A 221,286-nucleotide genomic window follows, 5' to 3' on the forward strand; every position below is an offset into this window, starting at 1 on the left:
CTGATAGATGAGAAAGACGTTTTTAAGTGTATCCTCATTATGAGTTTTGCCCTGGTTGGGAGAAAGGGGCAGGGAAGAAAGGGTATATTCGTATGTTCATTTCTTCATTTAACAAATTTTTGTTGAGCTCCTACATATGTTAGGCACTCCTCCAGGCTCTTGATTGAGCTGCCTCGAAGACAGATAAATCTAGGTTCTAGGGAGCTTATGGGGGGGAGGGGAGAAAAATGTCGTTAGTGTTAAGCTCTGTGCAGAGGAAATACAGTGAATGATGTGATGGTGATTGTGATGGGGTGACCCTTTTAAGGAGGAGACATTTAAGAAGTGGTTGGCTTAACAGGCATGCAAATATCAGAGGGAAGAGCATTCCAGGCAAAGGATACAGCTAATTCAAAGGCCCTAAATAGGGTTTGAGGGGGAAGGTATGAGAAAGTAAGAGGAAATAAGCTTGGAAATGTGCTTGGAGAAGTAAACAAGCATTGGTTACATCCTGTAGGGCTTTGTAAGCCAATAAAGGAATTAGGGAGTTTATTCTGAGTGCAGTGGAAAGCACTGGAGAGTTTTAAATAGGGGAGAGACACCTATGGTTTAATTTTTTTAAAGCTCTTCGCTGCGGAGAATGGATCTTAAGGAGACCACAGAGGAAGCAGGGAGATTAGGAGATTTGTAATCTATGTAAGAGAGACTCCTGAAAATTTTTAATTTCCAATGACCTTGACATTCCTATTCTAAAATCCATTAGGTCAGAGTCCTGGTTCTGTTTGCCTGTTTTGTTAAGAACATCTAGATATCCTTCAGTTACTGCTGTTTAATTACAGTTGGAGAAATAAATGGGAAATTTTGTTACTTGGGAAAATGAATGGCCCAAAAGGAAAGTCACCTTTGATTTGTTTTCCTCCATTTACAACACACAGATAACCACCTCTTCTGTCCAAAAGTCAGTTCTAAGAAAAACCAACGTAAAATGATGTTCAATGCAGATATTTATTCCTAAGTATAAGATTTGAAAAGATAGAGGTTGAAGGCTAGAAAATGAAGATGTTTCACTAACAGAAACAGAAATCAGGAGACCTGAGTTCCAACTGGAAGAACTCATTAACTCAAGCAAATCAAAGTACCTTATCATCCTTGAATCTCAGCTTCCTCATACATAAAACAAGGCAATGAACTAACCTACACTCAAAGTGGTTAAGCCTGAATTACACTTTGGCATGCACACACCAGCAAGACGGAAGCTGAAAAGGGAAATGAAATGAATTTTTATAAAAACCTAACAGAGTCGTCAGCACATGTCAAATGAAATTGGAAATGCGCGCGCGCACGCGCACACACACACACACACACACACACACACACACACACACACACACACACACACACACACACACACACACACACACACACACACCCCAGCTGAGGAACTATGAAACTGATTAATACAGATACCAGGAATGTTTCCCTAAGAAACCTTGGCCTTCTCAGAGTGTGAAAACGGAAGCATTGCCACCTGCTCAACCTCATACTCCCTTTCTCTGTAGCTATTTTGAACCTATGTAGTATTTAGTGAATAATGATGCACCTTTTCCTAATCAAGATTTAAGAACTAGAAAAGAAATGTTTAAAAGATCTGGAGCGATATTTTAAACTTAACACCTTGGTTTTAATGAAAATAAGATTTCAAGAAACATTGTATCTTTTTTTGAAATGAAAAGTGCTGAATGAGAAAAGGTATTATTTTAACACATTAAGATCATTCTTTTAAACTGCTGAAGGAACTGAGTACTCCTTTGAGTGCTGTTTGCAGTCCTTATAATGATTAACTGAAACAGCTGCTTGTTACTGCTAATTTAGATGAACAATGGGCTCAACTCTACCATTCTAACCTAAATTAAGACAGCCATAAATCCTCCCAAGTCACACTAGCAACACAGTCACTGTGGTGTCTCTTGCCAGCTACCATTATTTTGAATCCAACGAATGTAAAGTGAGAAGAAATTAGGGTTGAAATCCATTTCTACAGGTGTCCCTAGTTCCTGGATTGTTTTTATTTTCTTTTTTAACAGCTTTATTGAGCTATAATCCACATACAATACAATTCACCCAGTTAAAATGTACAGTTCAGTGGTTTTGGTATAGTCCCAGAGTTGTGTAATCATCACCAAAATCTTATTGTAGAACAGTATTTTCCCCCACAAAAGAACCCCCATACCCATTAGCAGTCAATCCTCCACCTTGTCCCCAGCCCTAAGCAATGACTAATCTATTTATGCGTTTATAAATTTGCCTATTCTGGAAATTTCATATTAACAAAATTATCCAATATGTGGTCTTTAGTGTCTCACTTCATTCACGTAATGTTTTCAAAGGTCAACCCTGTTGTAGCATTTATCAGCACTTCATTTCTTTTTATTGCCCAATTGTGATTCCATTGTATAGATATAGCACATTTTATGTATCAACTTATCAGTTAATAGGCATTGGATTGTTTCCACTTTTTGCCTATCTGAATAATGCTGCTTTGAATATTTGTGTACAAGTTTTGTGTGGATGTTGCTTATTCTTTTTTAATACTTTAAAAAATAAAATATATCCAGTTTACAAAGTCCATATATTTTTTTTTTCCCTAGCACAGCTACTTCTCTCCTAGCTTTGTCTTTTTTGCCTGCTGTTTGAAATATGTACACTCTATCCCCAGAGGGTTGGCATTTCTACTTGGGTAATTCACATCTGACCATGTCACTTCCCTGTTTAAAACCATTCAGTGGCTTATTATGGCTCGGTCCATGATCTTCCTAACTTTCTCCTCTGCTCTGATATCATTCTCCTTCTTGGACAAGTCTTCCTTTCGGTTGCTTGAAATAGGGCCAGACCCTCCCTGCTTCAGGGCCTTCCCACAGGCTGTTCCTTCAGTAGTAATGTGCTTTCTCTCTCCATCCCCCCTTAGCCTCTGAATGCCCATGAATCCTTCAGCATCCTGCTCTACTCTCATTTCCTCAAGAACTCTTGTCCTAACTCCCCAGACTAAGTAAGATCCTCCTTATCTAGGACTCTCTACTTTTTCTTCAAAGCATTCATCAACTTACAATGATTCCTATTGGAGTAATTATTTGGTTAATGTCTGTCTCTATCCTCCGCTAGACAGTAGGATCCCTGAGCAAGAACCACATCTGTTTTTAGTTATACATGCCTGGTACATAGCGGGTGTTAGTAGTTATTCAATAGCTATTCAAAGGAAGGAAGGAAGGAAGGGAGGGAGAGAGGGAGGAAGAAAGAGAGAGAAAGAGAGAGAGAAAAACGAGGAGGAGGGGGAGGGGGGAGGAGGGAGGGGAGAAGTAGGAGGAGAGAAGGAAGGAACAGGGAGGAGGAAGAGGAAAGGGAGAAAGGAAGGAAGGAAGAAAGGAAGGAAAGGAGTTCTGTTTTACCTCTTTTGCTAGAGTTGAACTAAATTTTAGGCTCACGATGGAGGCTCTTGGGCCCACGGTGCCACCTCAGCAAACCAAACCTTAGAGAACTTTCATGTCCCTGTACATTGTCCACTAGACCAGAAACAGTATATCCAGTCAGCCAATCCCCAGATGCCAAGCCAACTCTGGACTTATTTCCTTGTTCCTTCTCTCCCCAAGCAAGATCAACTCTGTGGCCCCCCAGTCAGATATTTCCTATTTTTCTTTTCTGTGTTCTTTATTCTTTATTCTATAAAAAGCTTCCTGGCTTCCACTCCATTTGGCAGTTCTCCAAATGGAGACCGTCTGCTTCATGAAGAGGTAGTTTATTTGTATCACCTAAATTGTTTTCTTTAATCTTTTTTTTTAACACCAGGAATCTTCAGTAAAGTCTTGATAAATGTTGTAAGCCCAATCTGTGCTGTGGCAAAGGGAATTAGTAGAAAGCCTGTCCCATGCTTGAGATGGTGTAGCAGGGGACACACATGTCCCCTGCCCACGCTCCCTGCAGAAGGGGGTGTAGAGAGGGGAAGGCCAGTGGTGTACAGTGAAGCTGAGGCAGCAGAGTGACAAGTCAGAGAACACAGGCTGTGTCTAAGTGCACCTAATATTATGCCTAGGAAAGCCTCACACGTCCCCAGGACACATTCTAGTGGGCTAATTTCTAGCAATCAAGTTAGTAGCTGGTGGGGTCTCCTCCAAAGTAATTTTGCTATTTAATGGAAATGTTACTTTCATTTGTTTACATAGCCTGACGGAGCCAAGACGTTTGGTTTATCAGCGCATGAAAGAATTATGGCCCAGCACGGATGAATGATTTGTTCTTGATCACTGGGGGCACTAAATGTCATAGTTCTGACTAAAATTAGCTGGTTCAATCTGGTTCTACCTTTCTACAGAGGTAGGCGTGCTGCACAAAGCTAGCTACTCATTGTAATCCTCCTAATGACCTTTTGACTACAAAGGATACAGGAAAAGATAATCGAGCAGACTACCTTTTCTGGTGCTTGCTTTACAAACATTATTTAGTAATAATAAACCAATGTAAAACATTTGGAAAGTGGGGAAATATGAAAATTATAATTTCATCAGCCATTTAAAAACAAAAATGCTTTTTAAATTTAAAAGGTGAAGTTTCTCATTCATGACTGTTTTACTAGCATGTATATTACACCACAGTCTGTTGTATCGTTTATAACTTATACTTACTTTACTCTTTTGTAGTGAGTCTCTTGAAGGATAAAACTCATCTTAACCATTCTTATAACATGATACGTAGTAATTTTTTTTTATCGAAGTAGAGTTGATTTACAATGCTGTGCCAATCTCTGCTGTACAGCAAAGTGACTCAGTTATACACAGACATTCTTTTTAAAATATTCTTTTCCATTATGGTTTATCCCAGTAATGTTTTCATATATATATATATATTAGTGAATAATACAGGTGATAATTCAGAAGTGCCACTCCAAATTAGACATCTTGAATTAGCAAAATAAATTTGAGTACTATTATATATCCTACTCACATATAATAATTCTTCTGATTTAAAACATCATAGGTATAGCTAAATTACTAACTTAACTTCCAATATGTAAAATACAGATATACCATCTTTTAAGAAAACATAATGTGTATTGTTTGAAATTCAAAAACAAATAATCATGTCTAAATGTAATTACTTCATAAGACAGTTTTTAAAATATCAGTGCCTTTCTGATTTTAAATAGTTGGTATAGAGTTAATTATAAAATAGAAGAGCAAAGGTTCATAAAACACTTATGTTACAGACCTTTCTAATTCAGAGAAGCACAAATCTAATCAAGAATTTTTAAAGCATTTAGCATAATTAAATGGAAAAATAATTTACAAAAACATTTATGTACAACTTTTCAAAAATGTCGTTTGCAAAAGGTGACATAGACTTCCTCTTCATATGAGCCAACAGCATATATGTTTACTACATAAAAAAAGATATTAGATGACTTACCCTGGATTAGGTATCTAAAGGGCAAGGGAAGTCCTTTGAATATTGTCATAACCTTATGACAAGAGAAAACAGATCCTAGAACAAGTTGTTCCTGGGACTATCATTCCTTGTTGCTTGGCTGCTTTGCTTTTCAAATGAAACATTAACTTAACATGAGATAAGAGCATCCGTATTCATTAGTTAACTCACATGAAATTCAACAGAAATATCCTTATGTGATTAAATCTTTAGAAGTAGGTAATACTCATACATGCGAAATATGAATACTGCATGCCTACTTCTGGCCCCAGAAGCATTAAACACTGTAGTAAAAATCTAGGCTGAAAAATCACAGAACTTTTAAGATACCCTGAATGCTTCCCAGGCTTTAAGAAATCCCTGTTCTTTGTGGGATTTTAAGCCATTAAATTGTGCTAGAGATGTCTAGTCTAGCCCCATTCTAGTTTTTTGTTTGTTCGTTTGCGGTACGCGGGCCTCTCACTGTTGTGGCCTCTCCCGTTGCGGAGCACAGGCTCCGGATGCGCAGGCTCAGCGGCCATGGCTTACGGGCCCAGCCGCTCCGCGGCATGTGGGATCTTCCCGGACCGGGGCACGAACCCGCGCCTCCTGCATCGGCAGGTGGACTCCCAACCACTGCGCCACCAGGGAAGCCCCCCCCCCCATACTAGTTTTGATCCCTATTTGTTTTGGATCCCCTGGGGTTGTCCTAGAACAGATTTGCTCTTCTTCCCAGCAATGAAACCTGTGAAATCAGCCAACCTTCCAGAGGATAACTAGGAGTCCTCATAGTCAGTTCTCATGAACTTCAAAGCAACCCACCATCTCTGCTTTACTGGCCTACATCACTTCATGGTTAGCACTGTCCTCTTCCTCTGAAGGACGTGGCTACCGAAATATAAAAATGCAACCTTAGGCTACATGAATGCTAGTATGATGCTCAGAACAAAAGAGGTGGTGGCCCTACTCTACTCTAAGTTAGTCAAGTCCACACCTGCATTAACCAGTGAGATATGACCAGAGGTGAGGGGGTAAGAAAATATGTCATAGGTAAAATTTCACCTGTGTATTTCACTTGGAAAAGGGAAGATTCACAGGGATATAATAAACTGAAGTCGAAATACTGTCATACAAGAAATGTCTTAGACTTCCGTTCTTCCAGAGGGAAGGGAGTAGATCTGAGTTCAAATATAAAGCGGAAAATAATTAGCAGTGTCTTAGAATGCAATGGGTTATCTTTATAAACAGTGGATGTCAAATTTCTTGAGCTATGTGCAATTTTTTATTTTTATATCTTGTTTTTTTGTATTCTTTTTTTTCTTTTTTGGACTAAGTACTCACGTTGAGCTTCACTTCCTCATGCTCATGCAATTTATTTTTAAGACACGCTTTTTAGAGCCCAAATTGGTAAGGGCCTAATCTCTGACTTTGTCACATTTTGCTCTTATTTCTAAATTGATTTAAAAGTTCTTCCTTTTTAAAGCCTGTCCTTATCTCACATGTGATTGTGCAGGTTGCTATCCTTATCAGTTGCTGTAATAAGATTCTTACAAAGATCTTGTCCTCTCGAAACATCATGCCTAAAGGCAGGGCATAATGGGTGTAACAAGATTCCTACAGAGGTCCTGTTTTACACTCTAACCACCTGTAATTCTTGCTCTCTTTTTCAGATGGTCAGTAGCTATTCTGAAACTCCTGTATAAACTCTTGATGAAAATAAGATGTGCAATAAATAAAATATGATAGAATACCACACCACCTTTTGTGTATGGCTTGAGGAAATGTCATTCTTTTATGGGAAAGAGAAGTCAACATTTTACAAGGTACTACTTGGGCTTTAGTGTCAAGTAGTGTGCCCTGCCAACTTCAATATTAGTCTGAATTTTTTATAACTGTTCTTAATTATCATGAACATTTCTTGCTCACTTTACGTGATTCTAAGAATTCAGCTAAGTTCCAAGTGGAAAAAATGTCCTCAGCTGATGTCTGCCAAAACATACATCATCCTATTCGATTCTGGATCATTATTACCTCTCCACACCAGCATCCTCTGAAGTGCTTGCATTTCTACCTGGTCTCTACCGAAAAAGTCAATGCAGCTTTCTGCTCCAGCATCCCTTCATTAAAACACGACCGGACAATGCCATTTTGCAAACAGAGAGCTCTTTCTGCAGACATAATTGATTCTCAGATACCATTCGGAATCTGTACACCAGTCCCTTCTGCCAGGACGCGGCAAATGCTTCCTCTCCTTGTTTTTAACAATCTGATTCACCACCTCCCCTGGGGACAGGGTTTTGTGACACCACAATGTTCCGTCCTCTGATCCAGCCTGTATTCCACCTCCTGTCCCTCCTCCTGAAATGGCAATAATATGTGAAGAGACCAAGCAAATCCTCCACCTGCCCTCAGGGAGAAGTCTCTCTCAAATTACCTGCAAGCCATAGAAGATTGTCATGAATCCTGCCCTCTGTTCATTTGTTCACCACCTCGGCCAACTTGGGTTCTACTTTCCTTGACTCACGACTTCTAATACCTGCAGGTCAAAAAGTGAAAGTTACAGGATGTAATGATGTACAAGATATACATAAGAACAAACACCTGCTGGGAGAAGCCAAAGGCCTTCTGTGCCCCATGCCAAGCATTCAGTTTCCCTGGGCCACCTTCATGATGGATTTCCTCATTAAACACCCTGCCTCTCAGTGATATAACACCAACTTCATGGCTGTTCCAATAACAAGTGGCTCACTTCCACCTATGCCAGGAGCCACTGGGATACTCATATTGGTCATGTTTTACCTCTATAAAGGCATCAACAAAATTGCTCCAGTCTAAGGACCACTCCCTCCCCCCCAAGGCCCCAGTATTTATATGCAGGGTCACTTTACATCCTGTTTTTGCCTGATACAATCATACACAATCCTGGTATAATCACAGTTTTTGCTGTTATTAATGCCTCTTTTCTTTCTCAAAAAAATCTGTTCGTAAACTAAATTATAATGACATCCTATTTATATCCTGCCTTAGACAGACCCTTTTTTACCTGCCAGGTCAAATTGGACCTGTCTCGGATACCACCCCAGACCGCTAGCCAGACAGAAATAACCAGCCAGACCTAAAGCTATATCTGCAGCCTCACTCTTCCCACTACCAAGGTAACTAATTGGTCATTTCTCCTTCCCACCATCTAAATTGTTTATTTAAATGTCATCCACACTTACCTCAGAATATCAAATATACATGAACTACATTTTCTAACCAAGGTACTTCTTGGATTTATTCCTCTTTGTCAGTGTTTGTAGCTATAGAATATGTTGAGGAATTCTAAGCCACAAAGGGTAACTGACAAGCTTTCTCAGGGAAGCCAAAGTGACCTTCAAATGTTATGTCAGCAGTGGTACCCAGGGGCAACCCTACTGGCATGTTACTAATCTCAATAACATCCTGGTAATTTCACTCCTTACAACCTTTCACAAAGCTACATGGCACCCTTCTCATCTTCTCAGCATTAAGCCTATCATATTGGTGACCTACAACTACAGCTCCTAAATGCTCTCAAATTCTACAACTCTCAAATCTAACAGCCTCTCCCTTATCCTGCCAAATTCAAGTCCCACCCTTCACACTAATAAAAGATATTTAGGAATACATAGTTCATGTCATACCAGATTCTTGGATGCACTGGAAAAAACTCCAGTACTTCAATAAATGGTATACAAGCAGAAGACCAGAGCTGAGAGCCTACCATCTCATCTCTGCTTGTCATTTGGAGTCTTTGGTCATTGCCCTACACAGAAGATGCAGAATCCCATAATACTGAGATGTCTACTGCCATCTGGTGTCTAGAAAACTAATTAGTCCACTTGGAGGAAGTGGCATCACCTCCTATCCCCAAAGGTCTGACTCCCCCTGAGAACTCCTGAAAAGGCATTTGGCAGGAAGCCTCCATAGGATAAATTTTTCTCCACACTGACTCTGCCTAGCTCCTGCTTCACCCATTATCTTTGCCTCTATGCAACCTACTTGACAGCTGTGCTACTTGAAGGCAGACAGGGACTGTGTGTTGTTTATAATTGATGTTTCCTCTGTCACAGAATTAGGCAATAGGCATCGTTTGGGCAGCAGACTCATCTCTGCTGCTCCACTCTATCTTTTAGCCCTCTCTTTTCATACGCTGGTCTGGAGGCTTGGTGCGAGGAATGGCAACAAAAAGTGGAGCTCTGGGATCAGAGTTAGTAGCCTTGAGGACAGTGGAGCTCCAGGGTGCGGGTGATCCAGTTGCTAATGAGTCTAGATCAGGCATGAGCTGTAGTAGTCTCTAAAAGTGCAATAAACAGAGAGGTCTTAGAAGAAGAAACCTAGGTAGAGCCAAAGAGGAATCTTCAGAGAGCAGAAAGACCACACTGTTCAAATGCAGGGCTATTCAGGAGATCTAAGGCAAAGGGTTGCTGACATGTTGTATTTCACAAGGCAAGTAGCTTGGAAGCATGCCATCCTGGGTGTACGCTTAAAGGACTCATGATGCCCCAGTCATCTCTAAGACAGCATTATATTTCCAAGAAATATAGACATATTATAGACCTTTAGGTCTAAGGAGTGAGGGAAGGTTAAGAGAGACAGCTGTGTCCTAATAAGTGGTTTTTATTTTGAAGGCCTGGATCTCAAGAGCATTTAATTTGATCAGTCTGACACAGGTTAGGAAGGAAGTCTGAAAGCTTAGCAAGTACTGAGAGCTGTGAATTTTCATCACTCTTAGCTGGGCTATCTATTACACTCATCCACTAGATTGGGACAGGTTTTAGACAACAGAGCTGGGTGGAAATCCAATCTGGAACTCAGAGTTCCATATCCCCAAAATAGTTCATGAATGCAGCAGGTGTCAAAGGATCTAACAACGAGTATAAGAGGTTATCCAAAAAGTGGACAAATCCAAGCTCAGGGAACCTAGGCTCCGGAGACACTCAGAAATCCAGGCTGACAGCTGGCAGGAACTAAGAATGTGTATCAACAAATAAAATAATCTCTATCCATATGGGTGCAGAAGTAGGACATCAGTTGAGGAAGAGAAATGGCCCAAACAAGGGAAGCTTACGTTCCTGGATCAACTCCTTAGTTACCAAGGACCTCAGGTTCAATGAAAAGAGAGGAATCAATCGTATGAATCAGCAACCAAGTTATTAAATGGAGACATAAGATCAGAGTGAACAGAAGTTTTGAAGTTAGGATAAATCCTAGAACCTGGTTCAGGTTGTTTTGCCAGGAGAATATGGAGGTAGATGATGGGAACTATAGTTTTAAATTATGAAACATTTAAAATAATAAAATAAACTAAAGGTAATATAACAGATTTTTTTTAAAGTAAAATGTTCCAGGTACAGTTAAAGCTTTATTCTCACTGTGCTTTCTCCTTCCCTTCCATAGGAAACCACCATCCTGAAATTGATGCATATCATTACCACAAATGTTTTTATACTTTTACTATATGAATTCATAAACAATATATGCTATTTGAGTGTTTAAATTTTTACATAAACGGTATCATGTGGTGTGTACATATTTGGCAATCTGCTTATTCTTTCGCTCAACACTAAAAAAATCCAACATACTGATTGATGCATGTTCATACGATTCATTGATTTGTATTAATAGACACGTTTATTTATGCATTCTCCTTTTATTAAATGTCTCTATTTTTCATTAATACAATCTTGCAATACACATTCTCGTACATATCTTTGTGCCCATATGTACATACCTAGGAATGGAATCGTTTGGTCATAGACCAGAGGTATCTTCAACTAATAAGGTACTACCAACTAGGGCTCCAGGTGGTTGTACTGATTTACATTTCCATTTGCAGGGTGTACGAATTCCCATTTTCTTTTATCCTTGCCAAAACCTGTGTTATCACACAGTTTTACCAACCTGAGGGGTCTAAAATGATATCTCCTTTCCCTGCATTTTTCTGACTACAGTATTATTGAGCATATTTTTAGATGTTTGTTGATATTGCTTATTCTGAATTCCTTTGATGAAAGTTGCCTGTTCGTACAATTTGCCCATTTTTCTAATGGACTGTTTGCTTTCTGAAAATCATTTTATGTGAATTTTTACAGAAGTCAAAGCATCATATGAAAAGATCATTAGTCATTAAATAAATGCAGAGTAAAGTCACAATGAGATAATCTCACCTACTAGAACTTACCTATTAGAACCGCCTTAAAAACTGACAATACCGGGACTTCCCTGGTGGTACAGTGGTTAGGACTCCAAGCTCCCAATGCAGGGGGCCCAGGTTCAATCCCTGGTCAGGGAACTAGATCCCACATGCATGCCAAAACTAAGAGTTCGCATGCTGCAATTAAGGAGCCCGCCTGCTGCAACTAAGACCCGGCACAACCAAATAAGTAAATAAAAAAAAAAAAAAAAAAAAAACCTGACAATACCAAGTATGATAAGGACAGGAGCAACAGGTACAAATACTCATTCATCAATGGTGGTATTGAAAATGGCACAGCAATTTGGAAAAGCGTTTGGTAGTTTATTATAAAGTAGATATAGAGGCATATATCTACCATATGCCCCAGCAATCCTATGGTGTTTACCTGAAGGAAAGGAAGATACATGTTCATATAAAACCTGTACACAATTTTTTATGGTGGTTGTATTCATAATCACCCCAACCTGGCAACATCCCAATTTCCTTCAACAGGTGAATGGATAAACAAAACTGGTAAACCCATATAGTGGACTCCTACTCAACAATAAAAAGGAAAAACTACTGATATAAGCAATGAGATGGATGATCTCAAAATATTTTTATGCTAAATGAAGGAAGCCAGACTCTAAAAGCTATATACATATGATTCCATTTAAATGACATTTTGGAAAGGGCAAAAATATACAGAGAAATATAGATCAATGATTGCCACAAGCTGTGGGAGGGGGGATGGGTTGACTGGAAACAGGCCTTACAGAACTTTTTTGCAGATCAAACAAATATTCTCTACTTTAATAATAGAGCTGATTGCACAACTCTATGCATTTGTCAAGATTCATAGGACTGTACAGAATAGGATGAGTTTTCCTGTTTGAAAATTATATCTCAATAAACCTGACTGCTTGACATATATACACTAATATGTTTAAAATGGATAACTAATAAGAACCCAGTGTATAAAAAAATAAATAAAATTCAAAACCTCAATAAACCTGACTTAAAAATAGAATAAGTGATTTATAGGCTATATGTATATATATTATATATACATGTATGATATGTGCTTATATATCATATATACATTTGTGTATATATATAATAGATACTAATCCATGGTAGTTTTTATGTTGGAAAGTATTTTTTCCAGTCTGTGGTCTTTTAACTTTTGTATGTTGTTTACTATTGAACAGAAACTTAACATTTTTATTCAGTGAGATTTTGAATCCTTTTTAAAAAATGGGCTACGCTTTTTGTGCCTTACTTAAAATAATCCTTCCATAGCCCAACAACACAAAATATTCTCTTATAATTTCCATTTTTTTGGTAACATCTTTATTGGAGTATAATCACTTTACAATGTTGTGTTAGTTTCTGCCGTGTAACAAAGTGAATCAGCTATACATATACACATACCCCCATATCTCCTCCCTCTTGCTTCTCCCTCCCAACCTCCTTATCCCACCCCTCTAGGTGGTCGCAAAGCATGGAGCTGATCTCCCTGTGCTATGCAGCTGCTTCCCACTAGCTATCTCTTTTACATTTGGTAGTGTATATATGTCAGTGCCACTCTCTCACTTCATCCCAGCTTACCCTTCCCCCTCCCCGTGTCCTCAAGTCCATTCTCTAGTCTACAGTATTAGTATTAGAATTTTTTATAGTAGTCTTGAGATGTTTAGTATTCTTATTGTCAGCTTAATGGGCATTGGCTTCTGTCCTTTAATTGGTTGTCACTTTTGCTGAATTTCTGCAGGGATATGTATTGAACAAATTATAAGAGGTAAGTTTTATGCTCTGTTGCATATTTCTTGTTATTAATTTCCAACTTAACTGCCCTGTGGTTGAGTCCCTAGTTTGTATGGCCTGGGTTCTTTAAATTTGTTGACAATTGCTTGAAGCCCAGAAATCAGCCTTTCAAGCTCTAGTTTATTTTCTGTAAACTAGGGGCTGAGTGGAGAGGTTAGATCAGATCAGTGATTCCTAACCTTGGTCAAAGGTAAGAGTCATCCAGGGAGGGTGATCAAAATGGTGCCCTGACCCCTTCCCCAGAGATTCTACTTCCATAGGTCCTGGACACTTTTTAACATGCTTTTCAGATGATTCTTGGGAAGTCAGCTGAGCGTTGGAAACTGTTGAACCAAGGTTGCATTTTTAAAACTGTAGAACTATGGGCTGTGACCTGTTAGTGCAGTGGTTGGGCTGCCGTCTGTTTTTGTAAATAACATTCTATTAGAACACAGTCGTGCCCATTATTTACATGTTGTCTGTGGCTGTTTTCCTGCTGCAGTGGCAGCATTGAGTAGAACTGGAAAAGCCCACATGGCCCACAAAGCCCCAAGTATTTACTACTTGGCTTTTTACAGAAAAAGTTTGCTGACCCTTTCATTTGCAGGTTATAAAATCACTTTAATAGGTTGCAATCGGTATTTAAAAAAACAAAATAGAAAATATTAAAACACATTGCATGTGCATAAGTGCTGCTTTGTTAAACTTAATATGTAAACATATATGTTTATACATATATATGCACACACACATATGTATATATTTGTATATACTGGGAAAAAACGTATCTCTCACTGTGAGTAGCAGTCAAAAAAGCTAAAAAAACCCTAAACGGTAAGATCTTTGGTCCCTTCCCTTTGCGGACCTTCTCTCAGTTGCTAGGGCGCTATGGCAGCGTGGATTGGGGTGGGAGGGAGGTCTAGGGGGGAGAGGAGACATGCAGAGAACGTGCTTTACTGACACCACGCTTCTAGGGGCTGCGTCCTACTTAGTAAGTCCGTGTCTCTCCTTTAAGGAAAGGTAGTGCTCAATGCCCATATTTATCCATAATGTCATTGCCAGAAGTAGGACCAACCTGAGTCGTGTGAGGGTGTGAGGACATTTCAAATGGGACTAATACTAAACTTACAGGGTTGTGATGAGGATTAAATGTACATAGAGTGTCTCAAACTAAGAAGTGCTATACAATGCCAGGACGCTACAATTTTTCATCTGTAGCCTCTCTTTCTTGTGGTTGGAATCCACACCCAGCCATAGACAAGTTCCAGGATGTTACCAGCCATAGCATTTTGTGAATGTACCAGCGGTGGCACAAGGACTGAGGGAGACAAATATCAAGGCTAGAGCTAGGGAAGGAAAGATAGAGTCAGATTCTTGGACTACTGTGACAATTCTTATTTCTAAAATAATAATAATAATAATAATGCAGAGAAATCTACTGTATTTAGATTTCCCAGTGAAAATTTAATTTCCTAGCACTATTCCATGGTCTGAATGTTTGTTGAAATCCTAACCCCCCAAGGTGATGATATTAGGCAGTGGAGCCTTTTGGAGGTGACTAGGTCATGAGGGCTATGCCCTCATCGGTGGGATTAGTGCCTCCCTCATATAAAAGACTCCAGAGAGCTTCCTGGCCTCTTCCAACATATGAGGACAGAGGGAGAAGATGGTCCTCTGTGAACCAGAAAACGGGCTCTCACCAGACACAGAATTTCCCAGTACCTTGATCTTGGACGTCTCAACATCCAGAACTGTAAGAAATAAATTTGTGTTGTTTAAAATCCACCCACTCTATGGTATTCTGTGACAGCAGCCCGAATGGACAAAGACAGACGATAAACTGTTAGCTGCCAGGATTAGGGAATTGACCTTCTGATTAATCAAGAATTATGGCTATATAAACAAATGACTAAAGAATTATTACAGAATAACATATAATTTGCCTTTTAAAGTATAAGTAATTTAATACGGTGACTCAGAAAGTCCTTCAGAATCAGGCAGTGTCTCAGGGTCACCATGGAGATGCATAAAAGTTTTGGTTACTAGTGACTTGTTTTTAAAAGGAAGCTGTATAACAAGCTTTTTTTGGAGTTCAAACTCTGATTCATTTGTTTCCTAATTTGGTTAGGATTCTGCATAGTTTTCCTTTATATATAGTCAACTGCAGAATTGAAGGGGACCCCAAGATGTTCTGGTCCTATGGTGAAAACATTTTCTTCCCTACACAGAGTTCACATTCTCTCAGCCTCTGTTTGAACCCTTCTCTCAAAGGGGAACTCATTCAATGAGACAGTCCAGGGCATCTTTGGATATCATAGTTTTTCCTGTCGATTTCACTTGCTTGTCTCATTTAAAAGTATCCATCAATAGATGAATGGATAATAGTATGTGTGTGTATACACACACACACACACACACACACACACACAGAGGAATACTACTCAGCCATAAGGGAGAATGAAATTTTGCCATTTGCAGAAACATGGATGGGACTTGGAGGTCATTATGCTAAGTGAAATAAGCCAGACAAGAAAGACAAATACTCTTTGATATCATTTATATGTGAAACCTAAAAAATACAACAAACTAGTGAATATAACAAAAAAGAAGCAGACTCAACCTAGTGGTTACCAGTGGGGAGAAGGAAGGTGCAATACAGGGGTGGGGGGAGTGGGAGGTACAAACTACAAGGATGTATTGTAATAGGCTACAAGGATGTACTGTAAAACATGGGGATATAGCCAATATTTTGTAATAACTGTAAACGGAGCGGAACCTTTAAACGTTGTATAAAACTTGAAAAAAAATTTTTTTAATCTCAAAAATAAGGATGAGCAATCAACATACCTACATCTTACAGAATACACTAACAACCAATATTTTGTAATAGCTGTAAATGGAACATAACCTTTAAAAATTGTATAAAAATATAAAAAATTTAAAAAGAACTTATGCAAGTCCAACTCCCCGCAACGGTCCCTCAAATACTTAAATCAATTCTACGTACAACCTCATCTCCTCCCACCTCTACCCCCTTTCCCCAACCCTAAAGTTTCTCTTTTTCAAGCTAAGAATCCTCCAGTCCCTCAACTAATCCTCCTGGGGCAGCATCTTGCCCCACTTTCCACTGAATGTAATAAAGATTGCTGTTCTTAAAGAAGAGTGCCTTATTAGACTAAGTGGCCACTTAAGGAACGGTTACCTCTCAGCTCCCAGTACACACTTTGATCGTCTGCTCTGCGATGCTGGGGTTAAGGCTCTTGCAATACAAATGGCATTGCTCCCTGCCAGCTGGTTTTCTACCCTTTCTGCCAATGGGCTACACAAGAGGGAAATTGGAAAGTGGGAGGGGAAAAGGCTTACTCTTCCTGTTTTGTTCACTGTTGCTGCCGGCGTCGCCTGGGCGCCAGTTCTCACCCTGGAAGGGCAGTGGGTCCCATTCTCCAGCCTAGAACCAGCTTCATCACACCCATCTCCCAGAAGCACCATCTGGAAAGCAACCCCTCCTCCAAGGTATGAGTCCTAGATCTGTGGAGCCCCTTTTCTGAGTCCCTGGGGGTCTTTCAGGACAACTTCATCTTTTTTTTTTTTTTCTTGTGGCCTCTGCGCAGCTTGCAGGATCTTGGCAGTTCCCCGACCAGGGATCGAACCTCTGTTCCCTGAAGTGGAAGCACCGAGTCCTAACCACTGTACCGCCAGGGAATTCCCATAACTTCATCTTCTCTAATGGCTTCAAGCCACCAGATGAGGCTCCCAGATCTGTATTTCTTTCCCATGCCTCTCTCCAACAGTGTCATGTATCTTATGGACATCCTACAGTCGTCTTAAACCCATGATGCCCGAATATGAATTTGACCAAGGTACTTTCCTTTTCAGTTGGTAGAAACCTGAAATTCTTCTTTCCTTTTTGTTCATCCACTGCCAGTCTCCAAGCGCAGGCCATTTTCATCTCAGTGTTTCTCAGATCTGTTCCCTCCTTTCCAGTTCCACTAAAACTGCCCTAAAAAAGTCCCTCAGGGCTTTCCTGGTGGCGCAGTGGTTGAGAGTCCGCCTGCCCATGCAGGGGACACGGGTTCGTGCCCCGGTCCGGGAAATCCCGCAAGCCGGGGAGTGGCTGGGCCCGTGAGCCATGGCCGCTGAGCCTGCGCGTCCGGAGCCTGTGCTCCGCAACGGGAGAGGCCACAGCAGTGAGAAGCCCGCGTACCGCAAAAAAAAAAAAGAAGTCCCTCATTATCTGTTTCTTAGACCTCCAGCTGATCTTCCTGTCCTTAGTCCTCTGCAGGTCAATTCCACCCACGGAGGTCAAATCTGATTGCACTGTTCTGCCCTCACCTACGCAAGTTATATCTCCGGTCTCTTGCTGTACTCCTTTCATGCTTCAGCAACACCGAGCTGTACCCACCATGCTGTTTCGCTGTCTTCTGCTGCACTGTCACCCCTGCATCACACACACACACTTTGCCTGGCTGACTGCTTGAAGACTCAACTCAAGGTCACGTATCCAGGAAGGGGCCCCTAAACCTCCTCTAAATCCTCCCTTCCTCTCTGCTCCCCACATACTTGGTTGCAGATTTTCATCACTGCACATAACACTCTGTGTTACAATAAGCTTTCTTTCTCACTAGACAGGACTATCCATAGATCACTTCCACTGGAAACAACACCTGTCACATATTTGGTTCTGAACAAGTGTTTATTGGTGAACTTCAAGAACTCATTAAGGATAAATCGAATTATGTTTTTACCATGAATTCCCCCACCGGGCGGGATATTACTCAGCAATAAAAAGAAACAAACTATTGATACATGCAACAACCGGATGAATCTCAGGAAATTAGACTGAGTGAAATAAAGAAGTCACACCCTGTATGATTCCATTAATATAACATTCTTGAAATGACAAGATTATAAAAGTGGAGATGGATTAATGGTTTCCCAGGGTTAAGGGTGGGAAGTGGAGGTGGGAGGGAAGTAGGTGTGGTCATAAAAGGGCAACACGAGGTATCTTTGTTATGGGTCCATGTGATGAGAAAATGTTTCAGCATCTTGACTGTGTCAGTGTCAATATCCTGGTTGCAATATTGTACTATATATAGGCTTGCAAGATGTCATCACCAGGGAGAAATGGGTAAAGGGTACACAGGATCTCTCTCTCTCTCTCTCTGTTATTTTTTTACAACTATAGGTGAATCTACAATTATCTCAAAATAAAAGGTTTAATTGAAAAAAAAAGAGGGATTCCAACCAAAAAGAATGGAGACTTCACACATTGTCCAAATGCATTCTTTTTATTTGAGAAGGACGATCTCAAGGCAGTGCCCTTTGGAAAAGGCATCTCTCATCATCATGTACATCGAGATCAACCATTACTCTCGGCAAAGTACAAAAATACACGCATCAGTGACTTTCATACAATAAATACATAATCATGCATCCCACAATAAAAGGCACAGAAACCTGGTCACTTAGTAGTCATAAAAATTACTAGCTACATTAACAAAGCCACCCAAATTATCAGTATAAGGAACTGTAACAATATATTCCAAAGGTGAAAACACATAAAACATCTTTAAAATAGTATGCAATAAATATCTCAATTGTATATATTTTAAAAATTATGCCATTGTAAACAGCATGTAAACAAACAAAACTCACGTTTTCTTACCATTATTAAAAGTCATTAGAGCTAAAGTTATAACCTCTGCTCTGTCAGGTATATTTCACTGGCAAGTGTACTAAGCAGTTTAAAGTTTCACTCTTTTCTGCAGCAAACAGAGCCCACTGTGTAATAAATAGATAGGATCTCCATCTTTCAGATACAAGTTTCAAAACAGACTACCAAAATGTAGTAAATTCTTATCTATAAATAATATGGCAAAGGCTAGATCCCAACTATCTTCTGCAATGCAAGGGACAAAAGGAACAATATTGTTAGGTTTTCAACATGATGATAATAAATAGGAGGTAAATCACGACTGATTATCTTTTTAAAAAATATTTATGTGGTTGCGACGGGTGTTAGTTGCAGCACGTGGGCTCCTTAGTTGTGGCATGTGAACTCTTAGTTGCAGCATGCGTGTGGGATCTAGTTCTCTGACCAGGGATGGAACCTGGGCCCCCTGCGTTGGGAGCTCAGAGTCTTAACCACTGTGCCACCAGGGAAGTCCCATGCCTGATTATTGAAAGGTAGAATGAATGTGCTGAATATGACGGTCAAGTGTCCAGCCTTCTGAGCCTCTTTCTTTTGTGGTCCTTTTACAACATCGAACGAAGAGTAAAGCTCTATCAAACTAAGAATTTCCTTTTGCTAGAGAACATAGAAATGGTTGATACTTTATACTGATGGAAAACGGTGACTTCCAAATATGCCTATCAAAATGTAAATGTACATACAAGTAAGGTTTTTTCCATACTTACCGACAATAGTTTTTTCCTTCTCATAAAGGAACCCAATTGCCTAACCATCAATAAATATTCAGAAGTTAATTTTTTATAACTCACATACCTTTGTTTTGTTTCATCTATATATCAGTGCATTGTGGCACAAAAATACCAGTAGTAGATTTACTGTATGCTTAGATAAGTATGCTACCTGTTAAGTAGTATTACTCCCTACTCCCCATTAAAAATAACTGAGGTGGAAACATCAACCCATAACTTCAAGTGGAGCCTTTGAAGTATACCAGAAAGCACTATTTACTTTTCCCCTCTACTGTGGGTTCCCAATGTATACTTCATATATTTTGGTGTGTGTGTCATTAATGAGGATATATGCCTTCCTAAAATGGACTTAAAATTGAACTTGTCTCCTACAAACTCATTAGTCACTTGGATCACACATAGCACCTATGGTTGTGGAAATGGGGTTCTATAGGATTGATGAAAGACGTACTTGACAAGTGATGGTCAAAAATTATTTGTGGTTGACCTGAAAATACAAAAACTGTGGACATAAGAATGGGATTACTTATTTATGACACAGAATTTAGTTTTTTGGGTGGAAGGTGACCACTTCCCTGAAAAAATCTGAGGAATACTACTTGATTTAAAAACATGTCCTCCCAATTTCTTAAACAAACTGTAGAAGAATCATCACGAAAACGAACTTGAACTCTTTCAGACAAGAGCTATGTCTTATTTTCTTTGTATCCCCGGCATTAATCAAATGTCGAGTGTAGAGCAGGTAGAAAAATATCTATTAAGTGAGTGAAATAAGAGGCCATTTAATTACATGCAAATTTTGGATTTATTTAATTTTTAAAATTATTGACTTTAAAGGGCTGTTTCTTTTTTAGGGCGGGGCCATGCCAGGTGGCATGCAGGATCTTAGTTCCCTGACCAGGGATCGAACCCATGCCCCCTGCAGTGGAAGCGCAGAGTCCTAACCACTAGACTGCCAGGGAATTCTGATATAGGGCTTTTTATGTTAACCTTTATCATAATTTGGAGACATGGAATAACGCCTTTATAGAATCACAAAAGAGAAAACAAACCCTTAGGTAATAGTTTTTAGTCTTTATGTTCTATATGGGGTGATAGCAGTGGCAAACAAGCCTTCTTATATTTGCATAATAAAAAATGAAATAATCATTAACTCTAGATGACCTGATATTGCACAAATTCAGTCTCTATCTCTGGTTGAAAACTATTTTTCAGAAAATTACACTTTCATTACCTTTTTAAAAATTCTTTCTCAAGTCTCATTATTTTGTGTAGGTAATTAGTGTATGTGTTTATGTAGATTGTATACACTGAATACCTGCCAAAGAGAGAGATCATCTTTAGGGCACATTTATGGATTATGAATAAGAAGTAGTTGGCAGTTATGTGAAAATTTACTAAGCTTCAATTTTAGAAACAAGAATTCAGATTTGGTAAATATTTCTCATGAATAGCTAACAAATGATTATCCTTCACAAAGCAACTGCTCTTCCCTGCTGTTTCTCTTCTGTTGCTTCTCCCAGAGTCCATGCGGGCTTCTGAATACACATCCCCCTCATGTGGACTCTCAGGGAAGTCTAAGCGTTCATTTGTGAAAGTATAAAAACACAAAGAAGTTTGGGCGCTATATTACCTTCATTCACTCAACATTTATTGAAGTCCTATTACGTGCTAGCTAGACACTGAGACTACAAAGAGAAATCCAGTTGTGGGCAAGCAGATATATATATATTGAATTACTGAAATGTGATATATATATATTGAATTATTGAAATGCGATGTTATTTTAATAGAAGAAGTTTCAAGAGGCTATGGAGCATGGATGAAATACTTAACCTGCCTGGGAAGTCAGGTAGAGTGTCATAGAAGGTAAAATTTGAACTGAGTCTTGAATGAGTTGATCTACAGCATGTGATTATGCCAAAGCACTGAACCGTGAGAAGTTCCAAACTCCTGGGTTACAAAAGGTCTCTAGAGGAAATGGTGGGTGACAATGCTAAAAATGGTGGGAAGAGGCAAGGTCATGGAGACCCTTATCCATCACGCTAAGGAGTTAGGTTGCCATGCTGTAAAGGAGGGAGAGTCTAGTTAAGGATTTTTAGCAGGGGCATGACAAAACAAATCTGTGTTTTAAAAAGACCAATCTGTCAACCATGTGGAAGATGGACTAGAGGCAGGGGAGAATGAAGGTAGGAAAACTGGTCGCTGAAAAACTTTGGCAAAAGCATAGGAGAGGGGCTTCCCTGGTAGTGCAATGGTTAAGAATCCGCCTGCCAATGCAGGGGACATGGGTTCGAGCCCTGGTCCCGAAAGATCCCACATGCGGTGGAGCAACTAAGCCCGTGCGCCACGACTACTGAGCCTGTGCTCTAGGGCCCGTGTGCCGCAACTACTGAGCCTGCATGCTGCAACTACTGAAGCCCGCACGCCTAGAGTCCATGCCCCACAACAAGAGAAGCCACCGCAATGAGAGGCCCGTGCACCGCAACGAAGAGTAGCCCCTGCTCACCACAACTAGAGAAAACCCGCGCACAGCAAAGAAGACTCAATGCAGCCAAAAATAAATAAAGTAAATAAATTAAAAGAAAATTTAAAGCATAGGAGAGAAAAATGGTAAAGGTTTGTACTGATAAAAGTCTGAACCAAGGCATTAGCGCTTTGCTTTACTGCAACTAATTAGAAATACAACATAAAATGTCAATTCAATTTTTGAGATGGACAAAAAATAAAATATGCAACTGTATAAATACTAAAAAAACACTTTGATATAGAAAAGGCTTTGGCTTATACAATTCCAAAGCAAGATTAAGCTAAGCCTGTGTTTTGTTCCATATTTTAGCTTATGAGTGTCTTGGCAGAAAAACATAATCACATAATGTTGCTATGAGAACTGTGTCATCTCTCAAAAGCTTTCTGAAAGCTTTTCAAGTAAAAGGAGGCAAGGAAACAAAAGAACTGCTCAAGTTTGCAATTCTTTCATGCTCATCATTATGTATATTTAAAAATTGCTGCAAAATGGAAATCTGTAAACAGGGTAGGGTCTAATTAAAATGATAATTAATTTTAATTATACTAAGGTCAACTGTATATCAGGTCATTGCAGGAAGCAAATTTCCAGAAAAATAATTTTTTCCCATCACTGTACCAAATCATTCTGGAATCATCATTTAGAGATCTGTTATTATGAAAACTAAGTTGTGCCATTAAGACAGATCAAAATATATGCAAATGAGCTCTGAATCAGTCTCTTCCCTTATGTCATGCAGCTTACACCCTCTTAAAATTCCAGCATTTTTAGGGGAGGGGGATGTAGCAGGAGCTCCAATGTCGTAAATAAATACCAGATTTAGCAAGGAAATCTTTAAGTCAAGGATCAGACAGTGACTGAATTCAAATGTCAGGGAAAAATAAAGTCAATATTCATTTACCCTTATCTATATTTAATAATTTTAACTAGGTTGTTCGAATTTTTCCCCCTTAATTGTACTTAGATTTCCATTATGGTAATAATTAAGACAATCTCTAGCTTAGTTTCTTTACAGGAAGTTTTGAAGGTACTTTGCATTGTACCATTCCATGGCCAAAGAAGGTAGATAGTGATGCATGCTTCAGATCAAACAGCAAGGAAACCATTTAGAATTCACTTAGTATAGAAAGTAAGTGACGTCACAGAGTAAAACAAGGTAAGGGAGTCCGGTATTCCGTTTTTAAAAACGCTGATTTAAAGAGACATTTTCCTCTTTGGGGAGTTAATCTAAGAAAAGATGTGAAAGTCTTAGCTAAAAAAAAAAAAAATATATATATATATATATATATATATTTATATATTTATAAAATTGTTGTCTGGGGTGAGTGTAAAAAAATGAAGTTACTCTAAATTTCTGAAGATTTTAGAAGTGAGTTTTTAGCCTATACTAAAATGAATAATATGAACCTGTAGTACACAGATGAACATACCCATAACCTTCTCTGGTGCTGACAGTACTAATGTAACTTCACTCATTTTAAAAATGAACAGAAAGGGATATTAATTTGGGCTTTTAATTTTCATGTGATGGGATAAAGTCTGGGAAGCTTTTCTACACATCTAAAACAACAGTGGGAAAGAAGTAGTAACTTTAAGTATGATTCACACTTAGCTAGTTTCTTTTGCAAAAGAAAAACTAACAAGTACTTATAATTGATAATATTGTGTGCCATTTCTAATTAGGGAAACTGAGGCACCAAAACATCTAGCTCATAGTAAGGACACACTGAGCCAGCGCCAAAGTCAGTTGAGGAACCCAGTAAACCTAAACCATATTCCCATCTCCAGAATCACAGAATTTAGCTATTTATAATATTATAAATTTGAATACTTTTTTATTGTTTCAAATGAAAGGAAAATCCATCCTTGCTAACAAATTTCAAGGCTCTAAGCCTTGAAAGGTTCATGAAAATCAATCTCTTTACTCTGTATGGTCTGGTCTGACCTACATGTACCAGAGTTCTTCTTTGGGAAGTTGCTAAGCCCTTCTGACTAGTTCTCCCTACATCACTTACTAAGTTGAGAAAATTTGCCTCATGTAATAAACACAAATGATCAGGTTATCCAAACTACCTGCTTAATTGACTTCCAAATTTCAACAGTAGAATGGGCTCCCTAAACTCACTGGTTATTTTGAAAAGATACAGATACAATCCCAGACTTCACCAGTGTGACTTTTTTTTTGTTTTTTGTGGTTTTGTGCTCACCATACATCTCACACGCTTTGCATTTTTATAATATAAACTGAAAGATACCTATGTTCAAACTCTCGATTTCCAAAACTTTCACAAATTACCAAGCTCCTTTTTCCTTTAATTTCCATATAATGTTTCTCATATATTTTCTTTTTTCCTGCCTTCAATAATTGCTTGTGCAATAATAAAATTAATATAAAACTATGTCTTTTAAATTCTAGTAAATTAATTCTTAATCTTCTACTATAGTTCTTAAATAGCTTACATTTCGTCTACTGCTTACACTGTAAACCAATAAAACAGTTGAATTTAGGGCTTATTAAAGTGATTTCTTTGGTATATGACACAGCCTCATGGTAAATCAGAACAGTTATTTTTCTTCCTTGAAAACGTGATTTTATTCTGTGTGGCATGTTGTGCTATTATGTTTAACATTTTTAGTTTTTTAAAAGTTGAATAGAGAATATTTTCAAACAGAAAGAATTCAAAACTCAATTAAAATCTCACTGACTTAACTGACAGAAACAGACAAACCATTATTCCTCATAAGTACTCTGACTAAAGCAGCCCAGAGTCAAATGCAAACCTGTTAAAAATATACACCCTGAAACCTAGAGCTGGAGGTATGTGAAATTTGGAGGGTTCCAGATTTTTAATGTTCATTCAAATGTCATATTGGCAGTATAATCAACTGAGATCTCTTTTACAACAAAAATTGAAAATTTACTACAGAAAAGCAGTCCTGACTTGAAGATAAAATATATATTGGCAAAATATAGCATGATGAATCCCTTGGTTACAGTAAATACTTAATATTGGTGATTTCATTTTGGCTTTATGCCTTTTTCCATATTTATTTTAAACATGAAATTTTTTTTTTTTTAACAAACTCTCTATTACTTTTCAGTTATCTATGATGGTAAAGAATCAGATTTTTACACGGAAAAAAACTGGGCATCTGTTTGACAGAAATGAGTACTTCAAGTACGTAAGTAAATCATTAACAGAGCTGTTACACTCTAAGCAACAGCAATAACAAAGAAAAGATCTAGAATAAGCATTTTGTATAAAGATTACATTTCACGACATAATAAATAAATGCACTGATTTATACAACTTGTAAAAACCTTCTACTGATGATTATGAGTAATACTGTCTATTACTGACTTTGCTGATATCAGCACTGCCTCGCATAGAGTTTCAAAAGGTAAAATACTTGCCCCCAAAGCCACAAAATATACAAAGCTGGTTTGTTATTAAATACTTTGTCTGCCAGAAGTCCTACAAACTAAAATACATCTTGGCAGTTTGAATCACCAGCGTGACCAGTTTTTTGGTATAAAAAGATAAGAAAAATTTTAATATGAAAATTAATAAAACCAGTAAAAGGAGAAACCTGTTGTATAAATAGACATTTTAATGTAAAACTGAGACTTTCATTTCACTTAAGAGGAAGAAAAACTTCGATACAACTTACTTGAAGATTTGAAAATAATATATTTTCCCAGCTCTAGATAAATATATTACTCCAATTTATTAGTCATCTTCAATATACAATATATAACTCACAAAACTGGGAATGTTACAACGCCAAAACCTTTCACAGCACTAGTTACCAGTTACCAGAACTGTAAGAAATCTTTAGCTACATATCAGCTTAATACTTAGAATATAGAAACAGATATGGCTAAGCAGTGGCAAACAATAGTGCAAACAGTAAGGACAACAAAATATATTTGTTTTCCTTTTTAGCTTGAATATCTAACTGCATTATCCTACTTCAGTGGCATTATCAACTGAGTATGAAACTTACGTTAATCCATTGAGAAAGTAACCCTATGTTCCTCTAGGTTTGATTAACTTGCTCTTGAAATGCAGTTCTATGAAATATCCAGACTATTCATAAATTCCTATACAATGAATAACTTGTAGCTAAAATGAAATATTTTATGTGGAGTTTTTATAACGTTTAAGTAGTGGCTTGGTTTCTATTTTTCCAACTAAAACTTGGAAGTGCATACAAAATTAAGAGGGAGAGGATATAAATATATGTAAATAGAATCTTAATTACATAAAGGGAATTAACCTGTTCATCTATATTAGTAATATGGGGTTTTTCTTAAACATCGTTACTGAGTTTAAGGCAGCCTCAGTTACTCTGTTAAACTTCTTTTCCTGAAAATAACAGAAAGAAGTATACAAATAGGTACAGTCCAGCTGTCTTTTTATCTCTCCGTTCTCTGTCACGATAAATCTTTACAGTTTTTTATTCTAAAGGAGATGCCTCTCAACAAAACTTGGAGGAAATAAAGAGGAAACAATAATAACAATAAAAATGAATGCTTTGTGTATTAGAAAAATCAATAATCATTGCCTCTTTAAAGTTTTGCTTTAGCAGGCATCCTATTGCAAGGGCAACACATTCCCCAACTGACACAGAGATTGCTATACAAGAGTCACTGGGGAGATGCCATAGCAGAGAGAAACAAGCCCCAGGCCCCATGGCACTTGGCGTGGGGCAGTGAGGGCAGAGGCATGGCAGCCAAGCTCTGGAAACCACTTGGGAAGCTGTTCCATTGACCAATAATATTGAGGAATCTTCACTTCTTACTCTTTTCAGCTGATTTAAAGAACTGCCACTAATATCATCAATCTCTAAACCCATTGTTTCATCCAACCTGCATTTGAAAAATGCAAGATAAGTTCATTTTGGAAGGAGCGAGCAGGAGAGATCCTAGATGTCAAGGTTGAAAGATGTAATGTTTCTACAGCTTAATGAAAAGCGGTATCTTTAAGGAATTCACATCTATACAACAGAAAAGTCCACTATGTTGTCAACCCAGTGGGAGATAATAGGTAATTTACTTTAGAAATGATGTAGAGACGTTTCCACTCTAATTTTCTAAGTCATAGTTTTGCATGGGTATTTCCTTCCTCAATTCCTGTTACAAACAACTTCTATGGAGATTAAAGTAGTGGTCTCTTTATTCATTAAAATTAGCTAAAGAATCTCTAGGCAATAATGTTTTGGTCATTATATAACTATGTAAAAATTAAGTAAAGGCTTACTGACCATATGTCACACTCGGACAGATCTTATTATAGAATTAAATAATTTGTATTTTGAGGGTCAAGAATATATTATTTTTCAGGCACTATTTTAAGGAATTATTAACTATCTGAAAATCAGGATAAGTTAGCATAATAAGAAAGCCAGACTTTAGTCTAGCAAAACATGCCTTCTTTTAGGGTCTTAATGACGCATTCACTTTACCTGTAATCATTTTGGGTCTCTTTTTTTTTTTTTTTTTTTGCATGCCTAATGATTCATTTAATGTGTGCATGTGTCCTCAAGCATGAACTATGTCAATAGGATAATCTACTGATAAACGAAAGTGAGAAGTACAAGTTGTTGGAGATCAACCCGGTCTTTACTTATCTCAGTACACATTCTTCTGAAATGTTGCCTGTGACTTAAGTTGTGAACAAATGAGAATGTCACATGAGCAAATGCAGATTGTTAGTGACTTAGACGTGGGGTGAGGGGCTGGAGAGAGGCCAGTTGTGTTGGCCAACCTCCTGTGTGCCACCTTATCTACCAAAATATAACCAAAATATATACTGGGTAGGTAGGGCTCATCTAGAACCTGGATTAGGAATAAGGATTGAGAAGAAAACTCAGCTGGGTGATGCATGAGTTTCAGCTCATTTCTGGGACTAGTTGGAGAAGGGATAGGAAACAGTGGGTTGGACAGCAAGCTATTCTGAGAAACTTCAAAGACCTCAGATCCCTCCTAGCTAGGAGAGAGAAAAACGCATCTAGGCCAGGGCTAATCACCCAACAAATCTTATTAAAAGGAAGATTTTGACTCAACAGGGCTGGAATGGACTGAGATTCTGCATTTCTATAAGCTCCCAGGTGATACGGATGCTGCTGGTGCATGGACCACATTTTGAGTAGCAATGATGCAGAGCAGTGCTATCCAGTAGAATTTTTGCAGTGATGGAACTATTCAACATCTGTATTGTCTACTATGGCTATTGAGTGATTGAAATGTTGCTAGTGCAACTGAGAAACTAAATTTCTAATTAAATTAACTTTAAACAGCCACATGGAGCTAGTGGCCACCATGTAGGACAGCACAGATCTTACACATTCAGGGATCACCTCTTCTCAGCCACAGCAATATATGTGATGGTCCTCAAATGATCTAATCCATCAATTCATTTAGATTAGTAACTTTCCTTTTATAAAATGCAAACTGTAAAATCAGTTTCTTTACATTGTTTTCTTCCTAACACTTGGCTAGATGACCCACAGTGGGTGCTAAGGTGGGGCAAGATAAAAGGAGTCCGTTTGTAGTGGGACAGTTGATGAGGAAAGGGCAGTACGTGGCAGTGAGAATTTGAGCAACCATCTCTATTGGGCACGTGGAAAAATGGGAAGCCAGGAAGTAAGCAAGAAACTCAGAAAGTGAGGTGGAGGGACAGATGGAAGAGAAAAATTGAGTACTCTGAAATTTTATTTAGGCCTGACCCTGTCCCTTTCTTGACAAGTAAGTTGTTCTTCAGGAAAACGAACAGTGAAGGAAAATGAAAGGAAGTGGATGTGAGCTGTGATTCCCCTCCAGCCCTCCCAAATTATCTACATGCAGGAGAGTCTGGTGGGGAGGAAAGACGGCAATTACAGCTGGCAATCAGGCCCAGGCTTGAGCTTCTCACCTCAGCTTATGCATGGACCAAGGTGCAGAGGCCCCACCTACACTCCCCAGAGCTGGGATCAGGCCACGTGGAGAAGCTCTTCCTATCTTTGTTGTAACCCCATCTACCATGAGAAGCTGATTCCTCTGCGAGGCTGACACTGGCCTCTAGAGGCTCTGAGGGCACCATCCTGGCAAACAGGCGTGAGTGATGTCCTTTGGGTCCTACATAGCTATGCACAGACAATGCATACAGTGAAAAATGCTCCTATTCAAAACCCATTTGCTGGAAAATTCTAGCTAAGGATTCTGTTAACTGAGGTTCAACATATATAATGGATGTTACTCAAGAGTGAAAAAGCAACATCAAATACAAAATCTAATCATTTACATCTTCCTCTTTTAAATTCTGAACATGTGATAACTAGATAATCTTTCCTATTGGCAAAGGAGAATTTGGGGAGAGTGAAAATCGGTAACGATGTTTGCATTAATTCATTCTTTTCTAGGATTTCTTGCCTCCTTGCCTCCACCTTTCCTTTTTCTTTTTTTTTTTTTTTTTTTTGTGGACAGGGATCCGCAATCTCAGCAGAGAGTTCTGAGAACACAGGGAAGTGCTTGAAAGAGCAGGACACTTTGCAGGGTGAGGGACTCTAAAAGGGACTGGAAAGGAAGACCTTTGATTTCATAAGTGTGGATAACATTAAAATTAACTGAGTAGCTCTTTGCTCTTTTAAGCTACCTGATACAATTCGCTTTGGAAAATTTCCATTTATTCACAACTTAGGTAAAATATATAGTCAGACACACTTGGTCAGGAACCTATCAAGTTTCATTTATTTTTCAGATGCCCAAATTTTGTGATTTTTACTAGTAAATACTCAAGTTATAAACAAGGATAAGCATCAAATATTTAAACCCTTTTGATATAATTAAATTATATGTCAGACAATAGCTCATTTTAAATGTTTTCCCATCTATATTTCTCTTTAAGCATCTGGAAAATAAATGTCTAGAAAATATCAATGAGAGTATAGTTTAGATTACATGTACACAAGTGTGAATGTACATATAAATGTATACGTGTATATATGTATATCTTTTGAGCACCTACCTAGAAGGCTACTTTATGAAAATTGTTAACCACTGGGTCAGTAGTACCCTGTTTACTTCTCTTATATAGAAGATTTTTAAACATTAGAATTAATTTTTTGGTATATAATGTCTAAAGAAAATTTATTTAAGGACATTTTTGTGACTTTTTGATATGTATGCCTTTGGCTTTCAAAGATTTTGATCATTGTAATGTTGACTCCTCATGCGCTAGACTGAAGTATAGTGGTTTACAAAAAGGAAAATAATATCTACCTGATAGGATATAAGAATTAAGTGAGATAATAATAAATAATGGAAAGCCCTTAAGAAAAAATTTAAATCTCTTTTGTTGGGAAGTTTGTGTCAGGAGTCCCTTTAGCCAGTGGACGAGTCTGGGTGACCAATCAGTATACCAATCCCAGTTGAGACGTTGGGGAAATTCCTGGATGTCAACAGTCTGCTATATTATACATGCAAACAGAGTATTAAATAATTATTTAATTGAAATGAAAAATTTAAAACAGAATGTGGGAATTTTGGTACGGAGAGCTATGATAAGTTTTGTTAGGCAACAGAACATATAATTTTATGAAAATATCCAGAGAATTTTCTTAATGTGCACACCTACTGTTTATGATAGGTTGGTATAAAATTGGCTTGCATAAGATATATATCATTTGTTGATTAGGGCACAGACACATGTTCACAAATTCTTAGATATAGAATATTTATGCAAAATTCCACATCAAAGAACAGAAAAGTGCCTTTAGCCAACCAAAAGGTACTTAGGTAGTAATAAATTAAATTCCATTAAAACTGACATTAAAGCTAAGTGTTACATATTAAATGTGACATGCAAGAAACAGAAAGACAATTCAGGCAGGAACATCGTGCATTAAGATTTGCATTCATTCATAGTATTTGAGGGGTTTTAACCATATTCTTTGACCACTGAGAGCTAGGAATCTGAGGTGATACCAATTCAAAACACCACTTAATTTACATCTTAGTCTTCTAGCCAGTGATTTTAAGTAAGAAGCCAATGCCTCCAATAATGAAACCCAAGAAATTTCAGCTACATATTGTTATGTGTTTGCACGGTAAGAACATTCCATCTGACCAGGTTAAAGGAAAGTAAACATTGTGCAATTCCACCTTTTGGACAATGCAATTGTCTCAGATTCCTCCCACCTTTTTACTAATATGAGCAAATTTGAATGTGTCAGGTTTGCACAATAAGAAAATGGCTTTGTGGAATGTATTTTTGTGGCACAAAATATTTTCTAATACCTCAAATCAAACTTTTCACCCATATCAAGCCGTAGAGGTGCCTCAGTGGTGCTTATTTATCTAGGCAGAAAACTACAAGAACAGCCAATGGCTCCCAAGGACTTTGTATTAAGTAGCAATTACTTTCCTTCCAAGGAACAGCACCAATATGATTACACCTCAGACTGGGGGTGTGCTCCTTCCAAGCTCTTTAATTCCCTGGAGAATTCGCTTCATATGACCCACTTTCGGTATCCCCAGGTCCTAAAAATAAAAAAAAAAGGTAGAAAGAAAGAAAAAAGAAAGAGGAAGAAGTTTACTGACAAGAGAAAAACTGAGGATTAAATATTTAACTAGCTAATAACACAGTTAGCATTCAGCTCATTCATTTTAGTTTACATTCAATGATTTAGGAAGTAAAAGTTAGAAAAGTAAGTTTATAAAACCAAAAAAACCCTGACATTAAAAAATTGCCGACCAGTAAAAAAATCACATCTTACACAACTCTTAAATGTAACATTCTCATAAGTTATACACAAGGGCAATTCTTTAAGAGTCAAAATTACTTCCTCTTTTTTCTTCTTTTTTTTTTTGTTTTAAAAAACACAGGTCCGGGCTTCCCTGGTGGCGCAGTGGTTGAGAGTCCGCCTGCCGATGCAGGGGACACGGGTTCGTGCCCTGGTCCGGGAGGATCCCACATGCCGCGGAGTGGCTGGGCCCGTGAGCCATGGCCGCTGAGCCTGCGCGTCCAGAACCTGTGCTCCGCAATGGGAGGGGCCACAACAGTGAGAGGCCCGCGTACCGAAAAACAAGAAAACAAAAAAACAAACAAAAAAACCACAGGTCCTTTTGTGATCTCTGAAAGAAGTGACATGTGACACCAGGGTATCCACAATTAGTCTTAAAACAACTATACATTTCCTTGCTAAAATATTAAACTTACAAGTGAGGCCTGATCCTCAGGGAAGACTCCAGTGCCCATGACCTAAATGTGGAATCCAAATGCATTTGAACGTGCATTTAGAGCCTTTGATTTGAGTGAAATATTTAAATATTCCTTATACTTCGTAATGTATAAGTATAAACAATTACATAAACATTGGTATGTATCTGTGGGTTGATGCTTTTCCTCAAAACACTTTTGACCCTTTCCCTCAAAATTCTTGTTTCTTAAAGGACTATCTTCCTAAAAAAGAACCAAGGAACCAATATTTAGTTTTCAGAAATGAATGGTGATTGCAGAGTGGGCAGCACAGAGCAGGAGCCTGGCGAACAAATACTTGTTGCAGTGATAAATGAGACCCATCCAAGACAGCCATAGTATTCGCTGTCTGAAAAACTAAAAGAGATGGTGAAGGCCTCCCTATAGCTTCTTTAAGCGTAATGGGCATCATCAATTTGTGTGAAGTCAGACAACTTCTTCACAAAACAAAGAACGTGAAATATTTGAAAATTAGGAAAAAGATGACTTTCAAAGCAGCCTAGAAAATATAAGGTACCACAAGATTATTTGTCTGAGAAGATACACACACACGCGCGCGCGCGCTCTCTCTCTCCCATATACTTTATGATCTCCTTGAATTCTATAGCAGCAATGCTACTGATGATTCTGAATCCTTCTGGAAAATACTCCTTCCACAGCCAGTGCTCTTTTTGAGCTTGAGATCATTTCAGGGTATCATTTTTACAATATTTAACTGACCCTGAAAAATATTTGCTCATATGATACCAGGTCATCCACAATTAGTCTTAAGGCAACTACACATTTCCTGAGCGTGTGGTAAAACAGCAAACTTAAAAGCAAGGCCAAACCCTACAGGAAGATAGAAAGGCAGATGCATTTACAGAGGCGTTTAGATTCTTTGATTTGAGTGGCATATTTTAATGTCCTTTATACTTTGTGATAACATAGTTATCTGATTAAGAAATACCTTTAATATTAAATATTTTATTTTAGGCCATGTGCCCACTGTATTCTCAAGAATAAAAACTTCTTTGAGAGATGCAGACTCTACCCAGAATTATTATTTTGGTGTCTCGAGATGCATGTTTTCCCTAGAGTTACACTAACTTCTTAGCTATATTTTCTTTAGTTTGAGTTCAATACATTCACATCTTCTAGGAGTTAGGCTGTGATAGAGTTATGCCATGATGTCTGTTATGTATTTATTTTTATCATATTCTTTAGTGTGGACTTTTTCTTTCTGTGGATGAATAGCTTTAACTTTGCAGAGGCATGCTTTGTAGATATTGTTACCCTTCTACGCACACATATACAACTTTCCAAATGGAGAAAACAAAAAACCAACCAAACAAAACCCCTGTGTCTTTACCATTTGCTTTGTTATCCCTCACTTTTTCCTACTGCCTTCTAGGAGGTAAAATAATGTAATCAGTTTATTTGTCTGTTAAAACACATTAGCAATATTTCCCCTTTCCCACCTTTAGACTGTCACATTGCTATCTCTAGTTGTTTTGATGATAAGGAAGTAACACCTGAGCCAAGATCTGAGGAGAGTTAGCCAGGTGACGGGGAGGGGGGGAAGCATACCATAGGAGGGTACACCTTTAAGGTGAGAGAGGTCAGTATTGTTAAGCAAATGAAATAGGGCCAGGGTGGAAGGGTATATAGCCCAGCAAGGGCCAGTATTCCATAGCAGGTTGACTATATAGGCAGACCTTGTAGGCCTCCCATAGACGCGAGTCTTCATTCTAACTGAAATGGGAAGCCACTAAAAGGTTTTAAGCAGAAAAGTGATACACCTGATGTTAAAATGTCACTGTGCAATGTGGATAATGGACGAGAGAGGGCACGAGTAGCAATGCGAGGGCCAGTTAGGAAGATACTGACCTTACACAGGCAAGAGGAAGGACTGTGGAAAGGAGAAAGAGAAATGTATGGAGATTAAAGTCAAACTATGTGATGGGTTTAATGAGTTAGGGGGGAAACGATAAGAAAGAGGAAGGTGCTAAATATGACCTTGGGTTTCTCTAGCTCACATCCCTGAGTTGCTAAGATGTAGAGCACTGGAGAAGGGGCAGGATGGGAGTAGGACAGGAGAGTAGAAGTTTGGTGTGGACACGTTAAGATTGACATCCTGTGTGATGGCCAAGTAGCAAGTAGAGTTGGTGATATAATCCTAAAGTTTACAAATGAGGTCACAACCTTGTGAACCCATGATATATTCAGACAGTATTCGAAGCAATGGGAATGGACAAGATTACCTAGGGAGTAGGTAACCCTTCACCAACGTTAAGAGACTTTCCTCTGAAGGGTCTGCTCCCTCTTACAGCTATAACCACAGAGTACGAGGATAGCTCGTTCTCTAGCTCGGTTTTGTTCCACTGAAGGCTCTTTCTGTAAAATTACTTTCCTTTCCCATTGCCCCACACCCTGTTTTAGAACCAAAAGAGTTAAAATGGACTATGTCAATAAAACTTCTAAAAGAAAAGTTTTAAGGGAAAGAATGTAATTTGCATTAAAAATAAAAACAACAAAAAAGTTTCATGAAAAACTAAATAGAAATTTTACTAACATAATTCTTAATCAGCAGCTCCTTTGTACTCTTATTTTTTTTCCAGCCAGGTCCTATCAGTCTAACTTTGACTTTTCCGTGTGAGCTTTGTTTTTTCTCTCTGCAAATAACTGCTTCACTCACTGTGTGTGTATGTTTATATATGTTTGTATGTACATATATGTAACATATACATGTCTATTTATACACACACACAGCCTTTTCCTTGAACATACGATTATTCACGGCAAATGGAATGCAAGCTTCTAGAGGGCAGATGCCACCTAGAGAAGCTGGCATAATATATTAATCAGTAGCTATTCAATGAATATTGCTGCCTGCCAAGGATATCAGAAGCTACACAAATATGTTCCACGTAATGATCCTCTACATTTAGTTTTTGGTGTATTCAAGTGTTGAAGTAATTTTTACTTTATGAACTGTAACACTATGTATTTTGCTATGTTCCAGATTTGGGACTCTCAACTAAGATAATTAGTTAAGCTATTATTTTATTATTATTCTGGCTAAAAATGTTTAGGTATAAGTGGTGTCTACTTTTGATGTGCTAAAACTTTATGACACTGCTTTATAAAAATCTATACTTTAGGTTACCCATCATGGGGTCAAAGATCTCTGCTAACGTATTTGTAGATAAAGGCACAACCGTTCATGAATTTATTACTAATTTACTGTCTCATAATTCTATGCATTTTAGAACCTGGTCTACAGGAAAGGAATCAATCCAACAAATGTTGAAGGCTTTGTCAGTTGCTTATGAATCAGTCTTGGAATTTTTAAATGGCAGCGTGGGGTAAGAAAATATAACATTACAAAATCCTACTTCTAACCCTGGGACAGAATATGCTTCTTTGGCCATTTCTATGGTTGCGTCTCCACCCAAAGAATAAAAGGGAATTGCTGCAGACCATGAATTAATACTTTTCGTTCCCTGTCATAAAAGACAAATAGACTTTGGGCTGCCTTCTAGCAAAAACAAGGCATAATTTTTACTTCATTTACTAAAGAAAATAATAAATTTATTTTTGAGAAGAATACAATTTTAATAATAAGTCATGGAAAGGAAATTTGAATTTATTTGTCTAGTTGTTCATGTGACCTCTGAAAGCTCAATTTTGAAACACAACCAAATCATAGGATTCCAAGTAGCCACTGCTGTAAGTCTCTCATCTAGTTCCATATATTAGAAAGGCTTTGTTATTGGCATTTTGAATTAATTTTTAGTTGTTAACCTTTAATTAGATATTTTCAGCAACAATATCGCCTTTCACGTTGATCCAAAAAAATGAGCCGATGGAAATATGATCCATTTGGAAATATTAGCACAGGAACAGCCATACCAATGGATGCAGAGAAAACTTACTAAGTTCATGCTAAGCTTTAGCTATAACAGTCAATGATTTTGACAGAAAAATATTGCTGACATTCTTGTTTCAAAATGCATACCAGGAACTCAGACCACAGGACAAGGCATATTAGATTACTGCACGTTTGCATAACATAAGCCAAGCTATAAGCACAGAACAGAACAGCACAGGAGAAAGGAGTCTGTTTTGCAAGAAAAACTTTAAGAGCAGAAGTAGCACAAAGGAAATACCTTAAGATCTCGCCTTTCCAGATGCAAGAGTTCAGCCCCTCTGATGTCATGACGGATGAAGATTTCTTTGTACTCTCCCAAATTGAGCAGATCCAGCCAAGCAGCAACTTCCTCTGTGCCCCATTTCTGAACTACCAAAGTTAAGAGCAAAACCCCCTTAATTTCTACATGCTCAAGGCATTACAAAGCACAGGTTGGCCAAAGAAGATGCGAAACAGAGTACAGCGGCAGTGCTAGCAAAGGGAAAGGTTCAAGGTATTGTCTCAACAAAACTGCAATTCCACGTTTTCCCATGCAAGTTTCAGACTATCAGTCAACACAAGGATCTGACTCTACAAGGACATTCACTGCTGCGTACCTGTGCCTTTCTCTTTAGCTCAATTTCCTCCTTAAAGCCATGCAAACTGCACAGTATGTATAAAAAATGTATTTCTCATGATTAGGATCAGTAGTACAAGGTCTAAATAAGCTCTGATGATTTCCTTAAGGACCATATATGAAACTTATTATAGTTTAATTAGCTACAAATGCTAATTAAAATTTAAAATCTGACACAGGGTACAATTTTACACAGATTTCTGCTTCAGGTCTTGCTGACTTCAAGTACTGCCTTTATTGGTTTTGATGATTACCATTATTGATAATTATAGCAATAAATGTATTGTTAAATCAATTTAATGTCATCTAAAAACTGTCAACACCGCTTTCTAAGATTAGTTGGGTTGTTACTTTACAGTATGTACAATCACTCTTTTATACATTTTACCCAACATTGATTAGCTTAATAAAAGTCTCCTTGTTTGCCACATTTGGTTTTAAAATGCCCTTCAATAGCTGCTTTACGATCGTCAAAAATAAGGTTATGTATCACTTTTCAAAATGAGATGGCTAACTCAGAAGAGTGACAAAATGATTTGATTATGAAAGGCACCTACCATCATATACACAGAACTTGAAGGTCTTTAGCAGTAGTACAGCATTAAATTTAATCTCTAAGGAAAGGTGGAAAGGGAACTTGAAAGAATACCCAAGAGAGAGTTTAATCTTTGCTTGAGAATACAAGTGTCACAGTGGACTGTCATTACTGAGGGGCTGAAATGGCATCGTAAGTCCTTAAAAGAGAAGGAAGAGAATATATAACTTGAGGTGGACAATATATCTAGCAAGTTAAAGGAGTAAACGAAAGTTTCTACGTTCCATTTATCAAAATGATATAGATTTTGCACATTGAAGAAGGAAAACGAGTTACAAGCCTTGAATTATTGTTAGCAAGACGAAGACCCATCTAACAGACATGCTGACATTCACTCAGCAAAGTAGAAGCAAATCGGCAACCGCCTTGTAGACTTGTTAACTGCATGACTACAGACTCCTACTCGTGTTTGGATTTATTTTAGGTGTGATATGACTTTTTTATTATGGTAAAGTGAACATAAAATGAAATTCACCATTTTATAGTGTACAGTTCAGTGGTATTTAGTACATTCATAACATGGTGCAGTAATCACCACTCTCTAGTCTCAGATCACTTTCACCCCCTCGGTGATACCACCTCAATACGTTATTTTTTTCATCATGTTATCCTTTCCCTTCCCGTGCGGATCACCTACCAGCCTGTGAACTTGTCTTCTGCTTCTGAACCTTTTCCTTTTTGAATTTGGGCACAATACGAAATACTGTGCTTCTGCTGTTTCTCTTGGTGCAATCCATGGGGGGCTCCTGTTCGAGTCGAGCAAGAAGAGAAATTTCTCAGGATGTTAGGAGAAGAAAAACCCACTCTGATAGCACAGATAACATAGATGTAAGTTATCCACACAAAATATTGTTGAAGTGATAACTTCTTCCCCAAAAGTTCACGATGTTACGTACTCCTGAAAAGGTACCGATTCCCATAAGATGCCTTTGTTCACATAAAAGCTTTTTCTCGTTGGTTCAAGAAAAGTGCATCTGAAAGTAGTCTCCCCTGACCTGTGGTTTCCCTTTCCGCGGTTTCTGTTGCCTGCGGTCAACCACGGTCTGAAAATACTACATGGAAAATTCCAGAAATAAACAATTCATAAATTTTAAGTTGTGCACCGTTCTGAGTAGTATGATGAAATCGTGAGCCATCCTGATCTATCCCGTCTGGGATGTGAATTATCCCTTTGTCCAGCGTATCCCATCTGTTGGTCACTTAGTAGCCATCTGAGTTATCAGATCAACTGTTGTGGTAGCACAGTTCTTGTGTTCCAGTCACACTTATTTTACTTAACAAGGGCCCCGAGGCACAAGAGTAGTGAAGCTGGCAATTCAGATATGCCAAAAAGGGGCTGTAAAATTGCTTCCTTTAATGAAAAGCTGAAAGTTCTCGACTTAATAAGGAAAGAGAAAAATCGTATGCTGAGCTTGCTAAGACCTACAGTAAGAACGAATCTTCTGTCTGTGAAATTGTGAAGAAGGAAAAAGAAATTCATGCTAGTTTTGCTGTTGCATCTCAAACTGCAAAGGTTATAGCCACAGTGCATGAGAAGTGCTTAGCTGATATGGAAAAGGCATTACATTTGTACAATAAGATATTCTGAGAGAGAGCGATACCACATTCACGTAACTTTTATTACAGTATATTGTTATAATTGTTCTATTTTATTATTCGTTATTGTTGTTCATCTCTTACTGTGCCTAATTTATAAATTAAACTTTATCTTAGATATGTATGTATAGGGAAAAACATAGTATATATAGGGTTCAGTACTCCTCTGAGGTCCACTGGGGGTCTTGGAACGTACTTCCTGCAGATAAGGGAGGACGACTATATTCAAAATGTATTTTCTCCTGAACATCTCTTTTTCAAAGGATGCATTCAAATTCTATTGTCACAAAGCGTACACTTTTATAAAGAAACAGGACAAATTTTACATACCTCATCCTCATTTGGGTGTAAGATATAATAAAGCCAAGGGATCTCTGTTAATTTCTGTAGCTCCACCTCCACGGAATGCAAGGCATTGGATACCCGCTCTTCATGTGGAGATTCCAACTGCTATTTGACCAGCAGATTAAAAACAAAATAAAACAAGCCTCAGTGACCAACCTCAAATAGAATAAATTATTTTACTGACACTGAACATCCTCATCTCTTACCAGACGAGGCTAGATTGTTGTTGGTTTTAATACAAAAGAATATGGAAAAAAGGACAAATTATTTTATACTGAGTTCATTTAAGCAAATCTGAATAGATTTATTCCTTACTTCCCAAAGATGATATAAGTAGCTAGTGTGACTTTAATAATTTCACAGAGAAAAGTATTACTTATGGTGATATTTTTTCTATGTAAATCCAACCCTCCTCCCTTCCTATCCATGCATCCATCCGCCCATTCTGCCGGCTTGCACTAGGGAGTAATCTCATTATTCTACTTCTTTGTGGCAAAAATCATTCTGATTTACATAGGTCGCTGTGTGAACAAATAATAATATTTTAAATTGGTCAAAAATATGTCATATAATAAGAACTGCCTGGCACAAAAATCGTCTGGATAATTAAAATAACAGGTTAAAAAAAGACCCATGGATCTCAGAAAAATTTGTGACAAAAAGTTGTTGCACAAATCAGGGCAAAGCAAAAAGCTAAATGGCTTGTAACCTGGAAGAGGGCTAGCAAACTTTAAAGAGAATTTAACTGGTCACCTATTATCCACCCATTTGAAGCAGTTAGTAAAAGTCACTTACAAATTCAGTAAATGAATAAAGGTGAAACAAACACTGTTAGGTGCAGAATTGAAAGGGAGGTGACTGAATTCTAGTCCTGGCCTTTTTACTAACTATGTAACCAAGGGAAGATGAATTGATTTCAGGGGTCTTAAGTTTCCTTCTCAATAAATAGTAGAAAGTGACTACACACTTTCTAAGATCTCTTCCAGCTAATCAATACTTTTGTAAACTACTTTAAAATTGTAGAGTACCTACATATAGGTTCACAGAATTTTAAGCTGAAGGTTCAGAGAGAATATTACGGTTATTTATTAGGGACATTATTTTTCTCCCTCTGTTATTCAAGGGATCTAGCATTTCTAGAAGTTAATAAAATTATGGAGATTTTCCACCAGGTCAAATAAAATTTACCACTTTCCTTTAAGTCTAAGAATATATGTCTTACAAAATTGATAAAATGGTTATTGCATATTCATTCTACAAGCAAAATGAAGCATATAACTTAGTTGCTCTCAAACATGACTGACTATTTTGATATCAATATTGCCAAATATTAAAAAAAAAATCACTGGTATACATTTCAAACCAAACATCCATATTTGACAATGACAGAAGAATTAAAAGTGGAGGGGAATCCTTATACGTTAACATAATATAATTGATTAATATTAACCAAGTAACATTTAATGGGTATTTTCAGTGTAGAGAGCTAAAATACAGTGTAAGTTATGCTTTTAGTTCTCGTCAATCAGAAATTATCTTAAATGTATTTCAAATAACATGAAAAAAATACATGTCCTTCATCCAATAATTGGGACCAAGGTCACAGCTCACTGGCTTTCCTATAGGACTGATTTTAGAAGAGCAGCAAGAAGAATTCAGGTTAATAATAGAAGTGCCAAGAATAGCCAAGAAGATTTTCCCATTGGTTTTATCAGAAGAGATATTCAATGTTTCTTCCTAAAAATTTCTCTTCACGACCATAGCAGAGGCAGCCACCTCTGGCCCCAAGGAAGTTATACTTGAGCTTCCCTCGGAGGTGGGTAAAAGCAATGGACTTCATGCAGCCTTGAAGCTTCTCTTCTAAGAGCAAAGGATGCTCCAAGGGTGATACATTTTACTCTGGACTCCAGTCAAGCAGATATTCCAACCAATCACTTACAGTTGGCTAGTCTATGGAACACACCTCTCGTTCTTCCACTGTGCCAGATGCTATGACTTTTATTCTCGCTTTTATTTAGATGTATACATCTTCCCAAGAAAGAGATAAAATTACAGTAAAGAGAAATGTTTTAAGATCATCACCTATCAATTAATCAAAATTGTTACATGGAAGAAAACAATAGCTAATGTACCTGGCCTTCTACAGTTACAACAGCATGTGTGAATAACCTACAATGGAACACTAGGTGGCGAAAAGACCCAACGTGCTAGAACATTTCAAGGGTGAGGGAAGAAAGGCTGATTAGTAAAGGACTGAGGTCCATGAACTTGTGGTCTGATTCAGACTTGGCTGCAACTTGATTTCCAACACCAATCTTGAGTTAACCTACGAATAGGTCTAGTTCTTGAAATTTAGTTCTTGAAACACAGAATCTAGAAAGCATCATCTAAGCAAATCTAGAAAATAACAATCCTATTTCAAATGTTAATTCCAGGAACACAACTCATGATTTCCTCTACTTTTCTGCATTAATGGGTTAATGAGTCCCTAGGGAATGTCTACCACTCTCTGTAAAGTTCAAGATTCTCAAAGCCGACTTGGGGGAACATATGTATGCATATGGCTGATTCCCTTTGGTGTACAACAGAAACTAACACAGTATTGTGAAGCAATTATACTCCAATAAGGATATATTAAAAAACAAACAAAAAAAAACCACGATGAGGGGAAATCTCTACTCCTGTTAGCCTAAAGTGTAACTCCCAGGTGTAGCCATAAATTTTCTTGCAGGCAAAAGCTAGGTAAAAAGGAAGCTCTAGGGATGGAGGCCGGAGGCTGCTTGTGCATTAGAATCTGATGAATGCGTGCTCCCTAATGAACACAAGAACCATACATTTATCATCATTCTGATGTTATCCACCATTTCTTTTCCTTACCAAAGGAACCCTGCCAACTAGTAAAGACTCTGTTTCATTATACAGGGCCTTCACATTGATGGCTATTTCAGTGGCAGTGTCTCTCGTAAGACTCTAGGAAAAAAACAAAACAAAACATCAAAGACAAGTAGTTCTGTATTAAATTGGGATTCAATCATCAGCGAGTACTTTACACTTTACTCTTCCGATTTAAATTCACATCGCAAATACTTTAAAAAGTCTACCCAAATTCTATGGTAATTGCAAAATTTCACACTCACATTCGTTAGCATGATTACCTCTTCTAATTCTGTGAGCACAGAGCCAGAAGAATGCACTGACTGTAGTGAATACACCCAGGACCACATCTCCTACACACGAGCATGTATATGCTGGCGACAACAGACACATATTCCCACAAGAATTAAGTCAAAGAAAATTATGTCTTAAAAGGGACATTATCTGATCATAATTAATTCTATCCATTGAGTATCACTCTCCACAGTTCCAACCGGATTGATTTTTAGATTTTAATAATCTTGAGGACTCACACTTATTTGTATAATAACTTAGGTAAATCAACTGAATAATTGAAAGGGTAAAAATAATGTTACCAGTTTTCTCTATGCCCTACATCACATTTCATCACATTTCTATTCTATCCACTCTATTATTAACTTCTACATTAGAAAATTAACTAAATTTACTGATTTAGTAAAACAAAATGGAGAATAATTTCAGTGGACAACCTCAAAAATGCATGAACAGCTCTAGTTAAATGCATGATATCTAGGCTTGCCCTATATGAAGGTGCAGGGGAGAAGGTAAAAAAGAGGAATGGTAGTACTTAAAAAGAGAAGGAGCACAAGGAAGATGGGAAGGTGACAAGTGATGGAAAGTGAAATAGAAAAAAAGGAAGCAAATTAAAGAGCAGGAGTGGAAACACAGCAGAAAAGGAAAATAAAGAAAAACCTGGCCACAATCGAATGATAAGCTTCTGGCTGAGACGCGTATAGACTAGTATTATGTTCTTTCAAAGGATGTGGCACATTTTGTATCAAGCTATATGTGGAACACCAAAAAATCTGCGGAATGGGCATTTACCATTGGCTCCTCACCTCTGGGAAGCGTGGGTTGGCTTTGTTCAGTGCGTGGGAGCATGCGTTCACTGCGTGCGCCAGCTCTTGCTCCAAAAGACAGTGGATGGTGGCTGCATCACAAATCCTGAAAGCAAAAACGAGGCAAATGGGCTTCCCTGGTGGCGCAGTAGTTGAGAGTCCGCCTGCCGATGCAGCGGACGCGGGTTCGTGCCCCGGTCCGGGAAGATCCCACATGCCGCGGAGCGGCTGGGCCCGTGAGCCATGGCCGCTGAGCCTGCGCGTCCGGAGCCTGTGCTCCGCAACGGGAGAGGCCACAGCAGTGAGAGGCCCGCGTACCGCAAAAAAAAAAAAAAAAAAAGGTCATGAAAGGAAATTTATTTAATAACTGCTCGATTATGAATGGCATGGGGTAGATTTACAAAATTCAAACCCTATTGCAACAAAAAATACTAACCCCAAATCTTCTATATAAAAAAAGTTAGACCTAGAATCAGAGATAAGCATATTGAGGTGTTATTTGGAAGAAGAGGGCATAGTAACATTTCATTTTGCTGTATCACTGGAAAGTTGAGAGGGGTCCCAAATGTAGAGCGTAGACACATCTTTTATTCGCTGAAACTTCAACCAGGCACAAATACAACAGATTAGGGGAAAAACATTGCCACATATACCTTCTATATGCTGAGTGCTTTATATTCATTATCTAATTTAATATTCACAACCTAAAAGGTAGCTGTGGTTACCTTTCTCCACTTTATAGATGAAGACATTGAGGCTCAGAAAGATTTAGTATGTGATACTGAATCACATACTAAATCACATGCAGTGATAGAGCCAGGATTTGAATCGACGTCTATCCAACGCCAAAGCCTGTAGTGCCACTGTCCTCTGGAATATAAACCTTCAAGAACAGTCCTAGAATGACACGATTCTGGAGGCAATGAGGCCAAGAAGAAAAAGGAGGAGAGAGACTTCCAGGTGGTCCAATGGTAAAGAATCCACCTCCCAATGCAGGGGACGCGGGTTCGATCCCTGGTTGGGGAACTAAGATCCCACATGCCACGGGGCAACTAAGCCCGCGTGCCACAACTACTGAGCTCGGGAGCCTCAACGAGAGAGCCCATCTGCTGCAAACTACAGAGCCCATGCGCCACAACTAGAGAGAGAAAAAAAAAACCCGCATGCCACAACTAGAGAGAAGCCTAAGTGCCACAATGAAGAGCCCGTGCGCTGCAACTAAGACCTGACGCAGCCAAAAAAATAAAAAGGAGGAGAAGTTCTACTGATTGCTAGAAAATGATGTAAGCTTTGCAGGTGACAAGAAGGTAAGACTATCCTAATCCTTTTGCTTCTAACATCTTCAAGGAAAATGATCTTCAATCTGGAAAGGGAAGAACCAAAGAAGAGACAGAAGCCCCACATGGCTGAATCAAGAGTTTAATTCTTAAGGATCCTACATTGATATCCAAGGCACAAAGGAACTTGCAAATGTCACCTAAGCATCCTTACCAATAACCTTGAGAAATCATGAAGAAGAGGTTATTAACAAGAAGAACAGAGATAGATAAACGTTATTCGAATTTTCAAGGAAAAAGAAAGTTGTAAATCAACTTCAGATTAACATTTTCAACTGCTAACTGAATCTCCTCCTAGGTATTTCTAATGTAACTGAAATTCTGTAAGTCCAACATGGAACCCATCATTTTCCCTCTCAAAATCTGTTCCTCTTCCTGAATAATATGGCTTCATCAAAGGCACCTTAGTCTAACCAGCCATTCACTAGAAACCTTAGTATCATCCTGAACATGCCTGTGTACCAACTTTAGACCCTAACCTATCTTAAATCCTTCTTCTCCTTCCCATCTCTACTGCCTCAGTCCATTGTTTCCTAACAGGACCATTCTGACAGTGTTCACCCTTGCCCCAGCTTTGCTGTTCTGTGGACAGTGCTTCACATTGCTTCCAGAAACATCCTGATAAAGATCTGCCCCCCCTCACCGCCGCTCAACTCTCTGTCCACATTTTCCACACTCTCAAATATACCACGTTAACATTTCAGTCACTCCAAACACCCTGAGATTTCCTAAAAGTACTATGCACTCACACTCCTCTGGGTTTTATTACCCAGGCTGGCTCCCATTCTTAGATTACTCCTTCTCTTATTCTTCTTTCAAGACTAGGCTGAGAAGTCACTTCCTCCAGGCAGGCCTCCCTCACTGCCTCTGGCCTCCTCTGGGCATCCACAGTGCCCACTGTGTGACCTGTGACAGATCTTTGGCCACACATCTCCCTCCTACTACTCTGCCAGCAAATTATGAAGAGGGACTGCAGTCATCGTGGCATCCCAGTGCCTAATATGATGGTTGGCACACAGAAGAGGCTCAAAATTATTTGTTGAATATTGAATGAATACATTGTGAAAATTAATGAGTGATCCTGATTTTCATCATTTGCAAAATTTATAAAGAGATATGGGGAATCAAACTAGGTAGACCAAAAGCAAATCTGGTCAACCTTCACTTTTTTTTCTTTCTTAAATTTATTTATTTATTTATTTTTGGCTGCATTGGGTCTTCATTGCTGCATGTGGACTTTCTCTAGTTGTGGCGAGCAGGGGCTACTCTTCATTGTGGTGCGTGGGCTTCTCATTGTGGTGGCTTCTCTTGTTGCAGAGCATGGGCTCTAGGTGTGACGGCTTCAGTAGATGTGGCACGTGGGCTCAGTAGTTGTGGCATGTGGGCTCAGTAGTTGTGGCTCATGGACTTAGTTGCTCCGTGGCATGTGGGATCTTCCTGGACCAGAGCTTGAACCTGCGTCCCCTGCATCGGCAGGCGGGTTCTTAACCACTGCACCACCAGGGAAGCCCCTTTCCTTCTTTTCTATTTCAACATTTTGATCAGTGACCAGGTGAAGGTGTGGGAAAAATATGAGTGACCATGCTCAGAACACTGAATACAGCAGACATGCTGTGCTAATAAGCACTTCACATGGTGGGTCTCACTTAACCTTCACAGCGACCTGGTCAGGCAGCTTGTATCCCCATTTGGTGGATAAGATTTAGGTGAGGAGAAGATAAGAAACTTGCCCACCGTCCCTCCTCCCCACTGAAGTCTGCCCCTGGTCATAGTGATTTTTAGCCGTTTTGCATTCACAGAACTTATTATTTTTATCTTCTCTTTCTGTCTCCTAAAATTAATTTCTGTGGTCTCACAAACTCTGTGTTACGTCTGCCGGAAACTGATTCTTGGACTCTTCCCACGTTTACCCCCTGACTTTTTTTGGGGTTTTTTGCATGGTTAATGTTTGCATTTCCTTCTACCTCCTATAAACACTTAAAAATTACGAGGCACCATATAAGTGAGTAGTATAGTGTAAAGATTATGTGTAAACTGGGGAAATAATAATGGAAGGGTTTTATATATATATATAAAACATGACAGGGTTCATTAGGCGAGTTCTCCATTGTGTTTCAGGAAGTCAGAGATCTGGCCTGTGGAGAACACAGGTCTGTGCACGCGTGTGTTGGAGGCGAGCTGATGAAAAAAAACAGTGAATACTAAGGCATAAATGAAGCAGCAAATGAAGAAGGAGGGTAAAGGCATCTCTTCTAGATACCCCAAACAACTGCAATGATGTATTAAAACTACAAAAACCAGGCTTTCCTGGTGGTGCAGTGGTTAAGAATCCACCTGCCAATGCAGGGGACACGGGTTTGAGCCCTGGTCCGGGAAGATCCCACATGCTGCGGAGCAACTAAGCCCGTGTGCCACGACTACTGAAGCCCGTGCACCTAGAGCCCGTGCTCTGCAACAAGAGAAGCCACCACAATGAGAAGCCCATGCACCGCAACGAAGAGTAGCCCTCGCTCACCGCAACTAGAGAAAGCCTGTGCGAGGTAACGAAGACCCAACGCAGCCAAAAATAAATAAACAAAATAAATAAATTTATTAAAAAAATAATACAAAAACCAAAATTGGCCAAGACCAGCATTCTCACAGCTCCCAAGGTTCACAGGACTTCGGTACCTGGTGATGAGTTCCTCTGCAGCCTGTGAGCACAGCTGCATCTGAGACACCTCTTCTGTCGCCAGGTCAACTGCATGCTGGATGTACAAATGCGTTCGAAGAACTGGTTTACCAGAATCACACTTCTGCTTATCTTCCCAAGATTTCAGAGTGCTTTCAAAGGCCTATTTAAAATCAATATTGCAATGAATTGTTAGTTTAGAGCTCCGAGGCCCAAATAAATGTGTATTTAGATAGTACATGAGTGACTCTGAAATGACTATTGTTTTCCCTAATCTAACACCTCATTAAATCTATCATAAGTACAAAAAAGATATTTTAAAGTTTTCTAGTGGACTGCAACTAATAAAAAGTAATGTAATTGATGATGATGATTATATGACTGAAAAGTTTTTAAAAAGACAGCTTCAATTTATGCTTCAATATTTACTATTATATGCGTAACAGACAAGATGGATATTGCAGCCTTATTTGTTATGGGTGTGACCTTAATTAAGAACCATATTCTGGGGACTTCCCTGCTGGCGCAGTGGTTAAGAATCCGCCTGCCAATGCAGGGGACAGGGGGTTGATCCCTGGTTCAGGAAGATCCCACATGCCGTGGAGCAACTAAGCCCACGTGCTGCAACTACTGAGCCCACCCACTGCAACTACTGAAGCCTGTGTGCCTAGAGCGCCTAGAGCCCGTGCTCTGCAACAAGAGAAGCCACCGCAATGAGAAGCCTGCACACCACAACGAAGAGTAGTCCCCGCTCGCTGCAACTAGTGAAAGCCCGCGCACAGCAACAAAGACCCAACGCAGCCAAAAATAAAATATAATTAAAAAAAATATACAGATTTTGGAAAAGGCAAAACTATAAAGACAGTAAAAAGATGGGGTTGCCAGGGTTGGGATAAGAGAGGATGGGTAGGTGGAGGACAAGTGATTGTACATTTGTCAAAACCTGTAGAATGTAGAACACAAAGAGTAATGTAAACTACTATTTTAGTTAATAATAATGTATCAGTAGTGGCTCATCAGCCGTAATAAACGTACCACACTAAAGCAAGATGTTAAGGGGAACACACTAGGGGAGTATAATAGGGGAATAGGGAGGTGAGGAGGTATTTGGGAATGGAATCAGAATTCTCTGTAGTTTCAGCTCAATTTTTCTCTAAACCTAAAAAAATAAGCTAATTATTTTAAGAACTAAATAAATATTTGTTCATATTTTAAAGCACAATCTAAATGTCAGACTTAAAAGACAATTTAAATCTTTTCCCTTGGTTTCTATTTTTCAAAACAATTTAAGATTCTTTTTAAAGGAAAATTTAGAAGAATGTTGTTTTGTTACATACCCTGTCCCTTGTGAGCATCTGAGCTCTGTTTTTGTGCACAATTTTGATAATCCCTGGAGGCTGAACCCATGCTTCGCCATCCACCTGCACTGGGACTCCCTCTTCACCAAATATAGTGATTTTTACTGTACGGCACTGAAATAAAACAAGTTATTTTAGAGTACAAATCATCCTGAGAAGCTGACACTCAGTCTTGTATTCACACTTGACTTTTAATCCCTTCTGTGGAATGTAATGTTATGCTTTTCCACTTAGGATAACACGGTAACAACTGACATGACAAGAAAGCCCATTATTTTACAGATGAATATACAGTGTAGGAGTCATTTGGAATAGCTTTCTCAGTGGCCCAAATAGTGAAGTCAGGTTTGAGTAGAGAAACCAACCTGGGCTATTCGATGGTGCTGCAGTTTAATGACCCTTGAAACTGCCATTTGCACGCTATCAAATATTGCAACGACTTCCAGGATCTTGTCATCAAATGATGGTGCAGCAAATATCTAAAAGAAAAACCGACATTACACTTCCATCGATACAGTTAAGGTTTAGGTGAAGTGGTACTTCAAGCAATGTAAACTCTGCAACAGACATATTTTTAAAAACTTATAAAAACCATTAGCAGAAAGGTAAGTAAATATTATTATGAAATGATAATCTAAGGACAAAAAAAAGTCACTGAACATAGCTTAAAATAAACAAACACAATAAAAATGTTTTAAAACCTACACAGATAAAATACTCCATGTCCCTCTTATAAAGCACTCGTAGGACCAATGAACTAATATGTTTCCAAATAATTCGTCTTGATATAAGATGTATTAAATACCTGTTCATACTAACTCAGATATCTTGATACAATGATGCATGCAACTTTAGGAAACTTTAAAATTTCAAAAGGTGATGCAGATTTCATAAAGTTAAAGCTAATGAACATGCAAATTATGATCCAATTCACTTGATATGTTCTAAGGGAAATCTTTCAAGGTGTTACAAGCAATGTGCGTATGTGCTTTATACCTACAACGACTTTTCAGCACATTTGAGAACATGAAAAGAAATCTCAAAGGATGAAAACACGTGGGCTTACTTTGCTTTGATGTTAAATGCATTTTCACAAAATCAACTTAACCTACAAATTTTCAATTTCAGTTGTATTACTTTGTTCCTTTTATGTCCTCTTTTACTATAACATAAATAATTATGCCTCTGAAAAAATATTCAGTATAAAGTAGTATCATAATTAAAATTTTTACTGAAAATATCAGGACACAAATTTGGGAACTTTTCGTTATCAGACTGCCTGGCTTTAAACCCTGTCTCTTCTACTTATGAACTGTGTGAACTTTGTGTCAGTTTCTTCACTGATAAAATTTAGATAAAAATTGAGGGTATTAAGTTATGAATGTGAAGCTCTCAGAATCCTGTCTGCCTATCTTTATTTATCTTAATCTCACTGATTTCTTCTCCTTAAAATATTTAAGAGTGATGATGGGCTGACAAATAATTGGTTGCTAATTTAAATTTTTATACTCCAATAGGATTGGAATATATTCACATTATGAAAATTAAAAATACTTTCCAATTTATTTTATACTTTAATCCCTGCCTGCACATTTAAGAGCCCTGAGAAATTTGTTCAGTGGAACCACTACATCATGAGCTTCAAGTCAAAGGGCTTATCATTCAGTGTATGTGACTCTTCAAAGATCATGGTAAACTTCTCATTTTTATTGCTATATATACTTTCATAATTGTGCCTTCTCTCATTATCTTTAGGACAAATGCATTTCTTTTTTTTTTTTTTTGGTGCGTGGGCTTCTCATCACGGTGGCTTCTCTTGTTGTGAAGCACAGGCTCTAGGCGTGCAGGCTTCAGTAGTCGCAGCACGCAGGCTCAGTAGTTGCAGTACGCAGGCCCTAGAGCACGCGGGCCTCAGTAATTGTGGCGCATGGGCTTAGTTGCTCTAAGACATGTGGGATCGTCCCAGACCAGGGCTTGAACCCGTGTCCCCTGCATTAGCAGGCGGATTCTTAACTACTGTGTCACCAGGGAAGTCCCTGGAACAAATGCATTTCTTAGGTTGTGTTTTCTTCTTTTTTAATACAGGAAAGCATCAAAACAAAAATAGCCCTAAACCTCAATGGCCAAATGAGCCCTTTGACATTTCTAAAAATTAAAATAATAATAATAACATAAATCTGGAAAATTAAAGGTATAGAAAGGTATTTTGGTAGGCAGAATAATATTCTCCTCCCTACCGTCCAAAATGGCCATGTCCTAATCCCTGGAACCTGTGAATGTTACCTTACATGGCAAAAGAGACTTTGCAGATGTGATTAAATTAGGGACCTTGAGATGGGGAGATAATGCTGGATGATTTGGGTAGGCCCAGTGTAATCACAAAGATCCTTAGAAGTGGAAGAGGGAGGCAGAAGAAGAGATCAGAGTAAAGCAACGTGACAAGGACTCAACCACCTTTGTTGGCTTTGAAGATGGAGGAGGGGACCCTGAGCCAAGGAATGTGGGCAGCTTCTAGAAAGAGCAAGGAAATACTTACATCATCTTCTTTAGTTCCGCCCCAAAAGTTAGTGCCTCCGGCGTAGCTGGGAATGTTCAACACTGCTATCCCTTGCAGACTGGGGAGAGGAATATACTGCCCATCACACTGTAAGGTCAAAAGCTTAGAGGTCAGATAAAAAGAGCAAAACCACAAGTTTGGAAGATACTAGAATACCAACGACAAAGGACGATGGAGGAAGGTTTGTGCATAATGTGTGCTTTCCTGTAAATATATTCCTCCACATTACCTTTATCTTATTCTTTTAATTTAAAAATTTTAAAAGGGTAAATAATTATAGCCGAAGTTGTTACAGAAAACCAAATTGAAAAAAATGTTTTACAAAACAACCGAAGTGTCCACTGACAGATGAATAGATTAAAAACGTGTGATATTATAAACTTGTGATATATATATAAATGGACTATTATTCAACGATGAAAAACAAGGAAATCTTGCCATTTGCAACAACATGGATTGGCTTGAGGGCATTATGCTTAGTGAAATAAGTTATAGAAAAAGACAAATACTGTATGATCTCACTTATATGTGGAATCTAAAAACAAAGCAAACAAACAAGTAAAATTAAGCTCATAGATACAGAGAACAGCTTGATGGTTGCCAGGGGCAAGGGGGTAAGGGGTGGGCAAAATGGGTGAAGGGAATCAAAAGGTACAAACTTCTAGTTATAAGATAAATAGGTCATTGAAATGTAAAGTACAGCATGGCGACCATAGTTAATACTCTATTGAGTATGTGAAGGTTGCTAAGAAAATGGATCTTAAAAGTTCTCATCACAAGAAAAAAAATTCTGTAATCGTGTATGGTGATATTTATTAACTAGACTTATTGTGGTGATCATTTTGTAATACATATAAAATACTGAATCATTATCCTGTACAGCTGAAACTGATATAATGTTGTATGTCAATTATACACCAAAAAAAGAAAAAGAAAACAAATGTTTTATCTCTTCTTTCCTCCAAAATCAGGCAGTACTTTTCATGAGTCTCTCCCAAGTCACTTAAGATATTCTTAATTGCATAATAGTCATCTTTGTTCTTACTTTAAACATTGAGAGCAGGCTCTTTAAGGGTAAACTCTGGCTCCTAACCATCTCACCTAGCACCTCTCACACTCTCTGGTAGTTTGCTTGTGCTCTGTAACTAACTGGTGACTAGCTAAACTCAAGACTGAGCTTTTTAAGGAAAAAACATGTATGTCAGAAAGCACTTTACACTCCATGCCTTCTAATTAATCACGTAAATGAAAATGAATTACCACTTAAATTAAAAGAAACATACAATATCACATAGCTGGCAAAGTAATTACATATGACATATGAGTAAATTCTTACCGAATAGAAGGTTTAAGTCTTCGTTTTTAAGAGAGGAGTTTGCAGATGTCATACTTAAAACAGATGCTATATTTTCATTAAGTAATTCCCAAATTTAAAAATAATTAACATAATTTTAGAAAAATTGCATTTTAATGCCCAATGAAAATTATCTTCAACCTTTAGAACAAATAGAATCTGGTCTGAACCCACTTTTCAAATATTTTAAATAACTGAGAATACTTCCTAACACTAACCCTTACAGGTGTTTTTACAACCTTTCTTTTCTTTTACATAAAAACACATTCAAAGGTCCACACTGTATCTAGGCACCTAGGGCCATTCCTGGCACATAACTGGTGATCAATGTGTATTTGTTAAATGAAAATATTTAGTGGAATAATAAACGTTTTTCTGAACCCAGAAATTGAACAAATATCATTTGGCTAACAAAGGAAATGGAAAAAATATTATCTCTGTAAATATAAAAGGCATATTTTAAAAAAAATTCAGAGACGTCCTTAAAGATTTTATAATGGATACACTATTTACAAGCATAATATGGAAAAAGATGAAAGCTGTCAGAAGTTCCACATACTTTGCTGAGTTTAATGTATATACATTAGGCAAAACACCCATGGTTAAGAGCTTAATATCCATTTCACAGAGTCTCATAGGGAAAAAGGAGCAGTACAGATTCAATAAATTAAGGTCACCTGACTCAACTGTTTCTCTTCATATTTGGGAGTAACTTCAGTAGTCTCACATTCTTTTGTAATCTTCTCTATCTCTCCACATTTCCACTTGTGGTTCATAATGTGGCAAAATGCTTTAAAACTGCAGCGACACTTTTTTTTTTTCTGATTAGTGTCTGCTTTTTCTGCTCCTTTCACTAGGCAATGTGGTGTAGTGGGAAGATAGTGGGCCCGTTTTGAATTCTGTCATTTATTTGGGCAAGAGCCTTAAACTTTCAGGGCCTCATTTTGCCATACCTTGTCCATATAGTGTGGCCAATAAGGTAAGGGACAGGAAAGGATCTAAAACACATAGTAAGGAGTCAGTCAATGTCTTTCTTCAGTCACAATTACGAATTAATGTTTTATGGGGAAAAAACATTGGAGTTGAAACTTCAGCTTCTCCAGTTATCAACTGTTTGATTTTAGTTAGGCAAGTGACTTCATGCTTCTGAAATAACTAATAATATCTGCCTCATAAAGAATGAAAATAACTACCTCATAAAGTGTAAGAATTAAAGGTGATTTGTATTGATATGAAGCATTTAGGAAACTTCAATTATTATGACTTAAAATATAGCTATAATAATTATTATTGAATGAACTGAACAAAGATAGAAAGTACTATTATATAACAAGCCAAATTTAACAAATTATGGAGACATGTTATGAGATTATGGAAATATGTGAAATTACAAAAAACATGAAGTAAAAAACATGAATTAACTATTTGTTAATAATCTCTTTTCACTTAAGTAACTTGTTAGAGATAATTAAAACAAAAAATACATTTAAATTAAAAGGTTCTATTTACTATGATATTTTGAGGGATTTGTGAAACTTCAGGCATTGTAGAATTGCGTCAGAATTTGGAAACTTAAAATGGAAAAATCTGTTTAAAATGCTATCCTGGGGACTCCCCTGGCGGTCCAGTGGTTAAAACTTTGCCTTCCAATGCAGGGGGTGCAGGTTTGATCCCTGGTCAGGGAGCTAAGATCCCACATGCCTCTTGGCCAAAAAACCAAAACATAAAAAACAGAAGCAATTGGGCTTCCCTGGTGGCGCGGTGGTTGAGAGTCCGCCTGCCGATGCAGAGGACACGGATTTGGGAAGATCCCACATGCCGTGGAGCGGCTAAGCCTGTGAGCCATGGCCGCTGAGCCTGCGCGTCCAGAGCCTGTGCTCCGCAATGGGAGAGGCCACAACAGTGAGAGGCCCGCGTACCACAAAAAAAAAAGAAGCAACATTGTAACAAATTCAATAAAGACTTTAAAAATGGTCCACATCAAAAAAGTCTTAAAAAAAACGCTACCCCATATATATGTACTCCCATGGCCCTACCATTTCACAGAGCACCTCAATTCCATAGGAACATCCAAATTTCAGGATCTAATGACAATGGTAATTGTGTCACGCATATCCAGTGTCTATACCTCCTTTGGTGTGCAGTTGATAACCACGTTTATTTTTTCCCCTCAAGTGTTTAAACACTATTCAAGAGAAACTGAGGCCAAATCAGCTCCACAAATAAATCTTTTTTTTTGGAAAGTAAGATAATCTGAAATGTCTTTACTTCTAGATGAACTTACCTCAAGTTGAACTCTCTGTTCCAAATTCTTGTACGATCTCTGTAGTAACTCCCGGGTTCCGAGGACTCCATACCACATCAAGTTTTTAGTTCGGCTCCTGAAAATCAATGTTGGCAGAGAATTTCAGTATAACTATTATTTATTTACTCTTGAAAGGCAGAGAGAGCAAAAGAGGTAGTAAACGAAATTAACGTAAAATTGCCTTTGCATAATTACATTATTGCTATTACCAAAATTACCTGCATTTTTCAGGGTGCTCCTCTCTCTTATTATTAAATTCTAATGAAATTTTTGCATCTAATCCAATCCCAAAGTAATTGTTCATGACACATTTTTCAGAATATCCATCTCTATAATAAGGAAAAGTACATAAAAGTCAATTTCTGGTTCCTAAAAACAATTACAATCTGCACACAAAATAGCGCTTAACACCATTCAAGTCTCCATTTCTTATAGAAGAAAGGGAAGCTTAGCAGGAATCATTTCCTATTCACATGCCATGCGCACGACCCCAGTACATGTCTGTGAGTTTCACTACATATGATGTAAAGTGATGGTGGGCAGGGCAAAGCAGAGACAGAGTCATGGTAATGCTTTTCTATTAATTGTAACAAAATCTTCGTTCTACCTCCCACATAAGCCCCTCACTATGCACACAAATGGGAGGGCCTTGCAGTCAGATGTCAATTGTCCTCTTTTTTTAATTAGAAAGTCTCCTCCACACTTGTACTTTTATTGAACATTTATTGAGCAGAAAACAACTAGATCGAGTCCCTTCTTCTAGGTGCTCTGGAAAGTAAATACAAAGGAGTACAGTAGTGTCTTTCAAGAGTGTCATTAGAGAAATGAGACATAACAAAAGCACAATTAAATATGGAAGTAAAAAGAAGTACATACTGAACAGCTAATTTTTTTAAGGAGTTTTGAGAAGGGAAGGGACCGATGTGGGCCAGAAGCTTTCTGAAATAAGTAAACCTAGAGGCCGAATGTGGAAAGATGGCAGAATTGGCAAGACGGAGAAAAAATGAGGTGAAAGGAATAGGCAAAATGTGAGGAGGAAGGCAGTGATGAATAAAATATTCCAGGGAAAAGTGTGCAGAGCTGTGACTCACTTCGCCATTGGGTTGTTATCCAAGACCACGCACTGGAAGGGACCTACCTCAGATCATGAAAACCACTGTATTTCAAGTGGGTCAACGTACTCATCATTATCGACTTTTGAAATTTTCTGATGATCCTTTTTGGATGTGAAACTATATTTACTGCAATGCATTTAAAATGTTACCATTCGTATAAAACAGAAACAAGGAAAGCCAAAACAAAATATTTGCAGCAGTATTTTCTTACACTGAATCTGGATCTGGGTCGATGAATGGCGTTGCACCGAAAGGATCAATATTTGCTAGTAACATTTTGTTGATAATAGAACTCCCAGCAATTGAGGCAGCTAGTCCTGCTCTTAAACCTGGACGGAAAAAAATACAGGATCACACGTTAAGAGAAAACCAGAAAGAGCCAGTCCATTGTTTTTAGACCTAATCAGAAACACCTTGCTCCCAAAGCATGGCTTTCAGTCTCTGTTCTTCTCATTAGTCATAACTAAGAACTATGACGTTGGTAAATACAAGGGTTTTTTTTAAACTTTTTATTTTATATTGGAGTCTAGCCGATTAACAATGTTGTGATAGTATCAGGTGCACAGCAAAACAACTCAGCCACACATGGTAAATACAAGGTTGTTGATGCTTCTTGGGATCTATATGTTGTCATAAAAAATGAAGCAGGTGAGGACCTAAATAGGAATCTCTTTGTGACGGTTTCTTATTTACCATCAATGATTCTGTAACTTCAACAAGTAAATATTACTTCCTTTTTATTAGCAAATAAGGTAGTAAGCCTGTAAGGAATTTACAATGAAGGCTGAATTATCCAGAATGTCATAGAGTTATCACTTCCATACTCTCAAAACACAGATAATGATACTCAAGTAAAAATGTTGACATGCTAAGGTGAAAATTCAGTTTTGGTGTCAAGAATAAGTAGCAAAATATTAAACACAGGTATTTATGAATTTTAGAAGAATACAGTATTGAACATAAAAATGAAGCATTTATATTACCTCTAAATATGCAAAACTTCAAATTCATTTCAACAACTAGTCAGCTTTCGACTAACTAGTTATGGTATTCAAAGTTAACGAAGTTTATGATCTACAAACCCAATATTAAGGCTAGAAGCACTGAAGTCTGGCGAGAAGACAAAGGAATAGGGACCCAAGGGAACAGATTAACAAAAAGGAAAGAATAGTTCAGAAAAATATGTCATGCAATTGAGGAACGCGAGGAAAAAAAGTCCTTTCGTTAGCAAACATTCCTTTCCTCAACAATGTGCTCCTCTTAGAAGACATTTATTATTTAATTACAAAGTTTAGCTGATTATCAAATAATCAAGATGAATTTTATTCTGTCATTTAATTTCATAGTTTTGAATATGCAATGGTATACTCTGCTATGACAGTTCCCTTTATGTCTAAATAAGTAAACAGATGAACAAAACAACCATGCTGGTGAGAGAAAAGAATAGTTTGAAGAGGTGAAGAGTCATATTTCAGATGCCCCATAGAAAAGTACAGTATTTTCTAAAATGTTTTAAGGTTAGCCAAATTTACAGCTTCAGCCCAGAAAGGTTCATCCCAGGGCTCCAGGTTTGAAGAGAGATATGACCTCTAGACATGGAAGCCTTTCCAGAACCAAATGTGTTCTGGATTTATCTTTTTTATTTTAATATTTTCATTAAGATATAATTTACATACCATAAAATTCACTCCTTTAAAGTATATAATTCAGTTATTTGTAGTATATACACAAAGTTGTGCGATGATCACTATTAATTGACTTTTTATTACTCCCCCAAAGAAACCCCTTACCCATTAGCAGTCATTTTCCATTCCTCCCATTGCCCCCTATTCTCAGATCCTGGGAACCACTAAACTATCTTCTTTCTCTGTGGATTTGACTATTCTGGACATTTCATGTAAATGGAATCATATAATATGTGCCTTTTTGTGTTGAGCTTCTTTTGCTTGGCATAATGTTTTCAAGGGTAGTCATGTTGTAGCATATATCAGCGCTTCATCCTTTTAATGGTTGACTAATATTCCATTGTATGGATACACCACATTTTGTTCCTCCATTCATCAACTGATGAATATTTGGGTTGTTTCCACTTTTTGGCTGCTATGAACAATGTTGCTAAAAACAGTCATGTACTAGTTTTTGTGCAGACATGTATTTTCAGTTCTTATGGGTATATATGTAGTAGTAGAGTTTCTGGATTATATGTTAACTCTGTGTTTAACCCTTTGAGGAACTGCCAAACTGTTTTCCAAAATGGCTGCACCATTTTACATTCTAACCAGCAGTGTATGAGAGTTCCAATTTCTCCATGTCCTTGCCAATATTTGTTATTATCTGTCTTTTTTTGATAGTCATCCCAATAGGGTAAAGTGGTATCTCATTGTGGATTTGACTTCATTTCCCTGTGAGTAATGATGTTGAGCATCTTTTCATGTGCTTATCGGACATTTGAATAACTTTTAGGGAAAATGTCTACTCAGATTTTTTGCCCATTTTTAAATTGGGATATGTCTTTCTATTGTTGATTTTTTAAGATTTATCTATATATCTTGGATGCTAGTCCTTTATCAGATATATTATTTGCAACTATTTTCTCCCATCCTGTGGATTGGATCTCACTTTCTTGACAGTGCCCTTTGATTCACAAAAATCTTTAATTTTAGTGAAGTCCAATTTATCTTTTTTTCTTTTGTTGTTTGTGTTTTTGGAGTCATGGCTAAGAAACATTGCCTAATCCAAGGTTATGAACATTTATGTCTATGCTTTCATTTTATAGTTTCATATTTTTAGCTCTTACCTTTAAGTCTTTTATCCATAATGAGTTAATTTTTATATATGGTGTGAGGCAGGGGTCCGTCATAATTCTTTGCATGTGAATATCTAGTTGCCCTGGTACCACTGATTGAAAAGACTATTCTTTCCTCATTAAATAATTGTCTTAGCACATTTGTTGAAAATCAACTGACCATAAATGTAGGGGTTTATTTCTGGACTTTCAGTTCTATTCTATTCATCTATATGACCATTTTCATGGCAGCACTATGCCGTTTTGATTACTGTAGCTTTGGAGGAAATTTTGAAATCAGAAAGTGATTTTCCTTCAACTTTGTTCTTCCTTTTCAAGACTTTTCAGCTATCCTGAGTTCTTCGTATTTCCATTAAGAATTTTAAGGTCAGCTTATCAATTTCTTCAAAAACGGCAATTGTGATTTTGATAAGGGTTGTGTGGAATCTTTGGCTCAATTTGAGGAGAGCTGCCATCTTAGTAATATCTAGTCCTCTGATCCATGAACACAGATGTCTTTCAATTTTGTTAGGTCTTTTAAAATTTCTTTCAACAATGTTTTGTAGTTTTCAGTGTTCAAATAGTTCAGCTTCTTGGTTAAATTTACTCAGTTTTTTGGGTTATTTTGGATGCTACTGGAAATTATTTTCTAAAGATCTTCAGATTGTTCATTACTAGTGTACAGAAATACAATTATTTTTTATATATTGCTCTTTTATCTTGAAAACTTGTTGTTTTTGTTTATTAGCTCTAATTGTGCGTGTGTGTGTGTGTGTGTGTGTGTATATATTCCTAGGATTTTCTATATACAAGGTCAAAGCATGAAGAGATACAGTTTTGCTTTCTCCTTTCCAGTTTGAACGCCTTTAAGTCTTTTTATTTTGCCTAATTGCCCAAGCTAGAAGCTCCAGCTCCAACAAGGCTGAATAGAAGTGGCTAGTTTGGACATCCTTGTCTTGTTCCTAATATTAGGGAGAAAGATTTCAGCCTTTCACCATTAAATATGAGGTTGGCTATAGGTTTTTCATAGATGCCCTTCTCAGGCTAAAGAAGATTTTCTTCTATTCCTAGTTTGTTGAGTGGTATTACCACTGGAAGGTGTCGAATTTTTTTTAAATGGCTTTTCTGTATTTATTGAGATGATTGTATAGTTTTTGCTCCTTATTCTATTAAGATGGTATATTACATTGATTAATTTTCATATGTTGCATCAATTCTGCATTAGTAGGATACTATTCACTTGATCATGGTGTATAATTCTTTTTATATGTTGTTGGATTCAGTTAGCTAGGATTTTGTTGAGGATTTTTGTGTTACTATTCATCAAGGATATTGGTCTATAGCTTTCTCACGATGTCTTTGACTGGTTTTGGTGTGAGGGTAATACTGGCCTCACAGAATGAGTTAGAAAGTGTTCTTTCAACAACAACAACAAAAAGACACAAATGATCTTATTTCCAAAGCGGAAAGAGACTAACAGACAAAGAAAACAAACTTACGGTTACCAAAGGGGAAAGGGACGTGGGGGGAGGGATAAATTAGGAGGCTGGGATTAACATACACACACTACTATGTATAAAATAGATAACCAACAAGGATCTATTGTATAGCACAGGGAACTATACTCAATATTATGTAATAACCTATAAAGGAAAGGAATCTGAAAAAGAATATATGTATGAAACTGAATTGCTGTGCTATACACCTGAAACTTACATGATAATGTAAATCAACTACACTTTAATAAAAAATAAATAAAATGTAAGTTAAGAAAAGTGTTCTTTCTTTTTCTAGTTTTTGGAAGAGTTTGTAAGGGACTGGTGTATTAATTCTTCTTTAAACATTTGGTAGAATTCACCAGTGAAGCAATTTGGGCCTGGGCTTTTCTTTGGAGAAAGTTTTTTGATTACTAATTCAATCTCTTTCCTTGTCATAGATCCAGCTAGATTTTCTATTTCTTCTTGAATCAGTTTCAGTAGTTTGCCTGTTTCTAGGAGTTTGTCCATTTCATCTAAGTTATCTAATTTGTTGGCATGCAATATTTTATAGTTTTTCCTTACAATCCTTTCTATTTCTGTAAGGTCCATAGCAATGTCTCCTCTTTCATTCCTGATTTAAGGAGCTTGAATCTTCTCTCTTATTTTCTGGGTCAGTCTAGCTAAAGGCTTATCAATTTTGTTAAACTGTTCACAGAACCAACTTCTGGTTTTACTGATTTTCTGTAATGTTTTATATTCTCCTATTTCACTTATTTCCACTCAAAACTTTATTATTTCCTTCCTACTGCTTGTTATGGGTTTGTTTACTCTTATTTTTCTAGTTTATTAAAGTGGAGAGTTAGGTTTTTGTAGTCATTCTACTCTTCAAATATAGACATTTAATACATTTCACTCTAGCACTACTTTAGCTGCATCAAATAAATTTTGGTATGGTGTATTTTTGTTTTCATTCATACCAAAGTATTTTTTAAAATTTCTCTGTGATTTGTTTTTCTTTGACCCACTTATTTCCACATATTTGTGCATTTCCCAAATTTCCTTCTGTTATTGATTTTTAATTTCATTCCATTGTGGTTGGAGATCATACTTTGTATGATTTCAATCCTTCTAAATTTATTTAGAATTGTTTTATGGCCTAATATATGGTCTATCTTGGAGAATTTTCCATATGCACTTGAGAAGAATGTGTATTTTGCTATCGTTAGGTGGAGTGTTCTGTAGACATATTAGCTACACTTGTCTTACGTGTTTTTCAAATTTTCTATTTCCTTCTTACTGTCTAGTTGTTTTATTCATTACTGAAAGTGGGATAATAAAGTCTCCAACTATTATTATTGAATTATGATTCACCTTTAAAAATAATTTGTAGGAGAAATTGATTTTCAGGGTGTAATTTGGGTTCCAATCTACTCTGGAACGAATCTGGAAAGATTTCACTGAGTCAAACAAATGGTACTTAAGGAGACCTCTGAGACATCTACATCTACATCCCATCCTTTCCACACAAGTCCTTTGGTTTCTGCTAATATTATCCTAATCCCAAGTCTTTATCCAGGGAAGGCTATGGAGATACATAAAAGGTAGTAGAATATAAGATCAAATTTACCATGAGTACCTACATACAGATTCCTGGGCTCCACTCTAGAACTACTCAATCAGAATTTCTCAGGGCAGGGTTCAGAAACACTTGCTTTAATACTTCCTAGGCAACTCTTGTACACACCAAAGTCTAAGGATCTGGACTCTGACTGACAAGAGTACCAAGAACATTTTCTTAAAGGAATGTTTACCTTTAAGAACACATTTCTAGGGACTTCCCTGGTGGTTCGGTGGTAAAGAATCCGCCTTACAATGCAGGGGACGCAGGTTTGATCCCTGGTCAGGGAACTAAGATCCCACATGCCGCTGGGCAGCTAAGCCCACATGCCGCAAACTACAAAGCCCACCTGCCCTGGAGCCTGCGCACCACAACTGGAGAAGAGAAAACCCGCACACCACAACTAGAGAGAAGCTTGCGCACCACAATGAAGAGCCCACACGCCTCAACGACAGGTTCTGCATGCCTCAACGAAGATCCCGGTGCCACAACTAAGACCCGGCATAGCCAAAAATAAACAAAAATAAATAAATAATAAATCTTAAAAAAAAAAAAGAACACAGTTCTATAGTTCAGGAAAATGAGTACTTATACGTTTTCACGGAAATACTTAAAAATACACCATGTTTCAGAATCTGTACTACCTGGGCAGATTATTCTGGTATTGAGCACTGGGAGGTTTTCTTTACTGGCTGCCACAGCAGGACCAGAGCCAGAGTCAGTTTGGGAACGACTTGCCCGGCCATCTGGAGACCGAGGTGCAGTTTTAACTGTTGGCAAAAAGTCCAGATTAAAAGGAGATAAAGTTATAAAAATAAGCAAGTCCTTACACACTCATGACATGAAACAATTTCATACATGTTTAATCAGTAGAACCAAAATAATTACATTGTGTTTATTCTTTTACCATTTTCTGTTCATTTTCTTGAGATTTACTATGTGGAAGGAGTCTGCCACAGTTAGAAGTCTTGATCTCCCATTTTGAACAGATGGCAATTAATAAAAAATAGATGCTTACCGTAATTAAAGGTCAGTGATACTCATAATTTGAATGTGAGAAACCCATTATTAAAAAAAAAGGAAATTCTGAAGCCTGACAATTTTTGAAAACAGAACATGTGTTGCAGTGTATACTACCAATGCAATCCTTTTCTCAAAAATGTTGGATAAATGATAAAATTTAAGGAATGTAATTCCCAGAGCTAACAGTGAAACATGAGTAGCATTTTCTTCTACACTTGGAAGGAAAAATATTATTTTTTCAAATGAAACCAATATACTTTTCCTGTACTTCCCAATTAATTATTTACTCAAGACAATGATTTGTCCAAAACAGTTTTATCATATTTTTATAAAAGCTCAATATGTTTAAAAAATTATTCCAAAACAGAATTACTCTCAAAGTAAACAACAAAGAGAGAGATTTAATTCTATCTAAACTGGGGCAATTTAATGGAGAGCAAATAGTATCTTTAACTAATTTAGGAGCGATTGGCAGGTGTTTAAAAAAACAGTAATCCTCAAACTCAATTTAAAAATACTCTAAAACTTAATTATCTTTACTCTCCCTAAGACTAATTACAAACTAACTATATTAATCTTACACACTCATCTCTCTGTTCAAAAACAGTCCACGTGCACTAAAGAAAAGTAGCAGAACAGCCACTTTTTTTTTTGACAGATGGGAGCCCTGGAACTAATTTCTAATGAAAATAACCTTTTGATATTCATCTCTGATAAAAAACAGAGTGTGTTCTAGTGACTAAGATTGATCTTCCATTGCAGGTAACTAAATTAATGTTTCATGGTTCTTCTTAAACATAACATCTCATTGATCGTATTAATGTGTATTTTGCACATCTCAGATGTAAGAATTATTATATTATTCAATGATAATACAATGAATATGCTTCAAAAAATTAATGATTAATACAGAAACACTTCTACTGCTACTGATTCCCACTAAATTGGATTACTAGCCAAAAAATAAGATCAAATACTGCTCCATAAAGACTTGTATAATCTATGCCTATTTCAATAACGATATCTACACCACTATATCTGTATTTTTTTGGTTTCCTTTGTAGGCTATAATGGAAGTGTCAAATTCATGAGAGTATAGTAAGGTGGGATGGTCGCTGGTTAGAAAACCATTACCAATGAGTGCTGAAAAACCAATCCTCCAAACAGAGCCATTCATCATGTCCAGAATGAGTAGCGTACAGGTATTGGAGTATTCTTGCATTACAGAAATATCTGGAGAATATTGCTCAAAACGGAGCATCGTATTTTAACGGGGTATCATAGTGACCAAATGGGTGCAACCAGAAAAAAAAAGTATAAAATCATCAAATTAGATTGGTAAAACAATTTAGGAGAGAGAATCTGGAAAAGAAGATATAATGTGTGGGAAGAGACTATGATGCCATGAAAGCTGTTTTCAGTATCATTTCAGGGTTGCTGCACAGCAGAGTCATCTTCAATATCGTGAAATGATGTGTGTAAAATTGCTTTTAAACTAGCTATAAAGCCCTACACAAATGTCAGTAGTTGTTACTGTTAACATTATCATACATAAAAGTTTATTAATAATAACTGTAATCATGGGTAGAAATTTAAGGAAGAATATATAAAGCTCAATACATTAACAAAAAAAAAAACTTCCTAAGAATTAGAGCTAACCATAAGAGGGGGACGAAGTGAAAGTGAGTAGTCCGAAGGCTCAATGACCATCGGGCAAGGTTGTAAAATATGCCTGCGTTGGATTATATTCTGCAGTGGGGCCATTTAAGGTCTAAAAGATCTAAGGTTATAAAATTGGGTTGTGTGCTGGAATAGGTACACATAAGGTCTAAAAGGACTAAGGATGTAGAATATAAAAGCACTGGTTGTATGTCAGACATGTGAGGTCTATAATATGGTCTAATTTCAAAGTTTCTAAGAGTTTTAAATACGATTAAGGACTACTCTTTCAAAGTTAGTGTAGTTAGCAACAACAGTGGAAGTAGCAACAATAATCATAATAGTGATAATGACAGCAAACATTCCTTTACAGCACAATGTACCAGGTGCTATTTTAGGCACTTAATGTGTGTTAACTTATTTAAAGGTCACAACAAGTAGGTACATTATTATCATTTTATCATTTTATCACTATTATCATTATAGCATTTCACAAATGAGGAAACCACAGAGAACTTAAGTAATCTATCCAAGTTTATATGTAATGAAAGTAAAAGCAAAAATTTAATGATGGCAAACAGTTGTGATATATCAATTGATTTTCATTAGTACTATGTAATTATTTTCATATTATCTTCTCATCTTCATTAATATTTCTGCTTGTTTTATTCTAGTAAATTAACACTTTTTCCCTCATACAACATGAAAAATTAAAAGTATAAATTCATTTTCAATTAAAACCTAAAAGGTAGAGAAATAGTTAATATTATTCAAGCAATATTATTCAAGCAACTACACAATAATTTCCTGGCAAAAATAATTTCAGTAGAGATAGGGTTGTAACTAGATGTCCTATGATTTAAAAACTTAATTTAGCGATAAGGATATCAGCCATCTAGGCTGATCAATGGAACTCAAGGGACTGATAAATTATTTAAATGTCAAGTTTTATGCATGTGAGGCCTGCAGCTTCCATATTATTCTCAAAGGAATCTGAGGGTTAAAATAGGTTAAAATCTGCTGTTTTGGTGTTTATTCTTTCTTCAGGAAAATTAAGATATTTAGCCACATTTGGTCCCCAAATTCTTAGTTTATTATGATGATTTCTAGATCATGTGATAAAAAAGGGATGTGAGAGTACTTGACAACGGTCTAAATAATGTTACCTTCATTATTTTAGCATTCATGAATATCTAAGCTTTAACTTCTGAAAAACTTTGTTAAAAATAAAAATACAAATGGTTTATTTCAAACTGATAGGCCTTTCAAAAACTAAAAGCAGAATTACATTTTATTTAATTCCAAAATAATTTTATCACAGTTTTCTTACCAGTTAATGACGCTTTTGCATCATCTTCTTTTGATTCATCTTTAGACTCATCTGTTTCTGTGCTATCGTAATCAAATGATTGATTAACTGGTTCAGAGGAGTGAACTGTCTGGTCATCCATCACTTTAAGTACCCAGAAGAGAAGTATGTTTGAACAAGCAAAAATAAGATCCATAAATATTAAAATATGCTTAAAAAAGGAAAATTGAAATAGAAACCCAAAGAGATTCCACATTCACAAATAAGCACCGATTGGCAATGAACTTTGGGGTCATGTAATGTCTGTTAAGTACTAGAGATTATAAAAGGAAATATTTTAAATTGTCAAAATTATATTTTTCGTGGAAGAGAAAAATAAAATATAAGAACTTTAGAGAATGAAATACAAGTCCAATTACAAGTTACAATCTGTTTCTGAATATTAATTATTTAAAGTTAACTTCTAATCTACTACTAAAATTCTAAGAGAAGTATACATGTTACATTAATACAAAAAATTAAAGTATAGGTGTAACTTTTATAAACTCTTAAAAAAGCAACATCAACATTTAGGAAATAAATGTTAAAATATTTTCAAAGTAGTTTATAGGTTTGATATTCTTTAAAAATTTAACAGATTCCAGTTTAAAAAATTTTAATTTTAGAAATATGATTTAAAGGTAATTTTTAACTTTATTTTAATGTTTCCAGTGTACTTTATCTCTGAAACTTTTTAAAGTGTGTCCAGACTGACCAATAGGAAAATTCCCTTGCGCTTGCCACGGGAATGCTGCTCCCTTCTTCAGAAGTTACTTTTGTTAATGTGTACCTTTTCCGGCCTCTTCAATGACTTGCCTCACTGCTTTCTTTAAACTGTTTGCCCGCAGCATTATTTCCCTCGGTTTGACAGTTTTCTGGGAGGAAGGTTTTGTAGTGTCATCCAAGAGTTGTTCCTTGCTTTCACACAAGGATTCTTCGCTGGACGATTCCACAGGATCTTCTTCTACAATGAGAGGGCTGATGCCCGGGAGAACAGGACTAGCCTGGGAATCTGTGTGCAAAGCCTGGAGCAGTTGTTCAAGCTTCTCATTTAGAACTGAACACTAAGAAAACAAAAACGCGGTAATGAATCTTCATTTAGTGGAGATGGAAAGTGATAGTTTAAATGAATGGTTTTTGATTTTTAGAGGAAAGATGCCTACACTGATATTTATCATTAATTGGTTATCTATTATAAATTATACCTTAGACAGCTATGAACTTAATAATTTATAATTTTTTTAAAAACAGCACAATTTTTCTGTAAATTTACTGATTTATACTTCCAGAACTATTCAAGCACCACTGCACACGTGAAAATCTTTACAATCTTCCAAAAACTATTTTTCTTTAAAAGAAAACAACGAAAGCTTCACGATAAAGTGACACATTACATTAACAATTTACACATTATACAAAATTTGCTGTACATTATACAAAACATTGCATAAACTTTTTTTTTTAAGTAATCAACTTACGGCACTGCCAAGCCTGTCTGAGTCTTGTAAACTCACCTTCAAACCTTTGGCTTGCCAAGGAGTGACAGTACTTAAGGGATTATTGGCTCAAAGAAAGAGAAAAAGGAATATGCACAGGATAAGGAAGAACGATGCAGAACGATACAGAAAGAAAACAAGTACTGGGCCCTTGTTTCTTTCTGCTTTCCTTGAATTTTTAAGAGTAAAGAAACATTTAGAACTGAAGCTATTGATGCTACTGCCTAATATACAGTTTACCTCCACACAACTTCCAGTCCCTTCCGCCTCCCTTTGTTTTTGATGACATGCCAAAAGAGAGTTACAGCAGAGATAGTTATGAGAAAAAAGTGTGAGTACAGAGGGCTTCTGTTTTCTGAAGCTCTCCACAGAGGAGAAAAACAAGAGAAAGAGGCTGAAAACTTCAAATGTATATTTCTATTTTCTTTTCCTTCCACTCAATCAAACCACCATCTACAGCTGGGGAAGATCATTCCTTTGCAAAGCCCAAGAGAGCCAAGCCTTTTGTGAGAATGCCCTGTCGTGAACAAATGAAAGCAAAGATGATAGCTTTCAAGGTTCAGTAAACTATTCTTATTTTAGCCTCAGAAAGCTCACAACGGAAAAGAAGTATCTATAAAGAAAAAGGCAAAGCAAGAAACAGAACCCTGAAAGAGGCCGAGGATCATAACATCTGGGAAATCCAAGCAGTGATGCTGGGAGGGAACTTGAGTGGCCAAGGTTTGCCTGGAAGTGGAAAACCATTCCTCTTCTCACTGGAAAGCCAACTTCCCAGCATTTCCCCCCATGTGACCCGACTACTGTGCATTTCTCCTTCAAAATGTCAATCAGTGGGAAAAAGGAGTTGAGTTATCAAGTTTGGCGTGTTGGTCTTCAGCAATGCAGTTCTCCTACATATTAAAGGGACTAACCATAAAGCATGTATTAAACCCTCCTATCTGATTCAAAAGTAATTTTTCCCTTGGTTTATGATATTTTGGCAAGAAAGCCACTTAATCAATTTAGCTGTAAAACACAGTTCAATATTAACACTGTCAGTAAAAAACCTTCATGTCCTGAACACTTCCCGCTTACTTTATTGGCCACGGCATCGGCTGCAACAGCTCTTTCCAACGTTTTTTCATGCGCCTTCTCTACTTTGGCAACGAAGTCCTTTACAGTTTCACAAAGTACCCTTTGAAGAAAAGAAATTGTGCAATTCAGGAAACTTGGTAGGCTGATTTGCTTTGATTTACAAACATATTTAAAAATAAGCACAGTTAAGTAAACTGTTAAAATATCGGGATCATTTGTTTAGAAACCCATACTTGTATTTGCTGTGTAACATGTCCTATAGAAGTTCAAGACATTAGAAGTGATAAACGGATACATGAATAAACCTTGCTCTACATAATTTAAATAAGTCATTTTAAGGTTATAACAAGCCTTTCTCAAATATTTAAATTTTTAAAATTCTTGAGAAGAGTAGTTGTAGACCTTATTTAAAAAAGAAAGCATTATCTTCTGCACCTTATGTAACCTTATAACAGGACTTTCAGTGTTGAGCAGACAAGAATAAATCTGTCACTAATGGTGTCACTGTTGCTCTCTTATTCATTATATAGGTAACTATATTCTTCCTGAAGAGGAAAGAGGTTGTGCGTTATGCTGGAAACCAACCTGCCTCTTGACTTGAGTTATAGTCTCTGTAAATCCATTCATTTTTTTCCTTAAGATAACCAATGTAATACCATGCAGACTAACTGAATTTAGGTCTTGTTCGTGTCAGCAATATATGGTTTACTTGTTTGTTTCTTTTAATTACATTTGGTTTCTTTGCAATAGAAATAGACTAGAAGAAAAAAATCTGAAACATCAAAAAATTTGTCAAAAGTCTTTAGAACTGGTGTTGGATTAGAAACTACAACCAACAGAATGGTATATGACCAGCTTTTTGTAGCAAGCACTTATAAAGTGATTTTGAAAACAAAATCAGACTATTTTAAAATAATAATATTTCTCTTTAACATTGATAAAGGTTGAGGAATTTTAGGGAAAAAAACCCCCAGATTACAGCAATTATTTTTTTTCTGTTATACTCACAATTTTCTCTGGTATAGTGACATAAACTTTCCAGATACTTAAGTATTAGGAAATCGAGCCATTCAATAGATACAGTACACACACACACACACACACACACACACACACACACACACACACACACAGTCTTCAAACCTTCACATCTATCATCTAAGAAATAAATGAATCACTCCTAACATTTTTTGTTTTGTTTGTTATTTTTGGCAACCATTTCTAGATTTCACTTGGACAAAAGGTAATACTTCCTAACCTTTAACCATTTTGGTTGGGCTTTTAAACAGATTTCTAGAGACTCTAGCTAACCATTTATTAGAGATTCATTCATGTGTTTCATGTCAAGTTTGGTCTTCTTTGTTCATGTATAATACTTTTATGGAATTTCTTGAAATATTCAGACAGGCTACTATGAAATTTCTTCTATGAACTTTACTGAAAGTTTTTCTAAGACGTCCCACGTTTAAGAAGAGGAAACAATGACATTCCCTCCTCTTTACGGAACTCCAAAATAAAAGTTTTCCTTGTTATTATTACAACACTGTGTTGATAAATTTTCCTCTTGGATTTGTGAAATTGCATAATGCCGTAACATTATCATAGATACTTTTGCTGGCGTTTCACTAACTCCTAGGGACAGAGCCTGTCGGTCCATCAGTCTAGGAATGAAAGGGGCAGCAGAGGTGCTTCCTCACTTATGCCATGCTGCTGAGGCAGACAGAGGCTCAGGGAGAGAGGAAGATACTGTGTTAGGGAACGCTTGCCACTTAGTTGGGGGAATCTTATGGTCCACTAAGTTCCATATTCCAGAAGACAGAGGATATTTATAATCTGGAGGAATTAATTCACTTTTTGTTATACCTAAATGGTAAATGCAGAGGTTTTTAAAATAGAAATAAAACGTATACTTAAAAGCAGTGTGATTTCAAAGTCACACCAACGAGGAACTTGCAAACTTGGGGAAAAACAGTTTTAAGATGTATTTACTATAGTAACACAAAAAACATCCTCCAACTGATATAGTTTCCCACTTTAATACATAAAGACTTCCAGAAAATATGTAAAAAAATCAAATGAATGAAACTGGAACATGGATCTTCACATAGAGCTAAAAATATTCTAAATTCCTAATTCCACATTTAATTAACATTAGTTATCATTTTGATGAGGTATAGCCAGCACTGTACTTCTTTAGTTTTGTTCTCTCTCTTCCAAGCTGAACGTGGTCAAATTATTCAGTTGAAGCTAACAACAGTCCACACAGCTAGCATGCTTTATGATTTCCACTATCATCTTAATTATGTTATATATGGGATCTATACTTATCACTGGTAACAGCATCTTCATTTATCAGTTTTCCACTTATTTTTAATAGGGGTAAATGACAATAAAACATGCAAATGCTACACTAAGAAAAATACGGCAATGGTGCCCAAACAGAACCACAAGTTGGTAGTCAGTACCTGAAAACTTCATTTTTAATCTGATATGTAAAAGTTCCAATCAGAAATTAAAGGTAATTTACAAACATCAATGCATAATATATTAAAACCCCTAGCTATCTATGTGCTCTGAGGAAAGATTCTAACTACATATCTTACCTCATCTATTCAGTGAGGGCGTTCGCCTAAATTATCTCTAAGATAGATCCTATATCTAAAATTCTATGGTTCTATGACAATGGTTCCAATTTTATTATTTTTTCCTGCTAATGTTCCCATTTTCTGAGAGGTTTTTTTTAAAGTGTTTATTTATTTATTATTTTTTTTTGGTGCATCAGGTCTTAGTTGCAGTGTGCAGGCTCTCTAGTTGTGGCACGCAGGCTCCAGAGCACTGTAGGCTCTGTAGTTGTGGTGCGCAGGCTCCCGAGCGCATGGGCTCTGCAGTTTGTGGCATGTGGGTCCTCTAGTTGAGGCACAAGGGCTCAGTAGTTGCAGTGCATGGGCTTAGTTGCCCCGCAGCATGTGGGATCTTAGTTTCCCGACCAGGGATCAAACCCATGTCCCCTGTATTGGAAGGTGGATTCTTAACCACTGGACCACCAGTGAAGTCCCTGAGAATTTTTGTCTACAGAATAAATTGCATTTACTTAATAACTTGTTTTTTATTTTTATTAATAAATCACATCTATAATGACTAATTAGTCCTTCTGAATCTCAGAAGATAACTCATGTTACCATTACTGAACTGACAAAATTACAAAGTCAAGGAAATGTTGACTTTATGTTGATGAACTACATTAGTTAACCTACTTATTAGCTATGCTGATGAAATACAGCTTTTCCATCAGCATTTTCAACATTTTAACATGGTTAAAAATAGCTTAAGCTACTGGGAATTACTATTTTATGAAACAAATATAAACATACACAAGAGGTTTAGTTAAAACCTTCTGCCTTAATGTATCATTCAACAAGTAAATGGCATTAACAAAAGAAGGGAATTCTTTATTTTATCTAGGTGGTAGTTAAAAGAATGTAGATGTAAATGTGTGTGTGTGTTATCTTTTTCTAATCACTAATAAAGTTGTACCTTTATGATTTGAGTACTTTACTGAGTATATGTCGTGCCTCAAATAACACAGTTTTTTAAAAGTAGGGAGAACTATTATAGATTTTCTAAGTCTTAGAGACATAAAACCCAAATGCAATACATGCCCTGTTTGGATTTTGATTTGAACGAATCAATTGTCTAAAAAAACCTTCAAGAAAATTAGGGGAAATGGAATATAGGTTGAGTAATTATTATTAATTTTATTAGACTTTTTAAAAAGATTATTGGATATACATACTGAAGGTGGAATAAAATGACTTCTGGGATTTGCTTAGAGATACTCCAGCAAGAGAAAGTGGGGAGTAGATGACAAAATGTTGATAAATACTGAAGCTGAGTGATGGGTATGGTGGGAAATCATTATACTAGTGTCTCTACTTTTTTGCATATTTGAAAAAAATCCATAACAAAAGTCAAAGTAAAAATATACTATTTCACTGGTACAAAGTTATTACACATTGTCCTCTCTTTTCTCTCTTGAACCTCTTTATGGCAAATCCCCCAGAATTTTAATATGCTGTTTTACAGTTCAGGCATCTGGGTGGGCCTGGGAGTTCAGACAAGTGACAAGAGGGGACCAAGGTTGTAACAGAATCTGCTTAAAGGCAAATGAGCTAGTCAGGGAGGAATCCAAAGTCATGCTAAGAGTAGAGCCTAGACAAGGAGCCAGGCGGAGGTCAAGGAAAAACTGTGAAATGCAGTTGGGTAAAACATGAGGTGATGATACCATCATTTAATACAGCACTCTGTAGTTTATAAGCTCTCATTTTATTTCATTACTCAAGTGAATTCCCCTAACAGTTCCACGAGGCAGGAAGGACAGGCATTCTTTCCATTCTTACACTTGATAAAACAGGCATAGGTCACGAAGCCAGCAAATGGTTGAATCTCATCTAGGGCCTCAGACTGACATAGTACAGCACTGTGACTGATGTCAGTGGTTTTCAAGCTGTTTTTCAGAAATATTTCAAGGATTTCATGAAAGCTTGATTAAAATTTCATTTAGAATATAATTTTTTAACATTTTAAAATATAGAATATAAGATTTTAACATTTTAAAATAACTGTTAGGCATACAAGAGCTTTTACTTTAGAATTCACTATTTTTTGTGCAAATCTCGTACTACATTTAATGCAGTTTCCAGTTATTTCTGTATTTCATGTTGGTTACATGGTCGTAAGGAAATTGTCTTCAATTAAATAAAAATGGCATCCTTACGACCATGTAACCAACATAAAATACAGAAATAATTGGAAACTGCATAGAACATAAGACTGCCACCTATAACCTTATTGCTTATTTCTCTGTTAAATAACTAATAATTTAATCCTATCCAATGTATTAATGCCAACAAAATAAAATTTTAGTTTTTTAATATTGGGATTCTGCATAAAATTTTATTTGAAAAAAGACAGTTATAAGTCAATTATCATCTTAAAGAAATAAAAATAAAAAACACATAAAATGTAAAAGAGGCAGTAATCAAACACCCGAAAGCCAATATTAAAGCTTTGCTAACATCTGAACTAAGAAAGGTGGCCAAATAAAATATTTACTTAACTGTATTAAAGAATAATTCTATAACTTGTTATACCTTTAAAAAGTTTCCATTGCAACTTTCAATCTTTTCTAGCCACGTCCTCTAAAATGTCCCATAAAGAGGCACTTGACTCATAGGGCAAGGGTGGCAAATGCAAATGTCTTCCTCATAGAAGTCACTTAAGAAATACCAGAGGAAGTAACTTTGGTATGTGAATTTGGCCCAAGAGGAGAAAGATGATAGGGAGTGCTAAGGCCTGGGACAAAGTAGAGATTTGTACATTTCACCATAAAGCAATCTAACTAATTAAAAAACACCCAATCGAGGCATCAACCAAAAAACCCATCAGCATCACTGCCCATCAAATAAAGCGCATCTGGAGCCCACTAATCTGGGCAACCAGTGTGCTTCCCTTGCCTTTTGCTGTTAACTCTTTTCCTATTGCTCAGTCCTATCTCCTGTTGCTGAAGGTTATGGCGCCAAAAGCAACTGTCACTACATCTGTGCTTTGGTCACAAGCAAATTTGTTTTTCGTGATTTATTTTGTCTTTCCTTGACTTCTCTGCAAATTAAGTATGTAACATGTAAAGTTTGTGTATTTTTCCCTCCATCACTTCCCCACTCCCTTTCTTTCCCTTCCCTTTCTCTCCTCTTTCTGTATATCAGTAATATTTCCTTGCTAAGCCTGAATCCTAAAGCATGCTGTTACTTTTGCTCGTCAGTTGAAAATTTCAGTGGGTTTCACTCCTTCCTGTAGTTTGACTTTCCAGTTCTCATGACAGCAGTATAGGGTGCTTCAAGACTAAATCCTAAATGCCAGACAGGCAACATTCGGGATAATAAAATCAAGGAGCTTTGGCTCCATGTATGGAATCAACTTAACTAAAATCTGATAACTTTGAATTCAAATATAATTACATCATTTAAACATACTGAGAAATGTCATTTTGAAAAATCTCATTATTATTTTCCTTTTCCTGGTGTAAACAATCTCTGAATAGTAGTGTTTATGGAAATAATGAATTATAGGGAAATGTGTCTTCCGCATCATAATTAATCATAAATGTTTCTTTACATAAGAACTTAGATTAATCAAATTCTAAACATTCACTGTACCTTTCTGACAAAAATGTTTCGAATTAAGCCTCAAAAAAATAGCCTCTAAATAAACTCCACTGCAAATAAGATGCTAAGGTGGCTTTTAAAAAACCAGTGCGAATTTAGTATATCTAGTTCTATAACCTACTTCACAGATATTTTGGGGGGCGGAAATCACGAAGAAATGTCATAAGTGGTAGGAAACAGCTTTCCTTTCATTTTCACCATATAACTATATCATGACTTGAACTCCACAACTCACTTGGCAGACGATATGACCACTGCATGTTCATCAGAATTGAGGATTTTTGTAAGATGAGCTGCAACTGAGTCTTCATAAATTGTCATCTGAAAAAATAAAAAACTCACACTGTATTATTGTTTCCGGCATTTATACAACTCAGTTATTACTGCTTCAAAAATGGGACCATTTTGACTCATCTGACACATGGTAATGGCTGTAATGAAATATAAATGGATTTAATGAAATAAATAATATATATGAAAGAGTCATTATACAAAATAGATAAACATTTCCTTTCTCCGAAAGGCTCTTTGTTTCTGGAATTCTTTAATTCATGTTCTTAGAAAAATCCATAAAATCCATTAAAAATTTCACTAATGTCAAATAGCTGAATATATATAAAAAAAAAACTCTTACAAGTCAGTACAAAAAAAGCGAGACAATCTAATAAAAATTGGCAAAAGACTAGAAATTAAAGAGGAAGATAGGGCTTCCCTGGTGGCGCAGTGGTTAAGAATCCGTCTGCCAATGCAGGGGACATGGGTTCGAGCCCTGGTCTGGGAAGATCCCACATGCTATGGAGCAACTAAGCCTGTGTGCCGCAACTACGGAGCCCACATGCCACAACTACTGAAGCCCGCACGCCTAGAGCCCACGCCCTGCAACAGGAGAAGCCAGCGCAATGAGACGCCCGCGCACCACAATAAAGACCCAACGCAGCCAAAAATGAATAAATAAAATTTTAAAAATGAAAAATAATAAAAAAATAAATAAAGAGGAAGATATACAAGTGGTCCATAAGCAGATGAAAAGGTGATCAATCTCATCAGCCATCAGGGAAATAGAAACTAAAACCACAATGCAACACCCCTGTATATCTGCAGAATAGTTAAAAGGAAAACAACAGCAATGACTGGAAAATGCCATGTGCTGGCAAGGTTGTGGAGCAACAGAATGCTCGTACACTGCGGTGGAGGCACGAATTGATACAAACACTCTGGAAAACTGCTGGGTAGTATCTATTAAAGCAGAACGTATGCATAACACTGTAGGACTCAGCCATTCAACTTCTGCTTATACTCAAAAGAAAGGCAGGTGTGCTTTCCCAAAAGACATGTGCTAGAGTGTTCACAGCAGCATCCATTCAATAGTAGAATGGATAAAAAACTGTAGTATATTCGTGCAACAGAATACGACAGGGCAACGAGAATGCATGATGTACCACTATGTCACAATACAGATGGATCTCACAGACATAATATTTAGGGAAAGAATTCAGAAATGAAGGCGTGTACACATACAAAATGATTCTATTTTATAAAGTACAAAAACGGACAAGATTAACCTATGCTGTTAAAAGTTAAGATAGTGGTTACTGGGGTGGGAGGTGGGGTGATGAAAGAAAGGGGGACACGGGGCAGGGGGCGGGTACCAGTAATGCTGCCTTGTGTCTGGGTGTTGATTACATGCGTTCATTTAGTTTCTGGAAACTTACCAAGCTGTATGTTTATGATATGTGCACTTTTCTGTATGTGTAATTCAATAAAAAGTTTTTAAAATGCTGAATGCATGTCATTCAATCATGTAAATAAGTATTTCTCTCAACGAAATAATCAAAATGCTAAAGGAATCCCATATCCCCTGATCTATTTGACTCAAACTTTAACATTCTGTTGAAAGAACACATCTTCCTAATACGTAAAAATGTGCACAATATTTAAACAGCCTCATATTCAGAGCCTTCCACCAAATGTTTGCCTCTACTCTATTCCATGTCACACAGCTCAAAAATGTCCATTATAAACTATCTGCTCTATTCAAGCTGGCCTCCAATGCTCTTCTGACTCAGGTAACCTTTCATTGCTTTTTACCAATCAGCATCAGTTTATTCACACACAAATGAAGATTCAATTACCCGTCCCCCTATAAAGCCTTCCTGACTAGCTTCTTCCCAAAGCAATCTCAGTCCTGCTTTACACCCATTGCCACCAATGGCAACCAGTGTGCTACTGATTTAAATTTCTATCTTACTGCCTTCAAAGGCAGAGCACATATGGAAAAGAAATTTTACCTGAAAGAAAGGAGGAGAGGGGAGGAACCTCAAAGTTTCACACAATATTGTATTGACTGATAAATCTACTTACTGATCCCTGGTCTAAACATTAAAAACCACATCTTTACAGTTAAGATCAGAAAAATGAAAATGTATCTTCTTAAAAAAAGCAAAGGAAGGAAATACTCTTCCAAAAAATTGATTTTATTTCTTTTCCCTACAGGGTAGACTGTCATAGCACATAAGTGTGCTGGGTCTTCGTTGCTGCACGCAGGCTTTCGCCAGTTGAGAGCACAAGCTCAGTAGTTGTGGCGCAGGGGCTTAGTTGCTCTGCGGCATGTGGGATCTTCCCAGACCAGGGCTCGAACCCATGTCCCCTGCATTGGCAAGCGGATTCTTAACCACTGCGCCACCAGGGAAGCTGGGATAAAATTATTGATGCCACTTATTAAGCTATTATGTAGTCACTTAGCAGCCTTAGGAAGGTAAAGTAATAACAGTTGACGTGTTTTATTGTGTACCAGGCACTGTGATTAAATACTTTGTATGTATTTATTCTATTCATTGTCCTGTTTTACAGCCAAGGCACCTAAGGCTCAGGTGAGTGATTTGCCCAAGAACCACAGCTAATGAAGAGCAGACAAGCTACAAGTAGGGATTCTGGGGCTTATTCCATCACACCCCCCACACACACCCTGACCAAGCAAGTCTTGGTCTTTGCCTAATTGTATCTGTCAAATATAAATTTCATAATTGATCAGGTGTATTACTATAACAGCCTCCTGGTTGGGCTTCCTCTCCTGCCCCTTTTCAAACCATTCTCCACTTCATAACAGAGTGATTTTTTTTTCTAAAGCACAACTCTGATCATGCCACAACCCAGCTTAACATGTCTAAGTTTTCTAGAGAAAGTCAAAAGTCTTCAGCTAACGTGTAAGACTCTCCATGATCTGAACCCTCCTTTCCTCTCCTCTGCCCTGTCTTTTGACACCCTTCCCCTGCACCACACGCTCTAACGCTACAGAATTACTTGCAGTGCCCCAGATGTACCAAGGTCCTTACTATCAAGCTCTGCGTAATGCTCTTTTTCAACTAGCTAATTCTTACTTCTCTTTTTTTGTGCTGAAAACCCAGTTTAGGTACAACCTCCTCTGTAAAGACTTCACTGAACTTACCAGGCTAAGAACCCGCTCTTCTGTGCAATCATTATACCCTGAAAATAACTTAAACATTGCTGGTCATTTCCTTGTTTGGCCCTCCCACTAGACCAGAGATTCCCAAAGTTTCTGGGCTCATGCATCCTTAGCGTCTTAGTAATTTCGTCACAGTGCCCCTGGGCCAAAAGAAATACTTAGTAGTAGTTAAGTCCAAACAGCTTAATAAGTATTTATGTCCTGACAACTTAATAACTATTTGAAAAAATAACACACATAAATTAAAAGAAAAGAAATACCTCATTTCATTCTTAAATAACTAGTCGTGAGCCTGTGGGCACTGTACACATCTCAAACCTTAGAATCAGATTGGACCGTGATACCCTCATTTCCTATTCAACACTAATTTTTGTGTGGAGTTTGCTTTATATCACAGCAGCTACTGAAAATCCAGCTGCACAAAAACATAATGTCATCAAAAGGAATGTAGTGCAACCTAATATTTAAACTGTGTACTACCTCAAGCTAGTAGTTTCTGTGATGTCCAACAGATGTTGAGTATTACAATGTTTTCTTTGAAATTTAAAAGAATCTCATGGTAGCCTTCTGAGTTCACTGAGGTGCCTGGCACACAGCTTGGCAAACATAGCTCTAAGCTGATTGAAACTAGAGGGTAAGTCTTTTATTTCCAGTCCCAGGTACCAACAGGCACTTAATATTGTTGAATGAATGAAAGAAAACATAAAGTTACAACTTCATAGCATGCCATTACCAAGCAGCTAGAAAACAGACAGAATTGAGGGGAAAGAAGTTTTATTATTCAGTAAGAGTAAATTTAGAAATAAACTAATCAGAAGATTTTCATTTCCAGAAATTTGAGGCCATTCTCTCCTGTGTTTTCAGGGAGTTGACTGGGGTACAGCAGCTCACACCTTCTCTTTGATTACCTTGGCATTGATAACAAGCATCTGTAGACTTACTAGACTTGTATGATTGGGGAATGATACAGAAGAGACCAAAAACATGACCTCTGCATCAAAAAGCTTTTAATCCAAAAAGAAAGCAGTAGGAATCTGGCTTCCAAGGAATACATAAGGCCAGAGGGCTTTGATGTCAAGATGTCCATTGTTCTAATACAGTTTGGTATTTAGATTAAAAGAAATTTAACAATACGAATTTTTTTTTTTTTTAAGCCGTTGTGCACAGCCTGTGGGATCTTATTTCCGTGACCAGGGATTGAACGCAGGCCACAGCAGTGAAAGTGCCAAGTCCTAACCACTGGACCTTCAGGGAATTCCCTAACAATACTAATTTTTAATTCACTGTCTACTTTGTGCTAGTCATCGTACCAGATGACAATATAATTAATGGTGAGTGACAATATAATTAATGGTGAGTGAATAATATACATTGCCTGATCCTTACAGTGTGATAGCAGTAAGATGATGGAAGGTGAAGGGGGCTGTGGAACTACTGAAGAAAGACACAGACGTAGGACTTGGGAGATGAGGGATGACCACTTGGAGTGAGTGGTGGACATCTGGAATGAGTGATACCTAAGCTGAGACTTAAGGTGAGAACAGAGTGAACTAGTATGAGGCCAATGGAGAGATGCATATTCATTCGCCAAGGGGTAGAGGAGAGAAGAACCTGATGGCATGGGGATTTTACATTAAATGTAAACAATACATTTTCTGATATTGAGCATTAAGCAATAGAATCATTGTTACTGAAGGAAATCATGGAATCACTATTCTTACAATGTTCAAAAAGTACAACAACAAATACAATTACTTATTATGGCCATAAGGAATTAATCAATAAAACTGTCATAATTCCTTAGGCTCTATAATTCTATGGCGCCAGCAGAATGCTAACAGTTAATAAGAAGATTGACCACATTTTGTGGCCTTTTAGGGAAAATCGGAAAAAACAGTAATTTCACAATCATGCATAAGGGAATCCAAAATAAATAGTTTACTTAAAAAATATAAGCTGGAACATTAGATTGAGCCTACGAAGAAGGAATATTTAGCTCACTTTTATTTCAGTTTTCAAGGCAAAGAAGTCACACAGTGACTGGTGAGAGTGACTAAGAACACTCATTTAACCTGTAATCTTAAGGCACACTATCTCTTTGTTATGAAATACTTTAATAAAAAAGCAAAATACATGAAGTTTCATTCAAAACTCCTTTACACTAAAAAAGAGCTTTCTTCCATGTAGTTACGATTGTACCTCATATTTAGTGACTACATATATGATAAAAGTAAATTGTCTGACTTTATCTTATATGCCAGGAAATGGACATCTTGAAGTAGGAAGAGCAAAATAATGTCCCTTTTGTCTCTTTGGAGAGAAAATTAATAACATTTAAAAAATACTATTAAGAAAGAAGATTGGTTCCTATGAAAACATGTTTATAGTTGAATAAAATAATAATATAAACAAAAATGCTGCTGGAAAGAAAGTAGTAAATATATTAATCTTTCACAGTAATTACCTCTGGGTGGCAGGACTGTAAATAAAATTTTTACTGTCTTTTTTATATATTTTTGTATTTTCCAAAATTTTTAGAAGAAGTTTTTGCTACTTTTATATCAGGGAATAAATTTAAATACAGTTAGCTTCTTTAAGGAATAGCCCATGTTTCTAGTTATCATTCCTTTCCTTAGTTTTGACATGATCCTAATTTTCTTGAAGACAAAACAAAGATTTCAACTGTAAAATAAACAGATGAATTTTCCTAGAGGGAAAAATAATCTATCATAGATCAAATGGTCTTAGTGAGTCAGAGAATAATCCTTTGAAAATTAGGTTGTTTTAAATCTCCAGTGCTTTGAGGTTTAATCAGAACGCTGAATCTTTAAGAACGTCTAAAAACTGCAGTTATTAATGGTCTGTAGCAGGGATGGAATGAAGTGCACTGTCTTCCTTTGTTTTATCTCGATCCACAGACTTAACCTAGAGGCCTGTCCTGATGCATCCTCAACACAGCAGGGAAAGCAGGAAGAGAGAAATTCTAATACAATATTCTGGTGACGAGTAAGCATTGATGTGTGTCTGGAGCTGGGCGAACATCTAATATTCAAACAGGTGCTCATGGGTGAAGCAGAAGATGAGTGAAAGCTAACAGGAGCCTGGCATCAGCTGGCTTCCCTGGAGCCTGGTTGGTACGAGTAAATAGGCAGGTGGAATATTCAGGGAGAACTATTAGGGTGGGAGCAAGGGAACCTGCACGCCTGGTGCTTTCCACACACTCATCACCTCCTTTAATCCTCCCAACATTGTGGTCTCCTCAACAGCTGAGGTCCATGAAGATGTGACCCACAAAGGCGAGTGATGTGGCTGAATTCACACGCCCAGGGTGGTTGTCATGGAAGGACACTAACCTAGATGGTAAGGATTCTTTCCTCTGGAGGAGAAGACCAGAAGCAGTCAATGAGACCAAACCCCAAACAAGAAAAATTACCATTAAGTGAACATACTACCATATCTTATATGTTTTTTATTGTTCGAGACACTCACCCCCGTTTTCAAATGACAAATAGATAAAGAGTTAAAGTCTTACATAAAATTCTTCAGATGCTTCTGGAGGTTCTGGAAGTAGAGAAGCCTTTGCTGGCAATTTGAGTTCATAGGTCATTATACTCCACCTGAAGGGAGAAAAATCCTTGGTCTAAAATTCCTTTAAAACTTAATAAACTGACTTTGTTCTTACCTCACATACACACAGATGCACATATATTCATGAACTATGGTTTGCTGTGTCTAAAATAACCAAATATGGGAAGAGATGGACTTTTGATAATCTCATAAAATGCTGAATTCATAATTTATGATTTCCATATCTTACCAATTCTCTGATTGGTGACTTCCAAACATCTGAAGGCTATGGCCCACAGTAAGAAATGTAGATATGTAACAAGACCTCTACTCTTCACTAGGTGCAAAGCATTCTGACTTTTCTATTCCTTTCTGTTTCACTTTTTAAATAATGCTCACTGCAATTTCTAACTAGATTATACAAGTTGCTAATGGGTCACAGCCCCAAATTCTAAAACATGTCCTAGATTAAACAAACGCGTAGTACCTACGAAAAATAAATCATTCTGCACGTAACAATCTGTCTTGCCAAGTCAGCTTATACAGACATGAAATGAAAATTATGAAAATTAGATAAATAGTCCTTCTTACATTAAGAAAGTAAGCATGGGATTGAGAGGAAAAAATTAATAGAAATAATACTTAATTGAGGCAACTTTATTTCAATTAGCTGTAAATATTAATTTCAAACCAAACATTGACTCATTTGGTGTTAGAGAAAAGCAATCAACTCCAGATAAATCCAGTCTTCTATCTAAACTAATTTCAAAATTTGGGAAGAACAATTGGGTAGGGACATTATTGTTGTCAGTAACAGGATGTGAAATAAAAGGTCTTTCAAAGACACAAAGCATAATAAGAGCGGTACTGTAACACATGGATTTTAAGAAAAGCATATCACAGTGGATGCCAGTGATAGAACCTAGAGGAAAATCCCAAGATTAGCATCAGCATGTAAAGAGAGCCTAGTGCATCATTCAGACTAATAAGTCTTTGCATAAAAATTCAAATTCTGAGAGAATTCCCCAAAAGACACAGGTTATATGTTAGGATGTATAAATGAAATAGATGTGTATAGCTACTATTCAACTCTTGACATGAATATACTGTAAATACACATTTGAGCACAAAAAGTCATCCATCCCTTCATTCATCCAGGCAACAGGTATGTACTGAACGTCTCAAAGTGACAGTATTCCAGGGTCAGTCTGGAAATACAAAATTGAATAAGACTTTTCTAATAAAGCTTGTATTCTAGTGCAGTAACAGATGTAATACAAGCAACAAATAAAATAATTAAACTTTGTAAACTTTCAAATAGGGAAAATCACAATTGGAAACATGAAAGTCCAGTTCCGTATATCTGGCAATACTTCTCTGGTCAAAGGATGGTTAAAGAATTGGGAAAGAAATCCACCCAAATGTCCTTGCACCTTCCATGCTATACCTCCTCCCTTTATAGGCAATGATTGGAGCTGATGAAATAGGAGAAAGTGGCAGCACAAGTCAGGAAGGGATGCTTATTGGTACCAGCTAAGCAGAGTTGAAAGCAGAAGTTACAGACCCATTTGGTGAGTATGTGCATTAAACAGAGAGTGCAGTGTTGAAAGCCCCTGGGAAGTAGAGTCTGGATTTCATTGCAGACAGCCAGTTCAACCACTTATTAGCTATGTGACACTGCTAATATAAAAACCTCCTGAGCCTTTTCACCTGTGAGATGGAATGATAATGATATTAGCCATTTCTAAATGTACAGTGAGGATTAAAGGAGATGATACTCTATCAAGTAAAGTAACTAGAAGGGCCAGGCAGACAAAAAATACTATTCATTGTTACTCCACTGTCTCCGCAAGACTCAATTTTCATCTTTGTAAAACAGTCATAACAACGCTTTTCTTAGCCAGTGTTGTTTTGAGGGTCAAATAAATTAATATACATGAAAAAGCATATATGATGTGGAATATTATTAAACATCAATTTTTTCACCTGTTCTTTACAAATGGTATTCTTAAATTAGTAAGGAAAGCACTGAAACAAAATATTCTTATGTTTCTAAACAACAGTCCTAGCTTTTTAAATCCCCTTTGATTTGTTTTTTCTTGTGGTTTTTTGGGTTTTTTTGCAGGTCTGTATTAAGGAATTTTACCAAGGGGGTGTTGTTTCTCTGCTAACCACCTGGAGAAATTAATTTTTATAACTTACAAGGGAAAAGCACACACCCAGAGCAGAGGAAATGCCTCACAGCATTTCCTAGGTTGCGGGGAGAGCGGTATTTAAATTTACAAGAAAAAGCCATTTAAAATACCTTGTGGGGTTTGGTTAGCACTGAACTGGGCAGTCATCTGGGAAATCACCTCCAGGCTCTTTAAAGACTGGAGACTGAGTCCACTTTATGCTCCCAAACTACTGGGGGATCCCTTCCATGACTGGTTTGGGATAAACACAGGCAAATGCTTGCCAGCCCAGCTTTCTTTCTAAATCTTCTGTCAGCAAAAGAATCAGCCATTACAACATTACCTTATGTCAGGCAAGGTTACAATTAATTAGGTTATAGCTTATTTTAGAGTAATTACATTTTAGATTGGTGGCTCCCTGATGGGATTTCGTTATTTTCGGGAAGAGTACCACAGATGGCTAATCCTATCAAAGTTGTTTTGATTCATGCTAGCTCCAATTTATAATGAGATTTTGACATTTGTGTCCCACTTATGATGGAGGTTACTGAGCCCTGGTTGCTCCCTGTACCCCAATTCTAAACACCTCCTGCATAATACTCAGGGCACACACACTGCGATTGCTTTTTTACATGTGGGGCGTTTAGAGAGAAAGCAGTTAAGAGAGGCAGTCGAGGATAACATAAAAACAGTGATAGCTCCTTCATGTGAATCTGTCTTCCTAACACTTCCCTGTCCCTGGGAAAAGATTGTTTTTTAGTATTTTGTTGGTTCAATTCCTTCTCAATGTGTATAATTAAGAAGAGATATTCTAAAAAATCTAAAGTTTACATGTTTTTCTTAGTTTTAATGAAACCAGAAGATGAAGGGACCATACCTATTATACTCATCAAAAGCCCCCCCACTAACTATTTAAGCTTTCTGAGCCAAATAGCAGTTAAAAGTAATTAGTATCAACATAGCCTTCTATATTATCTTTAAAATAATGGATTCAGGGTTTCCCTGGTGGCACAGTGGTTGAGAGTCCGCCTGCCGATGCAGGGTACACGGGTTCGTGCCCTGGTCCGGGAAGATCCCACATGCCACAGAGTGGCTGGGCCCATGAGCCATGGCTGCTGGGCCTGCGCGTCCGGAGCCTGTGCTCCGCAACAGGAGAGGCCACAACAGTGAGAGGCCCGTGTACCGCAAAAAATAATAATAATAATAATAATAATGGATTCATTAAACTAGTTTCCTCATTTTTTTTTTTTTTTTACAATTCATTCATTCACTCAAAAAAACATATTTATTGAGTGTCTATTCTGTGCCAGGCTCTGTTCTAGACCTCAGGGGTGGACCCCCGTCAGGGGTTACCGTCAGTACAATTTTAGAAGAGAATTTGTTATTACCTGTCCAACATTTTGGTGCTGGCTCGTTCCAGCTTCTCAAGTATCTGAGGAAGTTGGGTGTCGTCATCGTATGAGCCTCCCCAGCCAAGAACCCGGGCAAGGTCATTTCCTGTACCCAGAGGCAGTACTCCCAGCTGACACTGAAAGACAGCCCCACAGGAGACCTCAGACAAGTTGACACATAGGGACTCTGACATTTCTGTACATCACTGGTCAGCAGGTTAGGATAACTAGCAGTGAAAGGAATGACCACTTGCCTGTTTATTCAAGTTGAGCTTATCAATTTCTGACAAAACCCAACCTACACTTCCATCTCCTCCACAAACAAGAATCCGGAAATTGTCAAACTTCTGGAATAATCTTAAACTGAAAGAAAAAAGTATTTTATTTTAGTGTAAGTAAATAAAAATCACGTTCCCCAATTCTTTGTCATTCTGTTAGTTATTGGTATTCATGTTCAGATTAAATATAGGAACTCTTACATATGAATTATACTATAAAAATCAATTTGAGTACAATGTGTAACTCAAGAAAATGTCTTAATCATAAAGCGGAAAGGAGATTATAAGTAGAAACGGAGATAAAATTAGGAAAAGAAGGGAGTGAGAAATGAGAAAACAAAAAAGAAGCAGAACCCAGGAAAGAGAATGAAAGGTAAGCGATAGGAGACGGTAAGAGTACTGACTTTTCTCTTTACTTCACAAGGATATGTTATTTCCACGAGTAGCATATTACAAACTAGGGAGAAGAATCTAGGGCACTGGTGCTCCTGAGTGGCACAGGGGCAGTTCCTCAAGAGACCCACCAAACCTTGCCCAATGTACCCCTGCCATACTCCCTGTAGCTGTTTTGCTTCCTCTTTTCCTATTCTCAGGTCAATCTTTCTACTTCTGTCTTCCTTCATCTCAAATTTTGACACATTTCACCCTGAGAATGTACCTTTGTACACCTCAAGTATTGTGGAAAATCGAAAAAAATATGGAGACAATCTCGAGAAGTTTCACAAAGGGAGTTGCTTAGAATTTTAGAGGATGGGTAGAAAAAATAACTGTCAAAAATATAAGATATTGGAACCATCGAGGATTATAAAACGGATATGCTAGAAAGGGGGACAAAGCTAACCAGCAATGGGAGAGACAAAGGTGAGGAGAGAGGCTAGATGAGGAAGTGCCAGGACACATGCAGGAGAAAGGAAGGGAGGTACGAGCACATAAGGAAAGAGCTGGGTTCAAATGAAGAAGACCAACACTCATGGGACCAGAAGGGCTTGAGACAGCAAGAAAAAGGCAATGGAAACGAGAAGGAAGACCCTGAAAGGACACAGTGAAAAGAGGCACAAAGAGAGACTGAGGAGAGACACAGAGAAGATAGGAGAGTGCTAAATCACAAAACACAAAGGCCTTCTCAGGAACTGGTATCTCAAATCTTCATTTCTACTTCTGTGTTTATGATTTAAGGTGACAGTGGAACCCAAGAGAAAAGCCGAGTTGGCGTAAGTAAATTATAAGGAGATCACAGGCTCTTGGGTCAGATGACACAATATCGCCTCTTCAACAAAAATCATATATATATACACTGTATATATATATGATTCAAATTGAGGCACAAAATGTATTCAAAGTGCCTCAAGGCATATTTTCCCTCTTGAAAATATATTTAAGCTTTTCCCCCCAGATTTTAGGTTATACGACATTCCAGAAAGTTTGAAATGAACAATGAACAAAAGTACTTATTTGTCATGTATGGGAACTGAGTCTGAAATCCTTGAGGGCCTGTCCTTGAGGCCCACAACAGTATCTGTGCTTTGGTTAAATAATTGATTATTTGTATTATATGCAACTCAGTACTACCCTCCCATGCAAATCATTTTCTCAAGTTATTTTTTGTATTTCTATATTTACACAAGTTGATCTACTTTGTAGAGCTAAGCAAACAGAATTGTTTGATGTAGGATATATTCTGAAACATTTTCTAAACAAACTTTAGAACTTTCAGCACCCAAGAAAGATATATAAATATCAAAAAGTTTATGTTAAAATTTATAATCAGAACTTTAAAAAAAGGGAGATGTCAGAAGATCAACACAGAGATGTCTAGATGAATCTGCAATTTTCATCAGCTGAAAAACCAAGTGTATTTCGTGCTCAGTGCTACATATCATTCAAACGAGATTTATCAATAATCAATTACCCTAAATGAGGACCGCCATTCATCAAATCAAACACCTGAGCTGGATTTAGTAACTGTTTAAATCGGCGAAGAAACTTTACTCCCTGATTATCTCCACTCTTAGAATTGACAAAAACCAATAGAGGACTAACACAGAATGAAAATGTTGCTCTACAGAAACCTGTTAAAAAAAAGAAACAAAACACAGCACAAGATCAATACGTACAGCTTTCTCTTTTTAAACTCTTAAAAAAACTTCAGAGGAAAAAAGATAAATTCATAAATAAAGAACCTTGTTTATTACTTTAACAATGTTATCATTTAGCGCCCCCAAAAGGAGACAGGTTTATTATTTACACACTAAGACCATAGAACTTATCTTTTAAAATGTGCACTATAATGAAAAATCATACCAAAGATGGTAAAAGTATTAATCATACGTAAATTGAGATCTACCACCTGCCTTAACAACACTTAATTATTAAGAGAAACCAATCATAGTCTATAAATTCACAATTGTTAAAGGATTCATGTTCATTTTCGGCATTACATTTAACTCCTCCTTGATAAGGCCTTAGAAAATATTTTTTAATTTTATAATAAATAACAGAACTTTGATATATCAGGGTTTGGTTGGGGGGCTGTTAATAACACAGGTTAACAAATCATATTTTCTGCAGCTTATAATATCTATGATATCCTCTGGCATCATTTACATAAAAAGTTTGAAAAGCATAAGGCACTTTATCGATGCAAAACATTGATAAGAGTTCATGGTAAAAGCCTTTTGTAATATGGTTTGCTTACAAGGAAGTTATTAGTATGCTATTCCAAAACCAGTGCTGTAAACAGGTTCTTCAGTACGTACAATTAAGTTGTAAAATTCCAGAAAAAGTGAATGAATTTATAGGAGTATAAATTCCTACAATGAAATGGTAAGAAAACACATTTCAATAAGAGCTATGCTAACGGGCAGCTTCAATTACGGAGGGGGAAAAATTGCTTATAAAAAATTAATCTTTTCATATTGCATTTTGTTACAGAATAACAATTTTATTTGCTGAAATGTAAATCTTATACACTGTAATTTCACCACTGTGTTAATAGTTATGTTTTTACACCTTAATTTTAAAACGTTCTTTTATAAATTAAATGTACTGTTCTGCAATTGAAATGGAATTATTAAATAAAAACTAACCAGAATAACCAATTACAGTTCTATTTATTCTAGGAAAATAGACGTACATATCAACATTTGATATACCAGGAATATACATACTTACACTACTGCTACATACCATCAGAATCGGTGCTGTTCAGTGCAATTGGAGGTATGACAGATACTCTACATTGGCCAAGTGGACATATAGGATGATATAAATCTTTGCAGGCAGTGTGTACCTAACAACAATGAAATAAACCTTCAGGAATCATAAAAACACATCAATGTTTTTTTATGGTATAAATTATATCTAAGGAACTGGTAAATGAAGATCAAGTGCATCCCAAAATGTTCAGTAATTCATAAATTACTTTAATGGCACAATATTTATACTTCTAAGGAATGGCTTAATCATTTTAGAGATGGGAATTTGATGTGGTCTGTACAGCCTGTTTTCATGATTGTCTCAGGCAAGTAGTATGTAGTCAATAAATGCCTGGTGAAGGGAAGGAGAGCGGAAGAGAAGAGGAAGAAGTGCAGAGGAAGGGAGGAAGGAAGGGAGGAGGAGGGAAGGAAGAAGGGAAGCGAACCAGTGAGTGTCAATATAATTGTCCATAGGAAATGATGATGACATCTACCTTAGAAAATTCTTACAGAATTTAATGAAGATTAATACAATCTGTAATGTGTCTGCTCTTTCTGCAGTGATCTATAACTTGCTATTCACACATCTTTTATAATATTGTCATGTTATTATACTTATAAGTACATCCGTGCCTATGTTCTCAGCTAGACTTCTGGCTCTGTAAGGAAAAGGAAAAGGTCCTATTATTGCCCCCTCATCTTGGAAAATGATACACATCACAGGCACTCAGCAAGTGTGTTAACTCTATAGAACAAAAAGTTTCAAGGTCACGCAAGCAGGGCAAACGTATCAAGTAGGACCCAGGCAATTTAGAATAATTTATGTACTCAGCTAGAGAGCCTTTAAATGTTTTATTAGTAAGAGCAGGCACTTCCTAAAGCACTTATTTAATAAGACTTTATTTCATTAGTCCTTTTGGAAAACTGGCATATCAATTAAACATGTATTTATCAAAACTTTTGAGAAAATAATTGAAATTTAATAGCGATTCTTGTTCTGCTGATGACCTAATTTTGGACCATTTCCTGTTATGACTTATAATCATTAACAATCCAAATGGATTTTAGAAAAATGAGTAGGCACAGATAGTTTTAAAAGGAATTTAAGACGTATGAGAATCATAGGGTATTTTGCTCTATGATTACAACAATGTTAAATGAGAAAAGCAGAGATAAAATTGTATCTTCACTATTTTTACAGAAAAGGTAAAACTATGCCCAGAGATTGGACAACAGCTGGAAAAATTAAGAATTATTAGGATTGTGGAACTATGGTTTTGTTTTGTTTTGAACCAGGTGACTATGTTTAGACACTAGATGTTTTGCTCTTAGAAACTCATATTTTAAAGGCATCAAAGTATCATAATGGATAAATGATAGTGTATAGGAAGTACAAGATTAAGAGGCATGTAACAAAAGTGATGGCGGCCCAGAAACCTGCATGTCTAACTGACACATGGAATGATTTCATGCAAAGGTGATATTTAAGTTTGCCAGGAAAAAAGAGGAAAGACATTCCAGAATGATCCCTTCTACAGTCTATAATAATACTTCTGTCCCATTTGCGAAATTTTTGAAATGTGGCAGAGAGTAGAACAAGCAAGTAAAAAACCTAATTTAACTCCTACTGCTTTTCTAACTCCTACTGTTAAACTTCATAAAGTTTAAAAACTGCTGACTAATTTACCCCTCCCCCGCTTTCCCTTCTGGTTACCATAAGTTTGTTTGCTATGTCTGTGGAATAAATTAGGAGTGTGGGATTAACATATACACACTATGATATATCAAATAGATAACCAACAAGGACCTACTATATAGCACAGGGAACTATACTCAATATTTTGTAATAACCTATAAAGGAAAAGAATCTGAAAAAGAATACATAAACATATATATGTAGGTATAACTGAGTCACTGTGCTGTACACCTGAAACTCACACAACATTGTAAATCAACTGCAATAGAAAAAGACAACTACTGACTAAACACAAGTAGAGACCTATATATTGCAGGTGAAGACAACTTACACAAAACCTTTCTAAAATAATTCATCACACAGATGACCTGCTTTCTTTTCAAAAAATTAGAAAAGAACAGCTGAAGTTCCAGAAGTAGAGAAATAGACTTCAGTAAATGCAGACTAATAAAAATAGTGGTAGATGCATACACCAGTGGTTGTCCCCCCAGAAAAGAAATCTTAGGTGGGATGGAATCTTGATTTAAAATCCTGTTTACGTGAGCACTCCTTTAAAATAAGGAACAGCAGAAGGGGGTTTTCAGGGTTAGGGTTGCACCAAAACTCCAAAGAGGGGTATCTAATATAGTCTGCATATTATATTAAATGGGCTAAAAGAAATAAAAAGTAACATCTATGTCAATAAAAGAGGCAATCGATGAAGAATAACAAAAGCATGGGGATGAAGAAAATCATGTTCGATTCAAAAATGAAAAAGAGGGGACTACCTTGGCGGTCCAGTGGTTAAGACTCCTCACGTCCACTGCAGGGGGCATGGGTTCCACCCCTGGTGGAGAACTAAGATCCCGCGTGCCGGGCAGCGCGGCCAAAAAAAATTAAAAACAAAAAAGAAACACAAGATTGTCTATCAGGCCTGACTAAAAAATTATAGGACTTCTTTTTCTCTGTGGCCTATGGACTCAATCGCATTGATTATGAAATCAACATATCACACGCACATCTCTTGCATTTGCTCATCTTCACCGTGCTTATTAAAAGCAATGGTTTTCCGTCTTTTTGTTGGGGGGAGAGGGGCTGACTTCCAAGACTCAAAACACGACCAAACAACTCTGCCCCAAAGCAAGGCAATCAGCATCGTAATCAGACAGCATCACCCGGCGCTCAGGTGAGCACTCACTGCCTCCTCGTCCTGCTGTCTTTTAGCCCCACATCACCCTCTGAGGGGCGTGAGGTCACCCTCTGAGGGGCGTGAGGCCACCCTCTGAGTTCCTGCACCGACTGCCCTCCTGCAGGGTGGAGGCCCAGTCCTCACAGTCTGGCAGAGATGGGACCCTTGCTTGCCGTTGGCTCCACGTTACGCTGTGTCTGCTTCTCACCACTTTCTTGCACATGCAAAGAAGTTTTAAAATATTTACTTATTTATATAACATGAATGTATATAACCTAAATTATATCAGTGCACAGCCTACTGAACTCGGCTTCTTTCTCTCGGAGAACACACACGGGATTGTAGCAAACTTACACTTGGCCTGTTAATCAAAATTTGGTGGCTTTCTGTGGGCAACAGGTAGTAAAACAGGCTGAAAACAGCAAACCACTTAAGGGTGGCTAAAGCTCGATGAAAAACAATAAAACTGTGGGAAAGAGGTCCTCACACAAAGGGACAAGAGTAGGTGTCACAAAAAGGGCATTTGCAAAAGTAACCAGAGTGGAAGGAACGCATCTTGAAAAAAGATGAACCTTACAAACGGGTGCGTGTACTACCAGGCTCTGCTCTGTCATAAATTCTTAGCTTTGTCTCTAAATCACACAGATGGAAAAGGTACAGAAAGGAACATTTTAAATGGAAAATAATTATAAAACTCTCACCATCGTTTTACACCAAAGGCATCTCCAGTCTTGAAGACGGAGAACGCTGCCACACGTTTTTTCACAGACAGCACACTTGGCACTCACGGGCAAGTTACCCTCGAGCCACTGGTGGGGCATAGCCAGCTGTGCAGCAGGAAGAAAGGGCAGTCAAATTAAAGACCATGGAGGACATCATTCTTAGCCAAGGGAAGAGATACAATGATTTCTTACTCTATGGAATCAGCACTATGTATCATTCGTGGCATACGTTCATTTCCCCCACATTTATTGAGCATCTATTATGCCCTGAGCACTGTAGAGATATAAAGATAAGTAAGACTAAACCCCTGCCCTGCAGGATTTGCAGTCTCGCTGAGGAGAAAGGCACATAGAGAGAATATCATAAAGTGACCACGAAGTGTTATCAGCGATTCACATGCAAGGCAGTCAAGGTTTTGAAGGTGGGGGGCACCACTGAGAGGAGGCCCCAAAGTCTCAGGAGTGAACATCTGAGTAAACGGCTGAGCTGAGCCTTAAAGAACAACTTAGTTGGCCAGATTAGGGTCCAGAGCACCAGCCCAGCACAGCAACCACTCCTAAGCCCTTACACAACATTCCCCTTGAAAGTTAAGAGCTGAAGGAAGCTGCAAAGAACTGGATTGAAAATAAAAAGTCACAATCAACCAAAACCTTCCATCTAATCATAATAATAAACACTTCCCCTGAACCCTCTGTTGTAATTGAACTAATAGACGCTCCCACTTAATTTCCACAGGAGAGGAGAATAAAAGAGCGGAGGTGGAGGTGCCGGGGAGAGATGGGAGACAGTACTGAGCTTACCCCATCCTCGTTCTCTATGATGTCCTTCCCGATGGAGGCCAGGGTCGTCCACTTGCAGTTATTTGTTGCTCTCACTGCACACCTTTTATGAGCCTTGAACTTACACACTAAAAAAAAAAAAAAAAAAAAAAAAGTGAACCATTGCTAAATGAACATGCACTTTTGGACCAACAATGAAAGGAAATCACAGCATGAAATTTTAAAGTGGTCGGGGGGCAGAAGAAAAACAATATTTGTAAAAGCTTCTATTACTCTTCAATGATATTCTAAAAAGCAAATATGGCTATGTGTTTATGAAACACTTTGATCAAGCTATAGATTGCTACTTAAAGAGATTCCACTTACTCTAAAAGAAGAAAAGAAAGGAAATAAATGCAAAAAAAACTTATTGAGGAGGAGGGAGACAACATACACACAACAGAAGAAAATAAAATTCAGTAATACAGGAGGGCTGGTAACAGTCAGTTTCTAAGTCTGGGTGCTGGCTACATGAATGCGTTTAATTTGTGAAAATGCAACAAGCTGTGCACACTTCTGATATTTGCTTTTTTCTGTACGTATAATATACTTAAATCAAAAGTTTGAAACTACCAGAGAGATAAAAACCAAGATAATTCAGGGGAATTTTAAAGTGCAAGTACGTCAAGAAAATATCCAGGCATCATGGGAAATAGGTTGACGAGGGTCACAAAGATGGCACTGTCTTGAAAGTATCCTGTTGGGATGACTACATGACAATGTAGAAGAAAGGAATGATGAAGTGACGTTCCTACTTCAGGCATCGCTAATTCTCCCAGGCCATATTATCAAAAAGGTGCCTGCAAAGGAGAAGTAAGAGGAAACAACCGAGACAGAAGCCGCACATACATGAAAAAACAAATAAACCACAGATGACTTGAAAAATTAACCCTTGCTTATGAAAATCAGAACCTGACTCCTACTAAGCTTATCCATCCCTCTAGGGACACACATTATCCAAGCGTTAATGGATACTGATGTTATTATAAAAGAGTTTCTGACTTTTCAGGCGGCTCCTTATCACATGGTTTTGGAATTTCTACCAGTAAATCGTTAACAAATTTGAAATGACGGGTTACGCACCATTCTCTTTAAATTGTCCTAGTTTGATGTAACATGAAAACGAAGGGGTCAAGTAAAATAACTAAGATGCCTATAGCCAAATGTTCAGAATGCTTCAAGTATCATGAATAGCCGATATATAAATGGCCACTTAAATTGAGCTGGTTTTTCCTTTAAAAATATTAGTCTATAGACACTGGCAATGTTTCATTTACCTGCTCTTTTGTGTACAATGACAAGTTCTTTCCTAGAAATCATACTATTTTTGTTATAAATGACTTTGTGACTAAGCGCAGACTTCGTATAGGAAACAAGTTTTCAACTGAATTTTACTGCTGATAAACAACAGTATAAAGAAACAGCACCATAGGAAATTAGCTTAGTTTGCAAAAAAAATTTAGCGTGACCGTTCCTTTTTGCTCCAAGTGACTTTTAAATTATTTAATATTTTAAACTATTTAAATGTTGTCATCTGTTACTGGATTTCTCAAGAGCATGGTTCTAGTTTTAGTTCTAGTTTTAAAAAGCAGGCTGCTTTTTAAGTACAAATAAGTACTTGATATTAACAGTCAGTATTTTTTCTAAGAGGTAAAGAAGGAAGTAAAAAGAGGGCAACAGAGTATAATTTCATGGCTTTTTGAAGATTTTGCCATTAAAAATCAAACAGCTCATTAAAAATAAAAATCACTTTTGTAATAATAAAGTTCTTCATGCAATAAGCCTTGAGAATTACAAAGTTGCTTAATACAACATATACAACATATAATGATAAAAATAAAACAAACTGAGCTGTAACTATGGACACTAAGGAATGGACTTGATTACTAGGCACCTTAATTTGTGCCTAGTAATTAGCTGACAATTAATTTTCTCCAAACAAGTTATTCTGAAATAAGGCACTTTTTCCTGACCTGTAAATTCATTATTTTAAAACCATAAAATATAAAAAATACAGTGACATGAAACAAATTATGATTCTTTATTGCAATATTCAATCTTTACCACTTTGTAAGTGTTCATGGGTACTTAAATAAGTACCCATGTGGAGATATTTATGCTGTTGATTTAAAAAAAAAAATCACCACTTAACTTTTTATTCTTAGAGTGCTGTATAAATAACTGTGAAGCACAATTATGCTCTGAAATTATAATTAACATTCTCAATTGACTTAGGGGATTATTTATGAAATGTATTTTCTGTTTTCTATTTTTCATTCATATATTTTGCATATGCAAGGCTTTAAAATCATAATTTTAGTTATTATTCAACACAAGACAAATCAGTACAGACTCTTTACTGTGAAAACAAGGGCAGAAAGATTAAGTAAATTTAGTGGTGGCGTTACACACTGGAAGAGAGATTCCATTCTAATACAATGTTATTCATTGTCATTGTTGAATGAATTTTTCCTGTATTTGCATCTCTGTTATAACTTTTAAAGCGTCTTGTATTTTAAGCCCTTAGTTTTATCAAGCAACAGTTTATTCAGATTTCAAGGGGGTTTCTAAAGTTTAACTTTGCTTACAGTAAAAATATCCTAAATAACTACAGTCTCATAAAATAAAAAGGCAACTTTTTTGTATATTCATAAAACCCCTGGGATTTTTAAAACCTTCTGCTGCAGTTTTAAAAATACTCCATGGGCAAGACGCTGCAGATTTAAAATTTTTATTAGCAGAGAAAATGAATACTAACATATATTCCCCTAAAAATATAATTTAAAAATACTATAATTGAGACTTTAAAAAAGTCAGGAACTTACTTAGTAATAGAATAATGTTAACACATGTATTTAAAGACTTTGAAGTTTTTTATTCTTACCAGCTAATATAATTTTCATTTGTCTTTTAAAATACTTAGAAAAATATTCAGTCATCCCACTATTAACTTCAATTCCTAAACAGTTAACTATATTTAATAACACATAACTCTCAAAACAGAAGGATACCACAGATCAGATCTAAGGCTATTTTAGATCTGATTTTTTTTTTTTAGCATTTTGAGGATAATAGACTATAAGGTAATAGTAAAAAAGACCTTCAAAATAACCCCATATAATATTACAGACCTAGTAGAGTTACAGGAACACTTTTAGATCACTAAAGTCATAAAGACCAATTATATCTTTGTTTGCAATCATTCTTTAAATCTAAAAAAAAACGTTTAATGCCTCCTCTAAATTCTCATTTTCATGAATTTTAATGCATCAAGCCATGATGCAATCTGTAATTGTTTACTTGGTGAACTTCTTATATAACGCAGTCACAAATGTCTACCATATATTTGACTAGAAAAGTAGTGTTATTGTAGGTACTCTCTCATTTCATTTTCATAGTACTCTGTGAGGTATAAATGACTATTATCCCCATTGTACAGATGAGGAAGCAAAAGTCTAAAAGGGTTAAACTACTCCTGGTCATAGTTTGTGGTGGTAAAACTGGAATTGGAACCCACAGGGTTTAACTACAGAGCTCTGTTCTTATCCACTAGGCTGTGTCATTGTCATATTAAATAGCTGAAATACTGACATATCTTGGATTTTGTAATTTAAAATGAATTAAAACTATGACTCCATTTCTATTTTATTATTTACTTATGATATAGTTTTATTACAAGATTACCTAAGAATTTTTTGTATTAGAGAGAAAAGCTAAATAATGGTATTATATGTAGTTCAAAAGTAGTACACAGTGATGGAATCACTGAGGTATTAGATTAAATAAATCTAAAGAATGTATGAGTTTTCTCTTGTTGACTATTAATGTATTTCCTTTAAGTGGTTGCTGTTCTTAAATTTAAAAATAACCCACAAATCCTGCGATGAGAACAGCAGCATAGACCTTATTTTTAGAAAACTTTAAAGAAATTTAAAAGGATGACATCCGTTTAAATTAAACATAAATGAAATAAAACATTTAAAACAATGCAACATAAGTAACAATCTAAATCCTGCCAAAAAGTATATACTGTCCTCACAGAAAGTTTTGTTCTCTGTAATTAAACAGAACGGAAAAAGAATACTAGAAAATTAGAAGGATACACAAAGTCTAAAGAATTTTCTTTAAGGGTAGCTGCTAGTTCCTCAGGAGGGAAATGCTACATTTTGATTTATACGTCCCTTCAAATGATTTTATGTTCTCTTTTCCTGAGCCAAAATATTTTCCAAGTTGGTCCTATGTGTGCAGAGCTTCACTTTAAGCCACAGTAAAATTAAAACACTCTGGTCCCACTGACACGCTCCCAGCTACTGCTTCCACCCAAGGGAAATGTCTTCCTATGATGACGTTTCTCTGTTCACAGATGTACCCGTGGCAGTGTGTTTACAGTAAGGTCAGTGTCATGGGAGAACAAACCCCGGATGTTACCGTACCTTCGCAGGACAGGCCATGGGAGGTGACCCCAGAAAGACTCTCTCGGCAGACGTTACAGAAAGTGGGTCGGGCATGGGAGCAGGCGTACCAGTTATGCATCCCTGAGAAATGTTCCACATTAAACTGGGCCACCTAGAAATGAGACGTTAGCACAGATTTGCAAAACAAGAGAACAGGACTACGTTTGGAATGTATATAGTTATGATTACAATTTCAAATCCACAATTTTTTTTTTTTTTTTTTGCGGTACGCGGGCCTCTCACTGTTATGGCCTCTCCCGTTGCGGAACACAGGCTCCGGACGCGCAGGCTCAGCGGCCATGGCTCACGGGCCCAGCCGCTCCGCGGCATGTGGGATCTTCCCAGACCGGGGCACGAACCCGTGTCCCCTGCATCAGCAGGCGCACTCTCAACCACTGCGCCACCAGGGAAGCCCTCAAATTCACAATTTTTAAAACTAAAACACTTTGCTTTAACTTAAAAAAAAATCAGTACCAGGTTTAAACAAGTTGCTGAATGAATCTACACGTACTTTTTTTTTTCGCAGAATATAACTTTAGCGCTACGGTTCACATTTATTCTCTAAGAACACGAGATGACAGGAGAGAGGCTACTTTACCTCGTAAGTTTCTCTGGTCTGTACAGACTTCAGCGAGCTGATCCAATCCTCCATCTCTTTCCTATTCTCAGCGCAAAGCATTAGTCTTCTGAATGGAGTGATTATCTGAAAGGGATAGTGCAACCTGATTGTTATTAACCAACAAAGAGAGATTATTGCAAGACCTAACAGCTTACAAGGTGGTACCATTTCTAATCTCTTGAGTCCTTACTTCCTTGATGAAGAAAGTAAGATTCTCTGTAAGGTAAGTGGATTTAGTTCTCAGTGTGATACAAGGTGGTCCAGGAAAGAAAAAGTCTAAGGAGACTTTTCTTCTCTTTGCCTTCATTGCTATTTACTTATCAGGCTTTCTAGCCTTTTACCCAAGGCTATGAACTCATATAAGCAGAATATTCTTGTTTCATGTAATATATCTTGAAAATGGATTCTAAATAGAAATCAAAATAATTCATAGTAAGCTAGAATTAACCCATATTTTTCAATATGGAAATTTTGAAAAATCAAAGGAATGCAATATTAAATGATTTCATAATTGGTTTATAATAGTATCAAGACTATTCTACTTTAAATAATGTTGGGTTTACAGATCCTTTCCATGGCCTATTTTAATATGATTTACGTGATGGATTTTCTCCCCATTGTGTAGAACTCCACTGTACTACTTTTTAGCGAGAACAGGGAAGAAGAATTAGCATATAAGTCCTTTAGTTGGCTTTAAGGGATGAAAATAATTGTGACTTTCATCTTTTTATCATGTTACCAAAGAAGGCAAATTAATTATATCAAGAATCTTAAAGCAAGAGGAATAAAACTTCATGCTGTTATAGCACCAGAAACTTCCAAGTAAGATTCTGAAATGACTTGAAAGCAGGCCCTATTTATGTGTGAATACAATATTCTGGTTGCAACCTTGAAGTTGCTAAATTTTAAGCATTTACTTCAAAGAAGAGACCATTTACTTATTTGTGAAAGAAAAGCAATATGTTACATTCCCACCTAGAACCTATTTCCAAATAATAAATTATATATCTACTTGTAGAGAAAATTAGAAATTTTCCCAGGTTAAAAGCCATTTGATCAAGTGATAATCTACATATTGCGGTAGAGAGAGCAGATTTCCCAAGTTACGGAAAAGCAATAATTATCTCTAAAAAAAAAGGAACCCTTCCCAAAAGGAGTAAACTAGCAAGCCTCAATCGCTAGTGTTCATCTTAGAAAATAAGTCCATTATTCAAAGCTATAGAGCTCAGCACAGTTGTAGCTACTCACCAGTCACTGCTTCCTCTCATCTCTCATTAGTTTAGGCTACACAATCCTTCCATAGACTAAGGGGCCTTTAATACACTGGACAGGCACTCATGCTTAAATACAGCCGGCCAGACGTCACATGGACTTCGAGCATGAACCATTCAGCACTGGATATTTGTTAATTGCATATGAAATTGAACAGAACCTCACTTTTGCATTTTCTTCTGTTTTCCACTACGCTCCTTGGATAAAGCTTATTAGCAATTGGTCACTCCTCTTCCTCAATAAATAGTTAATGCAAAGAGCAATGCCTCCCTCATTACTTAGGAGCCAAATGGATGCTTTATTGCTTCAAAATGTTTTTCTAGGACAGCTCATGAAATGCCGCAGAGAGGGACCATTAAATCATAATACACCCCTGGCTCTGATGACTGGCACAGCACTCCAGAAATCTCTGTGTGTCAATGGACTGACTGAATCAATCTGATATTTATCTGAATAAATATCACCTCTAGCATGTTTTATTTAAATTTTCTGCTATACTATATGATGTAACGCTAAGGATTCCCTCTCTCTCATTAAGATCTTAGAGTGAGTGAGACATGTATTACTTAGGTAAATAAACCAGGCTTTCTATTTTATTCTTCAATTTTGTTTTTTTGTTGAATTCTAAGTAAAGCAGGATGTCTGATGGTTTTAACTATCTTTAATGCCTTTCTATTCTTTAAAAGTCATTGTGAATTCAATAAAAAGAGGGGAAAGGATAGAGAAATAGCTTCTAATTTTTCTTGTAGCTTTTGGAACTACATAAATGCCTCAACTCGAAAGGATTTCGGCAACATAAATCATGCATGTACCTCATACGCTGACGAAGTAAAACGTTTACATTTGCAATTTCTCCTTTTTTAAAAAAAATGTGTTTTAAAATAGGCAGTAATAAGTAAAGATCATGACATATTCTTAAAATAAAAGCTAAGTTTTTAAGAGCCAAACAGAAATTATAAATAATTGTGATTTACAAGCCTTGTGATTAAGAAATCTATTATAAAGTTACATTATAAGATGTTGACACAAGGAAAGAAAATCCTTCATAAATCGTGCGATGCAGAGATGTCTCGCTTTGTGGCTGCAGGGTGAAAAATACCTCAGGGAGCAGCCTCGGCCCAACTGAAGACAAGGCTGGTTTACCAAGCAAGCCTGTAACATCTCCCAGATTGTCCCTTTCCTCTCCGGGCTAATCACTCCTCAGGCCTCCAATGCTCTGAGTCCCCTCCCCAGCTTTTACTTAAATCCTTCCTCATCGCTGACCTTTGTAGAAAAGAATATGCCAACAGTCCCATCTGCTAACTGACAGGCTCTAGCTGTATCCTCACTGAACCTCATTACACTACAGTAGTTCCTCATCCAAATCTTTGTCAGGAAAATATCTGAGGAGCTGCAGACTCTGAAAATTATCTGAAATTCTGAAAGCCTTTTTATTATGACAAGGGAGTAGGGTGGGGAGATGGAAGGATAGAGGTGGGGGCTATTCCCAGGGAAGACTCTCTGAGCCTGTTGGGGGCCAAAGCCAGGATGTTTCTAGAACTAGAGGACTCTTTAACTTTCTTGAAGGATCTGCAGTTTATCTATCCTAAAGTGTCCCCTAGCCCCTGGCCTCATCTTAACCCTTACTTTTACCCTCTCTTCCCACTACCGCAACATTCCCAAATGACTTTTTTCAGGCACATCTGAACTTAAGTCAGTAATTAGTTTCTTCAAACTATAACCACCACTCCCATCTCAGGTCCTGGGAAATACACCTGTCATCCACCCCAGCATTTATTGAGTGTTTACTGCATGCCAGAGCCTAGGCATACAAACCAACCATATGGGCTTTGCCTTACCAATCTATAAGGGAGATGGGTAAGTAAACCAAGATTTGCCTGTCCGAAAAAGTGCTATATAAGATGGAGTACAAAGGAAAGACATCTAAATTCGTTTTCCAAATGCTACTTCAAATAATATACAAACTCCACAGGAATAGAGATATTGTTCTACTTTGAGAGTTACTGGCCTCTAAGGGTTAATCCAACAACACTATTATGTTGTATAAGGATCAAGAATTTCTCAGTCTGGGAAAGCATGTAAATACATAAAACAGATATAAAACAATCTGGCATTAAATATATACAATTCCATCAAAGAGTACCATTATAGTTAAGACTTTAAATATATAAACATGCACAGGAAAAAAACCCCAAATACCGTACTGGTTATCTTTCAGTGAAAGAATTGCAGATGATTTAAATATGATTTTTTTTGGTTGGTTTATGGTTTCTAAAGTAAATAGGTAGTGTTTCAGTAACAAAAACATTCTTTAATTTTTTTACTAACAGAAGAATGGGAATTTAGAATTTAAAACTTTGCACTGTTCCAAAGCTGGAGTTTTCCAACTTGGCTGCACTTCAAAATCACATGGGAGACTTTTAAAAACCCCAACGTCCAGGCCATGCTCCACACCAATGAACTCAGAACCTATGAAGGTGGGACTCACCTACCAGTTTTTGTTTTATTTTTTTTAACTCCCAGGTGAGTCTGAAGTGCAGCCAACTTTGGGAACCTGTGTTCTAAAGATATTTTATTGCAAATTCCCAACTGGAAACCACTCATGTAACAGCAGAGTGATTCACTGCCTAAACCCTGGAGTCAGACGGACTCAGGATGAATACCAACAGCATCCCTTCTTACGTGTGTGGCTATGAACGTTTCCTTGAGCCTCAGTTTCGTATCTGCAAGAGCTCTGCTGAGTGTGGTGTGGGTTAGAGAGACAACCCAGGCAAAGCCTTCAGCACAGTGTCTGTTACAAGCCAAGCCTCACTAAATATTAGCATCACAATTATTCTCAGCGCTGACAGGGATGACGTACACGTTTACAGCTTTCTTCTATAAGGTATATATTTCTTGTGTAAGTGCGGTACACAGACAAAAGTAACAGGAGCTTAGGACAAAAACGGAGGCATTTTGCCAACGGAATAGTCACTGACTAGCAAACCACCAAAATAGAAATAAAGATAATGACCTATGCCTTAGAAGACATTAGGAAAACATCAACAAACTCATTAAGAAGAAATGGTCTCCCCTCCCCTTCAATGCACTGCGTCTAACCTTACCCAAAGCAGGAATATAACGGCAAAAGGCTTACCAAAGAGCATGAGATCCCAGTACAGCAGTGAAAGAGTTCAGAATGCCGTCTCTAGTAGGTATCATGCCTAAACTGTTCAAGATAGAGGGTTCCTCCTTTTAACTCAGATTTCTGATTCTGCAATGAAGGAAATTCTGCAACCTTCTGTGTAACTTTAAGGGTCCAACAACTTCTTCTGTTCAAAAATTCTTATTTCTAATCTAAAGTTGTTTACAACATACTGATCACATCCGCACCCTGGCATACTTATTGTTGTATCTTTCGTGATTAATCCTGAATAGCCCTGACTGAAATAAGGATTCATTTGCAGTGAGAAGCCTTTCTTGGAGAGCAGGACAAACAAAAAGTTTAGTTGTGCTATAACAATGTTTGTTGTCTGTACTTACTATAACTTAGGGGATATAATTTGACTTTTGTTAAAGCCCCATCAGGTATAAACACGTGTCTTTATAACACTAGGTTTGCTATACCTGAAATTGCCTAAAGCTCAGTCTTAATATTCCTCTTCCATCCTTCCTCATAAAGTCTATATCCGTCTCTTAAATTATATATGTTCCTTTTTTTTCCATTCTTCATTTTTGGAATGAAGTAATTCACTTTAACAGCTTAAATGTGCCAAACTGCAACGTAGTTGCAAAACACTCCACACATATGTAGTGTTCTACAAAATACATCTTATGTATTCTGAGAGCAGAGATACTTCAAAGAGTAAATAGGGATCACTACATCCAAGGGCATAGGTCTTTAATGATGTGTTGTACCTGAATCAAGACAAGAGTTTTTTCAAAACATAGACAACCACGCTCCAAATTAGATTTGGTGAATCAAAATCTTAGTTTGGGGAGAGACGTGGATAATTTCAGATGGAAATAACTGTACATTGGCAAAGCTATACAGGTAATTCTGGTGCACACCCATTTATCAACCACGAAGGGTAGGTAACAGAAGCTTCCAACTTTCCCATTAGTCAAAGCAGGATCTGGTCTAAAATAATGTAAAGAAAGTGCTCTTAATCTTTATGGGCCCCTATCTCCCTTTTCTGCACCCTTCTGCTCCCAAATTTCCAGTGTCTCATCTGCCCCTAGTCATATTTCTTTGTGTGGGACCCATCTGTAATAGCCTCCCACCTATAGCACCCCACGTGATATAACAGAGTTTACAAAGTGGTGATCTCCGAGGTTTTTGTGGCCATTTCTGTTGAACCATGAAGTGCTGTGTTGTAAAACAACAAGTTAATATCCATCACATTAGACAGGTTCTTTGCTCATCACAATACAAGCAGCTTAAATCTATTTTCTTCAGCTGGCCACTCCACACACGTAACGGTCCATGGAGGCATCTGAATTTGCAAATCCTATACGAACTCCCATGACTCCTTTGCCTTCTAGGGTCAGTGCTTCCCTATTTTATTACAGTCGCCTCAAGCCCCATCGGTTTTCTCAGGTGACAACTACTGATCTAAAGAGTAATTTTTTCTGAGGTGTTGACAGACGAGAAAGGTTTATTTTCTCCTAAGGGTGCCTGAAGTTTAACAGGAGACTTAATAAAAGTACAGACGGTCACGACAAACGTATTTCTGGCACCAAGACCAAAGAAAGTGCCACCGGTATTTTCAACAGAGAGTGTAATTTAAATCAGATAGTATAATTAAAATAAAAGAATTTTAGATTAGGAAGAGACTTTCTCATACTGACGCAATAGCATAAACATTATTCATTTTATAGCTGTAATCGCTGTGGAGTCTGCAGTAAGTGCTCACGATGAAAGACTAGGTTCCATGAAATCCTGGAACCCAAATTTCACAATATCTAAAATAATGTAAAATAACTTATAAAGATGTAAGGGACTAACGGTAAGACCGAGATCAACAGGTAATTCACGTACATGGGAGAACCTATCAATCTACAGCTGGAATTTATAAAGCAATTTTGCTATGCAGGTGGCACACTATGTAAATACCAATAGGATGCTAATTCACACTGCTGGGTAGTTGAACTAAGGTCTTCCCTACTCTCTTTCAGAATGATCTAAAAATCTTTTCATATGTCTGTTTAGGACCATGTTTAGATTTATAAACAAACACACACAGACCCTTTACGGAGAGTATGGAAAGAGTCAAAAAGGATATCTGAAAATCATTCTACACTTTTGTTTTTGGCTGAGTGGTCATCCTCCTAGCTGATGAGTCCTTTCAGCTGAATAACAGCCTACTGATCTTAGTGGGCATTCCTGGAATGTAGAGTAGGACATATCAAACGTCCCCATAGGCTCTCATAATAAAGGGGGAGCCATTAGTCATGGACTTGAGGAAACCTGTCTCAAAGCTGCTTATTATCCTATCCAAGAAGAAGGTATATATCATCTGGATATGATATTAATTTCAAAAGTCAAACTACAACAATAATTACCTATACATTGATATAAATATTTGAGAATTCTGTGGCATAGATATGAAACGTTACTCCCTTGGGGCAAGATTCTACGAAAAAATGCAAGTATTGAAAAACTAAATTCTAATGGAAATTTGTTTGTAAGTACATAAAACATTTATTCTGAAAAATCTACTAATTATAGAAAGGGAAAGACTCCTGGATGAGAGCAGAACATCTTTGCTAGGAATATGTGTCTTCTTATCTACAAGAACACTTGACTACAGACTTATGGCAAAAAGGCAGTAACACATTGATTCTTCAATCATCTCTGTAAATTAAGTCTGGTGTTAATTTTGTTACAACATATTGAAGAGAAAAAAAAATCTAGAAGCTCAATGAGTTTTCCACAATTACGTAACCCACTTCCTACATGAGGAGTTTAAAAAGTGTTACAGCAAATTAAAAAAAAAAAAAAAAAAAAGATTATTCCTTCACTGTAAAATACTGAATTGAGTAACTATGGTCAACTCAGTAAATCTCTTTCACAGCTTCTCCATACCTAGGCTTTTGCTTGAGAAGAAAGATGGAAAAGAGGTAGAGCTAAAACTGGCAACCATATTTTAAGGGATGCCTACTGAAGAATGAGGGGCCAATACAATGATGTGAAGGATCTGCTTTAAAACACTTCAGATAAAATAGGGAAGAGAGAATGGATGAAGCAAGTGTGGCAACAATCTAGATAATAGTAAGAGCTGGGCAGTGGGCATGTGAGCGTTCATCACAGTTATCCTGAGTCTGTGTATATTTGAAATTTTTCACAATTAAAAAAAAAAATGTACCAAATGTTTGGGAACCCCAAGCAAAACCCTTCAAGGAACTAAGAAGACGAGGGACGTGGGTGTCTTAAGTCTCAGCTTGCAGGCCATACCCACCAGGACCCAAGCCTCTGACCTCCTACCTCTTTCTCCCATAGCAAACTCAAATTAGATGAGTAACGTGGTTCCCTTTCTCAAGTGACCTAAGATGTCCACAGGAGCTAGTGAAGTAAGACTTCTGATCGCTGACTGAGATGGGGTGGAAATAAGCTGCAGGGAGCTGTGCGAATTTTACTTCCAGCTAATTCTGGAGTTTCAGTGACTCTGCTTAAGATTAGTTTTGTAGATCATAAAAGTTGACTAAGGAATCATGGCTTCATAACAATGTCGTTTTCTGTGCTAATTTGATTTTCCTCAAATATAAATAAAACATAAATTCTGGTACCTGTTTCCATGAAAAAAGGAACCACAGATGTCAATACTATCAGTACCAATATTCTCAGTATTTCCACAGGATCTCACTTTCTAAAAAGCAAAGTTACCCTTTACTTGAATTTAAAAATATAAAATACTCTAAAATCAAAATTTTATTGAAAAGCATTTAATGAAATGTTAACACAATAAGACAGAGACGCGTAAGCTGACAGAATCCAAATATTTTTCAAATGAGCAACTGAACTCAACATTATATAATTTATATAGTCTTAGAATCCTTACAAAAACTGTAAAAGAAACCAGCCTATTTAACATCTTTATGGGAATATCTTGTCTTTAAGGCTTTGTTTCATACTAACGGTCCTAACCGTCACTTCCCAGAAGCATCTGGTTCACTAGAGAGCCAAAGGTAGAAGGACATAGTGAAATCTTACAGGGTAGAGACGACAGTCCCTTTGAGGTTGTGCTCTTCTCCCTGCTCTCCCTGGAAAAAGAGACAAGGCCAAGGTTTCAGGGAGTCTACCAGGAAAGGCTATAAGTGTTACCTGCTGGAGTATGCTACTGTATCATTTACATAGATAAATTACTTGTACAATGACAAACCACTGTTTCTTTGAAGACTAATAAAGTTTGGATCCAAGTCAGTACTAAAAGTCTCTTAGAATTCAAATGAACTATAATTATTAATGTTAGTCAATCCCTATTGTATTAGTTTCCTATTGTTGCTATAACAAAGTATTCTCATACAGTTGTAGTAGTCAGAAGTTTAAAATCAAAGGTGTCAAAGGGCTGCATCCCTTCTGGAGATGGTAGGAGAGAATCTATGTCCTTGTTATTTCAGTTTCTAGAGGCTGCCTGCATTCCTTGGCTTGTGGTGCCTTCCTTGCATCATTCCAACCTTCTGCTTCCACAGTCTCATCTTCTCTGACTCTGCTTCCTCTCGTCTCCCTCTTATAAGGACCCCTGTGATTACACTGGGCCCACTCCAGTAATCCAGGATAATCTCTTCCCAAGATCCGTAACATAATCACAAACACAGAGTCCCTTTTGCCATATAAAGGGGTGTTCACAGGTTACAGAAATTAGGATGTAAACACCTTTAGGGTTCATTATTCAGCTTACCACACCCACAAAGTAAATATAATACACAGTCATAACTTTTGATATTGCAATAATGAACTGGTAAATCAATGACACCTCTACTATATTTTCTTCTTATAGTCACAATTTTAATTAATATCTATGGGTGCAAACAACTTTTCTTCAAAGGAATTAATAATTAAGTTCCTTAAAAATAGGAGGCTCTCATGTTGCTAAATAAACAGAAGTATTACTCCCGCAGCATCCTACATTTTCAGAGTGCCTTGCTGTCAATATGGTCACATACATTATCTCAGTTAATCATCCATATCTATAGCTGGCCTATGTGATAGATAAAAAGAAATTTAGCCTGTTTAAAATCACAAACTCGTTAAATAGGAGAGCCAGAGTTTACGGTCAGAACTTCCGGCTTCATATCGTAACCTCTTTCCTTGTTAAACCAGACAAGTAGAGCTTGTTTCTCAGCTGCCTTTATGTGCACCGTACAACCCTGCTGAAAGTGAAATCTCTTGTGCTATAATTTGACCTGTCCAACTCTAGGAAACCAAGCGTCATCAAAACAATTATGTCGACTGAAAACAAAAGGGTTAGGATAAAGCAAGTTTCAGAGTAGCAATAACAAAATAATATTTCCTGTAAATAATTAAGCTACAACTTCATTTAACTATGTAATAGTATTTATAACTAAAATATCACTAAAAATACACTTAGCTCACCAAAATTGGTTTAAAATAAGATCTAAAAATTACTGATCAGCATTCTAAGAGCAGACCAAAATCAAGTAATACTTACACTGCCAATATAAAGCAAGCCTATTTCACAACTACCAAAGGGAATTAAAAGAATTCAGAACTGAAAGTCAGGCCACACAAATCAGCTGTGTAATTCCATGTAGCTTGCTTAGTGTTTGCAAGTTTGCAAGCTCCCCATGAGTCCAACATCCAAGTGTTTGAAAATCAGAGCTAATAACCTGATAACCTTATCTAAGGTCCCACTTCCACTCTCCACCACAAGGTGCTATTCTCCCCTTTATAGCACTTTTCTCCACTTAGATAATAACATCTGATTATTTTCGGACTCCATCTACTTCATGTCTGTTGCACAACTGTATTCTAAAAGTCAAACACACACATACACACACACAAAACATAAATAAATAATAATAAATACAAGTCAAACATAAGTGCAGCACAGAGCATATTAATGTCTTAAGCAATGGGCAAAGATAATGGGTTAGATGAGCTATAACATTACGAGAAAAGTGCTGAAGGTTACCTACGGTGATAGTTTAAAAACTTACACTCTCTATTTGAATCCATCCATCAAACTACTCATTCAGTCACTAGAAAATGTAAAGAGTGCCTATTATATGCCGAGCAATATTGCAGCCCTGGAAATACTCTGTCCTTTCACTCAAGGAGCTCATGGTACAATGGGGAACACAGATTCGTAATTTCAATATAGTCAGTTCCTGTCACCTTCCAAACCACTTGGCCTGACTTAAAAGATCCTTCAAGATCTGGACCCTTATCTATGCTCTCAGCACCCAGGGTGCAACTAGAATACAGTGAAAGGGCAGCTAACCAAAACTGAAGGATCAGGGAAAGCTTTGTGGGAGATGACACTCAAGCATTTAAGGATGAATGTCCAGTAAGATTTCAGAGGGGATGGGGAGGAAGCCAGAGAAGGGGAAAGGAGGAAGGGAAATTGCAAATGAAGGGACACACAAACACACAGATGAAGAAAGGTCAAGGTAAGGACTGGTATTTTAAGTAGTGTGATATGGCAATCACAGGTTGCAGAACAAAGAGAAACCAGGGAGGTAGTTACGAAAAACCTTTTAATCACACTCAGGAGTCTGGATTTGATCTTCAAAGTGACACAGCACTACGAAAGGACTGTAAGCAGGAAAGAGACACAAAATACTTTATTTTAGAAAGGTAACTCTGGCAGCAATGGGGTGGGTCAGCTGGGGAGTCAAGAGACAGGGGAGAAGACTCTTACGAAACTGTGGGAAAGGCAAGACAGGACAAGAGTTCAGGGTGGCGATGGGGCTGCTGTGGAGAGAAGCCGTCTATGAAGACTGGAGCCAACAGCAGAGATGATTATGGGTTTAATAGCGTTTTCAGAGGCAGCATTAACGGGCCTTGGTGACTGGCTGTGAGAGATAATGAGGGAGCAGTTTAGATGATTCCAGTTTTCACATTTAGACTGAAAATCAGTTTAAAGCCCAAAATACTATTTATGGAGTAATTATAACATGGAGTAATTATAACAGGTAATTATAATAGGAGTAATTATAACATATCACATATCATATATCATAGCATACCATATCACAGCATATATCATATCGTACCATATCAAATTTCATCCACACAACTCAAAAAGTAGCATCCATTTTACATTGGAGGAACCTAAGGCTCAGAGAGGTTTGTAACTTGTCCAAGGTCACAAAGCACACGTAGAATTTGAAACTAAATTGTGTCTGCTTTCCTAGCCATCTACTAGAGAATGAAAGAATAGCAAAGAATTTACTGGCATTATCCTAAAAGGACAGATAGAACAGGCTGTACAAGCTACTCACTTTTTCTCCCCTTAAAAGATAATCAGGGATACTACAGTTATAGCTCAATCCTATATATACTTGTACATTCTTTAAAGATGAACAAGAAAAGGTACTGGTAAAATTATAATAATAAATTTAATTTACTAATATAGACAGGTTTCTGCAAACCAGACACCTTTGGAGAACAAAATTTTAACAAGATTAGATAATCATATGTAGTCCTGTATTTGAAGTATTACACTGTCCATGGGAAACTGAAAGGTTTTTCTGTTTGTTCAGTATTAATTTTAATAACAAGGAGCACAGTGATTTCAGAAATTCTTTACGGAGGCTGTAACACACGCTTCCCCCGTAAACTAGCAGTGGCTGTGTGTTAATGGACACAGTAAAAGTTTTACACTCATCTAATATTTTTCGGCTGCACCAGCAGCTGGAATGACGCATTGGCCCCATTCCCTTGGCACCGCTCCTTTGGTTTGTAACCACACATTGCTCTGTACAGAACACATATGCGATGGGAATTGTCAAAACAAAATAATCATCTTGATTGTACTGCTCACGACAACACGAAAACATGTCTAAAATCTAAAATTTCCATTACACCATAATCATACTTAAGGAATAGGGAAGATGTTTGAATATGCTAGAAATGTAAAAAGAGCCAGGAAAACGATACTTAAAAAAGTACTTTAAATCGTTTTAATAGTCTTTAAAGCATCTCCATCAATCACCTCCTAGACCTCACCAGGGTATCTTACCATCATTTTAAATTCTCAGTGTCCGATTCACAATGTCTTCTTTTCAGGCCCCACAGACCTGCTTGTATTCTTGTTTTCGACCCTTAATTAAAGGCATCATTTACATACCGACCCCCCCAAATTCAACAACCCTACGTTAGTTTGCTCCTCTCCCTTCTCCCTTCCCTTTGGCCATAGTTCTCCTGACTTTCCCAAAACAACTCTCATCCATCCCTCCCTTCCCTCCTATTACAGGTGCTCTGATATGTACCCTTATCATGGTTTCCTTGACACTGCAGCAGTGTTCAACTTGGGCTTCCTACTAGATCCATCACTCTTGTCAAATGCATCTGCTAGGAAGCTGTCAGAAAGGGCTCCCATGTAGCATCTAAAATTTTTTTGAATAAGTAATTTGTGGTACAAAAAATATTTCAGGCTTCCCTGGTGGCGCAGTGATTGAGAGTCCGCCTGCCGATGCAGAGGACACAGGTTCGTACCCTGGTCTGGGAAGATCCCACATGCCGCGGAGCGGCTGGGCCCGTGAGCCATGGCCGCTGAGCCGGCGCATCCGGAGCCTGTGCTCCGCAACGGGAGAGGCTACAACAGTGAGAGGCCCGCGTACCACAAAAAAAAAAAAAAAAAAAAAAAATTCAAAATGTATTTAGAAGGAAAATTACCTCTCCCTTTTCGAGTGTGTCCCCAGCTACCAAGTGTCCTTGCTGAAGGCAAATATCTGTAAGCTTCTGTTACCCCTCCAGAGACACTCTTTGCATTTACAACACATATGTGGTCTTTTGAGGTTTAAATGCATGCGTGTATGCACACACACAGTGACATTTTATACATGCATGCTGTTTCACATCCAGCTTTTCCCACTGAATAAAACTTGGAGTTTGGTGTGTATTGCTACACAGAGAGCTGATTCATTCTTTTTCATGGCTGCATAACATTCTACCGTGTGACATATTTCATCATTCATTTCAACCAGCTTCTAATTTGCGCATTTGGATTGTTTCCAATCTTTCCCTATTACGATGTGCAGTAAATATCTTTGTACATATGTCTTTGCGCACATAATTGGTACATTTCATCACCTCTGCTAATTCTGGATGATGTGGGCAGTAAAGGTATTGATGAGTCTAAAAGACTTGAAAAAACTTTCTTTACAATCTACTCCATAAAGTATGTATCTTTTTTTTTTTTTTTTTTTTGCGGTACGCGGGCCTCTCACTGTTGTGGCCTCTCCCGTTGCGGAGCACAGGCTCCGGACGCGCAGGCTCAGCGCCCATGGCTCACGGGCCTAGCTGCTCCGCGGCATGTGGGATCTTCTCGGACTGGGGCATGAACCCGTGTCCCCTGCATCGGCAGGCGGACTCTCAACCACTGCGCCACCAGGGAAGCCCTAAAGTATGTATCTTGATCGTATTGTGTTAAGGCCCAGGTTAAAATTTTTTTCAGCAGTCATTCTGAGTAGTCATGTCAGTACTTGCTGGTGGGCATGCTTCTACCCATCCTGAAAAGGCACATGCAACCTAGAACATCGTCACAGGAACGACACTTTACCTGTACGAAAACAAAACAAAACAAAACAAAACAAAACAAAACAAAACACTCTGATTTTTACAAAGGTTTCCAAAGGAAGAAGGATTTGCTGCTTTGTCCTGACAGCCTTTCTTACATTATGAGCCTAACAAATAGGGAAGTTCTAATTGAGCAACTATGAAAAATTCATTATTGTTGGCATCTTTTACTGATGGAATTCTGAAAGAGAAAATGGCCATTTGTGCAGAAACCAGACCACAGAGGCCAAACATTCAACGCTTATAAACATGAGATCCATAGAACATACATCCGTACAACGTAGAGAATACTGTGACTCTTCCCACTTGAAATATTAGCAGCAGGCCCATATGACTTCTGGTTACTATCCCAGTAACTACCCACCATCAGACATTCATACTGTAGAGGGTTGTGCTAGATTATGACAAAGCATTAGTGAAGTGTGCAAAAGCATCCCATTTGCAGGGACAAGATACCCCACCAACTGGTCCAGACAGACCATGTCATTAGGTGATGTCCAGTGTCTGGATCAATGGAAGACATAACTCAACCTTGCTGGAAGGGGCCCAATTAAGCGCTGATGTCAAGGGCCAGGTTATCCTATGGCCACAGCCTCTACTCTAAGATGCCAGCTCTGTTTAATAGCGTCTTGATAATAATCTGTTTCTCTCCAAGATTTAAAGACCATCTTCTGCCTTGAGTCCCATAGCAGGGGGGCAGCTTACAAGAAACTTCTGAAAGTATCCTAAGACAGCTGTCCAATCTTTCATAAACCCCAATCAGCTAACACAGCCTGAGTGTCAGGACTGTCCAAAAGCCTTCAGGTCTGCTACCAGCAAGTCTCATCCTGTGACAACGAGAAAAACGAAACAATATCTCCAACCAGAGAGCAATCCCCCTGCGTGTTGTCAAAGGAAGGTCTTGCTTCTGATGCCCCCTGTCTGTTGCTGACTAGATTGTAATGTCTTCCAGGAGTAAAAACCTACCTTTGCCTGCATGCATTGAGATTTGATCTTGGCAAAGTTTAAACTGGGTCCATAGAAACGTTTAAGGCAGAAACTACTGAACTGAAAAATCTCTCCTTTCAACACTTTTTTGTTGGAAATTAAATTCTTATCAGAGACCTGTCACAATGCAGAGAGCAATCAAAACTGCTGATCCGGGCTTCCCTGGTGGCGCAGTGGTTGGGAGTCCGCCTGCCGATGCAGGGGACGTGGGTTCGTGCCCCGGTCCGGGAAGATCCCACATGCCGCGGAGCGGCTGGGCCCGTGAGCCATGGCCGCTGAGCCTGTGCGTCCGGAGACTGTGCTCCGCAACGGGAGAGGCCACAGCAGTGAGAGGCCCGCGTACCACAAAAAAAAAAAACACAAAAAAACTGCTAATCCTCTCTCTTCCATTCAAGATAATTCACCTAATGACTATCACCAAAATTGACCTTGGGTGGCAACCAAGCAAGCACTGTAATCACTGCTAGCTGGTACACAGGTCTACACACCCTTCCTTCCACCTGTAAGGTAATGAGGATTCACTAGGAATGGCCGGACTGGACTAAATCCTATTTAAAATGTTGATTACTGCTATTGCACTCATAAAATTCCAATATGCTGTTCATCCTCATGGAAAAATCACAGGCTTTAAATATTAATGATCCTACTTGTTAACTACATAAATTTACAAAATTATGTTCTCTGAACCTCACCTCTTCATCTATTGAAGGGAAGGAAGAATAACTACTTCATGGGCTTAATGAGATAATGAAGTGAGATATAAACTAAAAATTACCTGCTATGTGCTCATTACTCCTTATTGCGGGTTACAGGACCGACCAAAGAGGTTTTGGAAATGAATAATCATTTATTTTTCTTATCTATATTATAAACACCTTAAATTTTTAAAACATGTAGAATAATAGCCTTTCCTTAGTACTGTTTTAATATTTCATTAACATTCAAGGAGGACTTAAAACTATTTTAATATTAAAAAAAAATAAGTGGTTGTTTTAAATTGTCTCATGGAGCCAAAATCTGAAAAGCGTAATGACGTGTTCTCATTTTTAGAGCATTTCATGCCAGATGCAAGGCCAGATTCTGAAGTCATCAATAAGACCAGGTGGGATGAACAAAGCACCCCTTTTTGTGTGCACATCATTTGGGTTTTCTCAGGGTGATTCAAGACTGCAGGAGGCTTGGACCACTCATAAGGCCCAGGACGGCAAACATCTCTGGAATTTTCTGGAGCGTTTGAGCACCACCACGGCTCTTCACTAGTCCCAGTTTCTTAACAGGGAACCAAGGATTCTGACTTCCTGGGAGATCTGGAACGTCAAACTCCTTCGAAAACAGGACTCTACCCTGCTGGTCAGTATAGAACTTCCAAGATACTAAAACTCTTCAAGATTCTGCTGTTTCAGTCAGAGGCCACAAGATAACAGGATATCTTTAGCTGATATCCAGACATTGATGATGGTTTTGGTTATTTTTGTTTTAATTTTTTTTTACTAGTAGTTTATTTTCCCATGTTAGGCCTCTATTCCAGGTACCTCTGTGAGACAGGATATGATCTCTTACAGGGTTAGAGGTTTCCTTCTGTACCATAAACGGGGATCAGAGCTAACCTAAATGAGTATGGAACTAAGGAGCCTTCAACTAAGAGGCTTCAGCCACGTTAAGACCACAGTGAAGACCAAGTAAATCGCATAGCCCTTCTCCAAAAGGGGCATGGTGAAGCAGCCAGGCTGGCAGCATGAAGAGATCTCCTGTGGAAGTCTGCACAGCTTAGAAGCCTCTGTACAACTGGATGGCTGGTCAGCCTGGGGCTGCTCTTTTGAAACTTGAGCAACCCTTGCCCGTCATCACGCAGAATCTCTCAAAAGAGATCTAGAAGTTTAAGTCCACGTAGCTACAGCTGCTGTCTCCAAGATCATGGTGCGAGTGATAGCATCAGCTCAGGACCATCTAGCTGGAACCTGGGAAAGGCCTAGTACGTGGAACGTATCAGTGAAATGCAGATTTACAACTAGCCCAAGAACAGGAGGCTGTGCAGCATGTGGCCATTCACTGGGAGCCTCAATACGGCACGGGCACTGTGGAGGTCAACCCTCCATGATACAGGCCTGACCTTTCATCTGGGTGGACGTCTTCCATTGGCCATCCCCAAGGTGCCTGAGGCTAAGGCTTCCCAGGGAACCAGCTTCATAAAACACTGGTGTTTAGGGTCAGGAATAAGCAGTTCTACATGGTTCACCATATTTTGGTGGCAGAAATACTGACACTGGGTATGTGTTTGCAGAGAAAAGCAGATAAACCAGTCCAGAGGATTTTGTCTATGGAACCCTGAATGGTCAAAGAGTTTGCGTAATCTCTTCTCTTTCCTATAACTTGGGCCCCTGTGATGACACAGTTTCTAGTCTTAGTTGGGAGGCAGTTCATTGCTTTTTGTATCCGAAGAATCCTATTCTAAGGCCACATACTCTAAAGACAGGGATCTACTCCTGGAGGCTTTTAAACGTTTTCAAAATACGGTACTCAGTGGCCAGTTCCTTTTAGTCACCACTGTATATCCAGAACCTAGCACAGTGTCTGATATATACAGCAAGCTTTTGGTAACTATTTGCTAATGAATGAATGAATGTCTAAGGGCAGTTCTGGAAGTGGAGGACCAGGTGGGGAGTGGGCTGCTGTGCAGCAGCCTAGGGGGATAGGAAAGGTATGGAGGCAGCAGGTGCAGGTTACTGACCAGGAGCGCCATTCTCTCTCTGAGTCATGGATCTTCAGCAAGGCCAGGACAGGGTAAGGGGCAAGTGGTAATGCCAAGCACGGCTACTTAACATGGTACCCTGTCTGGACCTCCAGGGACACAGTTCTCTCGACGATGAGCCCTCTTTCCCAACATTTTGATGGTGTCTATTCATACCATCATTCATCAGAGGGTCTGTCTGATGAAACTGATTTGGAGACCCATGGTCTGATCATGCAACCAAGCCCAGGTTCCCAGAGCTCCCGAGCTGCCCGAATACTCAAGGACATGCTCACTGGTTCTTGCCTTACTTTAGAAAGTCCATTTGAAAGACGGATGGAAGGTTACTAGTGATGGTGGAGACCTCAGTTAATCGATTTGAAAGGTTCATGGAAGAGTACTAATGAAGGTGAAGACAAAGACACACTTCTCCCACCCACACCTTATTTCCACCCCGAGATTTTAGTCTAGCTACAAAAGGACCAACATTTTCTTACCTCCTAAGACTTTGGCCTAAGGAAGCTCACCATAATGCTGAGAAGTATTTCTCTGGGTTATACCCTTGGAAAAGATCTACATCACTCAATGAAAACATGAACATGATACTTCCACAGAAACAACGCTAAGACATTTTATTTATAAAAGCCTGGCGTCAAAGTTATAGAAAACCAAATACAAATTTCAAACTTAACGTATAAATTATCAGATTCATAGTATAAAGTCTAACCTAAACTGTATATAAGTCAACTTTAAAAGGGAAAACAATAACCCCTCAAATTGCATGAATGTGGTATCACTTGAGAGTGCAATACAATATTTTAACCAACATAGACATTAAAAAATATGAGGTTTGCTACTATCTGGCATCTAATAATTATGTGGAAATACTGCAATGGTTAATCATAGGCAAGAATCATGTTTGTAAGACTTATTGTTGGTATAAAAATAATCTGAGTCATGATGTGTAGGTTTCAAACAAGGATACACATGTTTATGGGTATGTTATAATACTACACCACGGGGGGAAATTAGGAAACTGTGCTCTCTAGGCTAAAACTTGAAATAACACCTTTCTCTCAAAGAAAAATTAGAGTTTACAAATATCATTCATTCCTTCAACAAGACACATTCCTTCATTCATTTAACAAATATTTATTGTCTTTCCACTCTGTGCCTGGCCCTGTGTTAGCCTTGGGGATTCAGTGGTGAAGAAGACAGTCTTTGTGCCTAAGGAAATTTCAGTCTCCTCCATCTCCCCTCCCACATACACACACCATGCAACAACAGCATTCTTGAAGGAAGGTCCCTTAGCTCCTGCTGTGTCCTATAACGAGACAAAGTGTGTAAAATGTCCAGCATGGAGTCGAGCAAGCTCTACATCCACTGCTCCTTGCCTGCTCCCAACAAACGCCAAGAGCTGAGAGCCCCGAATTCTGTACTAGCTGCACACAGCTGTCAGTCCTCCAACCTTGAGATAGTCATTTCAGCTCCTTGAACCTGAGTCTGCTCTGAGGACTCTCTTCTTGAAGGCCACTTTCCGATCACAGGGAATGAGATGACTAGAGATTTCTAATAATGGGCAGAGCCATTAGCTCACAAGACGCCAGTTCTATCAGATGACACAGTTATAAAGTTCTCTTTTGTGTAGAGCTGAAACGGTCCCTCCGTGAATTCAACCACGGATCTTTGTCCTGTACGCCAAACCTGTCTACTGCTTCTTATCCATAATAATCCCTCAAATATTGAAAAGATGTCACATCTTCCCAAGTCCTTAAAATAAAAAGTGCCCTTTGGGCTTCCCTGGTGGCACAGTGGTTAAGAATCTGCCTGCCAAAGCAGGAGACACGGATTAGAGTCCTGGTCCGGGAAGATCCCACATGCCGAGGAGCAACTAAGCCTGTGCTCCACATCTACTGAGCCTGCACTCTAGAACCCGTAAGCCACAACTACTGAGCCCGCGTGCTACAACTACTGAAGGCCGCGCGCCTAAAGCCCGTGCTCCACAGCAAGAGAAGCCACCGCAGTGAGAAGACTGTGCACCACAACGAAGAGTAGCCTCCACTCGCTGCAACTAGAGAAAGCCCGCGCACAGCAATGAAGACCCAATGCAGCCAAAAATAAAATTAAAAAAAAAAAGACTCTATGATTGACTTGGAGGAGAAAAGACAACTGAACGTGTAAAAGGCAACCACAGGAATACTATCTGAATCATACTCATTTACAACTCCACAATAAAGAGGCAGGATAGCAGAGCAGTCAAGAGTACAGACTGAGGCCATATAACCCAGATGGGTTCAGATTCTAGCTATTTATATGTATTGGATGTTAACCTCTCTGTTTCAGATTTCTCCCCTAAAAAATGGGAAGCATAATAGAACCTACCTTATAAGACTGATATAAAAAAGTGAATGAGTGATCAGACATAAAGCAGTTATAAGAGGTACAGAGTAGACTAAATATTATCAAATAAAATAGGCAACTTATTTATCTAAGTGATTATATATTAACATGTTTATCTAAATGCCTGTTTTGCAATGTGCATTCACAAATGATATAAAAAGAAAATAACTTTTCATTATCTCCATGTATCTAAAGATTGAGTTATTAATGGATAAAAGTAAATTGACACTTCCTTAGGTTCAAAGGATGTGATATCTCTCTTAAGAGAGAAGATGAAGTGAATTATATTAACAGAGAGGAAGCTAAGAGGAAAACAGAATAAACAGAAAGTAAACATGAAAGAAACAAGTTCTTAACATTTTCCCCTTCCATGAAAACACAGTCTGCTCATTTCGACTACACTATGAATGCATAATTTTCAGCACTTTATGTGCAGTAAGAGTATTCTCTGTATTGGTTTGTTTTTATGTCTACTTTTAAAAACCTCATCAGAAGAGTCATCATCTAATGCTAATCAACTTTCGGTCATGTCTACCCTGGCAAGTGACCCCTGAACTAAAATGACTCTGTTTCAGTGCTCATTTAGTTCTAAAAATAAGTACTGCCACACGGCATCTGTTTCCATACAACTAAGCCAGCATGGATATGAAGTAACCATGGGACTTCAAACACACTTGTAGATCACTCACTAACAATGCTAAGGGTGGTTAAATAAACAAAATAAATTACCTCTGTATTTCTTTCTAGTTCAAAAAAAAAAAAAAAAAAGCTCTCTTTACAAACCTTCCTAAGAAGTTTTACCAATGTTGATATAATTTCTTTAAAAATGATGACTCACTTATTTAAGGTTTAGCCCAAACTTCATTAAAATTTAAAGAAAACAGTCATTTGAACAGTACGCTTTGAAAGCCTAATGTATACCACATCATTGTGATGGCTTTCAAATCATTAAAAAGCTCTTCTTTAGCAAATAACATTTACCTAACAAGGAACAACTGTATTCCATTTGTTACGAAATGGTTGCTTTTCCCAACAATACTTATTAATATTAGATAAAAGTGGAAATAAATCTTCACTACACCTCTGAGAAATAGGCAGCATGGAATGTTTTCTCAAGATAAAGTTCATCCATATTCTCTTTCAAAATTCCCAAACTTTTAAAAGTTGGCAATACTGTCACTTGTGAAGGGAATCAAGAGATAATAAGTTTGTGGTAACAGTTGCCACCAACGTGTATCAAACTGTACGTGCTCATCACTGTGCTAGGTATTTTGGTGCACTATCAGATTTCATTTAATCCTCATAACCTATGAGGCAGATACCATTATTACCCTCAATTAAAGTTAAGGACACTGAGATTTATAGCAGTTAACTAATTTGTCTAGGGTCACCTAACTAGACACGGCCAAGCCATGACCCAAACCCCGGCTGTTTGACTTCAGTCTTAAGCTCTGCAATTGGAAAAATAAAAAAAAAAGCTGAGGATAGACATGCCATGATTAGTGAGAAAGAGACAAAGAGAGCTGTGGATGTGAGAAGAAAGAGAACAGAGGCAAAGACTCCAGACGGAAACAATGCTGTGCAATAGGAAAGAGCCCTGAGTTAAACAGGAGATCTGCAATCCCTTCCCTGGGGGGCAACAGTATGACCAAAGGGAAATCAATTCTCTCTAGTTTAATATAAGAAGAGCACATTCACATACAGCACAGAGGTATGTTAAAGATAGAAAGGTTAAAGTGAAAATAAAACTCCAAAACACCATGCAAATATCAATAAAATAAAAAAGAAAATTAAAAATGGACAAAAAAAATTAATGTTTCACTGATTCCACAGTCATAGAAAATGTCATGGTAGAATTTTAAACTACAAATAAATTAATTGTGAACATTAACCTAAACGCTCATAAAATGCCAATAAGGCTGTCTGGAACTGTTCTTTTCTGTCCCCCGATCACATCACTGACACCTAACATCACAGAAAATGCATTCAACGTTAGTAGGTTTTGTTGTTGTTGCCTGATGCAGAAGACACTTGTAAAACCAGAAATGCAAACTTAGGTCAAAATTAGCCCAATGTAGGGTAATTAAAAAGTATACATGTATGTGCACGTGCATGTGTGTGTATTTAATTTATCATACCTATTTATTTTGACATTGTGAGACCTGGAGCAGAGGAATCCAGCTATTCTGTGAAACCAACAGACACTGTGAGATAATAAATAGGCATTGTTTTACGCCACTAATCTGTTACGAAACAACAGAAAACGAATACAATACCTGAGGCAATTTAGACAACCCAAAAAACAAGACAATTATTAACTCCAGGGATGGGAGCACAGGCCTGTTTAAAAGTAATCATCGTGTAGGTATAACCATGTCTGTAGATCCTTTGACACCACCCTCAAGATGTCTGTGTCCCCTCCTCTGGAAGCTCAGTCAGTCTCAGTGCTTGCTCATAACCACAGAATGACTTCCCCAGCTAAGTCAGTTTCTGCCCTGCTCTCTAGAACACTCCCTGTAGAACCCATTTTAACAGAGTTTGACGCTGGGTTTTTGGGTAAAGCACAGCTTTTCCACTTTCCATTTACTAATTATAGATTTTCCATTTACTATCATCCCTTGTCAATACATCATCCTTAGGGACTTCAAGGCAAAGAGTAGAGGCTGTAATGAGGCAGAATTCAGCTGTCGCTGGATTCCCCAGCCATAACACCACCAAACTACACCATTAACCTCTGACACGAACTGGCCAAAATAACACCATGGGTAGCAGTCACTGGAACCCAGGGAGGTGGAACATTTAAATATTTAAAGATAGGAAGGATTGTCAATGACTGGTTGAAAACATAACTCTTATTCCATTTTATACCCTGGAAAGTTCTACCAAATTGATTTGCTATAAACCTCTAAGCAATCTGCCTAACAGTTTAGTCTCGCATTTCTCGTCCAACAAACTTCAGAAACGAAGTTTGGTTGAGTGAAACATTGGAAATTTCTTGAAAATATTTCAACGAAAGTCTCCTCGTGCCCCAAATGAACTTTCATCTTATTAATTAAAATCAACAAATACTTATGGATAAGGTACTATGAGATAAAAATGTATAACAGTGTCCCTATCCTCAAGGAGGTTATAAGAAACATAAGTACTTAGCCAAACACAAGGCAGAATACAGTAAGTTCTGTGAGAAGGTACAAAAGGAGAGACTGCATGCAGTTGGAGGTCCAAGAAAGAGCTGTACGAAGGATTTGAATAACCTCTCCCAAATCTTAAATTTCGGAACCCTCACTCAGACTAAACTCTAGATCCTTGTCGGGGAGAACCCCTTATCCACAACCCCACCACGAGTCTCCACAGAGGGGAGAAAACTATTGCTCACTTCCCAGGGAAGACAAGTGGTTAATCTGATAGGTTAATCGCCTTACCTGACCTTCACCTGGGAGGAAAGAAGAATAAGCAACATTTTGCCGTCCGGCCTCCAACAACTTATCAGAAGCTCTGTATTTAGTGGTTATTGGATCCTGTTCAGCCATTAATAAAGTCATCCCGTATTCCTTATGCTCCATTCTCAAAAACCGAGAACTCAGGGGGGAAGATGGATCAGTTACTGATCCCTCAAACACCCAATGATCCCTTTTTATCTTTCCGTCCAGTATGCCCTATAAACCGTCAATCCTGGGCCAATCTAGTTGTTTTTCTTTACTCCTATCTTTAAGAAAATGCTATAGGCCCAGGAATTAAGAACATTACTTATCTCCAATCTCTGGTGGACACTATCTACTACCTAGTAATCTTCTACTGGTCCCTGTTCAGTTTCGATTCTTATTTTCTATAGAAGCTCCTCCACACCCTCCTAAAGTCTTATTCACAGCATATGACCTCATCTGCAATTTCACTGAGAAAACAGTAGTGTTTGGGTTTGAAATATATGAACTTCCTGCCCACACCTACTTCCATAAACCTTCTGTCTCCTATTCAAGGCTCATCTCTTAACCTGTGCTCCGGGTCCCACCCCCTGCAGTTTACTCAGCAATCACACTCCAACAATTATTTCCTTTCTCTCCTGCAGCTTCACCTTTTGATTCTAACAATTCTTTCCTCTCTTCATATAGACACACTCAAAATTCATTTTAAAAACAAAGCAAAAGATCCTCAACAACAACAAAACCAGAACTGCCTCTTCAGACCTAAACATTCTTGTTGCTACATGTCTGCTCCTTTTTTTTTTTTCTGGTACGCGGGCCTCACTGTTGTGGCCTCTCCCGTTGCGGAGCACAGGCTCCGGACGCGCAGGCTCAGCGGCCATGGCTCACGGGCCCAGGAGCTCCGCGGCATGTGGGATCTTCCCGGACCGGGGCACGAACCCGTGTCTCCTGTATCGGCAGGTGGACTCTCAACCACTGCACCACCAGGGAAGCCCTGCTCCTTCTTTTAACCGCCAAACTTGTAGGACAAGGAGTCCGTGCTGGCTCTCTCTGCCTTTCCACTTAGCATTCGCCATGCAGCCTACTGCATGCCACCCTCCACTGCAACTACTCACATCAGTGTGACCAAATGACCTCCTGATTCACAGATTCAACAGACACTTTTCCTTTCTTCTTTGACTTGACCTCTCTACAGCATTTGATGTTTAACAACTTCCGTCTTGAAACTCCCTTCCACTGGCTTTTTATATATCACTGCCTCCTGATGCTCCTTCTATACTTCAGAATGCTCTCTCTCAGTCTTTATTGGTCAAACCTTACATTTTAACTTTTTCCCAGGATTCTATTCTTGGCTGTCCTCTCTCTTCTCAAACTCAACGGTCCCTGGGGAGGGGGTGGGGGAGGAATATTCACAGCATGAATTATCGCACATGCCCATAAATCAATAAGACTAAATCCGAACTCATTTGCTTCTTCTCCATCCCCTACCCTTACCAGTGCTTACCTCCATCATGGCACTGCTCTGTGTTTATCTATCTGTCTGTCCTCCCTGCCCTGGCACGCCTAGGGGATGAACACAAAACACTGCTGTCCATAGTGGAAGCTTCCTAGGGCAGGGGCTAGGAGTGTGGAAGGGGTCAGCGACCTAGCAAGAACAATGCACCTGAGAGGACCTAAGGAAAATGTAGCTATAAAAGTATCCCAGGGACCTCCCTAGTGGCACAGTGGATAAGACTCCACGCTCCCAAAGCAGGGGGCCTGGGTTCGATCCCTGGTCAGGGAACTAGATCCCACATGCATGCTGCAACTAAGGAGCCCATGGGCTGCAACTAAGGAGCTGGCGAGCCACAACTAAGGAGCCCGGGAGCTGCAACTAAGGAGCCCACCTGCTGCAACGAAGACCTGGTACAACCAAATAAATAAATAAATATTTAAATATTTTTTTAAGAAAAAGAATCCCAGATGAACTTCACTGAACTACACCATGAATATCTTGAGGGAAGTGATATATATATATATATGTATATTTTATTTCTCTGAATCCCTTGTGTTTATTAGCACGAGTGCCTAGCAATGGTGGATCCTCAATTCATATTTAATTCATATTTTTGTAATCAAAGAAGTAGAAAAAGTATGGGATATCTGAGATAAGCTTTGAAGAACTGGTAGAATTTCAACAGCTGTTGATGGAGGAGGGATCATTTAAGTCAGAGGGAATGGAAAAAGCATTAGGTTCAGACAGAACTGCTGGACTGGTGGGATGTATAAGGACAAATAATTATCAGTATGCTAGAATGCTGAGGAAGGAATTTACAGGACTTTACGGAGGAGTTACAGATGCAACCTGACAGGCGGTGGCGAGCCAGTGAGGTCTTTTAAGCAATGTGATTTGCAATTGGAAAAAAATTAACTGGAACAGAGGACACTTCTTTAAATAGCTGCCAGATGAATTACCTAAGTGAGAAGAAATGAAGGCCTGAACTACAGCGACTAGAGTAACTGTAGATTGAAAGGAGAAAATATTATTTTTAAGACTGAAGGTAAAAAACCAAACTTTCCGAATATTTAAGAACAGCGGAATTAGTTGAACATTAAAGGGAGGTGAAAATTTTAAGGCACTAAAATTAGAAGGTCTAAAAAGAAAACTATATAAATACTTTTAAAAAATACACTTAATACATTGGTTTATTGACCCAAACAATCATGACACGTTGGGTGTTAGCGTCTACAACGTACTTATCAAGTTTACTGTTCTTGGTGAGAACTCCAACACGTGTGACACACAGCCGGCAATTAAAGAGGGCGTTCAGTACAAGCTCACGAAAGATCATTCTGTAACTTTTGAGGGGGGAGTTACCAGAGTATAACCATACCGTGAAGCTGTTGTTAGCATTTTTTGTGCTTGCTTCAGCTACACTGGCATCTGAGAGGTCAACTTCATCAAATATCAGAGACTGTTAATGAAAAAGAACACAAACATGTCAAGTGCAAACCTAACTGAATGCTCCTTAGTATTTTTTTTTTTTTTTACCGTCACATCATGACCATGAAGCTATGTCAGGAATTAGAAAGAAAAACTGAAGAAAAACTGAAATTACTGATGCTTGGTGAGTAAAACCATAAAGTTCAACGAACACATAAATTCCAAACTGTAAAGGACTTTAAAGAACTCCCCTGGCATATTGTTTCATTGAAAAATGCTCTGTGCTCTCCAGAAGCATCGTTTATGGGAAACCTACTACTCAGTGTATGACATACACACATACTCACACACTCCCCACAATGAGAAGAACTAGTCCTGGCTCAGATCACGGACAGTTACTGAACTTTTTGAACGTGACCTTCCTCATCTGTAAATGTGTTCAAATGAGATGGTGCATGTGCTCTGCAAATATAAGATGACATTTCTTTTATCTCTTAAAAGTTTTATTTATTTATTTAATTTTTTTTTTGCAGGCTCCAACATTTTTTTTTTTAAGCTTAGAAGTGATTTTAATCAAAAAAGTTTCAGTGGTAAAAACTCCATAGAACTAAAATCTTTAAAATGGACAACTGAAAAATTAGGAAATTCTAGTAAATAAATGTATCCTTCCCACTCTGAGGGAGTTGGTCCTTGTTCACAGTCATTCAATGTTCTTCCAGTGAGGCAGGTATAACACCACTCCTCTAGGACTGCTAGAAAGAGGCTCCCTTATCTAGTAACTTTTACCACCCAAGATCTCCAGGGGGTTATGCAACTCTACTTCAACCCAACCAATCTGACCGTAAGACTTGTTCCCTGACTGCAAGGAATTTATAATCTAGCACGGGAGCTGAAATAGACACCACTTGTTTTAAGTAAGGGAGACTATTAAAAGTGGAAGAGCAGACACTACAAAATGCTATGGAAGGTCACAGCAGAAAACAAATGCTTTCTCTTGTGAATAACGGAATGAAGACAATTTGGGGGGGACCTTAAAGAAAATAGGGAATTTCTTTAAGTGGAGATAGAGGAAAAATCATCCTGGGGATCGAAAACATGGGGCAAGGCTGTAGACTATCAAGTGGTCAGTGCTGTCTGGAGATAAATGTGAGAGGTCAGAATGGAGCCAGATCAGGGATAACCATGAACATAATGACTTTTAAAATAAGATTATTCTATTTTGTTATTACTTCCACAGCTGCATAAACTAAGAATTAGGTTTGTTTGTTTATTTATTTATTTTTTACCTCCTGGTGGACAACTCTACTAATTATATCACAAACACGTGTTTTTTAACATAGAAATGATCGATTATCCTACTGGCGCAGTAACAATAAATCTTACTATTTTTAAATTGAAGTATAGTTGGACATACAATATTATGTTAGTTTCAAGCGTACAACACAGTAATTTGACAATCAAATACATCATCAAATGATCACCGTGATAAGTCCAGTAACCATCTGTCATCATACAAAATTATTACAATATTATTAATTATATTCCGTATACTATATATTAAACCCCCATGACATTTAACCCTCCCCTCTGGCAACCACCCATGTGTTCTCTGTATCTGTAAGTCTCTTTCTGTTTTGGTTTGTTTGTTCATTTGTTTTGTTTTCTAGGTTCCACACATAAGTGAGATTGTACGGTATTTGCCTTTCTCTGACTTACTTCACTCAGCATAATACCTTCTATGTTCATCCATGTTGTTGCAAATGGCAAGATTTCATTCTTTATGGCTAATATTTCATTATATTCATTACGAATAATTGGTCTGTTCAGATTTTCTGTTTCTTCCTGATTCAGTCCTGGAAGATTGTATGTTTTGAGAAATTTATCCAGTTCTCCCAGGTTGTCCGATTTGTTGGTATATAGTTTTCATAGTAACCTCTTGTGATCCTTTGTATTTCTGTGATGTCAGTTGTAACTTCTCTTTCATTTCCGATTTTATTTATTTGGCTCTCTCTCTTTTTTTCTTGATGACTTTGGATAAAGGTTTATCAATTTCATTTATCTTTTCAAAGAACCTGCTCTTAGGTTTTTGTGGGGTTTTTTAGTCTCTATTTCATTTAATTCCGCTCGTAACTTTACTATTTCCTTCCTTCTACTAACTCTGGACTCGTTTATTCTTCTTTTTCTCGTTCCTCTAGGTGTAAGGTTAGATTGTTTATTTGAGATTTTTCTTGTTTCCTGAGGTAGGCCTGTATTACTATCAAATTCCCCCTTAGAACTGCCTTTGCTGAGTCCCAAAGATTTTGGAACACTGTGTTTCCATTTTAATTTGTTTGGAGGTATTTCTTGATATCCTCTTTGATTTCTTCAGTGACCCATTGGTTGTTACTGAGTTTGTTGCTTAGACTCCATGTGTTTGAGTTTTATTCCAGTTTTTCTTGCGGTTGATTTCTAGTCTCATACTGTTGTGGTCAGAAAAGATGCTTGATGTGATTTCAGTATTTTAAAATTTATTGAGATTTGTAGTCTAATAAAAGATCTGTCCTGGAGTGTTCCATGTGCACTTGAAAAGAATGTATATTCTGCTGTTGTGGGGTGGAATGTCCTGTACATATTATTAAGTCCCATTGAGTCTAATGTGTCATTTAAGGCCAGTGTTTCTTTATTGATTTTGTCTGAATGATCTAATGACTACATTACATTGATGTAATGGGGTGTTAAAGTCCCCTACTATTATTGTATTACTGTCAGTTTCTCCTTTATGTCTGTTAATATTTGGTTTACATATTCAGCTGCTCTTCTGCTGGGCATATATATATTTAGTAGTGTTATATCTTCTTATTGGATTGATCCCTTTATCATTAGGTAATACTCTTCTTTGTCTCTTGTTACAGTCTTTGTTTTAACGTCTATTTTGTCTGATATAAGTATTGCTATCTCATATTTCTTTTCATTTCTATTTACATGGAATATCTTTTTCATCTCTTCACTTTCAGTCTGTGTGTGTCTTTAGATCTGAAGTGAGTCTCTTGTAGGCACCATATATATGGGTCTTGCTTTTTGTATCTATTCAGCCACGCTGTGTCTTTTGATTGGTGCATTTAGTCCATTTAGATGTAAAGTAATTATTGATAAGTGTGTACTTATTGCCATTTTTGTGAATTGTTTTCTGTTTATCTTTGTTGTTCTTCTCTGTTCCGTTCTTCTTCTCTTGCTCTCTCCCCTTGTGATTTTTATTTTATTTTTTTTTGCAGTATGCGGGCCTCTCACTGCCGCGGCCTCTCCCGTTGCGGAGCACGGGCTCCGGACGCGCAGGCTCAGCAGCCATGGCTCACGGGCCCAGCTGCTCCGCGGCATGTGGGATCCTCCCGGACCGGGGCACGAACCCGTGTCCCCTGCATCGGCAGGTGGACTCACAACCACTGCGCCACCAGGGAAGCCCTCCCCTTGTGATTTGATGATTTTCCTTAGTATTATGTTTATATTCCTCTCTCTTTATTGTTTGTATATCTGTTATCAGTTTTTGGCTTGTGGTTACCATGAGGTCCTTACACAACAACCTCTGTATATAGCAGTCTATTTTATGTTGATAGTTGCTTAAGTTTGAGCATGTTCTAAAAGCACTACATTTTTACTCCATCCACCATTTTATGTTTTTGATGTTATCTTACTTTGTGTATCCCTTAACTAATTATTGTAGATATATATGGTTTTACTAGTTTTGTTTTTTAACCTTCATGCTAGCTATATAGGTGGTTGATCCACTACCTTTACTATATTTTTGCCTTTACTGATGAGATATTGTCTTTCATAATTTTCATATTTCTAGTTATAATTTTTTCTTTTCTGTTTAAATTTCTTTAACATTTCTTGTGAGACTGGTTTAGTGGTGATGACCTATAAAGTAGACAAGCTATTGCTTGTCTGGGAAACTCTCTCTCTCTCTCAATTCTGAATGATGGCCTTGCTGGATAGAATATTCTTGGTTATAAGTTTTCTCCTTTCAGTGCTTTGAATATATTGTGCCACTCCCTTCTGTAAAGTTGTTGCTGAAAAGTCAGCTGACAGTCTTATGGGGACTCCCATGTATGTAACTAGTTGTTTTTCTCTTGTTGCTTTTAAGGTTTTCTCTTTAGCTTAACATTTTGGCATTTTACTTATAATGTGTCTTGGTGTGGGTCCCTTTGGGTTCACTTTGTTTGGGTCTCTCTGTACTTCCTGGGCCTGGATGTCTGTATCCTTCACCAAGTTAGAAAAGTGTTCAGCCATATTTCTTCAAATAGGTTTTCTGTCCTTTTCATTCTCTCTTCCCCTTCTGGGACCCTTATAATGTGAATGTTGGAATGTTGGTATACTTGATGTTGCCCAAGAGGTCCCTTAAACTATCCATTTTTTGGTTTCTTTTTCTTTTTACTGTTCTGATTGGGTGATTTCCACTACCTTATCTTCTAGACCACTGGTCCTCTCTTCTGCATCATCTAATCTGCTGTGGTTTCCTCTGGTGTATTTTTCATTTCCATTATTACTTTCTATCTCTTTGTTGAAATTCTCACTCTTCTATACTTCTGCTGAGTTCAGTGAGTATCTTTATGACCATTACTTTGAACACCTTATCTGGAAGTTTGCTTATCTCCATTTCATTCAATCTATTTCTGAGGGTTTGTCTAGTTCTTTCATTTGGAACATATTCCTTTGTTTCTTCATCTTGCCTAACTTTCTGTGTTTGTTTCTACATATTGCGTAGACCAGCTACGTCCCTCGGTCTTGAGAGAGTGGCTTTGTGTAGAAGGTATCCTGTGGGGCCCAGTAGCATGGTCTCCCTTGGTTACCAGGGCCAGATGCTCCAGGAGTGTCCCCTTTGTGGGCTGCATGTGTCCTCCTGTTGTGGCTCAGCTGCACTTGCTGAGGGGGTGCTTGTACGCAAGGATGGACCCCAGTGTGGCTGGCTGCAAGGCCCAGTTGCAACTGTTGTGGGTGCTCTGGTGTGTGGGGCTGACCCCTGGGGCAGGAGCCACTTTAGGGGGACACTAGTGTTGGCCAAAGGTGTCCACCAGGTCTAACAGGGCAGGGGGCTGTTTTGGTGGGGCTCCAGTGCCAGCTGAGGGTACCCACCTTAATGTTTATTTTTGAAGGAACAGTAAAATATCCATTTTAAATGGAAGCTCATCATTACAATTTTTTTCTTCCAAAGCTACATCATTCTTATTTCATTCAATTAATTTATAAAAATTATTTAAGCCTTGATTTTATTTCACTGTGATTTTTATTTCTAAATGCTAGCATAATTGAGTGATTGTCTTGTGCCAGGTATTATGTAAGCACTTCATGTATGTAATTTCATTTAAGCTTCCTCTCAACAACATGCTGTCCACAGCCACTCCACTGGAATGTGCTAGAATTGGGATACAAACTCTTGTCTGAAACCAGAGTATGAACTCTTAGCAACTACAGCAATTCTCTCTCTCATTTCCAGGAAAAGATTTATGGGGTAAAAAGTAGCAAGAAACGGGGGAACCCAAATTTAGAGTTTATTATATATAATAAGGTTACACTTAAGTGTTCATTTTACTTGGAAGGAAAAAAGAAAGAAAGAAAACTGCACTAGGACCATCCTATAAGATTGTCCTTAGGGGAAATGGCATGAAACTGACTCAAATAGACCCCCTTGGGATGTGGTCCAAGATGAATCACATTTATATGGAATTTATATCAGAGCAGTAATGATAGTGAGCCCCAAGACAAAAACAATTTATAGAACCAAAATTTCAATTCCATCTACAGCCTTCGAGGGCTTGCAACTAGTATTCTCTCGAATTACCTTTGAGTCCTTTGCATAATAAAGTGTACGACCTCGAAGTTTGAAATATCGCTTTTTCCATCTTTGGAAAGAGCTGGTTTGCTTCAACAGCTGTCCCTCTTTAATACTGGTCTAGGGAGAAGCAGAAACACAACAACATGATTAAAATGAAATTCAAAACCAAATAAATTTCAAAATTAATGACACACTATCATTAACATTTTGAATATTATTTCTCATGCTTTGCAAATTACATGAGAGAATATTTTATTCTCCCCATCCAACAAGCGAACACATGTGCAAAGTCCCAAAGAGCAAAGGTGAATTCAACATGGTGACTCAAAGCAGTCATAAACACTATGGAAGACACATGCACAAAACTAATACTTTTCAATACAGTGTGATGAGTACATGTACATATATAAGTACATATATACTTGTATATAGTAAAATGGTGGAAGGGTGGAGGTGCAGTATAATGTAATGGTTAAGAAGGCATGGGCTCTGGAGCCAGAAACCTGTGATCAACTCCTGGTGCCACCACTTAGTAGCTGGATGATCTTAGGCAAGTCAATAAACTTCATGGCTTTATTTATTCATCTATAAAATGGGGATGACAACAGGACATACCTTATAGGGTTGTTGTTGTGAGAAATTAATTTTAAAGACACGTAAAGGTATTTACTGCATGGCACATAGTAAGTGCTCATTAAATGTCAGTTACCATCAGCTATGTGTTATTGTAACAAACACATACTCAAAGCATGGTGCATGGCAACCCAAAGAAGGAAGCTCTGCCTCAGAGGGAGTCAGTGATGTTGTCCTCCCAGAGGAAAGCCTTAGGTGGGTCTTGAAGGAGTTTATCAGAATGATAAGGAGTGGGAGAAGGGTATTTTACATGTGTGCAGAAGTAGAAAGGTATAAAACAGCACAGATATTTAGGGAATCTTCACAGAGTTTCTGGTTATAAACACAGGGTAGAGCTTGTAACGGGGAGCAGCAAGAGCTGTGGCTGGAAGAGGTGGGCAGGGGCTCTGGGAATCTGGGCTAGACCCTGTGCTAAGTGCTTTACGTATACAAGTTCATTTTATTGCCACCAACAACATCCTTGGAACCCCTCTGACTTCATCTAGTATCTCTCCTTCACTTGGTCACCTCCATTCACAATGATGCTTTGCTTTTAAGTGGTCATGCATGCACGTCCCTTAGGACTGGACACTACCTATTCTCTCCTCCTGGACTGCTCTTCCCTCAAATATCCATCTGATTAACTCCTTCACCTCCTTCAAGTCTCTCACCTTCTTAATGAGGCCCACCTCACTGACCTCCTATTGTACATGCTCTCCATATCTTCCCCCATCCAGATCTTATTTACTTCCCCACACAAAGTACTTTCCATCTTCTAATGTATAATGTAATTTACTTATTTATTTATTGTGCTAGCCCTATTAGAATATAAGTTCCCTGAGTTTATTATATCTAATAAAATTAAATTTAATGTTTCATTTCAACTGGAAGGAAAAAAAAAAGGAAGAAGGAAGGACACTTTATTTATAGCAAACTAAACTTACAGCCTTCCTATGAGACTGTCCTTAGGAAATATGTCATGGGATTGACTCAAATAGATCCCCTTGGGATGGGGGTCCAAGATGGATCACATCTATCCTGAATTCACAGAAGAGCAGTAATGCTACAGTGAATCTCCAGGGCAAAAACAGCTTACAGAACCAACATTTTATATCCATCCCACTGGACTGCACACTGATGTGTCTCAAATACCTAGAATATTATCTGGCACATATGATATGGAGATTCATATGAATGAATAGAAGATGCTGAGATTAAACCCATGTCTGTTTGAACTCCAGAGTTTATTTCCAACTTTTACACTATACTCTCTTTTATTATCAACAAGACATAAAATATTGAGAAAAGTTTGTTGTCTCTAATATGGTAGTTAGGTCACACTCATGTTTACTTTCAGTTTCATTAAAAGATTCCCTCTAGAGCCTGCTCTCAGATGGTCCTCCAGGAATTGTGAGAGCATTAAAATTTAATGATAACAAAATACTTTTGAAACTTCAGTACCAAAGAGCCCGACTTAGAATCAGACAGACAGACTTCAAGCCAGGCTCCGCTACATGCTAGCAGTATAAATCTGCGTAAGTTACTTCAGCTCTCTGTGCCCAGTTTCCTCCCCTAAAATATGGAAATAATAATGCCAACTTCACAAGCTTGTTGCATCTAATTTAATTATAAGATAATGCCTGGAGAGCACTTAGCACACTATCTGGGTTACAGAAGATATTTAATAAATGGCAGAAAGTGTTATTATGATATCGTTATGCTATTAAGTTCACGGAGTATTTGCCAGGCACCAAATTATAAGAGCTTCTTGGAAGAAGTGAATAAGTGTTTGCAGGCCTCTGTGAGAGCAAATAACAGCTGGAGCAGAAGGAGAGTGTCAAGAGATGAGGTTAAGGGAGACAACAGCCAGGCGATGCTGGCCACAGAGGGGAGCTTGCTTTTTATTCAAAGTGCAAAAAGCTAGTGAACTGTCTGAAGCGGGACAGTGAGAATGGGGAAATGGGTGAGATAGAGTGGAGGACCAATTAGGAGGCTGCTGCAGGAGTCCCAGGGAGAGACCAGGGAGGATAGAACTAAGGCTGTAGCATCACTGAGACCGACAGAAGTAGAGGAATTTGAGACGTTATTTTGAAGGCAGAATCTAGCGGCCTTGCTGATAGACGTGAAGGGCGAGAGAGAGAAAAGAACCAAGGGAAAGTGTGAGCATTTGCCTTGGGCAACCAGATGCAAAAGATTGCGAGAGAAAAGGGTATTAATAAGGAAGAGTTAAGAGGTGAGCTGCCCTGCTGCAGCATCCGAAGTTACCCAGGGTAGAAAGTCTATATTCTTAAACTTGATCACAAAGTCTTGAAATGCTATAAAAATATAACTCATCCAGAGCACACATCTTTTGGCAATTCAAATTATAAAAGTGGGTGTTTTAAGATTTTTGTAAAGTTCTGTTGAAGGCAATGAGGAAGAAAAGTTAATGTTTAGTCTACTTATGTTCTATCAGGCTGTTTCTAAAAAGCATAAATAATCTAATATTTCTTCACATTGTTACTAGAGTAATTTTCTAAAATGAAAACCTGTTTACATTATGCCACTGCTTAAATCCTTCCTTAGTTCTATCTTTTTTTTTTTAATCGATGTATAGTTGATTTACAATGCTGTGTTAGTTTCAGGTATACAGCAAAGTGATTCAGTTACACACACACACACACACACACACACACACACACACACACACACACACACACACACACACACACACACACACACACACATTCTTTTTCAGGTTCTTTTCCCTGAAAGGTTATTACAAAATATTGAGTATACTTCCCTGTGCTTGTCTGTTTTGTACGCAGAAGTATGTACATTTTAATTCCACACTCCTAATTTATCCTATCTCCCTCTTTCCCCTTTGGTAACAAACATAAGTTTGTTTTCTAGGTCTGTGGTTCCTTTTCTGTTTTGTAAATGAATTCATTTGTATCTTTTTTTTTTTTTTTTTTTTTGCCTGCAGCATAAAGTCCAAACTTCTGTATGTATCAGAGAAGACCCCTGCATGATGCTGTCCAACCTTCTCGCTTGCCCCTCCTGCCAGAGGCTCCTCCCTCTGCCCTAAACGCCCCCTCCTCAATCGCCTGTCTTGAAAGCGCCCAATCATTTCAATTCTGATCTAGTGCCACCGCCTCTGGAAGACTTCCCCACCCCCTAGGAGGAAGTGAACACTCCCACCTTTGTCTCTCGAATGTGTCCTTCTCCTACCTGTATAACAGCACCTATGACAACTGAATGGCATGTTTGTGTTCCCACCAGGCTGTGACCTTCATGGAGCGAAGACCATGTCCTACGTATTTTAATAATATCACCAAATAACACGTTAGCTGACACTTTAAGGCCTCCATAAATGTTAAACCAAACAACTTTTAAAGTGTAAAAGGGTATATAACTTTGTCTTTTAAAACGAAGATAGAATTAGGAAAGAAAACGGGAAAGAATGGCTATAAATGATTTTATGGTTTCCAGCATTCAGCAGGTCTGCTTCTTTTCACTGCATATAAAAAACAGCAAATACAATGCAAAAAAGTATAAATGGACCCTGAGGTGCACTCCCCGGGTGAGGGTTTGGGGAGAGATAGTCAGAGGAACAGGAAAATGTCTATCTATCCTGGTATTATGGCCATTGATAATTTAAAGATGCTCCTTACATAGTCACTTTCAAGGCAAATAATTTATCTGTGTTTTACTATATAACTTTATGTCCTTTAAATCTTGCACAAGCATGGATTTATTTGCAGTGTGTGAGGCTGAGGAGAATACATGCATTTACAAACTTCTCTATGTTATAATATACAAACAGTCAATTTTAAATTCTTGAAGAAAGAAAAGAAAGAGAAAAACATCTGAAGCTAGCTTGCTTTCCTCTAGAGATGTGATTAAAAAGACTTAACTAGGAGGCAGTTTTTCACATGAAAGTTAATCCTTAAAATAAACGTCTGTTTATATATGGCAAGTTAAACAAACACTTCTCATAAAAGAAGGAGCATAGCGAAAATGATTAATCTGTAACAGCTCCTGCAAATATAACCATATAGGCAAAGCATGGTTCAGAGAAAAATGCTGTGGTTCGAAAAGTCTCAAAATAATGAGCAAACTAAAGGAAGAAACAAGGAATCTTTCTTGAAAATCAAAATATTTATTATATTCAATATTAATGTTCAACTAGAATAACAAATTGAACTTAGTAACAGACAGAAGAATTAGCTATGATCCGTTATTATTAACAATCTATGAAAAATAAGCATTCGATTTTAATTTTATTTTGTTCACAATTTCTAGGATAAGGGATGAGCTCTCCCCTCCCTCAAAATAAGGCTTAGAAACATTTGCGTTTAATGGCCATTTCATCATATAATCTGGCAGAGATAGGTTTAGTACAATCTGACCTTCATGAAAAACCAGTGAAGTTGTATAGCCCCTAACCGTAATCCAATAACCCAGTTTCCAAAATATTAAACACAAAAAGTTACATGAATTTGGCTTTGAAAAAAAAATCGTTTCAATAAAATAAGCTTTAAAAGTTTTAAGATCTCTCTTCTATCTGGCTTTCTGAGACTGTTCGCTGTCCAATGTCTTACAGCTGTGCAATCGCTCATTTCGTGCCCCTCGCTAAAAGCAAACAAAAGTAACTTCTCTTTTAAATTATACACACATGAGCGCTCTAGGATTTCACCTAACGTTTCAGAAACACCTCTGTGTCACAAGTTGAAGTTGTTTTGATGGCATACAGCTTCAGTGTCCTGAGAAGAGTGTAACTTTGCAAACAGCCCTTCAGTGAGCTAAAAATCTTTGAAAACATCAGTTACTGCCTGATTTATCCGATAAACGTACACTTTCCCATGTTGGCTTTTGGGGGGACATCAAATAGGTGTGGTGAAGAGCCTGATGTGGAGAACTGGAAACGTCAGTGATGACTCATCTTTCACAGATGCCTTCAAAAGTTCCAGAAGAATCTCGAGCTTCTCCTAGTCTTGCCCCAACACGACCCCTTAATTTCTCTTCTAGGGAATGGGAATGGAATTTGTTGTGATGGCAGATGTGGGCTCTTATGGACTAAATGTTTGGGGGGCAATCCTAACGCCCAATTTGACGGTACTAGGCGGTAGGGCCTTTGGGAGGAGATTGTGTCAGGAGGGTGGAGCCCACATGAATGGAATTAATGCCTTTATATGTGAGACCCCAGAGCACTCTCCTGCCCCTTCCACCATGTGAGAACACAGCTAGAAGATGGCTATCTCTCCCAGTACATTGATCTTAGACTTCCCAGACTCCAGAACTGTGAGAAATAAATATTTATTGTTTAAGCCACCCAGTCTTTGGCATTTTTGTTACAGCAGCCTGAACAGACTAGGACATGGGTCAAGAGAATTTTCACCACTCTATACTTTGTATGTAATCACTTCTTTCCTATCTCTTTTAACTCTCTATCTACTCCACCCTCCCAAACAGAGAATTAGTCTTTGTCTTATACCTTTCTTTGCTGTATCCATTGTTATATAAGGTCCAGGAAAGCTGTCTATGTACAGAACCTATAACATCATGAGTCTAGACTTCCTTGAATGGTAAGCACCTTTAATTTTACAGACTTTAATTTCTAAAGTGGAAATATCCTTATATGCTGTATATCTTTACGCGCTGCTGTGACATGTGAAACAATGGATTTGAAAGGATACATAATTTTTTAAAAGGCTGGTATGACAAGATACCATCATCATTAACATTCGTCCCCGTGCTAAGCATTATTTATCACAGAACAGATCTTATCTTTCAATCCATCCCTTTCCACTCCTCCTGCCTTTGCCTTAGTTCAAGCTCCTCTCACTTCCTTGAACTCAGCAGTACCCTACATGTCGTCCAGGCGATCAGTCTTTCCCACCACCAGTCCATTGTTCCCACCATGGACAGAATTATCCATAAGAAATACGTTTGATCCCGCCAAACTCTGCTTTAATATGTTCAGTGCTTTCCTATCACCCACAGTGTAATCCCAGACTTGTGAGCTGGGCACACACTCTTCCTTTCAGAAATGACCCACTTTCTGTAACAGCTTCATCTTCAGCATTCCTCCTAAATTCCTCTAACAGGAGAGAAAAAGAGAAGTACCTGCGAATCCCCAAATCCTCCATGCTTCCCTACGTCCAAGCTTTTACACGAGCTCTTCCTTCTACTTATAATAGTTTCCTCTGCTTCTTCGTAGAAACCTCCCACCCCATCCTAGCATCCTCCAAGGCTCAGGCGGCCACCATATCCTGGGTGCATCCACAGCGCTATGCCCACACATAACTTATAGCATTAATCATGTAGGAATTTTAAACAATTCATGGCTCTCTGTCTCCTGTATCTTATTGATTTTTCCATCCTACACATATAACCATGGACTTGATACTAAGAAAATAATGACTATATGTTAATAAATTTATTCAATAATTAGGAAACAAAAAGTAAGAAATTAAGAGGACTAAAACATATTTTTCTGATGAGAACTTGAGGAATTAAGTGGAGAAAAATATTTCAATTTTTCTCTCTCCGGCAAGTCAATATACTGTCAGAAAGCACAAAGGAAATAGACCTGACTCCCCAAAAAAGCCCTGGATTGAGTTCCATTTCTGGCTCCACTTACTAGATTTGTGGCTGCAAACGAGCAATAACATTTATGAGCCTAAGTTTCCCTACCTGTAAGGTGAAGATCACTGTCACCTGCCTTGTATTCTTCAGAGTTGTTAGGACAAAACAAAATGAAGTGTAAATATCTTTCATAGACTCCCAAATGCTGTATAAAGTGTCATTAATAAGCAAGGTACTATTTTAACAGGTCATACTTGTGGGAAAAGGTGTTTGTAGTGGGACTGACACAGTTCAATAAAGACAGACCATTTCTGAACAAAAGCCCAATGCTTATATTTAGAGAAATTATCCCACAAAGATCAGCTTTAATCACATAAAGTATACAGTTCCAAAATGTATAGTTTTCTGAACGTTTACATAAGAGAAATCAATCATGAAATTGTATTTAATAATGGAGCAGAGTTTAAAACTGCTATATAGTGTTAGTATTTTACTTTTTTAGAACATCAGGCTTATTTACCAGTAAGAATTAGAAAATGATGACAACTGCTGTCGGATAACTCCACCTGGATGCCACTGACTCTTCAAAATTCAATTAGGCTCAAACTGATCTCCCCATTAGATTAGAGTAGGGCCAGGCCCACCTTATTCACCACCGTAGCCCCAGCACTTACCATAGTTCCTAGCAGAGAGAATAGCTCTTAATTGCACAAAAGAATAAATGAAGTGAAGACTGATATTCAAATAAAGCAGTTGAATGTCTTTCAGAGGAAACTTGAACTGTACACTATCTTAAGAGCTTTTAAAGGAGAGCCTGGGCAGGAAATGGACAGCATTCTGAGAACTGCACCCAGAGGTGCTTATTTTGTGGCCATCTCTTTCTCATTTGAAAATGTCCCTGCAGCAAATTTAAGCAATTAGTTGTTGACTATTCTCTTGGGTTTCTCTTTTTTTCCCAAATTGAAAGCCATTCTGCTTTTATTCACTACCATTCCATCATTGCTAAGGAAGGCCATCTATCGCATCAGCATTAATATTGTATTTGGGTGGTATCCAGACTTACATCTATAAAATGTGTAAATCAATGATTATTTGTAATAAACTTTCTATCCTTCCCTATTCTATCCAACAGCTAAACTTACATTTGCTTGAAAGGTCAAATGCAAACCACACAGATCTGAATCCTACTCTACATCTCTAAACTAAAAGTCTATCTTCATCACCAGATTGCACTTTAATGTATGCATCTTCTATGACAATATCACTTTGTTCTTTTATTAGCTCCTCTATGTTTTGCCTGATTATAAAACAAAAATTATTTTTCTACACACATATGCCAGAACTTATATTGAATGACTACTGCCCATCACCTTTTTTTTAAATTAATTTATTTTATTTTATTTATTTTTGGCTGCGCTGGGTCTTCATTGCTGCGCGTGGGCTTTCTCTAGTTGCAGCGAGTGGGAGCTACTCTTCGTTGATGTGCGCGGGCTTATCATTGCGGTAGCTTCTCTTGTTGCAGAGCACAGGCTCTAGGTGCGCGGGCTTCAGTAGTTGTGGCTCGCGGGCTCTAGAGCACAAGCTCAGTAGTTGTGGCTCGCGGACTTAGTTGTTCAGCGGCATGTGGGATCTTCCCGGACCAGGGTTCGAACCCGTGTCCCCTGCATTGGCAGACGGATTCTTAACCACTGTGCCACCAGGGAAGTCCTGCCCATCATCTTAAGACTTTGCAACGTAAACCATTTGGTGTCATTCTGATCCAGTCTGTCAATCTCTTTTACCATCCAAGTATTAAATTGCTTAAAGCCTGGTTTTTCTATCAGCCTCCAAATTTCCCTCAGTTCCTCTCGATTCCAGACCCTTTGGCTTTGTGCCTTGTATTCTTCTTTCCCCTTCTGAGTTTTGTCCCACCATGAATTTCCTACTGTCTTAAAAACAAATTTAAGCCTCTTTGTTAAATACATGACATTAAGCTCTATCAAATACACCAGTTATTCTAAAGTTTGGCTCATCATCTGAATCACATGGAGAACTTTATAAACATGAACAGCCTCAGTTCATCTGGGACTTTTTAAAATTGAAGTATAGTTGATCTACAGTATTGTGTTAGTTTCAGGTGTACAGTAAAGTGATTCAGTTATATATATATATTTTTTCAGATTATTTTCCATTACAGGTTATTACAAGATATTGAAATAGTTCCCTGTGCTACACAGTAAATCCTCGTTGCTTATCTATTTTATGTATAGTAGTTTGTACCTGTTAATCCCATACTCCTAATTTGTCCCCCCCACTTTCCCCTTTGGTAACCATAAGTTTGTTTCTTATGTCTGTGAGTCTGCTTCTGTTTTGTATACAGATTCATTTGTATTATGTTTTAGATTCCACATATAAATGATATTATACTGTATTTGTCTTTCTCTGTCTTTCTTATTTCACTTAACATAATGTCCTCTGAGTACATCCATGTTGTTGCAACTGGCAACATTTCATTCCTTTTTACGGCTGAGTAACATTCCACTGTATATATATACCCCATCTTCTTAAGCCAATCATCTGTTGATGGACGTTTAGGTTGTTTCCATGTTTTGACTATTGTAAATAGTGCTGCTATGAACATGGGGGTGCTTGAATCTTTCCAAATTAGAGTTTTCGTCTTTTGCAGATATATACCCAGGAGTGGGATTGCTGGATCGTATGGTAGTTCTATTTTTAGTTTTTAAAGGAAGCTCCATACTGTCTTCCATAGTGGCTGCACCAATTTACATATCTGGGACGTTTTGATTCAACACGTCTGGAGTAGGGTATATGAACCTACACATATTAAAATCTCTTTTTGTGGGCTTCCCTGGTGGTGCAGTGGTTAAAAATCTGCCTGCCAATGCAGGGGACACGGGTTCGAGCCCTGGTCCGGGAAGATCCCACATGCCGCGGAGCAACTAAGCCCGTGCGCCGAAACTACTGAGCCTGCGCTCTAGAGCCTGTGAGCCACAACTACTGAAGCCCGCGTGCCACAACTACTGAAGCCACGCGCCTAGAGCCCGTGCTCCGCAACAAGAGAAGCCAGCGCAGTGAGAAGCCCGTGCACCGCAACGAAGAGCAGCCCACGCTCACCACAAATAGAGAAAGCCCGCGTGCAGCAATGAAGATCCAATGCAGCCAAAAATAAATAAATTTTTAAAAATCTCTGTTCGTCATTATGATTATCAGTCAGTTTTAATAAACTCTCATAAACATATTTAAGTATAATAATTTGTATAAAACCTTGAAAAGATATAATTTAGCACTTTAATTGATATTCACTCTGATCATTTACTTTTATTTAGCTCTGAACATTTTACAGATTTGGTGTTAGAATCTTTCTAAAACATGGCTTTAGGAAGTACTGTATCTCTATGTTCAAAATGTTTCTTTCCTCTGTATATGGAACCCCATTAGTGTACCACTCCTGCCCTCTTTCCACCCCACTGGCTCTGCTCCAGCCAGTGGGGGGAGCCATTTGGGTTTAATAACTGAGCATGCTCACTCAAGCTCTTCCCTTAAACAGATTTGATTTGCAGAAGGAGGCTAGAATAAGACCTCTGGATGAGGAAACGAGGAGTTGGGAGCTGCACTGGACACGACCATGTGGCGGGAAACGGGGGGCTGGAGGCGTGTGGACAGAAAAGAGCAGCCCTAGATGCTTAATCTTCCCCCTTCCTGAATAATGTCTCCAGCCTGCACCACCCCCCAAACCCATGCTGGCACCCGCCTGACCTCACTGAGAAAGTGAATACTGGCAGAGGAACTGCAGTGGCAATGATGAGGACATGTTTCCGTCAGGAGCCAGAGGATAATGCAGTGAGCCAGCCAGATCCCAGCTTACAGAAGAATGGAGACAGCATGTGTTCCCGGAACCAGTATTTAAGGATAACGCAGTAAGGTGATGCAGGTGCCTTGTTTACACCACAAAATATTTCCCTTTCTATAAACTGCCACTTGAAGCAGTTGTCCTCAAGCAGTTTTGTGTATCAGAATATATGACCGTGCACTGTTTTTTGATTTTTTAAAATTTATTTTATTTAAGTATAGTTGATTTACAATGTTGTGTTAATTTCTGCTGTGCAGCAAAGTGACTCAGTTATACATATATATTTTTTCATATTCTTTTCCATTATGGTTTATCACAGGATATTGAATATAGTTCCCTGTGCTATACAGTAGGACCTTGCTGTTCATCCATTCTACATGTAATAGTTTAGAATGCACTATATTTATAAATTAATGCATTCTAACAGACATTATACCAACATATTCTAATTACCCTCTATGTCAATAGACCATCTAACGATGATGAAAGTAGTTTGTCCCCTACACTGGTTTGTAATTGTCTTGAGAAAAGCTATAGATATGATTACCTTCCTGAGACTGTGGTTATTTTGTGAAGTTTTATTTGTTCATTCCTAAAATTAAGCTTTCTCTCCATTTTTAATATGTTCCTTCTTTAGGAGTTTCTAAATGTTACTTTTTGGATTAATATTAAAGTGATAAAAATATATGGTTTTATAAAGTGCTCTTATACTTTTATTCAAAGGAGAAGGAACAAAATGTCCATGCTGTGTACACATCAGATGTACTTTTTTTCATGAAACACCCTGAACTACAACACATTACCACAGGGTGGTAGTGGTGTTATGCCCGATGCCCAGCTTTTTCTTTCAGAGCCAGGAACATAGATGGACCTTTTGTCAGTTAGACGGATCCTTGCCTAGATCCCATGAGTGGCACATAATAACTCTGCTGTGAAGGGGTAAACAAATCTATCCTTCTAATCCTGAATTCACTTCTTCCTTTATTAAAGGAAGGATTCACTCACTTCCAAGAATAATCCCTTTGCCTACACATGACATTTTGATGTAACTACTTTCCCACTCGGCCACAATGACACAACTATTTTGATGCAGGGGCATTTTGATGTGGCTAAAATAAACCACTGAACATTACTTTTTGTTTTTAACTAGTAAGTTTGCATAACAAACGACCTCACGTCATGCCCAAGTGTCACACTATTGCTGCCCTGTGTTCCCAGTTCAGACGGCAGTGCAGCCGAGGGGTCAGTGGTCAAAGGGTCCAGACAGTCAGGGATGGGACGGGAAATGGGGTGATGCTCCATTTCCTCCTAGAGTCCTCTGGTTAGAGGATTCTAACAAGGAGTCTATCTTTACCACATATATTTATCTCAGAAAGGGCTATTAACCAGTCTGTGTAAAATATCTCTTTATTTTCTGGAATTTCAATTGTAATCTTCAATAATCTGCTCTTCAAGTTCACTGGTTCTTCCCCAGAGATTATCTGGGTCCCAAGTGCAAAAGAAAATCTGTTACATTTCTGCCAGTTCTCTGAATTCATTGATAGATGGGTAGGTAAGTAGATGCGTAGGTCAGTAGACAGGTAGGAAGGAAGGAAGGAAGGGAAAAGAGGAGGGAGGGACAGAGGAAGGAAGAAAGAAAGAAAAAAAGAAGGAAAGAAAGAAAGAGAGGGAAGGAATGAGGGAGGCAGGGAGGGATTATTTTTAAAATCATAAACTCCACTCTAATGATGGTTTCAATCGGCAGGACTGATACCCCTAAAAGGATAACTCGGTTCTAGTAGATTTTTTAAGACCATCTTAATTGTTCCCCCGAATGAATAAAATCAAATGTGACTGTGCTCTGTGATCAGAACAGGGCAGAGTAAAGGTGAGAGACGAAGTCTGGGCAAATCACTAAGTAAGACGCTAACACACACACGAATACCAGCACGGGTTCCGTACTTCGGTCATAACAGTGTGCTCCTTTATCAGGATCCATTTCCTGTCCTCCATTTATTCCTCCTCTGAGATCTTCCCTGCCCTACTCTATCCCCTGCCAGAAAAACTTAACTCCTCCCTTCTTTGTGCTATGTTTGTGCATTGTTCTTACTCCTCTCTTTGCCTTTTAGCGTAGTCATCTGTTCGGCGTGATGCACAGGGGTGCAGAGCTGTACGGTCTGGGTGCAAATCTCAGCTCCACAGCTGACCAGTTGATAAAGACCTGGAGCAAATTACTTAACCTTTCTGTGCCTGAGTTTCTTGTCCTTTGAGTTGTGGATAATAACAACGATAACTAACTTGTAGGGGTGTGGTAAGGACTAAATGAGTCAGTGTATTCATGTAAAGTATTTACAACACTTCCTGGCACATAGGGCTCAGCAGGTATCAGTTGGTCTTATGTTATTCTCGCTCCTGTCCCTCATGAGGCAGTAACTCCCCAAAGGCAGGACCGCGTTTACTCCATCTTTGTATCCCTGGTACCCAACACCATGCCCATCACCTCAGTGGTACTTATAATTTGTTTGTTAAACGGAACCGAACTCTTTCCTCTGTCTTCCATCTCTGATTGTTCCCTCTCCACCCGTTCTTTCCCCCAGCATGTCTGCTCTTAAAGAGTATAAACTTGTTTCACCTCTTGATTATGTCCCAGATTCCAATCTGTGCTTGCCTCTCCTTTAAACTTCCTTTAAAGTTCTTTTTTTTTTAAAAAAAAAGTAGAGTATTCTTACTGCCTCTTTCATCTTCTTCAGGCTTAATGCCTAGCTTTCACTCCTTCTTCAAGAAAACTGCCCCTTGGCTATTTCCAAATACATCCTACCTGCCAAATCTCTCTGGGTGAACTTATCCTCCCATTATGTCCTCTAAGTAGATACAGATCTCCTAACACAAATTTCTCCATTTATTCTCAGTTTTTTAACTCCAGCTCCATGGAGATGCTATCACCAGCTGAAACTCAACAAGTATATTTTATTTCATGTAATATATGTTTTTGCGTAATTTTAAAAAGCACATTTGTCTCGTCCAGGAAACCTAGATTCTAATTCTGAAACTTCTGGGAAATAACTACACAACACTGGGTAAAAGTCACCCAATCTGGAATTCAAAACGAACTCAGCACCTTCCCACGGCAGCTCTGCTCCTCTTCCTGTGACCCCATCTGTCAGCAGCCGCAGCAGCATTTTCCTAAGCACATAATCCCCAAACTTCTGAACTATCTTTAATTCTCTCTTGCCCCTAAATTCCTTAGTTTGCCATCAAAATGATTTTGAAACACGGTCTTCCTGTCTGTTCCTGCTGCCCGCGCCCCAATTCTGGTAGCTCCGTTATTTCTCACCTAGACACCTCCTATGATTTCTCCTATGGAGAAATGAAGAACAGCAGTGCAGGAAGAATCTCCTGCTGGAGACAGAGCTGGACCAGCAGCCAGCCTGCCACCAGTACCCATCCTTCATTTGGAAGTGACTGCTTCCCCTTAAAGTCTGGCCCGAGTGTGGAAAACAGCTCCACTCTTAATAGCCCATAATAAAATGGGGGCAAGACAGAACACTCAAACAAGTCTTTACCAAAGGCTGGCGATAACAAAAGGACGAAACACAGAGAAGACCTTGCCAGACAATATGAACAAAATATCTCTTGTCCTCCAGGCTTGGGAGCCCAGAGAGGGACCCAGGACCTCTGCGTCTTGGCTCTCCCAGCAGGTGCACACCAGATGTTCCCTGACCGCCAAGGAGCACAAGCTCAAGAGGCACCACATTCAAGGTCTCCAAACAAAACCCACCATGAGGAACCTTCCTCGCAGTTGTTCTTCATTCACAGGGATGCTGGCTTACTGCGAAGGCCTCAACTGAACAGCACAATCCAACAAACGTTCCCTATTGTTCATAAAAGGAAATCTAGTCCGCGCTAATTAATTCTCTAGACTCCTCTCCTCCAGAATTGTTTCCTTAAGATACAGCTCTCATCCTGTCGCTTCCCTGTCCAAAATCGTGGTTGGTTGTTCATAAACCACAGAGTAAAACAAAAACCCTGCGTCTGAGGCCCTTGACTGTCTACATCTTTACTTGACTTCGTAGCCCCCTCTCTACATGCAGCATCCAGCCTCACTGGTCCTGCAGCTTATGCTCCCGGCTTACTGGTCTACCTGCCATTTGCTGAACAAAACACGGACCCTCCTATCTTGGGACCCACATTTACATGTCTTTCCAGAGGCCCGGAATGCTTTTCCCCAGGATCTTTCCTCCTCACTGACTCACCTCTAACTGCTGGGCTTAAACACCCTCCTTTCCAAATGCACCACCTATGTAGAGCTCACTCATTTGCAATTCCATGTGCTCAGTCCTCATGGAGCCCAATTTGCAAAAGGTAATGGATTCGCAGAGGAGAGCAATGTGCTAAGATTATGTTTACTCTAAAAAGCTTATCTCTCATTTTCAATATTATCAGTGGTACGTGAATTCTGAAAAATATATTAATTACAGTATGAGAAAAAAATAAATCATAAAACAGATCAACTTACCCACTCGGTCTGTAGACGATAGTTTAACCCTATCTCCCTAACCCCCAAAAGTCATTCTAGGATCCAAATTATTTTATTTCTTCCTCATCCTACTCAAACTCCAATCCACTTGAGAAAAGCTGTGTTGAGAAAAGTGAACGTTTTGTTTTTGGCCTGGAGTGGAACATTTCTTTTTCCCTCTCTTCAATTCACATATCCCTACATCTTGATGCCTATGTTAGGCCATATCACATGTGTGTTACCTTTATTGTACACAGTTCTCCGTGTACACATAGAATTTGTCTGCTGAGGTTAAACAGAGCCAGGGAAGATTCTAAGGCTTGCTGTACTTTTCCCCTGGAAGGTGAGGCAACCAAAGACTACTTCGCTCCGATGCCTAATACAAATTCCTTAAGTTCAGAGGTGCCAATCAGGTTCTATGATTCACACATGAATTATATCGTATTTTACATATCTTTTCATTCTTTTAACACATATTGAATGCCTACTACATGTCAAGAACTATTCTAAGCCTTGGAGATAGAGCAGTAAACAAAACAGATAAAAACGCCTGCCTTCCTGGAGCTAATAGTATATTGGAGATCACACTTAAGGTTCTAGAAAGGGTTTTCACAACATCTAATTTCATTTTAACCAGAAATGAAAGGTGTGTATAATCTACCCATTTACTTATAAACCTCACTAAACTAGTTTGTAAGTATGAACCCAAAAGTCTGAAAATAGCATGCGAAAGAATACATATAAAAGTTTAGGACAACATCCTATGACCACCCAAAGAATAATTTCCTACATGAGAAAGTAAGTTATCACCTCAGAGGAGCAGAACCTAAATCCAAATGGGCTACAGGAAGAAAATTTACCACTCACTTCCAAAAAGATGCCTGTTTACTTTTATCAAATGTATAACCTGAGGTTATAAAAGTTTAAAAACTACGCACACATACAAACACGCACACAACTATACATACTGTTTGAGAAGGCCAAGGTCATGTATATTTTTTTATGAAAAGCACCTTCAGAAAAATTTTTTTCATAATGACTCTACTAATACTGCTTTACTACTAATATCAGTTTTTCCTATGGTGGAAAGATGGCAAGTAACTAAAGTCGGAAACGTTATGATGGGAGACTATAGGTCTTAGGCATTATACAAAAATTTGTTAATAAGTAGGCAGTCTCAGGATAGAAAGATTCTATGTAGATCAGAGAGAAACCTTTTTATGAGAGAAACAGCTAGTGGTCTACCACAGTCCATTCTTCCTTTCCCCGGTACTTGGCCTTCTAGCTACAAACTCCATTTCCTGGTCTCCCTTATATGCAGCCATGTGACTAAGTTTAGGCCAGTGGGAAGTGAGTAGAAGAGATGGGGGCAACTCAAGTGTCATCCCCTTAGAGACACTCGGTCTAGGTTTGGACTATATTTTCCCCAGCTTCTGCTGGCTGGCAATGGTGATGACTTGGGCAACCTTGAAATGTGCCCACTGATGCTGCATTTCCCAGGTGCTGAATGTTTGTGTCCCCCCGAAGTTCATACGTTGAAGCCAAACCCCAATGTGATGGTATTAGGAAGTGAGGCCTTTGGGATGTGAATAGGTCTCTACCCTCATGAACGGGATAAGTGCTCTTATAAGAGAGACCCCAGAGAGCTCCCTTGTCCCTTCTGTCATGTGAGGACACAGCTAGAAGATGGCCATCTACGAACTGGGAGGCAGGCTCCCACCAGACACTGAATCTGCTGGCACCTTGACCTTGGACTTCCTACCTCCAGAACTGTGAGAATAATTGTTTTTTGTTTCTAAGCCACCCAGCCTACGGTATTGTGTTATAGCACCCCAAACAGAGTACAACGCGAACTCTTCACAGTTGGATGAACGCTGTGGCTAAGCTCTTGCACATGGGATTTGAGCAGAGGTCATGAGTGCCCTCTGGCCTAGGCCTTGATACATGGGCCTCCCTCCTCCAAGTTTTCTTCCTCCGCTTTCTGGTTGGAACCTGGAACATAAGGGACACCCCCAGGTAAGGACAATCTCTTGGGGAGATGGCAAGGAAACAACACAGAAGGAACCAGGGTCCCTGAGTGGCCTCATGTAGCAGAAATACTCACTCACCTCAGAAACCTTCCTTGGACTGTGATGTAAGAGAGAAACTTCTTTGTTCTCTCAGTCCCTGAATTTGGGGGGTTTCTTTGTTATTACGACTTGGCAACTCTATTATTCGAGCTATGTTAGAGTCATCCCACCAGCTCTGGACCACATGCCTCTGAACTGTTACTGATGAGAGAGGAATACATTTCTATATTATTTAACCCACTATATTTTGGGGTTTTTGTGACAGCAAGTTAGTCAACATATACTATGTTCCTACCATCTAATCTGTAATAAGTCAGTATATATAATTCTAGGAACAGGTACAAGACTCTACCCAGCATCCAATATCTTTTTCTCCTTCCTCACAGAACCCTGATTAGATACCCACTCTGTCTCTGCCAGCCATGTGCTTAGGGGATGCTGAATCTATTGCTAGCTCTAGCAAGTACATATTAATTAGTTTAATAAGTTGCTATGAGGATTCCTTTCCCCGTGCCATCTGTAATTAGTTCAGAAGTGGGATGAGACCTAATTCCAGCCAATGAGATGTGACTGGAGGTCTGCGGGTGGGGAGGGACTGCTTTTGGTATACCGGAAAAGAGAGCCTGTTTTCTGTCTGCTGTCTGGATGTGACACCTAACTGATAAAGTATAACGAGAGTCCCCATAGAACAAACATAATAAATAAACCAATCCTAAGAACAAAATAGAAATAATATACTACCCCAGCCTAATCATGAGCTGAAAGAAACATATTTAATTACTAGCCCCCTAATAGCCTTACAAGGCACTGGAACCACCACAAACAGAAAAGAACTCAGCTGCTGTTAAACGGCGTCTTCCATTCGCTTTACTCTTACTTCAAAATGGCAATCCACAAAACTGTGAGGCTTGAAGATTCCAAAACTAGAAACCTCAAATAAATCTATAACAGTCTCCTGCTTATCCCAGACTACAGAGTACTCACGGAAAGAGCAGCAAAAATCCCACTTGCCTGATCCATGAATCCCTGTTGCTTCTCTTCAACGGAGCACATGGCAGGTTATTATCCTTTCGCTTACTTCTGATTAATTCTCAACACAGTCTCTTAAAAGCTTTTCTAAACATTCTGTACTCTCATCCAACTCCTAAATCAGTATAGCCATTACCCCAAATAAATAAGGCTCCCTGGAGTGCAAGCAGCAAAAACTGTGTCCTTCATCCACTGCACCTTTAATCCAGTCAGAAGCCTATGCCTTCCCCGTCATGGATGAAATCCATTCCAAAGCTTTGCCAGTCATTCACAAAAATTCAAAGTTCTCTGGTCACCTGTAGTCACAAAAACCATTATATTTCAGTAAGTAAAATGTCCAGCCCAAACTCGAAACTTTATTCAAAGTTCAAGATTCTCCCCTCCCCAGTCCAGGCTGTTCCGGAAAGCCTTCTTCTCTTGAATATGTCAGCTCCTTCCTTCAATTTACTACCCACAGTGCCTGTCTCCTCAAAGGGGCCTCTTCATGGGTTCTGCAAAGATTTTCCTTCTGGAAACGTCCTTGTGCAGCTCCCCCTAGTTCGGGCTCAAGCAAAGCCTCTTCAGGTGATCACTCAGAATGCCTGCCCACCCTCCAGCCTCTGCGTCTGATGGGCACACCTCTAGCCTGTACTGCAAAGGTCACACTGTCCCTGGTAGGAAAGGCTCTTGAGTAGGGCCACTCTTAATTTAAAAGGTCACCCACCAGGCCTTCTCCTGGTCCGTGGAAAACAAACCCTGCTGCCTTGTTTTTTGTTCTGTTTTGTTTGTTTTTTACTGAAGTATAGTTGACTTACAATGTTGTGTTAGTTTCAGGTGTACAGCAAAGTGATTCAGTTATACATACATATATACCTATTTTTTTATTCTTTTCCCTTACAGGTTATTGTGGGATATTGAGTACAGCTCCCTGTGCTATACAGTAGGTTCTTGTTGTTCATCTATTATATATATATAGTAGTGTGTGTCTGTTAAGCCCACACTCCTAATTAATCCCTCCTCGCCCCCTCCCTTACCACTTCCCCCTTTGGTAACCGTAAGTTTGTTTTCTATGTCTGTGAGTCTATTTCTGCTTTGTATGTAAGTTCATTTGCATCATTTTTTAGACTCCACATATCAGCGATATCATACGATATTTGTGTTTCTCTTTCTGACTTAATTCACTCAGTATGATAATCTCTAGGTCCATCCATGTTGCTGCAAGTGGCATCATTTCACTCTTTTTTACAATATTCCATTGTATACATATACCACATACCCTTTATCCATTCATCTGTTGATGGACATGCTGCCTTGTTATTAGCGAAAGCACAGCTGGCTGCAGAGCAGCTGAGCCTCTTTGCTCTGAAGCCAGGCAGGCAGGTAGAGCTCCAGCATTTGACCTCTAAACTTGTCTAGTCCAGAGCCAGTGTCCACACAGATCATGTCAAGAAAGCCAAGTGGGGCTTCTCTGGTGGCGCAGTGGTTGAGAGTCCGCCTGCCGATGCAGGGGACACGGGTTCATGCCCCTGTCTGGGAAGATCCCACATGCCGCAGAGCGGCTGGGCCCGTGAGCCATGGCTGCTGAGCCTGCGCGTCCGGAGCCTGTGCTTCGCAACGGGAGAGGCCACAGCAGTGAGAGGCCCGCGTACCGCAAAAAGAAAAAAAAGAGAGCCAAGTGGTCTCCTTCCAACACCCTCACTCAAGTGAAAATGGAAGCATCCCATTTCCTCCAGCCCTCTCAGCCCCTGTTTTGGTCTCTTCAAACTTGACCACACCTTCAAGGTGGTGAACTAAGAGGTGCAAACCTTACTTGGGAATGTGGATATCACTGCCACCTATGGTTTGCAATCTTCTGGGGCGTCACCCAAAACTGAAACAGAGTGAAACCCATGCCAACGTCCTGTTTCTCTTGTTTATCCCAACATCCAGTATGTCTACCTCTTCGTACTTACTCTTCCTCCAATGACTAGAACAGATCCAGTCCTTCTGTTCTCACAACTCTTTTTCCACACACCTCTTTCTACTTGGCCATTACTTGTTCCCCTACGTCTCTCCCTCTTGCCACTGTCAAATCTCTAGGACCAACTGTCTGAACTCATCTCTTCTGTTTTTTTGTCAGGCATTTCCTCTGACCATCTGTAAATATATTTTTTTCCTCCAGAAGTCTCTGAAACACAACTCAAAAGTCACCTGTGACCTCTTAGACCAGGGCTGTCCCATAGAACATCCTGCAACGACGGAAACGTTCTCTATCTGCACCGTCCCAGAAGCACTCGCCACACGTGGCTATTGAGCACCTGAAATGTACTAGTGAGCCTGAAAAACTGAGCTTTTAATTGTTAATTTTAATTGATTTTGATTGAAATAGCCACACACGGCTGGTGGCTATTGTGCTGGACAGCACAGTCTAGACAAATCAAGTGGCTTGTTCCCAGTTTGCAATCTACCTTAATGCTACATCATTTGGTACTGCCAACATTCCTCCAAGAACTTTTCTTTAACCATTAGTTCTAGGAGACTTTTTTTTTTTTCTTTTGCGGTACGCGGGCCTCTCACTGTTGTGGCCTCTCCTGTTGCGGGACGCGCAGGCTCAGCGGCCATGGCTCACGGGCCCAGCCGCTCTGCGGCATGTGGGATCTTCCCGGACCGGGGCACGAACCCGTGTCCCCTGCATCGGCAGGCGGACTCTCAACCACTGCGCCACCAGGGAAGCCCCTAGGAGACAATTTTTAAAGAGTGTGCATAATTTAAATCAATGGCCTAAAGTAAGAGGCCAGAATGGGCTGGGGAAACAACATAAATATATGCAAAGAGTAATTAATCAGCAAGTGGTGTGTGCTTTGGGCAAGGGAGGGGACAGGAGTGAAGAGGATGAGCAGATTAGGGCACATTCTAAGGGCAGGGATTATTGGGGGCGGGGCGGGGGCACTGGGTGGGTAAGCTAGACATGGACCGACCGTAAGGACCACTGACACAGCTTGGGGAAAAAATCATGGAAATAAAAATTTAGAGCAGAGAAGATACCTACAGATGAGAAAACAAAGATGCGCTTAAGCTCTTGCTTTGCCCCACAATAGGGTTTGAGTTTCAAGCATTTAATTATAAGCTTCAGCGCTTTAAGAAAATTAACTCGGGCTTCCCTGGTGGAGCAGTGGTTAAGAATCCGCCTGTCGATGCAGGGCACATGGGTTCGAGCCCTGGTCCGGGAAGATACCACAGGCCGCAGAGCAGCTAAGCCCGTGCGCCACAACTACTTAGCCTGGGCACTAGAGCCTGCGAGCCACAGCTGCCGCGCCCACACACCGCAACTACTGAAGCCCGCGTGCGTAGAGCCCGTGCTCTGCAACAAGAGAAGCTACCGCAATGAGAAGCCCACGCACCGCAATGAAGAGCAGCCCCTGCTCGCCGCAACTAGAGGAAGCCCGCGCGCAGCAATGAAGACCCAGTGCAGCCAAAAATTTAAAAAAATAATTTTAAAGACATTTTTTAAAAAAAGAAAATTAACTCTAGCAGTGGGATGCAAGAGAGATTAGAAAGGAGAAAGTCTGAAGGTAGCTCTGATAAGCCAAGAGGAAGGCAAACTGGATTCTACAAGGTGGTTTTCAAATAATTTTAGTAGTGGATTCTCAGTGTATATGTGAGATGTTTTAGTAAAGTAAATTCATCTTTCGGTTTAAGTGGTTAAAATTGTATATTACGATATGAATAAAAATTGTATATTACAACACGACCAAACTGTTTCAAAATCCAGGCCTTTTTCCAAACATGACTATTGCATTGGCACCAGTCAACACTTTGGTGGTATCTAATGTGTAAAACTTCATATATGCTTTGTTTGCCCATGCTGTTTCTCATTACTGTTTTTGAAATGTTTTCAAACATATTAAAAAAATGAAATCCAGAACAAATGCTTATTGATCCCGTGAAGCACCTCTGCAGCCTCCAGCATTCTGGGGAATACAGTGTGAAAATCATTCAGCCACAGGTTAGGGCCCAAGATGTCCAGCTCCATCACTCTGCTTTATGGCTTTCCATCGCAATTATCACCTTCGAACATGATGCACAATCTATTTATTTATTATACTTATGCTTTTCGTATGATGATACATGATTTATATTTATATATGATTTTTATATGTCTTGTTCACTGTTGCATCCAATTGTGAAACAGTTGCCTGGCACACAGTTGATGCTCAATAAATATCTGTTGAATGAATGAATTCAATATCTTCTGAGCCTCCGCCCTCGCTTACTAGTGCTGCTTCGCCTGCAGTGAAAACAGCCTCAGACCCACCACCTTCTATTCCAGCAAACACTAAACTACACCCATTACATCCTCTGTTGTGTCAGACCTTCTCCCCCAGTGGGTAAACACCAACCTCCCATGCTGCCGATAGGATCCTATGCGAAGCACTTTCCTAACACATCCCACATTTTTCCTGAAATTTTCAAGGTCCATATCTCTGTACCCTGAAGGGGTACAGGCTCCTTGATGGCCTTTCTTCAGCCCCAATACTTTGCACACTCCCTGGCACATATCAGTTACTTAAACAAATAGGTTGAGATGCTAGAATTGAATGGGCAAACTGGAGACACATTACAAAGGAAGAATCAGCAAGAACTGATAACATGGGATACAGAGAGTAAAGAAGAGAGAGAGGAGGACGGCAAAATTGGTACTACCATTACAGAAAGCAGAGACACTAGAGGGTGGCCCAAGCGCTGTGATGCAGGACAAGCTCTTAGTGGGGAGGTTGTGGGTTGGAATGGGCCAGGAAAGAGCTGGTGAACTGGGTACCTTTACAGTTACTCACAAACCTTCTACACTCTGTCAATCAGGGTGGATGAGAAGATGAAGAGCTCAATTTTAAACATGCATTTGTGACAGAAGGCTATCCGAGCCGAGATGAAGCATCCTTTCGTTATCTTGGCCCAGAAGAATTTCTCTCTACTGTGACGTTCTATAGCACTAATATAAAATTTAGCATTTCATCATGTTCCCTGTGAATTTGTAATTGTTCCAACGAGAAAAGTTTTTGCTAAACCCTTACACACTTCAGTGTACTCCTGGGATGTGCCCTTAAATATATACAACTTAACTTTTCTCAATTAACAGTAGCTCAGAAGCACAGCCTTTAGCTTAAGAATAGCTCACATAGCACTAGCACATATATGCACTCAAATATTTATTTAATTATTGGATTTTTAATATAACTCATTTTAGAAACACATACTACTTTTATTTATTTATTTATTTATTTATTTTTGGCTGTGTCGGGCCTTCATTGTTGGGTCTTTGTTGCTGCGCTGGGGCTTTCTCTAGTTGCGGCGAGCGGGGGCTACTCTTCATTGCAGTGCGCGGGCTTCTCATTGCAGTGGCTTCTCTTGTTTTGGAGCTCGGGCTCTAGGTGTGTGGGCTTCAGTACTTGTGGCACATGGGCTCAGTAGTTGTGGCTTGCGGGCTCTAGAGCACAGGCTCAGTAGTTGTGGCACGGGCTTAGTTGCTTCACAGCATGTGGGATCTTCCTGGACCAGGGATCGAACTCGTGTCCCCTGTGTTGGCAGGCGGATTCTTAACCACTGAGCCACCAGGGAAGTCCCAGAAACACACACTACTTTAAAAAAAGTTAGGAGTAAATTATTTATACTACTGAAGTATTCATCGCATTATTTAGATCACAAAGAGAGTAGCATTACACTACGAATTTAAAGAACGTGAACACATGAGGAATCATATACTTAAGAATCTTCTGATCTATTTTGGGGTTGTCATCAAAAAGAGTGGCTCTTAAAATATGGTCCAACGGCCACTACACACTAGCAAACTTTTAAGTATTAATTTTTAAATTAAGACATTCATTCCTTGAGATACTGCCAGTTACAGCAACACTCGATGGACCTAGAGAAGTGAAGTAAGTCAGACAGAGAAAGACAAATATCATATGATATCACTTACATGTGGAATCTAAAAAATGATACAAATGAACCTATTTACAAAGCAGAAACAGACTCACACATATAGGAAACAAATTTATGGTTACCGAAGGGGAAAAGGGGTGGTGGGGAGAGATAAATTAGGAGTTTGGTATTAGCAGATCAAACTACTATATATAAAATAGATAAACAACAAGGTCCTACTGTATAGCACAGGGAACTATATTCCCTATCTTATAATAAACTATAATGGCAAAGAACCTGACAAAGAATATATATGTATCACTTTGCTGTACACCAGAAACTAAGGCAACGTTGTAAATAAACTATACTTTAATAAAAAGAAAGATATTCATTCTTTTACCACCTCTATGAAGTTTTAACTTCCCAAATTCCCAATTTAAAATGGCTGATTGAACACATGCTTTTAGCTCTACTCATTCTCAATACTTCAAAATCCCAGAAAGGGATTTCTAAAAAGGCATAAAACCACAAAGATAAACAAAATGAGAGAAGACAACAACTGCAACATTCTGTAAATGTAAAGCAGATGGATGAGTGTGGATGTACTTAGCACAATGTAAGACAGCAATGAGGAAAAGGTGAAAATCAACCCCCTTGAATGAACAATCCCCAAATGGCTTAAGAACTGACAGCACCTGGTGCCTCTGGATGCCAGATAAAGGTGAAGCTAAAAGGAAGTGGTTGAAAAATCTTGTTTAAAATCACTCAGCACCCCCTTTCATCCCTGCATCCCCCAACACCTCCACCCTCGATCTCTTCAACCTCAGCCTAGCAACTGCCCTCCCCAAACCTGGACTAAGACAGGAGGTTTATTCTGGAGAGGATCACACAGAGGATGCCTAGAATTGAAGCCCAGGCATAACTGAAGGCAGGGATATAATATTAAAAACAGGAGAACTACACAAAAGACTCTTTCCTCAATGGATGCTGGCAGCCAGGACTACAACTTTCCAGTGGAAGAGTCTTCTTGGGGGGATCTGACAAAGTGAAGAGAAGACTTAAAGATAATGGTATCAGAGGCCACCAACAAAATGGCCAACCTGATTATACCATGACAAGCCTCTACCCGCCTGCACACACACACACACACACACACACACACACACACACACACAGAATCCACTCAGCTTCAAGGTTCGTTCCCTCTCTCCCTCTCTCTCTCTCTCTCAAGCTCCTCCCCAAGCCTCCACCTCCACATACAAATACACACACACGTACATACATATATACGTGGATATGCGTCTAGCTAGCTAAAGACAGGAAAATGTAATAAAAGAGCTGGAAAATAAAGTTGAGAACATCTTCGAGAAAACAGAACAAAAAAACCGAGAAGATGGAAAAGGGGGGAGGGGAGGGGAATAGGAAAATGAGATGATGAGTGGAGAAGGTCCAACATTCACATAATAACGATTCCGAAAAGAAAGAACAGAGAAAACACAACGGAAGAGATCATTCAAGCCAGTTTCCCAGAACTGAAGACTGAAAGGGTGTAAAGAAAAGCCCACACGGTGGATGAAAATAAACCCACATGAATATTGCTATGAAGTTTCACATTCCCTTGGAAAACAGAAGATCCTTCAAGCTTCCAAAGTGAATGGGGAAACAGCTATATACAAAGCACCGAAAGTCCAGATTGTAAAAGAATTTCTCTGTTCTGGAAACTAGAGGATAGTGGAGCAATGCCTTCAATGTTCTGAGGGAAAAAATAATTTCCAAACCAGAATTCTAAACCCAGTCAAGCCATCAACCTAGTGTGACTGAAAAACAGAATCACCTTCGGACATGGAAACCCACCTGCCCGGGACCCTCTCCTTCCACATGCTCAGATGCATCATCTGTCTCTGTATAATCTCTACACAACTCTCCTTTCTCCTGTGGTTTTCCCCACTCCACCTCAAATGATACCTCCTCCTCGAGAGTGCTCAGTCAGGCAACCAGAACATTCTCTCCCAGTGGTTTGGCAACTTTAATCATCTTGCAAATCCCAGTAAGCATAGGAGAATGTGCAATGTATTACATTATTAAATTAGAGTTACTGAAATTCACTGGTGGGATAGAGTAAGCAAGTCTGGAGTGATTGTGGAAAACTTACCACATAAATGGGATCTGAACTGAATTTGAAGTTTCTCAAAAATGACTTGTCATGACCTTAAACTACTGAATTTGCATAAGTCAAAATAAAATTATTCATAAAATAAAAAGTTTCAACTCTTAAGAAAATAACAAACAACAGGGCTTCCCTGGTGGTGCAGTGATTGAGAGTCCGCCTGCCGATGCAGGGGACGCGGGTTCGTGCCCCGGTCCGGGAAGATCCCACATGCCACGGAGCGGCTGGGCCTGTGAGCCATGGCCGCTGAGCCTGCGCATCTGGAGCCTGGGCTCCGCAATGGGAGAGGCCACAACAGTGAGAGGTCTGCGTACCGCAAAAAATATATATATATTTAAATCATAAAATTTCTAAATAAATCTAATTGAATCTTTTTTTAGATTTATTTTTTTTATAAAGACGTTTCTTTTTTTTAATTGAAGTAGAGTTGATTTACAGTGCTGTGCCAATCTCTGCTGTATAGCAAAGTGACTCAGTTATGCACATGCAGACATTCTTTTTTTGATATTCTTTTCCATTATGGTTTATCACAGGATATTGAATATAGTTCCCTGGGCTGTACAGTAGGACCTTGTTGTTTGAATCTCCTTTTTGAATAAGATTCTTAAATGGCACACTGTTGCACACTTGTCTCTTAACTCTACCCGACGGATAACAGTCATTTCATTACACAAATCTATGTCAGTGAGAAACAGGAAAAATATAAACGCTTTATGAAGCATGAAAATTCAAACAAAGCATTACTACAGAGATACCAGGACAAATCTCTGTGAACTCTGTGGTGCTTTTCACAGACCCACACTAAATTCTGCTTTCTAATTCATGACTGAAAAAATGTATCTTTAAAGATGAATGTCGTATTACAAATCTGAGTCACAGTTTGCTTCTTAAAGCTTCTTAAAATCTAGAAGTGTAACCAAATCCGATCAATTGTTGCTGAGCGCTATTTTAACAATCACCTTTATATAGTTTCTGCAAGCTTTTCTAAATTGTCGTAAAATACACATAACACAAAACTGACCATCTTAAACCATCTTTAAGTGTACAGTTCAGTAATGTCTGCTACACTCACATTACTGTGCAACCAATCTCCAGAACTCTTTACATCCTGCAAAACATAAACTCTATATCCGTTAAACAACTCTCCATTCTCCCATACCCTCAGTCCCTGGCAACCACCACTCTACTTTCTGTCTCTATGAATTTAAGAACTGTAGGTAGCTCATATAAGTGGAATCATACAGAATTTTTCCTCTTTGTGACTGGCTTAGTTCATCTAGCATAATGTCCTCAAGGTTTACGCACGTCGTAACATGTATCAGGATTTCCTTCCTTATTATGGCTGAATAATTTTCCATTTTATATATATATAATATTTAACACATTTTGTTTATACATTCATCCCTTAGCCTTTGGAATGTTTCCATCTTTTGGCTATTGTGAATAACACTGCTGTGAACATGGGTGTACATATCTTTTTGAGACACTGCTTTCGATTCTTTTGGATGTTTACAGAAATGCCTGAAGGATCTCTATTCTTACTGCTCTTAGAAGAAAATTAAAGTCTAATAATAAGTGAGCTAAAAATACAGACATCACACAAACACATCACTATGTAGTAAATATCTTTGGAAAGGTACTTCTTAAGTGCTACAGAAATTCACAGAGGAAAGAGCGAACTCAGATTATGAACTTTAAATATACCTGGATCTTCCAAGAGTTGAAATAATTTTTAAAAACTCATATTTCAATTTAAAAACTCTGCCTACACTAGCCTCAAAAAAAAAAAAAGAAAAAGCATAGGACTATGTTTCAGAGCCTTAAATCCTAGCATTGTTTTTTTTGTTCTACTTTACGTTTTTTCCCAAAACAATCCATTCCATCCACATAAAAGACAAGCTCTGCTGCAAAACTACCACCTTTTAACATTTCAAGAAGTACGTCTGCTACATCATAGCAGCCTCATTGCGTCTATTTTGAGAACTATCAGAGCTTTCAAACCACCTACTGCCACAAACTCCAAATCACAATCACTGTACCTTTCCCCTTACATCGATGTATCTTAAAGTGTATTCCATGCAGCCATGACCATCCTGGGCAGTTTACGAAGGCAGGATTGCCATTATTTTGTGGGAGTTGGAGGGAGGGAGGGAGGGAGGGGAGGGGAATCTTTGAAACTATTTTATTTACAGACATTTTACAAATATGAAATGAAATATTATGATTTACAGTTATTATATTCTCAAAGGTTCCCTATGTCCTATCAACATAGTGTTGGTCAGTGCACCAAAGCTATTATTTAGTTGATGATCCAGCATGCCTCAGCTAACATTTTTATAATTTTACATTAATATAACTTAAATTTGCATTTTTTCTTATGTTGCATCATATTCTCAATTCATTAAGTGGATCAGTAGCTCAAAATGGATGACTGCTAGTTATTTCAAAGCAGGGATAAAAATAGCAACATGAAGTACCATGAGCAAGAAGAATAGTAAACAGAAATCCAGGGTGCATACACAATATCCATTTATGGGATTAAAGTTTATTTTATATAAACAGAGAATAGGCATTATGAAATTTTTCACTGGCTTAGTATAGCAGGATTAATTTGACCACTACCAGCTGTTTTACCAAATTTGCTATACTTCTCTGTTACATTCAGAACCTAGGCAGTTATAAAGTCCTTGTAATTTTGTCAGGACACTGACAACCCAAATTATTATAAGTATATTGCAGAAAACTAAAATCTAGCATGCTTAAGCTACTAATCTGGAAAAAACAAAAATCGAATCCTTAGCTACCCCTCTACAGCCTACAAGGATAACTATATAAAATTGCACTCTAAGCCTGTATTGGTTGCATCAAATATAACCACAGAGGCTATTTTAATATTAGTTCAGGATGAAAAGAACATAGGCAGCGCTCTACTGAGCTAAAGCTTAAATATTACATTAAGGTAACCCACACTTTATTATGTTTATGTGAAGTTACCATTACTATCAATTTTTTGAAATAGTAAAGCTCTTTAAGATGAATGAGGCTATTGTGAATAACTTCCTGAAAAAAAATCCTGGTAGTTTTAAATATTTACACCTAAACTAAAAACACACAAGCACTCTTATATACAACACTGAATAGCAGATGGGATCATTTCCTACAATGTAGTAGCGAAGAAAAAAAGAACAGATTGTACTATTTCTGTTTGGAAAGCAATAAGATGAACAGCAAAGAACTTCCAAGAGATACCTGTGAATAAACAATTCAAAAAATTTTTGTCTTAGGTCACTTTATGGTGCAAATATTCATAAACACATAAAGTACACATATGTATAAATGTCTATGTTCTTTATATTAAATATTTAATATATTTACATAAATATCAATGACTAGGAGTTCTTGTATCACTATGTAAAGATTGTTATTTAAGTCTGGTCACCAGTTTCTATTATTCTACTATTCACCTTAATCTGCTCTCATATTTGATCCTATTGCTGTGGTCACCACTTCTACTTGGAATCCCCAGCTGCCCCTCTCCATGTGCCTCCTGCACTTAAAACTGGGTGTAACACCAAGCTCACTTTTATTTCTTATTTTGTATAATTCTTGAGAAAATATGTTGGCTTCTGGGGTATTTTTTTCTTTTTCAATTTTTTATTTGTTCATTTATTTGGGGGAAGGGGGCTTGTTTCATTTTCAGTATTTCTTTTACGCTTTTAAAGACAGAGAAAGCCATCTGTCCTAGCTCGGGTGCCCGAGAAAACTGAGTCCCAGGCATTAAGAGGAGATAAAGGATAACACGAGGAAAGCAAAAGGGGTCACCAAAGAGAAGCGGGTGGATAGGTGGGCCAGCCATGAATTCGCAACCAGTGCGTCCGGGAAGCAACAGACACCACAGAGCATCCCATAAGGGAGAGGGCTGGGCCCTATCCCTACCCCTGTTGGGTTGGGTTAACCACCTTTCCCAACCTCCGGCAAGTGTCTGGGGCAGGCAGGGCGCCCCCTGCCGGGCTGGCAGCTGCAGCGCCAGGTGAGGTGGCAGCTGTGAATCCCAGGAGCACCGGGTACAGTCAGCCCACTGTATCTGCGATGCCAATCCTGTGTATACCGACAGCCAACTGTACTCTGCCAGTTTATATAAGGGACTTGAGTGTCCATGAATTTTGGTATGAGGGCGCTGGAACCAATTCCCTGGATACCTAGGGATGACTGTACTCCCTGCATTCTGAATGGTAAAATAACACAGCCTTGCATTCTGTAACTCTTTATGGTTTTTAACGTGTCTCCATTTGAATCTCACAGCTGAATAAAACAGAAAGAGAGGACGGCACGTCACTGGTTTACAAATGGAAAAAAGAATTTCAGTGACCTCACAAGTGTCACATCACTACGTACTGGTTTCACTGCCCCCTTCAAGTCTCAAGTTCCTTGAAGCAAAAAGCAAATCTTTTTAATCTTTTCTTTTTCTTTTTTTTTTGCTTCTCAAACATTTTAAGATGCTGACAACTGGCAGCATGCTTACTAAGATCCTAATTTAAATTCATTAACTTTAAAAAAATTCCCATGATCTTATCTAGTACTAGTCTAGCTAATGCAGACATTTCTAGGCTTTTTTCCTAGACCAAAAATAGGAAGAGTCTGGGCAGCCAGAGCCTCTGGCATAAATCCTCTCAACTCTCCATTATCCCAAAGATCTAGAACTGATGGCTCATTTTCACACTCTTCAATTCATTTCAAAAGACTTGCAACAAGTCCTATGCTGGGCCCCAGAGATACTTAAACCAAACAAGCAAAGGCTGGGGATTCTAGTGGGAAAACAAATATAAATTGATAATACAATTTGTAGAGTAAAGAGGAATATGGAATATTATTGATGCCTATGGGGGGGGGGGGACACTACCTCCTCCAACAACTTGTATATCTCTTAAAAAATTAAACAAACAGCATTCTAGAACCTGGTAAAAATGATGCTTTGAAAATACTAATGTGACTACTTGGAACAAGCCAGAATTATTTTACACACATTAATTCTACTACAGGACAAGCAATAAGATCGAATGATGCATGACATCCAACAAAAACACTACTATAAACTAAAATATTAAACTTGAGCCTTTGCCTCTGAAAGGTATTAACATTGAGGAAAAACCCTATAATAATAAAATGGAAATTGATGGTAAACATCATTTCAGATAATAAGGCAAACAACACAGGAAAAAAATATTAAGGGATATGAAAATCCTAAGAACATAAAGGTCACTAAAAATATAGTTGAAAGGTCTAGAAAAACATTTCAAATGACAGCTTTACTTTTTACTATTATTTCTACCAATAAAAAAATATGTTTTCCTTTCCTTCTTTACTAATTCAGTTCAAAAGCCCAGCAGGTGGGGCAGAGCAAGGCGGGCAAGTAGGAGCTATTGGAGGTCAAGCAGGGTGATGAAGGTCTGTCTCTATACAGCCCTGTGGGGAGCATCAGTGGCTTATAACCCACTGAGTAAAATAGAAAGTCGTAAGTCCATACTGATGTGTGCAAAAAATAAATTGAAAAATAAATGGAGAGAATAGAAAACATTTCCTCAGTAAAATAGCAACTAATAAATATAGAAAATGATGAAATTAGAAAATCCAGTTGGCAAATACCAAATAACTGTCCCCCAAAATGCTACAGCATTTTAAAATATGTATATAAGATGATAAATGTGGAATGAAGAATGATCCGAGTTTTTGTTTTCCCAGCACTGCGTGAGTGAAGCAGCATAAAAATTAGGAGTCCGGCTCTGTGACTTACTGCCAGGACTTAATTCTTAGTTACTTCTCTGATTCTCGGTTTTCTCAACTGTAAAGATATATGAACTAGATTCATGGTTCTAAATTGTTAAATTCGAGAAATCTTTTTTTTTCTCTCCCCGAAGCAAAATTTTATATGGAAGCTACAGTCTATAAAATTTAGATAAGCATCTTAGGGATAAAATTTTCTGAGGGGAATTTAAATAATAACTAAAATGGGTATACTTAATGAAAAATGCTCAGAAATCTGGAGCTTTCAGATGTCAAGAAAAATATGTAGGGCAAGAAAAAAAAAATAGACATGAAGGGGCTTCTCTGGTGGCGCAGTGGTTGAGAGTCCGCCTGCCGATGCAGGGGACACGGGTTCATGCCCCGGTCCGGGAAGATCCCACATGCCACGGAGCGGCTGGGCCCATGAGCCATGGACGCTGAGCCTGCGCGTCCGGAGCCTGTGCTCCGCAAGGAGAGAGGCCACAACAGTGAGAGGCCCGCATACCACAAAAAAAAAAAAATAATAGACATGAAGGATTCTGTTATAACTTAATATTGCAGACCTGACATTTACAGTAGGCAAGTTCAGTGGCCTTCCTAGAATCTAAAAGTCTTAGAGAAAGATTTCTAAAAGGTGAGTTGGTTCAGAAGCTAGTTTTCAAAAGATTATCAAGAATTGGAACTAGTTCATTCATTTTCATTACAGCAAGCATAATTAGCAAAGGATTTCACCAGAATATTGCCTAGTTACAGGCTGATACTGGAAGTCACAAAATACTAATTGAGGAATATCAGAACTGGAAGGGTCACTGGCCGCCTAGTCTGATCTTCTATCGCAGAGGACAGAAACCCAACCCATTCAACAAGTACTCACATATCTGTATGGCAGAAAACTCAGCATCTCATAAAGTACAGACATAAGGTACAGACTAGATCTAGAACTGGAAAATTAAATGCCTTCCCTAATACTCTTCCATTTGGTCTGAAAAACATGAGCTATTCTGTGGAATGCACCACGTCAAAAAGCGTAAAGGAGGCTTCCCCGGTGGCGCAGTGGTTGAGAGTCCGCCTGCCGATGCAGGAGACGCAGGTTCTTGCCCCGGTCCGGGAGGATCCCGCGTGCCGCGGGGCGGCTGGGCCCGTGGGCCATGGTCGCTGGGCCTGCGCATCCGGAGCCTGTGCTCCGCTGCGGGAGAGGCCGCAGCGGTGAGAGGCCCGCGTACCGCAAAAAAAAAAAAAAAAAAAAAAAAAAAAAAAAAGCGTAAAGGAAAAGGACACCAATAGGTGAGGATAAAGAAATCTAAATAACAGTGTTTAAACAGAAACATAATTTTTCTATTTGGGTATAGGGAAAACTAAGACATTACATAATTTAACTTCAAGGATAAAGAAAGAATTATTCAGACATCCAGATAGAAAAAGCAATGTGAGAAAATCAGGCTGCTCTCAGATTTTTTCCACAATACAGAAGTCGAAGACAATGGAACAAAATTTGAAGGGAAGGAAAATGGGACTTATATTCTGCCAAGTGATTCTTGTAAAAAGACAACAGGCAGACATTCCCAAACCTAAAAAGAAGTTAAAAAAAAAAACCCGTGCACCATTCTCGAAAGGACTCGTAGGTATAAGACAGCTGCGGCAGTGGCAGAGGTGCTTCTAGTAGTAACAACAGCCTCCGGACCCCTGATGGCACCAAAACACTTAAGTCCAGTGGTCGCCTCTATTTTTTACTCATCCAGCCTCTCGGGGATTTTTGTAAGGACCCAACTCCCTGAATTAAATCCCTTTCTGTTTAAAATACCTAGAATGTTTTGTTTCCTGCACTGAAACCTCACTGGTACAGTACTTTACTGTATTTATTTTTATTCTTCACAATCACATGTATCGTATTTCTTTTTGTAAAAACAAGACAGTGATTTTGTTTAAGCAAATTAAAAAAGTGGAAGCAAATATGACAAGATACTCATGCTGTTTAGTTCTGAACAGTGGAAATACGAAAGGCTAATATCTTCTTTTAACTTTTTCTATACCTTTTTCCAAAAATATTTCTCTTTGAAAGAAATAAATAGATCGTTTCACCTGCAGAGAGAGGATTAGAGGAGAAGGAAGGCTGGAATTGGGAAAACCACTGAGAATGCTGATGCAATCATCTTAAACTGCCCTTGCAGGAACACATATAGCTAGATATGTTCATCCTAATTCTATCCGGTGGAAATAGAAGTAGGTAACGTTTAAATCTTGATGGTCAACAGTCTCTTCTACTTTCTTTAGCCGGAAAAGCAGATGACTGCCTTGAACCAAAAGTCAAACAAGTTTGAGATGTTTCTAAACAGGCTGACCTTATTCACCCTAACATTTCCATTAAACAGATAAAAGTTCAAGGACAGGGCCAAAGGTGATAAAAATTACTTTCCAATTTCTGTTCTTATTCAGATGAACAATATTCAGAAATTTGTATCTGTCATTCCTTATTAATCCTTTTAAAATTTCCTGGGTAGATGACTTTATTATTTCTTAGTATTGCAACACTAAGCCCAGTGCCATCAGTAATAATCAACAGTGAAGTTTCATACAAGCTTTCAAAAGCTCTAAACAGAATTTCACCAATTATGTATTTCTATTCTGAAGTTTGCAACATCATCCTTTTAAGTATTAATAAAGTGATGATCTAAACCATATCAGAAAAAAAGTGTTGGAAATTCATAATATGGGCAGATTAATTAAGACTAGAAGCATCTTCTAGTCTTTTGATATACTATAGTTTCTCAAGGGGTATGTGAAAGATTTTATGAAATGGTCAAGTGGAGGGATTATTACAAATATAAGCAACTTAAAAGCGCCAACAAGGATGTCTGAACTGCACTGCGAAAAGTGTGAATAAACATTACGGAGAAGGAGAAAGTGGTGCATAATTCTATATTCTGTCCTTGGCGACTTTCATGTTAACAGGATACAAGTCTTAGTTACAAACCACCAAAAGAAAAACACACACATACACACATTTAAAAACACATAAAACATTCTAATAACTTCTTTCTCAATGCTATAGAAACTGGAGTTATATCAAATTATCTTAACTAGCAGGCCTTAGGTGCTTCCCTTGGATGAATTGTACTGGACATCTGAATGGCTTATTTTTTAAAACAATATTCTGTTCCTTATGTATTCTTGGAAAATAGCCATAAATTACTTATAATCAAATTCACAACACTATATGTGAAAACTCCACAGTCACAAAAAATAGAAACAAAGTTAGAATAGTCAACTGTAGGGAATACATGGTCAATCTAAATGTGAACAGCAGTAAGATTTCGAGAAAATGGACAATAAAAAAGGTTATAATGTTTTCTTGCAAAACACTCTACTGATATAAACATTTTGTCTTTCGCCTTCCAGCTCTATGTTGGAGGTTGATTTTCCTCTTCTTTCTTCAGCTGGTCATTGTCCAAAAATCCAGTGCAGAAAGTTTTCCATCACAGGTAATAGAAAATAAATTACTATGTTAGCACAAATTATACATCCAAATATACCACACATTGAATTCTTTTTGTTATGTAATAATTCTCTTAGTCCATATGGGTTGTTATAACAAAATGCCATAGACTAAGTGGCTTATAAACAACATAAAGTTATTTCTCACAGTTGCAGAGGCTGGGAGGAAGTCCAGGGAGCCAGCAGATTCAGTGTCTGGGGAGGGCCAGTTTCCTGGTTCATGGACAGCTGTCTTTTCACTGTGTCCTTACATGGCAGAGGGGGTAAGGGAGCTCTCTGGGGTCCCATCAGTAAAGGCACTAATTCCATTCATAAGGGCTGCACCCTCACAACCTAATCACCTCCCAAAGTCCCACCTCCAAATACCATCCGCTGAGGATTAGGTTTCAACATAGGAATTTTATAGAGATACAAACATTCAGTCTATAGCAATAATACTTGTATTCTGTAGCCCAATAAAGAATTGAGCTGTTTCCTTTCCAACACAGCTGTCTGTTACACAAGCTATAAACAACATGAATAACAATTTTTACTAGCCAAGTAATTTTTTAAGCTTATTTTAAGGAGGCTAGAGTCTTGGTTTTGTCAAATCATAGACTGAATTTTGAGAAATTTATTTATAAAAGCCATTTGTACAATATTTACAATTTCCATCTGCAATTTCCAAAAAAAAGGTTATAAGAGGATTATATACAGTGATCCAAAATGGAAAGTGGAATCACATTGAAAGTGGGCTCATATTAAAAGGAAAAAGCTATTATTTTTTAATACATCTTTATTGGCGTATAATTGCTTCACAATACTGTGTTAGTTTCTGTTGTACAATGAAGTGAGTCAGCCATTTGCATACATATATCCCCATATCCCCTCCCTCTTGCATCTCCCTCCCACCCTCCCTATCCCATCCCTCTAGGTCATCGCCAAGCACCGAGCTGATCTCCCTGTGCTATGCTGCTGCTTCCCACTAGCTATCTGTTTTACGTTTGGTAGTTTTTGAACATCACAAGATTTAAAAACAGAAATCAGTTACTTCCTTTTATGGGGCTATATTAACAATTAGTTAAAATTGGAAATGATACATGTAATAAATTATATAAGAAGTGGTTTTCATTGGTCCTGACTGACGGATGCTTACAAAAAAGCTGGTTGAGTTAGAGGCAAACACTGCCCTACACAATCATGAGGAGGAATTCTGAGTACACCTTGGTTGTTGGTGGCATTTGTTTTCTCACTGGATCCATCTCCATGCTTCCTTGCACCCCACAGACTATTTTATCAGGCTGCAGTCTGTGTGTTTTGAAAGTCATAAAACTTTGTACTTGAATCTGCTCTGAGTTTAGCCCACGCTTTACTAATACTAACTCCACTTTTATTCATTTTTGGTGAACACCTTTTCACATTTTCAAGAATAACTGTTCCAAAAAAATTTTCATTACTCCACAAAATTCTCACTACAACTTTTTCTTCCTTTAATGAGGAGACTGCGAAGATTATTTGGAATCCCTGTGAACTTTGCTGTCTCACCCCATCTGTTACCTCCTGAAAAGTGCTCTGTGCATCTGCTCTCTGCCTTCCCTTTTGTGTCAGAACTTGTATCCTTTCTCTTTTTTGAAGGCCAGCTCCTCCACATGTGCTCATCTTTCCCGTGGCCTCTTCCTGTTTCATTTACCTTTCCTGAATCTTTCCTTCTCCCCATGTCTACAAACATTGAAAGTCTGTTCTTCCTTAAACTATTCTGGAAAAAGCTATTATTGAGTGAGATTTCAAGCTTAGTACATTATACATTGTTTAAAATGGTTCAGGAGATTTAAAGCCTTCAAAAATAAAAACAGGGGACTTCCCTGGTGGTGCAGTGGCTAAGAATCCGCCTGCCAACGCGTGAGACACGGGTTCAAGCCCTGGTCCGGGAAGATCCCACGTGCCACGGAACAGCAAACCCCGTGCGCCACAACTACTGAGCCTGCACTCTAGAGCCCACGAGCCACAACTACTGAGCCCACATGCCGCAACTACTGAAGCCCGCACACCTACAGCCCGTGCTCCACAACAAGAGAAGCCACCGCAATGAGAAGCCCGCGCACCACAGTGAAGAGTAGCCCCCCCTTGCTGCAACAAGAGAAAGCCCGCGCGCAACAATGAAGACCCAGCGCAGGCAAATAAATAAATAAATAAATAAATAAAAACAGGAAGGTTCAATTAGGAGCATAGAAATCAAGGATGGAAATAGTTAACAGGGATGGAACTGAAGTGCCAATGAGTTTGTAGAATGTAGATAGCAGCCTGAAAACAGGAAAGAGGAGTAGGAAGAAGCTGCTGAAACAGGTACCAGCAAGTGCTGATGCGGAAACTATGATAATGGATGAACAGCCATCGGTGCCTCATGCCGTTACTAAGAGAGTCCCCACCTTCATCCTCCTTAAATTTCAGTTGGTGGCTCCGGCAACCCATAGACACTAGTAAGTAACATTTAAGTAGAGTCTAAACAAACGGGCAGAAGCTATGAGGACTAGCTGACAAATCTATTGAGGGCTACATTTCAAAGGGGCTTCTGAAAGAGTTGCAAGTTAAGGGAAGAGAATGACAGCATTTTACGTACAGACTAACGACGGTACAAAAATAATGATGGCAAAAGTCAAGCCGAGTACGTATCGCACTTTTACACTTAGATGTCTTATTCATTGATGTCCTTAGTCCCAGGAGACACACTTTTATGATCAAGTAAATATTTTAAAGTTCCTTCACTTTAAACAGTGAGACACAACGTAGCGGCATAACCACCATAAACCTGCCAGCCTGAAAATTAATATCCTAAATGTACTGCCAAATTGGAAGGATTATTGCACTTTCAAACAACACTAGTACATTTTTTTTAACATCTTTCTTGGAGTATAACTGCTTTACAATGGTGTGTTACTTTCTGCTGTATAACAAAGTGAATCAGCTATACATATACATATATCCCCGTATCTCCTCCCTCGTGCGTCTCCCTCCCACCCTCCCTAACCCACCCCTCTAGGTGGTCACAAAGCACCGAGCTGATCTCCCTGTGCTACACGGCTGCTTCCCACTAGCTATCTATTTTACATCTGGTAGCGTATATATGTCCTTGCCAGTCTCTCACTTCGTCCCAGCTTACCCAACACTAGTAAATTTAAACGTGAACTTATTTAACATGTTGCAGAAATATGACCTAAAGCAGGAAACTGTACAAAAGACACAGACAGCAAACTGAAGCTCACTTTTCCAAATCTCATCTCATTTAATCCTCATAACAACCCCAAAAGGTGAACTGAATTATCTCAATTTTAAAGTTAGGAAACTGAGGCTAAAAGATGTTAACTATCTACTATCATACAACTAGGAAGTATAAGAGGCAGAAGGGCCTTTGTGTGTCCTTAAAAACTCAACACTATCCATTACCATGCATTGCCTCTCGAATGCTGGGTGTGAAACAAAGCACCAGGTACTATTCATTTCAAGAATGACATATACCTTCATATATTCAATTCCATTTTTCCAAAATTTGTTTTGTTAAGATCAAACTATGGATTTACTAGAAGCAAGTTCTGAGGTATTATTCAACATTAAAAAGTCACATCAGATAGTGAACAGCTAAAATGTAGGAGATGTGTTTTATTAATCTTTGTAATTCCAGAACATAAATAGTTCCTATGTCCAAGTTGTTTGGGGATGAGTGGATGGATGGATACTGGACGGTAGCCTGTTTTGAAACGTTATCTGAGTCAGGAGATACACAGATACGTTATAGCACCTAAGCCAAGGTAGGATAAGGATGCCTTTTTTTCCCTTCCATATGCAGATTGTTTCAAGTGTCTTCTTAATAGTTATCTTAACATGCCACTGATAAATAAAAAGTTTCCAAATATTTCTTTTGTTTATAATTTATTCCAAGGAGAAAGGGAAGATGAAATTTAGTGCTTTTCACAACTGATTTTGAGTGAGATACCTGAACTTTCATCATCCTCAGAATATAGATTTTGGTAAATGTGGTGACCTTACAGAAGATATTAAACTGTAAGAATAATAGGGTTTAAATGGCAAAAATCATGTTTTGAAGAATTACTTAATATGCCTAAGTTACTCTTTCAGAAACACACATAACTTCTGTAATAATTCTCTATGTGCAAAACACAAAAATGCAAATAAACCAGCATCCTTCAACTGTTAGGGATTTTCTACTGTGTATCTTAAAACCATAATGGCTCAATGAAAAGAAAAATCTTTAATTCAAATAGATCATAATGAGTATACACAGAACTTAGTAAATTTTCTAATTACTCTTTCCTGTTACATACAGTCTAACAAAAGCACCATGGTTCTGTGTGAACCCTTGAAAAAGGTTCCATGAATTCAGTGGACACTAAAACATAGCGTCTTAAGGGAAGGGTAACAAAGTAATTATAGCAGAGTACTAGAAGAAAAAGCCAGTATGCAGTTCAGTCTTGTCAGAATGCCATTCTTCCCTGGTGCCTGACTTCTAGTACTCACTGTTCAAGATTCACTTCAATGTGACCTCCCCTGGAAGCCTTCCACCCAAGAGTGCCCTCTACATTTGCCTCTTATAGCACGCATCAGTCCCCATATATATATATATATATATATATATATTACATTTGTACTCATGGCTGCCTCCTCTGATGAAAGAAGGGAACATGTTCTACTAACTTTATATCACCAGCACAGAATGAACCCTTAATAAATGGCAAAGAAAAAAAAGGGATTAATAGGCTTCATACCCTGCTATAAAACATTGAGAGTGTCTATCAGGCAGATCCTGGTCTAAAATTGAGTTACTCTTACTACACAGATATCAAAGGGGAGGATGAATATCACCACAACAACTAAAATATGTGAAAGAATTTCTCAAAACTATACCTATTTCCTTATTCATTCAACAAACACTTTTTAGGCAACTGCTATGTGACAGGCAGTGCTCTAGGCACCGGAGACAGAGCAGGAAACAAAATAGACAAATATCTCTGCCTCCATGGAGTTTACATTCTGGAGTTAGAAGATGAACAATAGAGAAAATAAATAAATGTACAACGTAGGTATCAGACAGTAATCCGTGCTAAGGGAAACAAGAGAGGAGGAAAGGAAATTGGAGCATGCCAGACTGGGTGGGGTTTGCAACTTTGCATGGCTTTGCCAGAGCAGGTCTCACTGAGAAGGAGACATCTGAGGGGAGAAGAGAATCTTAGATATTTTTTCCTTTGTTTAAAAACTCAATGGTAAAAAACATTATGTCCTATAAGAGGTTGATTATAAACAAAACTACAATAGACAATGCCTTGTCTAGGCTTTCATAATGAGATTTCACAATGTAGTAAATTTAGAAACTCTTTAAAACAGAACTAATGGGATGCCACTGTCTGATGACAATGGGCAGATCTATGTTTCTTTGCAAAGTAAACATTCTTTTTTCTTGATCATCACACAGTAACGTTTGTTTTGGATGCTGATTTTATTTTAAACATCAAACTTGCTATGGTACATTATCTATATTCCTTTAATATTAATGTAATAACTGACCACTATTAAGTACCAATTATGTTCTGGCCACTGTTCTAAATACTCCTATTATTTTATTTAAATGCTCACAACAACTCCATGAGGTAGGTACTATTATTTTCCCAATTGTAATGATGAGATTGCTGGAGAGAGATTAAGTCACTCTCCCAAAGTCACTCAGATAGTAAGTTGGACAACTGGGATTCAAGACCAGGCCTTTCTCAAAAAACAAAGTGTCCTTAATCACCACACTCTACAGCCTTAAAGGAGCAGTTATGTTATATAGCATTTCAGTATACCTGCTTATTAACTGTCCAAATATAAACGTAATAGGGAAAGAGACCTCATAATAAATTCTTTTCTTGTAATTCAGATATTAAGTAATATGAACTTGCAGAAGCAAAATAATAGCCCCTATTTTTAAAGACCGCTTCAGGAATCTATTACATAAACACAGTGAGTAGTGATCCCAGAAGTGTCATTATGATATGGAAAAGGAAATAAAATGTAACTGATAAAAACAAAAGTAAACTGTATCCTTCTGTCTCTAAGAATATATCTAGTCTCAGAGTAGTTCCTTTTAAATTAAACCAACATAGGAGTGAGAAATGTATAATTGATTGCTAGATCAACTGTAGCAATAATTAATAATTAAACCCAAAGATTAAGAACTAATATAAAGTGTTGAGGTCAACACACACAATGATATCTATTTGTTATTTCAAGCCTTTATGATCTTTCTGGGACAAAAGCCATTTTTCTATGACATGAACAGATTATCTCAAAGTCAAATATGTGTTTGGTGTAGAGAAAAATGGGTCCTCTTAATGAAATGAGTAATTCTGTGTTCTACCTTCAAAATTCCTCTTTTGAGTGTGTTGAAAATTAAAACACAAACTAGTTTCTCTTCTGACAGAACAAATTTTTTCAGTACACTATTCTGATTTGATGGGTTCTGAAGTGATGGGTTTCAACTCAAATACTGGCTTTGCTTTCATGGATAATAAAAAGTACTTTTAAAATCTCTGATAATTCTTTTCTCCTGAAGAACAAAAAATAAGGAGCTCTACAAAATTAAGTATCTGAATAAATGCTTTCTTGCAGAATCATTTTCTAAACTGGACTCCATAGCGCATTTCAGTTTTCCTTGAAAAACATAGACATTAGTGATATTTTTCCTTTCAAGTGGTTTAATATACAGTTGATTCTCATTATTTGCAGTAATGTCCTATATAGTTGCCATGGAAACAACAAAAGACCCCAAATAGCCAAAGCGATCTTGAGAAAGAAGAACAAAACTGGAGCATCATGCGCCCTGATTTCAAACTATATTACAAAGCTACAGTAATCAAAAGAGTATTTTATTGGCATAAAAACAGACACATAGATCAATGAAACAGAATAGAGAGCCCAGAAATAAACCCATGCATAAATGGTTAATTAATTTATAACAAAGTAGCCAAGAATATACAATGGGGAAAGGATAGTCTCTTCAATAAATGGTGTTGGGAAAACTGGACAGCCACATGCAAAAAAATAAAACTGGACCACTATCTTACACCATACACAAAAATCAACTCAAAATGATTTAAGACTTGAATGTAAGACCTGAAACATAAAACTCCTAGAAGGAAACATAGGTGAAAGCTCCTTGACATCTATCTTGACAACGATCTCTTGGATCCGACACCAAAAGCAAAGACAACAGAAGCAAAAATAAACAAGTGGGACTACATCAAACTAAAAACCTTTTTTACAGTAAAAGAAACAATCAACAAAATGAAAAGACAACCTGCAGAATGAGAGAAAATATTTGCAAATCATATGTCTAATAAGGAGTAAATATTCAAAATATATAAAGAATTCACACAATTCAATAGCAAAAAATAAAAATATGATTAAAAAATGGGCAGAAGATCTGAATAGACATTTTTCCAAAGAAGACATACAGATGACCAACAGGTACATGAAAATGCACTCAACATCATTAATCATTAGGAAAATGCAAATGAAAACCACAATAAGGTATCAGCTCACCTGTTAGAATGGCTATTATCAAAAAGACATGAAATAACAAGTGTTGGTGAGAAAGTGGAAAAAAGAGAACCCTTGTGCAATATTGGTGGGTATGTAAATTGGTGCATCCCCTACGGCAAATAGCATGGAGTTTCCTCAAGAAATTAAAAATAGAACTACCATATGATTCAGCAACTCCACTTCTGGGTATTTATCCAAAGAAAACAAAAACACTAACTCAAAAAGATATATGCACCCCCATGTCCATTGCAGCATTGCTTACAATAGCCAAGATTTGGAAACAACTTAAGTGCCCATTGATGCATGAATAGACAAAGAAGGTGTGATCACATCTTCTTTGTCCATTCATGCATCGATGGGCATACTGTTCAGCCATAAAAAAGAATGAAATCTTGCCATTTGTGACAACATACATGAACCTTGAGGGTATTATGCTAAGTAAAATAAGTCACACAAAGACAAATACTGTATGATCTGACTTACATGTGGAATCTAAACAACAACACAAGAACCAAAAACCAAAAAAAACCCTCACAGATACAGAAAACAGATTGGTGGTTGCCGAGGGCAGGGCAGGGGGCCAAATGGGTAAAGGGAGTCAAAAGGCACAAAAACTTTCAATTCTAAATAAATAAGTCATGAACATGATGTGATGTACAGCATGGTGACTATAGTTAATAATACTGTGTTTCATATTTGAAAGTTGCTAAGAGAGTCAATTTTAAAAGTCCTTATCACAACGAAAACATATTTGTAATTCTGTAATTGTGACAGATGTTAACTACACTTATAGTGGGGACCATTTTGCAATACATTCAAACAGTGAATCATGTGACACTTGAAACTAATATAATGTCAATTATAACTCAGTAAAAAATTGTTTTAAAAATATAAAACTGAATAGAACAGAAACAAAAGAAAGAAAACACCTCAAAACTCAAAAAAAAAAGTTGCTGTGAACACTGAATTAGCAAATACTGAACCATAGCTCCAAGGGGAAATGCAGGATTAAGTTCCTATGAGACATTCCATCAATGGATCAATACATAACCTTGTTTTATGTGTTTCTTTTAAAACATATTGTTGGTCCATTAACATTGAACTTATGGCCAATAGCACTATAACTCAAGCGTGAAGGAAGCTTAGCCAACTCACACATTTTTTTCCATCAAGTACACTGCAGCCTTCTTGCTTTTATAAACTAGAGACAGCATTTCAGCACTGTTTGGGGGCCATTTCAAACAGCGAGATCATCAAGAGACAACACAAAAATGTGAAAAATATCTCACTAAATAGATCACACAAAGGACACATGTTGACTGTATGGGAAGGCAGGTTTTCACCTGGTTCAGTCTCAGCTGGGGCCACGCACGTGTAGCAACTCAAATTTTCCACCACTCTATGCATGTCCGGGAATGACCACCAAAGCACCGCAAGTACCGACTTTGGAGCTACAAATAAATTTTAGTAAGTAGGTGAATTAGCAAATACAGAACCCATGTGAATAATGAGGATCCATTATATAAAATGTTAAGTAAATGCATGTAGTATTGTTTATTATGTGAAAAATTATACTAAATGTTGTGCTGTGTTACACAATGATGTCAGCAAGTTGCACTGAAGGTTGCCGGATACCTGAAGGTATGACTTCTGACCTCACAGTGACGCAAAGGCAGCAATTCACTAATATTTGTCATTTGACATATGTTATCACTGACTTGGGCCATGTATTTTGTCTTATAATGTCAAATTATTGATAAATTTTAATGGTTTCTGCATATGAAGCATTTCTAATTGACATGCTTATACTCTGTGTCAGGGGCTGAAAGAAGGGAATTTTTCACAAAAGGAGTACATTTTGTCAGACAAGTTCCTATTAGTGTTCTTTCAATACATTATAATTTGCTAAGTATTTTTTGTTCAAGTAAGTTTTAGAAATGTTGCCAATAGCCAAGGCTTTTTATTAGCAAAAATTTGAAGAGTTAATATTAAGTTTATTAAAAGAAACAAATTAAAAGCCTAGGTCAGTCTTAAGGTATGTTCAGCTTACAAGCCATATTTACAAATCTGGCAAATTTTAACCACCCTTTTTAAGGGCTATTGATTTTATTAGGTTATGCAGACTTCCAGCTTCTAACATCTTTATAGTAATCTTATTTATAAGTATGGATCACACCTGTAGGGGTTTTTTGTTTGACTTTGCTTTTACAGAAATGATAAATTGCTGAATTATTATTCAATTATTCCTTTATACAGAAGAAGAAAAATTAATGCATGCTGCTAGGTGAATAATACCATCCACCTTTGATTATTCCTACAGAAATGTTTAATTCACCTCTAGAAATATGAAGAATTATGCCACTTATTTATCAGACACATTTTATTAATGCACACTGAGCGGTATCTGAATTCCTTTGGTGTATGAGAATTCAAAAATTGTTTTGCATTTTTCTGTAATAAGATATATCCAAATTTAAAAACTAAAGTTATTTCTTATTACAAATGCAAACATGTAACCTGTAAAAAGAATTTAAAAATAGAAATAAAGAGGAAAGCGTAAATATCCATAAATCTGTAATACAATGAGAAACCACCGTATCTCTGTTATCTCCTTCCACGGGGCTACACTTGGCTACACATGGTATTATAATCTCCTTTTTCTGTCCATTATATTGTGGGTATCTTCCATGTCAACATGATGTGAATTAATTTGTCTATTTGTTCATTTATGTACCTCCTGAACAACTTCTTTCTGCCAGGCACTGTGCACCTGAAGGAACAGTGATTTTTTGATATGGATAGAGCATAATCATTTAAACAATGCTTTATTATTGGACATTTGTGTCATAAACATAATATGAGAATCTTTTTTAAATTTTTATTGGAGTATAGTTGATTTACAATGTTGTATTAGTTCAAGTGTACAGCAAAGTGAATCAGTTATACGCATACATATATCCACTCTTTTTTAGATTATTTTCCCATATAGGTCATTACAGAGTACTGAGTACAGTTCCCTGTGCTATACAGTAGTTCCTTATTAGTTATCTATTTTATATATAATACTGTGTATATGTCAATCCCAATCTCCCAATTTATCCTCTCCCCCTTACCCCCAGTAACCATAAGTTTGTTTTCTACATCTGTAACTCTATTTCTGTTTTGTAGATAAGTTCATTTGTACCCTTTTTTTTAGATTCCACATATAAGCGATATCATATGATATTTGTCTTTCTCTGTCTTAATTCACTTAGTATGATAATCTCTAGTTGCATCCATGTTGCTGCAAATGGCATTATTTCATTCTTTTTTTATGGCTGAGTAATATTCCATTGTATATATGTACCACCTCTTCTTTACCCATTCCTCTGTCAATGGACATTTAGGTTGCTTCTATGTCCTGGCTATTATAAACAGTGCTGCAGTGAACAATGGGGTGCACGTATCTTTTCGAATTATGGTTTCCTCCAGATATGTGCTCAGGAGTGGGATTGCTGGATCATATGGTAGCTCTATTTTTAGTTTTTTAAGGAACCTCCATACTGTTTTCCATAGAGGCTGTACCAATTTACATTCCCACCAACAGGGTAGGAGGGTTCCCTTTTCAGAATGAGAATTTTTCTAGCTAAACACAGGAGTAATTTGGGAAATCATCTGCCTTGCAACTTGGTTCATGGTGAGTTTCAATATGTCAGGATTCAACAAGCTTTTACTTTCTGTTTTCTTCCTTAGTATCACATTTTAAAATTGTCTCCAACCCTGAGACTATGCAATTACTTACCTTTATGTATTCTAGTACTTTTATGATTTAATTATTATAAATTTGATCTTTAACCCATCTGGAAACTATGTAGTCCATAGTGTGAGGTAAGGATTGGGCTTCCAGTTTTTTTAATTGAATGGTGAGCTAGTTGCCACAAGAGGAATTACTGAGTAATCCATCTTTTTCACCACTGACTTGAAATATTATCTGTATAGTAAAATATATTCTTATATATTTACGGGCAAGTTTCTGGACTTTTTATTCTGTTCCACTGATCTCCCACTTTATTCCCATATCAAAGCCACATTAATTTTTTTGTAGCTTTGTGCTAAGTTTAATTAATCTGATTGGTTAAGGCCCACTTCATTACTCTTCCTTTTCAATATGTAACTAGATATTATTGTATGACCTTTCAGATCATTTCAGCAAGCCAAAATCCCAATAGCAAATGTATTTGTAACTGTGTAAAATTTACAGAAAAATTAGGTAAAACTTAGACCATTCATTTGAATTCTTTTTGTCCCTCAGCAAAGTTTCATAGTTTTCCTGATGTTTTCATAATTGTCTTGATGTTCTGCACATTTCTTGAGTGTTTCACTAAAAAATTCTTGTAATATTAGTATTTTAGTTTTTAGTGGGCTGTTCCTGTGAAGGTTGCTTTATAATTTGTTTTAATTGTGGTAAAATACACATAATGTAACATTTACCATCTTAACCATGTTTAAGTGTACAGTTCAGTTGTGTTAAGTGCACATGCACGTGGTTGTGCGACCATCACCACCATCCATCCACAGATTTCATCTTGCAAAACTGAACCCCTGTACCCATTAAACACTAACTCCCCATTCCCCACTCCTTCCAGCCCCTGGAACCGACCATTCTATTTTTTGTTTCTCTGAGTTTGACTACTCTAGGGACTTCATGTAAGTAGAATTATACAGTATCTGTCCTTTTGTGGCTGGCTTATGTCACTTAGCATAAAGTCTTCAAGGTTTATCCATGTTGTAGCAGTGTCAGAATTTCTCTCCTTTGTTAGGGAAATGTCCTATTGTATGTATAGACCACATTTTGTTTACCCATTCATCCATCTGTTTTTTTGGCTTCTATGAATAATGCTGCCATGAACATGGGTGTACACTGCTTTATAATTTAACTATTTTATATATAACATGCTCATAGTATACTATCGATGGTGAATTAAAGTGTACATCAAGTCCCCAGGCTTTATCAGCCTGTAGATATACACGGAGTCACAATGATGACAGTGACCCATATTTTACTGGCTATTTCTCTTACTTGCTCACATAGGACCCCAGTCCTCTTCCTTTGCCCACATATTTCCCAAGGAATGTCTCACACATGCTCACACTTTGCTTTAAGAATAAAGCCAAGCACATGTGACTTGCTGTTCATTCCAGCCTCTCAGTTATACCACATATAATAAGACCCTTAAGGTACTGCTGCCGTATAGGGAATTTCTTCCTGTCGGCTCATCCTATCTACTCTCCTGCTCCATAACCAAGGAGAACGAAGAAGCTGATCCAACAAGCTAGAGTGCTTCTTCTTTAAGAGGAGGAGGGGAGGGCTACCGTGGTGGCGCAGCGGTTGAAAGTCCGCCTGCAGATGCAGGGGACACAGGTTCCTGCCCCGGTCGGTCCGGGAGGATCCCACATGCCGCGGAGCGGTTGGGCCCGTGAGCCATGGCCGCTGAGTCTGCGCTCCACAACGGGAGAGGCCACAACAGTGAAAGGCCGGCGTACCGCCAAAAATAAAGAGGAGGAGGGGAAAGACCATGAATACTCAAATGGGAATAATTTAGAACTGTTATGACAGGTATGGGTGATGATAAGGCAGAAGTGGTACCAGGGGAAAGTTGAATCTCCTCCTTCAACATTCCTCCCTTTGCTGTGGAATCTTAACTAGATTATGATAAAATCTCTGTAAACTTCCCAACTTAACAAAAAGGTTTACAATCAAACAGCTCTGAGCTCTGGCATGCCAAAGGCAGAATAAGCCTGACATTTTTTTCACTATGACTGAAGATTTCACTAGCACCTCACTCACTTATATACTTGTAAGTACAGAGGCACCTTCTTGAAAAAGGGCCATTCACCTCAAGATGCTTGAATAACATAGCTAACATTTACTAGCATCTACTGTGTGCCAGGCATTGAGCTAAGGACTTGATCCTCACAAGAGCTTTAATACAAGGAAACCAAGGCTTAGAGAGGTCCTGTAAGTTAACCAATAAGAGCTGGAACTGGGACTCATGGGTTACTTCATGCATGTTAGGGTTTCATTTGCATGATTTAAAAAAATTCCAAACCAGATCTATTTATTTCTTTGAGGAACTGTTTGTTGCATGTTCTACATAAAATATTCTCTGTACTTTACTGATGGAGGGACACAAGCTGTGAGTACATGATCTCACGATTTCCCCAGGAAAACCTATTAGTAATGCATCTGTAAAACATATTTAAAATAATTAAAACTGGACAGCTTCTTTTGGTAGTCTTTCTTTTATCTTCTTTCTTCTTCTTTTTTAATTTGAATGACTAAAGTTTAACTCTGCAGTGATTTTCCCTTCCACCCTTCCTTAGCTGCTGGGTCCCACCCTTACTTCCTAGGACCTGCTTCAAGCACTCGTTGGATACCTAACACAAATGCCAGGGCTTGTCATGATAATCTCTCCTCCAGTATCCACCCTCAATTTCCCCATCCCCTCTTGCTTTGCCATATTTACAGAGACAAACCTTAACCCTGGTTTAATCCAATTCTCCACTTATTCCGTGCTTATACCCTTGCAGCCAAACATGGTCCCATACCAGGCTGGCAGTGCTTACCTTAAACTCACGGCCCCTCACTTCACGTGTGCCCTAAATGCCACGTGATACTCACACCATATTTCTCTACTCCATTCACTTTCCCACTCTCCCCATTCAAGTATTTCATACCTTTTCCTCTCTCTTCAGATCGCTAATATCTTCTCAGCTGAGGACCCAGCTTCTTATTCCACTAAGAAAACTGAAGGAATCAGAAAAGAACTTCCAGAAACGCTTACCACTGCATCTACCCAATACTATGGATAAACTGCCCTGCTCCCAGCAAAGGAGCTCCCAGCTACTCACAAGATCCCATCTTGCCACACGTATTTAAGAACATTGCTCCAGGAATTTTCCTCTCTTTCCTGCATCATCTAATCTTCCCTCTCAACTGGATTATTCTCCTCAGACCACCAATATTCTCTTCTTTCTCCTAAAAAAAAGAATCATTTCACTATTTTAAAGAAGCCCTCACTTGAGCCCTAGGTCTCTCTCTACCTGTGGCTCCATGTCTCTCCTACTTCTAAAGAGTTTGTTTTAGAGGCTGCTTTTATTTTAAAGATCAAACTTGCAACTGTATTCCTTTAATAGTACTATAATAACTAGCACCTATTAAATGTTAATTATGTACCAGCCGCCAGGCTAAATATGTATATTGTCTCATGAAAATCATCACAACATGTCTGTCGTCCCCCTGACCTCTCTTGGGGTCTTCCCTGCTACTTACTCCCCCCGCCGTCACTTCGCTCCAAGCCACCCTCAGCCTCCTAACATTTTTGGACTGTCTCAGGTATGTTTCCACCTCAGGGCCTTCGCATTTGCTTTTCCCTCTGCTTGTTCTGCTCTTCCTCCAGAGATCCTCCTGGCTCGCTCTCTCAAAAAAAAAAAAAAAAATCTGTCCAGAGACATTGTGCAAACATAGCAATTGTCAAAGTGTCCCCAAGACCTTTCCAGGGGTCCATGAGGTCAACACTCCTCTCATAATTTTCCTAAAATGTATACATGTTTTTAATATTCTGCACTGCACTCATAAAACACTGCAAATATAGTTTTTAAAAACCTAGATGTAGAACCATTTTATTAGAGATATGAAGTGGAGAACCACCGAGAAACATCAGATTTTTCTTTCTAGATCAGCTAAAAACATACCACTCAATCCCCTCTTGTCAATAGCATCTGAATAAATAAATAACAACTTCAGATAACCTGAGATGCTACAATAATTTGAAAGTATTTCAGCAGAGGCCCAGTTTAACAGGAGTATTGTCTGAAGTACATGCCATTTATTCATTCTTCAAAAATATTTTGGATTTTATGGCTGGATTTAGCCATAACTAAAACTGCCTTACTTAAATCCCCTCCAGAACTGCTGTCATGAAGTTGCCGTTTAGATCGTGTCCGGACCTTACAAGGGGAGACACTGTAAGGACACCTCTAGCATTTGTGTTATGATGTAGGGGAGTGTCTACCTCACCCCTTAGTAACCCACCCCGTGAAGACTGGCAGGACACAACACATTCTTTGGGATCTAGAAAAACGGTTTTTCCTGCTAAAATCTAGAGGGCTTTTTCACCACTGACAATAACATTTTGTAAGTGATCCTGTTGCTCTGGCTGCCATGAAGCTTGGGGCCGAATTTACAGCTTATCTTTATTCTATTTATAAAATGTAATTATATATATATATCATATTATATATACATATACAACATATCTTTATATATTATATAATATACATAATATAGTGTTACAAAATTATATGTTGTGTTGTGCATATTATGTATTGTGTATAATATATAAAACATTACCATATTATACATTGTATTTTATTATATTATATTATATTTTATAAAGAGAGAGCAGAGTCTCTGCTCTATAGACTAACCCACTAAGCTTCCTTCTGGTCCTACACTCCTAGCTACCTTTTACCTAAGCTTGATACACAGAATTGAATGTAAACCACTTCAGATATTTTCAGAGATGTGGGGAAATGATGGTATAAAATAAATTAGGCAGAGAAACAGGAAAGAGGAGGCATTCCAGGTAGATGGAATAACTCATGTAAAGACTTGGAGGTGTGACAGCACCTGCCTGACTCTGGGAACAGAGAGGGGTTTGGCGTGACTGCCCACAGGACAACAGTGGCCAGGACTGGAGACCACAGTATTGACTCTGCCTGGTACGCTCTGACACCAGATATCTGCATGGCTCATGTCACTTCATTCAGATCCCTGTTCAAATATTACCTCATCGATCAGCTCGGTGCTTTGTGACCACCTAGAGGGGTGGGGTAGGGAGGGTGGGAGGGAGGGAGATGCAAGAGGGAAGAGATATGGGAACATATGTATATGTATACCTGATTCACTTTGTTATAAAGCAGAAACTAACACACCATTGTAAAGCAATTATACTCCAATAAAGATGTTAAAAAAAAATATATATATATATTACCTCATCAAAGACAGTCTTTCCTGGACCAATTCACTCAAAATACTTTACACACACTCATCTGTACACACACCGCTCCATCACTCCCTCTCCCTTTATCCTGTTTTATTTTCCTTAATTATGCTTATGAACATCTGATATATATTTCCTTACATGTTTATTAACTTCTCCCTCAACAGACTACAAGCTCTAGTAAGCAGGCTTTTTTATGTGATTTTGCCATTCCAGCAACTACAACAGTACTCAATAAATAATGATTAAATGAATAGAAAGGTAGTTTAGCATTAAACTGAGAAAGAACTAGGAAGCAATGTTAAGAAATTTAGACTTTATCCCACCAGTAATGGGTAATGACTAAGAGTTGATGCAAAATGTATTATGATCATACTTCTCTTTTATAAAGATAGCTCTGGCAGAGGAGTAGCAGAGAAGGGACCAGAGAGCAAATCCATGACAAAAATCCACATGCTAAATTATAAAGGTTAAGTGAAGGTTGGGGAAACAGCAATAGAAATGGGAAGGAAGGAATGAACTCACCACAGATACAAGCAGTAGAGAAAGGGACGGTACTATATATCATAATAGTTAAATCAGGCATCCAGCAGGTCGCCTGATGGCTGCGTGACCTTGGGCAAGTGATTTCTCTAAACCTTGGTTTCCTTGTTTCTAAAATGGGGATAATATTTGTACCTACCTACTTAGTTTTATTATGAGGATTAAAGGAGATAATCTATGAAAATACACAACTGACCAAACTTGGTGACTGCTAACTGAGCTCCACGAGGCAAGGGACTGTATCTGCTTTATACACCACTGTTTCCCCAGGCCCTGGCACTCGGTCTAGCCGTAGTAGGCACTGAACGCATATTTGCTAAAAGCAAATGAATTAATGAATATTATCAGCAAGACAAAAAATCAGAGTTAACTACAAGGCAAATCCTTCCTATAAAAATAATGGAGCAAAATGTGGCCAGAGAGGCGGGGAGCTTGTGTATTTAAATCTGTTTGTGAAAATATTGAGGCTGAGACGGTTACAGGACCCACCATAGGAAATGTCTAGTAGGCAAAGGGTCCAGATCTCAGGAGAGAGCACAGGCTGGAGAAAGATGGGTGCAGCTGGTAGTCAAAGCCTAACCTAATGGATCAGATCAACCAAGGGAAAGCAAAGAGAGTGAGAATCCTAGGAAACACACACATTCAGCATTAGCAAAAGGAATCAAGGACGGAGGCTGAGAGGGAGTAAAAGCTAATGAGAAAGATAAGAGGGATTAAACCTTGAAAGCAAAAGGGGGAAGGCGTGGGCTTCCCTGGTGGCGCAGTGGTTGAGAGTCCGCCTGCCAATGCAGGGGACACGGGTTCGTGTCCCGGTCCGGGAGGATCCCACATGACGCGGAGCGGCTGGGCCCGTGAGCCGTGGCCGTTGAGCCTGCGCGTCCGGAGCCTGCGCGTCCGGAGCCTGTGCTCCGCAACGGGAGAAGCCACAACAGTGAGAGGCCCGCGTAGCGCAAACAAAAAAAAAAAAAAAAGGGGGGGGAAGGCGTGAGAAAAAAAAAAATGGTCAAAATTGCAAGAAACACATCTGAGTGAAAACTGAAGAGAGACCACTGGATGTTAGCAATTAGATCATTAGTGACCTTTGCAAAAGAGTGTCTGGGGCAAAAGCCAGATTGTGGGGGCTGAGGAAGAGCTGAGGAAGGGGCGAAAGGGAAGGCGTAAAGATCAGTCCAGGATAGAAGCAGACGTAGCCATGGATGCACCTAAAAGCCTACCTGGCCAATTATCTCCACTACCACCTCCAAGTGGTCGTTTGTTCTTAATAAAGTATTTTTTCCTAAGACATTTGTAGCATATCTTACTCTAGAAACAAGGTTGGACCTCATGAAAGTCATCGAGGGAGCCCATCTTCACTGCTCTGGCAGTATGGGTTTTCGTATGTCCAAAGGGCCCTGCACGGTAGCAAAGACAGTTTTCCAAATTACAAAATAACGGTCTGTAAAAATATATAGTTTTGGGCTTCCCTGGTGGCACAGTGGTTGAGAATCTGCCTGCTAATGCAGGAGACACGGGTTCGAGCCCTGGTCTGGGAGGATCCCACATGCCACGGAGCGACTAAGCCCGTGCGCCACAACTACTGAGCCTGCGCATCTGGAGCCCGTGCTCCGCAACAAGAGAGGCCGCGATAGTGAGAGGCCCGTGCACCGCACCGCAATGCAGAGTGGCCCCCGCTTGCCACAACTAGAGAAAGCCCTCGCACAGAAACGAAGACGCAACACAGCAAAAATTAATAAATTAATTACATATATACATATATAGTTTTATCAAGTCCATTAAATAGTCAACAAAGGACAGTGGTCTGTGTGGCCTACTGATTCCAGTATTTAGAAGGCACGTGTATCAGGAATAACTGCATTATCAGGATTTTATACCCGTTTTGGAAAAGAATTATAATCATCAGGGATACAAAAGCATACTGTGTATTTCCTTAATCCTCATCCGTACGCTTTGAGGTCAGAATCACTATCCCTATTTTGCAAATGAGAAATCTGAAGTTCAGAGAAATGAAGTGTCTTGGTTAAGAGTATGCTAACTGTTGTAGCAAACAATACCCAAATCTCGGGGGCTTAACACAGTAAAGGTCCATTTCCCTTTTGTGTCACGATCCAATCTGGCCAATGAGGCTTGGGGGCAGGATCACAGAGGCTCTGCTCTATGAGTCAGGGATCCAAGCTCCTTCCACTGGATAATCGACATCCATCTGGCACGTGAGAGAAGGGACAAAGCATGGAGAGTCCCACAAATGGCTTCAGAAGCCAAGTGACAAACATCCTGCCCACGCATATTCCAACGGCCCAAACTCAGTTTACACAGCCCCACCTATCTGCACGCGGGAACTGAAGTCTAAAAGCGGGCCAGGAAGGACAGGGGGAACCCAGATATTGAGGGGCACAGCATTCTCTGCCACGTTAAGTAACATGGTGAAGGTCACCTAATTGCACATGGAATAGCTGAGAAGCAAACCCGACACTACCTAACTGCCCCAAGGGACCCTGCTGTCCAATGGAGTTTCTCCTTGCATTGCACTGAACCCACTCCTAATTTTAGCATTTCTCCAAAGGACAACAACAACAGATGGTTACAGTTCGTGTTTGTATTTTTTTAATCTGTCTTTTATTGCCTGTCCTGCAATTCCCCTCTACAAATCAGTGGTTTTAGTCTTCTGAGGGGCATACACGTGGACACAAAATTTGGGGAGCCCTCTGAAGCCCATCCAGACTATGGAATGCATGAACCCCAAGCAAGGAACTCTACACGACCTTACTGTTAACCTACTTCTAGCTTTCCACCTGCTTCCCCTCCACTCCCATCCCCCCACCCCACTTCAGCCCCACGGACCGCCTCCTTGTTGTAGCTTGTTTCTTGATCTTTGCAGCCTCTGTTCCTTCTGCCTGACTTCTTTCCCCCCTCCCACCCCCGCCAGAGGTCTGCGTAGCTGATTTCCTCAAGGTCATTGCTCAGATGTCACCTTCTCAGGAAGACCTTCCCCTTCCTACCCCATCCCCGCTCCCATTCATGCTTTTTTTCTCTATAGCACTTCTCACCTTCTAATATACTATGCACTTTACATATTTATAAGTTATAAATTCTCCCTGCATTATAATGTGAGCCCCATGAGGGCAGGGGTTTTCATCTATTTTGGTTTTGTTTACTGCTCTATCCCTGGCACCTATGACAGTACATGGACACCATAAATATCTTTTTGAATGAATTGAGGGGCAACAAAGGAGTAGAAAAGACAAGGGGCACACAGGTAGATGCGTGATGTTGAAAATGTTCTCGTTCCAAAGCTGGTTCACAGGTGTTCATTTTACCACTATGCTTCACAAACCACGGAGATAGTAGTATATATTCATATATACATATAATATTATAACATAATTTTAAAGTACTATATGAGTTTGTACAAATAATCCCACTCAAAACAGTGTGCCTGCTCAGGTATACACCCTGGAACCCTTTCTTAATCTAAATAAAAGAGTCAGGGCTTCCCTGGTGGCGCAGTGGTTGAGAGTCCACCTGCCGATGCAAGGGACACGGGTTCGTGCCCCAGTCCGGGAAGATCCCACATGCCGCGGAGCGGCTGGGCCCGTGAGCCATGGCCGCTGAGCCTGCGCGTCCGGAGCCTGTGCTCCGCAACGGGAGAGGTCACAACAGTGAGAGACCCGCGTACCGCAAAAAAAAAAAAAAAAAAAAAAAGAGTCAGATGGAGAAAATCGGGTCCTCAAAATGTCATTTTCATTCCTTAGCCTTTTATTTAAAAATAAATTTTACTCATATTTTTTCCTCAACTATGCCTTAATAGGCCAATGGAAAAGTACTTTATATAATTCTTTTTAGCGCTATACCATGACCTTTTAAAAATAGCATCTTACCTTATAAAAGTGAAAATAAGTTTTCTTTGAAAATCTATTTGAAGTGTTAGATACCTATAAGCATTTCTTCTAAATTAGTCCTTCTAAAGACATTTTCAAAGCGATTCCATGATTTGCCCAACAGTAATTAAAATTAATATAAATTTCAGCTGAAATTTTTTATTCCACAATTCACTTTTCAAACATACCCTCTTTAACGTCTCACTAAAAACAGAGGTTTCGATTGCAAAAAGGCATTAGGATACCTAAAACATTGGTCACAGATACGTTCACAGATTAAACAAACGAATAAAGGGCTGGGCAGGAAGGAGGAGGGAAGGGAAGGGGGAGGAGAGGGGAATTTAGGGGAGAGGAGAAGAGGCAGGAGCGGTAAGGAGACACCCGCATACATCCATACTTGTACACTGTAGATGTCAAGTTTCAAAACCCAAGAAGCTTACGGGACTTAAAAGAAGACGTTTGGAAGCCATCCACTGTTTCGATGTCCTGCTTTTCAGTTCCAACCCTGCCATTTACTCGGCAGATGTTCAAACTTGGTCTCAGTTTTATCAGTTGTAAAATTCATATGGTTTTAAGCAACTGTTCAATGAGATCATGTATATAAAACTGCTCTGTAAACAATAAAATGCTAAGGAGAAAGGTATCTTCAAATTTCTGACATAAATGCCCCAAGCTTTATTAAAAAAAGCTTTATTATACTAAATTATAATCTGATGGTTTGAGAAAGTCCTGGTATTCAAACCGCACAGTGAGAAGGTTAGAGATTCCAGCTCCACACATGATAAAGTTAATCATATTTCCTTGGTGTAAAACAAAAGGCTTAAATAACTAATAATGACCTACTGTATAGCACAGGGAACTGTACTCAGTACTCTGTAATGACCTATATGGGAAAAGAATCTAAAAAAGAGTGGATATATGTAAACGTATAACTGATTTACTTTGCTGTACGGCAGAAACTAACACAACATTGTAAATCAACTATACTCCAATAAAAATTAAAAACGAAAACAAGAGGCTAACAAGTCTTCCCAATATCCTTCTAACAAAACGCGGGGGGAGAGGGGGAGGCAGGGAGGGGAATTATTGCCATATATATTCATTTGAAAAAAATAAGTGACAATCTAAAGTAGAAACAATGTACACTGAATCTTAAAGTAAGGCCATTATCAACAATGGCTATTGACCATCTTAAGCCACTTAACCAAATCAAAAATACAGATGTGTTTCAAATAATTAAATATTCACAGAAAAAAATACTCCATACCCAACAAAATCAAACTAATTTGCCAAGGGAAAATGTAATGGGCATGGACATATAATGAACATGTTATGGTCTTTTTCAAAGGTCTATTTTTAGACATGAAACAAACTCTCTTTAATTAAAACCTTTGCTATATATGTATTTCCTGAGCAAGTAAAACCTAACAAATCCAATATGAGTGAAACACTGTACCCTGGAAACAGTAAGGAGCCCTGAGTCATTTACAACAGTAGTTTCATATAACCTTCCATCACTCTCACCACAATAGCAAACATGCAACCTTAAACTAACTGAAAGCTTTCTAAATTTAGATACCTTCAAATAATGCATCTTAAGTTATATGTAAAGGTTTAGTAAATTAGCTATTACTTCTCTTATCTTTAATAATGGGATATCATGTTTAACTTGTAGTCAAAATGGAAAGAAAGCTGTTATACCATATATTAGTGTACCAAGACTCAGAGTTTCCAGTCTATATTTAGTTCACATTAAAATGGAAGCAAAGACGCAAACCAAGCTAAAAATAAAATGTTCTACAAAGATGAGGGTTTTAAATGGATTGAAATCTAGCTATTTTTGGTCCCCTAAACGCTGATTGCATTTCACAGCACCTTAACTTTGTAGTGCTTTGCAAACCATTTTCCATCACCTAGGATAGGGATCAAAAAACTACAGCCCACAAGACAAATCCATGGGCCATATATACTTCTGGCACCTGATAGTATACAGCCCACAAGTTAAGAAGGTTTTTACATGTGTCAATGGCTTTTTTAAAAACAGAATATTTTTTAACACATAAAAATATTATGAACTCAAATGTTAACATCCTTTAATAAAGTTTTATTGGAACAAATGCAGTCACATTTTACCACATATAGACATATACCACATTTCAGCTTCCTATAGGTATTTAAGTATTATCTATAGCTGCTTTTATACTACAACAGTAGAGCTGAGTAATTCCAACACAGACTGCGGCCCACAAAGCTTAAAATATTTACTACCTGGCCCTTTATAGAAAAAGTTAGCTGATTTCTGCCTAGATGAATGTTAATTATTCTAATTCAAGGTATCTTCCTGCTCATCACCTATCAAAATGTAAAAACTCTTACTTGCCTTTCACATCATGTTGAGTTTCTGAACAATAAACCTGTTAATATTACTTTATTTCTTAACAATCTTCTGGCCTTGTTTCTGTTTCCCATCCTATCTGGATCATTACCCAATCCAATGTTTCCATGCAGAACTGTGGCTAAAAGTCTTAAATAGTATTTTTGAATCTATTCTGTTTCTGTTTTAAATACTGGATATGAATCAGCATGACCCTCTAATGGGCTGCCACCTACAACCTGAAAAACACTGAGCAAGTCTTCCCTAATCTACTCTATCGAAGGTTTATGGTGAAAAATAATGTTTTAATCGCACAAATTGTATCTCATAAAGCAGTGAAAAATACAAATCAATATTTCCATATTGATTATACCTTACCATAAAGATATAAGAGTTTATTTATACATCCTTTGTGTTAAAGTAAAACCAAGGTACCAACTGAACAATGTGGTGGTTATCCTTTTAATGGGCTGAAAGAGAGGTCCTAATCCAGATACAATGTTGCAAAGTTCTGAATATCTTTCCAGTGTTTAGGTATGTTTTACCTAAATTTAGAGACCCATTTATGGACATTAAAATTAACTGTAAGAAGACATAAATGTCAAAAAAATAAATGCGCGCATAATAAACCAAATTAGGAAATAGTTTTGACACATGAAGCTTCAAGACCTTAACCAAGATGAGTCAGTGTGAAAAAAAGTCACTGAGATGGCTCCACTTGTTTACACTGTTTGGCTTATGACGGTTGAACAGTCCTAGTCTATAAGCCTGACCAATGTTCCTCCAGCCACTTGCTGCAAAATGAAAGACTACAGTATTCATGGGCCAACAAAAAGCAAACCGACTGTCCTTCACACGCATGTTCAAAACCAAGCTGGTCTGAGGTTGTATCGGTGCTGTTTCAGAATGTCTCACTCCCAGCAAACACCTGTGAAATTCTCTACAATAGTAAATCTGAATGCAAAATCAAGCTTCTCCTTGAAACAAGACTAAGAATTTAGGGATAACAGCCAAGGGTAAAGAGAGAGGAAGAGATTTGATGAGTTACAGCTCCCTTTGGCTTCCCCACATCAGCACTATTTAAACTTTTGTATATAAGTGATTTTTTTTTCCTTTGGGGAAATCGAGGCACCCATAAAATTATCTAGCGTTTAGCACCTGGGTAGCTAGATGAGACTACCTGAAATTCCATTTAGCTAATACAGAGAAAGGAAAAAAGTGAAAAACAGAGAAAGAGAAAAATAGTAGAGATGACAGCAAGGCAAAGAAACAGGAGGAAAAAATGGGAAATGAAAACGGGAACAAAGAGCATACAATATGAGAATGTGACAAGGGTATAAAATGTACATGAGCATTTTATTAAGCCACACTAATTTAAAAGGCATGCCAGTCTTATTTATTCTTTATTTAAAAAGTACATCGTGGGCTTCCCTGGTGGCGCAGCGGATGAGAGTCCGCCTGCCGATGCAGGGGACACGGGTTCGTGCACCCGTCCGGGAGGATCCCACATACCGCGGAGCGGCTGGGCCCGTGAGCCATGGCCGCTGAGCCTGCGCGTCCGGAGCCTGCGCTCCGCAGCGGGAGAGGCCACAACGGTGAGAGGCCTGCGTACCGCAAAAAAAAAAAAAAAGTACATCGTATCCACTGCAAAAAAGCTGAGATTAGTGTTGTCTTAAAATAGCCCATATTTCCTTTCATAGAGAGCTGGTTAATTAAATGATGACATAACATGCAGGTTAAACCGTATGACATTTCCCATGTTGGACCATTTTTAACAGCTTTATGGAGGTATAACAGACAAGTAAGATTGTATATACTTAAAGTACACAATGTGATGATTTGATAGACATATACATTGTGGAATGATTACCACAATTAAGTTAATATATCTATCACCTCACAGCTAAGAGTGTGTGTGTGTGTGTGTGTGTGTGTGTGTGTGTGTGTGGTGGGAATACTTTGCTATTCTCTTAGCAAATCTCAAGTACACAATACACAAGTTAGTATTATTAACTACAGTCACTATGCTGTACATTAAATCCCCAGAACATATTCATCTTATAATTGAAAGTGTGTACTTCTCCCCATTTTCCCCACCTCCCGGCCCTACTCTCTACCATTTTGACCTACTGACAGAGCAACTTCACTTAGCTCAACCTAATATAATGGAATACTTTGCCATCATTACAAAGAATGAGGTAGTCATAGTCAAGCATTAGAGAAATGATCTCCATGTTTCAAACAAACGAGATGCAGAATGTGTAGAGAATGTTCTCATTAGTATTTTTTAAATACTACATATTTACACACACACACACACACACACATATATATCTCCTTGTATGTGCATAGAAATTTTCTGGAAACACACCAAGAAAATGTCAACAATTGCCTCTGAGACAGAGACTATGTGGTCTAACGTGGGAGGAAGATTACTTTTCACTGGATACTCTACCATCACCAATATCCTCTCACACTGTCTGAACGTCTTACTGTATGTACTCGTTACTTTTTCAATTAAGAAAAGTCTGGATACCTTCCAAATGCCACAATTAACTTAAAGTTCTTCACTAACACTCAAATTATTTAAAACATTAACCAGCATTCACAAAAAGGAACACTTCACTTCACTTCACTTCACTTCAAATAAGGTAATTACTTAAGTTAGTGGCTGTTTTTCACTCCAGACCTAAACTAGACACCAAACAGTTTTATGATCCTAAGGATCTTAAAGGACACTAAAATAAGTACTGCATTTTAACAATAACACCCATATATATGAAGCATTATATGTGTGTATGTAATATATACACAAAGTCATTCATTTAAGAAATACTTACGACCTCTATGCACAACTCACTCTGCTGTAGGCCCTTTGTATGTCTGTATATAAGTGCTTTCCAAAGAGAGAGCATATATGTGCAGACATATGTAAGCACATGGGTATGTACGTGTAAATACGTGTGCGTGTGCCACAAACACCACCCCAGGCTGCTACATAACCAGGGCAGAAGATACCATTAGTAATCACAACTTGTGACACCTAGTGGTCCCTTGGTTTATCTTTGGGATATACAAGCTCCTGCTGTCTTAAATATGACTAAGCCTTGGGCTAATCTCAGGGCCTCCTTCTCCTCCAGTCTCCTCCATCTTACACACCTGTGGAAGGGATCAAGAGTGTCTGTCCTTTTCTAAAGATCTTTTCCCTTAACTCTCATCTGGATCATAACTGAAGACTGGAAACCAACAGTTAAATTTAGCAGTTCCCATTCTATGAATTCTGTCCACTGTCCTGCCCTCAACCCTGAGAATCAGTACCTGTGGTTAAGAGATGTAACTGATGAAATCTGTAGCAGAGATGAACAGTCTGGATTGGGGGGTTGGGACAGGCAGGGAGGACAAGGCCCACCAGTTTCAGCCAGTTTAGGCCCTGATTTCATGTGTCCATATATGATAATGTTGATGAACTTGTATGCACTTGTATAAGCTAGTATAAAAGACAGAACTTCTGAAATTCAATAAATACATCTTAGAAATTTAAGGAACGTTTCATTTAATGATCACTAATTATCCCTAATCATGGCAAAACATTATGTGCTAAATATTTTTGTGAGAAAGTTAAATGGAAAACCAAGAATAAACATGCTTTCTGAATTTACTCTTAGTCTCGATATAGATGCTTTACCCCAAACCATAGATAATATCAAATTTAAAGAGTATAGTCGTAGCTATCATCATGAGTTCAAGAACCCTTCAAATTTTAGTGGTACTCCCAACAAATTTGTTGTTTGACTTTACTCAATTCAAATTAGAGTTATCTCTAAATTTTCTTCCAAACAGTATAAATTTACTGGTCAATCTTGATGTAAGTATACATGGAATTTTTACCATTTCAGTTGAATGTATAAAAATACCATTTTTTTAAAACCTGCCATTTTGCCCATTATTAACACAGTTTTGGGAACTTTTTTTTTTTAACTAAGATTTCAAATGTTAAAGGTACTCTCTGTTAGGAAAGTCCCTATTTTGTTTAGCCTTAATCTTCTAAAAATACATTAAACTCCATATCCTTAATTTATCAAAATTATATTAAATTAAAAATGTCACCGTTAAAAGGAGGTTACAAGATGTGCACTTAAAAATGAAGCATCTTTGGGATTCCCTGGTGGCGCAGTGGTTGAGAATCTGCCTGCCTAGGCAGGAGACACGGGTTCGTGCCCCGGTCTGGGAAGATCCCACATGCCGCAGAGCGGCTAGGCCCGCGAGCCATGGCCGCTGAGCCTGTGCGTCCGGAGCCTGCGCTCCGCAGTGGGAGAGGCCACAACAGCGAGAGGCCCGTGTACCAAAAAAAAAAAGAAGCATCTTTGACTCTTCCCTAAGTGCAGCTTGTTAGCAGTTGTGTGTGTGCTTACACATATTTATTTTAGAAAATAAGGAGGCAGGTGCAAACATGAATCCACAGACATATAATAAAAGTTCTATTTTCATATATGGGTCCATTAACCTTAGAAAACAAATTCTCATAAAAATAGGTATAGAATGAATTAACTTCTGCAAATTTATTCTTAAAGAGCACACATATCCAATGATTTTATTGGTTCCCTTTTCAAATTCCTCGTTAAAGTCCCCCCGTGATAACTGACTCTCCGCGTGATGATTTCTACAGTATGATGAAAATTAGAGTGTATAAATAATCCTTCAGTCAGTCGTAAGCATTTGCTATATATACATATAAAATCAAATTAAAACTCTCAACTTTGAGCCCTCACAGGTCAACAGTACCTGCTACATAAAGAGTAGCACAGCATGCTAATCTCCACGTGACACAAAGCAGTTACTTTTCATTATTAAAATTAACCATGGGTGTGTCGATAAGATAAGAACACTGCACTTAGCGGGAACCTAACTCGAGGTCTGTTGTTTGTGCCGCGTTAGGGTGCGGTTAACCGCGAGCATCATTTACCAAAGGGCAGCAAAGGGGCACAGGGACTGGCAGGTGTCACCTCCCCATCCACCCTCTCAGAGTGGGCCAGGGAGAGGCAGGCTGCTGCCCACGGGAAGGGAAGGTGGCGAAGTTCACTGCAGCTCTGGCTGGTCAGCCTGCACTTCGCTCCCTGCGCAACGCACTCTACCGAACCACTGCACGGCAGGTAGTACCAAAAATGAAACACTCCTTTTTAGATCCCTGAGTGGGAACTCTAAACAGCGCTTCCGCTTTTTCCCACGCTCCCTGGTTCCTTTCTCCTCCGCCCCTGCCCACCCATCTCCCCCGGAACCCACCCTGGAGGCCCCAGCGCGCCGGCCGGGAATCCCTTTCTGCGGCGCGCCGTCCGGCTCCCCCAGGCCCCGCCTCCGGGCCCAGGCCCCGCCCTCACCTCGGCTCCACACTTTCCCGGGATCGCCCTGCGCCCCAGGCGCCCACTCTCCTCTTCCCCGCCCAGCCGCCTCCCGCCTTCCACGCTCCCCTTGGGCCCGCCTCACCTTGGTCCGGATCTGCCCCGAAGTGGACACTTTGCGGATCAGTTTCTGGGGTCCCTCTTGCTCCGCTTCGCTGTCGGACGAATCCTCTCCGGGCCCGGCCGAGGCAGTGGCGGGGGCTACCGCAGCGCCGGCCGCGGCGGCCGCTCCTCCCGCGGCCCCCGAAGGGTGGTGCTGGCCGCCGGCCCCCGCCATCCTCTCCGACTCCTGCGGGGACACAGCACCGCCCTGCGGGGGCGGCGGCGGTGGTCAGTAGGTGTGCTCTGCTCGAGCCGGGCCCGGAGCCCCGCGCCGAGGCGTCGCCGCCATCTTCCCCTCCCCCAGCCGGCCCCGCGGGGGAAGGGTCGCCGGGGACCAGACGCCTCCCGCGGCCGGGGCCCTCCAGGATCCCGCGCTCCGCTCCCGCCTGAGTGGCGACCGCGGTGGGGCGCAGGGGACACGGACCCAGGCCCAATGGGACGGCAGCGCACCCAGCCTCGGGATGTTACAGGGTTCCTGACCCGGAATACAACCGGCGCGGGTAGAGAGGATGGGAGCGACAGAGGGATTGGGACAACCTCCCACTTCCCCTAGGGTCTGGGGTCCCCAGGACGGACGGGAGGGCGGGGGAGACGCGAAGCCTCCGCAGCCCATCCCCGCAGGCCCGGCAGTAGCGAGGCTCCCTCCCTCGGTTCCCGGGCAGCAGCGGCAAGAACGGCCCCGGGAGTAGAAAGGGAACCTAGCTTCCTCCCGGCTCCCCTGGGTGCTCCCGCCACCTCCTGGACCCAGAATCTCTCCAGAGACACTTGGGCCTCGCCGCACAGTTCCCACGAGTAAAAGTCCCCTCCGGCCCCGAGGTGGATGGGCGCTGCCCCCTTTGTCTCCGGACCCCGGAGCCCTTCTCGGCTGACCCGTACCTCTCCCGCCTCCGCCTAGGGGTTCGGGTCCTTTCAGCTCTCCCGACCGTGGCCTTTAGTTTCTGGCCCACCCCCACTCCCATCCGGCGCACACGGAAGAGAAGAGCATTTTCCGGGAGGTTCCACTCGGCTCTGAGAACTTTTGGTTCAGAAAGAGCGATCCCTTTGGCTAACAGGAAACTGGCCAGGGCGTGGAGAGACAAGCAAGTACCCGCAGCCCGAGACGACAGAATGCAAAATAAATATCTAAGCTGAAGCGCTAACCGAGACTGCCTGGAAGAAAACAATGCACTGGAGCCGTGTGAACACCAGTGCCCGAGCACGAAAACATTGGAAGTCCGGGGAGAGCCACTCCCTAACCCGGACTAGAGCAGGAGGAAATAGGATCAACAGGCGGCAGGCACCGCTCACAGCTCGTCCCCCGCGAGCGGGCTGAGCGGACACTTGGGAATAGCAGCCTCGCGGTGCGTTGTGCACGCCCCGTGCCAAAGAACCCTTGTAGGTGTGGGAGGGCTTCCGAGAGAAGAGACTAAAATGACAGATTCCTCTTGTCGTCCACAGGGAATTCCAAACTGGTGTTAGCTATGTTTTTAAGTAGGGCAAAAAGTCCCTGCCAGATTATGCAGTCTCTTCACACTTAAGGAAAGCATTCAGTCTCTTTAGCGTGTTCGTGCCCTTCAGGGTTCATTCGAATTTTTTCAACTGACATGACCTTTGAGGGTCCTCCAGACTAAGGGAGGGATGTTTTAGTTTGGGATTTTTGTTGTTGTTGTTTGTTTTTAGTTTCAGTCTTACTCTCAATAATTTGCTGTGACAGAACTAACAGTTCTAAGAGATTTTAAGAAGCAATATGCAATCCTAATACCACTGTCTGTCCACACGGTAGATTAAATTGACTGAAATGTAAAATGTGCTGATTAGTTTGAATGTGCTAAGACAGGAGATTGCTGCCAGGTAATACTAATTGATAAAGGCTACTTCTCCAGCCTCAGTTGTCTTCGTTAGGAAGGGAAGGAGGTGGGAAAATAAACTTTAAGAGCCCTTATGGCTCTGTAAAAATGCAATTCTATATCTACAAAGAACGTACTGCTGAGAAGGGAATTCTTTCAGAGAAAAAAAAAATCAAAATAATGGCCTTTATCCCAACCCAACTGTTTGGTCACTGACAAGTCCAATGGTCTGACAATGTAAATAAGAGCGCCTAGTAAAGGGCCTTTTGAAAGACTAAACCTAGTTCAGACCTCTTTTAATGTAAAGAACCTGAGGCCCAAAGTCACAAGCGGGACCAAAGTCAAAATCATGTGTCTTATTCTAATGTTCTATTCACCTTACCACATCATACAACAAAAGTTAGTCAATTATAATATGTTTCTGTTCACACTTTAGGCTTTAAAATTTTATATAAGTAACATTTTCCGGAAGCCAGGCAAAGAGTGATTAAAGGAAAAGGCATTGTTTAATGTCCATGCCTATTCTGTGATCTTAAAAAGAAGACTGAATACACTTCTCACTCTGATTCAAACACTGATCGCTTAAAAATATTAAAATAGCTTCCCGTGCAAAAGCTCGGCAATTAATGCTTCAAAGTAAAGGTATTCGTTACTTCATAAAAAATTAACCTCAGTTATCCCTGCTCTTCAAAGACTCCTGTAACAAGTTCTAAAATTTGGTTGTGACTTTGAAAGCACAGCCAGTCTTAGCCTGCTCATGCTAAATAAATGATCTCTGCTCTACAATTTCCCTAGCACATACTCAGAGTGAAATACTGTGTAAGCAAGTGAAGGAATGTTGCATCATTTCCCACAAAAGGCAGCTCGTGAAAAATCCCTCTTTTCTTCAATCATCTCTTCTGAGGAACTGTTTCAAATAATCCCAGATTTAAAGTAGCTGACCCACTAGCAACTTTGCAGGTTTTATCTGCAAAATTTCCAGAATCAATATTTAAGCTGTATATTGTATACTTGCAATGCACTTCGCTTCCCTTAAAAATACAATAGCAATGTCAAGAGCTCAATATTTGCAACCATTTTAATGTACCTCAAAATAGCAACTAAAACAAATTTCAAATATGTGGCATATTACATTATTTCTTTAATTTACAAGATTTCCTTGAATTTTTCCTTACTTGGTGTTTTCAGATTTTCAAATAATTTCTTAGATGTGTCTTACATATTTATTATTACTTTGAAACCTTTGTTTGGAACACAACATATCACAAACACACTATTACAAACTTGGACATAAGCCACATAGACACTACATTCAAAAAGAAATGGAAATAGAAGCTACCACTAAATTAGGTTTAGGTTTCTACTTAATAGGGCTTTCTGTCCCATTTAAAAAAAAAAAAAAACTATTATATTGAAGATGTATAAGTTAGAGCCAATTCTCATTCTGATACCAACTTTATGAATATTAACATTAATATCTATAGAGATTTTTTGAATTACATTCTTATTGATCACTACTCATAACAAGAGGTTTAATATCCATTTGCAACTTTTAAATCTCATGTTCTATGGTTTTACATTAAATATTATATCAAACATAAATAAGTCTACATTTATATTCTGAAGAACCCAAGTACATAGGCACTTTAAAAAGAGTTAGGTTCTAGGACTCAAGTTTCTAATCAATGGGAACCATGCAAAGAACACTGCAGGTTGAACAGGTACAGACCTGCTTTCATTCAAACTTTAAAACTACTTCCGTAATACACTATTCCACATTTAGAATTTAACATTCAAAACTTCATTAAAATTTCCTTAGTTGTTACCTCAACGAAAAAGATTTCAAAATTAATTGTGATATCAATTCCATGTACATATGCTCATCACTGTACCTAAGGCAAAAAACCTTTGGCCGTCTAGACTTAATACATAAATATACTTGTAAACTCTCAGTTATGTTTTGGCCCTTTTTCCTTTGAAACTCTTCCCTTCCTAATTTTTCAGTAGTTCTGAATAGTTTCACCAGAGCCAACTACATAAAAATCATTTGGATATAAAAATAAATTTTAACAAGTAAAAGGTACTCTAGTATCCCTGCACTGTTTAAGAACTACTTTGTAAATACTCCCACACTCTTCTAAGTTCTGGCTAGAATTCTAACTATCCATTTTCCCCCAGGATATTATCTACAAGTAAGGGCTGCTTGGCTAAATATCTTCCTACCCACCTATTTCCAAAGTATTTTTTAATTAATTAGAAATTTAGGTAATGTCTCTGTTTCCACTGATTTCATTACATTCCAGACCTAGCATTAAAGAAAATACACAGACACCTGGATGCTAACATTTACCTTCTTGTAGGCCCAGTGCCCTAGGTGGAGTAATGATAAGGCTAACAGTTTATTTAAATGCCCTCACTTAACTAAATAACTTCATTTCATCTCCATGTACAGAAAAGTCACGATGGCCAGCAGCTGCTTCTCAGCTCCAGACATGGGTGCATTTCAAGTTAGACTTGCCGTTCTCTTTATTATTACTCAGCATCGATTCCTGATAACTATGTTTACTCTTCTGTCAGAATAGTTCTATGTAGAATCACATCATTTTGGGGTCCGGCAAAAAAGGATAAGGAAAGTAAATCCTTACATGTATGCTGGCATATACAGTAAGGGATAATGCAACAGGATCTGTGTGCTGTGAATACTGCCTGTTCAATATTGAATACTCCTTTTCATAAATGTAAATGAGTATACTTTTAAAGTATTAAAATTGCCTATATTTGAATTTAAAAAACAGATTTTAAATGACAGCAAAATAGAGTCCAGATCAAAGCAGATGTTCTTAACCCAAGGTCTTTGAGGGTCCACAGATTTGGTTTTGGGAATTCTGTGATTCCCTTGAAATGTTATTAAATTTTTGTATGTATGTTGCATGCGTACATTTTGGGGAGAAAGAGAGTTCATAGTTTTGATTAGATTCTTAAAGGGATCACTGATCCAAGAAAAGTTCAAGAATCCCTGATTTTGATGAAATTTGTTTTGAAAGGAAAACTGTCCTTCAACATACTTAGATTAAGTTGGTATTTCCCCACTTAGCTCCACACGTCTGAAATAATTAACATTTAAATACTCTATTTCCCCTAATTTACCCCTTCTTTTTTCTTGTATACGCCACTTTTCAGTAATTTGGATAACTTTTCTAAGAAATTAAGTGAGAATCCCCTTTATTAGTTCTTAGACTTTGTGTCAGACATAGCTGGCCACAGGGTTTCAAATAAAATCACTTTGTCAAAAGTATCATTTTATACCACACATGAGATCTCTGAAGATTTTTTTTTTGGACTCTCTGAATGTAAACTATTAATATGTATGAAACAAGACATTCTGTCTACTCAGAATGAACACTCTGTGAGGATTTAAGGATTTGTGCCTGTGCTGTCAGCTCCAACAGTCCTGGAACATAGTAGGTGCTGTACAAAATACCTGTTGAGTAAATAAAAAGGCTTTCAGTGTTTAAAGAAAATAAACCTAATTTTTTTAGGAGAATTCTGCAGCTGGACAAAGTGTCACAATTCATTCACGTATTTCTGTTCGGGCTCTAGCTTCAAAGGCTAATAAATGAACATTTTCATTTTCGTCACTATAAGTAAAGCAAAAATGAAAGTCTTCCTCTGTTTTTCTAGGCACAAAGTAGTTGAGGCATCAGCATCCTAAAGTATTTTTCATTGTGATTGGTGTTGGCTTAAAGTATGCAAGTTCAAAAAAGACTTCACATAGGAGAGTTTAAAAGTAAAAAAGTTACAAAACCAGGTCACTGAATTTAGTTCTCAGTGATCTTTGATTTAAACTCCAAAACTGAATTGTTTTTAGTTTCAAGAATAATTTAATCCCCAGGCATAACCACAATAGAAGAAATACGAGTAGATTGGCAACCTAACAACATGTTCAGATTTACAAAAGCAAAGACAGCTGCAGATACAGATGGATCAGAGTTGAAGGAGCTGGGAGTGTACATATTAGCAAAAAAAAAAAAAAGGATAACCAAGCCTAGCACCTGACCTAGAAGCTCTCAACAGGCAGGGGGCCAGCCTGAGCAGATAACGCAGAGTCCCTGGGAAAAGAGCATCCGAACATGTTGAACAAAATACTGATGAGGCCAGAAATTTCGGACGAGGCTTTTCAAATAGGTTCAAGAATTTCAACCAAGGCGGAGTAGCAAACATCGAGGCAGGACGTAGAGAGCCAAAATTCGATGCCAGGGAAAAGGCAGCCCACACAGGATTACAGAGCTCTGAGCGAGACGGGGGTTTCGGGGTAGAATCACTGGAGAGATGCGAGGTGATTCTGACTGAGTTGGAAGAAAGAAGTTGGAGTTTGAGGGACCAAATCCGAAGCCCCCCGGGCTCCTGATCCTTATCCTCGCACACACAATGCACACGCACACGTTACTATGGCCCCTAAAATTACCCGACCTCTGCGTTGTATGGGCAGGGAAAATCCTCGTCGAAATCGAGGTCAGCTTCCCGCTTCATCCCTGGCAAACCCCTTGACCCCTAGAAAAGCCCGGGGCTTTAGCGGCGAACACGAGGCGGAGGCGTGGTTCTGGGCTTCAAGCCGCGATCCGCCTAGCCAGCGCGTATCTCTAGGAACCTGCGCGCCCAGGTGACGGCCCAGGGCGCGGTCTCGGGAGGGAAAACCGGTTTCCTCCGAGCCATGAACGCGGACCCACAGAGTGGGTTTCTCCTTTCCCCCTCCCTACCCACCCTCCTCGCTCTAAAATCAAGTAAAAAGTTGAGAAGTCGATGAAGCACGGAAACAGTCCTCCGAGGGCCGTGGTCAGAGGATCGCCGGCGGCCCCTCGAGGAGAGTCTAGGCTGGCCGGACAAAGGCGCTCCGGGAGGCGCGCGAGGAGGAGCCCGGGCGGCGGAGGAAGCGCTGTCCCGGCTGGGAAGCAGCTGGGGACCTCATCCCGGGCCATTTCCTGAACGGAACCCGGCCCGGGCGGAGGCGGGGGTGGGGAACAGAGGAGAAGTGGGAGGGGGTGGGCGCGGGCGCTGTACCCACCGGTTCCTCCCAGGCCGGGCTGCGGGCGCCGGGCGCGGGGCGCACGTGCTGCGGCTCCATCGCGCCGGCCCGCGCCCGCCGGCCGCCCGAGCGCGCAGACCCGGGCCCCCGCCGCCGCCGCCGCCGCCGCCGCCGGGGCCGCTGGATGCGCTTCCCTCGCCGCGGTCCTCACGGCCGCTGCCGCCGCCGCCCCGGCTCCCGCCCGGGGCCAGCCACCGGCCCTCCCGCCGTCTCCGGCTTCCGCCGCGCTGCGCTCTCCCGCCCCCGCGCCGGTCCCTTCCTCCACCTCCACCTCTTCCTCCTCCTCCTCGGTCCAGCTCCGAGCGGTCCGCTCCCCGCCGCCGCCGCCGCTGCCGCCGCCGCCGCCGCAGCCACCACCACCGCCTCCCACGGCCGCAGAATCCGCCCCTCGCTCCTTCCTCCGCCCCCGGCTCCCTCCCCTTTTCCTCTCCGCTTCCCGCCCCTCCTCCCCGCTGCCCCCTCCTCCCGGCGGGCGGCCCGGGACGCACGTGACCCCCCTGTCAGGCCTTATAAGGCGCGGAACCGAAAGCGGCCGCCGGGTGGTCAGGGGCACCGGGCGGCAGTGGGGACAGGAGAGGCCTCCCCCGGGGACCGACGCCGAGCCGCAGCCGGGCGCTCGGGGAGCGGCGGGGAAAGCCCGGGCTGGGCCGGCCGATGCGCTGGCGACGGGAACGGCGGTGGCTGCGAGTCCCGGGAGACGCCTCCAGCGCCCCTCTCCCCGAGTCTCCCTCTCCCGGTGTCTGCAGCCAGTGCCCGCCTCCCTCCAGACGCCGGCGGCCCGCGCGGCAGGCACCTCCCCTCCTCTGGGCGCTGAGGCTTGAACGAAATCACGCTGGACAGTAACCGACTTCGACAGAGCGAGGGAGATAACTGCATTCCACAGCCGCTGTTGAACCAGTTGCGCTAGGGATGGTTTATTCTTTGTGACGTTAAAAGCACTGCAGATGGGTTAGCATCTGCCAGAGGGGTTAAGCTTGAGGGAGTACTTCTTTTATTCACTTTTAATGATTAACGGTTTCATGGGGAAAAAACCCTGCTAAGGAGTCGATCTGTCTTCCTATTCGAGCACTACCTTCAAGTTAGAGGGGAAGGGACTGGCAGTGACTGCTCAATAAATGGCAAGTCACCTCGTCCCGCCCTTTGAAAACAACATTTCACACAGCGTTTCCGATCATCTTTTTGGCATCGAAGACGATTTCCATCTATTTCCAATCCAAGAATGGCTTTTCACAGGTTATTCCGTCTCCTGGACCTTCAGGCTCCTTCTGTCAGCATCTTCCCAAGGCCCCTAATCATGTCAAATATATTCACACATTTTTAAAAGAAAATGAAATTTTCAAAACACTTAATTGATCCAGTCTGTCTCCAGTCCCCACCTCCTCACAGCCAAGCTCTTCGGGAGATAAACGCCTTTTCTCAATATTCTCACATCCATTTCTTCATCTACCACTCATTCTTCCCTGCAAACCCACTTCTGTGCTCACTCTTCTTCCGAGTCGACCCTGACAAAGGTCACCTATGGTTTTCAAAATTCCCTAAGCCGTTGGGTTGTTCCCCCCTCCACCTCCAATTCCCTTCTTATTTAAAATATCTGCAGCATTTGTCACTGGGGACCAGAACTTTTATCCTTGAAACTATCTCTTCCATTGGCCACTGTGACACTTCAGTTTCCAGTTCTCTAACCATCTTGCTCAGCCCCTTTGCCATCTCTGACATGTTGGAGTGCTTAAATAGTCTGCCCTTGGTCTGTTTCTAATGCTGCCTGGTCTATCCAGACCCACCCATGACTTCAACTACCAACCATGTGCTAGTAACTCGTAAAGTGTCCATCCCTATCCCAGATCTCCAGTCTGTAAAGCCAATTTCTTATCAGAAATTTCTACCCAGACGTCCCACTGACCTTAAACTCAGCTTGACTAAAACAGGAGTTAACTTTCCTGCCAGTTGCCTGTTCTCTCTAGTCTCGTTCTAGTAAATGTCTCCACAATCCGCCTAGTCAACCAAAGGAGAAATCTGAAAATTGTCCCAGGCTCCCCTTCTCTCCCCCATTGCACCTCCGTGGACCAGACATTCCTGCCCATCACCTTCTCTCCATTTCACTGCTCTTGCCTGGTTTCAGGTCCTTTCTTTCAAGCCCCTGAAACACTGCATTCCTTTCCTCATTAGTTTCACAGCCCCTCAGCTGGTTACACCTCCACCTCTGCCATCTCTCACCTCATGGCTAAAATAAGCTTTCTAAAATGCAAAATCAAGCAAGTCATTCCCTGGATAAGCACTTCAAATGGCTTCATCTTGTAGTCTGAAGTCCCAATACCTTAGCCAGCATCTATTTCTCCAGTCTCATCAAACACTCTGAGTTCCTCGAATGCAGTTCCCTGTCAGGCCACTTATTTTTATACAGTACCTTCTCATGGAATACCCCTCCTCTTACTCAGCCTGTCCAAACACCGATCATCTTTCCAGAATCAACCTAAGAGTCACCTTTTTTTATGAAATCTTTTTTGACTCTGCTGGCCACTCTCTCTAGACAAAATGCACACCCCTCCCTCCATAATGCTGTAGAATACTTTATTAAACTCATTTTTTTTTACATATAATCTCTCTGATGACAGGTAATGTGACTGACGCCATCTTCCTAGTTCTCAGTACAGTTTTTTTTTGTTTTGTTTGTTTGTTTTGTTTTGTTTTGTTTTTGCAGTACGCGGGACTCTCACTGTCGTGGCCTCTCCTGTTGCGGAGCACAGGCTCCAGACGCGCAGGCTCATCGGCCATGGCTCACGGGCCCAGCCGCTCCGCGGCATGTGGGATCTTCCCGGACCGGGGTTGGCGCATGAACCCGTGTCCCCTGCATCGGCAGGCGGACTCTCAACCACTGCGCCACCAGGGAAGCCCTCAGTACAGTTTCTGATGCATGGGAAGTGCTCAGTAAATGTCGAATGAGTGAATTATATGATCGAATTTGACTTACTATATTTTTATGGCTGTAGAAAATGTTCCCCATGCATTAACTCCCAACTCTGCAAATAGTGTTATTATCATCTTTTATAGAGCTAGAAACTGAAACTAGAAAAGAATAAAGCAATTTGCCCAGGGTTCCACTGTATAAATTTCAAAGTCAGGACTATAACCCAGGTTGCCTAGTGAAGTTCATTAGGTGTTTATCGGTCCATTGTTTTTCCACCTTAAATTCTATTTTGTCTGATACAATTATCTTTCTTTTTCTTAGTGGTTGCCTAGTATACATCTTTCCATCTCTTCATTTTAAACCATTCTGAGTCATTATTTTTAAGTGTTTTTGTAAATAGCAGTTGAATTTTGGTATTATTTACTCCATCTGAGGGTCTGCCTTTTAGTAGTCTATGTTAACCAGTTTTCATTTATTATGTATATTAATTAGGGTAAAAGGCTCCTTCCTCCCTGCCATCCCTCAAACATAATATTTATATCTCTCTCATAAAACACTCTTGGGATAAGCGGTCCAGGGAGCTGGGTGGCTCCTTTGCCCCATGTTGCTATTCCATCCTCCAGGGTGTTGCCTTTATCTACATGGTAGAAGCGGATTAGGGAATTCCAGCTTGAGGAAGAAAAAAGCATGGAGCCGAAACCCAAAGGCCTAGGCCCAGAGGTGACACACTTCTCATCTGCTCATATCCCATCAGCCAGAACTTAGTTACATGGTCACACCTAGCAGCAAAGGAGCAGGAAAATGAGGCCACTAGCGGGGTAGCCATGTCTCAACCACAACTCTATAACCATGAAAGAAAGGGAATGGATTTTTGGTGAAAACCAGCACACTCTGTCACATTATGATCATTATCTTTGAATTTATTACCACCCTCCCATTTCGTATTTATTTAACTTTCTTCCTCTTTGCTTCTTTTTTCTCCTTTCTCATCTCCTGTTCTAGTCGTTGAATTTTCTTAATATACTGCCTTTTTCTGAACACTTCTACTGATTTGGAATTTATACCTATTCTATTTCAGAATTATTTCAGTAAACCATTTCTTTAGTGGTTACCCTTAAAACTAACGTACAGATGTAGCACCTAAGATTAGTCAATATGTTCATCCCCTTTCTTTAAAGATAATTTTAAACAAACAAACAAAAATAACTAAAACACTTTAACTCAAGTTCCTCTCTTATAAACTATCTATTGCTATCTTGTATTTTTTAATTCTCCCTGATGTTTATACAGTGGTTTTCTCAGAGCAGGTTAGGAGTGTTTTCTTTTGGAAAACTACGCAAGGAAGAAATAAAGGCAAATAGAATGAGATTTGGCCCTTTGCCGTTTGAGGTATACTAACATTGAGTGGACAGTGCATGGGATTTGCTATTAAAGTGAACTGTGCCCAAATTCCTGCTTTTCTACTTATTAACCTTGAGACCTTGGGCAAGTTGTTTCCTCATTGTAAAACGAGCCTAACAAAACCAATTTCCCAGTATTGTTTGAGGACTAAATGAAATACTGTAGTAAAAATGTCTGGCATAAAATAGGTGCTCCTTACAAACATAAAAAAGCTCCAGCTGAAAAGGAAAAGAAGTGGAGGGAATATGACTTTTACGTCACATAAATTAGATGGGGAACATTGCCCCTCATTCCCTCAATGAGGGAAGTCATATACTCTGCAATTAGCAGCTCCTGGAATCAGAAAACCATAGATTTTGCCGAAGTTTACACGTAACAGATTTTTTAAGCTCCCTTTTAAGTAAATGACCCTTTGTTTTTAATCCTCAGAACAACCACATGGGGTAATTCTTGGCATCCTCATTTTGCAGATGAGGGGACTACGTTTCAGGGATTAAGCAATTTGCCTGAGGTCACAGAACTTGTAAGAAACAGAGCCAGCATGCCGAGTTCTTAGCGTGTAGGAGTCCCATCAAAGATGTAGAAGAAGCAGGAATAGTGGTACAAAGGCAGGAGCAGTAAGGAGAGTGGACTACATACTCTTCAAGAACTTTGTTGGGGGGTGGAGTTTGGTGTTGGTTTGTAGTCTAGGGAAGCAATCATGTTTCTAGGCAAGTGGGAAGGAGCTAGTGGAAAGAAAAATGACCAAATGCCAAAGAAAGAGGGACTTATTCCCGGGAGAAGGTCTGATGCCCAGGTTGAGGAACAAGGCTTATAGAACTCTATTTCTTCAGAGCTGATAATAGAAGCATCAAGGAAGAGAAACGCACCATAAATGTTAACTGTTGTTATGACCTAGACTGGAATCTAGCCGTCAAGTGTGTTTTCTTTCCCGTTGCCCCAGGATACAGCAGCTGCCCTCAGTACAAAGGTCTGATCCAGACCGGGTCCAGTCTGTCCCTCCCTTTCCCCGGCCTCCAGCCCAAGACACCCCTTTACTAGACACGTTCCTTCCTGCACCACTGCCTGCCCACCCACCCACCCAGGGGCCTGGCCAGTCTTCCTCAGGTGCCCCTTCCTCTCATCCCTACCCTAGCCTTTTTAGCCCGGGGAAGGACCTGAGGGACTCCAAGCAGAGGACGGGACAGGACCTCAGAAGCTTTGCCTGACCCAGCTGGTGGGTAGCAGCTGTCACTGAGCCCAGAACAAAGCGGGTGTCATTCTATCTGCCCAGTCCTGCCTCTCCCACTTACGCAGCCCTGCCCCTGTGGACACCCAGTGAGGCTGGCAGCAGGCCGGGGGTCACAAGGGTGGAGGCTGAAGAGGTGGGGGAAGGGTAGAAACTGGGGGGCTGGAAGAGTGGGGCTATTTGCATTTCATCTTCATGGAGGATGGGGGTGGGCACTGCAGCACCCAGAGAAAATATCATAGGGCCGCTAACTTGAACCTGAAAAATCACTTAATGATACCTCTGCTTTTTGTGTCAGCCGGAAAGTGTCTCAAAACCTTACATTTTAATTTCTTTACTGATAAGAATTCATTGAACACTGACTTTATGCAAATCATTAACGTTGGCTTTCCAGAAATGATGTTAAACAGTTTCCATTAGCTAAGTGTCTCTGGTCGTGAGGTGTGGAACTTTTAGAACTTTACAAATGGTTACACTGAAGTTATTTATTTAACGTATTATTTATTATTGTAATATTTTGGAATGTGTTAAAGGAAAATATTTTTTAAATTTATTACTTACCAAATCATAGGTATTCAGTTTATTCATTCAATAAATATGTACTGAGCACTTACTATACCTGAGGCGGCGTATCAGGGAGATGGCTGGACCCTTAACACAGAGAGTGATAAGTGCCATGATACATGATAAGTTACCAGAGCACACGGAAGGGATGCCTAAGCCAATCTCGGATAGTTGAGGGAGGCTTCCTGGAGGAAGTGACATCTAAAGTGAGACCTAACTCTCATTCATTAGCTGGACCAAGTCAGGTATGGAGCGGTGGCGTGGAAGGAAAGAAGGCCGAGGGAAAGAACGGATTCTTTATAAGAGCTCAGAGGCAAAGGAGAGCTCTGCTGGTTCTTTCATGTTCTGAAAAGAATTGTCATATGGGTGTTAACCACAGTATGAGGTGGAGAAGTAGAGTTGCGGCTGAAGAAAAGAACAGATAATGGATCACGCAGGGCTTAATACAGCAGCGAAGGCTTTCTGAGTTCACATCTTTTTTTGCGGTACGCAGACCTCTCACTGTTGTGGCCTCTCCTGCTGCAGAGCACAGGCTTCGGACGCGCAGGCTCAGCGGCCATGGCTCACGGGCCCAGCCACTCCGCGGCATGTGGGATCTTCCCGGACCGGGGCATGAACCCGCGTCCCCAGCATTGGCAGGCGGACTCTCAACCACTGCGCTACCAGGGAAGCCCGGGAAGTCCCTGAGTTCACATCTTTAACATAATGATAAGAGCGAGCAGTGAGCACATCATCTGATTGATTAATGAATCCTTTGAACTCCGAGAAGGCAAGTTAGGTTTGATTATAACAACTTATTATCTTCCATCTTTAATACCTGATATTATGTCTTCAAAACTAGAGAGCACAGGTACCATTTTAAAAGATCTCTTTTCTAATAGTTTTTTTAAGAAGGCTAAAGAAGTAATGGAATCATAGGAGTGAAGATTGAAGTGGGGAGGGAGGTATTTTGAACAAGCTTGGAAATCCTCTGACTAACCAGTCTGGCATCTTGAAAGATCTGGAAATTAACAGTTTCCTCCAGGGTGGAGTAAGAATACAGGCTGGAGCAGGCTTTACCCTTTGGGGAGGGGGTGGGGGACACGGTTGGAAACTTATTTCAAACACAAGTTCTTATAATGTAGCTTTTAAAGCACTGCTTTGAATAAGGAAATCAAAGCGTATAAACAATTGCAGGTTCACCTGGCATATTATTAGAATAAGATATTCTTGCCTCACAGTCTAAAAACACACCCTATCTATGACTAGACATCAGATGAGTGTACCTACAGAGTGAACTTTCCTAAAGAGAAATTTCCTGTTGGAAACAGTCAGCGACTAGGCCACAGAATTAGTCATGTTGCTTAATTTGTTGAAACATATCATTAACAAGATTAAAGGCTTTCCAAAAGCTGGGATTGAAGGTAAAGGGTCATTAGCTGTGAACAACTATACGCCTCAAAATGAAGTGGTGATTTATGAAATTAATATTCTAACCGTTTCTTCTCAGTAGTAAAGATAATCGTAGGTTAGCGTTCTCAGCGAATTGAGAGAGAAGCAGATAGATTGTGACAGAAACCGAGGGCCCACCGAGGCCAGCTCTCCTCAAGGGTTCTTCAGAGATAAAGAAAATGCTGAAGCAGACAGCGTGCCTCCGAATTACTAGGAGGTTTTGTCCCAAACCGTGATGCAGTCCCTTGCTGAGCCAGGGTAGGCTGAGGCAGGCCTACAGTTGAGAACCAAAGCAGGCTTCTTTTGCCCTTTCTTCCTCGAAAAAACAAACTGGCTTTTCCTTGCCTTCTTTTCTTACTACTCTAATGGTGAGGAAAGAGCAGTCCAAAAAAAATATATATATATATATATAGTCACCCCCTCCACTTCCCCAGTCCCCAACCTCTCCTTAACTCCTGCACGATCCAGCTCTGCCCTTCCCCACCACAGAAGCCAGTCTTGTCAAGCTCTCCGGCATCCTCCACGTTGCCAAACCCAATGGACCCTTTTCAGTCCTCACCTAACTTAGCCTTTCAACAATACTTGACTTTTACACAGTTGACCACTCCCTGCTTTTGGACTTATGTCCTTCTCTTGACGTCCATGTTTACAAAGAACCAGAAAATGACACTCGTTTAGTTTTCTTCCCTCCTCACCTGCCACTTCTTCTCCATCTCCTTTGCTGGTTCCTCCTCCTCTGCTCATCCTCTGAATGCTGACGTGTCCCAGGGCTCAATTCCAGGGCCATTTCTCTTCTCTATGTACACCTTCTTCCCAGGGACCCTCATTCAGCCTCACGGCTTTTACCTTCCAATTACACGCTGATGGCATCTACGTTTCTATCTCCAACCCTGACTCTTCCTCAAACTCCATTCTTATATATCCACCTACACTCTTGACATTTCCATTTAGATATCTAATAGGCATACTACACTTAACATATCCAAAACAGACTTCGCCTGTAACCTGTTTCTCTCTCCATTTCCCCGCACCGGTAAAAGGCACCAATATCCACACAGTAGCTCAAGTGAAAGACCTACAATAAATCCTCTTTTACCCTCAACCCCCATATCCCCCATCACACATGCTGACAACTTTACCCCCAGAATGCATCTCTCCGTTTCTAGCTCTCTCCACGTTGACCCTAGTGCAAGCCGCCATGATTTCTCACTGGACTATTACACCAGTGTCCTTATTGGTCTCCACTATTGCCCCCCTTACTCAGTCCATGTTCAACATGGCAGAAAGAATGACTTCTTTTAAAGCATAAAATCATGTCAGTTATCTGCTTAGTATTTACTAATGGCCTCAAATACCACGCGGAAGGTATCCAAAATTCTTGCTAACGTGCTGAAATTTTCAAGGTGTTTTAAATCTGTCCCCTGCCCACTTCTCTGACCTCATGCCATGCCACTCTCCCTCTATTCGCTATACTCCAGCCACATTGTCCTTTGCGTTCCCCAAACATGTCAAGCATCTATCTTCCTGCCTTGGAGACTCTGCACAAGCTGTTCCTTTTGTCTGTGATGCTCCTTCCCTAGTTTCATGCAGTGTTATCTCCCCTAAGAGGTTGTCCCTGCCACTCTAACCAGAGTAGTGTCTCAGACTCTCTCAGTTACTTCACCCTCTTTTATATTCTCCACAGCACTTATCACGGCCTAATACTATCTTGTAATACTATCTTGTCTTTTTACTCTTTCATTTGTTTACTAACTGCCTCCCTTCTAGGATGTTTAAGCAACACATAAGGACAGATCTGGTCTCGTTCACTGCTTTATTCTCAGTACTTGCGTGCCCAACACATAGTAGATACTCAATAAATTATCGTTGGATGTATACTTTGTCTCAACGTCTAAAAGCTGACATTTGTATAACACCTGCTAGGAGTCAGAGACTGTTATAAAAATTTTACACATACGTCTTCATTTCAACCCCACAGCACCCCTGGAGCCAGGTACCATGATTTCTGCACTTTACAGACGAGGAGAAGGTAGAGGTGAGAGGTAGGAAGAAGGAGCTGGGGTTTCACCCAAGCAGCCTAGCTCCAAAGTCTATGCTCTTCAATACTGAATGATACTGCTTGGTTTAGGTCGCCCACGGAGGCCTTCCCAGGTCGGGGAGGGACCCTGCAGCCTATCAGTCCTCCTAACAGCCCTGAGAAAAAGAGGACCCTAAGAGAAATTAGGAAAAGCTGAACACTATGCTAAGAGAGAATGTCATTCTGATCTTAGACCTTTGTGGCTAGTGCCGTCATAGTGGGATGCTCCAACCACCCCGTGTATGTGAGTGCGTGTGAGTCTATGTGTCCACTCCCACCACACCCCACCCCCAGTGCAGAGAGGGGAAGGAGAACGAGGGACAGCATTCCCCTGATTTGGGTGAGTCAGAGGGGAGGAGATCAGTACAGCAACGAAGAGCCCTGCCTATACCTCCAAGAGGCTGCTGCCCACCTGTGCCCTTGCCCACGAGTTATCCCCCTGGGACCCCGGACCCATGAGAAGGGGACTCAGCTGCTTGAGATCCACATATGAGTTTGCTATGTCTCTCTGGCCACAGCGCTCAGAGGGCACCTTTCACCCTTCCCAGGACATGAGACCCCTCTTCAGCAGGGATTCTAGTTTCATCTCTGATCTTCCCTCTGCCTCTATAAATCACATCGAATCCAGTCACCAGTCTTGAACACAGAACAGTTCAATCTTGCAAAGCAGTCAGACCCAGGTCCACATTCTTTCCCCCTTTCACCACGCCAACCTGACCACTAACATCTCAAGCTACCACCGCTCTGGATCCTTTTCTCCTTCAGCTAAGTCTAGTCTGAAGCTAAGACTGTTTCCTGGGCGACAGCCCTCTATACATTTGTAACACCCTCTGTCAGCCCACAAAAGACGTCCCACTGTTTCTGTACCAATCGGACTCCCCTTAGCCCAGCCCATCAAATACTTTTTTTCAGTAAGGCCAATGTTTAGATTTTTGATGGTCTCATTTAGTCTTGCCTCTGTCCAGGAAGAAATTACTTTTGCTATGTGACAAGTCTGCCCATTCCTTTGTATTTGTTACTGATGGATTTCACCACTCTGGGACCCTGAAATCCTTAGCCACAATCTAGGCTTATCTAAGACGCACAGGGACCTCCTTTGGTCCTGCTGTCAAACCACAAAGATCGCCAAGCCAGGCTTTGTTGCTCATTTCTCTGACTGTCTCCCCACATAATTACAGAGAACAGAGATCTGTGACTAGAACTAACCTGTGAGCTTGAGGTAGCAAGTTCGGAGAGACTGCTGATGAGCCAGAGGCCTTCCCAGAGTTGAATACTACACTTCCTTGATCCTGGATTGGCTCGAAGATGCTAGCAAAGATAGGAAAACAGTAAGAAGTTAAGGAGCATGACCTGGGGCAACCAACCCAGAGGCACATGCAATTCACAATTTAAAAGCCACAATTCTCACACATCAAAACACTGTTTATCTGAGGGTGACCCACAGTGACCAGGTGGAATTTCACCACTATTGCAGATAACCAGCAGTAGGTCATGTGAAAGCAAGGTGGGTAAAGCTAGATAGAGAAAGGGAAAAACTGGCTAAAGCCCAGAATTTTAATTCTGTCTGTGGAAGCACACAACATTCCTTCCCACCCATCCTCAAAGGGGAAGGGTTCTATGTATAAATATGAATTCCAGTGATGTTCCTCTGCTCCTTCAATGACACACTATCATCTACTGAATCAAGTTCAAGTTCTTTGAACTTGATTCAAAGTTCAAAGTTCTTTGAACTTTCAAAATCAAGTTCTTTGCTGTGTATTCAAGACCTTTAAAAATTTAGCTTCACCCATGCTCCCTTTTTTAGATTATCGTTCATTCACTGTATTTCCCAGACTCTGGAATTTCATAAACCAGAGAAATGTTTAATGGAGAGATCAATGTGGAAGTTGTCATGGACAGCTGTCATTCAAGGCTGCTCAAAACCTTCTGGATACCCTCTACACCGTGTAATAATCCTCTATATTGGAAACCCTCCTTCCCAGAGTCAAGTCCACAAAGCTCCACTTCTCAGCCTCTCTGGTCTCTAGGCTTCAGATCTGTGACTGAGGTTCTGCCAATAAGACACACCCCCCAGGAGAGTTTGATCTTGGCTTGTTCTGGGGGAAGGGTCTAAGCCTAGACAGGGTGGTGTGTGTTAGCTGCTCTGATGGTGGCTTCTGATTGGGCAAGTTCCTGATCCTGAGAGAAGGCGCTGTTCACTAGGGAAGCCAGTTCTGCAGCGAGGTTCTGGGACTCTTACCTGGAATTCAATTCTTTAGCCTCCAGGACTGGCTATCTTTTCAACTTAATAAATCCCTTTAGATGTAAATTAGCTAGAGTGGATTTTTATTTATTTGTTTGCAACCAAGAACCCTATCCAAGAAAGTTTCCTATTATTTTAGTTTGACAAATAAAATTACTTTATAAACAAAAAGATTTCCTTTCCAGTCAATTGGCATCAGAGATTCATGTGTGCTTAAGACTTTTGTTGTCTATGTGTATGTGCGGGTGTGGGGAGTGGCAATTTTCATTCAGAAATACACATAAGTTAGAGGAGGCAGTGAAGGGAGATACGATCCCACATCAGCCCAGGGAGAGCTAATAAACATGGCATCAGAGAACATCTTAGGTTCCTCTATCCTCCAGACAGTTTCAATAAAGGCAAACAACAAAGTCAGCTCATCTCCTCTATCTTTTCCTTGCTACTGTCCTCTGAATAATACCCAGCCTGCCTTCTGTAGAAAAAAATCTGCACCGTGAAGACAATTCGTCATTACCAAGTAGCCATATAATTTGTTCAATTTCTACAGCAGTTTATCGTTACGGTATTCTAAATTCATTAGCCTTGATGGTTTGGAAATTTATTTTCCATTAATGTCTTTTTCACTTGTTACATAGAACAAGTGAAAAAGAAGAAAGAGGCAGAGAGATAATGAGGAGAAGACAGAACCATGGAGTTAAGGAGAGAAAACACCGAGAAAGAGAACGAAAGAAAATATTTCAAAGCTAGGAAACATACTAGACCAAATTTCCCTTTCCCTTTGCATAGGTACCTTGTATTTCCCTGATGTCATCCCACTTAATTCTAATAACCATCATTTAGGTTGGTAAACAGACTGATATAGCAGATTCTGCCTAAATGAAGCCAGTGGCTGTGCCATTTCCTTGAGAACACCTTCCCTGATTCCTAGACCCCTTTTCAAATACTCCTTTTTTTTTTTTTTTTTGCGGTACGCTGGCCTCTCACTGTTGTGGCCTCTCGCGTTGCGGAGCACAGGCTCCGGACGCGCAGGTTCAGCGGCCATGACTCATGGGCCCAGGCGCTCCGCGGCACGTGGGATCTTCCCGGACCAAGGGCACGAACCCGTGTCCCCGGCATCAGCAGGCGGACTCTCAACCACTGCGCCACCAGGGAAACCCGACTCCTTTTCATAAGCTCACATAGCATCTTCTATGTCTTCATTTTAGTACTGATCATTACTGTAAGTAAATAATTGTGCAGAAAGAACTACTATGACTATCATTTCATAATAGAAAGGTCTTTTAAATATATAAAATATTTAGGAAGAGACAACCTTATTTTAAGAAGATGCAAAATGTTTTCAAATGTAGAAAGATCACACCATAATTTAAAATACACATTTTATGTAAGTGTTTTTTATATAAGTTTATTGACTTTGGCATCTTTATTGGACACTGCAGTAAGGAAGGAAAGCTCAAATGTCCAACTTGCTCTAGTAGTGTGGTTTTTAACAGTTCACCAAGAATGTCGAGCAACGGATGCCACATTCTTACACAATCCAGCAATATTCTGGGTGAATTAAGAAAGGCTAAGGAACAACAGTTCCCACAAGTTTAGCTGCTGTTTCCATCTTATCCTCAGAGAATGAGGCCAGGTGTCTGGCTGGTCAGGCTGCAAGAAGAACTCTCTGCCTGGGGCTGCCCAGCTCAGGCCTTTAATAGCCCTGAACAGTCAGAGATCCGTATCAGAAGGATGCTGTGGGCCAGAGGACACCGGGGAGGAACTGGCTTTAGCCTGTGGACAGGTATTTGGAGACCACCTTGCTTAATCCTTCTAACCATTCCCCGTACACGTTCCTTTTGCTCCCTTCTCCCGAGGTGTTAGAGCCAGGAGCTTGTGCTTTATTCGTATCTAGTTTAGAAGTATTTAAACACTTTTAATAATTTTTCCTCTTTGTCAGCCGTGGTACATAACGATGGTATTTTCCAATATAATTTCAAAGTTTAACTGGGGTATTTATAATTTACTTAGGCAGATGCTCTGTAAAGATCATAAAGCTGTTTTTAGTTTCTGCATGAATATATAATAGCTTTACCATTTGTTGGAAGAAATATAAAAACAATCAGTCTTAATTCCATACGACTGTGTTTTTAAATTCTCAGTTTGACTTCTGTAAGAACCAGTTGACTTCTATACATCAATTCAGTAGAATTAATTCCCATAATAGGCACAGTTTACCAATTGGGTGTTATTAACACACAACCATGTCTAACCTTATAATTAATCAAAGTGATTTTAAAGGTCTTCTTCAACAAATATGACATTTTTTTACAACTGGCAATTGCACACCAGTAATATGAAGATCCAAACATAATGACTGAGTCTGGTATTGGATTTTCAAAATCAAATTTCTTGAGAGGAATATTTGAAAAATCATCTCAAAATAAATGCCCTCAAAAACCATTTGATAGGGACTTCCCTGGTGGCGCAGTGGTTAAGAATCTGTCTGCCAATGCAGGGGACACGGGTTCGAGCCCTGGTCCGGGAAGATCCCACATGCTGCGGAGAAACTAAGCCCGTGCGCCACAACTACTGAGCCTGCGCTCTAGAGCCTGCAAGCCACAACTACTGAGCCTGTGTGCCACAACTACTGAAGCCCGCCTGCCTAGAGCCTGTGCCCCACAACAAGAGAAGCAACGAGAAGCCTGCGCACCGCAATGAAGAGTAGCCCCCGCTTGCCACAACTGGAGAAAGCCCACGCACAGCAACGAAGACCCAACGCAGCCAAAAATAAATAAGTAAATAAATAAATTTTTAAAAATAATCAATAGCAATAATCAGTTGTCCTTTAAAAAACCTTATTCATCCCCTATGTTCATAGCAGCACTATTCACAATAGCCAAGACATGGAAACTACCAAATTGTCCATTGAGAGATGAATGGATAAAGAAGACATGGTACATATATACAATGGAATACTACTCTGCCATGAAAAAGAATGAAATAATCCCATTTGCAGCAACATGGTTGCAACTAGAGATTATCATACTAAGTGAAGTAAGTCAGAAAGAGAAAGACAAACACCATATGATATCACTTATATATGGAATCTAAAATATGACACAAATAAACCTATCTGTGAAACTGAAACAGAATCAGGGACAAAGAGAATAGACTGGTGGTTGCCAAGAGGGAGGGGGGTGAAATAGGGTTGGATTGGGAGCCTGGGATTGGCAGGTGCAAACTGGTATATATAGAATGGATAGACAACAAGGTCCTACTGTAGAGCACAGGGAACTGTATTCAATATCCTGTGATAAACCACAGTGGAAAAGAATATGAAGAAGAATCTATAGATATAACTGAGTCACTTTGCTGTACAGCAGTAATTAACACAACACTGTAATTCAACTATACTTCAATAAAAAACAAATTTTAAAAACTCCTATTCTTTAAAGAAACGAAAGATATAACATATCTAGGGTAAATAGAAATGTGTAAGGTTTATATGAAGAAACTTACAAAACTTAGCTAAAGGACATTTAAGAAGATGCAGATACATCCTATTCCTGCATGAAAAGATTTAAATATTATATAAATATAATATTTATATATACAGATATTTAATATATAATACTATGTATATTACATATAATGTTAATTTTCCCCAAATTGATCTACAATATCAATGCAAATCCTAAAACCCCAACGCTTACATCCATCTGTAGACATTAACATGCAAAGATGTCCCTAATATATTTAAAAGCAATTTATGGGACAATATGTACAGTACGATGCCATATTTAAAACAAACAACAAAAACCCTGTGTGTGTCCACATATACATGCACACAGAAAGGTTTGGAAGTAAACTACTAGGAACGTTTTGTTAATTGAAAAAAATTTTAAATATCTACATTTATACAATCAATCAATATAACCAAATCTATATACCTGTAGATTAGATAGTATATATTCATGCACAAACCAAACTATAAAATTATATATGATATACCACATATACTCAATCAATCAATATAACCAAATGTCAATTTACCCAATAAATCATGTACCAAAGAGTTATATTTGTCAAATATCCATCTGATAATATACAGAAAAGTTGAAGCTCCTTTGAAGAAGTTTTTGTTTTAAGGTTTCTACTTTTGCCCAGCAATCCCACTACTGGGCATATACCCTGAGAAAACCATAATTCAAAAAAAGTCATGTACCACAATGGTCATTGCAGCTCTATTTACGATAGCCAGGACATGGAAGCAACCTAAGTGTCCATCAACAGATGAATGGATAAAGAAGATGTGGCACATATATACAATGGAATATTACTCAGCCATAAAAAGAAACGAAATTGAGTTATTTGTAGTGAGGTGGATAGACCTAGAGTCTGTCATACAGAGTGAAGTAAGTCAGAAAGAGAAAGACAAATACCGTATGCTAACACATATATATGGAATCTTAAAAAAATGGTTCTGATGAACCTAGGGGCAGGACAGGAATGAAGACGCAGACGTAGAGAATGGACTTGAGGACGCGGGGAGGGGGAAGGGTAAGCTGGGACGAAGTGAGAGAGTGGCATGGACATATATACACTACCAAACGTAAAATAGATAGCTAGTGGGAAGCAGACTCGTAGCACAGGGAGATCAGCTCGGTGCTTTGTGACCACCTAGAGGGGTGGGATAGGGAGGGTGGGAGGGAGATGCAAGAGGGAGGAGGTATGGGGGTATATGTATATGTATAGCTGATTCACTTTGTTATAAAGCAGAAACCAACACAACATTGTAAAGCAATTATACTCCAATAAAGATGTTAAAAAAAAAAAAGATTTCTACTTCTGCATCCTCTGAAGATTATTTAACTAACTTATTTAACATATTTTAGGTAAACAAATAGATTTTAAGCTACTAACTGGAAAAAGGACCAATACTCTCATGAGAATAAAAAGAATCAGAGCATTTCACACCTCTTTGTCATCTCCTTCATCTTTTTCCTTTTGTTTTATTTTGACATGATGACAAAGAGGAAACTGAGACAGTATAAATGAAGTCATTTTCTCTGGTAAACTATAAATGAGCTTTTAGAATCATAGTTCATACTATATATCAAAATGAATTCTCAATGAGAATTACCAATTTTGGAATTGCTTCTGACCAAGGAACTAATTTTACAGCAAACTAGTGGTGCGATGGGCTCATGTCCATGGAATTCACTGATCTCACCAAGTCCCCATCATCTAGAGGCCCCTTAGAGAATGCTGAAATGGTACAAGGTTGGCATGCTGTCCTATAGGATGGAGTCCACCCTTTCATGCTTTGAGCCAGTGATCAATATATGGTGGTGTTTCTCTCACAGCCAGAATGCCAGCCCAGGAATCAAGGGAAAGGGAGCCACTTGGGTCACTTTCACATGTAAGAACCCACTCACAAATATTCCCTTCGTATGCCTGCAACTTTAGGCTCTGCTGGTTTAAGGTCACAGTTCTCAAGGAAGTAATGTTTCCTCCAAAGTCTACAACATTTTTTCTATTGAACTGGAGGTTGAAACTATTAACTGGCCGTCTGGAGCTCCACTGAATTAACCTGTAATGAGGAAGAGAACACAAGGTGCCTCCTCCATCCTAAGCTCACTAAGAGAACAGCAGGCATCTTTAAAAATTCAACAGTAATAGAAAAGCAAATCCTAAGAGAGATGTCTTAAAATTTAAAGAAATTCAAGAGAAACCTGTAGGCCCAAAGAAACAGATCTCTCCAATTGAATCCGTGAACAGTGTTGCCAGAGAAAAAGAGAAGAAAATTCTAGAATGAGTACTGAAAGAGATAATTGAAAATAACTTGTCCTCAGTTAAGAAAGAACAAGAAGTCTGTCTTGAGTATGTGGAGGACTATTCCTGGATGTGTACTTGTCAAATTCTTGAACTACAGAGGCATACGATATTATTATTATTATTATTTGCACTACGCGGGCCTCTCACTGTTGTGGCCTTTCCCGTTGCGGAGCAACAGGCTCCGGACGCGCAGGCTCAGTGGCCATGGCTCACGGGCCCAGCCGCTCCGCGGCATGTGGGATCTTCCCGGACAGGGGCACAAACCCGTGTCCCCTGCATCGGCAGGCGGACTCTCAACCACTGCGCCACCAGGGAAGCCCAGAGGCATATGATATTTACCGGAAACAGTTGAAGATGAGAGAGAGCTATCCCTTAAAGTTTCGAAGAGTAGATTTTTTTTTTTTTTTTTTGGCTGCCTCAGGTCTTAGTTGCAGCACGCGGGATCTTAGTTGCGGCATGTGGGATCTTTCCTTGCAGCACACGCGCAGGCTCAGTAGTTGTGGTGCGAGGGCTTAGCTGCCCTGTGGCCTGTGGGATCTTAGTTCCCTGACTAGGGATCGAACCCACATCCCCTGCATTAGAAGATGGATTCTTAACCACTGGGCCACCAGGGAAATCCTGAGAGTAGAAGTTTTTTAAACTTATACAATAAAGAGGACATAAGCAAGCCCCAAGAATAAAATTATCATAGATCTCCTGAAAATGCTTGATTTTCACTGCAAATTCATCATAATGGCCTAATGGCCCTGGGGTTTTTTGTTTGTTTTGTTTTGGTTTGGTTATTTTGCTTTGGGCTTTTTTTTGGGGGGGGGGTGGGGGTTGTTGTTTGTGTTTAAGTCAGAAGAAAGTCTTTTGCAAACACAGAACATGAAGGAATATTTGAACACAATCTGCATCTACAAAATAAATTACAAAAGATCGGAGCTATAGAGAGGAACAGTAAATTTAAGTGAT

At 39.0% G+C, this 221,286-nt stretch overlaps 1 protein-coding gene across 3 annotated transcripts; it reads right to left on the reverse strand.

The window, feature by feature from the left end:
- Positions 1–18,699: 18,699 nt before the first annotated feature.
- Positions 18,700–203,081, reverse strand: DGKH (diacylglycerol kinase eta). 3 transcript variants are annotated; one of them, XM_073795251.1, is made up of 32 exons: positions 202,936–203,081; positions 195,739–195,963; positions 130,917–131,027; positions 125,052–125,132; positions 98,604–98,708; positions 97,985–98,117; positions 93,534–93,640; positions 92,712–92,837; positions 89,139–89,241; positions 88,709–88,762; positions 87,862–88,021; positions 85,929–86,037; positions 85,672–85,811; positions 82,075–82,159; positions 75,315–75,400; positions 68,859–68,958; positions 67,079–67,352; positions 66,271–66,393; positions 62,903–63,028; positions 56,589–56,706; positions 55,481–55,591; positions 55,242–55,338; positions 51,583–51,690; positions 49,412–49,525; positions 49,026–49,160; positions 47,688–47,851; positions 43,681–43,786; positions 42,584–42,676; positions 39,692–39,811; positions 38,403–38,511; positions 36,793–36,923; positions 18,700–31,923 (listed from the first exon to the last, which is right to left on the reverse strand). In XM_073795251.1, exons 2-32 carry the CDS (start codon positions 195,928–195,930, stop codon positions 31,840–31,842), a joined length of 3,705 nt encoding a protein of 1,234 aa, XP_073651352.1. In that variant the 5' UTR covers positions 195,931–195,963; positions 202,936–203,081; the 3' UTR covers positions 18,700–31,839. The 3 variants fall into 3 exon arrangements, with proteins under 3 accessions (XP_073651352.1, XP_019792048.2, XP_033699249.1); XM_019936489.3 differs by lacking the exons at positions 88,709–88,762; positions 202,936–203,081 and adding an exon at positions 202,644–202,766; XM_033843358.2 differs by lacking the exons at positions 36,793–36,923; positions 88,709–88,762; positions 202,936–203,081 and adding an exon at positions 202,644–202,766.
- Positions 203,082–221,286: the final 18,205 nt, after the last annotated feature.

This window comes from Tursiops truncatus, chromosome 18 (assembly GCF_011762595.2).
Source record: "Tursiops truncatus isolate mTurTru1 chromosome 18, mTurTru1.mat.Y, whole genome shotgun sequence".
In the NCBI taxonomy this organism is placed as follows: Eukaryota; Metazoa; Chordata; class Mammalia; order Artiodactyla; family Delphinidae; genus Tursiops; species Tursiops truncatus.

What these genes read in the sequence shown, in the direction of transcription:
- DGKH (XM_019936489.3), bottom strand. Translation starts at nt 202,703, where the DNA reads ATGGAGCCGCAGCACGTGCGCCCCGCGCCCGGCGCCCGCAGCCCGGCC. An exon ending in GAGCACCCTGAAAAATGCAG is followed by an intron (nt 55,339 to 55,480) that starts GTAATTTTGGTA and finishes ATTGATTTTCAG; the next exon opens with GAGCCGAACTAAAAACTTGA. An exon ending in GAAGACAAGTTCACAGGCTG is followed by an intron (nt 36,924 to 38,402) that starts GTAGGTGATCCG and finishes TAACTTTGGTAG; the next exon opens with TTCAGAAATGGGGCACAGAG.